Here is a 238154-nt window from a genome sequence, read left to right on the forward strand (position 1 = left end):
TTTAAACGGTGCGTGGTTAGCATTGACCTAAGAAGTTTGAGATAGATTGTTCTTAAAAATAAATACATATTATAAAAAAATATTATAGGACATTCTTACACAGATTGACTAAGTCCCACAGTAAGCTCAAGAAGGCTTGTGTTGTGGGTACTCAGACAACGATATATATAATATATAAATATGTACAACCATGACTCAGGAACAAATATCTGTGTCATCACACAAATAAATGCCCTTACTGGGATTCGAACCCAGGACCATCGGCTTCACAGGCAAGCTCGCTACCCACTAGGCCAGACTGGTCGTCAAAATACAATGAAAATACATACAAAATAATTCGGCCCGCAGTCACGCAGTGTAGTAAAAAAGTTTTGCAACTATATCGTGTTATATATCAAATAAAAAGGGCTCATTGTGAGAATGTAAGAATCTCAATTAAATTAATTTAATTTACCTAAAAAATTGGCACAAATTACCATCGTCGGCAATCGCGGCGCGATTCGTGAAATGAATTAGAGATTAACTAGATACGATATAGTAAAGATGTGTGACGTCCCACGGGTACAGGTACAGGGTCCAGGAGTACAGGCAACGTAAGCGCCAGCCGCCATAAGGTACCTTTTGCCGTGGAACGTCACATATCTTTACTATTTCATATCTACTCGTAGTGAATCTCCAATTCATTTCCCGAAACGCGGCGCCACCCGCCATAAGGTATCTTTTGCCGTGGAACGCCACATATCTTTACTATTTCATATCTAGTGAATCTCTAATTCATTTCCCGAATCGAGCCGTCGGCCAGTTTTTTTATTATGTGCAAATTAACTATACCTAATTAGGTATAGTAATTTAATTAAATCAGTAACCTTGTTTTAATGTTATTTACGATAAATAACGCCAAACTATCGCCAAACATAATTAATAAAAGATAATTAGTTATATAACAATCCATTTGTTATCTGCTAACGTCTGGTTCGCTGTTAGATACACAAAATATGTACACATACATAATCTTACGTGTATACATAACTACATATTTGCTACCTATACTACATACACTAACATAGAGACAAGTCAAAGTCAATCCATATGAGACATACAAATGGTTAAAAACGAAGTTCGCGATATTATTTATTATATTTCGAAATGATTATTTATTTATTAGGTAGGTATAGGTATTTGATTATTGATGAGGAAATGGATATTCCGATGTAATACTATCTACTTCTTTTGTTATGTTTTTTTGACATTTAGATTTTATTCTAGAAATTCTAGACTAGTATTTTTTTATACAATTTTTTTAATGTTTGACGATCCTTTTTACACGACTGCCCAAACAAAAAGAGTGTATTGTTTTTAGCGGATGGCGCTGGGCCTAACATATGACGTTGCATGAACAAGAGATTTCCTTTGGCAGGATTGGTCCTTAGGACCCAGGGATGGATTCAAGAAGTGGAGCCACCGAGATTTTTGATGCAGGTGGGGGGTGGGGGCGGGGGGTTTAAGCGGAATAATGTTAACATCAATAAATTGCTCTGATAATTAGATTAAGATTAATTACGATTCATAAGAGCTTGTTGCTAGGGCCTACATGAATAAAGTATATTTTGAATTTGAATTTATTACGTCAAGTGGGGCATGAAATTCATATTTCTCGCCAAGAGGGTCGCATGAAAAATTAAAAAAACTGTTTTATTTAACATAAACCAAAATTATTTAAGATATGAGTGACTTCATTGACTACAAGACCGAAAAGACGGTCAACTGGCTAAGTTTCATATAATGTTTAATTACCTACATATGCAATTGAAAACAATGTACTAAAGCTTAAATTATTGTATTATATTCTTCCATGCCAAGACAAAGCCTAATAACAAAGTCGGCGATTATAGCAGACAGATGGACTGATACAATATGCCAGACACCATTTAGAATAGCCAATACCATTCATAATACTTTACCTAAGTATATGATGTACAGTCGCCATCAGATATATCGAAGCGGCCGAAGTGTTCACAATATCTGAACAAGCGCTCTAACGCCTTGATAATAAAGGCGTGTTCAGATATTTGTGAGCGCTTTGGCCGCTCCGATATATCTGATGGCGACCGTACATAGATATGATGTTAGTTCAGGCCGCGTAGCCAAGATGCCAATCGCTAACGCTCCGTAGCGATCGAAACGCAACTGTCACTGTCACACTAATGGGGAAGAGTGATAGAGATACATAATGCTTTTCGTTGTCGAAGCGATAGCGATTGTAACCTTGGCTAGGCGGCCGTTCATTCAGTGAGCACCGCACAGCCAAACGAACCGCTCGCGTCATTTGTTACATAACTTTATTTGTATTTACGCAGCTGTCAGCCGAGTTTGGTGAGTTTTTAAATCGGTTTAAAATATAAATTATAATGATCTGTGTACTGTTGTAATAAGGTGCTATTTCGCATGACGTTTTATAATTAATGCGGCAAACCAAGGTGACTTGGTATTCGTTTTGTTGTCATAAAGTTAACCTAATCGCAACTTTTATCAACTAAATTACCGTATCCTAAAATACCTATATTATTTTTGATCGTAGGTTTTGAATATTAAAATGTACGGTTTGGTTTGGCACACAGCACACGTCGCATTTAGTTGTCATCGAAATAAACACCTCTTATTTGTGCCTCTAATCTTGTGAGATAAGGAAAATTGTACTAATACCTACCTACTTATGTTAGAATTTGGTTAAATTCAAACAGATCTCACAACTTGAAAGGCTCCACCAACAAAAAACTGTAATAGTCGTTTGACAAAAAAGGTATCTAACTATCTATAGCTCGTACCTATACCTAGATATTTTTATTGAAAGCAATGAAATTAGATATAGTAGGTACCTAATTCACACTTTCTGGAACAAAGATTATTAGTTATCAAATTGATAATTGAATTGGCTATTATAACTACTCAAGAATAGTCACCCAATAGGTATAGACGGTCTCCTGTAAAAAACGGTATCGTCTTCGGTCGTCCCATTCGTTTTTCGTCAAGTTCTTAAATTAGTCCTATTCTGCTTTCGTCACTCATTCTACATTCGTCACAATCGTCGGTGGCTTTCAACGTAGAATGGGTGACGAAAGCAGAATAGAACTAATTTTAGACCTTGACGAAAAACGAATGGGACGATCCAAAACGATACCTAAAAAACCTTGGAGCTTAGCCTCCTAAGACCCACAGTCATTTTTGCAATTTGAATTTGGAACCTTCTTTTATTCCATTAAAGTTCAAAATTCGATTTTAATTTGTTCTTCTTAAGGGAACTTAGGACTTAGGAGGTTGGAGGCGTTCTCAGTTCTTTATATAAAATTATAATATATAGGTACCAATTTGGTTTAGTGACAGTGCGTTATTGTCCCACAAATGACTTACATACTCGCAGATATAAGTTTCCTAGTACATCTATTTTGCTAATTTCCTCTATATTTTCCTTATTTTATTGTTCTTAGAACAAAACGAGCAATTTTCTTGAGTGAGAGAGTGAGAAAAGAGAAATACAGTACAAGTCATCAAGTCATTTTAAAGAGTCGCATGTATTGTCAACTTCAACTTAAAAATTTATTCAAGTAGGCTTAAAAATAAGCACTTATGACAAGTCATAAGTGTACAAATAAAATATAACAAACATTCATAGAATTTTAAACAAGAAGTAAATGAATACAATTGGTAACAATCAATAAATTATTAAAAAAACAATGTCAAAATTACATACAAACAGGGAATAAAATGTTTTGGGATACTCGAAGAGCCGCATTCGTACTTTTAATCGCGCAATCGCACTCTGCCGGATTATGTCATTCTCAATTAGTAAACGAGTCACATGTACAGTCGACGTCAAATATATGTTTACATTGTTTACACTTTTGCACCTTACTCCTTTGTAATAAGGCGAAAAGTGTAAACATATCTTTGACGTCGACTGTACAGCAGAGACAGCACAACTTTAACATACAATGAACTCTATCTAATTGGGGCTGAACTTCTTTGGATTCTGATAGCCAGGACAAATAGAAATCCTGCTAAACACGTGCTGTTACAAGACTTACAGGATTGTCGACTTTGTAATTTTACACCGCTATTTGGACGCTATAAATGTAAAACAATGTATGTCATGTTTTGGACGTTAATCGACGTCTTTTGAAGCACGAGTTCGCCGGTTCGTTTTAGGGACTCCTTTTCAACAACATGGCAAATATATTGGGCTAATGAATTGATTACGTCCCATTTCAGAATATCCCCAAACATGGGTAAAGTAGCGACAGCAGACGCGATGCGTTTTATGACGGAGTGTCTGAAAGCGGTGGGGACAGCAGCAAAGGCGGCGGAACAACAAGCGGAGCTACTGCTGCAGGCAGACCGGCTTGGACACCCTAGCCATGGCATGAATAGACTTGGTAAGATTCTTTTATATATTCTCAACTGCTGAAGTTCATGCTGATGGTTTGAAAGCGGTAGGAACAGTGGAGGTATAATATATAGGGTGGCGGAAAGCATTAGAGATAACAGCAGCGAAGGCAGTGGAACAACAATAAGTATAGCTGTTACAGGCAGACCGGCTGGGACATCCTAGCCATGGCATGGACAGACTTGCTAAGGTTTTTCAAAAACCTCCTTAACATACTTAGTGACAAAAAACGCTAGTAGCAGCTAAAGAGGATACAGCAAGCAGAGCTACTGCTGGAAGCAGACCAGCTTGGACACCATAGCCGTGGCATGAACAGACTTGGTAAGATTCTTCAAGGATCTTCTTAACATACAGTGTGGCTGAAAGCGGTAAGGATATTAACAAAGATTAAGTAGAACCGCAAGCAAATTTACTGCTGCAGACATCCTATTTAGCCATGGGATGAATAGACTAGATTCTACAAAACTCTCCTCAAGGTTCTTTAAGTATGTCTTCAAAATACACAGTGATTGAAAGCGGTAGGGATAGCAGTCATGGCAGTGAAACAAAAAGCAGACCTAATACTGTTGCAGGCAGACCGGCTAGGACACTCTAGCCATGGGATGAAATATTTACACTTACTTCGTCCGCCCATTACAAACATAAACTGAATACCTATACAACTTGAAGGTGTTAATTCAAATTCTATTTGCACATTTTTAGCAGTGACGATGAGTCACATACCAAAACAAGTGAGTCTAAACCGTAAAATTATTCAATGTTAGTATTACTGAATCGCAATTAAAAAGGGATTGAGATAGCTGTCAATCCATATTGATTTAGACGTAAGTGTATGGAAATCTGTCATTTCTAATCCCTTTCTGATCGCGGCATGATAATATGTCTCACAACAGTTTAAATTCGATTAGTCACATACCTTAACTCAACATTAAAATTAAGACAAATATTTGCAGACACTTGTCAATAAGGAAAATATAAGTTAAACGTACTAGTGCTCGACATTCTAATGCCCAATAGATGACACCTTTGCTGTCACCTCTTTTGACAATGGCTTAAGTTTCAAGATGACGTGTACTGGGACCGCGTCGAGCACCAGTCATCATCATCATCATCATCTCAGCCATAAGACGTCCACTGCTGAACATAGGCCTCCCCCTTGGACCTCCACTCGTACCGGTTGGAAGCGATCCGCATCCAGCGTCTTCCGGCGGCCTTAACAAGGTCGTCCGTCCATCTTGCACCAGTAGGTACGTTTAAATTATGGCATTCAATGCACATGTTTTTAATTTGATTCTTTCCTGTTCTAAAGGCACGTATTACCTTTCCAGAGTTCTACATCAACGACATTCTAAGCGGTGCCTGCAAGCCCAACAACCAGCCAAAGCTGATAAAAGAGAATGCTTCCACGGCCCTGGTGGACGCCGACAACACTCTCGGTGCGGTCGCCAGCCATTTTGCGATGGACATTGCCATCAAGAAGGCTAAGGAGACTGGAGTTGGTTGGGTTACTGTTAAAGGTAAGAACAAACAAGTTACTGTATATAAAAAGTTACAAGGCTTGAAACAAACATACAATGATATACGTACATATATGTACGCACTTACGCAGTGAGGCTAAATAAAAGAGTGTAAAAAGAGGGCCGAAGGCGACGCAATCGCAATAGCGATAGCAATTATTTATTATTTATTTTAAATGCATAATGTGTAATTTTTGACGATCATGATGAGAAGATAAATATAATTTCGACGAATGTAGCAAAATAATGTAATTTTCATCTTGAAATAAAGAAATCTAATCTAATCTAATCAATATTTACTAAACTTAGTAAATAAATCTTGCGGCGCCAGAGCCCAAAGATAGATCTGATCTGAGTAAAGGATGATTCATGCTAGACCGGGCCGAGGCCGGGCCGAAGCTTCCGGCACTTCGTTTTCTATGGAAAGCGCCACATGATCATGCACCGATCAACCGTCATAGGAAATCACATGTCGGACGCCTCGGCCCAGTCACGGCCCGGTCTAGCCCGGTGAGTCATCCTTGAGTCTGTTCTATGACTTTAAAGAAATTCTCTATTTTCTGACATCTTTGGATCTTTTATCAAATATTGAGATAGTTGTGTTTGCTCAGAGCATAAAAAGGTCAACCACGGCGTTGCATGAACAAGAGATTTCCTTTGGCAGGATTGGTCCTTAGGACCCAAGGATGGAATTAAGAAGTGGAGCCACCCAGATTTTTGCTGCAGGTGGGGGGTGGGGGGTTTTTTAAGCGTCTGCGACGTCTGAGGTTAATAATTCTTTAAGTTTAGGTTCTAAGTCAAGTTTAGTATCATTTTCAACTAAATCAAAGATGTAGACATAGATTTCATAGAAATCGGTTCAGCGTTTATTGATTTCCCATACAATCCTACACCTTACCTTTCATTTTTAAGGTATTTTTTTCGGAATAAAAACTATCCTATGTTCTTCCTCGGGACTCAAACTATGTTTATACCAAATTTTATCTAAATCGATTCAGCGGTTATTGAATTCCCATACAAATTTCCTCCTCCCTTTTCACACCCTTAAGGGATCATTTTTGAGATTAAATGTTTGCTATGTTATTCCCCGGGACTCAAACTATCTCTGTACCTAATTTTAACTAAATTGGTTCAGCAGTTTAAAAACCGGGTTTTCCTGTCATCTATAGGTAAAGACCTATTTTATTTATGTTTTTTTTTTCAAGATTAGACCCAGTAGTTTCGGAGATAAAGGGGGGGGGGGGGAATGGTCATTTTTGCCTATTTTCTTGAATTACTTCTAAACTAATTATTCTAAAATTATAAAAAAAAATATGTTTGACATTGTAACACGATATAGTTTGAAAAACTTTATTTTTTGCTTTTCTCATTTACCCCCCAAAAGTGGCCCCCATGTTTAAAATTCATTTGTTTACGTTACATGTCCGTCTTTGGCAGAGGCGTAACTAGGGGGGGGTTGGAGGGGGCACGTGCCCCGGGCGCCGTTCAAGGGGGGGCGCCAAAATGGGTAAAAGACTACCTCTCCGCCTTGCCAAAGGCACAGCAGGGATACTTTCGTCAGTCGTATTTACCACCACTGTTAAGTGTGAAATGCGGATGGTAATCTGGCCCACAGCTCAAAAGAGAAAGCCGATCTTTTAGGTACTCTTTTTTCCTCGAACTCGACCGTGAAAGACGACGGTAGCGCCAGTGCGAATACTCTATGCCAGAAACTATCAAGCAGAGGGATATTCGGCGGGAGTTGCTATGCGTTCATTTTATAAGGCGAGCGGGCCGAGTGCTTCAGAGTTGTGTCCTGTGTTAGCGCGTCTTTTCCGTCAGGGGTCTATTGTCGGGAAGTTACCATCTTATGGACTGTCCAAGAGACTACCTATGCAAATGGATCGCTAGCCCTTTGTCCGGCAGGCGCATATGAGCCTTAGTAGACGGAACCTGCTTCAATATATCTGCTTCTGCATATCTGTCGGACGACAGTAGGTACTGATGATTCCTATACAGGGTGGCTAAAAATAACTACATTCCCGTTGCTAGGGAGGTTTTGGGATTATACTGAGCAACTTTTACTACTGGGCCAACCCCGAAATTGCGAAAAAAAAGTTTACCTTATAAAGAAAATGGACCAGCCAAAATGTATGAAACAGCCAAATTTCTTTTTCGCGACTTAGGGGTTGGTCCCATTGTAAAAGTTGCTCATTATAATCCCAAGCCCTCCCTGGCAACGGAATGCAGTTATTTTTTAGCTACCCTGTGCCTGTATACAGGTTGTTTTCTACCGCTCGTAGGTAAAATACAATGAGCTGTTATCTGAAAAATTGTTTGACATGCTGCCTAACCAGATATGTGACTTATTTCAAATACTTGTATTTAAAATGCAAATACAAAATGCAAAATACCTATTTTGTATTTTGTATTTAAATACCTTTTGAAGAAAACTATTTTGTATTTTATTTGAAATAGTTTTTGGGACCTATTTTCTATTTTCAAAATACAAAATACTTTATAGTAGGTAGGTAATGTAGGTAGGAGTTACAATCTCTTCTGATGTTACAATCCTGGCAACTCTCTCATTCTTTTAACATGGAACTGTTGAATCTGTTTAGTAACGTCGCACATGACCACAAGCGTAGTGAGTGGTTAAAAAAGTGGAATCTTGAGTGTTGCGAGGGTTTCAAGGCATGAGAGGAGAACAAACTTTTCTGCCCTGGTAAAACACAAACGAAACGTTTTCATCACACTAACGAGAGTCATTATACTAGCTGTAAAACATTACAAATTAATGCTTTAAAAGTTGGCCGTTAAAAACCATCATCCATACCTACATCCTACCGGTTAATATGAGCAAACGCAAACAACTAGAAATTTGCACTTTAGATAGTTTAGATAGAGGGTTGATTTCAAAGAATAAAGAGAGTCTTTTCAACTCGGAAATTCCAAGTAATACTTTTTAATTCAGATTAGGTTGTATTCACTACTCAGAGTACTTTTTATCGCAAAGTATTTTTATTTTTAAAAATTATTTTGAAAATACCTATTTCGTATTTTGTATTTAAATACAAATTCAAAAACTATTTTGTATTTTGCATTTGAAATAGTAAGTAATCAAGGAAGTATTTGTATTTTGTATTTAAATACTTTTTATAAAGTATTTTTCACATCTTTGCTGTCTAACTAGGCAACTGCCAACGGTTACAGCTTGCCATCACTGCACCGTAGGCAGAGTGTTTATCCTCACACCCTGGAATCTAAATGGTCGAGCTCTGTGCGATTTAAGAGGAATTCCCTTCACAGCGGGCGGGAGGAAATTCGTCCAGAAAAGGGAGCTCATTCCACAATAAAGTAAATAAGTTCCCTTTTCTCGAGAGGCTACAGGCTATGGTGACCTCCAAACAAGAAGTGTATAAGTTTTAAAATGGTCGGCTACGCGCATGTAATATAACACCCCTGGAGTGTAGACGTCCATATGATGCGGTGACCGCTTACCATCAGGTGGGTCGTAAGCTTGTTAGCCACCGATGTACTAAAAACACATTTAAGTTAAAAGTAAACTTTAATAAGTGACCCTTTCATTAGTTCATTTAGTTTGGGGGGGGGGGCGCAAATTGGGTGCCTGCCCCTGGCGTCATATCCTCTAGCTACGCCACTGGTCTTTGGGTCACAAACTTACATATGTGTACCAAATTTCAACTTAATTGGTAGTTTCGCAGAAAATAGGCTGTGACAGACGGACAGACAGACAGACAGACGCACGAGTGATTCTATAAGGGTTCCGGTTTTTTTTCCAAGTGAGGTACGGAGCCCTAAAAAAAGTATTTTTTTTTATATTTTATGTATTTTTACTTCGGAATGGTGTCATTATGATATCAGAAATGAATTCGGCACCCCCGATTTATACGAAAACAATACCAAACTTGGCCTAGTAGCTGATACAGATATCAAGATCAAGTTGAGAGCCCCCCCCCCCTTAAAAATTTACATCAAAAATCTCGGTGGCTCCACTTCTTGAATCCATCCTTGGGTCCTAAGGACCAATCCTGCTAAAGGAAATCTCTTGTTCATGCAACGCCGTATGTTAGCTCCAGCGCCATCCGCTAAGAGGACTATATAGGACATTAACATCCTACTACTAAAATTCCAAGGAGTTCGTCATCCTCTTTATCTTGGATTTTTCTGGTATTTAGTGTGCAACCATTACCAATGATTAAATTTTAGAGAGTACATATCACAAAAATAAGATAGTATAATATATGCTATACTCTTTATTGGCACACCTCAGTAAAAAGATACAAAAGAAAAGAAACGATTGTTTAAATATAGAGGCAGACAACAGGCGGTCTTATCGCTAAGAAACGATGTCTTCCAGACGACTTTTAATAAGCACTACCTAATTGTCCTTTCAGGGTCAAACCACAATGGCATGGCAGGGTTTTGGGCCAAAAAGGCATCAGATAAAGGACTTATTGGTATGGCTTTCACCAACACTTCCCCTTTACTCGCACCGACCAGAAGTAAAAAGGTATATACACTGATAACAATGAAAACGGGTCACTTACATCGAAACCAAAATCGAAACCGAATGTTGAGCGCGAGCGCGGCCGGAAGCTTCAACAGTTTTTGGCCGAACCTTTATTGTTCTGTTTGGTCCTATGGTTGACTTGTAGAGAATGCCTTTTGGCATTAAGTCCGCAATTTTCACTAGATTTTCAAACAATTTAACCTCTTCTTATCTTTGTGAATTAACGAAATAGACCGAACCTTCGGCCGTAAAATAATTTTCATGCCTAAACCTGCCGAAACCGAAACTTTATTCGGACACCAATATACAGTACCTAACGGACCCTAATTTCTACAGTACCACTATAGTAACAATATTACTCCCGTTGGTAACATCACTCAGCTGTTATTTCTGTAAGCAATTTTATTACTTAGCGACAAAAAAATTGCACTAGTAATTTCTTTATTTATTCCTCACACGCCCATTATCCTCATAAGGCCCAGCCATACAAATGCAAAACCCAAAATTTGCCAATGAAATTTGAACCTACAGTGCAGGTAATATTGTTGATTTTTATTTGTTTGGATATTTAACGAAACAAAAGAAATGCAACTCTGTTCCAATTGAATATGGTTTAAATTTCATCGAACTGAAGAAGTACTATAGGTATCAGGACCTTGGACCTTAGGACGCTAAGCCAGAGCTAGCCACTTTGACGCTCAAACAGTGTTGTCATGTTTAAGACATTTTCTTAGTCTTACCTTTTTATTTAATTCCAGGCGGCATTAGGAACAAATCCGATTTCAGTCGTTGCTCCAGGATCTAACGGGGAGACCCTATACGTCGATATGGCCACAACTGCAGTTGCTGTTGGAAAGGTAAATAGTTAGGTACTAGAGTTAGACCACTGGTAAAATCGAAGGCTATCGCCTTATCAGCCGAGATACAGGAGCCTAATGCGGTGGACAGACCAAATTTGCTCAGCCCTTGATGCATCGTTCCATGGTGCCCTACATTCAGCGACAGACAGAAAGAGGTGGCGGCAAATGGGCTTGGCAACTGTCAAATGTTTGCATAGATGGCGCCTTCATAGTTTGCCCATTTTCTATGAGATTTGGCTTGAAAAAACAAAAATTTGATACAATTCTAGGGTTTGCCAGGGCAAGTTATGCTGGCGCCATCTGCTTATTACTTCGAACGGCCAACCCCATTGTCAAACAGAAGGTGTTCCCTAGAAGTGGCCATGACCCTCAGTGATGACAAAACCGATGCAAGGAGGAGAACTCTCCTCCTGGAGTTAAAGCAAGAAAAGTCTGCAGCAATTTTGATAGCCCACGCCGCAGTGCAAGTGTTATTTATACGTCATAATTTCATAGAAGTTTGGCGTTTAAAATAATTGTTGCACTGCGTGGGCTATCAAAATCGCTGCAGAATAATCTTGGTCTAACTCTAATGAATTTGACATCATTTACTATTTATGTTAACAATGTGTCTGTGTGTCACTAGCTAGAGATAAATGTCAACGTATACCTACTAGTTTAATAAACAATATTGTTAATCTCATCGTTATAACAACATTTTCAAAGCTTACATGGATAAATCCATCGTCTCTGGCAAGATTCGTACTCGCAACTCATAGGGATATTTCTATTTTAAATTTGTGCTAATAAACATCTCTTATTCTTATTCTTATTCTTTTTTAAGAGTGGAATACTTAGTTGAACAAAATTAATGAATATACCTGTTTTCAGATTGAAATTCAGCGACGGAAAGGTGAACCTATACCAAGTGGCTGGGCGCAAGGTCCAGATGGCAAGGAAACTACTGACGCTAACTTGGTACTTTCTCGTAGCTGTCTTCATCTTCTTCCCTGCGTTGTCCCGGCTTTTGCCACAGCTCATAGGAGCCTGGGGTCCGCTTGGCAAATAATCCTGAGAATTGGCTTAGTCGCTAGCTTTTACGAAAGCGACTGCCATCTGACCTGCCAAACCAGAGGGTAAACTAGACCTTATTGGAATTCCGGTTTCCTCACAATGATTTCCTTCACCGAAAAGCGGCTAGGTATATAGTATCAAATGATAGTTCGTACATAAGTTCAGAAAAACTCATTCGTACGAGCCTGGGTTCGAACCCGCGGCCTGGGTTTCGAACCCTCCAGGTTTCAAGTCGAACGCTCTTACCGCTAAGCTAACTGGAAAGCGGACCCCGTCACAGTACGGCACAAACGCTAGGAGCCTACAAAAAATTGGTAAAAATATTTACCATATATGTACCTATATCCTTATAGATACTTAAGTGAAACAATAAAACATAGGTAGGTACGCTAGTTTGCTACATCTCGGCACAGTAGCCGAAATCATGTGTTAGTTTTTTGTGGTCCGACCAAACAACCTATTCACCTGATATTCTCAACAAAACAGCTTCTTACCTCTACATATTTATACCTACAGGCGTTCGACACCGGCTGCTTGATGCCTCTAGGAGGGCAGGAACAAACGTCGGGTTATAAAGGATATGGTTTGGCAGCTATAGTGGAGCTATTTTGCGGAATCAGCTCAGGTAAGTTTAACTCTTATTTAAGGTTCGAAAACCCTCGACAAAATTATTACAACATAGCAAGCAAACAGAGGTCCTTATTAGGCCTGCCAGGGAACTACACAGGCGCCTATTACCTATTAATAATAGGTGCGTCCTAATGGACGGCAGAAAATCGTGCAGACTTGAGTCTCTGTGTTCAATCAAAACACGTGTTTGCGACCCTCAGTCATGAGAAAAAGAGAAAGAAGAGAAAAAACATGCTGTTAAAAATCATTTACTGCATTTGCAACTGAATCCCGACCCGTTTTAGAGAATACTGCACAACAGTTTCTCACCTTAATCGCGTTTTCTTTTAAAATAAACATATCAATTAAGACTCCCAGTTAATTTCTTAGGTAAGTAAGTAGGTTTATCGTCGTTGGTCGTCTTAATTTTATAAACAGTGCTATCCCCTGAATGATTACCATGGGTATCCTTAGAAAACTAGATTCCTCATAGTGCTTGATTTAGATTTTTCTTCTTTTTATTCTAGGATCTAAATACGGGCACCACATCCGCTCATGGTCCCACAGCGGCGACGGCGGTCCCGCTAATCTTGGACACTGCTTCGTGGCCGTGGACCCAGAATCCTTCGAGCCAGGCTTCGGAGACCGCCTCGCTGAGAGCATGGATCACTGGAGGCATTTGGAACCGGTGAGCCATATATCTTGGTCTGTAGTGATGTTAGACCATCGATATTAACAACGTAACGGTGGACCCAGAATACTCCGCTCCAGGCTTCGGAGACCACCTCGCTGAGAGCATGGATCACTGGAGGCATTTGGAACCGGTGAGACATGTTATACATGGTCTGTAACACAGCATGGTATCTGTTATGGCATTACTGACCTAATTGTAGGTTGTAGCATAGGAACTAATTTCTCGTCCAGACTCGTTCAAGGTTACGATAATAGCCTATTGTCTCTTCTCTGTTTAATAACATTGTGTTAAACAAACAAGTGACAAACAAAACATGTTGTTTTTGTGACGTGATGACCACTATCACTGATCACCGCATATGGCGCTGCAATCGTTTAAAACTTTAGTTTTAGATAATGATCCCAGGAAGTATAAATGATAGAGAGTGGTTCTTCTCTAAGTAAGCGCTTTTTCACATTGTTCGATCCCATATCGGATCGGGTAATGTGTAATTAACGCTCGAATGCTTAGGGATTCGGATTCGATAGGCATAAATGTCTGTCAAATCCTACAAACCGTTGATATTTAGAGTCGCTGCGGCAAGAGAAGAGAAGAGTCGTGAAATGTATGGGATTCAATATCATCTACGACTCTCTTAGCCTAACTCAGACTCTCTTTCCGCACAGACTCTAATCGTTTGTCCCTATACGTCATTTCGACATTTCCATTAGACAGGGACATTATAGTCTGTGCGGAAAGAGAAGAGTCGTGGAATGGAATGAATGGGGCCCAATACGACTCTTCCTTTTCCGAACAGACTCTAACAGAGGTTTGAACGAGATGGCTAACCTTTATGAATTAGGGGGTTTGACTGCACCGAGTGCAGAGTCCATATAAATGTTTCTTTTAATCTATTGCTGCACCTGAGAGCACACCTATCACCTACGCTCTCAACGGTAGAACGCAGTCGCTGTGGCAGATAACGACTTGGAAGAGATGATGATATATATAACACTTTAAACTCTCGCGTTTTGTACACATATTTAATTACACAAACGGGTCTACCGCGATATAATTTCATAGTTTTTACCTTTAATTCCGACGTTTCAGCTGAGTTGCACCAGCTATGGTCACGCAAAGACTTATATCGAGAAAACATCTTTATCGCTGAAATTATATCGCGGTAGACCCGTTTGTGTAATTAAATAAGAGATGATGATGTTCTTAAATTATTTTTTGTATTCTAGACGGACCCCAACCTGCCAGTGCTAGCACCAGGAGACAAGGAACGCGCAGCAGCTAAGGTGTGCGACGAAAGTGGAACAGTGGCTTATTTGCAGCAGCAGCTGGTAACCAGTGAAGCCCTGGCTAAGAAGCTCAAGGTTACGCCAATGAAAGTGCTTTAACAATACTCTTAATGGGAGGCGAACTCGAATATGCAAGAACGATAGTATTGATGTAAACTTTCTTAAAATTTAGGTTTTTGCGAAGCGGGGTGGTAATCGGCCTTTTTGTCGTGCAATAATCGCTTATCTACATTATAAAAGTAGATTAAGATAAATTTAATTAAATAATAAGGTAATTCTAATATTTTATGTAAAATACTCACTGTATGCATTCTACATTGAATTGGACCAATAAAAGTATACCTACCGATTTGAAATGTTTATTTACCTTTTAGTCGATATTCGTATATAGTGCGACATAAAATAGTAAAAATTAAATAAAATGGAACTAAAATTTTCCATATTAAATTGTTGCCATGTTTAAGCATTTTGCGTCTATAATATAATGTGATAGTCAAGAAGTCAAGTAGGAAGTGGCGCCCTCAATAATTTTCTACAATTTCTTGTCGGACTGTACTTACTTCCCTATTATTTAGTCTCATATCATTGGTAATGTTACATCCACGCGATTGTATTTAGCAAGATGCACCGGCGGGCAAAGGATTTTTGTACATAACCTTACCAACCTAGGCACGATAGATAATAGAATATTAAGCTAAGCACCAAACACACGACAACGATACCAAAATATATATATTATGTATATCGCTGTCTGTCAAGCACCTACATTGTGAAAGAGACGAAATAACGTATATCGTAATATACCGAGCTATATATACCAAGGTATCATAGTGCCTTGCTATAAGACATCGTGATACCTATACAAAAATATATGTAAGTATATTATATTATCTTCGTGTGTGGACTCTGTTACATAGTGCGTAAAATAATATATCGTAAGATTATTGCGCTTCTTCGTCTTCTCCGTCTGTGAAGAGCTTTCTTTCCCGGCCTTTGTCTTAAGCCCCCATGCGCACGACAGCTTTTTCAACGCGCGTTAAAAAAGCGCTTGAATCTGTCCGCACTCTAAATTCGATTTAACGACCAAGGCTTAAAGTCGAAAATCCAACAACGCTTGATAAAAAGCACTCTACCGCTGTCGTGTGAATACATTGCATACATGGGGCCAAATTCGACATGTACAACTGTCAGATTTCGCATCCACGACAAATCAACAGTTGATTTTATTGCATATTGAGTGTTGATTCCATCAACGGTGGATAATATAATTTGGTAAAACCAAAACTCAACTCTAAACTAAGGGAGGTTCGGTTTGGTTTGCTTGTCACCCTAACTGTGGATTGTTAATGTCAAATTTTAACATTGTACGTATTCGAGAACTTATGATTTTCCCCACATCAACGGGAGATCAACACGATACGTCAAACGTCGCTTGTCGAATAGGGGTCATGGTTATCCATCTTTTATCCATTTGTGTCATTCAAACGCTTTTTTAACGCGCGTTGAAATGGCTGCCGTACAAACGGGGCCTAGATGACTTTAAGTCATTATTGTTATTTTATTTATTTATTTAATATTTTTTTTATTTTATATTATGATCCATTGAGTATTGGTATAGTATTCTTCAGCTGATTCTCATCGTATTTATTTAAATAAACCACAAATCACAATACTACCACAAGCAAACAATAAAGTTACGTAACCATGTGCCGTTGCGGGAACGCATTGCGAGTAAAACAAGACGCAACAATATTATTTTCACCACACCAGCTCGGAAAGGCTTACTTTGCACTTCAAAAACTGATAGCAAAGTTGCATTTTATTCACATGTGACGCAAATTAATCAAATGCAAATTTTGAGTTGTTTTCTTATGATTGCTGGTAGAAATGACTTTTAAATGATAATTTTGGATGATACGTGTGATAATACGATAGGTACGCTAACGTCTACGTAATTTACTTTCCAAAGTAGTTACATTCTCGATAGCTTTTAACTATGTCAGTGCCAAACTGTTGGTAGCTAGCATAGTCTAATAAAACATGGTCTTCTCTTCCCAGAGTGACACAAGCCTACGTCACAATAACATGGCCGCTATATATAGCGCTGTCGCATGATGACTTAGGCTTGTGTCAGTCAGGTGACCTAGAAAAGACGGGAAGAGAGTACCAGGCGGAGTATATTATTATACCATGGTAGCTAATAGTTACTTTATGATAATAATAGAGAGTAGAGACCCGCCCTGGGCTATAACCGCGAAAATCGAAGTTCGCAAATTGCGGGGATTTATCTCTGTCACTCTAATTATGCCTTCGTTGGAGTAAAAGAGAAAGATCCCCGCAATTTGCGAATTTCGGTTTTCGCGGCCCCACTGGCTTCGCACGGGTTAACAAATTATACACCGAAAACTTCCTCAATAATCACTCTTTTGGTGTAAGCGAAAAAACCGCATGAAAATCCCTTCAGTAGTTTTTTGAGTTTAACACGAACATACAAACAGACAGACGCAGCGGGGGACTTTGTTTTATAGGTTTAGTGTAGTGATACTTAGGTACCTACCTCTAAACTACTTACATCGTACATGTCATACCTATTTACTTTTATAATTAGCTAAAAGCGGCAACGCTTAAGTGACTCCTGTAATGTTGCTTATGTTAGACTAGCTGTTGCCCGCGACTTCGTCCGCGTGGACTTTTATCTTGAACATTTTACATCTTGAGTACCTATAATTTTCATCGATGCAAACTTTATAATACAAACTTTTAATATAATGTTAATGCCCTTTTACCAAGTTTGAAGTTCCTAGCTTGAAAGCTTGAAAAAAAAAATGTTTGATATTCATACAAACTTTCAACTCCTTTTGCACCATGTTAGGGGATGAATCTTCAAAAACGCTGAAATGAGTTCTCTTGCATTTTAATTTAATACCTTTTTGCAAAGTTTCAAGTTCCTAGCTTAAAATCAAATTTTCACCCCAAGACGAACTTTCATCCCCTTTTTAACCCCTTTAGAGGTTGAATTTCCAAAAACGTTGCAATTACTTTTTTTTGTAATCAGCTAATACGCCTTTCTAAGAAGTTTCAAAGCATTTGTGATGGATTCAAACTTTCAACCCCTTTTTATCCCTGTTAGGGGATGAATATTACAAAACGCTGAAATTACTTTTCCTGTCTTTTAATAATATCCCTAAATGCAAAGATTCAAGTCCCGCACTAGAAGAAATGTTTGATATCCATACAAACTTTCAACCCCTTTTTCACCACCTTAGGGGATGAATTTTCAAAAACGCTGAAATTAGTTTTCTTGTATTTTAATTTAATACCTTTTTGCAAAGTTTCAAGTTCCTAGCTTAAAATAAAATTTGCACCCCAAGACGAACTTTCATCCCCTTTTTAACCCCCTTAGGGGTTGAATTTCCAAAAACGTTGCAATTACTTTTTTTTCTAATCAGCTATTACGCCTTTCTAAGAAGTTTCAAAGCATTTGTAATGGATTCGAACTTTCAACCCCTTTTTAACCCTGTAAGGGGATGAATTTTACAAAACGCTGAAATTACTTTTCCTGTCTTTTAATAATATCCCCAAATACAAAGATTCAAGTCCCGCGTTCGAAAAAAAATTTGATATCCATACAAACCTTCAACCCCTTTTTCACCACCTTAGGGGATGAATTTTCAAAAACGCCGAAATTAGTTTTCTTGTATTTTAATAATATATCTTTTTACGAAGTTTCAAATTCCTAGCTTAAAATAAAAGTTGAACCCCATACAAACTTATCTATCTATATATATAAATGCAAGTGTCCTGACTGACTGATTCATCAACGCAGAGCCGAAACTACTAAAGATAGAAAGTTTAAATTTTCACACCAGATTACATTTATAAAGTGTACAAGAGATAAGAAGCGATTTTGAGAAATTCAACCCCTAAGGGGGTTAAAAAGGGGATGAAAATTTGTATGGGATTCAAGTTTTATTTTAAGCTAGGAATTTGAAACTTCGTAAAAAGATATATTATTAAATTAAAATACAAGAAAACTAATTTCAGCGTTCTTTAAATTTCATCCCCTAAGGTGGTGAAAAGGGGGTTGAAAGTTTGTATGGATATCAAATATTTTTTCGAATGCGGGACTTGAATCTTTGTATTTGGGGATATTATTAGAAGATAGGAAAAGTAATTTCAGCGTTTTTTAAAATTCATCCCCTAACAGGGTTGAAAAGGGGTTGAAAGTTTGAATCCATTCCATCCATCGTAGGCCACGTCTACGCCTCGGCTAGTCTGTGGCCATGAGTAAACCCATGCATAATAAAAAAAAAAAAAAAAATTACAAATGCTTTGAAACTTCTTAGAAAAGCATAATAACCGATTACAAAAAAAAAGTAATTGCAACATTTTTTGGAAATTCAACCCCTAAGGGGGTTAAAAAGGGGATGAAAGTTCGTCTTCGGGTGCAAATTTTATTTTAAGCTAGGAACTTGAAACTTTGTCAAAAGGTATTAAATTTAAATAAAAAAAAAACTAATTTTAGCGTTTTAGAAAATTCATCCCCTAAGGTGGTGAAAAAGGGGTTGAAAGTTTGTATGGATATCAAATATTTTTTCGAGCGCGGGACTTGAATCTTTGTATTTGAGGATATTATTAGAAGACAATAAAAGTAATTTCAGCGTTTTAAAAAATTCATCCCTTAACAGGGTTAAAAAGGGGATGAACGTTTGTATGGGGTTAAAGTTTTCTTTTAAGCTATGAATTTGAAATTTCGTAAAAATATATATTATTAAAATACAAGAAAACTAATTTCAGCGTTTTTGAAAATTCATCCCTTAAGGTGGTGAAAAAGGGGTTGAAAGTTTGTATGGATATCAAAAAAAATTTCGAGCGCGGGATTTGAATCTTTGTATTTGGGGATATTATTAGAAGAGAAAAAGAGTAATTTCAGCGTATTGTAAAATTCATCCCCTAACAGGGTTAAAAAGGGGTTGAAAGTTTGAATCCATTACAAGTGCTTTGAAACTTCTTAGAAAAGTATAATAACCGATTACAAAAAAGTAATTGCAAGTTTTTCAAAATTCAACACCTAAGGGGGTTAAAATAAGATGAAAGTTTGTCTTCAGGTGCAAATTTTATTTTAAGCTAGGAACTTGAAACTGTGTAAAAAGGCATTAAATTAAAATACAAGAAAACTAATTTCGGCGTTTTAGTAAATTCATCCCCTAAGGTGGTGAAAATGGAGTTGAAAGATTGTATGGATATCAAACATTTTTTCGAGCGCGGGACATGAATCTTTGTATTTAGGGATATTATTAGAAGACAGTAAAAGTAATTTCAGCGTTTTGTAAAATTCATCCCCTAACAGGGTTAAAATGGTGTTCAATGTTTGAATCCATTACAAATGCTTTGAAACTTCTAGAAATGGGTTGAAAGTTTGTATGGGGATCAGATATTTTGTGAGTGCGGAACTTGAATCTTTGTATAAGGGCATAGGTACCTATTATTAGAATACAAGAAAAGTAAATTCAGCAACCAGCATCAAAATCCACTTAACTTAAACTTGCTAAAAAATAAAAGTAATTTCAACATTGCTTGGATATGAAACCACGGGTGACCCAAAGGCTGGCTCATTCCTAGGCCAAAGAATAGGCATAGCTATTCAGCGTGGGAATGTAGCCAGCCTTATGGGCACCCTTCCGCAGGGGACAGATCTGGGGGACCTAAGGTAGGTGGGTAAGTTTTATTTATTTATTTTATTAGTTTTAATTTATTTAGTTTATACTTAATTTCAATAACAGTTTGTATAAGTTTTGTTATTGAATAAAAAAAACTAAATCTTGAAAATTATAGGTACTAAAGATGATAAATGTTGAAGATAAGATTCCACGCGGACGAAGTCGCGGGCAACAGCTAGTATATATATAGATAGATAAAAACACGTAACTTCAGTTGTATGTTTATTTTCATACTGACATATTTGTTTATAAAGTATAAGGAGGTTAGCGTACGTTGAATCCTACCTAATTCCAACAGCTTATGTCCATGGGCGACGATGACCGCTTCCCATCAGACGGCTCTCGTTTTCTGACTATCATATAAAAAAAAATAGCTACAACAGTGAGTGTTCGCGTTTACTTTGTAATAAAAGACCAACTGAATGTCATTGACATTTAAATAGAAATTAAACTGTGTTCCTGATAAAAGATAAGCAGCGGACCGTTAGGCACGAACCAGTGCATGCTTATACCCAGCTACGGAACTCATTGTTGTCACTTTAACTTTTAACTTTAACGAGCAAATCTAGCTAGGTCTTATCTCTGTGAAAACTGAAAACGCGCATTTTTGGGTTTTTGTTCATATGTTTTCGGGTCTCCCGACTCTCCCAAATATTTAACAATATTTGGGCGCTTCGCGCCTTTAAGGGGGTTAAAAAGGGGATGAAAGTTCGTCTTGGGGTGCAAATTTTATTTTAAGCTAGGAACTTGAAACTTTGTCAAAAGGTATTAAATTTAAATAAAAAAAAAACTAATTTTAGCGTTTTAGAAAATTCATCCCCTAAGGTGGTGAAAAAGGGGTTGAAAGTTTGTATGGATATCAAATATTTTTTCGAGCGCGGGACTTGAATCTTTGTATTTGAGGATATTATTAGAAGACAATAAAAGTAATTTCAGCGTTTTAAAAAATTCATCCCTTAACAGGGTTAAAAAGGGGATGAACGTTTGTATGGGGTTAAAGTTTTCTTTTAAGCTATGAATTTGAAATTTCGTAAAAATATATATTATTAAAATACAAGAAAACTAATTTCAGCGTTTTTGAAAATTCATCCCTTAAGGTGGTGAAAAAGGGGTTGAAAGTTTGTATGGATATCAAAAAAAATTTCGAGCGCGGGATTTGAATCTTTGTATTTGGGGATATTATTAGAAGAGAAAAAGAGTAATTTCAGCGTATTGTAAAATTCATCCCCTAACAGGGTTAAAAAGGGGTTGAAAGTTTGAATCCATTACAAGTGCTTTGAAACTTCTTAGAAAAGTATAATAACCGATTACAAAAAAGTAATTGCAAGTTTTTCAAAATTCAACACCTAAGGGGGTTAAAATAAGATGAAAGTTTGTCTTCAGGTGCAAATTTTATTTTAAGCTAGGAACTTGAAACTGTGTAAAAAGGCATTAAATTAAAATACAAGAAAACTAATTTCGGCGTTTTAGTAAATTCATCCCCTAAGGTGGTGAAAATGGAGTTGAAAGATTGTATGGATATCAAACATTTTTTCGAGCGCGGGACATGAATCTTTGTATTTAGGGATATTATTAGAAGACAGTAAAAGTAATTTCAGCGTTTTGTAAAATTCATCCCCTAACAGGGTTAAAATGGTGTTCAATGTTTGAATCCATTACAAATGCTTTGAAACTTCTAGAAATGGGTTGAAAGTTTGTATGGGGATCAGATATTTTGTGAGTGCGGAACTTGAATCTTTGTATAAGGGCATAGGTACCTATTATTAGAATACAAGAAAAGTAAATTCAGCAACCAGCATCAAAATCCACTTAACTTAAACTTGCTAAAAAATAAAAGTAATTTCAACATTGCTTGGATATGAAACCACGGGTGACCCAAAGGCTGGCTCATTCCTAGGCCAAAGAATAGGCATAGCTATTCAGCGTGGGAATGTAGCCAGCCTTATGGGCACCCTTCCGCAGGGGACAGATCTGGGGGACCTAAGGTAGGTGGGTAAGTTTTATTTATTTATTTTATTAGTTTTAATTTATTTAGTTTATACTTAATTTCAATAACAGTTTGTATAAGTTTTGTTATTGAATAAAAAAAACTAAATCTTGAAAATTATAGGTACTAAAGATGATAAATGTTGAAGATAAGATTCCACGCGGACGAAGTCGCGGGCAACAGCTAGTATATATATAGATAGATAAAAACACGTAACTTCAGTTGTATGTTTATTTTCATACTGACATATTTGTTTATAAAGTATAAGGAGGTTAGCGTACGTTGAATCCTACCTAATTCCAACAGCTTATGTCCATGGGCGACGATGACCGCTTCCCATCAGACGGCTCTCGTTTTCTGACTATCATATAAAAAAAAATTGCTACAACAGTGAGTGTTCGCGTTTACTTTGTAATAAAAGACCAACTGAATGTCATTGACATTTAAATAGAAATTAAACTGTGTTCCTGATAAAAGATAAGCAGCGGACCGTTAGGCACGAACCAGTGCATGCTTATACCCAGCTACGGAACTCATTGTTGTCACTTTAACTTTTAACTTTAACGAGCAAATCTAGCTAGGTCTTATCTCTGTGAAAACTGAAAACGCGCATTTTTGGGTTTTTGTTCATATGTTTTCGGGTCTCCCGACTCTCCCAAATATTTAACAATATTTGGGCGCTTCGCGCCGCGTTCGCGCACGAGTCTGGAGCGGGCTTTAAGTACGGCTCACAAAATTTAATAAAGTTTCTGAGGAAAATATCTATGAACATTAAGGACCGGCTGGAAATTCAGATAGGTACATAATTTATAAAAAAAAAACGCAAATCGTGTTTCGCGCCGCAATTCGCGCACGAGTGTGAAGCGGGCTTAACTATTACTATAGCCGTTATCTGCCTCTCTATCACCCTTGTATATTCGAGAGAGAGATAAGCAGAGAACGTTTTTCGATTTTTCAATGTTGGCGCTAAAGTCTCCCTCTACGGAAATTGGATATGATTTATTTATGGTTATAAATACCTTATACTCTGCCAAGCAACTTCCGTCAGTAGAAAAGAGCGGCAAAAAAATGTCAGCGCAAGGCATGGTTACGTTTGGCTACTTACTACACTCGTACTTATTGTGTTGATTCGGTATTTTGAAAAATAATACGATGTTTTAACGCCTTGCGTATAAGTACTTACCTAGGTTTAAAAATTGTGTTCGCGCTCACTGGATAACCGATTTCGTTCGGTTGTTTGCACTTTTATTATTTCGATTGCGATTTTGTGAGTGCGAGCGATTCAACTCTGCGCTCGGCGCATCGGCTGCTGTCAGTCAGTCGCCGCATAACAACACCTCGTCTCGCCCGAACTTTGTTCTGCGCTCCTCTCACTCTGCGCGTTACGACTGCGCGGTAGAATAATTTTTTAAATGTACCCACTGATAACCGTGTGTTACTTATATTAAATTAATTTATACTTAAAAATAGCATCTTTATTTTTTATTATCAGTGCGTTTTCCACTTTCCTTCACTTTCTCTGCACTGACGTTTTTTACGCGCGAGTGAGGTTAACTTTGCTGTCAGTATTGTTGTTTTGACATTTCTTTTCTTTTCTGTTATCTCACGGTAATCGTACTGTTTTGATTTAATATCGTAATTAATAATAAATTCGTAGGCAGCAAAGGATTAGTGTGTGTAGTGATTCTGAGCGGCTGTAGAGATACGAAGAACAAAGTGATATTCTTTATGTGATCTGGTTTTGGCTACCGTGATTTTGTTAAAGCCAGTTCGTTAAGACTTTGCAGTGTTTTGTGTTTGTGATTTTTAAAGGATTTCTTTTTACTGGGAATTGAATAAGTCGACAGTGAAGGTAAGTCTTTAAATCTTCTTGTACGTTGTGTTTTTATTCAACTATTTTGTTATTTTCAAAATGTTTGTCCTGACGGAAGACAGGACGGAAATATCCAAAAGCTTAGCTTAGAAGTTCTTTCTAGGCTTTGCCATATAATATTGGTCTTATACGCTTTTGTTTTTGTTTGTTTTTAGATTAGTCCCTATACCTCAAAATCCTATCCCAGTCCTGTAGGATGAACCAGGCAACACCCATGAGACAACTTGTAGGAACCAATAGGATAGTTTCATTGAAGACAAAAGCAGTTTGGAGTATCAAGATGTCAGATTTTTTTTATTATTATTGATATAGTAATATATTATATTTATTGTTTTCCCTTACACTTAAAAATAAAATGTAGGAATTGTAGATGTCGTCTACCATTTTGCTTGTTATTTTTCCTGTTTAATTTTTTTTGTTACTTGTGATTTACATTCATAAATTTGGACGGAAAAACATCATTCCTAGGTATTCATGTATTTTGATTAATTTTTGTTTCTTAGTAGGGAGTGCTCCCGGTACTGCTTTCTAACAAATACGGTACCGGAACCGGGATTTCCCGGATCTCGCCATACAAACTCAGTACCAGGAGCATTCCCTATTTCTTAGGTGTTCAATGGTTAATGTTATAAAAATCGTGCAATCAATATCATAATCTGTCTAGTCAAAAATTCGAGATACTTATTCCTAATAGGTTCCTATGTAAATAGTTTTATAGTCTAAAACTATAGCTATTTTACTGTCATAAGTCCAAACTTAACTTAATCGTAGATAGTTAACTGTGTTACTTAAGTGCATAAATGTATTTTAGTCTCCTAAAGTTCTTACAGTGAGTCATAATAAGACTAAAATAATAAACAACTTATGATCTGGTGTGACTAATATGCAAATATCAATACGTTATTCATAGAAATACTCAATCCCTACACCTATAGTACTTACCTATTTCTTAAATATTTCTATTGCATATATAGGTCTTCTTCCTAGTCGAATCCTCATGTCTGAGGGTTGTGATCATCATAAGTCGCTCTGTGCTGTTGTGATCTCCATCCTGGCCAATTCATTGCCTTCCTTAAGGAACCCTGGAACCTCGCGTATATATAGGTACTATTATGGTAATCATGATAAGTGACTAAATCTTTAATTGGATTCTAAATTATATAAGATAAATGGCAGTTTCTTTTTTAAAATAATGAGACCGCTTGAAAGGTTGTGGTTGAGACAACAGCAAAATAGTGGATGTTCTTCAATTAACAATACTCTCAAAATATTACCATTGCCAAGCGTTTCTATAGCAGAATGTTTGTATCTTTGTAATCAACCATAAAAAGAAGAATTACCTATTATAGCAATTTATCTGTATTATATGGCAGCTTTATCCTGGTAATTTCATGTGTTAGCATGTCATGATTCATGCACATATAGTAATTTACCTGTTATCAGTTATATCATACAGATCCATGTCATTTCAGTTTGAATGAGTATAATGAGTTGTACGTAAATATATATTTTCCTCTCATATGTGAACAAACAACAAACTATGTTATATTATTGCCATTACATAGAAAAGGTAATTGCCTCTCATAATAATTGCAATAAAAGTACTTTAACATATACTGGGTTATTTTTGGACCGTTAGCCATATTGTGCGAGGTGATTAGGTAGGCCGTACTGACCAACTTTTTCTATGGGACCAACTCCGAAATCACAAACATTTTTTTGGCCGTTTCATACATTTTTGTCGAGTGGATGTCGACGTTTTGTATGGGAAGGCCAAATTTTTTTTTGGGATTCCCATAGAAAGAGTTGTTCAGTATGACGTACCTAATCACCTCGCACAATATGGCTAACGGTCCAAAAATAACCCTGTATATAAGTTCCGTTCTGAAGTAGTGATGTTGCTGTTTGGTTAAATTACTATGTATAAAGTTAGCTTCATAGAAAATAACAAAAAAACTACATGTTGACATTGGCCTAACTCACCAATGACACATCATGTTTCTTTAAGTACCTGTAAAAAAACTACTATACAAAAATATACCTATGACTGTGCTGTTAAAAAATTTGACCTTCGTTAGACAATTAGTTAACCATTTAAACAATGATGTTAACAGAAATTAACCATTTCATGTTATTACATGAGTAGTTATTGTACCACAACTCAGTTTTATTGCAATATAAGTAGTAAAGGAGTAATCTTATACTGCAACAGACTGTAATCAATATCTATCTTTAATAAAACATAAATCTATCACCCAGTGTTAACTGGGTGAATCAACTTTTTGACTGACAGTTTCGAGTGTTACTCAAAATATCTCCGGAGTTACCATGAAATAAGGCTTCTAATATACATAGTTTCTGTTTATTAGATCTAACTGTTGGAGCCCAAATTTAAATGTGAAATTTTATCACAGACAAGATAGCTGTGGACAGATGTGTGTCGGTCAAAAAGTTGTCTCGTCCCATATTCGCCCAGCTGACTATTCATAATCCGTATTACACAGACATAAACTCTACCAAAGCCTGTTAAGGGGCACTTGCACAATCCCATTAACCCAGGGTTAACCGGTTAACACAGTGTCAAATTGTACTGGTAACATGGTAACCCCAAGTTTACCCGGTTAACCCCAGGTTAGTGGGATGGTGCAAGTGGCCCTAAGAGCGAAAAAAAATAAAAATAAAGAAAAATGAAAAATTGTTTATTTGGATTAAAACATTTCACAATTCACAATTAGTTATGCTTGGAATCTCCTAGTAAGTATTGTAAAATACTTGTGACAGAAGACCCCGCTACTAACTATTAAGGTTTTATAAAAATAGTAGTAACCGAACATATCATTACAAAATATTTAGGTGAAGGTATTAAGTATGAACTTAAGCTAAAGTAAAGTTTAAGTAAAAGAGTGTCACTGTACTTAAGTGTTAAAAGTCACATTTATTAAACTAATCACCACATTACTCTGCTATAATTACTCAAGTGCCAATAATTATGTTTTATTGTTACTTTTATGTTTGCTGTACAGTTACATGAGTTACATCATAGTTTATCTGAGCCAAAATGGCAGCTGCATTTATCAAGTGTTTATCAGGCAATGTGTCCGCTACTGAGTTGATTAGGTTTATCATTTGGTCACTGTATGGACATGTGGCCTGGATTTTAGGTTTTATTATTCAATTTGAGCTTGTAATTGGGTACCCATTTTCATATTTTCTTGAGAGTAATTACTTAAATTAATTGGGTAGGAATGGCATGTAGTGTATTTATAGGATGATAGCATTAATAATGGTAGACCAATAAATATTCTGCTTTTGTTGATTTTATTGACCGACCGGTCTGGCCTAGTGGGTAGTGACCCTGCCTGCTAAGCCGATGGTCCTGGGTTCGAATCCCAGTAAGGGCATTTATTTGTGTGATAAACACTAATATTTGTTCCTGAGTCTTGGGTGTTTTCTATGTATATAAGTATGTATTTATCTATATAAGTATGTATATCGTCGCTTAGCACCCATAGTACAAGCTTTGCTTAGTTTGGGGCTAGGTTGATCTGTGTAAGATGTCCCCCCTATTTATTTATTTATTTATTGCTACAAAGCTAAATCCATACAAATAGGAAATAGGTACATAGTAAATATTCTTTGTTGCACCACAAATAAAGGTAACAACAGGTGGTCTTAACTTAACCGTCTTATCGCTAGAAGCGGTCTCTTCCAAATAATCTTATGGTAGTAGGATATCCTGTTTGTTGTTTTCTGATCATTAGGTATCCTGTATAGGATATAGGTAGATCAGAAAAGTAAGTAATATATCTATTGTTAAAGCGAAATATTGTTTCTGTTGCCTTTTCCTAACTACTGAATCGAAAGCCCTGGCGGAGTATACAAGGATACCTGTCTACTTTATTTCCGGAAATCAACCGGACCGGTATTATAGAGTGCTCAAAAAAATCTGAACAAGCACTGTAAAGGCCGTCCTATCTATATACCTATACAGTGACCAAACAAGCTTCCGACAGCTCAAGGTTTTATTGCTGGTACAGTCGCGTTCAAACTCAAACTTTCATTAACAAATTAGGCCACAAGAGTACTTTTAATATACTATTGCAAAATCGGATATTCGGGAGACCTCGTTAATAGACCGAGCTTTAGTCGAACTACACATTTATTGCTACTAATGACTTACGATTAAAGGAGACGCTCAAAATGGTAGCACGCGCCGGCACCAAATACACTTAAGAGCAGCAAAAACAGGTTACTTTGTAATAAAATGTTTATGTAAAGTGACTGTATTTCATTGTTTTTGATTGTACGAGCGACGCCCGCGCATCCTGATAGTACTTCCTCTACAGTACAGCTGTATCTAATGATATTTCTTCCGTCTTGGCCAAGAACTGACATCAATGATTGCACTCGACATGGTGAAAATGTGAAGTTTCGTAACACCGTAGTTCGTGGAACGCCCTCCCCTCCCTCCCCCTTGTAAGAAAAAAATAAGATGTGTTCGACCCCCTCCTCTCCTAAATAGTCTTACGTAATAAATGAATGGCTCCCTGTCTGGGACGCACAGAGGCAATAAAAAGGGACATCAGAGCGTTCTTATTACCGACCATTCTGCTGAGAATTTGTGCTTGTTGACTAATCTAGAGGAGAGACTGAGCTGTATTGAGATTTGTCACGCCTCCTCAAGATGATTTCATTTAATGAATCGCAAATACCTATCAAAATATAAGAAAGACTGTCGTTATAATTCATAAAAACCAGTTTACATCATTTAGTTAAATAAATAAACTATGATTGTTCTTTGATCACGCTATAGTATTCAAATTTACAAAACACCGAAACCTACAATCAACTTTAATAAATTCCAATTAACTTTATCGGAATGCTCGAAGTTAAGTAAACAAGTTGTTAGTTTTCCAATACCTACTCGAACGTTCTCACCTCTAGCACATCTTGCATCCGCGACTTAGACCGCGACTCGAGTCGACATTCCCTCGGCTGTCAAATCTGTCGATTTCCGTAGCACAACTTGTACCCGCGACTGCAACAGCCGCGTAGAGAACTCAAAGTCGCGGCGCGACTCATCAGTGTTCCCCGATGGAATCAAAGTCTAAACATAAATGCTATTTACATGTGACAACACTGAATCGGAAACAGGGTTGCGCTAATTCATTCGTTCTTTGGTGGTAAAAAATCTAGTTTTTTGTCGATGGTTAAGTTTTCCTGTCAAAGTAAAGGAACTTTCAAATTTTGTCAACATTTAATTACGAGAAAAAATAAGAAAAAAATGTAAGTAATAGAGTCTTATATACTAAATTTTGATAACATTCCTTAAAATATATATTGTTTATGAATTTCTGTTTAATAAACCTTTTAAAATAAAATATTTTTGTAACTAACTATAATTAATGGAATTGCTATTATATTCCTGTTGTAAATTGTGGGTTTTTTTTCAGAATTAGTCCATCATTATCCTAGACACGATTGATATCCCAGCATCCAAAGGAAAATATTGTTAGCAGGAACTTGCCAACGGGACCCGAAGTGGAGAGTCAGGAAAAGAAACACACTAGGCAAGCTTGCAGGTTTCAAACGCGGAGCTGTCCCCGTTTCTAAAGTCAATAAGATGTGAGAAGCGCTTTAGCTTTAAGAACACCACCGAGGAAGTGAACTATAATAATCCTAATGGTTATGGCGTACCTATCTAAGCTGCCGCAGTAACTCTCAAATAAGTTTCATATAGTTTTCCTAGTGCCAATAATGGATGGCATGTGTGTGTACTGTGTAGTTTATGATTTATGATTTGATATGAAAAGCTTATTTCATAGTCCTCGATGAAGTCACGACCATGTTATTGTTTTGTTTACAAACCAATTTTCTTTCCAGGGTGATATTTATTGTCCTACGCCGCAAGTCGAAGAAAAAGGAAGAGAGAAAATACTTTTAAGGGTAATAAAGAAGATTCTTACAATTTCTCCATTGTGGTTCTAGATGTTAATATATAATAGATTCAATAATAAGAAGTCGAATATTCCAAGAATATATAAGGCAAAGCAATATACTATTAATTTAAATATTGTTTTTTTTTTCACTCCTGTATTTTTTACCTGAAAAGAAACAAAAATAAAGTAGGTAGGTACCTAGAACTCCTAGAAGCCATGATTAGCTCCCCAAGGCCCATTTCATACCTAATGCTGACAGCAACGTATGATCGTATCAGGCCCTGTCAAACATGAAGTGAAACATCTAGTACACGGGTATGATCTAGAGGAGTTTCAATATGGTAGACCATATGATAACAGTACCTACTCGTATGTACGCAGACTATGACCTCCTCTTTCTCTCTTTTCGTCCTCTTCTTTTTTCTTCCTCTTCTTTTTTCTATTTTTATAAACTCAATTACTAGTAATCTTTCTTCCTCATACCACCTTTATGCCGATGACCTACAAATTTACTCTCAAGGCACCATTAGCGATCTACCTATGATTATCAACTCCGTAAATCGTGACTTGGGTAACATCTCGGATTGGAGCAGGCGTTACGGACTTTTAGTCAACCCAACCAAAACCCAAACGATAATTGTAGGTAGCTCTAAACTTATTCCTAGGATTGATTTTTCTGTGCTACCTTCCATTACGTTTGATGGTGTCCACATTCCATTCGCTAAACAGGTAAAAAATCTCGGGATCATAATAGACTGCACTTTATCTTGGATCCCTCAGATTAGCGAGGTAAGCAGGAGGATGTTTGCATCAATGGGTGCTCTTCGCCGACTACGTAATTTCTTGCCTTTCGCCACGAAAATTGCGCTATCACAATCGCTTCTTATGCCTATATTAGATTATGCCGACACCTGTTATCTGGATCTTACTGAAGACCAGCTTAGTAAACTTGAACGCCTTCAAAATCTTTGTATCAGATTTATATTTGGCCTGGGTAAATTTGACCATATTTCCAACTTTCGTGCCCAGCTCAAGTGGCTCCCTATACGTCTTCGACGTAATTCTCATATCTTAGCTCTTCTCTATAGCATTCTTTTCAACCCCGCTACTCCTTCATACCTTAAAGAACGTTTTAGTTATCTCTCCTCCGTCAGGCCTTCACGGAAATATCAACTTGTTCCCCCTCCTTCTTCTACGAAATTTTATAATGACTCCTTTACGTTTCGAGCTGTTCGTCTGTGGAACAGTCTGCCGTTAGACATTAGGTGTGCTAAAACTCTCCAAAGCTTTAAAAACCTTCTAAAGAATCATTACTTATCTCTTCCTTAATGTGCCCCTGTGTATATATTATATATTTATATATATATATATATATATATATATATATATATATATATATATATATATATATATATATATATATATATATATATTGTGTTTGTATTTTTGTATGTGTTTATATATATGTATATGTATGTTATATATATTAAACTATTTGTTTGTACCTATTGGTACATATTTATATAATTGTATATGACCGAATGTGTAATCTTCTTATTCCTGTAACTTATTTCGTGCACTACCTGTTTTTAAAAGTTTTCTATTCTTTATATCCTGCTACCCCAAGGTTGTCTGGAAGAGATCGCTTACAGCGATAAGACCGCCTGTTGCTACCATTATTTACACTGTAAATCTGTTATTTTATTTTTCTTTGTGGTGCAATAAAGAGTATTTACTTACTTACTTACTTACTTATGACATGAGCGTAACGACTCCTTCAAAATATTGTTTGTCGGCTCGGTCCAGTCACGTCACGGTATGGTGTTGGCATGGGAAGGGAATGGTTTAGTGGGTGATGACTGATAATATTTCATACAAAGCATGATTTTGAGCCGGACATGATCCTGTTACAGCCACGTATTACATCATTCTGTTAAAGTACGATGCAGCGGGCACAGGCCACATGTAGGTATGTTTTGTCGAAGTCGAGGAAGGTTCCAAACGGTACCTAAATAGTAAGAGATTGTTAAAATTAGACATCTAACCTTGATCCTAAATACTACTACTAAGACTATTATGGCTTAAATTGGATAGTTTGTTTTGAACATTTGTACCTACCCACCTCATCGGCTTCGTTTATGTACAAGCAAGCGGGCTCCGTTGTTAGGTTGATGAAAGATTTGTGTAAGGAAGTCTTAGGATTACTTTTACAAACTTACGAACCTGAATTGAAATTTAAAAGTTCCTACATATGTACCTATTTACTTAATTGAGTACCTACAAGTTAATAGCTGTTTGAAATTAAAGTTGTAAACATGATGGGAGATGGGAGTGTTGTGATACATACTTGTAGGTATCACCGTGCATAATCGATATAAGAGTGCGTAAAGCGCATTTAGTGATGGTTCCATACTTCCTTATCCCTTAGGGCAATAAGTAATAATACAAATTATATTATTACATAATATATGAAACTTGTTTTTTAGTTATAATTATCATAAGTTTAGTTAAAAAAGTACAAGCAAACCACCCGCGAGAGCGAGTCGCGTTATAAAGTCGCGTAGACTTCGACTCGCGGTTTGACATAAAGACGAGAGAATATTTTGTCTCAAAATAGGCAGTTGTGCTACGGATTTTAGTTCAAAGTCGCGATCGTTGTCATTTTCTGACAGTGACACTTGATCGCGAGTTTGTCGCGGCTCTCGCGCGTGAGTTGTGCTGCCAACACGCGACAAGCCGCCAAGTCGCGCCGATCTGTCTCTTCTCACGCCTGTCGCGGCCAGTTGTGCTAGAGGTGCTGGGGAAATTACCCTTGGTACTCGTATATTAGGTATGTGTAAGAATTCCGAGAATTCGGGGTCTGAGGATGCGGGAGAGTTTGCGCTGGAAGAGTTCCCGTGTTTTTCCTCACTGTAACACTAACTTACAGATATGAATGGAAAGCTTTTGCTTAACCTCTAGCCGCCCAGATGTCTATAAAAAGGTCTCCTGTTCCATTGAATTTGGAATCTGTAATTTGACAAAACAAAATTGCATTTGTCTTGGCAAGTTTTGATTTGTGGGCGGCTGGAGAGAAACTTTGGAAAACGGACCCTGGACGCCAAGCAGTAGCTGGTGCGACCTAGAGAAACGCTCAGATGAGAGAGATCAAATGAAATCTACATATACATAAAGATACTTAAGATATCAATAAATATTTATTTATTTATTTATTTAAACTTTATTGCACAAAGTATAAACAAAAATGTACAAATGGCGGACTTAATGCCAAATGGCATTCTCTACCAGTCAACCACAGGGCCAAACAGACATCTACAATTGGTGCAGAGAGAGAAATATACTTATTCAGTGAATAAAAAAAAAGCAAACTATACATATAAACTACATAAATAAATAAAATATATATAAACTACTACATATTTATACAATACATACTATAAATATAATAATGATGGATATTATTCGAACTCTTGTTTTAGCAAATGCTTACGCAACAACCGCTTAAAAGAAAACTTACTTGGAGCTTGTCTAATATTTAGAGGGAGTGAATTCCAGAGACGACTAAATATCATCATCATCATCATCATCTCAGCCATAAGACGTCCACTGCTGAACATAGGCCTCCCCCTTATGGGGGTGAATGCTATAATCGCCACGCTTGGCAGGCGGGTTGGCGATCGCAGTCGAGTACACCGAATTTGAGGGACGCTGCTGCCCGTCCACCGGTGGTCTTAATAAATATGAGTATGCTAAAACAACAATGGGTGTGCCATTCAGACTAACGGGACGAACTTGCGTGCGTAATAGATAATACAGATATGATACTAAAAACGGTCATAATGTAGATTCCACAATCCACATACCTGACACGCACGGGAAATAATGGGACTTGGGATTTTAATTTGTTATCTACGCTGGTTGTGTAAGAATGAGGCCGTGAGAAGCAGATATAGTACTCATGGTATAAAAAAGGCCTGCCCTTATTCTTTGTATGCTTTTTTAAATATATCACACTAACTAGATTTTGCCTGAGAATTTATAGTACGTATACTTTCATAGTAAATTCCTGCCCGTGCCCCCTTTCTCATCCTCTTCAGGGTTCCCGTAATAAAATTATCTTATGATGTCCCGCTGAGCGTGAAAATATAACAAACAGATACCTAGACAGTTATTTTCGCATTTACAATAAAAATTATAAAACCAGTAAAGCGAAAATCAGTATCAAAAATCATCAATTTAGTAATCAGTATTAAAAATTAGTAAAGCGTTGTAGGTAACAAAACTTTAATAGTCCACTTATCACCTTAACATGACTTACAGACTGTTTACTTACATTCTTCATTATTTAAATAATTCTTTCTTCGATAGATAACGAACTCATTTAACCTGTTTTTTATTGTTCTGTGTGTAGGTACCTGTACCAAGTAAATATACATAACTTGTTTTTAGGGTTCCGTACCCATAGAGTAAAAACGGGACCCTATTACTAAGACTCCGCTGTCCGTCCGTTTGTCAGGCTGTACCTCATAAACCATGATAGCTAGACAGTTGAAATTTTCACATATGATGTATTTCTGTTGCCGCTATAACAACAAATACTAAAAACAAAGTAAAGTAAATATGATACAAAAAACGTGATTTATTGCTGTTTTTTGCTACCATTCGCGCGCAAGTCCGACTCGCACTTGGCCGGTGTTATTTACAATATATTACGCTACAACTACAACTAAAACATTAGTTAAACACAGCTAATCAAATATTGTTCATCATTAACATTGCCTTATAGTCATTAAAGTCGTTCAGCCATTGCATTCATGGAGTATACAATTGTTATAGGTGATTACGTTACCTATTAAAACGATAAACCTTGTCGAGCTACGTCAAGGGTTATATTTTATACCTTGATAAGCTAAAGTGTCATTCTATGGAACTTGCTATGTAAACAAAAGTCCCTAGTACCTAAATTGACGTTCAGAGATAATTTTAATATGGCGGTTTGTTTACATAGTTAGCATGTTCCATAGAATGACACTACATATACGTATATAACATCATTAACATCCAAACTCAAATATAATAAATACGAATGCATTTCTCTCTGTCAGTCTGTTCGTCTGTTATCTCTTCGCTTTTTAACCACTGATAACAGCTTAAATAGATGAAATTTGGAGATAGTTCGAGCCCCGGAAAGAGGCTTAAGGACTCCCTTAAAAACGGTGAACAAAACATCGCTGCTACCGGTGCCATATGTGATGTGCATTATATAAGTACTGAAAAAATAACCGAACTCATTGAGTAATTCAAAAAATAACTGAACATAAGTACATAAAGAAATCAAAGATCAATAAAATCCTTAAACCGATTTTGTTTTTGTTAATTTTTAGATAGTTAATTAAAAAATAATTGTTACCGTCATGCAAACATTTCAACACTGATCCTGTTTCCGGATTTCCCACATGTTGTGTTGACAATTCATTCGATACAATACTGCATGTATCGATAGGTGTGATATTACACACTACGCTGTAATCGCGGTGAAAAATCATAAGGTCTTTCAGATTGTGTGACGCTTGCGCCTTTTTAAATTGGCGTTGTTGTAGGTAGTGTTGTTGTGATACTGGCTTAGTGGATGTTGTGCCAATTGCTTTCCGTATACACCAATTTCATTAAGAACTATCGGAGAAGACATTCTTAAATAACATGAAATTAGTTTTCTATGCCAAAAATTGATTTACAAAAAAAATAGCCGAGTAGAAGTTTTGAATTGTAAAATCTCTCATCATCATCATCATCATCAGCCTACTCTCGTCCACTGCTGGACATAGGCCTCTCCTATTGCACGCCATTGAGCACGATTTGCGGCAACTCTGATCCAGCTCTTGCCAGCCGCCTTGCGAAGGTCATCGCTCCATCTAGTCTGAGGGCGTCCTACGCTACGCTTTCCGATGCGCGGTCTCCACTCGGTGTAAAATCTCTACTCGCTCTTATTTCTTAAATTTCTTAAAAGTACTACTCGCCGTAAAAATGTAAATTTTAGGATTAACGAGGGCAATGCATAGAATTTAGATGACAAAGAACAACTGTCAATCTTCAAAAGTGTGACCAAAAATGAAATGCAAGTGTGTGCGTAAATTGGGGTGCGCCAAAGTTCATATAAAATTGCAAATTCGATTATTGAAACTCCGAAAATGTATCTCATACAATTTTACATCCTAATGATCATTATACATTTTCATTTTAAACAATACTCATTGGAACTTCGAATTTATTATATTCATAATGTCATTTTACATAAATATCTCTATTACTAAAATGTATGCATATGTATATTATTACTCGACATATCGATTTCGACATATTTGATTTTATTTGCCTGCAATATTAAATTCTGAATAAGAAAATAAAAAAGACAAAAATAAACAGAAAAGTAGGTCAAGTCAGGTTAAAATCCTGCCAGAAAGGTGGGTTAGGTTAGGTTAGAACTGCGACCCTCACAGAACCGAAATGCTGCCAGAAAGGTAGGTTAGGTTAGAACTGCGACCCTCACAGAACCGAAATGCTGCCAGAAAGGTGGGTTAGGTTAGGTTAGAACTGCGACCCTCACAGAACCGAAATGCTGCCAGAAAGGTGGGTTACGTTAGGTTAGAACTGCGACCCTCACAGAACCGAAATGCTGCCAGAAAGGTGGGTTAGGTTAGGTTAGAACTGTGACCCTCACAGAACCGAAATGCTGCCACAAAGGTGGGTTAGGTTAGAACTGCGACCCTCACAGAATCGAAATGCTGCCAGAAAGGTGGGTTAGGTTAGGTTAGAACTGCGACCCTCACAGAACCGAAATGCTGCCAGAAAGGTGGGTTAGGTTAGGTTAGAACTGCGACCCTCACAGAACCGAAATGCTGCCAGAAAGGTGGGTTAGGTTAGGTTAGAACTGTGACCCTCACAGAACCGAAATGCTGCCAGAAAGGTGGGTTAGGTTAGGTTAGAACTGTGACCCTCACAGAACCGAAATGCTGCCAGAATAGAGGGTTAGGTTAGGTTAGAACTGGGACCCTCACAGAACCGAAATGCTGCCAGAAAAGTGGGTTAGGTTAGGTTAGAACTGCGACCCTCACAGAACCGAAATGCTGCCAGATTGGTGGGTTAGGTTAGGTTAGAACTGCGAACCTCACAGAACCGAAATCCTGTGACCCTCACAGTGAGCGAGCGTAGCGAGAACAAATGCTCCCGCCTTAGTCTTCGAGAAATTCTTACAAATAACATGATGGGCACAGGTACATTCTCAGTGACAACATTATGAGTAAAAGAAAACGGAATATGTATCGTTATGAATAATGTAGGTAGTAGTACAAATAACTATAAAAAAAATATATGAGTAACAATTTTCGAAGAAACGATGATTATGACTACAAAGTGGTATTATTAGAAATATTCGAATAATAAATTGTATATGAGCCAATATGGACCCCGTAAATTGTCTATGTGAGATCAAAAATAGTGATGTCATGTTACAACATATTAATAATCTGTCGATGTTTGATTGCTTTATCGACTACTTTTTCAAATGTGTTATTTTAAACACTAGAATTCTATGACATTATGACGTATAAATAACACTTGCACTGCGTTTGCCATAAAAATCGTTGCAGACTTATCTTAATGTAACTTTTACTGTGTTGGAAAGTTAAGTTATCATGACACACTAAACATGAACACCTTCAAAAAAGTATAACAATCGTTATTATTTGAAGTCGGTTATAAAAGATAATATCTTAATGATGTCTTGTGAAGAAATAATTACATAGCTATTAATATACCGACAAGTTATCGATACTGTCATATGAACATTTTGTCAAGCCCTAGCGTAAACTAACAGTTTATGTTTTGTTTTTACACAATATATTCTAAATTATTGACTAATATGATAAAATATTAGCACGGAACGGAAGAAGAACTTATAATGAACTGTATAAACCGGCTTCTTACACTTTTTACGCTGTTAATTTGACAAAATATCGCTATGAAAATTTCGCTCGGAATATCATAAATCCTCTGAAATGAGTATTTGCTTGGATTATTTGGACCTGTGACACTGCAATCCGGCACACTACAAGACACCATCTTCACTGAATTACTTTATTTAATACTTTTCGTCCTAATCCGTGTATATTTTTCAATTTGAAAATTACCGTGATACGCTCTTGGCCATCCGCGGCCGTCGTCAAACTCAAAAGTGGTTACGTTTTCTCATTGGTAGTCTGACTCTTTCGCACTCATGGGATGTTCATATACGTGATGGCTTCCTTTTCGCACACTTAAGCTGTCTGTCAAGCGTGAGCGAATCCTAGGTCTATGGGGCAATGTACTTTTGACAGTTGGCATGCCCATGGAGGTATAATATTTCACTACATAAGAAAAGCAAGATTGGTAACATTCGTATCTATGGTCTGATAAAAAAGAGTAGAAATTAAAAAGTGGCAAATTCCGTTTTCTTATATGCATTGATTTGAAAGGGACGACACTACAGTACTGCCACTTTTTAATTTCTACTCTTTTTTACGAAAACGGCCAATATTTATAAAGCAGGCGTGGCTCACTCCGCGATTTCGTCGCTTTGCTACAGGTAGCTAAAAATACATCCGTTCGACCCCAATTTTGGGGTTTGCCATAAGCCGCGCGTGGCGCTGTCGCCACCTGGCAGTCTAAATAGTTAGTCCCCCTGCACTCTTCTCGTGGCGTAACACTTCATAATACTGTGTTTATGTAATCTGCGACTGATGATCTTAATGAATAATGCGGCCATAATTGATCCATTTCTGTCAACATATTTACGTCATAAAAGTGTTTGTAATCTTAACGAGGTCATTTAAAAACCAAACAAATTTAAATTCCAAACAAAGGCTCTTAATTGATTTACTTTTGTTTATTGTCGATTGTCAGTGCGATAATGGTTATGTATATATGATGACATCAAGCGTCCTTTATGTTGTACTAATTCATGTATATATAGGTTGTCTGGAAGAGATCGCTCTTTAGCGATAAGACCGCCTATTGTTGCCTCTGTATTCATGTATTATTATGGAGGTATATCTCTGTGTAAATGTTTTATTGAGGTTGTGCAATAAAGTGATTTTGTATTGTATTGTAATTCATCAAATCGGGTATTTTGTTTCAATTGGTGCAATTGGGTTTGGTTTAAATATTTTAACATGAGTTTTACGATTATCATAACCTGAAACAAAGTAAGTACACAGAGCCATTTAGAATATAAACAGAGAAAAATAAATAGAGTCACTTTAACGCTTCGTGTGTATAAGAATTTAAACCTATTTTAATCAATGGATTTAAAATCGTTCGCACTCTCAAGCAAGAGTGCCCGGTGGCATGAAATGAAAAGGGCGGACCCTTTAACGTAATTTTGCCAATCAGATTTCTCAAGTGTACCTATTGTACTTGTAAATAAATAAAAATACAGATAAACACATAATATACGTTATACATTCTATTCCTAATCGATATTCGATATCGGATCGAATTATGTGAATACGCTCTTAGTTGTTATCCTTCTACCTAATACAGGATGCATTTCGCTTTGCTGCGCCTGATCACAACTACGGACGCAAGACTCATCTCCGTCCTATATCCGTCAACTCTAAAACGTCACATCACAAACTAATATTATCTGTATTTAAGACCTTTTAGAACTGGTCGGGTCTGATTCGTAATTACATGTAATTGAGACGTTGATTAGACGCTCTCGAACTACGGCTGTGTCAGTCATCATGTGTCGGGTCACGATTGAGATAATTTATGTGACAAGGTTGCGGTGTCTTATTTCATGTATATTGTTGAGATATAAGTAAGTTAAATATCATCATGCAAATCGATTACTGCATGTCGGCAGTTGTGTGGTTATTCCTGTAGTGTAACCACACAACTTGTGTTGGCCGTAGGAAATTGCAAGTCGCGCAGCTCGATAAGTTGTTTAAAAGTAAAGAACCAAGTCAGTTAGTATATTCTTTACGTGTACCGATCTATGAGAGCATCTATCCATCCAGCAACATTTGTTTAAATTGTTACTGTTGTAGCTTTATGTTTTTTTTGCGACTTAAGAGTGAACGCCTTTTTTTCTGAATTTGGATCTTTTCCACTAGCGTAATAGCAGGTACAGCAAAATTCTTCGTTCACGAATAATACTTATTTCGTTATTCGTGAACAAAACATTTTGATGTATTATTCTGTTGCCACAGAGTTTATTATGTTTGATGGACACAATAAATAGTTAAAAATGTCCATTTGCTGGTAATGGTAGGTATTTGATTGTAAACCATCACAATACCGGCCACGGTACATTGCTTTGGATCAAAAACGTGAATGTTGGAGGTCAAAGTCAAATTCTTCATAATATAGCGTAACATGCGTTTCCGCTTATATTTTTTACCAAAGAGTATTGTTAGATAGATATTATAGTACCATTATTATTCATTAGGTGCACGACGGGTGCTGCCCTCATTTTGTGGGCTTTTCTACGTTAAATCTTATGGAGTAGCTAGCTAGCATCAATGTGAGTCATTTCATAAAATTCCGTGTGTTTGTGACAATCGGCGCCAGTTCTTCACTCCACCGACATCGCACCTTGCCAATATTTACTCTGCACTCTGACAAGGCAGCTTTGTCAGTAGAACAAGGCGCTAAATACGAAAAAAACCGGGCAAGTGCGAGTCGGACTCGCGCACGAAGGGTTCCGTACTATATAATGCAAAAAGAAAAAACAAAAAAAAAGCAAAAAAAACGGTCACCCATCCAAGTACTGACCCCTCTCGACGTTGCTTAACTTTGGTCAAAAATCACGTTTGTTGTATGGGAGCCCCATTTAAATCTTTATTTTATTCTGTTTTTAGTATTTGTTGTTATAGCGGCAACAGAAATACATCATCTGTGAAAATTTCAACTGTCTAGCTATCACGGTTCGTGATATACAGCCTGGTGACAGACGGACGGACGGACGGACGGACGGACAGCGAAGTCTTAGTAATAGGGTCCCGTTTTACCCTTTGGGTACGGAACCCTAAAAAGTACCTAGACGTGAAGAATCGATGTTCCCATCTCCCATACCAATTTTGTATTTCGCGCTTAAAATAACTAATAAATTAGTGATTTAAGGCGTAGCAATCTAACAATAATTAATAAGTTACTATAGTAAAGACAGATCATAATCTGTATAATTAACTACTTCTAGTCTTATCCTTATTTTGCTTGAATAACTCGACCAACGCCATCTATGACGTGTAGCCTGAATGAGGAAGCCGGTGCAACACCCTGTTCAGGGGTGGAACGTTTATATGACAGGGTACTTCTGTAGACAACGGTACCTGACTAGAGTAACAGGTGGCGCTGATCATAAAGTTATCATTTTATTTTTTATTGAAAGATTAATTCGCTTTTCGTTCGTTTGCACTTTGTTTTATTATCAGATTGCTGAAACAAAATACCCTGGATATAATTTTGGTAATCAAGCACTTTTTACGCCCATATGCCTACCATAAATATGAGCAGGCAAAAGTTACCAATCAAAACAATACACTCTTTTTGTTTGGGCTGTCGTGTAATAATATCGTTATACCTATCGTCTATAACAACGCCGTCCTCGAAATGTCGGAGGTAAATATAAAACTTAAATTTACGCGATTAAGTCCGTCGCGATTGTGAATAATAACAAAATAATATCCATATACATATATTTCATATTTATCCTAACTCTCACATTAAAAAGTCTCTGATTACCGTGAGAGTAATATAATGTAATGGCAGAAATACCAATAATTTCGTTTAGCAATTTTCTTTACATTCTGGTATAAGACACACATCCTTTAACTTTTTTTATTTATTGGTTCAAAATAAGTGTTCTTACCTACATCCAAGAAGAAATTCAAAGATGTATGTGAAGTCCCCGTATTGGGCAATCGTGGGGACTATAGCCTAAACTACGTAGAGTCTGTGCGGAAAGAGAAGAGTCGTGGGATTTGAGGGCGCGCCAGTGCTATTTTATGGTTTTTGCTATGCTGACAACACTGGTCACGTGATTATAGTACGACACTAAAGGTCATGATACTTGAATCCCTTTTGTTCCGGTTTTTTACCACGGCTTACGAAACGGAGCCTGGTGGTGGTGTCGGCTCGTCAACTCAATCCTCTGATTTAGCGCAGGCACTAGTTTTCTTTTTAAAACACACTTGTTTTTATATCTCAGATACTAAAAAGTGACTGCGATTGACAAAACTGCTAAAACTATTTAAGAATCTGCCCAATACAACTATAATTTTAGTACCAAACAAGATACGCGTCTCATTTATGTACTGCCTAATCTGTGCAGTCCAACAGTTATTAAAACCGGGTAGATCGGGTAGAAATTGGGCAATGAACTGTAATTTTATATGGGATATATTTCACCCATTGTAAACTTGACTTGTAATGTATGTGTACATTATTAATAATAAATATGAATATGAATAAAAATAGTGCATAAGTAGGTAGGCCTTATTGGGGATATGTCCGGTTCTCTCATCTCACGATATTTTACTTCGCCGAAAAGTCACTGCTAAATATGAAATATAATTTCGTAACTAACAGAACCTACAAATAAAGAAATATATTATTAGAAAAAGTTTTATTCTTTGTAATCGAAGTCTGAATTAAAATATTCAATGTCACTTATGTTTGAGCAAACTTTAAAACAACCAGGGACACTCATAGAACTATCTTCATCTGAACTGGATGTGCTTGAATCCGGCACGTAGATTACGAATTCTTGTATATCACCTACTTAGCGGTCTTTTATTCGAGATACCGTAAGTACTTTTACACAATCCTGAAAAAGAAATTACATATAAATATGCATAAAATGGCAAGTATCAAGACTATTTGTCAGTTATTTTAAAGATCATGAATGACCTGCATATTTATGAAAATTAATATATTTTGAATGAATATACTTACCGATTATGTACCGGAGACAAGTTACTTAGGGGGCTTATTAAATAGGTAATTATTTAATATTAAATACAACATCAATACCCGCGAATAGCGGAAACACGTTCCGCGACTTTTTGTAAGTCGATAGTCTGCTTTTAGCCGTTTTCTTCCCGTTGACAAAACCGAACAATGTTAAATATAATTTTCCTTGTGGTTTTATGTACGGCTTTATCGTGTTTTGAAAATATTTTATACATAAAACTTGCGGTTTTTGTTAATAAAAATATACATTGACAGAAGTTTGTTTACTTTTTACAAGACAGGTGTCAAAGGTTTGATTGCCATATAAAATTTAAAATGTTAGTTCCTGTTTCTGCCACGACTCTTCTCTTTCCGCACAGACTCTATGAGAGGAGGCCTTGTGCCCAGCAGCGGGACGTATATAGGCTAAATTATTTTTTATTTTATTTTCTTCCTTCCTCGTCGAAAACTCATGACTGAGGGTCTTGACCGCCATAAGTCGCTTTATCTTGAACTGCTCTCCAACCTGCCCGTCTTCTGCCTTCCGCATAGAGCTCGGAACTTGACACGTGTGACTTCCTCAATAGCATCAAACCAGCGTGTGGGTATTCTGCCTCTGCCTCTTCTGCCCTCAACTTGGCCACCGATCATCAACCACCCTAGACTGTCGGGAACCCCGAGGGTTTTTTTATTTTAGGTATTCTTAAAAAAAGCGTCACCAAATGGCAGTTATCGTCAACGCGATGATCTGACGTGAATGACGTGATAAATAAAACCCGTATGGTAATGTGACCCCTGACACTTGACCCTAATAGGTCTGATTACCCTCGCGCCGTTCCCGTCGTAATTACTTCATTTCCGATGTTTCGAATTGGCACGGCGGCATTAAGCGAGTTATTTGATCAACTGATTACTAGTATGTTTAATGAGAAACTCAGTACTGTGCAATAAACGCCGATACGCTGAAGCGCTACTACATACAACACAGTGTAGGAACTAAATATCGAATATAATTTAATCTGCTTTCATTTGTTCCCAAAGGTTGTTTGGAAGAGATCGGTTTATAGCGATAAGACCGCCCGCGGTTACCTAGTCTTAAACTTTTCATTTTCTGTGTTTTAGCTGTACGGTGCAATATAAAGACTATTTACTTAGTTTATCTTTTTATAGTTTGGGTGCAATAGGTAATAGGTTTTAAGTCGCGCTTCGATTTCCTGTAATTCAGGGGTCATCAAACTTTTTTACCTGAGGGCCACATGGCGCCTCAGAAACTTGGTTGCTGCTGTTAGGGCTGAACCCCTGGAGCCTGGCTCCCACGGGCCGGACGCTTTGGGTCTCGGCGGGCCGGATTGGAACGCGTCGCGGGCCGGATTTCGCCCGCGGGCCGGGGTTTGGACAGCCCTATTTTTACTTTATCTACTAAAATGATAAAAAAAGCAATTGTAGATGTGAAAGTTTTTCTTAATATAGGTCTTGTAGACTTTTTTTAGTTAGTATAATTTGTTATGTTTATCATTATATTATCATACATACTAACATTATTTGATTTTCTTTTATAGTCTAACGTAATTCGCCGACTTTTACCACTTTGCCACTAATTTCGTTTATAACACCAAAGCAATTGAGAAAACTAGAGAGCAAACGAGGCACTTCGGCTCCTAAACAGTTAACAGCATTCCCATGTTGCCGGTTTTAATGAGAATTGTGGACGCGGTCTCCTAAAACTCGCCGCCGCAAATTATAAAACTACGCGAATAGCTGGCAACATTGGAGGATGGCACAGTGTTGCCAATTTGGAAAAAGAATGCTTTTATTTAAATCTGAAGCTTAATATGTGCGACCATGCTGATTACAGATAAGTTGCAGGACAGTGCACAAGTCTGTGCTGCTAGTATAATTAGACTTTTGTTTGACTTTACAGAGTACCACACCATACGTTGAAGTAATTTAAGTAATTTTCTACCGTTTCAGGCAACATTACATTTTAATATTGCACTTTTGACTGTTGAAGGCGTCGGGTAAACGAGTCCTGACTTTGGCGTTTAAAGCTTGTGATGGTTCAATAATATAAACTCTAAGGTCGTGTATTATCCTGTTGGCTACGTCTAATGGATAACTAACTAAATAAAACTTTTATTGTAACTTACGCCTACATTTTACAATTTTGCATATTATTTTAAAGCAAGTCACACTTCCTAAAGAGGGATTAGTCAAGCGTAATGTGCAAATTAATCTATGAAACTAGCGAGTTTCCGAGGTTCGCAGGCTAATTAAATTAGCGCCTAATGAGGAGTAGTGCATGCCGGGCGCTAAGCTAGTATAAATCTCACTTACAACTCGGGAAAAGGATTTGAATAAAATAATTATGTGCTTAAATGCTTCTAGAAATAGAAATGAGACTTTTGAGTACTGACACAGAATGAATAATAGTACTAGGTACACAAGACTCACTCTCTAACAAAACGCGTCTGTCACGATCAGCACAGATATGGCCGCTGGGTGGCGATAGCGCCACGCGCGGCTTATGGCAAAATTGGTGTCGAACGGATGTACTTTTAGCTACCTGTAGCAAAGCGACGAAATCGCGGAGTGAGCCACGCCTGGTACTGGGGCCAAATTCGACACGTACAACTGTCAGATTTCGCATCCAAGTCAAATCAACAGTTGATTTTATCGCATACTGAGTTATGATTCCATCAACGGTGGATAATATCATTTGCAGCAGAGCACGAAGGCGATTCCATTGCAAAGAGGCGTAAGGCAGGGAGACGTTATCTCTCCGAAACTGTTTACTGCCGTAATGGAAGACACCTTCAAGCTCCTGGAATGGCAAGGACTTGGCATCAACATCAACGGCGAATACATCACTCACCTTCGGTTTGCCGACGATATCGTAGTCATGGCAAAGTCGATGGAGGAACTCAGCATGATGCTCGATGACCTCAACCGAGTTTCACAACGGGTGGGCTTGAAAATGAACATGGACAAGACGAAACTTATGTCAAATGCCAATGTTGTGCCCATCCCAGTCTCTGTTGGGAACTCGGTACTCGAAGTTGTTGACTCGTACATCTACCTAGGACAAGTAGTCCAATTAGGTAGGTCCAACTTCGAGAAGGAGGTCAACCGCCGAATCCAACTCGGTTGGGCAGCGTTCGGGAAACTACGTAATGTCTTTTCGTCCGACATACCTCAGTGCCTCAAGACGAAAGTCTTTAATCAATGTGTGTTACCAGCGATGACTTACGGCTCCGAAACGTGGTCTTTCACTATCGGCCTCATCTCAAAATTCAAAGTCGTTCAACGAGCTATGGAGAGGGCTATGCTCGGAGTTTCTCTGCGTGATCGAATCAGAAATGAGGAGATCCGTAGACGAACTAAAGTCACCGACATAGCTCACCGGATTAGCAAGCTGAAGTGGCAATGGGCAGGCCACATTGCGCGCAGAGAAGATGGCCGATGGGGTCGAAAAGTGCTCGAGTGGAGACCACGGACTAGCAAACGCAGCGTAGGACGTCCACCCACAAGATGGACGGACGACCTTGTTAAAGCCGCCGGAAGACGCTGGATGCGGGTGGCTTCCAACCGGTACGAATGGAGGTCCAAGGGGGAGGCCTATGTTCAGCAGTGGACGTCTTATGGCTGAGATGATGATGATGATGATGAATATCATTTGGTACAACCAAAACTCCACTCTAAACTAAGGATCGTTCGGTTTAGTTAGCTTGTCACCCTAACTGTGGATTGTTAATGTCAAATTTTGACATTGTACGTATTCGAGAACTTATGATTTTTCCCACATCAACGGGATATCAACACGATACGTCAAACGTCGCTTGTCGAATAGGGGCCCTGATCTACTGATAAGAAAGAAGTGCGTCGGAGGAACGCGGAACGCTTAGTTGTAGGTGGAGGTAATAGGTACCTATGTAGAATTGTAGATAGTTAAATCACTGGATTCGTAGCAATTATTTGAAACTGAAAAGTCTAAATATTAACTACATAGGTTTACGCGTATATCAATCAGCGTTTTGTAAACGAAAACATCTTCAGCCTCGGCGACAACAACAATCGTTGCAACGCTATTGGTGGTGTATGTGTGTGTACGGTAGTAGAGGTACTATTAGTTATTCTGTGACTTCACTCTTATTGGACGCGTTAGGAAAAGAACGGGCACGAATAAATATGTTTAGAACTTCCAGCTTTTGTCACTTTAGCCAAGTTTATAATGCGACAAAATAGTAGAACTTAAATAAAATGGAACTAAAAATATACATTCTAAAATGTTGCCACGTTCAAGCGTCAAAAATGTGACAGTAACGTAGGAAGAGGCGCCCTCAATAATTTTCTACAACTTGTCTCTTGTCGGACTATAGTCGGGTTTTTAGGATTTCATCTCAGTCTTCTTAAAATACCCTTTTGAAAACTAGATCATCGCACACAAATAAAATTGGTAAACGTTTAAGAAAGATGACATGTCTATTTTTAACTTCCCCAAATTAAGATTCAATGCTATCTTAAAGTACATAAGCGATTTAAATATTCCGCATACTAAGTAATACACGCCATGTTTTTGGTTAATCGTCTTTGGTGCAATATATTTGAATAATGGAGTAAGTTCGTCAACTCCTCGTCTAAGTCTCGCTAAGTACTAGTATTCAAATTATTCAGACGTGCGCTGAAATGAAGGTTAACTATATAGGTACAGTCAAGGAATTTAAATTCCGACCCATTTCGTACTTTGTCACAGTGACAATCAATATGAAAGCCGCTAGAGACCTCATACGGTTGTCACTGTGACAAAGTACGAAATGGGTCGGAATTTAAATTCCTTGACTGTACCTAACACAGTTACAGGCTAAGATAAAGCGACTGTAAATTAGTTTTAGGACAAATCAACTTTTTGCCTGACAGTTTTGAGTGTCTCTTGCGTTACTCAAAATGTCTCTGGAGTTAGCATGAAATCGGGTTTCTAATATACATAGTTTCTGTTTATTAGGTTTAACAGGGCCTTGAATGCTTTAACATACACCGTCATAAACTGAAACATAGAAAAGCCATTATTTAGAGATGAAATCTTACAACGAACTTTGAAAGTTGTAGACAGATTTGTGTCGGTGATACGCATATTCGTTGGCATAATTCTTGGTAGACTGTCGATTGATTGACATATAACAGCCTAACCGCAACTTTACGATAAATTGTTAATAAATTGTTTAAGTGCCTTCAACACCTGATGCCTGACGATTTACCTTGGTAGTTAAGGTTAACTAGGACGTTTGATTGATCCAGGTGGCGGGTTACGGTGAAGGTGCAATAGGTTAATTAGTGCAAAGATTCATATATTGTTTAGGTGTCTAAGACAACTTTCTGTTTGAGAACCGCTGGTGGCCTAGCGGTAAGAGCGTGCGACTTTCAATCCGGAGGAGTAGACTCCGGCTGGAGCAAAAAGCTTTGGAAACTTAGCAAAAGACAACTCCAAACCATAACGGGGGTGTTTACCGGCCATTACGGGGTCAAAGGAATACTGGCCAAGATGGGACACTCTGACAACACCGATTGTCGTATGTGTGGCGAAGAGGAAGAGACAATGAAACACTTAATGTGTGAATGTCACGCCCTCGCCAGACAAAGAATGAAGGACTTTGGAGCAGGATACCTGGAACCAAAGGACTTTAAAACGCTACCCATGAGCTCCATCATCCAACACATGGATATGGTGGGAAAAGCTCTTGAGTAGTTGACGGATCTTTTCTAGGGGGCAATTGCACAAAAGATCCCTATGGGTCGAAGTGTATCCGTAAGGGCCCCCGAAAATAATAAGATAAGATAAGATAAGATTCAATCCGGAGGTCGCGGGCTTAAAACTCTGCTCGTACCAATGAGTTAGTCGCAACTTATGTACGAAATATCATTTGAAATTTGCCAGTCGCATTTCGGTGAAGGAAACATCGTTAAGAAACCGGATTAATCCCAATAAGGTCTAGTTTCCCCTCTGGGTTGAAAGGCCAGATGACAGTCGCTTTCGTAAAAACTAGTACCTACGTCAAATCATAGGATTAGTTGTCAAGCGGACCCCAGTCTCCCGTGAGCCGTGACAAAAATGCCGGGCTAGCGCGAGGAAGAAGAAGAAGACAAATTCCTGTTTGTAGATGGCGCTATACGGCCCCGTGCGTCGACCCACTGACAACAGAAACAAGGACAGATTTTAAATTGAATTTGAATCGCAAATAAATTAGTTTTTTTGATTGAAATTGGCCGTTTCGCTTAATTACTACCGAAAATTGAATTCCAATTAAAAGCGGTCGTATTATGAATTAACTGGCAACATTAAAACACATTGAACCTGATAAAACCATTTGCGACCGCAGACGCAACATACTTAGGAATTGAGATTCCATGAGAACAACTATCGTGCGTGATGTCCCTATCCTATAGAGGGCCTATGGGCTAGCTCTTTTTTTAGGGTTCCGTACCCAAAGGGTAAAACGGGACCATATTACTAAGACTTCGCTGTCCGTCCGTCCGTCCGTCCGTCCGTCCGTCCGTCTGTCTGTCAACAGGCTGTATCTCACGAACCGTGATAGCTAGACAGTTGAAATTTTCACAGATGATGTATTTCTGTTGCCGCTATAACAACAAATACTAAAAACAGAATAAAATAAAGATTTAAGTGGGGCTCCCATACAAAAAACGTGATTTTTGACCAAAGTTAAGCAACGTCGGGCGTGGTCAGTACTTGGATGGGTGATCGTTTTTTTCCGTTTTTTGCATTATGGTACGGAACCCTTCGTGCGCGAGTCCGACTCGCACTTGCCCGGTTTTTTAGGGCTCGCCTCATCTCTTGACGCCTAAAAGGCTAAAAGCCTATTTTACTAATTAAATAGAAAAGGCTTTTAGCCTTTTGCGCGTTAACAAATGAGGCTAGCCCTAAAAAAAGAGCTAACAGGGCTCGAGGCTTTTGGATCACTAAGGACGGAACGTAGAAAATGAAAATTTCTTTGTCTGCTCTCTCCCACTCTCTCTCTTTCTGTCTCCTTATTATCGCTCTTACATATTTAACGAAAAAGAGGCAGTTAAAAAACCATTTTCGTTGTTCGGGATAGGCTCTCAGATAAGTCAGGCTTTTAGACAGAAAAGAGTATGCCCAAGCTAACTTATTTATCTTATTCTGTTTTTAGTATTTGTTGTTATAGCGGCAACAGAAATACATCTGTGAAAATTTCAACTGTCTAGCTATCATGGTTCATGAGATACAGCCTGGTGACAGACAGACGGACGGATGGACGGACGAACGGACGAACGGACGGACGGTCGGACAGCGAAGTCTTAGTAATAGGGTCCCGTTTTACCCTTTGGGTACGGAACCCTATCATGGTTCATGAGATACAGCCTGGTGACAGACAGACGGATAGAGGAGTCTTAGTAACAGGACTTTGTTTTTACCCCTCGAGTAAGGAACCCTAAAAAGGAATTGACAGCAATGTTGAATGAAGTGAATATATAGGCTGTCGGTTTGTCTTGTTTGCGGATGCTAATAAAATAGTCATAAATACGAGTACCCCGCAGGATATTTAACCTCGCAAGCCAATAAATGCTATTTGATCTGCCATATTTGCGTTGACTCCCGGATATTGCAGCCGTAATAAAATCTGTCAAATTAATCTGTCGCATATAATATTCGATATAAAAAGACACGTTAAGTTAATTAAATTATTTTGGTGTCGTAAATGACGGTATGAGAGGGAAATTAAATGACATCTAGTCACCCTTTTTAGGGTTCCGTAGCAATAAAGGGTCTAGCCGCAATCCTATAGGTACTGAAACTGGCCCTGGCCGAAGTGCATACCTTTCTTAGGTGCGTTTATTTGTATTATTATAAGATATCTTTTTACCAAATTTCAAGCCTAAAATCCCCTTGGTTTGGTGAAAAAAAAATGTTATTTATCGTTTTTATTATTTTATAGCTAAACTAGTGGTTCGATTGTTTTGAAAATTGGATGTTATATGCACTTAATAATAATTCATTTCCAAAAAAAAATTAAACTTCTTACTTGTTTATAAAGGCTTCAAAATATATGTTTAATTGACTCTATGACTATGGACTCGTTTGTACAGTCACACTCCGTGATTGTTATGCCATTTAGGGTTCTGGCTAAAGTGGGTATTCCATAGCGGAAGTATTGAACAACCAATTTAGCCAAGACCCTAAATAGCTCAAAAATCGCGGAGCGTGATGGTATATAGGGTCATTGTGCTGGTTTTCGTCCGGTGTCAGTTTCCGTCCACTTGACGAAATTTGAGTATAATACTTCATTGCTGCACAAATTTGGACTTATTGCACCCTTAATATCTAAACAATTTAACTATCCACATATAAATTATATTTCGCAAGTAGCAAATTATAAATCAAATGTGTTATTTACCAATCCGTCAAGTGGACGGAAACTGACACCGGACGGAAAACTGACGCACTTACCCTATAGTTCGTAGTTTTGTAACTGAGCCCGAGCTAATCCTATTGTCTATTGTTAAGTAAACCGCTCGTGCCACGTGCCACAACCACCTACATAAAAACCTGCGTAATTCGGTTACTGAGTGCCGGCGAGTCGAACACTACAGAACCAGTCTAAAATGTGTCATCGAGATGCGTAACAAAGGCGCGTTATCGGAGAGCGCACCTACACTGGTTTTTTGAGCGTTGGACTAGCCCGCGCTCAGGTGCCAAAAAGAATGAGTATGACCCTTTTTTGCAGGTAAGTAGCACGTGCGGTTTTACTTAACAATAGACAATGGGATTAGCCGCCGGGCTCTGTTACAAAACTACGAACTATACTTGGAACATCTGTGTCTATTTTGTTAAACTTGTTAAACACCGTCTAATATTATCAACAATGAATACATATGATGTGTTTGGATCTTATCTAGAGAAGCTAATTGGGTAGTCAATATTTGGAAGCGATGTTTGCGTATTATACGGTGACAAAATATTAATCATATTTAATTAGCTCGTTCGAATTTGAAACACAAATAGCATAATGTAGATCAAACACTACAACTATTTACCTTGTACCTACAATAGTACATTATTGTCGAGGCTCGGAAGTAGCTACTTGCAGGCTGAGGATTCGTTTTAAACGGACGACCTTGGGAGTCCGTTTAATTGAATCCGAAGCCAGCAAGTAGCCTTCCAGCCGAGTCATATATAGTGCTTTTCTCAAAAATGGTACAAGAAATATAAATATCATAGAAATATTTTACAAAAGCAACGCTGTTACCTATATATTTTCACAGAAGAAAGCCCTTGCCGCCTTTTTATTTTTTTAATAAAAAAATAGAAGTGTATTTTTCTGCCGAAAATACGCCAACCTATTTGAGACAACTAAATAGTCGCGGTACTAATCATCTGTTTGGCTGTTTAATGGGCCTGTGCCTTCAATTGATATGGCCATTTCAACTTTTAAAAAGTTTGGAATGCGACAAATAATGGAATTTGTATGCAACATTGCAGTCCCAAAATCGAGACTGCAATGTTTTTAACTTTTTAATTTTTGACTGACCATAAACTGAGCGCTTCGCGACCTATTTTTTAGACGGCAAAGTCGACTTTGCCGTCCATTTTTGAGAAAAATTATTTTGTTATATCTGACCATACTCGGAAGGGCGATATGTAGATCATTCCGAACAACTTTCACTATGGAGCCAATCCCGAAATGGCAAAAAATATCTGCTACAGCATACAGCGTTTTTGTGGTAATATGTAGGTCATATGAAATTACTTTTACTATGGGGCCAAACCTGAAAAAAAAACTGCTGTGTGTGTGTTTGTTTGTGTGTATATATATATTCACCCCCAGAATATATTCAGATATAGCAATATCACTCTATATACGTATAACCTCCTATTCGTTGTTATTCCTTTAGCAAAAAATATTTTGCTCTCCGCTTCCCTTACTCGGGGCTAATCAGAAATATATTGGGTAACTTGCCATAGCATCGGCCGCTCTTTTCATTTTGCCCGATTGGACCACCATAATTACTATGAATAAAATGGTGGCCGACATTGAGTAGCCCACCCTTATTGGACTGTGGACAGGGTAGGGTAGGGTGGGTCAAATAATGACATGAACGTAGTCGTGGAAATTCTACATAGGCTTTTGGGTAGTTTGGGCGAAATAGGCTCAAAACCTACCGACTGCGCCAATATCTTTGAATATCTAAATGAAAGATCGAAGTCCGTAGCTTTATGTAGCTTATATTTTGTGTAGTAAAATATAATCCAAGCTTAACAAATAACGAAAAAAATGGTTCACTTCTAATGTGCAACCGATAAGGGATATAAATCCTTAGTTTCGTACGGGATCCTTGCAGTTAAGTATCTAATTTGAACCGGAAATAACCACCTAAACTGGCGTTTAACGTTTAATTAGCCATAAATAGTTTCGCTCATTTCCCTCGCATCCGAACGTCGAGACTTAACGGAGCGATTTAGGTGTATTCTGGGATTTAAGTGACTAGATAACGAGTAGATAAGGATAGGTTACGATGATTACAATAATAATACTCCCGCGCGCTCAGGCTAATTTAAATATGCCTCATGATCTTATGATAGCCAGGTTGAATCAGGAATATATTTGGATTATGTCCTGTAAACAAACTTTTTCCGTCAATTCCGTCGAAATTCCGTCAACAAGCGTTTTTTCTCTAAAACAGTACACAATTATTATTCATTTCCTCAACAAAGCAGCGATTGACGTATGACGGAATTGGCCGCGTTGACTAGTTATTTTTTTATGTTTTATCCCTCTCTTACAAATACCTACATAAGTCAAAATGACAGCTCCAAGACAAACGATTAATACTTAATTGAAGCTTATAGAGAAGTTTATGAATCCAGTGAAAACTATATAGCGACACTCAAGGGACCGGACGCTTTTTGACGTTATACAGAGTTTTCTTTAAATAGAAAATTAATATTAAAGTAAACCAACTAAAGGCAAAAATTATGACGTTATAGGGAGTGAAACGTTATATCGAGTGACGTTATATGGAGTTTTCACTGTAATTGCATTTAACGAGACACCCAACTGCAGCAAACATACGAGTACTAGCTAGTGAGACAATGTTATTAGCTCGCGCCGCCGCGCGGAAGGGTCGTGAAAAATGGCGCACACGTCGCGCCGCGGCGTCATTTGTCACCTCGCCATTGTACGGGTTAACGACGTTATTGTTATGGAATTAGTTGGACCTAGCTACTATTTACTAGGTTGTCTGGGATCTAGACCATTTTCAGTCAACTTCGGGAAGGTCGGATTAACGCAGTATGTGTGTTTATTGTATGCATGTCAAAAACAATCTTAGTCGGGTCGCGTGCGTTCAGTCTACGGTCTTTGTAATAACTAAGTTTTACGAAAAAAAAGTATAAACCCATTTGAAGTGACAAGTTAACCGCTAACATTTACTTTTTATACACAAACACATTCCAAAAATTGAAAAAAAAACACATTTTTTTGCGAAATTGACCTAAACTCATTACATTATTCCTTCTTTTGACCTCAGAAATGCGTGGTTAAAATCTCTCGCATTCCTCGTGAGCACCTTGTACGAGTAATTCCTAATTTAATTGCATTATAACCAGAGCTCGGCGGGGCTGAGCTGTTTTCAGAGTTTGCACAACATGGACATGCCGTGTCATTCCATGGTATATGTGGTGTAATTTAATAACTAAAGAAATTATTTTATTTAGGCTGCCTTTCCGCTACGACCTTTACATCGCCATTAAATCAAATGAATTTTATAGCAAGCTTTTATAGTAAACCTCATTACTATTTATATTCATCCATATGCTACTATTAAAGTTTGTTTGTACATAAGGCATTGTTATTTTAGTATAATTATAATTAATAAAGTTTTATTTTCTTCTTCTTCTTCTTCTTCTTAGAAGAAGAAGAAGCTTTATTTTAATATTTCTTTCTAAGGTGTATCTATATTAATATCTACACTTGACATAAGTGACGTCAAAATGGCTCACCCCTGCCGAGCTCTGATTATAACGCACGACGCGTTTAGGTGACTATAGGCGTCCGAGACGTAAGGGGGCACAATATTATTGTTTTTTAACCGACTTCCAAATCTCAAAGAAGGAGGTTATCAATTCGGTTGTATGTTTTTTTTTATTTTTTTTATTTTTTTTTTATTTTTTTTTATGTTTGTTACTCCATATCTCCGTCATTACTAGACCGATTTTGAAAATTCTTTTTTTGATTGAATGTATATACATACAGATTGGTCCCGTTTTTATCAAAACCCAGTTCTGATGATGGGATCCATGAGGAATCGAGGGAACTCCTCAAATCTTAAAGGCATACATATAGTGATTTTTGGGTTTTTATCAACAAATCAAGCATATACATCCAAAAAAGTGACATTTGATGAAGTGGAACTGCTGATGATGATCAGAACGGAACTCTTCAACGACGCATAGTTCACGGTTGGCGATTTGTCCTCTTCGTTACGTTTGTTAAGCAAGTTAAGTTTTTAAGCCACATTTTTGTCAAGCTCGAGTTCTGATGATGGGATCCATGAGGAATCAAGGGAACTCCTCAAATCTTAATGGCATGCGTATAGAGATTTTTGCATTTACATCAGAAAATCAAGCAGTTTCATTAAAAACTGTTGCATTTGATGAAGTGGAACTGCTGATGATGATCAGAACAGAACTCTTCAACGACGCATAGTTCACGTTTGTCGATTTTTCCTTTTCGTTATGTTTGTTAAGCAAGTTAAGTTTTTAAGCCACATTTTTGTCAAGCTCGAGTTCTGATGATGGGATCCATAAGGAATTGAGGGAACTCCTCAAATATTAAAGGCATGCGTATAAAGATTTTTGTATTTAAATCAGAAAATCAAGCATTTTCATTGAAAACTGTCGCATTTGATGAAGTGGAACTGCTGATGATGATCAGAACAGAACTCTTCAACGACGCATAGTTTACGTTTGGCGATTTTTCCTCTTCGTTGTGTTCGTTAAGCAAGTTAAGTTTTTAAGCCACATTTTTGTCAAGCTCGAGTTCTGATGATGGGATCCATAAGGAATCGAGGGAACTCCTCAAATATTAATGGCATACGTATAGATTTTGTTGTATTTTCATCATAAAAACAAGCATTTACATTAAAAACTGTCGCATTTGATGAAGTGGAACTGCTGATGATGACCAGAACAGAACTCTTCAACGACGCATGGTACACGTTTGGTGATTACGAATTTCGGTTTTGACTTGGACTGGGACCCGGACTCGGGCTCATACCCGGATCCGGTTCGGACCCGGTCCCGGACCCGGACCTAGAGTCGGATCCGGATTTGAACCCGGACTCGGACCCGGACTCGGATCCGGACTCGGACCCGGTCTCGGACCCGGACACGGACCCGGACTCGGACCCGGACTCAGACCCGGACTCGGACCCGGACTCGGACCCGGACCTTGACCCGCAAAACCACTATGATACCTTAACTAAATAAACCACTATGATTACCTATCTTAAAATGTAGGTATAAAGTATGATGATGCCAATCTTACTAGCCCTTCCCGCTTAAACCCCCGTACACCGCACCGCATGCGCCATTAAGTGGGTTAGGTTAGGTTTGAACTGCGATCCTCACAGAACCGAACTGCTATCTGAGAAGTGGGTTAGGTTAGGCTAGAACTACGACCCTTATGGCTCCTCTACACGATGGGCCAACGCCGGCCACTCCAAGGGTCGCATTTATGCGTTAGAGGGAGCAAGTGATATTGCTATCTCATTCTACCGCATGGCTGCGTCCCTTGGAGTGGCCGGCGTTGGCCCATCCTGTAGAGGAGCCATTACAGAAGCGAAATGCTAGTAGAAAAGTGGGTGGTTTTACCTCCTTTTCTACGTAGTGTACCATCTACAATAATCTTTCACCGGCCCCCATGGAAGTCGGTTTTTTTAACCGACTTCCAAATCCCAAAGGAGGAGGTTATCAATTCGGTTGTATGTTTTTTATTTTTATTTTTATTTTTTTTATTTTTTTTATTTTTTATGTTTGTTACTCCATATCTCCGTCATTACTGGACCGATTTTGAAAATTATTTTTTTGATTGAATGTATATGCATACAGATTGGTCCCGTTTTTGTCAAAACCCAGTTCTGATGATGGGATCCATGAGGAATCGAGGGAACTCCTCAAATCTTAAAGGCATACATATAGTGATTTTTGGGTTTTTATCAACAAATCAAGCATATACATCCAAAAAAGTGACATATGATGAAGTGGAACTGCTGATGATGATCAGAACGGAACTCTTCAACGACGCATAGTTCACGTTTGGCGATTTGTCCTCTTCGTTATGTTTGTTAAGCAAGTTAAGTTTTTAAGCCACATTTTTGTCAAGCTCGAGTTCTGATGATGGGATCCATGAGGAATCGAGGGAACTCTTCAAATCTTAAAGGCATGCGTATAGAGATTTTTGTATTTACATCAGAAAATCAAGCATTTTCATTAAAAACTCTCGCATTTGATGAAGTGGAACTGCTGATGATGATCAGAACGGAACTCTTCAACGACGCATAGTTCACGTTTGGCGATTTGTCCTCTTCGTTATGTTTGTTAAGCAAGTTTAGTTTTTAAGCCACATTTCTGTCAAGCTCGAGTTCTGATGATGGGATCCATAAGGAATCGAGGGAACTCTTCAAATCTTAAAGGCATACGTATAGAATTTTTTGTATTTTCATCATAAAATCAAGCATTTACATTAAAAACTGTCGCATTTGATGAAGTGGAACTGCTGATGATGATCAGAACAGAACTCTTCAACGACGCATAGTTCACGTTTGGCGATTTGTCCTCTTCGTTATGTTTGTTAAGCAAGTTTAGTTTTTAAGCCACATTTCTGTCAAGCTCGAGTTCTGATGATGGGATCCATGAGAAATCGAGGGAACTCCTCAAATTTTAAAGGCATGCGTATAGAGATTTTTGTATTTTCATCAGAAAATCAAGCATTTTCATTAAAAACTGTCGCATTTGATGAAGTGGAACTGCTGATGATGATCAGAACGGAACTCTTCAACGACGCATAGTTCACGTTTGGCGATTTGTCCTCTTCGTTATGTTTGTTAAGCAAGTTTAGTTTTTAAGCCACATTTCTGTCAAGCTCGAGTTCTGATGTTGGGATCCATAAGGAATCGAGGGAACTCCTCAAATCTTAAAGGCATACGTATAGAATTTTTTGTATTTTCATCATAAAATCAAGCATTTACATTAAAAACTGTCGCATTTGATGAAGTGGAACTGCTGATGATGATCAGAACAGAACTCTTCAACGACGCATAGTACATGTTTGGTGATTTCGAATTTCGGTTTTGACTTGGACTGGGACCCGGACTCATACCCGGATCCGGTTCGGACCCGGACTCGGACTCGGACTCGGACCCGGACTCGGACCCGGACTCGGATCCGGACTCGGACCCGGACTCGGACCCGGACTCGGACCGGGACTCGGACCCGGACTCTGACTCAGAGACCCGGACCTTGACCCGGAAAACCACTATGATACCTAAACTAAATAAACCACTATGATTACCTACCATAAAATGTGGGTATGATGATGCCAAACCCCTCCCGCTCAAACTCCCGTACACCGCACCGCATGCGCCGTTAAGTGGGTTAGGTTAGGTTTGAACTGCGATCCTCACAGAACCGAACAAAAGTGGGTTAGGTTAGGTTAGAACTGCGAGTCTTACAGAAACGAAATGCTACTAGAAAAGTGGGTTTGATTAGGTTCGAACTTCGATCCTCACAGAACCGAACTGCTATCAGAGAAGTGGGTTAGGTTAGGCTAGAACTACGACCCTTACGGAAACGAAATGCTACTAGAAAGTACTCGTTTTACCTCCTTTTCTACATAGTGCACCATCTACCATAATCTTTCACCGGGCCCCATAGAAGTCGGTTTTTTTTTCTTAATAATTATTTTCTTAAAAATTATTATTATTTTTATTATTTTTATTTTTTATGTTTGTTACTCCATATCTCCGTCATTACTGGACCGATTTTGAAAATTCTTTTTTTGTTTGTATGTATATGCATACAGATTGGTCCCGTTTTTGTCAAAATCCAGTTCTGATGATGGGATCCATGAGGAATCGAGGGACCTCTTCAAATCTTAAAGGCATACATATAGTGATTTTTGTGTTTTTATCAACAAATCAAGCATATACATTCAAAAACGTGACATTTGATGAAGTGGAACTGCTGATGATGATCAGAACGGAACTCTTCAATGACGCATAGTTCACCTTTGGCGATTTGTCCTCTTCTTTATGTTTGTTAAGCAAGTTAAGTTTTTAAGCCACATTTTTGTCAAGCTTGAGTTCTCATGATGGGATCCATGAGAAATCGAGGTAACTCCTCAAATTTTAAAAGCATGCGTATAGAAATTTTTGTAATTTCATCAGAAAATCAAGCATTTTCATTAAAAACTGTCGCATTAGATGAAGTGGAACTGCTGATGATGATCAGAACGGAACTCTTCAACGACGCATACTTAGTTCAAGCTTGGCGATTTGTCCTCTTCGTTATGTTTGTTAAGCAAGTTTAGTTTTTAAGCCACATTTCTGTCAAGCTCGAGTTCTGATGATGGGATCCATAAGGAATCGAGGGAACTCCTCAAATCTTAAAGGCATACGTATAGAATTTTCTGTGTTTTCATCATAAAATCAAGCATTTACATTAAAAACTGTCGCATTTGAAGAAGTGGAACTGCTGATGATGATCAGAACAGAACTCTTCAACGACGCATAGTACACGTTTGGTGATTTCGAATTTCGATTTTGACTTGGACTGGGACCCGGACTCGTACCCGGATCCGGTTCGGACCCGGACCTGGACTCGGATTCGGACCCGGACTCGGACTCGGACCGGGACTCGGACCCGGACTCAGACCCGGACCCGGACTCGGACCGGGACTCGGACCCGGACTCGGGCTCAGAGACCCGGACCTTGACCCGGAAAACCACTATGATACCTAAACTAAATAAACCGCTATGATTACCTACCATAAAATGTAGGTATAAAGTATGATGATGCCAAACCCCTCCCGCTCAAACCCCCGTACACCGCACCGCATGCGCCGCGCCGTTAAGTGGGTTAGGTTAGGTTTGAACTGCGATCCTCACAGAACCGAACAAAAGTGGGTTAGGTTTGCTTAGAACTGCGAGCCTTACAGAAACGAAATGCTACTAGAAAAGTGGGTTTGATTAAGGTTCGTACTGCGATCCTCACAGAACGGAACTGCTATCAAAGAAGTGGGTTAGGTTAGGCTAGAACTACGACCCTTACGGAAACGAAATGCTACTAGAAAGTACTGTTTTTACCTCCTTTTCTACATAGTGCACCATCTACCATAATCTTTCACCGGGCCCCATAGAAGTCGGTTTTTTTTCTTAAAAATTATTATCCTTTAGCTTTTTAGCATTTTCTTCTCTATGATGCAATTCCCTAGGTTTCATCTACCTAAATCTGTATTAGACTTCATTACAGTCATGTAGACATAATTTTCCGGGGTAACGGGCTAAATCGTCTAGGCTGGCCGGCTAGATATGAGCGCCGCGCCGGCGCGCCGCCGCCGCCGACGAAATTTTCGCGCCGCCGCCGCCGACGCTGCGCTATCGGCGTGGCATCGGCGTGACCTTGTGAGATACTACTACTTTCAGAATCAGATTTTATCTAGTTTAGATCTTTAACGGCGCCACTCTGAATAGCTTATAGACATTCAAAAGGTAGTTTAGGTCCATATAATGAAAAAATATCGAAGGTAAATTCAAAATTTTCTGTCTGGTAACCGCGCTACTAGCCTTAGGACAAAGAAATTACAAATTTTGCCAGCTGGTTAGGTAATCCGTCATTCACCGCGAAATTAACCATTGCAAGCATGGCTGAATGTTTTTAAAATGTGTAAAAAGGGGTTAATTTCAGATATTAAGCGTTTTCACGTCCAAAGGAAGGGCATCGGAAACGGAAACGGCTCTCATTTAAACTTGGCCATTGTTCAAATTACAAACTTTGCTCTCTTGAAGCTCAATTTTTGGCCTCGCATCGCTCGCATGGAAGTATGCCGCTATCTGAACCGCCAAGTTTTCGGCTCTGTTTGGAGCTCAACTTTCGGCCTCGCTTTTAAAATGTTTGGTCATTGGTTTTTGTCCGATCTTAGCTCCAGTGCAGCACGGCCTTTGGCCTCGCACGAATGCGCCCGCATCTCAAGTTTTTAACATTAAGGCCTCGGTCTTTATCGGCCTTCAGACTTGCTTACACTGGACCACTAGTTCAATTCTAAGCTCTGCTCTCTTGCAGCTTGGTCTTCGGCCTTGCACAGAAGCGCACCGCAATCGGCGCTACAGGCATTCGGCCGTCAGCCAAGCTCACAATTGGCGTTCGATTCTAAGCTGTAAGCTTAATACCAGCAGCTCAGCCTCTGGCCTCGCATGCTCGCATGGGAAAGCGTCGGAATCAAGTCTTCGGTGTTAGGTGGAGCTCGGCCTCGAGCCTCACCTTTAGACATAAATCGGTTTTGTTGGGTTGATTTTGGTTAACGACAAAGCTTGATTTTCCTCACTTCGGCTCTTTAGAATATCGACAAGATGTTTTCCTGATGATACTGTCAATCCGCTACTGTTTAGTTAGCACAAACAATAAGGGCCTCGCAAAGATCTTCCGGCCAGGGCCTCACCAAGAAGACCGGCTTTGATGCAGCGCGATACCGTTTATGCGAGTGTTTATACTATATAAAACTATTTTAGTACGTTTATTTCGACGCTGGATGCGGGTCGCTTCCAACCGGTACGAATGGAGGTCCAAGGGGGAGGCCTATGTTGAGCAGTGGACGTCTTATGGCTGAGATGATGATGATGATGACGTTTATTCAATAAATTATCCTTGAAATTGAAAAATGCACTTATTTTATAACTTTCTTACAGCTAAAACATGTTTTTTCGCTAAAATTTCGGTTTGAATTATTTTTTCATTAATCAAAGGTGTTTCAAGGCCACGCCGCCGATTCGCCGCCGCCGCCGACCGATTTTGACCGGCGCGCCGCCGCCGGCTAAATGCCTATCGGCGCTCATATCTAATGTGGGCCGGAGGTGGCGGAAATTAGCGAAACTTTTAATGGCTAATTAGCGCTCCGCGGGTTATTTCCGCCGCCGTGTTTCGATCCTGAGATAAACTGATTTATCTGTGCTAATTTATTTCTTGTATATGCGTTTAGTAAAGGTTTTAAGATGTACTAAAACGTGTATGTGGAAGGACCACGTACATGTACGCGTTTGTGAGTACACGAACAAATTTCAAAAGCGCAATGACCCTCGACACGGCACTTGAATATTATGATCGCGGGTCGGAAATTTATATTTAATTATATCTGAGCATTTATAAAATATGAGTAAATATGTTGAATGCATTTCCCAGTCTATTCATTTCAATGAAATATGGAGTATCGAAGGACCGTGAAGGGCCAATTACTCAACCCGCAAGCGGTGTAAGGACTTCAATTTAGGTATAATGACTGTGATTTTTGATTTTAATGGTAAATTACGTCATATCATACGTAATGGGGATGGGAATTGAAGGCGAACTGAGCTTACCCTTGTCGAAGATTTGTAAATCACACCTAAACAGAAATTATATTAATTTGCTTTCAAACAATCATGTAGAAGCTAATAGCGATGCATCGATATCGATATTGACTCGGTATAATATCAACATCTATTTGTATCTGAATACAACCCGATCTGTTGAAACGTCTTGGAATAGGAGAAAGCCGGTGGGGATCGGGTATTTTAGCAGTCTGGCCACTGGGTGGTAGCTAAAATGGACACTTCATGAATTTATAGCGACTCGTATGCACTTCGCAGCTTCGCCCATAAATGTTCAACTAAGTTAAGATAACTTTTGCTGCAAGTTTAAGATCATATACTAAATTTCATGTATTTTTTGTAGCTGGTGCGCACAGAAGACCAACGTGGTACACTGGTACATATTATTTCCCGCTCCCACACCAGAGAGCTTACCGCGAAAACCTAAATTCGTAAATAGCGGGTCTCTTTTACTCCAATGAAGGCGTAATAAGAGTGACAGAGAAAGATGCCCGAAATTTGCGAACTTCGAGCTGCTAGCGGATCCGCAATATTGTTCATAAACACTCATCTGCATTTTTATTTGAAAAATCGTTTGGATACATGCGTTTTCGTTAGAACATTTTTAACAACACATACTTAGAATTACTATCAGAAGCATTTTAAGTTCACTGAGAGAAAAATCATCACCAGGAATTAAAAAAACAGTTCTGTACTGGGGGAAAAAATGAAGTTTTAGTAATAATTATGGACGTTTCACTATTTCTGTAAAGTTTATTTATGTCTACAAACAGCTCAGTAATCCCAAATATAATTTCAACAAACAGATAATAGAAATTGCAAGAACTAATGGAAATTGCAAAAGTCAATTTGTTCCTATTAGTTAACTCTCCTTGTCCCCGGATTAAGTTTATTTTTGTAATTCTAAGTGTATTTTTGTTGTATTTTTCTCTCAGTGTTCCATGAATAAGGGCTAGTACCTATTTGTTGCGATAAACCCCAATCCTAACCAGGCACGGACTAGCTTTTTCAAAACTCGCCCAATGGCCCTCGACGTCGCTGATTTGGGCAGCCTGTGAAGAGCTGCGCAGGCTGATTCGAAAACAAATAGGAAATATGCATTTTTAAACTATTTTGGTCAAATCAGAACATTGAACAAACGTTACAATCATCATCATCATCATTTCAGCCTTTATACGTCCCACTGCTGAGCACAGGCCTCTTCTCATGCGCGAGAGGGCTTGGGCTATAGTCCCCACGCTAGCCCAATGCGGATTGGGGATTTCACATACACCTTTGAATTTCTTCGCAGATGTATGCAGGTTTCCTCACGATGTTTTTCCTTCACCGAAAAGCTAACTAGTGGTAATTATCAAATGATATTTCGTACATAAGTTCCGAAAAACTCATTGGTACGAGCCAGGATTTGAACCCGCGACCTCCGGATTGAAAGTCAGACGTCATATCCAGTCGGCCACCACTGCTGCAAACGTTATAATAATGAACTACAAACCTTTTTAGGTATAAGAGACTTTATTGGGGCAAAAAATACAAACTAAACAATAATTGAACAATTTAGGTATAATTATGGTTATTTTTGTCTTGTGAGTTCGACCGTAGCGTAGCGTTAAAATAATTGATCAAGATTGTATGTGTGTTTAGATCAGAATCTTGGTTGATTATAAATTATAATTTAACATAAAGCCTAATATTTTACGCACACACATTTGTAATTAAAAAGTAAGTTCATGTGATTGTGGACCGTCCGTCTTAGCGCTAAGGTTGTCATTCTTTTGTAACATTTATTTCAAATAAGTTTCCAGATCATCATCATCTCACCCGAAAGACATCCACTGCTGGACAAAGGCCTCCACATAATATCTCCAAATTCGAGATATTTTGTAAAAAATAGTTATTCTGAGTTTACCGGTTTAGAACTATTCAATACTATTAGCTATATAGGTATGCATATCGCAAAACTTATTTACCACTTCTGCCATCTGCTCCCCGTGTCCACTGTGTCAAACCGGTTAATTTCTCTCGTATTCTCTAGAAAACGGAACTGTAACTAACCGGTATAATTTCCATGAACATTGATTACAAGTACTTACATCTTTCCTCGCAAGCGCAGACTTAGGGCTGATTTAGATGGCGCGCGAACTCGCATGCGATTTTAGTTACGGTTATGTTCAATTCAACCGATCGATCAAACCGCGCCGAAACTCGCATGCGACTTCTCGTACCGTCTAACTGAGCCCTTACAGTATCCAGAATACAGGCATAGCCAGTACCATTTATTACCGACCTAACCACTCACATTTATTCATACGATCGGCGCGTATGCCTGATGTATTCCCAATGCTTGCATTTATGCAGACGAATTGACAAGTTCTATTAGACCAAACGAGTGTGACGTATGCGCACGAACCCCACCATCAATTGCCCGCAAAATTATCTCCTTCCATTATCTTTATCTTTAGCTTATCTTCTACACTAAGCGATTAAACACAATAATTCATCGCTTTTGCGACGAAAGTGTAAAACTCTCAAAGAACATTTCCGAAAACGTTTCCGATAGATTTCTCTGTTCTCGGGAATATTTCGAGAACGGCACATGCATCGCTAACTGCAAGTCCGTGCTATGTAAGCGATTGCAACAAAACCTGATGTACGCCGCCGCTTTAATTGAATGCACTTGACACGGGTTTGGGATGCGCCCGTGGCCAGTATTGGCTTTTGTACAAGCACAAGATTCCAGCTAAGCGCGCTGTGGATGATTTTATGCTAGACAAGGGGGGTTTCATTTAGTTTAGACTCTGTGTCCAGTCGTGTGTGTTCGTACAAACAGCACTGGACAACCCATACTTCCAAAGTTCCAAGTGGCCAAACAAGAGTAGGTATGTAAGTTTATAGGTACTTACCATATCACGTTGCATAATGTCATTATTGCTAATGCCGTGACGTATTTCTTGATATCCCGAGTTGGGCTGCTTCAGATTCGAAAATAGTGTAATTTCCGTATCTTTAAAACATTACTAATTCTATTTCAGCTTGATTATTATATCGCATCCCTTGGAATTCTCCAAACCACATTGAGCTACTTTGGGATTTCCTCAAATCTTTTAAAATGAGAGTAAGCATTTGCGCAGTAGTGGAACAAATATGCTGTTGTTTGTATGAATCCTAGGGCATAGGACGATAACTATGTATTGACTTGATAGGTTCTGTAAATTAAGTTGAATATGCTTTGAATTGTGTTACTCTACGTGTTACATTAGTTACCTCGAGTGTGTGGATAGCATTGCCGACGTTGCTTGTGAGGAATTTCTGCCTGGATTACTGGTGTGCGACTCGTAATCGATTTGGGGAACACTACGGAATGCACTGGATAAATAATATACATGATAATTTCAAGAAGATTTCAAGAAGTAAGTAGAAAAATACATTATGCAATATGTGGCCCAAGTTTTTTTTAAGTAATTTCGTATGAAAATGGTAAAATAGTAACAACTCGTAAAGTAGTAGAAGAATGATAGAAAAGTTTGACCGAAATAATTCGATTCACCAAGACAACCAAATTTTCAATGTGTTTTATCCTTGCATTTGATCTCTTCTGAATTACTTCGTATCTAGGTATATAGCACAGTAGTAATAAATTAAATGCGACTAGAAATTTCATCGCCAGAACACAGAAATATGTAATAGCTTTGCAAATACTAACGTATTTCCTGACCGCTGTGCGGACCGCTTGTTCAGGACATCGTGGCATTAAATAATGTGAGCTCATTTTAAACTATTCCAGAACTTTCTATTTTAATAGCGTTTGTTGTAGCTAAAGTAAAGTAAAGTTGATCTTGAGTACCTAATTGAATTTTCGAACAGGTTGTTTTAATTATGGTTTCAATCAAGCGTATGCAAGAAGCGAATGTTTCGTCATTACCAAACTAAAATGGAGTTGGGCGGGACATGTTGCTAGGCAGAGTGATGGTAGGTGGACTAAAATGTTGACAGAATGGTGGCCCCTTTAGGATGGAAGAAGCGCCTGGCGTCCGTTGGCTCTTTGGGTGGGCGACATCCGGAAAATTGCGGGTCACTTCTAGCAAAAAGAATAGATAGTATAGAGGGGTCCTGTCATTGTCAATTTTGTAGTTACGGTACATTTACTGCCATCTATCGACACACGATTAAAACTTAAAATAAAATTGAAAATGTATAAAATAATCAAAATATGTTTACGGATAAATGATTCTTAATTTTTATTGTTCCCTACTGACCCATGTTCTTTCACTGATATGTGTTAAAATTGTTAAATACCAAACGGTGTCGTTAACGCCATCTAGCCGAGAATAGTAAAAAGGTAATGGCGCCATCTATTCGAGAACGACTTTTCCTTGGCCGTCCGAGGCACGTTTTTTTCTTAGACTTTATTTATCTTATACGGAGTTATATATATCTCTGCTTCTAGGGATGAAATTAGCTTAGGACCGGGACGAATGGCGTACAAGAAGAGAGGCCTATGCTTAGCAATGGGCGATAAAGGGTTGATATGATGATGATGATGATGCATGGTATGCAAGAATTGCAAGTTATAGTAAATAATATATAACTGCTACGGCCTTGACGCGGGCGCTATAAGTATCTGTAAATTTTCTTGATAAAATGAGTGACGGATTGTGTCCATTGCGGCAGTAATGCGGCGGCAAACTTCACCCATTACATATATCGTTTAGGTTTAGGCTATTCATGCTGTTTTCATAACTGCTAGGAAGTCAACGTTAGGTTCATAAGTAGTAGATTTATATAATCAAATACACTTCAGCGCCATTACTCAAATGAAGTTTATTTATGTATATAGAAGCCACGACGAATTTATATTACAATTTGTGACAAGATAATGTTACTGACGTGTCCCAGATTAGACTTACATTGTATGAATATACCAACATTATTTTTCACCGTGCTTATAAAACTGCGAGATTTTTCTCTAAGCTTGTCTCAGGTAAAATATCTGCTTGGTTAACTTAGCCGTGGGAGCAAAAAGGCGCGTCTGGCGTTCAGGGCGCTCATACGGTCCTTAAGCCCTAGCCAGGACCGTCCCGCGGAATACAAACGGTTTACTTAAGACGCTGCACGGTTGTCGGCTGCCACACAATTAATATTTTGAACCTACTTACATATACCTATTAAATATGACTTTACCAATGCAGTACTTGGGCATTTTCGCGAGAAGAGATCGAATCAACTTTTTTTATAAATAGGTAAATTTAACGTTTTTTTGTACCTACCATAAATATTTCTTTTTTTTACTCCAATAAATAAAAAAAGTTGATTGGATCTCTTCTCGCGAAAATGCCCACTACTACAAGTAAAAGCACTGCGCAAGCAGACTGCAAAGAGCTAATAATATAAGGAGAAAAATATTTGTGGTCTTTTGGGGTCTCCCTCGCAATCTCTCAGAGTCTAAGCCTAGCTAATTGTTAAGTCACATAAATGACAAAACTGTCTCATCCCGTAATTGAAATTGAAAAATGTTAGTGTTAATGTACATACTAGTGACAAAAAATATTTATTAGGTACTAACTGCGCAGTCTAGATTGTCCGCAGTCACCGGTAATAAAACCTATTTCTAAAAAAAATAAAAAAAAGTAAACTATTTTTTCTTAAGTTAGTAAGGTAGAGCGGCGCGTGGCATGTTGAGGGTTGTCTGCGTCCTTAATTCCTGGAGGAAGGCTTAAGTTGCGCGTACACGTGTACAAACTATTAAGTACATTACGACATTCACGACCTATTTATACACGGAATATTATTAATGTCTTATGAAAAATGTTTCATTATTTCACTGTTTCTATGTAACAGTATTTTGTGCAACAGGTACATAATAAGGGATTTTAAAACTCAAGGGCTGAAGTTACCTACATGTTATCTTATTAATATTAGTTAATTTATTTAATAAGAACTAGTGCTTCCTTAGGTACCTATATACCTAAGTGTTCTCTTTAATTTATCAGAATAATGTTTTTAAACTTTCTTTTACTTATTTTAATAAGATGTTCAGAGTATTAGTTAGATAGCTATGTTGAGCAGCCTTTTCAAATCATTGTTACAAATTGGCCAAGTAAGAGTCGTACTCGTGCACGAAGGGTTCCGTACCATTACGCAAAAAACGGCAAAAAAAATCACGTTGGTGTATGGGAGCCCCACTTAAATATTTATTTTATTATGTTTTTAGTATTTGTTGTTATAGCGGCAACAGAAAACATCTGTGAAACTCTAAAAAGCAGTGCGATACCTACGAGTACGATCCCACTAATCCATTTTCGCATCATATTCATAAGATAAACGGCAAAAACTGACGCAAGTTTCTCAGACGTCAAACCCTTTACTTAGGTTAATGCCTTTGTTCCATTGTAAAGGCTCAAAGGACATGTTAGCTTTGACGTAAGACGTGTTTATAATAAGCTCGGTTACACGTTTGACGCGTTCCTGCAGTGTCGCATTCTGTGTGTGAAAACGCAAGAAAAGGCAAAGCTATGAGGTAAAACTAGAAGAATGTAGGAAGATGCTACCGTGTAGGATGGTAAGATGTTATTATGGTTACACAATTAGAAAAATTCGGCCCATATCGCCGTGGCCTTAGTCACTTTTTCTTTGTTTAAGACATTTATTTGTCCTAAGTTAGTCAAATGCGATTTATTTATTCTAAGTTAGATCGTGCGAAGAGCTGTGTCCGCCTCTACTCCCAATGCGGACGCCTCAACGTGACCACGACCGCTCTGCCAAGAGCGATACGACAGAGAAGAAGAAGCTAAATGCGCCCAAAAGCTCGGTAATAAGTCAATACATAAGTAAACAACACAGGAATGTGATTTATAAATAGATGAAATAGTTTAAGTTTACAAAGTACGGCTCGAAAAGCTCATCCATTAACCGGCATTCCACGCGTAGCTCCATTGTGCGGCATCCACATAGAAAATTGCCAATAAGCCCGGGGCGGTAGTGGACCGCGGCCTTTAGAAGACATTTGGGTGATTTGGAATCTAAAAAGTTTATCGTTAGGTTACTTATATTTATTATGTCTACGCTGATATGATTAACGATTACATGTAATGCTTAAACCTATATAGGTACTACGCTTAATCGGAAACTTGTCCTCTCCCGTAACTCGCGTTCTTTCATCCAAGAAACGAAGAATCCACGTGTCTTGAACGTTGCGAGCACGTGCCAGCGAAGAATTTAGCACAACAATCACTTAAGAAAAGTGAACTGCAAGAAATCCCATGCGAGACGGCGAAAGTACATCGTTCTCACGCGACGACCGAAGAAAACCGTTGACGTTTTGTCAATAAACTTGATGTACTTAATGCAGTTTTTTTTTGTATCCGAAAGCGATATTACCGAACGACATAGCCCTGCAATTACACAATTGAAGTGGCAATGGGCAGGCCACATAGCCCGAGCATGGTAACTTCCGAGCATAGGAGCATGGTAACTTGTGCACATCTTCATTCAAAGTGACTTGTTTTTAGTTCGATTCGCAGCCGACCAATAACTAAATGTTTTGAGCTGCCTAACATACTTACGATAGGATTCAAAGATTTTAATAAGTCAACATTGCTTTAAATAAAACAGTGATCGACATTTTCATAGACGGCCATTTTCACTTAACTGTGTACCATTAACGGCCGGTTAGCAATCGTCACAAAACTGACGGGCAATGTTAAATCCCATACATTTTGTCCGGAATGTAATGGTTAGACGTTACTGAAACACGACTTAAGTCGCTCTTTAAAGTACAAGTTAAAATGAATATGTCCAGACCTGTAGCGTATGTTGTACCTATAAATAGGTGTAAGTTTCATCCATATTCAAAGTAAATATGGATGACAACCGCGGACGCGTGTGAGCTAGCAGGTGAGCAGGTGTGGTAACTGCCTAGTGCCGTGTTAGCTATGAAATCCCCTTTTTGCGTCTGGAAAATTCTGCGTAGCATAGCTTATAAAATATTCGAACATTTATTTACTTTATTTATCACATCAGCCTTTTCTCGCGGCTTCGTCCGCGTGGAACTCGGTAATCTCATTCTCGTTCAAACTTTCACCCAGTATTTCAGGGGATGATTTATCATTTCATCCCCATAACGGATAATTTTCTTGATAAAAAGTGGCCTTAAATTATCTGTACCTACTGAATTTAATTTAAATACTTTAAGCCCTATTTGCGCGATGGAGATTCTCCTTCAATTTAAGAGGTATCCTCTTGTCGGTGGAGTATTTTCCATTTCTCCCTCTCATAAGCCATAGCCTTGACCTCTTGATACGACACGACACCATGGAGTAACAAGCAGTATATAATCGAATTTAACCTGTTGTGAGACATACTAACATTGAATAATTTTACGGTTTAGACTCACTTGTTTTTAGTCACTCGCGCAACATGTGCTTCTTCAGCAGAATACCAGTGAGTGTTGTGACAGTGTAGTGGACATAGTGAGTTCGTGCTGTGTATCGCTACAAGTGTTAGGTGACCCAAGCCCAAACACACCACTATGCCCGCCTGCAATAACAGCGGAAGACCTCCCCCAACCTGTTTTCTCGGCGCGCGCGCAGCGTGCGACGCGGCGAGCCGCAGTACGCGATACACGGCCGTCGTGAACGCTGCTCGCACTGTTAGTGCTTGAGAAAGGAGACCTAGGCTATACGAAACATGTCGCGCGAGTGACTAAAAACAAGTGAGTCTAAACCGTAAAATTATTCAAAACAGCATATAGATTTTAATTCATCAAACCCTAACACAATATTCTTCTAAAACCTCTTTTTCCATGCCGGCCTCGCTTCTATTAGAATATCGTCGGAAAAACAATCAATAGGACATTGCACTGCCATTAACTTAAGTGTTTATAAATAATGCACACCCTTATCTACTTCCTGGATAAAGCGTTATGAAAAAATAATAAGTAGGTACAATATTGCGCGTATGTTTAAGATACATCGGTACCTATTTTGGCCTCTAGAGATTTTAAGTCAAATAAATAAAACTGACTGTGCGAAGTGAAAATTTCGTATTTCTTGAATTTGCTTATTCTTTATAAAAAGCCGTATAAATAGACAAATGCGTATGATTTTTAATAGATAGTCAATGGAAATGTTGTAGGTACCTACGAATATAACAGAAATGTGTATATTCTGATAATCCTTGTACCTTGCTTGCCTGTTTGTTTTGAAGTCGTCGCGAAGCCTATTTTAGAGAAAAAGACGACTGTTAAAAACATAAATTTGACTCATGGCAGTGAAGACTTTATGCCATACAATGTGTAGGTAGACATGAAAATTGCTAGGTAATGGGTATTAACAATGGCTTCCACCGTACGACAGTCGCCACAATGGATCACGGGACACAACTCCGGTGCGTTTCTTTGTTCCAACAAGTTTTCACTTCTAAATAAATTGCTCGGTTTTTAGGGTTCCGTAGTCAACTAGAAACCCTTACAGTTCCGCTATGTCCGTCTGTCCCTCCGCTGCTTTGCTCCGAGGTCTAAAGTCTATCAATCTTTTTTTCTTTTTTTTTAAGATTAGCCTTGTTTAGTGTCCCACCGCTGGGCAAAGGCCTCCACTCGCTTCGGTAAATCAATAACGAATATCTACGGTAGGTATAACAACCTGCTAAAATACGAGGTACGATAAAATTCCTAAATAATTGAAACATTAACAAAATTTCACCTTAAGACTGCATCGAGCAAAATCAGCGAAAAAGGCAGTCACCGTTTAGTCGCTAGCGTTCACATCTCTTGATAAAAAAAATTATAATAAATGTCATTATTATCCCAAAGAGTGTGTTTACAACGAATCACCCTTGAAAATCTGAAATATTTTACAATATAATAAATACACTTATGCAAAGTTGTACCTAAAACGAGATGAACGAGTGTCAGCGTTTAGTAAAATTTGTATAAAAAAATCGATGCTCATGCTATAAAATCGAGTGATTTCGAAAGCCAGATAACTGGACTACAACGAATCAGGCTTTTCCTATTTTTCCTCTTAAAGGCTACAGAGAAATTCAATCGTAAACGTAAACTTTCGTAAAATTTCCATACATCCGCCATATCTGTCAAATTCTCCTTTCAATCAGATGCCCGCTGGGCTTGGTTCAAAGCGGACGCGTACCAGGATCTCCCAGTTTGACAGTTTGAAATTCATATCCGTATACGAATGATGATACCAGTGAAAAACTGTGTTCAAAATAAATAGGGTAAATAAATAACGTCACACGGAGATCTAGAGTCATTAAAATTTCGACATCTTTTTATTCACAAGTCATAATACTTAAAAAATATAACAAATTATTTAATAAAATATATGAATACAACCAAATCAGTGTAATTAGCTTCTTCCTAATTCACTTAAAATGAAAAAAGTTTGAAGATTTGTTATTTCTTATTGGAATAAATTTTCATTGTGCTGGTATTCATGTTACGTCATTTTAAAAACATATATGACATAATGTCAATATACTAGATAAACAATTTATCAACAAAATTCTTCACATTTTAGCCTAAGCAATATAAATTATTAAAATTTTATTTATGAAGACGGAGCAATGTTGTTCACATAATTTCAGCAATAAAATTCTTAGTTTCAACTAGTTCTGTTGCTATTCTAAGAGCTATCACGAGCTCTGAAAGTTAATTCAATGATATATCATCAAGAAATTGAAATCAAGACTCGAACTGCAGTCTCAGCGAGTTTTTGTGGCTATATTATCAGTTGAAAGAACGATATTTAAAGCCAATACCAGCAGTGGTCTGTTTTACGAGTACCTATATTGGTTTCATGTGACGATGTTTATATAAATGTATCTATCAAACAACAACGTGCTTTTATTTCATTGATATTCGGTGCAAAACGATAACTCAGTAACGAAATAAAATTATGAGAAATGCTTATGGTTTTTTTCAGTGAACGTTTATATTTATGAGGTCGTTTATAGGTAAGGTCTTATGTCTTATCAGCGTGGCTTTGGCCTTTGGACATTTTTGTAATGCTTTGTAATAAGATAGGTGAGGTATCTACTTATATCCCTAATTGTAATAACCTTTTTTGAAATGAATTACAATTTAATTATTTAAATAAAAAAGTGGTCCACAATAATATACATCCGTTCGGTCCGCTAAAATAATATAAGTGCCCTTCATAATATTAAGTAGGTATATTTAAGATTAACAATCAGTAAACATCATTAATTACAAATTGGGTGAGATATTTCCGACATAAAACCTAAAGGTAAAAGTACAATTTGCTAAGTAAACTGTCAATCTACATTAATTATTATAATAGATAGACACTTATAGGTCAGCTTACTGAAGATTATGAACAACATATAGGTACTTTCTAAATAAAATACAATTTGTTTTTCCATGACTCATGTAGGCCTTATTTTACTAGACCATTTAAATTAAAGATGAAATTAATTCATGATAAAAGGTAATAAGGCCCGGTAATATTCTCTGTTATTCTTGAACTTGTACTATGACTCAGACACTGACACTGACAGTGCAAGTAACAAGGCCCGGCTCCGAACCAACATGGTATGGTTTTTTTATAAAACGTGTATTTTTCAAAAGCGCCGGAATATTATTATAACTATTTTGGTATATGAAGAAACATGAACAAATGAGAAATCTATATTGAATTGAATTGTTAATAATATCCTGATTATTTATAAAACTATTTCAGTTAAAATAAAGGTGGGCCTTATATGCCTCACCTAACCCTATTCGTTCACATTTAGATCCTATAGCTATATTTGGTCACTTTGGCCGTCACTATCTATTTGATACCGATTGTACTAACAATTAAAAGTACAGCTCATATGTACTTTTTCCTGTACTGAAACTTATAAGGTATGCCCACCAAATACGCTCATAAGAACGATATATTCGACAGATATAGGCTATGAACTATCTAATGATATACAGGGTGTAATCGTTAAGTGTAGCCAGGCTATAATTCCGTAAATATAACAGATATCAGAAAACTTCAAATTGATATCGAAAGTGCGTTACCCAATGAGTAAAATTACATTAATAACTTTTTTTAAATAAGAACAGAAATATCCCAGACATTAACTCTACTCTAAGACATTAACTCACAAACCCTCCCATACATTTAGTACGACGACTCACCCTTCAAAGAACGTTGGTGTCGTAAGAGATAAAACTGCTTGAGATTCATTATTTGCGATGATAAACTGTAATAAAATAATAAAACTACCGTTTATGAAATAATAGATTTATTATTTCATAAACGGTAGTTTTATTATTTTATTACAGTGAGGGGTGAGTCGTCGTACTAAATGTATGGGAGGGTTTGACGTTAATGTTTGGGATATTTCTGCTTTTATTTAAAAAAGTTATTAGGAATCATCCATTAATTACGTCACATTAATTTCTAGGTTTTTTGACCCCTCCCCCCCTCCTTGTCACACTTGGTCACATTATGCAACTCCCTCCCCACCTGGTGTGACGTCACATTTTAGGTAATTTTGTTTTCAACGAAATGGGCAGTACTAACTCGGCATTATTTAAAAAAAAATTATTTTTGGTAAAATAAATATATATAATTTTATAACACAAAACCAATTAGGAACGAAAATTACCTACATACTTCCAAAAACTCATTATTTAAATGTACTGCGAATAAAAAAATATAAATAAATTTTCGGTTACTGATGAATAGTGATGAAGTTAAAGTGACGTCACAGTGTTTGTGACTCCCCCTCCCCATGTCACAACATGTCACATTTTCTTGACCCCCTCCCCCCCCAAACGTGTGACGTAATTAATGGATGACCCCTTAATGTAATTTTACTCATTGGGTAACGCACTTTCGATAACAATTTGAAGTTTTCTGATATATGTTATATTTACGAAATTATAGCCTGGCTACACTTAACGATTACGCCCTGTATAAGTTACTTCGGGACGCCTTATTGAACGTATGAGATGGAATAGTAAATTTAAATATTTTAATATAGGTAATTATGAGTTTTTTGATTTCCCGATAAGTTTTAAGTAAGCATCACTTACTGACTTACAAAAGTATAAGCGTAGTACCTGCATTCTATTAGATGTTTTTAAAGCCTTATTATCAATAGAGCTTTAAAAATTAAGTTTTAAGTAAAATATAATAAGCGTGTTTAGTTGTAAAAAATATGTTACAAGACCTATATATAACTAATGAAGGGATAATTTTAGATATAAGTAGTTCACTTCGAGTAGGTAAAATAGACGATTTCTTATATCTTTAATAATAAAACTCCTAGTTTTAATTTGGTCTATGTCTACAAACCGCATACCTACCATCGCACACCACCACACTGTTAACTGACAGTTCGTAAACCTTATTACAAAAGGCATAAGGTCTACCGATGGACAGTTAAGAGCGTCGCCGTTTGTACCTATCTTAATACAAAAGTCAACAACGAAAATAAATAATTACCTAATACGTCACATACCTATGACATGACATGAACAAACAAGGAAAGCTATATATAAAAAGTGTTTTTTCTCTGTCTTCTCACAAAGGAAAGTTTGACAGTTTTAATTCCTCAAAGGAGGTCAGTAGTTAACACTAAACTCGAAACAGCACCTTTAAAAAAACATTAGGGGTCACTGACCTGTCCCAGTAAATTGAGGTAGTGTGCGTGAGCTGCGTTTGTGCGTGAAATGGGGTAATTTGACAGAATCTGAAAATTTACCCTCCTCTACGCCCTCTTAAAAAATCTCGACACTCAATGAGAAAGAAAAAAATGGTTTCTCATAAATTGTGCAGTGTTGCCATCATTCAAGCCCCGGCATAATTTCGGTTAATGACCGCGGGGCTTTCTTATTGGTCTTTGTTCATTCGCGCCTGACAGAGATAAATAGATCAGGCCACTTTGATGTCGATGGAAAAATATGACGCGGACAATTTGAAATGGACGGACGGACAGTTTCGTTTGTGTGCGATATATTGCAAAGGTTTCTCCTTTGTGGAATAATAGAGACATTCTCAGTTGGTATGTTTTTCGGGAAAATACACTTGCTTGGTTGAGGTCTTCTTGGAGAATATATTTTAAAGGCACCGTCACACAGGCGCGTTTTGCGGGCGGCGCGTGAGCGGTGCGCGCCGCTTTTACATATAAAACGCTCACGCCCCACCCGGAAAACGCGCCTTTGTGACGGAACCTTTAATTTTCTATGTCAGTAGTCATCGACTTTTAGTCTATTGCGTATTACCAAAACAAAACGCTAAGTGTAAAATAAACTAATAGTTTGATTCTTTTGTTTCAGATATAATTGGGATGAGCTGCTTTAATTATAAGTAGACGTAAGTATATTCTATTCCACTCAATATAATTAGGCTGCTATTTAACTGATCACCAGATTTAATAAAATTTAATACCAAAAAAATCTACTTTACCAGCCTAAAATAATAAATGATCACCAAAATTGTAACTCCATTTTAATGTGAACTGATTACCAATTTTATTACATTTTACTATCCTATTAAAGGAAATGACGCCAAACTAATCATTATTAACCCAAAAATTGTAAATGATTACCAAATTTCAAACACCATTTTAATGTCAATTGATAACCAAATTCTTTCATCATGCTATCCTATTAAATAAAATGACACCAAAATAATCATTGTAAACCCAAAAATAGTAAATGACCACCAAAATTAGAACTCCATTTTAATGTAAAATTATAACCAAATTTTTAAATCTTGCAATCCTATTAAAGCAAATGACTCCAAAATAATAATTGTTTTTTTTTTTTTTAATTTATTTACACATCACAAAAACATAATACAAACAACTTAAAACTAAGATGCGCCACAGAAACTTGTGAAAGTTTATGCGTGGTGCAAATGCATCACTACGCTCAAACTGCATGTGTAATGTTTATATACCTATGCTTTTTTTTGTATATGGTACTTATATACTAGACACATAAAGGAAAAAATAAGTTCGTAAGTAAACAAGTATCAGGTAAAACCTGTCATCACACATTCCCATCCTGGTAATATTTCTTAAACGAGTTTTTACATTTAGTTTTATTTTCGAGGGTATTTTTATATATTTCTTCTGGTATATTATTTAGTATGCTAGGTAGCATATATTCCCACGTCCTCCTGCCATACACGTTTACGTACTTTGGGAGAATATATCTAGGTTGAACAACTGTGCTTCGTAATTTTTTATGTCTATATTTCATTTCTAGTAGTTTTATTTTATCATATAAATGTAAAAAAGGAGAGCCAAGTTCAATACAAAAATTATGCTTGGCTGTGGGGCTCGCCGCAAAAAGAATGGAGATCTAAATGAGTGCCACTGCCAAGTTCTATGCAAAATCCAAATATGTATTTATAGGAACAAAATAACATTATAAACAAGTATTAAACTCTATTTCTTTGCTTTATTGGATACCTATAACAATTGCTGTTATTTAAAAAAATGTGAGATCTTAAAGTAGGTTAGATTTGACTTGGCCAGTTTTCATTACATCAATCATTTTATATATATTGTAATTCTGATAAAATCTGGCCAAGCCAAATCTAACCTACTTTAAGATCTCACATTTTTTTAAATAACAGCAATTGTTATAGGTATCCAATAAAGCAAAGAAATAGAGTTTAATACTTGTTTATAATGTTATTTTGTTCCTATAAATACATATTTGGATTTTGCATAGAACTTGGCAGTGGCACTCATTTAGATCTCCATTCTTTTTGCGGCGAGCCCCACAGCCAAGCATAATTTTTGTATTGAACTTGGCTCTCCTTTTTTACATTTATGTTTTTGATGGGATATCAATACTTTTTGTAAAGAAACTAGGCAGGTATTGAGATTTAATGTTTTTTCTTGTGTTTCCGCTGTATGGTTTTTACTTCTGTTCTTTGTATAATTATGTGGTGCCGCGCGCCGCCGACGACACACCGTTGGCCGGTTGTTTAGAGCGTATTACAAGTTTTTTGTATGGGGACACCACTTATTTTTTGACTAAACTTTATTTTAATATAGCAAATATAATAATACATATATTGGAGTAGTTTCAAATATCTGCTTGTAACGGTTCCAACGCTACAATAAAAAAATATTTTTTTTGTATGGGGACCCCCCCCTATTTTTTAACTTTTTTTTATTTTAAATTTTTTCCTACGCTTACACACAATAACCGAGCTGGATTCCAAATTTTATCCTTCTAGGTCATCTGGAAGTAGGTTAGGTTTAGGTACTTATATGTCAGTCCCAATAAATAATGGTTTTTTGTATGGGGACTCCCCCTATTTTTAAACTTTAATTTATTTTTAGATTTTTTCCTACGGTTACACACAATAACCGAGCTGGATTCCAAATTTCATCCTTCTAGGTCATCTGGAAGTAGGTTAGGTTTAGGTACTTATATGTCAGTCCCAATAAAAAATGGTTTTTTTTGTATGGGGACCCCCCCTATTTTTTAACTTTATTTTATTCTTAGATTTTTTTCCTACGGTTACACACAATAACCAAGCTGGATTCCAAATTTCATCCTTCTAGGTCATCTGGAAGTAGGTTAGGTTTAGGTACTATAAGTCATAAGTCAGTCTTAAAATTTACGACTTTTTGACCTTCATATCTTTATAACCGTTTGAGCTAGCTTCATGAAATTTGGGCTTCTAGATATCCTTATGGATATAATTAAACACACGTAGTTTTATGTGTTTACGTCAAAGATGTTTTGAGTTATAGAAGGGTCAAAAGTGGCACCAAGTGGTTCGTGTAATATTACACTCGGCGCTGGCTAGCCAGTTCCTTTGCTTGAACTTGGCTTGACACGCTGCCGCGTGTCTAGATTCATCGAGAACTATCGACATGTTGATTTTGTCAAAGATAGACATTACTTTACAGTGTTTAAAAATATCACATTCGTTATCAAATCTATTTAAGTATGTTGGTAAAATAGTTTTAAGTATGCTAAGTTGTAGTTTATATATGTTATCTATGTATGTTTTATATGTTCGTCCGTAGCTACTTAGCCCATAACTTATGACCGTGTCTGCCAGAGACAGGTATAGTAATCGTAATATATTATAAGGGAGTTTATATTTAAGTATGTTCATTTGGGAACGCAGAGACCGTAGTTTGTCACACACATGTTCAATGTGAGGCTTCCAGTTGAGGTGTTTGTCGATGACAAGGCCCAGGTAGGTGTGTTGGTCCACCAGCTGGAGCGGCGCGCACGCGCACGCGCGCGGGTCGTGCCAGCAGAGGTGCGCATGAGCTATAACTATAGGGTTGACACTTTTTGCGTATGGGGAGCGTATGTGTATAAGTTTTGTTTTGTTGGCATTTATAACTAAGCCTACGTCGTGAGCCCACTTACACAGAGTATCAAAATTGTATTGCATCATTTCCTGTGCCTCACTGATGTTTCTGCCGTATGTGACCAAGCACGTATCATCGGCAAATTGGTATACAGAGCCCTTTGTGAATAGGTTACACATGTCGTTGACGTACGTTAAATATTCGGTTGGACCTAAAATCGAACCTTGTGCCGTGCCTTTTTGTGTAGGTATGGGGTCACTATCTTGTCCATTGATGCGTACGACTGTATTTCGGTTTGTATGGTAGTCACGGAACCACTCCAGCAAAGGGCCCTGTATACCTACCGTTTTAAGCTTATAAAATAGCGTGTTATAATTTAAAACATCGAATGCTTCTAGTAGCATTTCTTTTCTGTAAGGGTCGCAGTTCAAACCTAACCTAACCCACTTTTCTAGTAGCATTTCGTTTCTGTAAGGGTCGCAGTGCTAACCTAGCCCACTTAACTGATAGCAGTTCAAACCTAACCTAACCTACTTTGCTACTAGAAAAGTAGGTTAGGTTAGGTAGGTATGCAGTCCCCCCGCGGGTTGCTCACCTTGTCGTGGTGGAGGGGCTTAGTAATCGTGGCTTGGTCACCCACGGTGAAGCGAAGCGGCAACCAGGGCCGGCCTGTTTGACGGTCGGGCTGGCCCGAGGAGGACGCTCCAAGTGGGCTTGTTAAGCCCGCTTGTGACGCGTTGGAGGTGGACCGTCGAGGAAGAGGAGTGTCGGTATTGCGGTGAGCCGTTCTCCCTATCCTCGGCGGCCGAGGTGGGATCGCAGGGGAAGAGGCGTGATGGTATTACGATCGCCACTCGCCCTATCCCCTGCGAACTTGGCGGTGCCGTTCCGCTGTAGCGGCGTTGGTGGGGCTGCAGAGGAAGAGGAGTGTCGGTGTTACGATGTGCCGTTCTCCCTGTCCTCTGCAGCCGAATTGTGGTTTTGCGACAGACCCATAGACCTGATCTGTCGCCGGGCGCCGGAGAACTTTCTGGCGCCCGTAGCTTCCTTGTGGCGGGCTCGGGGGGGTCCGCTACAGTGCAGAACGGAGGCGGAGGAGGAAGGCGCGTCGAACCATCTGGCGCGCCTAGCGTGAAGGGCCTTCGGGCATTTGCGAAGGAGCCGCTCGTGGGCGGCTGCCGCCGGTGGGGTCGCGGATGAGTACGCAAGCGTCCCCGTAACCCCACCAATAGGGCGGCGAGGCGGTATATGGGGGGTTTTTAGTGGGTATACCGTGGGCCTCATTAGCCTAGACGGGAGTCCCACATAACCACTCGGGTCACCCCCCGGGGCACCCGGGTGGTATGCGGAATGCATTTCCCCCCCTAAAAAAAAACAAAAAAACAAAAAAAAAAAGTTAGGTATGCAGTGCGGGGTACAGGGGGTTGTGCGGGAGGGGCTAGTAATTTTGGCATCATTTTACTTTATTTGGTAATATGTATGCATTTTTTGGTAATCATAGTGGTTTATTAGGTGAAAATGTCGCATTAATTTGGTCTTCAAGATTTGGTGATCATTAATGATTTTTGGTAATCATTCAATATATTTGGTATTCGAATACAATTTGAAGTGCAGTCGTAATTAAAGTGGTGGTACTTTTGTAATTTTAGGCCTTATTTTTTTGGTGTTCAGTATTTTTTTTGGTAAGCATAATTTTTTTTTTAGGGTACCAAAATATTTTTTGGTGGTCATTATATTTGTAGCCATATAATTATATACAAGGGTGGTCTAAAAATATTAGTCTGCTCGTTTGCTGACTATTACAAAAAAAATATGCCGAATACTCCTGGGATATGATAAGGTCAATACATGAGTCTTCCTTGGTTAAAAATGTGTTCAAATTCATCTTTGCGGCATTACAATAAACAAATATTGCAATGCTGGCTTGTTTGTAGGTAATGCTTGGCTGTTACTGCTTTGCAAGCAACTACAGCCATTAGCCATTAGAGCTTCCAAGACGAAACTAACCAAATGTGACATGAAGTTTCAAAAGGCCTTATCCTTTCACGACAGTAACTCCAAATTGAACTTTATATTGCTGGTAATAAGGTTAATTTTTGATTGAAGACTAGTATTGATACGAGACATGAGAAACATCGTTTCAAAAGAGCCTATATTCACTACACTGACTCCAAATTAAATTCTAAAGTGCTTGTAATTAAGTTCATTTTCAACATGAACTCGTGTTGATATAACTTTTGACATTCGCAAGCTTGTTAAAAGGTAACTAGCTTGGTACTAACTTGCCAATGCAACAAGCCGATAGTGGAAAGCACGTGGCAATGTCGGTGCGACCGTGCAATTGCTGAAGAAACTTTTGTAATAATGTAGTATTTATAACACTTTAAACTCTCGCGTTTTGTACACATATTCAATTACACAAACGGGTCTACCGCGATATAATTTCATTGTTTTCATTGTTTGTGTTGTAAGGTAAAAACAATGAAATTAAGTATATCGCGGTAGACCCGTTTGTGTAATTGAATAAATGTAGTATTTAGTTAAGACCTTTGCATTTTAAAAGCGACTTTGTTAATGGTCCATACCTACCGTATTCGTATAACTATGAAGTACCTTATCTACCTGTACATATTATTATAGTTATTGCACTTTTAGGTACACATTCGGTTTCATGTGAGATTGCCTTAAAAATCGCAACTTACCTGTAAATATGTTATGACAATTTATTATTTAAATTAAAATACTATTGTATATTCCGGAATTATGTCACTCTAGATTACTGTTCATTACGAGTGCCTATTTGTGTGTCGTTTTAAGCGTAGCTATTATGCAATCAACTGAGAAAGAAAAGTAAATCTAAATTTGCTTACGACAACCGTTAACAATTTCGACGCGCTGTGTTATACTGTACATATATATTATGTACATAACTTAATTAAGGTAGATTTCGGCATGCCTAATTTAGGTTGCAGAATGCAAATTGAAAAAACCGGTCAAGTGCGAGTCGGACTCGCGTTCCAAGGGTTCCGTACATAAGTTAATAATAACCCGAAATAATTTTTTTAGCTTGTAATATTTTACTATTGTATGTATGTTAGTTTGTAAGGTATGTATCTATGGGCCTTAGTTGCCTGAAAATAAATGATATTTGATTTGATTTCGATTTGATAAGTCCGACTCACGCTTGACTGCACATTTTTAATAGGTTTTCCTGTCACCTATAGGTAAAGTACTATTTTGTGTATTTTTTTTTAAATAGGCCCAGTAGTTACAGAGATAAAGGGGGGAATGATCGAACAGACACACGAGTGATCCTATTAGGGTTCCGGTTTTTCCTTTTGAGGTACGGAACCCTAAAAAAGAACTATTACTTCTTGTGTGAAGGCATTAAATCTAAACTATTAGCGTCAGTTATATTGACATTGATATGCATAAAAAAAAACATTTTAATGAACTGTTTGCATAAAGTCATGGTGGTTAGAGTGTAAATCAATCCACTAACCTATAATAATTATTATGTCGCGGTAGGTTTCGGCATTTAAATCAAGTTTTGGCCTAAGGTTTGGTTTCAGCCAAGGAACTTGCGAACTTTTCAGCCGCGCCGAAATTGTATTTTCAGTTAGTGTCCCGCCGAAGTTTCGATTTCGGCCAAATATCCGATTTCGGTTGGACGCATTTTTTGCCATGTCTAAATATTTATGTATGCCTTAAAACCTGCTCGTTAAAACACTTTAAAAATGTCCTCTTTTCAATCCGTGCCGTTACCTCCGACAGCGCCATTTTAAAAATAGATAAAAACCTGTAACGAAGCTAACCAGCCTCTTCGCTTCGCAGCTAATTTCAGTAAGAGATTTAATTAACGGCGCTTTTCATGCTTTCTGAGGAGAATATAGTTTACTGGCTCGAGCGGCTGCCGGCAGCGAAGTGCAGTCTGTCAACTGAAGTATCTGCGCCCTTTAATAGCTGTACAAAATATAAGTATGTTTACAGGAGCCGATTTCTCTAACGGTATTAGTCTAATATTATTAGTGTGTTGTCATGGTGACCAATACGATTTGACAGTTCGTACACTAATAATTTTAGAATAGAATAGAATAGAATAGAATGTTTTTATTCGTGACAAAACTTAATAGATAAAACAACAGGTAATACTACCACTTTTAGTTCGAGAAATGGGCCCCAGATAGCTTTTAACACTCTCTAATTGTGTGTATAAAGTGTATAAAAATATCTTTTTTATAAAACTATTCAAGAATGGCTGATACTTTTGACGCGTAGTTTTATCCGTTAGTACGAATAATGCTGACGGTATTGCCGTTCAACAGGTTCTGTTTTTTTTCTGTTTCACTACTGAATTTGACACTACATAAAAAATCGTCCACACCGCTGCTCTAAAACAGTTGACGCACCGTTTACGCAGGAAAAAGGGACAAAAAGCTGCATCAAGTTTCGCTTTCCTTAAGATTAGTAAGATTACCATATTTTACGGATGTTAAGTTTGATGATACATAATGATATTATGATACACACTGATAATAAGTATTAAACCAGTTCCAATAGGCAGGGCAGATTTTTTTTGCACTGATGACCGCTGGGGCATAAAGGTTCTTGAGTGGACTTACCAAAATTGTCATAGGTGACTAAGAAACTCGACCAAAATACCTGATCAAAATCGAAGGGAACCGTTGAAATGAAACTGGAAAACGAAGAATGAATAAATCAAATGGCTCCTTAAGCCAGTTGAGGCTAGATGAAAACATTACATGATCAAATAATGTGGGTTAAAGTCAGGTCGTTCAGTGACAGATCCAGGCGCTTTTGTATTTGGTTGGTTTACCAATAAATGTTATACCTACCCGAAAATGTACAAGTTGTTTGTTTACTTTTATTTAAATACCTAAAGATACAGACTACAGCTTAGGTATACATATTGTTTCTGATCAGCGTGATGAGACTGATGAGAGTGGATGTTTGCCCGGCCCGGTTAGCATTAACCACTACACGGCCGATACGGGTGTTTGAATTAGACCTATATTGTGATATACTATACTAACTGAAATCCTATCTGACGTTTCACTATTTCTTGTTGTTGTACCTATCTGCCTAAAAACGGTAAACGTTTTTTAATTTTACTACTCGACTATTGATACATCTGCAATTAAAAGGAATCATCAAATTGACAGGTTTCAAGTGGGTCAATGGGGTTAGAAAACGAAGCCCCGGAAGCCCCGGCCCGGCCCCGTTCCGGTCTAGCGTGAGTCATCCTTTAACGTCTCACCTAGATAGCAAGTGAAGACGGCTCGAAGTCTCGCGGGGCTTCGATGGAGCACCCTGAGGGCTCGCGAACGCCTCTTGAGCATCCATTGTGCCGGTATTACCGGCATCAGGTGTCGTGGTAATATAGCTACAGGCAGCGACGTACCTATTTATATACCTAATATTATTTAAGTATAGATGAAATAAAAACGACTGTTATTACGCACCCATACATAGTTACAGGCGTGTACCCGGTGTACCTATTTCATAAGCAAGGGCTGATTAAGGGCTGTTTTAGACGATGTGAGAACTCGCATGCAAGTTTCATTACGTTGCGGGTTTTGGTCGGTCGGTTGAATTGGACGTAACCAACAGTCCGCAATGTAACTAAAATCGTATGCGAGTTCGCGCGCCGTGTAAATCAGCTCTTATACGGCGCGTGAACTCGCATGCGATTTTCTTTGCATTAACACATATTATTTACTAACGGGACGTGTCTCCGAGAAAGACTGGCTAAAGTTGACATCAAAATCTAGCTGCCCGAGTTTTACGAACTATCCCCACTGGGTGTTGTTTATCAACTTGAATAGGTAGGTACTAGAGCGTTGTAAGTGTTGTAACTTGTAGGGGTGTCACTCTGTTTACACACAACACTAACGATATCCGGTTTTTCAATCGGCGATATTCGTTTCCGCTTTATTTTATGCTACACTATTCCAAACCTATTACCTACGCCTAGGGTTTGCACGACGGATCCGAAATATATGGGAAGATCCGCGGATCCGGATCCAGATCCGGATAATTTCATACATTTCGGATCCGGATTGCAAACCCTACCTACGCCAAAAGTGTCCCTTTAAAAAATTAGTTAGTAGATTCCTGATATTTTATGGTTTTTACGCCCTATCTATGTATGTAATAAAAGCTGAACCACTACTCAAATCTTATTACTTCCTGAAATTCCCCAGAGGCACGTAGTTCTAAAGTTTACTCTGTCAGCACCAAGAATAAGAAATGACATCGAATCAAATGGCCAGCACAGCAATGCTTTTAGCGCTTTTCTATTTGTTCCATTTCAAATCCTATTTTCATAAGCACTAGTTTGAATTTCGTAAAGCAAGCCATTTTCGATCCGACGACGTCATTTTACAGTTTTTGAATTGCGAGATGCATTTAAAATGCCACGTGACTTGGAACAGTCGCCATAAGATATATCGAAGCGGCCAAGGTGTTCAGAAATGTTTGAACAAAGCCTCTATTATCAAGACGTTAAAGTGCATCTTCTGATCTTTTTGAGCACCTTGGCCGCTGCGATATATGATGGTAACTGTACCACGGATGTCCTTTGACAGGTAATTTATAATTGCATCTCGTATTGATAATTAGTTTAACAGGTTTTAGTGTTTAAAGAAATCAGTGGCTGGTACTGGCTATTGTAAAAATGTGTTTGTACTATCCAAGTGTGATTAACTTTTCCACAATTACCAGTTTTAGGCTGACCGCCGGTTCTTTTAAGAAAAACTAAAACCAGGCAAGTGCGAGTCGGACTCGCGCACGAAGGGTTCCGTACCATAATGCAAAAAAAAAAACAACAAAAAGCAAAAAAGAAACGGTCACCCATCCAAGTACTGACCACTCCCGACGTTGCTTAACTTTGGTCAAAAATCACGTTTGTTGTATGGGAGCCCCATTTAAATCTTTATTTTATTCTGTTTTTAGTATTTGTTGTTATAGCGGCAACAGAAATACATCATCTGGGAAAATTTCAACTGTCTAGCTATCACGGTTCGTGAGATACAGCCTGGTGACAGACGGACGGACGGACGGACGGACAGCGAAGTCTTAGTAATGGGTCCCGTTTTACCCTTTGGGTACGGAACCCTAAAAACTGAAATAACTCGAAGACCAATCAATTTAGACCTCCGGTTGACTGAGGAGAATATTCCCTTTTAGCCCCCCCCCCCCCACATCTGGCGTCTTTCGAGCGTCGGCGTCCGTCGGCGTCGGTCCAGCGCTATGGAAAATGACGTCGCTGCGCAGTTGGGTCGACGCTGCGTCGACGTTGCGTCGACGTCGGCCATAGAATTGTAGACGCCGACGCTCGAAAGACGCCAGATGTGGGGGGCCCTTATCGTCGTTTTATTTATCTTGACTGTGAGTGAAGCTAAATAAAACTGTGTACCTCCCTAAATGTATATCTACGAGTAAAGTGTCATTCTATAGAACTTGCTGACTATGTAAACAAAAGTCACTAGTAAATTGATCATTCAGAGACAATTTCAATATTTGTTTACATTATTATTCCTTGCCGGCGTCTATATTTCCGTGTTCTTATAACCCGGCAACCTTCAAATCAAGAGTGAATAGGCACCTTCTGGGCGAGCTCGCTACATCGTAGGCCACGTCTACGCCTCGGCTAGTCTGTGGCCATGAGTAAGCCCATTCATAATAAAAAAATAAAAAAAAATTAGCAAGTTCCATGGAATGACACTTTATACAGGGTGAAATTTAATTCACTGGCCAAATTGAAACAACCGAAAGAACTCGAAAAAATATTAAACACGTGTTTTTTCTTTTAATACCGCTCAGTACATTTTTTTCGAAATAACTCATCATCAAGTTGTCCTAAAAACCTCGTACGTTATGGTGAACCGACGACTACCCACTACACCCGCTTCTCTCTTATCAGTTAAGGTCATTGACACCCCGCCCTTCCCGCTGTTTGCAATCGCGTCACCAATTATGAACCCTATTGCAGCGAGATTACCTACATAAGTTGCTAATTTTTCCTTTCATACTTTAACGGGCTTAGAACCGTCAAAATGCAAAGGCAACCCATTTTTAATCTAAAATGTTATTTCTGACTAATGATTATTAACAAAACGTCCGTGGCTTAAAAACAATGAGTAAAAACTAGGTCAGGAATCTTTGCATTCAGGCGTATTTAAAAAATTGAATCAACTTACGTACATTTGATTAAAAATCGACGCAATTAACGAAAGTCCCACGAGATGGTACTCTTGGATTCAATCCTTGTCTGCGAAGGCGTGGAACGGATTCCATTTCGTATAATCTTTGTGCACCACGTAAACACTCACCACTTAATAAATAACACCGTACCACTTCGTAATTTCCCGGTTCAAAAAAATTTTTTTTAACCTTAGTACGCGCGCGATTATTATTTTAAGGTTGGGGAGTGACGAGTGACTAATCATTTATGCTTACCGTTATGTTTACCGCTAGCGCGGAATGGTTTAGTTTAGACTACCCTCGAAATTGATAAACCTACCTACCATCGCCAACACTAACTGTGTGGACCCTATTGCAATGATTATAAGGTTTAGTGAAGGTCAGATAAGGGTTTTGCTGATGTTGTTGTTAAAACCTACTATTAGGTTTGTTTACATTTGTGGTAATAGGGTGACCACGACTCGTGGAAAATATTTAAAAATTGAAAAATGAAAATTAAAAAAAAATGTACTCTTTTTTTGAATGAATATGGGAATGAATATGGCCAGTGATTTAAATTTCACCCTGTATAAGTTATATAGTAAGTACAGTACATTAACAGGACCACCTCTATGACCTGTTTAACTGAACCCGCGGATGAACTGCGCAACGCTGAACATTAATCGTTTCGTGCTAGTATAATTAATTAGTTTCGCGTTAAATCGAAGCATTACAATAATAATTTATTTCCACTCCATTACTCTTCAAGTAAACAGTTTTCCAAACGGCAGTTAGCGTTCTCTCTGCTATTTAGCAACCCTATTCTGCATAGCGATTAAATTTACAATACTAATATTCTACAGTATACATATGGTCCTACTTTCCGTGCGTATGTCAAAAAATTTAAAGGGCCATATGTACTGTAAAACATTGTATGATACTAATTCTCTTTACCCCGGACCCGGACCCGGACTATGGACCCGGGTGTGTCCTTAAACTACGTCCAAGACCACCGGTGGACGGGCAGCAGCGTCCCTCAAATTCGGTGTACTCGACTGCGATCGCCAACCCGCCTGCCAAGCGTGGCGACTACGGTATTCACCCCCCATAACAAGGGGGAGGCCTATGTTCAACAGTGGACGTCTTATGGCTGAGATGATGATGATGATGAATTCTCTTTACGGTAATAATTCTCTTTTTCGCACTTGTACCGTAATTAACTATTATGGCATACCTCAATAAAAGAAGTACAGACAAAAAAAAACAGAAACACAAGCAGATAAATTATTTAATTTCCAAGTGAAATTGTCATGTTTTAATTATCTGCGGGCCTAGCCGTATGACAATCGTTGATAAAAAAACTCCAATCGGAACTTATAATGTACGGAAATATGTAGATACGTGACACATTTATATTTTATTTTTATTTTATTGTTCAAATAAGTAACACAGCATTACAGTAAAACCAAGGCACTGTGAAACTACAAAATATAAAAAATACAAGGAGACAAAAAAAACAATACACATAAAAATGAATTACAAATCGAAACATTGGTTTTGGGCGACGACGTAACGGCGTGTCTCCGTAGCGTCGTCAGAGGAGCTACCGCGAAAACCGAAATTCGCAAATTGCGGGGATCTTTCTCTTTTACTCCAATGAAGGCGTAATTAGAGTGACAGAGAAAAATGCCCCCAATTTGCGAACTTCGATTTTCGCGGTTATAGCCCAGACTCGGCGTACGATTCTTTCGTTTGGCGTTGTCCTGGCTAGGGCCTCAGTTACTTTTATTACTCATTAAAAGTAACTGTTATTATTTTCCACCGGTTATTATTATTTACTGTGATTATTTTCCTTAGGTTTTGTAACTATGTTTAACTATGTGAGCCCGTTGTTAAAACTTCAAGGCTCCCTTTTAACCCTGTTGACACGTTTCGTTTACCGCGTGAAACTTTACCCAAACATTTACTTGTGCTGTACAGAATTTTCAGTCGCCATCAGATATATCGGAGCGGCAAATGTGCTCACAAATATCTGAACACGGCCCTATTGTTAAGGCGTTAGAGTGCGCGTTCAGATATTTTTGAGTACCTCGGCCGCCGCGGTATATCTGATGGCGACTGTACATGTTTTTGTTTACCCTTTGGGACATTAATACAAAAAAATAATGCCATTATATTGAAAGTTATACCTGGCCCCTGTTTCACCAACGTGACAGGTGCGACGAATTGTAAAATCACTGTTGCTGACGTCACAGGCATCCATGAACTACGGTTACCGCTTACCATCGGGCGGGCCGTATTCCTGTTTGCCACCATCATTGTATTATTAAAAAAAACTTTATGATATCGGAAAAAAACAGATATTTCTCTTGCTAACTTTATGACAATTGTCACAAGAAACACTACAATTGTCACGAAATTCCGACATATAACTCATTACCTGTCAAGAATTACCTACAATTCTTCTAAATCTTTGACAATTGTCAGAAACTTCGCAGGAGAAATATCTGTTTTTTTCCGATATAATAAAGTTTTTTTAAATAATACAATGATGGTGGCAAGCAGGAATACGGCCCGCCCGATGGTAAGTGGTAATCGTAGCCCATGGATGCCTGTGACGTCAGCAATAGTGATTTTACAATTCGTCGCACCTGTCACCGATGTGAAATTGGGGCCTGCACTACACTTTTTATTTAGAAAGGTACCTAATGTCATTAACTGGCCAGCCTTCAATAACTAGCCGCCGCGAGTGACTTGAAACAAGCGAGTCTAAACCGTAAAATTATTCAATATTAGTATATCCCACAACAGTTTAAATTCGATTAAGTGACCTCCTGTGCTCTTCCTTCTTGATGAGATAATCTCACGGGTTATATCAGCAATGTGCTTACGAGCAAACTTATATTCATTGGCCCGACAGTAGTTGGCTGTAACATAGTACTACCTACGCGTATAATTGGCTCAAGAAATTGAGACGTCCCAGACGATGTCGTTAAATATAATTTAAGTACTATACTATGGCAAATACTGAGCTCTATGTAGGTGTTTATCCATATCTATACATATGTACATATTTACTTTGGCAAACCTAGAAATCACGAACAAACAGTTATTTGGTCGGACTACGAATCTCTTCTTCCTCGCGTTATCCCGGCATTTCGCCACGGCTCATGACAGCCTGGGGTCCGCTTGACAACTAATCCCATGATTTGACGTAGGCACTAGTTTTTACGAAAGCGACTGCCATCTGACCTTCCAACCCAGAGGGTAAACTAGGCCTTATTGGGATTAGTCCGGTTTCCTCACGATGTTTTCCTTCACCGAAAAGCGACTGGTAAATATCAAATGATATTTCGTACATAAGTTCCGAAAAACTCATTGGTACGAGCCGGGGTTTGAACCCGCGACCTCCAGATTGCAAGTCGCACGCTCTCACCGCTAGGCCACCAGCGCTTTTTTTGGTCGGACTACGAATATAAATACAAAATGAATCTCATTAATATGTTTAATATGTATTTAAATTCTCAATAAACAAAATTAGTCAATTACAAACTACTTACACAAAAAACCACGACCCACCACCTATTAATGTTGGTCAGACGGGGCGCTTAAAAGTAGACGGAATACAAAATTCAAAATTCAAGTTGCTTCGTTTAATATGTACCTTACCTTAGTCCCGAGAATGACAATGTTTCCTTTGGGCGAAGACAAAGGAAATTCGCAGCTCCGAATATAATCTTGCTAATGGTCAAGTCATACACGCAAGGGCATCCCACAAAAGCGCCATAAACATTACTAAAGTGGTTCAATCGATATAGGTATTGCAAATAAATCCCATTGATGCACCCAAATGCATTAGTAAATCAAACGGGCTCATCTAGTACTTAAACAAAACCACAATGATGTAAGCGCGCTGCGGTTACAAGATACATAAGCCATTTTAAATTTAAACTGGTATTGTAAACTTGGAATACCGTTTGCCGATGGAATATTGTAAATGGAACTTTCGTTAGAAGCTCATAAGAGCGTGACCTACCGCAGAAATGGATGAGATATTAAAAAACTTGAACGGTTATATTGAGGAGCGGTCGCGTTTGGCACAACTTTGTTGGGATTGTATATCGGCTGCATTTTTTATTACTACCACGGTTGAAATACAGAAACAAACGTATTATATATATTTCGTCACTACCGCAAGTCACTGTGTAGTTTGGTACATACAAGTACTTATAAAAATATGGGTGCCCAAAACATCTCAAAAATATGTACCGTTATAGCTCTTGTGTGAGCGAATTAGGAACCATGGGACATATTTTTGAGTAAGTTGTCTACGCCCATACTTTTACACTTGACACTAAACATCTGAGACCCAGTACTTTACTATGGATTTGATGGTCCAAATGTTGCATCATATGAACAGAAAGTAGACTTAATAAGGTAACACCAGTGGCTGACAGGAACCAGCAGCAAGAAACAAGCTACATACTCTTATTTTGTTAGATACTCCTTAAAAATACTGTCAGTTACCTACTGGTTCTTCTCGGTCACTGGTGCCAGTACTTTACGTGATTTTTTATCGATTTTTCTCTTCCGCCCTAATTTATCTTCTTAGGTACATTCAGACAGATATAATTTACTTATTACATATATGTTAAGAATTCAGATGAGATTATTAGAGACAAATTCTCGATTTCGACATTCAAAGTAAAAATACAGATTCAAGTAAGTAAGTATAGCAAAAAAAAACTTTTCCAATTAGCCGAAAACTTACCTACAAAATATTATTTGACTTATAAAGGTTACTCCAACATTTTTCTTTCATTCGGTCACAGAAAATTTAATTTGTAAAGGTATTGCGTTATTAATTCCCCTAAACGGACTCCTTTTTATAAAATCTGGGTCACCTGATATCCGCGGACAGTCAAGGACGGATTAAGAGTTATAATGGACCAATTGAATATCTGGGATATACGTGGGTCATACTGAAATTTTCTGGATTCTGATATTCCTCTCTGATATTCTGATTTTCTGGAGACGACTTATTTTTAGGGTTCCGTACCCAAAGGGTAAAACGGGACCCTATTACTAAGACTTCACTGTCCGTCCGTCCGTCCGTCCGTCCGTCCGTCTGTCACCAGGCTGTATCTCACGAACCGTGATAGCTAGACAGTTGAAATTTTCACAGATGATGTATTTCTGTTGCCGCGCTATAACAACAAATACTAAAAACAGAATAAAATAAAGATTTAAATGGGGCTCCCATACAACAAACGTGATTTTTGACCAAAGTTAAGCAACGTCGGGAGTGGTCAGTACTTGGATGGGTGACCGTTTTTTTTTTGTTTTTTTTTTAATTATGGTACGGAACCCTTCGTGCGCGAGTCCGACTCGCACTTGCCCGGTTTTTTCTAAGTGGCCAGTCCAGGAATTTTCAGTGTGCCCTAAGTAACAGAGCGTACGTATTACTCATAACATAAAGGATTTCAGTAATGAGTAAAACAGTTCTATTTATCTACTCCTTTATTGAACTAATATTGGTTAATTTATCGCCAGTTAAAAATACATTTTCGCCTAACTATATTAATATTTAAATACTTGCAACTAACACTAAAAAATAATTGACCCGTCATGGAGTTTGTACACTCGTGGCCAAATTAAAAGGAACGAAAAAAAGAAGAGTTTAATTACTAGTTTTGAAATTACTTTAGGTTTATGTAATCCAGTGCTTAATTAAACCCTTTTATTTACGTCCCTCTAAATTAGTCCATTAGTATATTTGGAACACAGTACATTTAGAATATGAAACTGGGGAATGTAAAAATTAAAGCTAAAACATTGATATTTTATAAAATAGGGCTAAAAGAAAACTCTCGAATGTTCATACTATTCCAAAACGTAAAATACACGGTGCGACATTTTTGAAAACATACATAGTATTAAAATCTTGTTCTAAAGTAGCAAGCTTTGTTGTGAAACATTACAAAATTAATATTAATAATAAGAATGTGCTGGTCATCATTATAAAGCTCGGGACACACTTATCCCACGTACGCAACGTAAGCAATGCATTATGACATCTGAACCCTGAAATGTGTATGCTTAGAAACATACTTGTCATACGCAACGCAACGCATGACAAGTATGTTTCCAAGCATACAATTTTCAGGGTTCAGATTGTCATAATGCATTGCATACGTTGCGTACGTGGGATAAGTGTGTCCCTGCCTTTATCCTATACTAATCTTATACTAGTCATAAGACAGTGTTATATTCTAAAGCCTAGCTTAAAGTTCTAAAGCCTTTAGGACTCCGTTAGTAATGTCCAAGCAAATGAAATTAACATGGATATTTTAATATCATAACATTTAAGCTAACGGAGGTCTATAGGATCTAAAGGAAATAAGCTCAAACATACATTTTAATAGTTATTTGTGAAACGGATAAATTAGCTGGTAAAAATAGGAATAGGTAAAAATAATATTGTGTGACTCAAAAATATGTTTGTATGGTGACATATTTTTGAAACAATGACACTTAAGACCTGTGCACACCGGCTGCGTGTGCGTGACGTGCACGTGCGCGTGCGGCGTTGTAGTATACAGATCCTTATGAGAGATGACACACCGCTTGCGTGACGTGTGCGTGTGCGGCTCCAACATTTTAGCGCACGTCACGCACACGTAAGCCGGCGTGGCTCGGCCTTAATAATGAATCCATATCTACGGCTATATGATGTGTAAAAAATGTTCTTTACGGCTACCACCAGTTTTCACATTGACGGATACGCTCGCGTCTACGTAAATTACTTTCTATACATCTCGCTTGCACTAATATACGAGTACGAGCGAGATGCATAGAAAGTAAGTTACTTAGACGCGAGCGTATCTGTCAATGTCAAAACTGGTGGTAGTGGTTCTTAAGTGTATAAATTTCACATAGTTAAACAAGTTTGCTACGAATATTGGGTTAAGTTTACAATTAAATAATATAATTATGATTATTTATTGTATTACATATTGTAATACTTAAACCATATCGAATAACAGATACAATTACAAGGAGTGTTCAGAGAGAGATAAGATTCAAGAAGACACTTCGGACAGTTTTACTCTGGGGGACTCTAATAGTTTTGCTAAAACTGTGGAAACCAAAAACAAAGGCTTCAAGACGGTTGCTGTGTAGCGAATTGTATTAAAAGCGATTTTGAAAATGTGTATAGAAGAAGAGAAGAAAATATTTTTACAAATATTCCAATACAGAACAGTTTTCTATGTAAGATAAATGTATATAAATAATGCTGTTGGCATATTATGATCGTTCCGTTAAGGGGCCCACTGATTAACAGTCCGCCGGACGGTATCGGCCTGTACTGTCAGTTGTTCGCAACTGTCCAAATTTTGTTCTGAGAGGCCGATACCGTCCGGCGGACAGTTCATCAGTGGGCCCCTTTAAGCATCGCAGAGAAATACAATCTCTTGGTGATCTTTCTTTACACTTAGAATACTGTATGATGCATGCGGTTATTTTTTTATAACGACGCTGCACGACAGAAAAATAGTGTCATTATCACGCAAACACTGATAACTGCATGCGCAGGTGTAAATGTAACCACAGGAAAGCCAGAGTAATTTCGATAAACAGTGAACGTCGTTAATTGCCAATCAAATACCAATCTTAACAAGCTTGGTATTGATTAATACACTTTGATTGGATCATGTAACGAAGTACCTATTACTCAACGTAATCTTAGTTATAGCATAGAGTACTATAAGTACCTAAATAAAGAGTGGTAACTCCATACATCAGATTTCTTATCAAAACGCGCATTATTTCGTAGTCGACATCTAGCGTCAAATAGCGGAATATACTGCTAACAAAAACTCTAAGGGTCGGTTGCACCAAACTGTTCGTATCGTTAAAGAGTTCGCTAAACTTTTATGTATGGAAAGTTTCATAGTAAGGCGCCGGGGCGCGCCGGCTGACGTTGATCAGTCTGTCAAATGTGGTTGGTGCAACTGGCCCTAATTGTCATCATTTATAACCGGATTACTCAAAACTCTATTTTCAAATCCTTCGGCTTCTAATATCAGTTGTAAATTGTTTTTGCAGTACATTTTTTGTCAGTAGCGTCACTTGTGCCATCTGGTGTCAAGTAGCGGTACTGATAGTTCCACTACTTGACGAATAACGCGCGATTCTTTCTTTACTTATATTACTCTATGGTTGTAGACAGAAATAATAGAGTTGGTAAAACGCTTCGAGCCTTGAGTCCTTGAGACTGGACTTAAACAACTCGATATACGGACTTATTGACTCCAATCGTATGGTTTACTTCTTTTACCAATTAAATCTGATACTCGTAGGACTCGAGTCTTCTGTAGAAACACTTTCTAGTTCATTTTCTAGAGAATACTCATACATTTTACACCAGTTTTTAAGATGCATTATCTTCGCTGACAACCTTCCACAGCTGAACTATATGTACACGATGTATTTCCATATTGACCTTTTTTTTTAAACTCTAAAATTGATAACACTCCCCAATCATTTTGACCCGGGACATCATTGGGACCCGGGTGGCGGGTATGTCCTTAAGAGTGCTATTACATTTCGGGGTTGAGCCAGTTTAGGTATTTTACGCGCTGCGGCAGGCCGTGCGAGCTCAGTATTCCGATCCCTTCTACCACACTCGCACTACAATGATGGATTAAACATTCTTGATCCTTCGCGAAGCATATTGAAATCAACCATAACAACACTAACTGTACTTAACTTATAAAGTCCTAAAACTGTTATTTGGTAAGTACGAAAATACTAAATGCAGTGCAAATGTACATAGGGGCTGTTCATAAATTACGTCATCTATTTTTGACCCCCCCATCCCTCAAATCATCCAAAAATCATGCTTCGGATGACTCTGTTTCCTCCTACGTCATGCTACCATCATCCGATGTCCAGACCCCCCCCCCCTCCTCCCATTTGAAACGACGTAATTTATGAATAGCCCCATACTCGTACTTATGAACGTATATTACTCGAAAGAAATTATAGGTACTCGCTTATTTACAAGAAACTGAAGATTCACAGGGTCTGATGATGGAGCTGGAAGGTGGCCACGGGTACCAGTCTATCATGTAACTAAACCACCTCGTGTTTGGGCTCGTTTTATTCATCTCAACAAGATCTTTGACACAAGATAGTACTCAGGGTCTGATGATGGAGCCGGAAGGTGGTCACCGGTACCAATCAACCATGCAACTAAACCACTTCATGTTTAGGCTCGTTTGACTAGTCTCAACAAGATCTTTAACACTAGGTGATACTCAGAGTCTGATGATGGAGCCGGAAGGTGGTCACCAGTACCAATCAACCATGCAACTAAACCACTTCATGTTTAGGCTCGTTTTATTAGTCTCAACAAGATCTTTGACACTAGGTGATACTCAGAGTCTGATGATGGAGCTGGAAGGTGGTCACCGGTACCAATCAACCATGCAACTAAACCACTTCGTGTTTAGGCTCGTTTGATTCGTCTCAACAAAATCTTTGACACTAGGTGATAAACCAAACACGAAGTGGTTCAGTTATGTGATAGACTGGTACCCGTCGCCACCTTCGAGCTCCATCATCAGACCCTGAGTAGTATCTTGTGTCAAAGATCTTGTTGCGACGAATCAAATGAGCCCAAACACGAAGTGGTTCAGTTACATGGTAGACTGGTACCCGTGGCCACAGTCCAGCTCCATCATCAGACCCTGAGTACTAACTTGTGTCCAAGGTCTTGTTGAGACGAATCAAACGAGCCCAAACATGAAGTAGTTCAGTTACATGATAGCAGTGTTGGCAAAAAATCAATTCGAATTGACGATTGAGAATTGCTTGCTTTTCCATACACTTTTCGTCGGGTAGATGCACAAATCTCTGTTTTGACATTTTGCTGGGACAATCAGTCAGCCGCGACCACGACCAGTGAAACCTGTGTCGAAACGTCGGTAAATAAAGGTAATTGAATATAATTCGCGTTAGACCCGTCTATAATGTGAGTTAATATGTATTTAAAACGCGAAAGTTTAAAATATTAGATTGAGAATTGACCGATCAATTCGAATTGACGATTGACGAAACTAATTCTAAATCTACTGATTGAAGATTGACGATTACTAATCGTTAATTCGAATTAATCGGTCAATCCTCAATCGTCAATTCGGATTGACGATTACTTTGTATGTACCTACCTAATGTCCTTTTTATTTAGGCCATTTTTGTGAAACTGACCAAATGCGTTCAAAAGCGGTGTCTGAGTTTACCAAAGGTTCCGAAACATGTTTCCGACGGCTATATGAAGGATGTCCTTTTTGGAACATTTTCGGGACTTTCCTTGAAATTAACCGATAGCGTTCAAAATCGATATCTGAGGTGCCCAAAGGTTTCGAAACTTGTTTCCGAGGGAAATATTGAGAGATGTCATTTATTGGGACATTTCTAGAAATTACCCGATTGCGTTTAAAATCGATATCTGAGGTAAACAGAGGTTTCTAAACATTTTTTCAACTGCAATATTGAAAGGTGTGTTTTGGGACATTTTAGTGACATTATTTGAAAGTGACTGATTGCATTCAAAATCGATATCTGAGGTGCAAAATATGGTTTCAACGGCAATATTTAGATTCTACACTTTAGCCGCCTACTTACTTTACTACCTGCATTACGCCACCCTGCTGAAAAAAAGGTCATTTTTCGGTATTGCCGTCAGAAACATGTTTCGAAACCTTTGGGCACCTCAGATATCGATTTTGAACGCAATCGGTTAATTGGAAGAAATGTCCCATAAATGTCCAGAAAAAAAAGGAAACTCCGTCTGTATTGCCGTCGGAAACATGTTACGGAACCTTTGGAAATCTAAGATATCGTTTTAAAGTGCCAACGATCAATTTAAAAAAATGCCCCGAAATGGAAGGGACATCCTTCAATACTGACGTCAGAAACATTTTTCGGGACCTATGGTCGACATCGATTACGAATATGAACGTAATTGGCCAATTTCGAAAAATGACCCATAAAGGGACATCAGTCAATACTGACATCAGGAACATGCATTCGAACCTCTGGGAACCTCAGATATCGACTTAAAGTCCAGTAAGTAAGTCCCTAAAAAGGACACCTTTGAAAACTAATCTTAGGGAAGGGAAAGGGACCCTAGGTTAATCTAGATTGAGAATTGATTTAATCCGAATTGAGGATTGATGCGTTAATTCCAATTGATTCAATCGGATTGACGCGTCAATCAGAATTAAATCAATTCGAATGGATCAATTCGAATTGATCAATTCGGATTGACGCGTCAATTCGATTGATCAATCCGGATTGATTTAGTTCAGATTGATGCCAACACTGCATGATAGACAGGTACCCGTCGCCACCTTCGAGCTCCATCAGCAGATCCTGAGTACTATCTTGTGTCAAAGATCTTGTTGAGATGAATAAAACGTGCCTAAACACGAAGTGGTTCAGTTACATGACAGACTGGTACCCATGGCCACCTTTCAGCTCCATAATCAAACCTTGTGTAACTTCAGTGTCAAAGATCTTGTTGAGACTAATCAAACGAGCCCAAACACGAAGTGGTTTAGTTGCATGGTTGATTGGTACCGGTGACCACCTTCCGGCTCCATCATCAGACCCTGAGTACTATTTTGTGTCAAAGATCTTGTTCAGACGAATAAAATGAGCCTAAACACGAAGTGGTTTAGTTGCATGGTTGATTGGTACCGGTGACCACCTTCCGGCTCCATCATCAGACCCTGAGTACTATCTTGTGTCAAAGATCTTGTTGAGACGAATCAAACGAGCCCAAACACGAAGTGGTTGAGTTGCATGGTTGACTGGTACTGGTGAACACCTTCCGGCTCCATCATCAGACCCTGAGTACTATCTTAAGTCAAAGATCTTGTTGAGCCGAATCAAACGTGCCCAAACACGAAGTGGTTTAGTTGCATGGTTGATTGGTACCGGTGACCACCTTCCGGCTCCATCATCAGACCCTGAGTACTATCTTGTGTCAAAGATCTTGTTGAGATGAATAAAACGAGCCTAAATACGAAGTGGTTTAGTTGCATGGTTGATTGGTACCGGTGACCACCTTCCGGCTCCATCATCAGACCCTGAGTACTATCTTGAGTCAAATAAATACATATAGAATGTCAGGTCGTTTCAAATATTTTTAATCCTGTCCGGTAGTTTATTAAACTGTACCATTATAAATTATAATACTATAAAAACAGTGCTAGGATCAAAGTCTCTCGTTGCGGTTTACACGCACACAGTATAGCGTTTTACACGGCGCCCGCCGCACACAATGATAAAAAACCTCGTCGTCGCCGTTGAAAATGTGCGGAGCCGACCGACACACGTCCTGCCTGTACAAGCTCTGCCGCGGCACTGAGCTGGCGAGCGCGCGTCATCGGTAATATAGAGTAGTTTTCAAAAAATTGCCAAAAAATTATAGTAGAATTTCATAAACACTAATGTATACCAACAGTATAAGCAAACGTTGCAGATTGCTTGAGTATGAAAATGACTTCGATATTAAGTAGATTTTCGTAGAAATTGACACTTGTTTCGGAGAGAAAATTGAGTTCGTTTTACTTTGATTTTCTCTTTCTCAAAGGTATGTAGGAAAAATATCGTTTGATATGCCTAAAGTACAGGGTATTAGTAATACAAAATAGCCAGGATTAGCAGAGTAAACTTCTCAACATTTCCAAATAAGAGCTTGCCGTTCAGTGCTTCACGCGGTTTTTCGGAAACGACCATCAGAAAAAAATTCATTACTTATTTAATAAGTCCTTTTTCTAATATTTACAACGATATTTAAAAAGATAAGAAGACGCTTTTACTGGAACAAGTACTCATTGTTTCTAATAATGAGCACAAAGTCCTGAATTTAGTCGACTAGTATCATCAATTTTGCATTATTTCGACTTTTCTTGTAAGAGCGCTCTTAAACTACGTCCAAGACCACCGGTGGACGGGCAGCAGCGTCCCTCAAACTCGGTGTACTCGACTGCGATCGCCAACCCGCCTGCCAAGCGTGGCGATTATGGCATTCACCCCCCATAAGGGGGAGGCCTATGTTCAGCAGTGGACGTCTTATGGCTGAGATGATGATGATGATCAATCATTTTCACGCGACTCGCGTGTACTTTAGAAGGAACGTACGTAAATATTCTCTAAAATATTTTAAGCGCAGAGTCTTGTCAGAACCTTTTATGGCTTTAGAGTAATATTCCTACCAGTACGTCACTTCTCTCACACCAGGGCTCCTCTACACGATGGGCCAGCGCCGGCCACTCCAAAGGACGCATTTATGCGTTAGAGCGAGCAAGTGATATTGCTATCTCATTCTACCGCATGGCTGCGTCCCTTGGAGTGGCCGGCGCTGGCCCTTGTGTAGAGGAGCCATCAGACTTGTATGCCTCGAGTTTTCACCATCACTAGGCATAAATCTCACATACCCGTACGGTAGTACGACCTAGATCCTTCTAGAACTATTCACGCCGAGACGCCGCAGACAAAGGCACGGGAATATTATTAAGGCCCCTCACAATTTATTGTTAGGCTTAAACGCTGAGCTCACGTCAGAACTTTTTAGTGTATGGTAATCCGCGTTTTGCTGCATGCTTGTTTGGAGTTTGAGGATTTTAAATATAAATAAAAAAATTGGTTCTGGTGGAGAGAACTATGACATGGTCAATTGGTCACTTGTTTCAATTTTAATACTGATCCTGGGCCTCAAGCAAAAAAGTTCCTTTCCCATCTGACCTTAAGATTTTCATGTAGATACGCTAAGTAAATTATTCAAATGTGTTGTTCTCCGAATAGTTTTTAAACGCTGAAGCGATACATTTATTGAGTTTTAAACTATGCAAAGACAGACTCGTGAGATGAGATAAACTAGTCTTACTTCTAGTCAATCCCAAAGTCCCAACCTAATAACACATTCGAAATTGTATTTAAAATACGTTCCATTCTCTCGTCGCATCGCAGATATATGAAATGCGGATCGTGAGGTTATTCTTAAGCAGCTAGGATTTGTTGGAAGGAAGGTGACTGAGCTTTATTCCAATGGAAACCTAGCAGATGCGAGCCGGATGCAGAAACAATGTTTTGGCATGGTAGGCAATGTTTAGGAAGTTAACGGCATTCTTTTAAGCCTCAATGTGACAGTTAAATTAGTACACCTTAAGAAGTTGTTACACCTTCCTGTATTTAGTTTTTTTTATGATATAGGAGGCAATCCAGTAGACGAATCTCCAAACACCAAATACCAAAGCGGTTATAGTAACTGAGGGACACCGCAATCGTCACTAGGTCAGACACTATGTAGATATTCCTGCGTCCCTGTTACTAAATTCAGAAGGTGTAAAAAACTTTTTAACGTTCGAGTCGTCTTCGTTCGATAAACATTTGGAATAACAGCACTCGGAGTCTCAACTCTTATCACGTTTTGAGGATTGCCGATGACGCCGAGTGCACGCGACATAGTCTGACACTTAGCCGTGATGAATCGATAGCGTAGCGTGCTATCGAGTAGCGTAGCTACGAGATTCTAGACTAGCAGTTTAATTTTAGTCAGGATTTCGTATTGGGAAATGTTGAGAAAGTTCACTTTCAGACTGGCGCGTATGCCTAGGCCACTAAACGCATCGTTCGACGCCAACGCCCACCGCCATACATCGGCAAAAACTAATTTATGGCGGCGTCAGCTTGGAGCATGCGTTCCGTGGTCCCCGAGTTTGCGTTCGAGTCATCTGTACTCAGTAAACAGTTGGAATAACAGCACTAGTTATCACGATTTGAGGATTGACGTTGAAGCCGAGTCCACGCGACATAGTTTGACACTTAACCGAGATCAATCGATAGCGTAGCGCGATATCGAGTATAGCGTACGCCCGTACGGGGTTGTACACTGTAACGATTTTAATTTTTATCAAGATTTCGTGTCGTTGATAGTGACTTGTCTTATGAAGTTACGAGCAGCGCCACATTGACCACTCACGTTTGCAATTGTAAAATATAACCGTATTACTCGTATACATTATTGTATTGACTTGGGTTAACTGCGTAACTGAACTGAGGTATAAAAACGCTCGTCTAATCTTTTAGTTAAGTATATTTAAATATTAATATGCTGCGACTGATTATGACAAAACTACCCGAGGCCATTGCTCAATTTAAGGCATATGCCTGGGGACCCTGAAGTTGCTTTGACGCGATCATAACATTGGTATTTTTTAGCATCGCAAATCATTGCAGTTGGTCAATGACTCTGTTGTTTTCTATATTGTGCATACGGTATGCTACTTACTATAGGCCATCGCAAAATTTTGGGGTTTAAAGTGTGTAACTTAGCGCCACTTGCACCATCCCATTAATCCGGGGTTAAGCGGTTAAACCATTAACCCAGTATCAAATTGTACTGGTAACCATGGTAACTCTAGTTTTAACCGGTTAACACCGGGTTAGTGGTTGGTGCAAGTGGCCCCTAGTGTCTTTCAACGGGGTTTACAGCTGCAAGGCTATGTTGTCTTCTAGGTATACTATACATACAGCGCGCTACCAGAGCCCATTGCTGAGTTTTTCTTACGTCAGACAGGGTTACTCGTACGCTTAACTGTTTTTCAACATAAGAGCTACCTTGTATGAAGTCAGCCCTTTGTTTGTTGTGATCTACACAAACTGTACATAATTACATACAGCACTATAAGAGGCTCTGTCGCCCGAATCTCAAGCCCATGTGCCGCGACACCATATGGAATACCCATCTCTTTCTAACTGTATTGCTTAGAAAGAGTGCTACTGGGGTGCTGATGGGGTTCACGCGGGATTATAACTTAGTGTCTTTCAGCATCACGGCAGCTTCGTATGACGGCAGCCCGCTGTCGCAGCGCGGTTTGCAGCGGCTGCACTCTGTTGTCACCTCCTGGAAATATAAACCTTATTTACTGTGCGATAGAGTATGATTTTCCGCTTTGTTAAGCTTTTATTTAGCTTTATAGTGTGTATGTTCAGATCATATTGGAAGCTAAATAAAATAATTTATTAGTTAAGTAACCAACAAGACCAAAAATGAGATGGCGAAACGACCTGGACTCATTTTGTGGCGACTGGTGGGAGCATGCACAAAGCCGTGATGAGCGGCGAAAGACAGGGGAGGCCTTTGCCCAGCAGTGGGACACAATATAGGCTATACAAAAAAAAAGTAACCAACAAAATAAATACAATTCAAAAATCTTACAATCTTACTTACAAAATTACAATTAATGTAACCTAAACTCCTATCCTAAACTTAATCTAAGCTAAATTAGATCCGCGTCCCATTATTCGATTGAGCTGAAACTTCACATACATATGGGAAGTTTCACACATTTATACACACATACATACATATGTGAAGTTTCAGCTCAATCGAACCTACCATCGAGCCAACAATCGAGCCAACTTACACATGCGTGTAAGTTGGCTGACAATGCCATGGTATCAACGAGCTGGTCTGATAATGGACACAGGAAGTGGCCATAGGAACTGATAAAACAACGCAATCTTACTATATTTGGGTTTGTTAGCATTGTTTGGATGAGTATTAGTTGCCTGTTGAAAGAAAAATACAGTCAGCGATAAAAACTAGTATCATTAAAAAAATTGCTTTACCTGTAAGGAACAGTCCTTCGGTTCGGCGGGGCAGTCCACCACGGTGTCGTAGGCGGGGGGAGGGCCGGGAGGGGGTTCCACGACCTGCAAACAAAAATAATTCGTATTACAACCTGCAAACCTATTATGGATCGCTTTATCCACATTTATCCACGTGATAAAACAACTGTCACTTTTTAACTGCGGGATAGAAAGAGACGGACACCGTTTTATCACGCTGTCACTTACTGCACGGATATCATGGTCGCATTTTTATCACTTGTCATGTCATGCGACACTTTCGCACTTTCATACTTGTTACAGATGATATAAAGGCGACCATATTAGCCTTGCTGCAGTGAGTGACGGAATAATCGCGGCAGTAGATTAAATACATAAAGAATTAAACCACTTAAACCGTATAATTAGGTTAGTGTTAGGTTTAGAAATTGCTTGCTACGATGTTGATAATTTTAAGACGATATTTACGAGTAATTAATCTTAAACACTGGTAGGTACATTATTGCCCTCGTAAAACGAAACCGGGCTATATATACCGGGTGTGGCCTGTAACATGAGCAAAAAATTAAACTGTAGGCTGTACTCCTCATACTGACCAACATTTGTTCAGCGACTTTTAAAAATAACTTGTGGTTTGATTTTTAATACACTTTAAAGTTTATTCTTGGACGCAATATAAGTATTGCGAATTTTGTTATGTTTAAGGCGTGACAAGCAACGTCAATCACAATGATATGGCGTGGCGATGGCGTCCATTGAAGATAATATTTATTTTGTATGAAAAATAAGGAGTCTAAATACTTCATAATTTTTAAAAGTTGTTGAACAAAAGTGTCACCGTTTGAGGAGTACAATCTATGTTTTAATTATTTGCTCGTGTTACAGGCCACACCCGGTATGTACTCGTATATTACGCCTATGACTCACTGGTGTTTTACCTATACGTGATGGAGTAGAAGCCCTATAAAGTACTGAAAGCGGAGCCCCAGACAATTTGTACGCTTTTCCATAATAATAATTCACGTTATTAATATAATTGTAAGATCTACAGTTACAAAGCAATTATCACCCTGGTCCCGTACCTCTCCTGCGGAGATTTAAACAAATATAACCGCCGTATTCTCACAATGAGATACGTCAAATACTAGATATTGAAACGATATGGATTAGATATGTCAGTGTCAACCACGTGTCAAAGGTGACGTATTTGTTTGAAGAAACGTCAATTTTGACACTTGTTTGACACTGACATATCTAATCCATATCTTTTCTAGATCTATTAACTGACGTATCTTAAAGTTGGAATCGGGCCGTAACCCTTTCGCTATTTATATTGCGGTCAAAATTAATTTGACTTTTCCACATAATTAACCTTTTGTAAATAGCTATTGTAAATTTCGCTGTTATTAATTTCACTGTCAAAACAGTGCGTATATAATTGAAGAACCCTTGAAACCCATCTATTTTTGAAAGGTATATTTTTAACCTAATGTATGTATGTAACTAAAGGGGCCCACTGATTAACAGGCCGCCGGACGGTATCGGCCTGTCAGTTGTTTGGAACTGTCAAAATTTTGTTCTGACAGGTCGATACCGTCCGGCGGACTGTTAATCAGTGGGCCCCTTAATGTTTGTTTGTAGGTACGGGTCAAATCTTGCAAGTTTTTGACTCACTTCCCGGTTTCCGATGAAGCTGAAAATTTGCATGCATATGTAAGTCGAGTGACAATACAATATGATGGTACAATCGAGCTGATCTGATGATGAAGACAGGAGTTGGCCGTAGGTACTCTGTGATAGCTCCTCTACACTATGGGCCAGCACCGGCCACTCCAAGGGACGCATTTATGCGTTAGAGGGAGCAAGTGATATTGCTATCTCATTCTACCGCATGGCTGCGTCCCTTGGAGTGGCCGGCGTTGGCCCATCGTGTAGAGGAGCCATGATAAAACAGCGCAACCTAATTGTGTTTGGGGTTCTTAGAATAGTCTGGATGAGTATTAGTTGTCTATGTAAAGAAAAGTACAGTCAGCGATAGAAGCTTATACCAATAATTAAATTTTTGCAAAAACTTATTATTGGTCTAATTTTCATATTACTAACACTGAATTTGGGCTACAAAACCTTAATAAATAATTGTAGAAGGTTGTTAGGTATGAGATATTTATAGGTTAGGTACGTTAAGTTGGTCTTTTCTTAGGCTGTGATATAATAGTATGTCTTTTAGTGCAAGTTCAAACGGTTCTCCATATATATCATACAATTGAGCCTTCCCCGTAACTATAGGCACATATTTTTGTAACTCATTGTGACATATTTATTTTTATAGCTTTAACAAAATTAAAGAGGATCGACCGAAATATCCTGAATAGGTTTAAAATTACTGCTCTGTCTCTTTTATTTAGGTATTTGTTTTACTTGACTTGGCCCCCGCCAATTGCCCCTGCAATGCCCCCAAATGTCGTAACTACTTTCTTTTAATGCATAATTATCTTATTGTTTCAGATGCTGTTGAGGAATCGGGGTTGCATTGTGTAATGGTAAGTTAACAACATTATAGGACTGCTATGAAGTTTTGCAACTACCCATTAAAATGAAAAAAAAAACAGGCAACTATTGGTCCATAGATAAAAAAATCCTATTCAAAATAAATCCAATGAGGATGCAGTCAGTGCTCTATTTAATTAGCAGTTAATTGTGCTATTGGCAGCGCATAGACGTGTTAACATTTCCGTATACCACATTAACACAATGTGTGTTTTTGGCATTAAACATGTTAACATTATTACGGCAACTACTCGTAAGTATGCATCAAGGTGTGTGAGTTTTCGCTACATGCTGTAAAAATGCTGGATTATTGACATTTGCGACAGCAATGCAGTCGACAGCAATGTGCCGCTGCAATAAATACTGCAGCAGTAATGATGTTGCAGTCTGAATCCGAACGGTACAGTCGTCGTCAAAGATATGTTTACACTTTTAGCCTTATTACAAAGGAGTATTAAGTTGCCAAAGTGTAAACATAATATTTTTGACATCGACTGTACCGTAATTAGTGACCGCCCCATTTTACGCCATGTGTGCCTAGCCTAAAATTGCCACACAAAGTGTTTACAAAAACGACTGCCATGTGACCTTCCAACCCAAAGAAACTAGACCTTATTGTAAATATCAAGTGATATATCGTTCATAAATTCCGCAAAACTCGTTGGTACGTTTGTTTGAACCCGCAACTTCTGGATTGAAAGACACGATTAACGCTAGGCTACCAACGTTTCTGCTTAATATAAAATTAATTTTGGAAATCTTTGCTTCAACATTTCATATCGTAGTAGTAAAGTATGTAGTTTGATAACACCTAACTAATCAGTACTAAAACTGCCGCAGTAAAAAATATTAGTTTGCGTGCGACATTTATGAGACCATTACAGCTATAGTGAGTGTTTAAAACCCAAGTCACGTGAAGGTAACGTCACTATAAAATTGATTTATTACCTATTCAACGTCTTTTCGAATGGGATTTAGTACACAATTGGTACGCTTGAAATAGTTATTTATGATATTTCTTCTTTCTCGCGTTATCCCGGCATTTCGCCACGGCTCATGAGAGCCTGGGGTCCGCTTGACAACTAATCCCATGACAAATCATAAAACGTGAAGGAAAACATCGTGAGGAAACCGGACTAATCCCAATAAGGCCTAGTTTACCCTCTGGTACGTCAAAACGTAGGCACTAGTTTTTACGAAAGCGACTGCCATCTGATCTGACCTTTCAACCCAGAGGGTAAACTAGGCCTTATTGGGATTAGTCCGGTTTCCTCACGATGTTTTCCTTCACCGAAAACCGACTGGTAAATATCAAATGATATTTCGTACATAAGTTCCGAAAAACTCATTGGTACGAGCCGGGGTTTGAACCCGCGACCTCCAGATTGCAAGTTGCACGCTCTCACCGCTAGGCCATCAGCGCTTAGTTATTTATGATACAAGTGCGGAAAAGAGGAAATTCGAAACGAGTGGCGATAAATTAAAACACCACCGAAGGGATTGTTTTAAATCGACACGAGTTGCGAATTATCTATCCGCACGTGTATCGTACAACGTTTTACAGTATATATGGCCCTTTAAACTTTTGACATTTACACGAAAAGTGCTATTTCACGCACTAGTGCGGGAAAATGGGACCATATGTACTGTAAAAAATGTTACCTCTATAGTCTGTATCTTTAGGTATTTAAAAAAGAGTAATCAAAATCTACCCTCAAATGGCTTCTAAGCCAGTTGAGGGTAGATGAAAACATTACATGATAAAATAATGTAGGTTACAGTTAGGTCGTTCAGTGACAGATCCAGGTGGTTTTATATTTGGTTGGTTAACCAATTAAATGTTATAACTACCTACCCGAAAATGTACAAATTATTTGTTTACCTTTATTTAAGTATCTAAAGATACAGAGTATAGTTTACACTTTATGAATACAAGCCAAATGAAATTGAGGTTGCTGTAGATCTCCCTAGCAACCCCTACAGATTCCAGCATATTTACACATTCACAGCGGTGCTACGGTACATGGGTTTCCCGGTATGTAGCGAAAATGCTTCGTAATAGAGGCAAAAGGCAAAACGACAACGTGTCGTGATTAGCGCTAAATGGTTAAGGTACTTTTTCGCAGTGCGGGATTGCCAGAGCGCAGGACTTCAATAAATAAACTCTCCGCTAACAGTACGAACACTACGAACTGTTACATTTTGGACTTCATATTTAATCCGAGCAAGGGAAAGGTACCCACTAGGAATCCTCTAGATCGAGTTTAGAGCAATTATTTCATGCAACCGATGATGCCAAAATAGCGGGGGTGCGCGGGACGAGGTGAGCGAAGTCCCGTGCCGTGCCGTGATTGGTCCGTTCAAAGACACGGACGTCACACAAAGACACTTTCAACTCAAACATGGAGTAAAATTACCGTATGCGTGGCAGAGGGGGTAGCGCAACTATGCTCAGTCTGGAGGATGTTTTGTCTGTGGGTACCCCTAACAGCATTCTGCATTTCAGAATTTCATTAACAGAAAGTGAATGGCAGCAGCACCACTTAAACTTATTGCATCCATACGTTTTCACTCGTGTCGTGTGAAATCGTAATCGTAAAACACTCAATATAACGTCGTGTTTGTGAAATATATAACATTTCATGGGAATGGGAAATCTTTTATATTCATAAAGTAGAATTAAATATCTCGAATCGAACACAGGTAACTGGTAAAGTGATCGATGATAATGCATCCCATACTGCATGGTAACATATTCCATAACGGTAGGGTGGTCGGTCAGTTCCTTAACGTCTTATCTCAATGTGATGTTTGTTTCAAAAATCAGCCTTATGCTTGATGCATCAAGGTTGCATTTAAATTACACAGTTAAGTTAAAAATAGCTGATAGTCTAATCTAGCTGATAGTCGGGTTTCAACAAGCTACTTTTATTTATATCCTTTCAAGCTGCTCGTAAGCTTTCAAAGTGAAAACCTGCAGTAATTCTGCGTAAGTATATTTCAAATTATGTAATTCATAAATGAGCGTTTTTTTATTTTTTGACATTTTTATAATTATATTGCGACTTTTTTGTCACTTTTGTATTATTTCTACTCAGCATCACGAGCTGTTTCGATTCTAACTAATAGGATAAAAAAATATCCCAGAGTTTTTTCCTATTGTGTCACATACTTTGTATGGGGGTAACAAAAAGGAAATATTGAAAAATGTATGAAAATATTAGGACATTTTTTTTCTCCTATAAGGATGAAAAGGGCTCGCGATCCTGACTAGAAATAACACAAAAGTGGCAAAAAAGGTCACAATATATGTATAAAAATGGCAAAAAATATAAGAAACGCTCAAATCATAACAGGTCAAAAATAAAACAATTGAAAATTTGAAACCAATTTGATGTGGGCTTTTTTCAAATCAACTTCAAATACTGTGACGTATATAAGCCAACTGCCTACGTAAAATTCGCCCACACGATGCACACAAATAGGTACTTTCATTTGCAGTACCTACGTCATAATTTAAATCTGGATTTAACCCACATAATGCCCATTGGGTCGTTTTCAGCACACATTACGAAACTCGCTCCTAAAAAGTTCAGAAACTACTGAGGTATACTTACTCGTAAGAGCGCTGGTGGCCTAGCGGTAAGAGCGTGCGACTTGCAATCCGGAGGTCGCGGGTTCAAACCCCGGCTCGTACCAATGAGTTTTTCGGAACTTATGTACGAAATATCATTTGATATTTACCAGTCGCTTTTCGGTGAAGGAAAACATCGTGAGGAAACCTGCATACATCTGCGAAGAAATTCTAAGGTGTATGTGAAGTCCCCAATCCGCATTGGGCTAGCGTGGGGACTATAGCCCAAGCCCTCTCGCGCTCGAGAGGAGGCCTGTGCCCAGCAGTGGGGCGTATATAGGCTGAGATGATGATGATGATGATGATACTTATGGTTACAAAAAAGTTATCGCAAAGCTCGGTTTAAACTTATTATAAATGCACTCTAAGCTTAGGTTACTTAGGCCCACTTGCACCATCCCACTAACCGGGGTTTAAGCGGTTAATCCGTTAACCCAGTGTCACTTTGTACTGGTAACCATGGCAACTCCTGGTTTAAGTGGTGCAAGTGGCGCTAATACTGAAATAAAATTGATTTTCATTGACAGAGAACAATATTTAAATGTGAAGTCAATCAGACTACATGAAAATAAATGCTCTTACCAGGATTTGAACCCGGGAGTTCCTGTATTATAGGCAAGGTTACTACCGATTAGACTGCCGACCTATGCATCCAGGCATTGAATAATCGAATTAAGCAAGCATTCGATTCGACCGTACCAACCGTATCGCACAAGAGTCGAGCAATGCTTCACCCTTACCATGAGTTTGCATTTCTTCGTTTTACCTAATTAGGTATAGAAAATAAATAAAATTTAATGAACTCCCTACACAATGTAACGGATGAACGGATTTTGATAAGACACGTCAAAGAACCACCGCAAGAAAACCTGCTTACAAATAATAAAACGCATACATACACACGCAACAGTAGTCAAACTAATAACACTCCTCTTTTTAAGTCGCTAAATTACTATTAGCAACGAAACATAATCACAGATACAAGATATACAGGGTCATTTTTGGACCGTTAGCCATACTGTGCGAGGTGATTAGGTAGGTCATACTGAACAATTTTTTCTATGGCACCAACCCCGAAATCCCAAAAAATATTTGGCCTTCCCATAGAAAACGTCGACATCCACTCGACCAAAATCTATGAAACGGCCAAAAAAAATTTTTGTGATTTCGGAGTTGGTCCCATAGAAAAAGTTGTTCAGTATGACCTACCTAATCACCTCGCACAATATGGCTAACGGTCCAAAAATTACCCTGTATGTTACTTAAAACGTTCGTGCTTTTTGTTATTTCAGTATGTCGTTTTAAAATGAGAGCGTGAGTTTGATTGTAAGGCGGTGAGTGCCGTGCATTGGTGCACTAGGAACTAAGACCGCTGCAAACTCATGGTAAGGGCACTTGACTCTGGCAGCGACGGCTATCACGGCACATTGCTTCGGCTAGAAATTAAACCGGGGAATTTAAATGATTAGACGTGTGCATTGCAGCGATTTGCCCCTTTCACCTCGGCACCGCATCGTTGCAGTGCTCTGCAAGTACTATTTGTTAGAGAAATACCTAAGTATTCGTACTAATGTCACAGAATAAATGATAGTAGTACTAGGTACAGCAGGTTTACTCTCTAACAAAACGCGTCTATTACGGTAGATAACTATGACTGCACATAGGTACTATAGATAGGTACTGCTAGACACCAAAATTGGTGTGGGCCGCATGTACTTGTAGCGAAGCAATGAAATCTCGGCGTGAGCCACGCCCACGCCTGCTAATGTTTGGAAAAGTTAAAAAATATCAAGCAAACTGTCTGGAAAGTTAATTGTCAGCAGGAAGGAAACATAAATTGAACTTTAAATATCTGTTGTTTGAAGTTTACCGACTGAAAAATCGAAGAGTCGATTTAAAAAACAGAAATCCTTTCAGATTCCTTCAATTTCTTATTTTGGAAGTAGGTGACCAGTGATCTCGGTTTGTAATATAAGTAAAATACCAAACATGTAATATGGTAAGTATTAATGTCTATCTAAATTTAGACCAGATTTAGATCTTCATAGTTCACCGTCACGGCGAGTTGTGTGCAATGCACCGATTCGCAGGTTTAAACCCAAGCGCGTATCACTGAAGCGAGAGCATTTAACGACAGGGAAATTCTTGTATGCTGGGGGCTCTTATTGTACTTTTTTTTTCTTTATTTAGCTTCAGTATAAAACGACGTATGTTAAGAACATATAAAAATTTTATTATGTTCTATTACTCCAATACGGATGAGTCAAATAGCTTCATGTGTTTATTTTTTATATTACGCTAGAAGTGCAAAGTGAAAGCTATATATGTATATATAAAGATTACAATATACATATTATAATAGTATTAAAATTATTCAAATCTGACGATTGGATATATGTAGTAACTATGGGCACTTAATATTTAAGTGATATTGATAAAACCATTCTTCAACTGCGCACCAATTTTTGGCATTTTACTGCCAAATAAGCTACTTTTACTACGTTAGCTGCATGAGTTCGGCACTTCGGCACCTAATTGATCGGCACAATTAGGCAACTAAAACTAAACCGGCCAGCAACAAGTCCGTTTCAACTGTTCGGCTCAATTCCGGCCGAGGATTCTCATTGAGGCCCGAGCGCGGGCGAGTACAGTCCTGTAATGAGTACGTAATAACAATTTGTAATTTATAATTTTGTAATTTTCTCCCCCTTCCACTGCAAAAAAATACGCATAACAACACCGTCAAGAATATAAAACTCAAACTGTTTTGTTTCTCTACGGGACATCCTCAGGAGATGCTACAGATGATGACGCTTCGATATCCGCCAAAGGAAGTCGTTTTCCTGTACTAGCTGAACCTATATTAACTGAACCTAAATGAGATTTTATCGCGTAATTTTAGATATATATTTGTGATGTAAATATAAACGTAAATGATAAACTATACCCAAAAAATTTTACTGCGGACATAGCAGATGCAAATCTATGTACCATTGTACCTAGTTCTCGTCCGAAATGAGTAATTGGATCGAAACCTTAAGTTTTCTATTGTAAGTTCTTTTCTTTTTACTGCAACCCCTAACTTTAGTGACTTGGCATTTTCGAAACCTATAATCACGTGTGCCAGGTATCAGGTAAATATGGAACAATAGCTATGCATAAAGCGTCTATATTGGTTTCCCCAAGCTATCAAGTTGTCAAAGCTCTGTCAGCAATTGCAATGCCAATCCTAAGCTCTCACTGAAAATGGCCATAAGTCGTGCGTACAATTAGAGCGTTTGAATCGTTCTTCAATAGTATTCTAACATTTTGGCCAGCCATTGTTCGCGGGCAAAGTTGCAAGCATTATGATTGGCAATTTCGTGGTTTCGGTACTTGTGGTAGTTTATCTTTCGATTTTAACGAACGATCGAGCCTTTCTGTTGTTTTAGGAACATTTACGAAAACAGGTTTTCATTTAAAGTGTGTAGAGTTAGACCACGAAAAATCTGCAGCGATTTTGATAGCCCACGCAGCGCAAGTGTTACGTCATAGAAGTTTGACGTTAAAAATTACACTTGCAATGCGCGGGCTATTAAAAATCACTGCAGACATTTCTCGGTCTTACTCTAGAATCTAGTTTGAGGTTCAGAACCTATGCATTAGAGCTTCAAAATCAAACCCAGGGCCCAGTATTGATAAGTATTAGGTATCATCAATTAACACGCTTCCCGTAAGCATCCATATCTAATTATACTTCATTAATTACATCTAATTATATTATAGTATTAAGTTTGTATGCACTAATAAATCAATTATAGTATTAATTATTATGCTGGCAGTCGTCATATACATAGTTACATAGAATTACTGTAATTTTTTTTTTTATTGAAAAATTTTACAGAAAGTATACAATATTTATTACCTTAATCTAATGTTTCGCCAAACTGTGAGACAGTTTGTTGGCGGTGCGCTCTAAACTAAACTTAAGCTAAATAGGTACACTAATTATTAAGTAACAAGTTAAGTTGTCATCAAAAACATATAAATTATGTGCTGGAGTGAGAAAAAACATCTAATCCAACCCAATTTAGACTTAGTAATAACACCCCTCTTTTTGGGTTAGGTGTTTTAGTCACAAATTCAAGTCTCAAATACTTAAATGGTGTCTCTCTGAAGCTTTCAAGTTTTTACATTGACTTGACCATTGTTGTAAATAAATCTTGCAGTTGTAACCCTTTTATTTGTTTTCGTAATAGTGTAGTAGGAAAGTAAACCAGTGACAGCTAAACGAGCCCGTCACGGGTCGCACGGCCCGCGCGTCACTCCGTGACGTCACGGGTGACGTGACAGCGCTGGATACGATTTATATCGAAAATAGTTTGGGTCTGTTTAACCCCTTACCAGCATCACTGTCTAAAGTCACTATACTATGGCAAGCCCTAGGATTAGGGTTTGCACGACGGATCCGAAATGTATGGGAAGATCCGCGGATCCGGATCCAGATCCGGATAATTTCATACATTTCGGATCCGGATTGCAAACCCTACCTAGGATAGATGCAATTGAAAGAGAGCTAAATATTGACCCAAACAATTCTGATGGTATTGGTGGAATCAGAGTTGAAGGAATCGTGAGTCAAACACGCAGCTCGAGACTGAAGGCGATAGCGATAGCGGGGCATATTTACCCTGGTATCATCATCGCTCGTCTCATTCGTCGTTTATTTCTTATTTAGCCGTGTATAGGTAGGTACCCCGTAGGGGACCTAAACCGTGAAGTTAAGAAAGTCATAGGAAAATCGTACACAAAAAAAGCTTAGGCCGATTTTTTATACTCTGTATCTTAAGGTACTTAAATAAAAGTAAACAAATAATTTGTACTTTTTCGGGTAGTTAACCAACCAAATATAAAACCACCTAGATCGATCACTGTACGACCTGACTTTACTGACCTAATACATTATTTGACCATGTAAAATTTTCATCTACCCTCAACTGGCTTACGAAGCCATTTGAGGGTAGATTTTGTTTACTCTGTTTTAAATACTTACCTAAAGATACAGACTATAGCTTGGGACCTTAATTGATTCTTTGACGATATTGGTAGGGATTTGGACTTCATTGTAACCACTAACCAGCAACATTTACTTTATTAACCCGGCCACCGGCACGGGTATCATATCTCACAAAATTGCCCGTGTATGGCACGTTATCATTAAAATAGCACAATTACATCCAGAAGGCCTACCGCAAACCACGTTCGACCTGTTGCCTCCCTGTAACACTTACGTACGAATTTACAAGTGCGACAGAGAGGCAACACGTCGAACGTGTTTCATGGTAGGCCCTCTGATCCAGGTACAACATCGGAATCACTTATTCGGTGAAAGCAATTACGGTAACGCGATTTTTATTGGAACTTAGGCGATTACATGGCCCCGGGAGAGTTGAGAGCGTTGCCCAGATGGGTTAGCGATACGAAACGTGGAAATATTGGTGAGGAGTTATGGTAAAATAAACTTGAATCAACCAGATCCTCATAATTTTTGAAGTTACCTACCTATAGTAGTGGACCCTATAATGGACGTGGAACCAGTAATGGGACAAAAAAACATAATTCCTCTAAAATAAGTATCTAAAAGTAGTTTCTAAACACTGGCTGTATATTATCATAAATAAGAGTCCTAGAGCTGTTTCAGTTTGAAGTTTTATTAAATTTGGTTGTTTTTTAAGAAATTGGCGTCAACCCAAAAGTTGTCGTGTCACTGAAAAAAAATACCACTACGAATTCTTAACAACTTCGCTAAGAGAGGTGAGTTAATTTATTAAATTTTAGTTAATTAATACTTGATGAAAACTAGAATGTGTTTTGTTAATTGCATTTACCATGAGATAAGGTATACAACACACTATGTTGTGACTCCACAGATGTAAAAAATTGTGGTATTTGGCCCAATCCCATTATAGGAGCTGTAAAACTGCGTACCTCCTATGATGGGACAAATGACAGAATGATGCTTGCCATGCCATAATTTCATATTTAAACAATACAGAAGTAAAATGTAGTTACGAAATATGTCAATCAGGAGGTATTCTCGACTTCGGATAAATTAATATCGTTTTTCCAAACTTTTATTAAACTTACCCTGTTAGTTAGTGTGGGTCCAATCTTGGTAGCTTAATTTGAGCCACTTTTCGATTTCCGATTCAGTTGAAATTTTGTGTAAGTACGTAATTAAGTATGCAAATCGGATGATAATGCAATATTATGATAACATGGACCTGATCTGATGATGGAGATAGGAGGTGGCCATGGGAACTTTATCGCAATAAACCCTAACTAATTGTGTTTGAGTATATTAGAATTGTCTCGATGGATCTAATACAATAATAGGTAATTGGCTGTGGAAAGAAAAATACATTCAGCGATAAAAGCTTATACCAAAGATTGATTTTTTTGCCGTAACTTATTCCCCATTTCAATATTTTATACTGATAGAGCAATGTCCATTATAGGGGGCCCATTACTGGATCCACGTCCATTACCGGGGGCCCATTACTGGAACTTTGGTGTCCATGACTGGAGAAAAAAAGCATAGTTTTAATTTGTTAAATATGTGGAAACTAATTGCAGTATCTTTGATACAACACGCCTAAAACGTGAAAGACGGATAGGACTTTCATCTTTTAACACGCTAAGCGGTAGACCATTTACATGTATAAGGGAAATATCATAAATATTCCAAATTTCCTCTTAAATGTCCCATGACTGGTGCTGTTACTATATGCCTTTTTATTTTTCTATACCTAGTTCGTTTTTTAGCATTATATAAGAGGTAAACAATCTTAACGTATTTATTTATTGATAAACACTTTTGATAAATAAGTTACGGCAAATATGAAACAATTAAAGACACGTCAAGATCACGTAGACTTTTTCTAATGCTAAAAAAACGAACTATAATGAAAGATACAACTGGAAATTAAATAGTATTCATTCATAAAGTGGCCATGCACTTTTGCAGCGGGATGTACATCGACACATAAATATTTTGTTATATTGTGTCGTTATTTTTATGGTGTAGGTTGTTGGCAAAGGGAACACCTATTTATGTAGTAACAAAACAACAGAAAGTTAACATAAGTTTGTATATGATTTACATGTCAAGTTCTGAGTCTCTTGTTCTGTTAAACAAACTGCTCTATTCGAACTTCAAGATACGTCAGTTAATAGATCTAGAAACGATATGGATTAGATGTGTCAGTGTCAAAAGTAACGTTTTTGTTCGAAGAAATGTCACATTTCACACTGACATATCTAATCCATATCTTTTCTAGATCTATTACCAGACGTATCTTAAAGTTCGAATTGGGCCGTAATTGGCCAGACTTGCAGCTATTGCTGCTAGTAGCAGCGAAATACTTCCGATAGCCGGCGGCCATGTTTGTTTACGGTCACTAAAACTATTGCCACTTTAGCGTAGTAGGGATGGCAAACAACACTATTAAGTTGCATCCTACAACATTTTATACTATTAAGTTGAACAAACATGTTTCAAATTAGCAATAAACAAGATGGGACATGCAGGTTCTGTCAGGAGTCAGAGGAGATAGGAGAGTCAAAGTCGCATCAAAATAAGATCAAACCGCAACAAGTTCAATCTGAACCGGGCACCAGCCATCAGCCATGTTCTCATCTAAAATTCAATTATAAAGTATTTAGATATATGATTAATTGCAAGATCACAAGTATATTCATGTTAAATACTAACGCTGCGGGAAAATTTCCTCATGCGACGCATTATTTTTAATTTGTAGTAGGGTTTGTTTGTTGTAGTGTATACAACAAATAGTAGGGGTACCCCTACCGGTCATTAAATAAATTTACTTACGAATAAGTATAAATTTAGACTCATTCGTAATATATCTTACAACTCCAATATAATTGTTAGTTAAATTGACTTAGCTTTATCGAGAGTTTCTTCAATTTCAAATATAGCAAACCGGTACAACATTTCAGCTAAGGCACATCCCTAAATTGGGTTAGAGCACTAGCTTAAATTCTTCTGGGGGCTCTGAAAAACGTAAACTCCAACTTTAGCCACACTATGCACTAACTTTTAGAACTATTCCGAAAAAGCCACGTTTTGAAAAACATTCGCTAAAGCCCGCTTTTAGATGGCGACATTTGGCCAGTGTTTGACAAACTTTATTCAAATTCTGCTCAGAGATGAGAATAAGCTAGTCTGTTTCTGTTAGTTCTTACGCCATTGGTAATGGTGCCTCGCTAAGATTTTTGATTATGTAATCCACCCGTGGCTAGAGAGCCAAATACATGACATATGTGTACAGTTAGACCAAGATAACTTCGCAACGATTTTTATAGTACTCGCAGTGTAAGTGTATTTCAAACGTCAAACTTGCATGCAATTATGACGTAAAAATAACACTTGCACTGCATGTACTATCAAAATCGTTGCAATTACCTCGGTTTAACTCTATAGCTATTTGACTTTTACATAGACTTTACCTAAGTGCTAAAGCTATATACAGACTTTATCGGACATGGTCAGGAAATAAACAGTAAGATCAGAATTAAGGTTCATTAATAATGCGAACTAGTTAGCAACAAAGCTAGTTTACGAGTATCACTTAATTGGCGCAGTCGGCAGAACCCGAAATAGACTGCGAGAGAACTAAGCTCTGCCAATACAATCTGTTAGCGTTAACTGTTAGCTGTCAACTCTATTGTGACACTTCGATCTTTGCTAACGTTAAAATCTTAGGGGTTTTGTCATATATGTGAAGAGTCAAAATGGTTAGGTATAATATTTTATTAGGACGGGCAGTTTCGATTTGGTAATTTTAAATACTGCTTACACTAATTGAGAGTTCATCACAGTTAGTATTCGATTAGGATTAGATCTAACCCTTTACATTTGTATCTTCAAGGAACATGGCATAATGCAAAATATATACATAAAATTAAAAAAAAATACGACATTGCGCATATTTTTAATATTTATTTATCTTTAATGTACAATACAAAGATGTAATGTTATATAAGCCCTCTCGCGCATGAGAGGAGGCCTGTGCTCAGCAGTGGGACGTATATAGGCTGAAATGATGATGATGATGATGATGAATGTTATATAAAAATCATCTAGTTACATCTTATCCATATATCCTATAACGTTACATCTTATCTGCCACTTTGATACCGGTTTTTATTTCAGAAAGAGACAACTAATGCCTGGTATTTGTCTCTTGCAAGTATGATTTGTCTGTAAAACAATCTACTTATTCTAGGCAATTTCTTATTAGTCGAGGATTAAAAGCAATTGCAGATGCGTACGTGTGCGTTTGACAGCAAACTTTGCTTTCAAACGCGCAGACACTTTTTGGCCAGACAGATCTGACAAAAAACTCTAATACGAGTAGTAGCTGAAAATTGACATATTTATTAGGGTTCCGTACCCAAAGGGTAAACGCTGTCCGTCCGTCCGTCCGTCCGTCCGTCTGTCACCAGGCTATATCTCACGAACCGTGATAGCTAGACAGTTGAAATTTTCACAGATGATGTATTTCTGTTGCAGCTATAACAACAAATACTAAAAACAGAATAAAATAAAGATTTAAATGGGGCTCCCATACAACAAACGTGATTTTTGACCAAAGTTAAGCAACGTCGGGAGTGGTCAGTACTTGGATGGGTGACCGTTTTTTTTTTTGCTTTTTTTTTGGTTTTTTTTTTTGCATTATGGTACGGAACCCTTCGTGCGCGAGTCCGACTCGCACTTGCCCGGTTTTTGATATATTTATTGTGTTGTGCTAATCGCAATCGTTCTGCAGGTATATTTATCGCTGTATCCTTTCTCTCCATACCAATCTAATGGGGTGTATCCAAGCAACGAGGATTACGTAGGTAAGTATTTAATAAGGCATTATCTCGCATAAGTATCTGATTTCATTTATCGAGATTTCCCCAGCTGACAATATTAATATGGCCGAGGCCCCGAAGGAGTTTCGGTTATTCTTTGATTATAATAATAGAACAGAAAGTTCGATTCGACCGTATTTAGAGTTCCGTACCCAAAGGGTAAAACGGGACCCTATTACTAAGACTTCGCTGTCCGTCCGTCCGTCCGTCCGTCCGTCCGTCCGTCCGTCCGTCTGTCACCAGGCTGTATCTCACGAACCGTGATAGCTAGACAGTTTAAATTTTCACAGATGATGCATTTCTGTTGCCGCTATAACAACAAATACTAAAAACAGAATAAAATAAAGATTTAAATGGGGCTCCCATACAACAAACGTGATTTTTGACCAAAGTTAAGCAACGTCGGGAGTGGTCAGTACTTGGATGGGTGACCGTTTTTTTTTTTGCTTTTTTTTTGTTTTTTTTTTTGCATTATGGTACGGAACACTTCGTGCGCGAGTCCGACTCGCACTTGCCCGGTTTTTCATGTTTCACTATATTTAGTTTTACTATAAGCGAAGGTTGCACAGGGAAAGAATGTGTTACGACGGTTTTATTTTGATATTTTCGCCGTATCTATAGAATGTATTTACTTGACAAAATATTTATTTATTGTTCTATTTTAATATTTGAAGCGTATTTATAGAATACAATTTATTTATTTTCTTCGCAGTTTTTTTTATATTTGCTACGTGTTTCAAATACAATAAACAATACCAAACTGATTGGAAAAATGTGTAGCTAGATGCATCACACCGAATAATACAATATACAGCGTGTTGAAATGGGTAAACAATTGGTTGTTAAAAAATCATAAAATCTTTTTCCTAAAACCAGCGGGAGAGCGAACATATTTTTCACGGATTTGAAAAGTTATTTCTCCTAAATATTCTTTGGAAGAACTATGCCCGCAGGCGGTCCTTCCTCCAACAGTGGAAACCTCGTAAAATGCCGGGTTGGACGTATATAATGACTAATGACTCGTAGCGCGTATGTTTGTTTCAAACAACATAAACTTTGCCACTTCAATGCCATATGACTCTGGGTTTAATCAACATCCTAAAATTACATTTCTTCTCATACTCATAATCTCATAATCTCTATTGCATATGACATTGTATCTCTTTGAAAGCTTGAACCTGCTTAAGTAACAATAGTTGATCGCGTATTTGTTGAAACTCCGCGAAATTATTAGCAATAATACATATAATTATGTATGTATTGCTTTCGATGATTGTCAAAACGCTTTACCTGAAATTAGCATAGCTATTATTCATTCAACATACGACCATACATGTATGCTTTAAATGTCTATTCCATTCCATATTGTTCAGATATATTTGACACGTTGACCGCTTAGATACCAGTGGTTTTTTGACAGCTAAGGTATCAATGATTTGTTGTAAGTGTAGAAATTAATGAATAGCGACTGTTAAGATATTTGTGACATGTTGAGCGCTTACAAGTAAATGCTACCATGACAGTCAACAACTTTTTGACAGTTTAAACGTTTACCTCTCTTTGAGCACCTGGAGTGTATAGCGACTTCTGCTGCTGACTGTAGGTACACTGGTACACGTTTTAGTTACTTGCCTTAAAAACTAAGAAGTGTGACAACTCTTAAGACCAATGATTATGGGTCCTTGCTTAGAAAATCTATAGTAATAGAATATAGGTAGTTGGTGTCAGAAATATACCATTGCAATACGCAATCGTTCTCTATAGATCCAAACACTAGATCCAAGATGGATCTAGTGAGATTTTTTTATTCGTTAGATCCAACTTCTGGCCGATGAATCTAATGAGAAGTTTTTTAGTAATAAATGGATCTAGTAGGAATTATTTTTATCGCAAGATCTAATTTGAACTTACCACCACCATTACCACCAGTCACCGTCAAAAAGCTTGATTTGCTACCTAAGTTCTATTCCTTTCGCTTTGCGGCCTAACGCCATTACAGCCTGAACGGCTCGTTTCCGGGCCGGCTGGTAAAAATCGCATTAGCCCTAACTGGCTTAGCCGCGATTAGCGGCCGGCTCGCTCTTCCTGCAAAATCGATTTGTTGCACTAGGTGACAGGCGACTGAAGATGGTAGAATAAAACAATTTACCTACTGCACTTTTGATGATTTGATTATTCTCTAACTATATATATAAACTAGTAATGACGGTCTTCAATATTAACATTGTCATTTGTATATTATAATATTTATAATATGCCTATTTTTGTTGGTTTAGTTTAGATCTAGATCGCGTGGTTTTAAAAGGTTATTCGTATTTCATCGCGCGTATCTTATTTTACTAACTTTGCATTTTTCCTACCATGGCCAGTTGGTGTTTATTTTTTCGCAATATGAATTTGACCAAATACTTGCAAGATTTATCTACATCGACTTCCCTTTAATATATTATATAATCTAATTAGTTAAGCTTATTATCCACGGCACGAAATCACGAATTACAAATCGCTGGGCCAATATCACAGGGTTCTATATTTCACTTTTATCAAACTGAAATTTGAACATTGTCACAGTGACATTAAGTCGAATTTCAAATGTCTTCAAAATGTAACATAGAACCCTGTAATATTGGGCCAGCGAAATGAAAACGTTCAGTTCCTGCAATAGGTCAATGTCGTTCATCGGCCCGTGGGCTATATTTAGAGGTCCTTGGGCCAAACACGCCATTTGTGGCCTTTGCTTAAAGGGCTTTATTTACCTGAAGCTGTAAGGACGGTGCGAGGATATTTACGTCATTGTTGTCTTATACAGGATGCCCAAAAAATTACTGCGTTCCCGTTGCCAGGGAGGTTTTGGGATTATACTGAGCAAATTTTACTATGAGCCCAACCCTGTAATAGTAAAAAAAAAATGTGTGGCGGACACAATTTTTTTTTCTTTCGGAGCGCTTATTTCTGAAAATATTTAAACCTTTAAACTATGAGTCCATAAAATATGAAAAAGAGGTAAGAGGATTTAAAAAAGACATTAAATGAAAACTATAGCGGACATGATCACAATAACGTAAGGTTGTAAAAAAGAAGCTACCAGTTTCTAAAAAGTTGGAGTTGCAAATGTCCATAAAATACGAAAACCGCTTACTTCAAGCGGCCCGTATGCATGTTTACCACTAAAGTGTAATTAACAGCTCATTTCTAACTTTACTTGTTCATGTTATCTCGTCATGCAGTCATCAATGATGAGCAACTCAAAGGGCGAGAGCTCCCCCGACGCCTCTTTGAGACCGGCTTGATTAAATGAGCCTACGACATGCTTTCAAGAGAGCGGAGAGGACAGTTATCCTAATAGGAAACATGACTGATACGTAAGTCACTTTGGCTAGATGTAAATAATATATGTTTAAAGTCTATTTCAATAGAACTTGCTAACTATGTAAACAAACAATGTAACTTTGTTTTATCACTGTTTCTCTTTGAATTTTCACACCACCTCATCAAATACCATTAAAACCATACACATATACACTATTGAAACGGTCCGTTCCGTAAAATATTATAAATACATAACAAACTGTATCTTGGATATTTCATTAAAAGTTTAAAATGGTTTCATAAGTTAGGTTATTAGGACCTGATGGAATGACGGTTTTGTTTCTTTTAAATTCTACAATTGTCTATGATGGGTAGTGTTGTGACTAAAGTTGGTGATATAAACCACCCAACCCACACTACCCAACCCACGCTCTGTACCTACCGCCGCGGTTATAAAATACATCAATACATCATTCTTAAGTACTAAATTTGTCTTCTGATCGTGATTAAACAAATTAAAAATAAGTAACTACTTGTTTTTTACTTTTGGTATTTTATTATTCGATATGTTTTGACATTAGTAAAGTAGTAAGCAGGAGTCTTGCACATCGCTAGTAAATTCATCATTCAGAGACAATTTCAATATGGCGGTTTGTTTACATAGTTAGCAAGTTCTATTGAAATAGACTTTAGAGGTAAGATGATGTTTAGTAGCCATGGCGGTAACGACGATTAGTCTGTAATAATGTATACCGTTGGTACCGTGTACCTATTTATTCATCATCATCATCTCAGCCATAAGACGTCCACTGCTGAACATAGGCCTCCCTCTTGGACCGCCATTCGTACCGGTTGGAAACTGGGTTCCGTCTCCCGTCCCGCCCCCGCCCCTCGGCCATTTGCTGCGGTCGAGCGCAATAAGGCCAGCGATCAGTGCCCTGTTTATCAAAATCTTGTAACTTGTAATACAAGTGGAAGTCCCTTTCTAACAAAAGCTGTCAAAAAGTTTGTTATAGTATTGTTTGTTACAAGCTTTTGATAAACAGGGCACAGAGGTTTTCCTAGCTAGATAATGGGCTCCGAGGGTATATAACTACCCTTGTGACGGTATAACGTACAGTCGACGTCAAAGATACGTTTACATTTTTCGCCTTATTCCAAAGGACTGCACCTACATATGTTAAGTCCTTTGTACCTTTATTTCTGTAAATATTATGTAAACCTGTGTTGTGTGCAATAAAGTGATTACTAATACGTTAACATATGTATTGTATGCGGAAAACAGGTTTAATTCTTAAAATGCTTACTGTTTTAATTATTGAGATCTTCTTAAATTAGAGGTGAGATACATGCTGTCTTTAAGCTTGCCACAAACCAAGAATCAGTATGAAAGAAGACAACCCAAGATATTTCGGATCGCTAGGATTCTTCAATTTACGCCTCATACACCTCGCTTGACCATCTGAGTCCAACGCCACGCTTAGGCCCAATTGCACCATCCCACTAACCCAGGGTTAACCGGTTAAACCTGAAGTTACCATGGTTACCCGTACAGTTTGACACTAGGTTAACGTTTTAACCGTGGTGTGGTTCTGGGCTACGAGTACAGAAAAATAAAACAATAATTGCCGGAGCATGGAAATGCTCCGAGCATCCCAAAAGCCGAGCGTGCCCGATCGTTCAAGTGACCCTTTATCTAAGTCAAGCACATAGCCTTGCCCTTTACTTTTATTATGTCATTACATCTGCCCCTGGCACTCAATATTAGGTACTCTACCTGATGAATATTCAAATGAAATTTCTAAATTCATTGTTCAGGGTTTTTCGTGATTAAGGATTTTAATTTGTTAATGTATTGTACTTGATCGAATTACCCATGCTTGACTTTTGTTTACTAGGCTCTGACCAATCGATAGAGGAAAATTAGTGAACGAGCGGAGCGAGGTCTTAGCGTCAACTGGGGGTGCACATTTTTATCATAGACGACTAACATCCATGACATTTGACTGGAACGCAGTTCATAAATTTACAAACGCCCCTCAATTACTGAACTTCGGTAGTTAACTTTTGACTATTTTCTTTCTCTAAACATGTTCCCTGAGGGCCTAAAACTCGGGTCTTCGTCTTACCACCTCACGCTTTCTTGACATTTTTTTATTATCGGGACAACTTGCTTTAGACTATACCGATAGTGGGTTGGTATGAGTACGAACAGTAAGTTTTTAGGGTTCCGTACCCAAAGGGTAAAACGGGACCCTCCGTCCGTCCGTCCGTCCGTCCGTCCGTCCGTCCGTCCGTCCGTCTGTCACCAGGCTGTATCTCACGAACCGTGATAGCTAGACAGTTGAAATTTTCACAGATGATGTATTTCTGTTGCCGCTATAACAACAAATACTAAAAACAGAATAAAATAAAGATTTAAATGGGGCTCCCATACAACAAACGTGATTTTTGACCAAAGTTAACGTCGGGAGGGGTCAGTACTTGGATGGGTGACCGTTTTTTTTTGCTTTTGTTTTGTTTTTTTTTTGCATTATGGTACGGAACCCTTCATGCGCGAGTCCGACTCGCACTTGCCCGGTTTTTTCTTTCATTGCAAAACTTCTACTTTTGTTCATTTATCCGTCCAACTCGTTGGACACGGTGCATACTTCGGTACGAATGTTACCACATCTGGAAAGCATAACTTTCTTACAGAGCTCTGTTTTCATACCAGTAATGTAAGCAAGTTATACACTTCTACTACTTTGACCAGATGGCATCTAGTTTCCAAACAAGAACAAGACAAAACCCCGTTGTTGACTACGCGAGCAGGGATGCATAATTCTGGCGTTAATTAGGTTTCCGTTTTTCTGCTTTATTTTGGTATTTTCTAGTAGATGAGAAGCAAAACGTAAACGCAGAAAATAATAAGTAACTTACTTTAGTTAGTATTTAAGTATGCTATCTCATTGTAGGTAGCTTAAAGCTTAAGCTTGTCAGCTAGTATAATCTATATGTGTAACTGACACGCGTGATAACGTCCAAACTAATTTTAACAATGGGTCTATGAATTTAAACCTCAAAAGCCATATAGATTCGCCATAAAAAAAATCAAAAACTGTGTCACAGAAAATCAAATTTCACAAGAAAGAGTTGAGAATTACGATCTGTAGGGAAAAATAGCCGAACAGACATAAGCAAATTTGTCCAAGTTGAAATGGAGACGCTTCGCGCACCCTTGGGCAATAGATGCTATGCTAAAATCTATCTGTCTATCCCTTGCCTTTGCACTGCTTTAAGTACCCTTGAACAGAATTTGATGATATTTAGTTGTTGAAATCTTAGACTTAGTGTATGGACAGTATGGATAAAGGTTACTATATTTATATTTTATATTCCCCTGGAGGAAGAAACGTACGAGTAAATGTCACAATACGAACACCATTCAAAATATCAAAATCTTCTATCCTTATATTAATGACCGGTCCCAAAAGTTGTGAGTTCTAATCCTAACACCGTTGACCTTTGCATTTGTTAAATTCAAATTTTGATAGGCCATTATCCTCTCTAACAAGGTTGCCTTTGACATTTAAAGACAATCCAGAATCCATTGCAGCCCTTCGCCTGACGCATTTACATAAAGGGCAAGTTAATTGTTACATCGCATTTGTTAATCGGCTAATGATCTGAGGAATAGGTACGACTATTTAAAATTAGAAATGTCAGAATCAGAATTCATATCAGTAAAAATATTGATTCGTTCTGTTTGTTACTCGAATAAAGTAAAGTTTGTAATGCAATAGCGATAAAACTATGAAAACGTATTAGTTTTATACACATTGTTAAGTGAAACATTTGTACTACCTTAAAAAGTTTAGTGATTATTATGATGTTTTGCAAAATAGTATAATTTTGATTTTACATGAGATATATGTTCTTATGAATATAATGTAAAAAATAATATTTGCATAAGTACTGTACAAGAAATGCTGGGATCTGTGAAAAAGAGCAAGCTTGCAAGAAATACGTGTTCTATGTATTTTTTTATATCAAAAATACTTGAAAATAAGCTCTATTCGTGAGCAGTAAATATAGGCCCGTAATAGTACCGTATTAAAACGGGGTGAGTAGGTTTCGCGGGAAGAGTTGGGTTATGAATGGGGTGAGAAGGGATTTAAAGGCTACTGCTACAAAAATAATGTATTCCAATTTAAAATATTTTAGTAATACGCATAAAAAAAAATCGATCCAACAATCTTCCAAAATCACCTTTGTATGAAAAACCCTCTCACCCCAAATACGAGGCACTACGGGGTGAGGTGGGTTTTCCTCTTTATCGTCAAAGTTATGAAATGGAACTACCTAAAATAAAATACAAACTAAAATACAAACGTCCGAACCACTTATTATATACACCATTCAGTTTTCACATGTAAAAATAAAATTTTATCGAGGTTTGAAAGTCAAATTTCACCCAACTCACCCCATTTTACGGTACGCGTTCTATTTTTGTTAGAACATGCAGGCTAGAAGTCGGTGCAACAGATTAGACAGAGGTTTGCATTTTTAAGGTCTCCAGATCGACATATCGTTTACTTTAGGAAATTACAAGAAAACATTTCCTAAAGTTCACGTATCAATTCGGCGTACAAAATTATGAATGCGATATTGGAGTTTTACTAGCACTATAATACTGCACAACCACGCATAATTACAAATTGAAAATTCAATTTGAAAATTGTATTTTACTGTATGAAATATGTACAGTGTAATGTACAGTGGTGAAAGAGGTATGAGAAAGAAAGGAGTGAGTGCTGAGGTGACGAAAGACAGAGGAGAATGGAAGAGAAAAATATGTTGTACCGACCCCACATAACGTGGGAAAGGGCAGGTAAAAGAAGACAATGGCGTTCAAAAGTGCATGGATAGATGTCGACCGCAATGCCTTAATATGACGGTTGAAACATCTCCATGCACTTCTGAACGTCAGTGTACAATCAAAAGACATTTCGGATGTTACTTACCTACAGTTACGTCGTGCGGTAGAATAGCTAAGTGACTTTAAGCACATAATTTAATACATATAATGGATCCCCTTCTACAAGTCCTCAAGGTAAGGTTTGTACCTACCTGTACAAATTCTGCGAAGGGCCTATTTGTATAGGTCCGATTTCCCTCCAAAGACCGAACCGGGCTACGTTACAGATGAAATACATTTTCAACAGATACTGCATCCGCTATAAGGAAAATCTTTAAACATACTAAGCTATCTGCACTCACATTAATTGGACGTGCGTGTAATGGCTCCTGGGTAGGGTTGCCATATGGAAGAATTAAATGTCCTGATAAAAATCCTGACATTTCTTGTAACAGAGATGTGGCGTAGCTCGAACGACAGCCCGGCGGCGCGCTGCTCTCTGCGGTGAACCTATGGCATCGTGGATCTATACCTTTCCCTTTCCCTCCGCCCCACCCCGTAGCCCCCTCCCCGCGCGCGCACGACCCGCGCCCGCGCCGCATCGCATACGTTACGCAGTATATCACGTAAACATTTTTTTATAAGGTCATTCCTAAAAATCCGGACACTTGTCATGTCCGACCGCAATCCGGACAAAGGGTCAAAAATCCTGGCATCTCCGGACAAATCCGGACGTATGGCAACCCTACTCCTGGGCCTGTAGATGCGTACGCACCATCGCTGGCCCCACTACCTTTGATGTTCGAACGAAAAACCGACACCGTGGCCGTCCCGTCGCGCGCGCCTTCCGACACCACTACCCTCTCTACACGCTGACGCAAATTAGTGGGCCAGTATGATGGCCCATCGTGTAGAGGAGCCATAGGAAATAACAGATTTCATGTACCCAAAATGGTTAAGGATATGCTCTGATTTCATTGCACCCGTTTACCAAAATTCCTAGATCTCAAAACGGAATAGGTATTGTAATTTTTTTTCCCACAGAACCATATTCCCAAAAATGCCTAAGCTTCAAATCAACGTGGTGATATAATTCTTAAATTGCAAATGACTTAGATTAATGCTAAAATGCAAAAAGGATTAAGTTGTTTTGAAATTAAGGGCAAATAAAGACAGTGGCATTAAGCTGACTATACACTAGGGCACGCCTGCACAGTTTTACCTGTACAGGTAAAGCTGGTTAAAAAACTGCACAGTCGAATGCAACTTAGGGTCTCCCCTAATATATCGACGCGCATTCGGCAAAAGCCGATAGGAAAAAGCTTTATGTCCGCGCAATAAGAGCGAAAAAGTCGTCGTTTGGCTCGGCTCGCGACGGCCGACGACGCCGGACGCGTCGACCGGTTTTTCGCTCTTATTGCGTGGACATAAAGCTTTTTCCTATCGGCTTTTGCCGAATGCGCGTCGATATATTAGGGGAGACCCTTACGCTAACTTTTACCTGTGCAGTTCTCAAAACTGTGCAGGCATACCATCTCGAATTTTCGTGGCTATAAATAATTAGATTTTATCGATTGCGGTTGTGAATTCAAATGAATCTGCGGTGACTTTCTATGCTGCTACTGCAGTGCTACTCTCCTGCAGTGTGCAGTATCTAATCTGTTGTCGAGCCCCGTGCTACCCGTACCCGACTATAACATCAGTGTCAAGATGCATTGCTCCTTCTGGTCGACTGCGGTGATACAATCAGCCACGTATAGTGTTAAGCAGGCCAGTATTCAACACAACACAACACAATGCCTTGAACATGCCTATCAGCCTACATTTAACACCCCCTAATAAAGTTTAACTATTATACTTTATAAACCTTTACTTTTGTACTTTACGCATCATCTAAAATTTTTAATATACCAGTGTTGAAAATACTTCACTAGATCAAAAAAGTTCTTATCTAAGTAATACTGACATTTTAAAGGTTCATACTTCACTAGATTTTGAAAATGTGATTTTTTTATTCATAACGACAAAATACATAATTGGGGTTATGAATGAGAGATTAATTATACATAATTGCTTTAATTGAAGAGATATTATAAGACAAATAATAAATTAAAGTACGGTAAAGATCTTAAGTGTACTTATAGAATCATATTGTATTGAATTACTTTGTTAAGTGCATAAATATTTGTTTTTCTCTTAATGTTAGTTTCCGCAAACATTGACTTGCCCCAATTTCGAACTGAGAATGTACCTATAATAGTTGTTTTGGGAACACTTACGAGACCCAATTTAAATTATATCAAAACTCATGCAGCCTCATCAACAAACAGCCTTAAAAAACAAAAATATTTTAACAAAATGAAACTTTATGATTATACTTATCTACTTTCGAAACGTCGACTTTAAGATAAGGCTCGGCCAAATATTTGTCCAACAAAGTTTGACCCTCCACCAAACCGCGGTGTTCAAACATTCCCAAGTGCCCAACCGTTATGTAAGTTATTTAACTTCCCACTGAGGTCGCTTATCTGAAAACTGTCCCCGAAATTCAGTTTCTATTTCCGTTCCGAGACGGCGGGGCGTTACTTAATAAAGGAATTCTTACGTGGCGCGGTGCAAGCAACCTCAACGTTGCTAAATCTATCTACCTATCTATAGGGCTATGATGGTCGGCTCTTTATCATTTGTCACCATGCCTGTCACTTTCTAAAAAATATGTAAGTGCGAAAGTGACGCATGGCATGACAGGTGATAAAAATCATAAAAATGCGACCATAATACCGGTTCAAGAAAATATTGATGTGATAACGTCTTATAAATCGATGAATACCGGTAGCAAGCACGAAAAACGTTGTGGACAGATATCCATGGTAACGTTACGTAATGTAGGTAATGGTAATGTTTTCTTATTATGTTATCACGCAAAAATATCGTCCGTAAACCGACTTTACAGATAACCATATTCTTTTTAGATTATTTATGATAAATTTCTCCTTATATTGTACTTCTATTACGATCGAGTATGAAAAGGGGCACGAAATACTAGAAATGTCCTATAGCTTCATTCAATAAAGCTTAAAGGTGACAGTCCATTTCGATCGACAGCTGCACTACTGTTGCGACATTACTGCCCTTCATTGTATTGTCATTCATTTTACTATGAAAATTGACAATAAGAGTGACATTCCATTTCCAACTGCAGCTGCAATACTGTTCATTTTACTATGGAAATTGACAATGACAGCGACGCGTTTCCATAGTAAAATGAACAGTATTGCAGCTGCAGTTGGAAATGGAATGTCACTTTAACATGGACGTGTCGGAGCAGTCGTGCAGCTGTGGTCAGAAATGGAATGTTACCTTAAATTCTGAATTTTAATGAACCGACGCGTCACCGGTACTTTCTATACGTTTTTATTTTATCCTACCTGGTTAAGTCTGCTGTCTCCGCTGACAGTGTAGACGCCGCTGACTTCGGACACGTCTTCAGGCTTGTTCGACGACGGGGCGCGTCGCCAGCACGCGGCGCACACCGCCACTAGCACCCCGCATAACGTCGCACTGTAAACAAAACACCCCTTGAAACAGACAGCTTGACCCCTTGACGTGTTCTTAACATATTCCGTCAGCCGGGCTAGCACATGATTGGCGCGATAGCATCTCGCGGCGAGATAGACTACCCGTACCCGTTCCTGTTTTATTAACAGTAAAAGACGGGTAGTCTATTTCGCCGCGAGATACTGTCACGCCAATAATGTGCTAGGCCTATATACCTCGTTTTTTTTTTAGCATTAGAAAAAAGGTAAACAATCATGAAGTGTCTTTTAATTGAAAAACACATTTTAAAAATAAGTTACGGCAAATATCTAACAATTATGAATCTAATACGGTCATTTGTATTCTTCTGCTTTCATAAGTAATAGTTTTTGATTTTTAAAAAGCATTTTTCAATTAATAGACAAGTCAAGATCGCTTACCTTCTTGCAAGTTCTGTCTAATGCTAAAAAAAACGAACTATAGTTAGAATCAAAAATATTGGAACCTGTTTTTTTAGGGCGTCGTACGTCGTACTATAATAGCTTCTTTATCAAGAAATTATGAAGACATAGCGCGTTAAAGTTCCGCATGCGATTCGCGCTTTACATCACACACTCAGGCTTGACGTCATGAGCCCCCACTCCTGAACATTGACGCGTTTTATCTTTGTCATTTTTAGGGTTTCGTACCCAAAGGGTAAAAACGGGACACTATTACTAACACTTCACTGACCGTCTGTCCGTCTGTTTGTCTATCACCAGGCTGTGTCTCATGAACCGTGATAGACAGTTGAAATTTTCACAGATGATGTATTTCTGTTGCCGCTATAACAAGAAATACTAAAAAGTACGGAACCCTCAGTGGGCGAGTCCGACTCGCACTTGTCCGGTTAGAGCCATATAAGCTTCGCCCCACCACACATTACAGTCGTAACAGTTATTGAAAAACTCATTCAACTGTTTACCGTAAGTAATGAGGCAGACTCATTATAGAATTTCTGTAATGACGCGTGCAATAAATATTTGTATTGTATTGTAAGTATGTTTGGTTTTATAAAAACAAAATTCAACTCTGATTTTGCAATGGCTGTTATGCGTGGCTGGGCAGAGCTTTAATTGGTGGCAGTGGTTTTATTTACACAGTCAGTCAGTCAGACATAATATTTCAACGAAAAAAATGCACGTCCACATTCGGCTAGTACCTACACATATATTTAGCTACGAGTATTATTTAAATAACAGCACATCATTTATACGAACTAATTAAACTATTGAACCATAATAACACCAACCACCGAATTAACTTAATTCAAAATGATTTAATTAAACTGTTGGGGCTTGAACGGGGATTAACGCTCAAGTCCAGGTTGGTAATTAACAGTTTTGGGGCCTTTGAACTTGGACCCTCTGCAAGTATCGTAGGAGGATCATAGATTAATCCAAGTTTCCACGCAGGTGATTAAATAGTTTTCACTGCGTTGTCGCTGAGTTTAGACAAATGAGCGTCTAGGCACCTTAGTGAGCTGGCCTTACACACTAGGGTATACCTGCGCAGTCTTGCCAACTGCACAGGTAAAACGTAGTCTAACCAGTTTTACCTGTGCAGAAAATTTGCTGCGCCCTAACAGGGTATCAGGTACTGACTATATTTTATTTAACACCGGTATGTAATGAACACATAGAAGGATCCTATAGAAGTGGTAATATACGCGTGCCTCCGTGAGGGACAAAACATAGGCAATGCGACACTATGATTGATCGAATTTATTTGTTGCCCACACTAATTTAAGTTGGGGAATAAAAAAAATGTGAGGCTGTGACAAGGACAAACAATAATAGCGCTTTCGCTGCTACTCCTACTGAAAGATACATAAGACTATCCCGTTCGCTCATTTCCCCCACCCATCATGCCTTATCCAGTTAAAATGCTTAGATTCATGAATGAACATGATTGCAATAAATCAATGAAATGGAATGTTTCCTGCAGCTACGAACTCTGTAGCATTGAGGATGTCTCGTCTTTCCGGTCGAACTCTTCATGAACTTATTGTTATCCAATTACACACTTCAGCACACAGTATTAGTCTTTTATTAATTGGAAAATCCAGAGCCGCGAGTATTATGGGCACTTTTGCACCGGAAGTGTCTAGGAGCGGCAGCAATGTTTAGTTAGTAACTTGTGTGTGTTTAGTTTGTAAGTAAGACTAACTGTATGTATTTTTTGGTTTTTTAATTTAAATAAAACTTACGTCTCATTTATTAGAAAAGAGTGAGTACAGTGACGTACTTACAATTTGATTTTCAAGATGGCAGCACATTCGTGCAATATCATCAAGTTTGCATAAACCTGAACGGGTATCTCGAACATGATCATAAGTACCGGTTACGAAAAACCTTCCTAAAAAGGTAAAGGGCCTGGGAAATCAATACGCTTGACCTTTCATGGAACTAACATTATTTTTTATTGTTTCCCTAATGTCTAGTTTGCACGTCGCTATCTGCACACACGTACAAACTAATCCATATTGCAGGGAAACTAGTAATGCTGGGATTTACATTTCAAATAGTGATATCTGTAATTCGTGATATTGTGGTTGGTGTTTGTTGAGCACACAGATTTTCGCTCGCATTTAAAACGTACATTTTCGTGTGGGACTATGTATCCTTTAAAAGGTATTTTGTGTAGGCAGACAAAAGGCAATTGCAGTAAACTCTCGTTTTGCGAGCTGTGAGGGCAACTTAACCCCTGAATATCTCTCATCTGCTCACTATCTAAAGTGTCATTCTGTGGAACTTGCTAACTATGTAAACAAACCGCCATATATACTGAACTCATCATTCAGTGACAGTTTCAATATGGCGGTTTGTTTACATAGTTAGCAAGTTCTATAGAATGACACTTTACTGGGGCATTTTCACCTCCACTTCGATCTTTGTTTTGTGAAATCATTGGCACGCGTGTCATTTCAGGCATATTGTGCCAATATTTCGGACGTTGCCTTCTATTGGGATCTGATAGTTAGCGACATAAACCTACTTGTTACTTAAAAAATTGTGACATACTCGTCGGGAGAGGTACCTATAGTTTTACATGTACCTATATGTGTCTTATCATTGAGCATCCATAATAAAGCGCCACTCAAGCTCCCGAGGGGTTAGATCGGAAGATATCCGCCTTAACCTCGTTTAAAAGCCTTGCCTCCGATTTTATATCTATGCCGCGTTTTAATATCGTCCCGTCGTTTAAGCGAATGGCTCGTGTTTACTCGGTTTAATAAACGTTATTTTTTTATAAATATAGCACCCAAAATACGTGATCTTTTGACCATGACGTGAAACGAGTTTGACTTACAGCATAATATGACGTAACGAGTTAATAGTGACGTTAGATTATTACGCATGACAAGGTTAAACATAGTACCTAAATGTGTGTGAATTCTTTAAATGATTTTGTGTTCATAGTTAGTCAACATTAATTTGTATCGATTATTGATAATTGCGTTTATTACTGCGTATACTTATACCTACCAACAATGTATGTTCACATATATGAAACTACCAGCATAGATACTATAGCCTGATAATAAAGTTTACTTTAAAGTTTAAGGCCTACAATTTTATGTATATTTAAGGTAACCTATGGTTAAAGTTAAGGCAAAATGTTAACTAAGTACTCGTACATATAATATAAAAAGAATTTTCTTTTACAGGTACGTACGTCATCACATCATCACACTTTAACAAGATTTTTTGTGAGTAAAATAGTCACTAAATAATATTGTAAGTATACTTCTAGCATATTCAAGCTCATTACAGTTTTAGCGGTATATTTGTAAAAGGCCTAATATTAAAGCCCCTCCGTAGATAATATTGACAAATTTTATCTACAGTATTATTAGTATTGGCATTCACCGCCAATGGACCAATTAACTTTTATCTGGAGCTTGTATAATCCATGCTTATGATAGTATTCTAAATCACAGTAAATATTAAGCTTTATAATTACCTACCAACATCCGGCCTCGACACTATCATACTAAATTGTAACTCATGCAATATTTTTGGAAATGAATACCGAAATCAGAGATATATATAACTCCGTATAAGATAAATAAAGTCTAAGAAAAAAACCTGCCTCGGAAATCAAGAAAAAGTCATTCTCGAATAGATGGCGCACACACCTTTGGCCTATTCTCGGCTAGATGACGTCGACGACACCGTTTGATATTTAACAATTTTAACACATATCAGTGAAAGAACATGGGTCAGTATGGAACAATAAAAATTAAAAATCATTTATCCGTAAACATATTTTGATTAATTTATATAATTTCAATTTTATTTTAAGTTTAATTTTAATTTAATGTTGTTTTTATTATCATTTTGTTGACATTAAAAATAAATAGGTTAAAATTTTAAGTTTTAATCGTGTGTCGATAGATGGCAGTAAATGTACCGTGACTACAAAATTTACTTTGGCAATAGCCCTCTATACTATCTATTCTCTTTGGCCGAAATAAAACATTTCACATATATGTACTGTAAATATATATCATTAGTGTACGTCAATCCAGTTATTGTTGGTACTAGTTAATTCGATATTTCTGGTGTATTTTAAACTTTATTCTCCATTGTCGTAACACGTGGTATTTACGCTGTACGCGTAGCGCTACGAGTATCTACGTCACCAACTATTTTAGTCGACGAATCTTTTCACTTAGCCCCCCCCCCCCCCACATCTAGCGTCTTTCGAGCGTAGGCGCGGTGGGCGTCTGGTCAGCACTATGGAAAATGACGTCGCTGCGCAGTTGCGTCGACGTTGCGTCGAGCAGCGGCCATAGAGTTGTAGACGCCGACGCTCGAAAGACGCTAGATGTGGGGGTGGGGGGGGGGGGGGCTTAATCATTACACAACTTAGTGGATGCCAGAAGGAGGGCGCGGACCCCTAACTTCTTACTAACTGGCCAGAGCAGGCGCTATGTCGGGAGTCGTGGAAGACAAGGGGAGAGGCCTTTGCCTAGCAGTGGGACACCTTAATAGGCTAGCGAAAAGACTACAGACACAGATAACAGCGTATATTTCCATTATTATGGACAAGCTCTACGATATTTAAATGACAATTAGCATTGACTTTATTCATTAAAATTTAAATAAATACAAGTATAATTTTACAGCTCTAGATATGCCAAAACACTTATACTCTTAATACATAGTCATAACTATCTCTAGGATCTTTATTTAACTTTACATATGTAGAGATTAAAAAAAGGCCTGAAACTATACTAATCTATATAGGTACACGTAGAGATAAAAAAAACTACTTTGTAAATCCTGATACTATACTAATTAAACGCATGACAGTTAAATACGTTTTTTTTGTGTACCTTCATCCCTATATCGATTCATAGTGCAATCAGTTCAAGTTAACTTATTTAAGGACTTATCCTCATTGAATGAGGTTGAATTTAAAATACCAATAGACGTGACTATTAGACTAGTCAGCAAACACATTAAATGATATATAGATGGTTTTGTTTCAACTTAAACCATTTCACCCGTCACAAAGTAATTCATATCTTTAGTTCACTGAAAATCGTTGAACTACTATTCAACACTAACTTTCACTAGCTCCTACTTCTTGTGTACTTTACTAGTGTAACGTCATCTTTATGTCTGCGCATTAGAGCTGAATTTAGCATAAAAGAATGAGCGATATAAGAGGTTTTATTATATTCTAGCTTACCTATTTGAAAGTCGATGAGGTGCATTTGTAAATTGTCCTCATTTCGTTCTATCGTCATCTTGTGAGAGACCGTTTTATAATTTAAGAACTTCTGTTCTGAACTGCTCATCCGACTGTTCTTTTAATGGTAGGGTCTTATTCCCGGGGAGTAAAGTTTATTATCGAATGTTTACGTTGTTAAACTTGGAATATAACATTGAAACAGTTATGATAATGTTGGCTATATTATCATAACTACCTACATCAACATCTTTATTTGTGACGTCCCACGTGTACAGGTACCGTATGGCGGTTGGCGCTTACGCTATTATTAACGCCACTCCAATATTATTGCGGCGCTATGCGACGTAAGCGCCAGCTGCCATAAGGTACCTTTTGCCGTGGAATGTCACATTTATTTCGAACTTTAGTTGAGAATTTAAGTTTATCCAAAAATGAATTTAGTACCAAAGGGACTGAGTGCACTACAAAAGAAAAGAGTGCAGTACATTCAAAAAGGTAGCAACAGACAGTATGTGTATGTACGGTAGCTGGATATAAAGAACTAAAGTTTTAGAAACAAGTATTGCAAAGTGAGTGGTGAATTAACTAAAAGCGATGAACCACACAATCAATAGTGAATCCTCCGAAAACTATATGTACTCGTATAATACAGGAAAGTGCCCAAAATAGCAGTGATCTGTCGCGACCCGCCTCACCTATCACTGCGGGAACCGCAACTGTCGGGAGCCGCCACAATTAGGTACTGTAATGGCGCAGAATACGGCTGTTATACCTACTTATTTGGATGTTAAAGGGGCTGCTAAGTCTTATAACATAGTAAACAACTAAACTAAAACCCATTTCTCATCAATACAATGAATTGCGTTGACAACTTTCTTTTAATAATCTATTTTTCATCCTACTGCTGGGCAAAGGTCCCACTCCTTCCGTCCCGTTCCCCCCGTTCCGTCCGTCCTCCGTTCGTCCGTTTTCGTCCCGTTCGTTCTTACTTCCGTCTTTCATCACAGTTTGGTTCATCATGCTCCCGCCACCCCGCCAGTCGCTGTACTCGTAAAACGCGTCGACGTCGACCCACCATCTCTTTTTAGTGTTCCGTACAAATTGTTCACGGAACACTTATTTGGTCTTCCCCTACCCGGGCTAACCTGTGATGTCCATTCAGTTGCCAATTTAGCTCACCGCTACGCTATTCCTATAGTTCGTTTTTTTAGCATTAGAAAGAACTTGGAAGAAGGTAAGCGATCTTGACATGTCTTTTAACTGAAAAACGCTTTTTAAAAATCAGTGACTATTACTTATGAAAGCAGAAGAATATAAATGATCGTATTAGATTCATAATTGTTACACATTTGCCGTAACTTATTTTTAAAATGTGTTTTTCAATTAAAAGACACATCAAGATTGTTTACCTTATTTCTAATGCTAAAAAAACGAACTATAGGTATAAAAATTTACCGGATTAAAAAAAGAATGTCTATCTAAACACATCACACACAACTAAGAGGGGCAGGGGAAGGGGGAGGGGTTCCGCGGCTGGCTCCCAGACACTGCAAGGATGCGAACTGCATCGCAGCCATAATTGTGTTTTTAATTTTAAGTTATATCCCACCAAAAACATAAATGTAAAAAAGGAGAGCCAAGTTCAATACAAAAATTATGCTTGGCTGTGGGGCTCGCCGCAAAAAGAATGGAGATCTAAATGAGTGCCACTGCCAAGTTCTATGCAAAATCCAAATATGTATTTATAGGAACAAAATAACATTTTATACAAGTATTAAACTCTATTTCTTTGCTTTATTGGATACCTATAACAATTGCTGTTATTTAAAAAAATGTGAGATCTTAAAGTAGGTTAGATTTGACTTGGCCAGTTTTCATTATATCAATCATTTTATATATATTGTAATTCTGATAAAACCTGGCCAAGCCAAATCTAACCTACTTTAAGATCTCACATTTTTTTAAATAACAGCAATTGTTATAGGTATCCAATAAAGCAAAGAAATAGAGTTTAATACTTGTTTATAATGTTATTTTGTTCCTATAAATACATATTTGGATTTTGCATAGAACTTGGCAGTGGCACTCATTTAGATCTCCATTCTTTTTGCGGCGAGCCCCACAGCCAAGCATAATTTTTGTATTGAACTTGGCTCTCCTTTTTTACATTTATGTTTTTGGTGGGATATCAATACTTTTTGTAAAGAAAACTAGGCAGGTATTGAGATTTAATGTTTTTTCTTGTGTTTCCGCTGTATGGTTTTTACTTCTGTTCTTTGTATAATTATGTGGTGCCGCGCGCCACCGACGACACACCGTTGGCCGGTTGTTTAGAGCGTATTACAAGTTTTTTGTATGGGGACACCACTTATTTTTTGACTAAACTTTATTTTAATATAGCAAATATAATAATACATATATTGGGGTAGTTTCAAATATCTGCTTGTAACGGTTCCAACGCTACAATAAAAAAAAAAATTGTATGGGGACCCCCCCTATTTTTTAACTTTTTTTTATTTTTAGATTTTTTCCTACGCTTACACACAAAACCGAGCTGGATTCCAAATTTCATCCTTCTAGGCCATCTGGAAGTAGGTTAGGTTTAGGTACTATAAGTCATAAGTCAGTCTTAAAATTTACGACTTTTTGACCTTCATACCTTTATAACCGTTTGAGCTAGCTTCATGAAATTTGGGCTTCTAGATATCCTTATGGATATAATTAAACACACGTAGTTTTATGTGTTTACGTCAAAGATGTTTTGAGTTATAGAAGGGTCAAAAGTGGCACCAAGTGGTTCGTGTAATATTACACTCGGCGCTGGCTAGCCAGTTCCTTTGCTTGAACTTGGCTTGACACGCTGCCGCGTGTCTAGATTTTATAATAATATGCATGCTAGTTTTTAAGGTATTTATCTATGGGCCAATAGTTGCCTGAAAATAAATATTTTCATTTCATTTCATTACCTATTATTTATTACCTATAAAACAGTGGACATATTAAAGTTCTCAGTGGCCAGCCAAATGTAAGCACTTAGTAAAGGGCACGAAATTAAATTAAAATAATGCAAATGCCGCAATCAATCTTCCGCGCCCATTAGTTTCGTAATATTATTCATAAACGATTTAACTAAAACAATAATGAAATGCGTTTAACCTTATGTGTCATAATATTGTGTACAGTTGCCGTCACACTTATCGGACCGGCCTAGGTCAGGCGTGGCTCACTCCGCGATTTCGTCGCTTTGCTACAGGTAGCTAAAAGTACATCCGTTCGACCCCAATTTTGGGGTTTGCCATAAGCCGCGCGTGGCGCTGTCGCCACCTAGCGGCCATATCTGTGCTTATCGTGACAGACGCGTTTTGTTAGAGAGTGTGTCTTCTGTAAGTACCTAGAACTATTATTTATTCTGTGCCTAGGTGCTCAAAAATATCTGAACTTGTACTTTAACGTGTCGATAGTGAAGCATATTTCATTACAAAAATTTAATATTCTGCGTGATTACAATCCACCAAGTTGAACTGTCAAAATTAGGTAATGCCCTAGATTTATTCTTATTCTTATTCAATTTACTGAGTAACCATAGAGGAAAGTAAGTTTGTTAACTATTAGGGTTGCTAACACTAAAGTCACTAAACCCTACATATTATCCATAAGCTGGTCAGTCGATAGTGAAGAAACAATCTTAAATAAATGTCCCGAGTGTCAACTAATAGTGTAATGCCCTAGATTAGCTGTGTAGCCGTATAGCGGGAAGTTAGTTTGCTAACTATTAGGGTTGCTAACACTAAACACCACATATTACCCATAAGCTGGTCAGTCGATAGTGAAGAAACAATCTTAAATAAATGTCCCGAGTGTCAACTAATAGTGTAATGCCCTAGATTAGATGTGTAGCCGTATAGTGGGTAGTTAGTTTGCTAACTATTAGGGTTGCTAACACTAAACACCACATATTACCCATAAGCTGGTCAGTCGATAGTGAAGAAACAATCTTAAATAAATGTCCCGAGTGTCAACTAATAGTGTAATGCCCTAGATTAGCTGTGTAGCCGTATAGCGGGAAGTTAGTTTGCTAACTATTAGGGTTGCTAACACTAAACACCACATATTACCCATAAGCTGGTCAGTCGATAGTGAAGAAACAATCTTAAATAAATGTCCCGAGTGTCAACTAATAGTGTAATGCCCTAGATTAGATGTGTAGCCGTATAGTGGGTAGTTAGTTTGCTAACTATTAGGGTTGCTAACACTAAACACTACAGATTACACATAATATAGACTGGTCAAGCCATAGTGTGAAATCCATTACAATTAACAGAGTGTCAACTACGAGTATTAGTGGAATTCCCTAGATTAGCTGTGTAGCCATAGTGGGAAGTTAGTTTGCTAACTATTAGGGTTGCCAGATCTATAAAAATTACTCGACACAACAGTTCAGTCACTCTGTGGCAATCTTAAGTGTCAGCAATCAGTGTAATGTCCAAAAAAAGTTAGTTACTCACTTTTTAGTCGCTGGCTTGATGTGCAAATAATTTAGTGCCAACGTTTTAGTACCCAAATTAGCAATCCTAACAGGTCACAATAACTCTAAAGATATAATGCTAACGTCATCGTTGTTAGGCAAGCAAGACGTACAGCCGCTTTGAACGGATTATGCAATTCTGCAGAATACTGTCCTGGCGGAATTAATTGTGGACATGATTTCATTGTCCATTCGGTCCATGACATTTAATATCACAGACAAGTGACAACCCTATAGGTCTGCGAGGCTAGATATCCGTCTCCTTGAGTTGATACAAAACAAGACGGGCAATTCATATGATGTGACCCGGAAAACATGACCTTTAAGAATGAGATTGTCATTGGAATTGGCTTGGTGACAATTTTTTTCATGATTTCAGTCCTAACCTGGCCCCGTAGAACACATGCCAATCGCTAACGCTCCGTAGCGAACGAAACGCAACTGTCACTATCACACCAATATGGAAGAGTGATAGAGAGACACAAAGCGATTCGATGACGAAGCGATGGCGATTGTCACCTTGGCTAAGGCGGCTGATCTTTTTCGTGAGGACCGTTTTTTAAGAGTCCATCATAAGAGTCAACTGATATATAAGCAAGTAATTACGGGTAAATTGAATATTTGTAACATTAAATATAACTTCGAATTTGTTAACTACGAGGTCCTGTAGTGTGCTGGAGAAACTGAAAACGGTGAGAAATAGAGATACTAAGTATCTACTTTCCCCCCCCCCCCTTTTTTTTAATGACGAATCTAATGAGGTGTCACACGTATTTTTAGGATTAGTATCTCTATTTTTCACCGATTTCAGTTTCTCGAGCACACTATTGTATTTTTAATTAATTTTGAATATTAACTTTTGCGTTGGATTCCAGAACCCAAATTCTCGATTATAGCACCACCTGTTACGAGTACTCATACTATATATGAATAGGAGAATTTAAACGTTGCTACAGTTTGTACTTAAATTGCACTTTGAATGTGAAAACTACCCCTTAATGTGGTAAATGTACTAATCGTTTTTCCTCTTGACCGCTTTATAGGCAAGGGAGCTTATTTGCCTGTCTCGGCCATACATCTTGTACGTGACAGCCCTAGAGGGCCGGACGTCGCGTTAATTCGACACATGAAAAGCAATTTGCAGGCCGCTCATCCCGGACCGCGGCCGGGAATGTTCCCGTAAGAAACGGTAGTTTGCGGGACATTTTCATCTATTATTTAAGGAGGGAAATTAAACACGGTAGAACGTAAGTGGTTTAAGTACATACTTTAGGGGCAGGTGAGGGGGGGCGGGTTAATCGTTAGTGTTTTATGACCACGTGAGGTTTAGTTTCGACTTTCCTTTAAGCCTTTCCTTTAAGGTTTTAATTGAAATTGTTGAATTGTCCCTGTGTTAGTTAGCTTGATGATATAAAGATAGACAGTGTGTTTTTTGTATGTTCAGCCATATTTTGTTTTGCGAGGTGATATTTATGTAGGTCAATATAAACGACTTTTACTATAGTGCTCAGTTCTACTTGTAGATGGTAGGCACTGGCACGAGGAATGAAAATGCGAAGTTACACTTGAGTACGCCACTTATCCCACTTGCTAACTATGTAAACAAAAGTCACTAGTACCTAAATTCATCATTCAGAGACAATTTCAATATGGCGGTTTGTTTACATAGTTAGCAAGTTCCATAGAATTACATTATATGTAACCAAAAGTCACTAGTAAATTCATCATTCTTTGACAATTTCAGTATGGCGGCTTGTTTACATAGTTACCAAGTTCAATATGATAGAATGACACTTTATGGGGAGCAGCCCTTGAAAACGAAATCGTATGAGAATAACATAGCAATGGAAAAAATAGAAAAACTATATATTTCAATGGGAAACCTATATTGGAGACGTAAGAAAAAACCTTTATTAATTCAAGCTCACGAATTTTTAGAAAATATTCAAATTCATACTTCACGCCAACTTGAACTCTTTACACTGGATACGTGGGTCAGCAGCGTGGATCTTTCTAATGTAATCTCGCTGTATATTGAAGGTGTGCAGATATCAAAAAAAAAGTTGAACGTTCATACCTTAAAGGAAACTTGTCAATTATTTTTAAAGAAAAAGTACCCTGATTACTATTTCATCTATACTGATGGATCTAAATGTGCAAATGGTGCAGGTGTGGCGATATTTGACCCTCAATTAAACAGTTGTGTAAAACTTCAAATTAATGATAATATTTCTATTATGTACATTGAATTGGTAGCGTTGGCAGAGGCGATTGCATATGTCGAATCATTTAACTCTGGAAAGTTTGTTATATGTACAGACTCTAGAAGTGCTTTACAATATTTGGCTCGATGCACCTCGAGCTTTCGAGGAGCACCGATAGCCTATACTATTCTTAAAACTTTAAATAAACTGTCGGGGTCAAGTATCAAAATACATTTGCAATGGGTGCCATCTCACATAGGTCTAACGGGGAACGAATCTGCTGATAGATTTGCCAGGGAAGCTATAACAGAAGGAATAGTAAATACTTGTTTGCCATACCATACTGACTGTCTAAACTTCGCACGTTCTAAATGCCGAGACTTATGGAAGGAGCACTTTGACGAGAGGTCTTTAAACAAAGGAATATGGTACAGAACAATCCAACCTAATCTGTGTCAAGTGCCATGGCTTAGAGGATCTGGTATGAGTAGGTTGGATATTATAACAGCCCTCAGACTTCGATCCGGACACATTCCACTAAATAGCTTTGCTTTCTTGATGCGCAAGAGTGATACACAAAACTGTATGGAATGTGGGACAAGAGAAGATGCTACTCACATTATGATGGAATGTATCCGAAACGAAGCAGAAAGGCAAGCCTTTGTAATTAAACATAAAATTAACCTATTGAATGTGGGTACATGTAACGATATTTTAGCACACCCTTTATCAAAAGCAGCTAAAGATTTATATAAATTAGTTAATTTTGGAATTAAGCGTCGGTAAATTTGTAATTTTGATTTGTAACAATGGGGGTGACGTCATCAACTATGATAAAACCCTTTTATTTAATAAAGATTAAAAAAAAAATGGGGAGCAGCCCTGAAATCGCGATAAAATCAATTGGTTTTTTTTTGTATTTCTCGGCCGATCAGATGCCGATGTTGTCTTAGATGTATTTATAGCTTAAAGTACGTACGCTCTTTGTTTTTCCCTTAAACACTACCTATTTACTGAGGCCCACTTGCACCATTCCACTAACCCGGGGTTAAGCGGTTAAACTGTTAAACTAGTGTCAAATTGTATGACTAACCATGGCAACTCCTGGTTTAACCGGTTAACCCCGGGTTAGTGGAATGGTGCAAGTGGGCCTAAGGTCACTATAAAAAAGTTCATTTTTTTTAGCATTAGAAAGAACTTCGCAGAAGTAAGCTTGTGGTTCCAAATCCGGCACTTTTAGCGGTAATAATTTGAAGTAAATTATATGTATTGACCGTGCTACATTAGATAATTCAATAATTATTAACAATTAAAGAGCCTGATAAAAACTGTACGCTTGCTTCTGTGGAGTTCTTTCTAATGCTAAAAAAAAACGAACTATAGTTCACAATGCCTTAAACATCCTTTCAACGTTTTCGTCCGTCTCCCCCTTATCTCATTAAATCGGTGCGACCTCGCTGTAAACATCGGGAAATAAACATGAGTATTGCTTTTAACTGAAAAAGGTGGAATTTGGACTAAAAAACTATGTCGCTTACGCCCAATAGATAAAACACTGGATTTTTTTAGTTCAATGCCGAAAAAAGTTAATTCTTACAGTTGAAAGCATGTCAGTTAAGTCATTTTTAGATAACGGTATTGGATTGGAACTTTCACGCGAATTACGTCAACGTGCGCCTTGGCCTACCTACGGTCACGAATGACCTGATAACCTAACGTATAAACGGCCTTAGGGCCCGATTCGGATTTTGAAATAGACATCTATTAGATATCTTTTAGACATAACCAAGATACGATAACGATATGTTTAAAATCTAACCTGTCAAATGACAATGACATTTGCGCGATTCTGGAGATAATCTTGAACGATTTCCACTGGATATGACTTAGAGATCCAATTCACATCTAATAGATATCTTACGCTATCTAACGTAAAAGTGACATTGGTTGCCCGAATTACGCTGCAAAAGAGAACTAGTTGATATCTAAACTATAACGTATCTAGAATGGATCTAGTACGTGTCATCTCTTGTGAATATCTTGAAGTTCGAATACGTCAGATAGGCTATCAATTTTAAAGACGTTTGAGTACCTACGCGCTTCGGGTCCCTGAAATTTATGTGATGTTTATACCGGTGTGAAGCCTTTGATGCGTATGGCGGGATGTAGCAGCAAACTGCTACGAATGGTTTTATTATATAGCGGGCGATGCTACGAGTTGTGGCGTAGTATACCGGCGTTGTGACAGATAATTCTCGTAGATACCTAGTTTTTGAAATACCAATAAATTACGAACTGAAATAAGTACAACCTAGCTGCCTACATATGTACATAGTAGTAGTTTTGTTAAATTTAAATAAATAAAATGTAGGAAATCCTTGTTCGTCAATATAATAATGATAATTTTATACTTAAAGATGAATTTCTTGATATTTCTTCTGGACTCGACAGTAACTTATTACATAAATCCTTCCCCAATACCAAGTTGATTTTCTACTTTGTTGTAAATCTTCGTCTTACTACCCTTTTGAGGAATTCATCGCGCTATAAAACTGTAACGAGTCTGACCAGTCGTTTTCACAGACGGGATTTAGAAAACTTACTTTAACGTCGTCGTAACTATCTACGACATTCATAGTCACATACGCCATTTTTGCACTACGTTTTTCTTTTACATTTAGTACGCAAAAAGTCGTATACGTGTACGTCGCTCATAGTGAGATACGACGTTTTGTGAATGATGAGGTTCGACGGATGACCTATGTTAGGAAATCTTGTTATCATGAAATGGTTACGAGGTGCTCACACTTTACTGACCGTCCTGGGACTTTGTTCAGCTTATAGTTTTAAATTGTGGCGTTATTATGTTATTAGATTTTTATAAGGTGTCTGCTGGATACAATTTTATGAGAACATTATTCCTTGATGTATAAAGAGTATGATAGTTTCGTCGATGTTTGCCGGTGTATCTATCACAATATTATTGACATTAACTCCTTTCTTCACTCTGCTAAGATATTGTAATCTTTAAATTTTAGGGTGAAATAACTTGCAAGTTTCAAACCTACTAATTGTAAGAAAGATAAATTAGTTAGTATAAATTGAAATAAGCCTGGAAAAGCAAAATCTTGTTTTCACATGCTAACCTGTTAAAAAGTATGATGACATTATAATGCAGCACCTCTTGGGTGCGGTTGCAGTGGTGCGCGTGTGAGCAGAAACAAGAGAATTATTCCCTAATGTAGAAACGAATAATTGTAAAAAACTTAAATCTTAAGTTCGTAGTAAACCCGAAAAGCATCACTTTCAACTAAAGAATACCTCCATGGCAGGGGCCTCTAATCTCTTTTACCTGAGGGTCATATTGCGCCTCAGAAACTTTCGAGCGGGCCACGGTCGGTTTTTGCGCCGGGGGAGGGTGTCTGGTTGCTGCTGTTAGGAACAGTTCCACTCTCAATGAATGCTCAACCCCTGGAACCTGGCTCCCGCGGGCCAGACAGTGGGCACTCGCTTTGGGTGTCGGCGGGCCGGATTGGAACATGTCGCGGGCCGGATTTGGCCCACGGACCGGGGTTTGGAGACCTTCACATAAGTTCACATAAGTACTAACCTGACAAAGAGTATGTTGACATTATAATGCGCAGTCTCCGTATGCAACACCTCATGGCTGTGGTTATAGTGGCGCGCATGCGAGGCTGCGGCCACGGCGGCTAGCCGCTGCGAGCTACCCATGGCCCAGCCGAGCGGGCTGCGCTGCGCGACGGCGCCCGCGCACCCCACCCAGATCCACCGCCGCCAGCAAGCCACAGCCTAACCTCGAACTTTTCCTTTTCCAAATTATCGGGCATCTATTCCTACCGGCCAGGATTAACGCGGAAACTTTTTTTTCTGAAGTGGTAGTCGAAGTTTTTGAGATTTATGCTGTCAGTTCTTTGACCGGTTGGCTTAGCGATGATTGCGAAGGCACATCTGTAACAAAGTTTGTAGATGAATACTACCGAAATAAAGTTTGGTTTTTATTTAAGGATTTCTAAAAGTATCTTATAATAATGAATAATGGTACTAGCTAACTAGATAGGCAACCTTATATTTAAGATAAGGTGGTGGTACTGGTGCTCGACGCGATCCCAGTAGGTACATGTCATCTTGAAACTGAAGTCACTGTCAATAGAGGTGACAGCATGGCATCTATTGGGCATTAGCATGTCGAGCACTAGTACCACCACCTTAACTAATATCATTGCATAACCCGATTTTGATAACATGGTCAATAAAATCAAACACTTTGGTGAATGTCATAACGTAAAATATAACAAAATTATAAATATCATCAGCTGTCATTAAAGCGCCTTAGACACAGCTTCTGTTAAAATAAATGGGCTGAAATGGCGTCGTTGTCTTGTAAAATAATTACGCATTCAGTTACTTAACTTCAATTAGGAACGTTTAATTTTAGTCAAAATGCGTTCGGTCTCCAGACCAACTGAGAGTATTCCAATGGTACGTGATCCAACTGAGAAGTTTGGCTTGACATCTAATATATGGACTAAAGTGTCATTTTATCTTGCTAACTATGTAAACAAACCGCCATATTGAAATTTTCTCTGAATGATGAATATACTAGTGATTTTTATTTACATAGTTAGCAAGTTCCATTGCTCCGGTAGTGAGCCTTTAAGCTTGTTTAAAATCATCATTATTTGCGTTTTCGTCTATAGCAGACGACTTATGGCGTAGATAACACCGGATAGACACGCTTTTGGTGGCTCAATAGACTGATGATGCGATACTCATATGGTCTACCGCAGGCCGAAACAGAGGAAACGATTTGTTTAAAAAAGTTTAGCAATTAGCAATGTTTTTTAGGGTTCCGTACCCAAAGGGTAAAACGGGACCCTATTACTAAGACCTCGCTGTCCGTCCGTCCGTCCGTCCGTCCGTCTGTCACCAGGCTGTATCTCACGAACCGTGATAGATTTTCACAGACGATGTATTTCTGTTGCCGCTATAACAACAAATACTAAAAACAATAAAATAAAGATTTAAATGGGGCTCCCATACAACAAACGTGATTTTTGACCAAAGTTAAGCAACGTCGGGAGTGGTCAGTACTTGTATGGGTGACCGTTTTTTTTTTGCTTTTTTTTGTTTGTTTTTGCATTATGGTACGGAACCCTTCGTGCGCGAGTCCGACTCGCACTTGCCCGGTTTTTTATGTTTAATAACAAAATGCGGGGGTGCCTCGTTGATAGTTTTTAACTGCGACTAGATAAAGACCACATTAAATAACACAATACACTTTCAAAAGGAACTACTCGCATAAGATAAGGTTATTAGTACCAATGAGACAGGTTCAGGGTCAGTTTATAATAAAATTAATCGAGACATCGAGAGGTAAAGATATGGCTATTATTTATTTTATTAAAGAAAGATTTAAAGTCACACCACTACCTCTACAGTGTCCACTCTAATTTCAATTTCGTTATCGTGTTATGTTTACTGTTTTCTTATACTGCCTTGTGCAATATGAATAATAATATTATTTTTCTCCAATATGCTCGGAAATGTTCACCTTACTGTAGCAAAAATAGTACGGGAAGTTCTTCGTTAATGTCAAACTCTAACTAAAAAACATCAAACTATCGCTGTCCTGTTCTAGCGGACGGGAAGTAAAAAAACACTACAGTAATAACTTATTACTGTAGTGTTTTTTACTTTTTAATAATAATAAACGCAAACAGCCAATTATTATTGCCGCGAGCCGCTTCTACACGACCCGATCAGCTATCATTTCACGTGTATGATCGTGCGAATACTGCTTAATAAAATCAAAGATTATTTTTATATTTTTTTTAAATCTCATCCGTGTTCATAAAGCTTACATAGTTTGTCAAAGGACTTTCTCATTTCAAACATAGACAAAGAGAATCATACTATCTTTGTCTTACACTAGTACTAGCACCCAAAAGAAAAGGATGGGTGTAGTTTTCCTGGTTCTTACTGACTGCAAAGTTGGTTTGACAAACTATATTGCGCAATTATATTGAATGAACGAATATTGAATGGTACTGACGAATGGCAGAATAAGTTTGTGCTTTTAACTTTTAAAAATTAATTAAAGAGGGAAATTGTTTTTGACATTTTGGATGTGAAGGTTTGATTTGAGTGATGCTTGATGCTTAAATAATAATTACTTTAGCTTATTTCCTCGCATGTTTGGAGAAAAGCACTATATATGCCTCGGCAGGAATAGCAATTCGTGGATTCGTCTTCTTTGTCGGACTCCGCTTCGCGTCGTCCGACAAAATCGAAACTCATCCACGAATTGCCCTTTCCCGGCCTCTGCAATAATGTACTATTATTGTAAAATAGCCATTTATTCTTTATTCGGGCAAACATTAAGTATAAGTTTACAGCTACAGCCAAGACACTTATACTGTTAATACATTAAGTATTTTGAATCGTGTGTCCATACAATTCGCTTTTCGAGGGCTGATGTCGTCCGCCACAATATTTCTAATTGTGGGGGCTAATTCTCGCCCCAAACAACTTCTAATTACAATTTGCCAAACATTTCCGTCAGAAGCATAATTCGGGCGCCGAATGCTTATTAATTCCGATTGCTTACTGGGATTATTAATCGAAATATTGCGTAGAAACGAGGGGAGGAAACTTCGAGAAACTTACTTCGATATTTATGTTGACAATTCATAAACCGTATTGTTCTTTAGGAATACGTTAAGATCTACCATTGTTCGATTAAAATTGTAACTGTTGGAATAATACCGGGTCTGTCCTGTTATAGGAACAATAAAGTAAACTGTAGGCTGTACTTCTCAAACTGACCAACATTTGTTCAGCTACTTTTAAAAATAACTTCTGTTTGGATTTCGATAACACTTTAAAGTTTATTCTAAGACGTATTGCGTAATATTTGATCTGGAATCTTTACGATTTGAATGTTTCCATTTTATTGTGTTCACATTTTTGAAGGTATTATAAATCCGTGTTAACAAGAAGCAACTTTTGGGCGGGAAAAAGTGTAAAATAAAGTGTCATTCTATAGAACTTGCTAACTATGTAAACAAAAGTCACTAGTAAATTCATCATAATCATACATTCAGAGACAATTTTAATATGGTGGTTTGTTTACATAGTTAGCAATTTCTATAGAATGACACTTTAATAGGTATTGAATTTTCTCAGAAAATGTGATAATTACTGTGTAAAGTCAGTCCAAGAAAAGTCTGCAGCGGATTTAATAGCCCAGCACGCAGTGCAAATGTTATTTTAAATGTCAAACTTCTATGAAATTCATCATTCTCTTGCCCTTGTCCAAGATATATAGTATAAGTATGGTTGATAGGTTGTTGTTGTTGTTGTGTTGTTGTGTTGTTGTTGTCATCATTGTCTTGTCTTGTTGTTGTTGTTGTGTTGTGTTGTTGTCTTGTCTTGTTGTTGTTGTTGTGTTGTGTTGTTGTTGTGTTGTTGTTTGTTGTTGTGTGTTGTGTGTTCACTTGGGGTCGGCGCAGCATGTCTTTCTTTTCCACACTCCACACCTCTATGTCGCCCGTCATTTCATCATTCACTTGCATTCGTTTCATATCATCTCTCACACAGTCCATCCACCTTTTCCTCCGTTTTCCTTTCCTCGTACTTCCCTCCACATTCATTCGTAATACCTTTCTCGTCACATGACTTTCATACCTCCGCATCACATGCCCGCACCACGCTAGGCGATTTGCCCTTACTTTTCCTGTTACGGGTGCAACTTTCAGGCTTCCTCTTATAACTTCTATGAAATTATGACGTATAAATAACACTTGCACTGCGTGGGCTATAAAATCGGCTGCAGACTTTTTTGGTCCGACTCTACCACCAAACCACTGTCAACCAACTTACCCTAGCCGGTAGTTTCATAAATATGTCTTATTACTTATTACCTACATTTTGACATGTTTGCATAGTAAAAGCGTGTACATATTTATCATCGTAACCGTACATTGTAACATAACAAAGTAACATTGCAGAGTGCCTGTTGGAACGACTATCTATAAAAGTTATCGTTTACACGTGGTCTCATTTACATACAGGTTTTATCAATATTTTTTCGTCGTAATGAAAAACCCGGTAAGTTGTACTTTAAATGTCTAAGAGTTCATTTCATTATATTTAAGTAGTACTTTAATAATTTTGAATTAAGTAATTTCTCAAATTGTTGCCATTCTTGAACTTAGACTACATTATTATATTTGGAATTGGATTCGCTTAAAGAATTAGTACCTATTGCGTTACATTGTATCGGATACCAGTGGGGGATATATTTTTAATTTACTTATTTTAAGTTTTTCTATGTTTAGATACCTGTAGTTTTTAGATTATATAGATAGGTACTCTTTGTGTATTAGTAACGGATGAGATAATAATTCAATAATGCAATAAATATCACAAATTAAATAAGTTTAAGAATTAAATAAGTTTCATGCACATTGTATTAAAGTTGAATTAAGTCGAGTTGATTCTATTTAGAAAATACTTTTAATTTGACAGTGGTTTATTTGCTTTATAACTGTGTTCAGTATGAACGCTTCCCTATAAATCTAGATTTTCTATACATCACCAGCACAATGGATTAACTTAATATTGCTTAAAATAAGTATAGAGTTAGACCAAGAAAAGTCTGCAGCTATTTTAATAGCCCACGCAGTGCAAGTGTTATTTATACGTCTTCATAATTTCATAGAAGTTTGACGTTTAAAATAACACTTGCACTGCGTGAGCTATCAAAATCGCTGCAGACTTTTCTTGACCTAACTCTAGTAAAACCAAAACAAAACGAATACTCCCAAACTAACCTAAACTTTCGTTCAAGCGATGCTCACAAACCTCACACTGTTCGCAACACTCAAAACGCGAGAATTCTAATTTCAAAATTTTATGTAACTTTCTGATCGGTCCAAACGATGTCGAAAAACTTTTCGGAACGGTCCGAACGCACGCGACGCGCACAGCCGAGAGGGCGCGAACGAATGACGCTTGAGGGTGAACCGCCCTCAATACCTGGATTGGTGGAACGTTTGACCAAACGTTTGCAAGGAATTTCAAGTTATATGCGATGTGGACGGCCTTAAATAGATGGTGTGTGGATGGTCGCATTTATTTATAGACAGCCGCATATTCAAGTGGTTCTGGCCTGTGACGTAGATAGAAATAGGATTGCAATATCTTACGTAATTTATGTTATGATGTTGTAATATCTAACTTGACTTAGGTAGGTATATGAATTATAGTTAGGTATTTTTAGCGTTAAAATAATATAAAGTTAGACAATCTTGACGTGTCTTTTTATTGAAAAATAAGTCACGGCAAAATATATAACAATTATGAATCATATAAGATTATTTACAATTTTTTGCTTTCATGAGTAGTTACTGGTTTTTTAAAAGCGTTTTTCAAAGTTTTTTTCGCGTTTTTTTAAAAGACACGTCAAGATCGCATAGTCTTTTTTCTAATGCTAAAAATACGAACTATAAGGAAAGTCTAGGTCAAATTGTCTGAAGTAATTTTTGCATCAAGCATAAAATGCAATTCTGTTTACTTAACTTGTTCTTCAAGTCGTTATCAATCCGTTCGGAGTGTTATCTGTGTATTTATATTACTTTTTCAGAGTCACATTCACGTTCAATAAGTGCGGTAGTGTTTTATGGTGAACGAAACTATACTATTAAAATTTCGTAAGACTTTAGTTAAACGGGCTTCAGAATGCCGACTTATAACAATAAGTTCGTAATACCGGGAGCGTTCACGGTATTCGAAATTTAAAAGTCGTCAGCAGTTCGATTTTTAAATTCAATCTTTAAATTAGGAATGTGACGTGATTGTTGACAAAGTTTACGTGCGTCCAGCGTTGGCGTATTGGCGATTATTGGCGCTCCATGTCGCCAATGTAGGAGTTTCGCTTCCCGACACTCCTCCGAGCGGTCGTCCCGTCTCGCCCGAGGTAAGCATTATTATTATTACTTACACACTCTTTTTCTAAAAGAACGTAAGTTTATATTGAATCGATGTGCACTTACGCTCTTTTGTTCTCGTTATAAGCGCAGAAGTTTCTTCGGAATTTATTTCCTAAGCCCTTTTAGAATTAAACTGATTTCTTAGTGACTTCGTAGACTCTGAGTATAGTAGAGTTTTAGACTAAGAAAAGTCTGCATCGATTTCGATAGGCCACGCAGTGAAAGTGTTATTTATACGTCATAATTTCACAGAAGTTTGACGTTTTTAAATTAACACTTGTAATGCGTAGGCTATCAAAATCGCTGCAGACTTCTCTAGAAGTTTTTGATTTGTATTACTAAAATTATATCTCGTTAACGTCATTTAATTTTTTACTCGCGCCTGCATTTCGCTCGTACTTGTCCGTACATTTATTGGTGCGAGCGAGACGCACGGGCGAATGAGAATAAAATGACATCATTTTGTTGTCAAAACGTAAGTTTGAATTGGCATCATATCATATCATATCATATCATTTATTCAGTAATGGTCATACATTGTCATTTATATATACAATTCACTTAATGAACTAAGGATAGTAGAATTAACTAAAAAAATTACATGTCAATTTGCATAATAAAAGATGGAATGTTCATATTTTTATATAAGTAAAAAATAAATGTCAGGTCTCATTGCCCTCGTTAATAAACTCATTTAGGGAGTAATAGGCCTTCCGAACCAATAAACATTTTAAGCGTGAGTTAAAACCCGAAATGGTGTTCATGTTTTTAATGTCACATGGGATGTTATTGTAAATCTTAGTGCCAACTACGTGTATACTATTGCCAGTCTTCCTAAGGCGATGAGTGGGCTGGTCCAAGTCATGCTGGCGAATGTCCCGGAATCTTTTGCTGTTCCACTGTTTCTTGGGGAACGAAGACAAGTTCGCTCGGACGTACTTTGCCACCTCGAGAATAAACAGGGAGGGGAGTGTTAAAATACGGAAATTAATGAAAAGTTGGCGGGCAGGTGTATCTGGGGCAACTCTCGCCATTGTCCTAATAATCTTTTTTTGGATGACAAATGGCCGGTCTCTGTCTGCAGCGAGGCCCCACAGCTCTAATCCGTATGACAGGACTGAATGGACATACGCGTAGTAGGCCTTGACAATGTTTGGGCGTGACAGGTAGGGCACAAGGCGAGAAATGACGAAATGTGCAGAACTTAATTTGGCGCACACCTTATCGATTTGACATTGCCATTGAAGGCCTCGGTCAAAGATGAAACCTACAAAACATGCGTCATTAGTTGTCGGCAGGGGCACATTTTCGACATTTACCTGCATAGGCTGTTTACCTATATTATCGGTAGAAGTAGCTACAGGTTGTTTAAGATCAAACTCTAACAGCTTTGTCTTATCTAGATTTAGGATCATTCCGTTTGCCCGAAACCACTCTAAAACTCTACAGGTGACAGATTGGACGTTCTCACACAGTTGTGCTCTATTTTCCGCGTTTACTATAGCGCAAATATCGTCGGCATACATGACAAAATCAACCGCAGGTGAGTCATAGGGGAGATCGTTCATAAGTAGAACAAACAGGTTATTACCTACGTTAGACCCCTGGGGAACTGATCTATCACCGATCGGCTCAGCTGCTGACCTCTCACTATTCACCTCCACAGCCTGATATCGATTCGCTAAGAAGGAAGTAATGATCGCGAGTGGTATACCACGGACACCATAATGCTCGAGTTTGTTTGCGATAAGTCCGTGGTCTACCAGATCAAAAGCGCGCGATAAGTCAAAAAATACGGCAGCCACCCGCCTCCTGCCTTCCAAGTGACATAAAACGGTACGTAGCAAATGGCGAGCCGCACCGGTCGTCGACCTACCGGCCTGGTAGGCGTATTGCTGTCTGCAGAGGCTGTCCCTTTTTCTCAAAAAACGCATAAGGCGATCACAAACCCCCAACTCGAACACCTTTGAGACTACAGGGACCAGCGAAATAGGCCTATAATTTTTTAGTTCCGTTTTACTACCTTTCCCTTTGTATACCGGTGTGACCTTTATTTTTTTAAGGGACTCAGGGTAGGTGCCGTTGTTTGCGGAGTTATTAAATTGGTGGCAAAGTGCTTGCAAGGCGCAAGCCGGCAAAACGCGTAAGGTATGAGCTGGCAGGCCATAGATGTCTTTCGTATCCTTAGGTTTAATGCGCATTATCAATTTCACCAGTTCCTCTACGCTAAAGGGTACGAAAAACATACACTCCATCACCAGGGGCACACCACAACGTAAAAAATGCATCGCCTTAGCAATATCAGGCCGCAACGGAGTATCACGGACCACGGACAAGTAGTATGCATTAAGCGAGTCCGCCAGCTGCACGTCGCTGCCGGCCGCGCCACACACAGAGTTTCGCAATACGGCGAACGAGTCACTACTTTGAATGCTTTTATTCGTTTGAGTTTGAATCATACACCATAGCGATCTAGAGGTGTTTGTGCCCTGAGATATGGATTCATTCAAAAATTCCCGCTTTGTTTTTCTAAGAAGGCTGTTATGCCTACATTTGTAGGCTAAAATGAAATTTATAAGTTGTATATTTTTGGGGTAAAATTTTTGTAGCATAATTAATAATTGTAAAAATTCGTTGCTTTTTTCAGTTAAGTTGTTAGACCAATATTTATTCTTATTTGATAACATGACTTTTTTAATGGGGCAATGGGCATTTAGTTTATCTACTAAAACGCTTAAAAGGCTATTGAAATTTAAATTATCGCTATTTAAAAAGGTTGACCAATTATATTGTCGAATTGAGTCAAGGAAGTTATTCATTCTTGATTGTGAAGTTAACCTTTTTTTAGCATGTCGGGTAACTTGTTTAAAATCTCTTATAGTCACTTCCACAGCCACGGCACGGTGGTCACTTATAGCGAGATCTAACGGGAATGTTTTGACCGATTCTTTCGCCAAATCAGTATAAGCATGATCTAGGCATGTCCTGGACGATCCCTGGATTCGAGTAGGAAAACTGACAATTGAGTGTATATTAAAGAGATTCAGAAGGCCCATTAACTGACGTTTATGAGTAGATCTTTGCAAAAGATCGATATTTATGTCGCCCATCATTAGAATGTACGAATCCTCATTAATTATTTTTAATAATAACAATTCTAATTGAGTTAAAAATATAGTAAGGTCTCCCTCAGTATTCGAGCGATAAATACATAATACAACTAAATTGGTCTCAATTAGTTGAACCGCGGCTATTTCGATATGCATTTCGATCGAGAAACTACAAAGGTCACTCCTTTCAAGTAATGTCACACTATTATGCGCGTAAACACACACTCCACCGTGTCGCCGAGTAGAACGCGAGAATGACGAGATAAGGTTGTAATTCATTATATTTGTAACGCTTATTTCATTAGCTACCAACCAATGTTCTGTCATTAAAAGTAGGTCACATTTTAAAGTAGATTTAAGCAACGACTCAATATTGCATACTTTGTTACGCAAACATTGGACATTTTGCTGGATAATTCGCAATTGTTTACATTTGTTTCTTGACGCATGAGCGGGATCAGCTGGTGTAATTACAGATGTCGGAGTTGTTGTAGTTTGTTTGTTATGATGCGTCGGAGCGGGGGGAGACCGCGGGTGCGGTAGCAGTGCCTTATGTGCGAGTGGGTTCGACGTTACTGCCGTCTTGTTCTCCCCGCCGCTTGCGGGGGCGCACAAGAAACCACTCGGAGATGCGAACGCGCGGGGGCCACACTGTCGGCGAATTGAAACGCTCGAAAAGATTCTCGGGTATTCCAATTATGAAAGATGCATGTCTGGTCGAGTTTATAGTGCGTTTCTCAACATAATAATCGACACTATTTGCAGTTTTCTTCAAAAAGTTAGTCACATTTTCGACCGTTGTGTCAGGTTGAAATGACCATGCCTGAATATATTTTAATCGCTCAACCGTTTTCAGGTCGTCGTCCTCCTTTCCAGCTCCTACGATAATTTCCCGTTTTTGATGTTTGCGTTTATTCTTCCTACTCGTTACTAATTGAAAGTCATTGAGTGGTTCAGATTGCGATTCATCCATGGGCGGTGAAATTCCATCACTGGGCGTTGGCATCGGTGAATTAAAAGTATCAGCCGCAGTTTCGATCGCTGATTTAGTGGCCGTGCTCGATGGAGTGCTCGTGACGGATCGGCTCGATTCGGGTGTTGTACATGCAGGTATAACGGCGTCACGGCGACATCCTCGTGTTCGTCGCGACTCTAGTTTCGGTTAATTACTGCGAACGCGAACGATCGACAGCAGCTGACTTTGAAGGTTAGACGGACGTATTAGCGACGGAATAAGTGCTTAATTTAAGTTTCATCATGAACTAAAATATTTTTGAAGTGAAAACTTCTTTAGCGGCGCTGTGCACTTTTTGTGATGGGGAAAAAATGTTAAACTCGCGACAGGTCACGTGACCGTAAGATTCGTAAGACGTAAGACGGACACGTGACCTGATCGAAAAACTGTTATAATGTCATTGAGTTTTCACTTCTGCCGGGACTCCCGGAGTGCAACCCTTTTTTTAATGTTTACGGACATTTACATTGACCAGAATTAACAGATTTTGAAGAACAGTCAACCAGAATTCAGTAGCCAATGTAACCATAGATATATATCCCGGAAATTCCCTCAGTCTCTGATCACAGTCGCGATATCCCTTATAGTCTGCATCTTCAGGTATTTAAATAAATGTAAACAGTTAATTTGTACATTTTCGGGTAGTTATAACATTTATTAGTTAACCAACATATCGACCCTACTTTAACCTACGTTTGATCGCGTAATGTTTTCATCTACCCTCAACTGGCTTAAGTAGCCATTTGAGGGTAGATTTTGTTTACTTTTATTTAAATACCTAAAGATACAGACTTTAGATAAGATAACTCCTGTAGACTTCAATATACAGGGTGATTCATGAGCATACCTCGCAATCGAGTTAGCAAAACCGTAGCAGTTGCACATTAAGGTTGACGCATATATACGTATTTACTAAGTCAAATACAAAAACTATGACACTTTGACTACCGAGAACCCGCCTGGTAGGCACTCGTAATGTTTGCTCAGATGCCGGACAACCCGCCCAGCGGGTTGTTTTGTACGCAGATATAGACGACCGGTTTCTGGGGTAGTGCGCCGTTTTTTGCCCGGTTGCGAAAGTGTTAAATTAATTATTTAAGATCTGTTTGCGTGTGATTACGCTGAATAAGGTATTTACATCCTTGTGCTATACACACATCATTACGTTATAAGTCGGTAGAATTTATTTTGTATTTCAAATTAAGAGTCAACAAATTGAGATCAAATAAACAAAAATTTAAAGAAGTAATTTAATAATTGACTTTCCTGAAACACAAATTTAACTTTAAAATTTAAAAAATAGTGACTATGTTATCATGAGTCATGATGATGATTCATGACATATTAACGCTAACCTTTACATTCAACTGTCATTTGCTACGGTTTTGCTAGCTCGATTGCGAGGTGCCTATGTTCATGAGACGTGAGCAGGACTAATCCTGCACACTCAGTAACTGATAATTGATCGATCACCGTCGTATTTAGTTGACCCAACCACACTTTTTCCTATTTTTTAACTTTTTGGTGAGGGCAAATTATTTCTCTACAATCATGGTCACCCTACAAGACCTAATTAATAAACTTAAAACCTCTTTAACGTAATGACAGCATTTTGATTACGAAATTGAAACTATTTGAAACTGTTAAACTTGAGTGAGATACGAGTTTTCAAAAGTAACCAGACCGTGATGACAATGATGACATTCAATTTGACACGGAATATCGGTAGTTTAGTATTCTAATTCTAGGGTGACCATGCATGTCGTAAATAAATTAATAACTTTTTTTTTTCAACTAGACTACAAAATGTACGTTAACCTCACTGATACTGATACGAAACAGTTGCTTATAATTTACGAAATGCGCAGTGTTAGTCCTGCTCACGTCTCCTGAATCACCCTGTATACACAGAATGCCGACTTATAACAATAAGTTCGTAATACCGGGAGCGTTCACGGTATTCGAAATTTAAAAGTCGTCAGCAGTTCGATTTTTAAATTCAATCTTTAAATTAGGAATGTGACGTGATTGTTGACAAAGTTTACGTGCGTCCAGCGTTGGCGTATTGGCGATTATTGGCGCTCCATGTCGCCAATGTAGGAGTTTCGCTTCCCGACACTCCTCCGAGCGGTCGTCCCGTCTCGCCCGAGGTAAGCATTATTATTATTACTTACCCACTCTTTTTCTAAAAGAACGTAAGTTTATATCGAATCGATGTGCACTTACGCGCTTTTGTTCTCGTTATAAGCGCAGAAATTTCTACGGAATTTATTTCCTAAGCCCTTTTAGAATTAAGCTGATTTCTTAGTGACTTCGTAGACTCTTTGAGTATAGTAGAATTTTAGACTAGGAAAAGTCTGAATCGATTTCGATAGGCCACGCAGTAAAAGTGTTATTTATACGTCATAATTTCACAGAAGTTTGACGTTTAAAATAACACGTACTGCGTAGGCTATCGAAATCGCTGCAGACTTTTCTTGGTCTAACTCTAGAAGTTTTTGATTTGTATTACTAAAATTATATCTCGTTAACGTCATTTAATTTTTCACTCGCGCGTGCATTGCGCTCGTACTTGTCCGTACCTACATGTAACTATTGGTGCGAGCGAGACGCACGGGCGAATGAGAATAAAATGACATCATTTTGTTGTCAAAACGTAAGTTTGAATTTATCTCCTCGTGTCCATCGCGGGTCTAGGACATTAGTTAATTACTGCGAACGCGAACGATCGACAGCAGCTGACTTTGAAGGTTAGACGGACGTATTAGCGACGGAATAAGTGCTTAATTTAAGTTTCATCATGAACTAAACTATTTTTGAAGAGAAAACTTCTTTAGCGGCGCTGTGCACTTTTTGTGATGGGGAAAAAATGCTAAACTCGCGACAGGTCACGTGACCGTAAGATTCGTAACACGTAAGACGGACACGTGACCTGATCGAAAAACTGTTACAATGTCATTGAGTTTTCACTTCTGCCGGGACTCCCGGAGTGCAACCCTTTTTTTTAATGTTTACGGACATTTACATTGACCAGAATTAACAGATTTTGAAGAACAGTCAACCAGAATTCAGTAGCCAATGTAACCATAGATATATATCCCGGAAATTCCCTCAGTCTCTGACCACAGTCGCGATATCCCTTATAGTCTGCATCTTCAGGTATTTAAATAAATGTAAACAATTAATTTGTAAATATTAAATATTCGGGTAGTTATAACATTTATTAGTTAACCAACATATCGACCCTACTTTAACCTACGTTTGATCGTTTAATGTTTTCATCTACCCTCAACTGGCTTAAGTAGCCATTTGAGGGTAGATTTTGTTTACTTTTATTTAAATACCTAAAGATACAGACTTTAGATAAGATAACTCCTGTAGACTTCAATATACAGGGTGATTCATGAGCATACCTCGCAATCGAGTTAGCAAAACCGTAGCAGTTGCACATTAAGGTTGACGCATATATACGTATTTACTAAGTCAAATACAAAAACTATGACACTTTGACTACCGAGAACCCGCCTGGTAGGCACTCGTAATGTTTGCTCAGATGCCGGACAACCCGCCCAGCGGGTTGTTTTGTACGCAGATATAGACGACCGGTTTCTGGGGTAGTGCGCCATTTTTTGCCCGGTTGCGAAAGTGTTAAATTAATTATTTAAGATCTGTTTGCGTGTGATTACGCTGAATAAGGTATTTACATCCTTGTGCTATACACACATCATTACGTTATAAGTCGGTAGAATTTATTTTGTATTTCAAATTAAGAGTCAACAAATTGAGATCAAATAAACAAAAATTTAAAGAAGTAATTTAATAATTTACTTTCCTGAAACACAAATTTAACTTTAAAATTTAAAAAATAGTGACTATGTTATCATGAGTCATGATGATGATTCATGACATATTAACGCTAACCTTTACATTCAACTGTCATTTGCTACGGTTTTGCTAGCTCGATTGCGAGGTGCCTATGTTCATGAGACGTGAGCAGGACTAATCCTGCACACTCAGTAACTGATAATTGATCGATCACCGTCGTATTTAGTTGACCCAACCACACTTTTTCCTATTTTTTAACTTTTTGGTGAGGGCAAATTATTTCTCTACAATCATGGTCACCCTACAAGACCTAATTAATAAACTTAAAACCTCTTTAACGTAATGACAGCATTTTGATTACGAAATTGAAACTAATTGAAACTGTTAAACTTGAGTGAGATACGAGTTTTCAAAAGTAACCAGACCGTGATGACAATGATGACATTCAATTTGACACAGAATATCGGTAGTTTAGTATTCTAATTCTAGGGTGACCATGCATGTCGTAAATAAATTAATAACTTTTTTTTTTTTCAACTAGACTACAAAATGTACGTTAACCTCACTGATACTCATACGAAACAGTTGCTTATAATTTACGAAATGCGCAGTGTTAGTCCTGCTCACGTCTCCTGAATCACCCTGTATACACATAATGTAATATCAGTGAAAACGACAGCCAACGGCCGATAATGGTAGTTGAAAAGCTTATCTTAAACCAATTTTAGTTTATAGGTATTTGCTACTGTAAGTTGACTGATTGATAGATAGTATTGTGTATTGACGATAAATGTTATCACGGCTTACAATTTACTTAGTCATTTTTATCAATGCGATTAAATTAGCTTTTACTCTAATAGTGCGAGATTCATTATCGAATATTTGTTATTGTTATTGCTACTTTAAAATGCAAGTCATAGTAACGAAAACAAACAGAAAAGTGGTGGTCATCTACGCTATATGCATCAATTTATATTATAATGGATTAAAAGGTCTCTTTATGCAAATTCGGTAACCCCATCAATATGTACAGATGTAGTGCATAATTCTTTTCCATCGTATTTTCTCGGAAACGTTCGTATTTGTCACGCTGTCAACCTCAATACTTTTTGTACCGAGACTAGACTGATTGAAATAACAAGACACATTCGTACATTTCCGTAAAAATAGGATGGAAAATAATTACGCGCTACATCTTTATTTACATATGTACAAGTAGGTACTCGTCGACAATAAATGTAGACTAATAAATATAAAAAGTAGTTAGGTAGGTACTATATGTAAAACAACACCTATTATTTACACAGTTTTCTATAACAAACAGTACCTATCATATTTTGTAGAAGGTACCTACCTACAGTGGAATCCGTTTATTATGACTCCGCTTAAATACTGACCAACTGCTTACTATGACGTAATTACTGTGCGAAGTTTGGTTTTCATATAAAATTCTTTGTGACAAGGTCGGATAAAATGACTTCGCTTGTAGTGATAAATCGCTTACTATGACGTATAAGTCCTATTATTATGAAATTATGTCCGGTTATACTGACACATTCGCTGGCTTTCGTAGCCTCTCTCTGTGAGGACGTTTGGTGCGTGCGGTGTTTTAGTTTTGTTTCTCAGTGACAAGTTGATAATTAGTACAAGGTTGGTAAAATTCATCTCTGACAAAGGATTTTGAGATTAATTTGGAAAAATAACAAAAATAAGAAGTTAATCAACTATGCTTTATAATATGACATCCGCTTAGTATGACGGATTTGTCACTTCCCTTCGATGTCATTATAAGCGGATTCTACTGTACTTGAGTTAGATTCTTTAACGCATTTTCATGGTAAAAAGCCTGTTTAAAAAAAGTGAGACTTAATGAATGAGGTTCCACAATATAAAGGTCGCGCACACGAGCTAATCAGCGGACGTCTTAATTGAAACCACGTGTGATACTAGTAGTGGTGTGCACTGACTCGCACGCGAGTTGAATTACATTGCGGTATTTGATCGGTCGGCTGAATTGTTGTAACCTCAATAGTCCGCAATGTAACTTAAATCGATGCGAGTTCGCGCGCCGTCTAAATGAGCCTTTATATTTTCAGTGATAACCTCCGATACCAATAAGCAAGAAAACAGGTATTTATCCAAAGCGTTAGGGAACAATTTACAGATGTAGTGTATAATCCTTAACCATCGTATTTTCTCGGAAACGTTCGTATTTGTAATGCTACTTCAGTCAACGTCAGTACTTTTTGTATTGAGTCTGTTTGTAATAGCATGACACGTTCGTTTCGGTGAAAATACCTACGTGACCTACCTATAGTTCGTTTTTTGTGGCATTAGAAATAAGGTAAACAATCTTGATGTGTCTTTTAATTGAAAAACACATTTACACACATTTCACAACGGCAAATATGTAACAATTATGAATCTAATACGATCAATAATTTATATTCTTCTGCTTTCACAAGTAATAGTTATTGATTTTTAAAAAGCGTTTTTCAATTAAAAGACATGTCAAGATTGCTTGTTACCTTCTTCCAAGTTCTTTCTAATGCTAAAAAAACGAACTATAAAGGATTATGCACTACGTCTGTATACCATCGCTTCGTATAATTTGGACTATTTGGAGGTACCAAGTAATGAGAACATTGGCGTTAACGAGCCTCCTTGCCCGAACGGACCTTGGAAAATATAGTACAAAATAATGTCCCGAGAAAAAGTCAATATTCCCGGCACCTAACAGGAATGTTAGGTACCTACATTATTCTTGGCACATCACTAGTTGCACGCTTTATGTGCACTTTGCGTGCAATCAGTAATAGATTAGAGGAGCGAGGGTTGCGTAGGCTTGTATGCATTGATTTATAGCTCATGAGCTATGAGAATTTAAAACAATATACCTAAATATAGTAACATATAAACGTACTGATACACTTTATCGTGTCTGACTAGTGGTATTTTAAATAGAATGCCAAACTTGCCTTTTTCGAACTAGGCGACCTAAATATCTGTTATATGGTACGTACACTTGCTCTATGTAAGTACATCATCTCCTCCTATCCGATTTCGGCCAGAGCGACTGCGTTCTACTGCTGAGAGCGTCGCTGGTGCGCTGTTAGGTGACTGACATAGCCAATTTTTGCATCGAATGTGCGAAGCGACCACATCACTCACTGCCGATCAGCACCTTTCCGACATAATTGTAAAATATGGCCGCGCTTAGCGTCGAATTCTGTGCACCGCTAGGTTAGTGGTAGGTACCGTCACCAAACTGTAGTCTAATACTACAACTAACTATGCTACCTTTTTGGTTTTGTCTGGGCTTTCTCTTCCATTTCTGAAAATATTTTGCCTCAGAACTGCGTCATTCAATTAGTACCTACTTAGTCAAACCTAAACGAAGATATCTGTGTCCCATTTGGATCATAGTTGGGAAGTTTTACGGTATCTAAAGACGCGTCTGAAGTTTAAAAGTTGTATATCTGAAATTTATTAACTCATTTTGTTTCTATTGTTAATTTCATTTTATTTCTCCCGCGTACACACTGTCTTATCTGTAAGAAAAGATCCCCTTATCATAACATGAAAGACTGATGGTAAAAATCCGCTTATCCTACAACGTGTCGCCATTCTTCATCGGTCCGTGACGTGGCACGTTCCCTGTCATCCGTCAACTATACACGTCTTGACCCGACTAGATAACGTACAATGGGCTCTCATGTGTCCTCTATACTGGCTGTGAACAGGTTTACACCTTTACAAATACCTTTTAAACATCGCTAAAGATGTGGTTAGAGTTTACAAAATTAGATATTGAGTGGTTTAGAGTATTTAATAACTGGAGTGGCCATTGAGAGCTTACCTCTCTGCCGAAAAATTTGCACAATTGTGCAAACTTTTGTATTGACTGACATGGGTTATGTATATCGAGGCCCACTTAAAATGTATATAATGTAGCTAAGTAAAAGATTCTCTCAAAATTTAAGGTTTATGTAAACCTACATATTCCTCGGCGATAAACAACGAAGCTTTAGTAAAAGAAGCTTGCTGGCGCGACTTGCCAATATCAATATTGCATTCTTTGGTGTCAGGTTCGCTTTGTCATTCGACTTTCCGGGCATTTTCGTATCTAAAGTGGTTGCTTGCTGCGTGACACGTGCAGGAACCGAATAGGTACCGGTATATTTTTCATACAAATTAATCGGTATTCAATTTCGGTATTACGAATTGTTTATACGACAACGGTTTCACTCACTTGAATTTTTAGTCGCTATTGGCGATGTGTTGTTGTCGTATAAACCATTTAAAATATGTCTCACGAAAGTTTAATATCGATTTTCGGTATTACGGTTATTGATGTATATTTTTGCACTTAATTTAGCTAATTATCCTTACCTAAATATTATTATTTAATGTCAAAGATATATTGTGAATGCTATGAGATATGTGGATTTTTACTTTTAGTTATAGGTACCGGTAACGGTCCCTGGCCACGTGTCATCGCTTACATTTTCCCTACTATGGCCCATGGCTGTTGTACTACATCCGTCTCACCGGTAGAAAGAGAAGGAAACACCAGATGTTATTGTACGGCGCTACTCGTGCGTGATTTTCATACGGCACGCTTTTACTCAACTATCGCTCCGATTCGCGGTTCAGAGGGGCTACCGCGAAAACAGACAGAAATTCGCAAATTGCGAATCTTCCTCTTTTACTCCAATGAAGGCGTAATTAGAGTGACAGAGAAAAATGCCCGCAATTTGCGAACTTCGATTTTAGCGGTTACGGTTACGGTTCGCGGCCCTGATCTATCATAACACCTTCCAACGAATAAAGGATGTAAACGACACTGTTGTTGTCATCGCTTAGATATCTTAGGGCCACTTCCACCATTCACTAACCCGCGGTTAACCCGTTAAACCTGGTGTTACCATGGTTACCAGTACAATTTGACACTGGGTTAACGGTATAACCGGTTAACCCCGGGTTAGTGGAATGGTGCAAGTGGCGCTTAGGGTGGTACGAGTATTCCACCTGTCAAATTTCCTTGTCCTACGTGTTTGCGCTTCACTCTCTCATAAAGCAAAATGTGAGACGCAATACACATTGGTCAAAGAAATTGGATAGGTGGAATACCAACTTAAGCAATTGCCTCCAATGAATCGGTCGTTATAACGAGGTATACCTCAGGACTTGCTGTTTGCGAGCGAGAAAATTCGAATTTGGCGAGAACTTTTAAATTTGAGCAGTGTTTTTAAGCTGTTATTTTAATATTTTAGCGCTTTGATTCACTTTACCGGATCCGAGACCGAATCCGGTGATTTTGGCCGGATCTGGTATCTTGAAAAATGTGCCGGATCCGGCCGGATTACCGGATCCGCCGGACCGGATTGCAATCCCTAACCTCAGGGTAATTTTCTGATTTCTGATCCAACTTGGAAGAAATTTTGCAGCCGCACCCTGCTGCTTTCCGTATTTTTCTGTTCGCTTACCTTACATTTTGGTACGTTCATTCGTTTCTATTTTAGTCTACTTCTTTCGCACTCATGAGATGGTCGGCACACAGCGGAAATGAGAATGTTGAGATGGATGTGTGGAGTGACGAGAAAGGATCGGATTAAGAATGAGTATATAAGGGGAAGTTTGAAAGTAGCACCGGTAACGAAGAAGATGAGGTGTAGTAGGTTAGCGTGGTATGGGCATGTAATGAGGAGGGATGAATGCCATATAGACAAATTAATTTTAGGGATGAATGTTGATGTGTGAAAGAGGATATGTGAAAGAAAGGACTTACTCCTTTGCTGAGGTGACGAAAGATAGAGGCGAATGGAAGAGAAAAAGATGTTGTGCTGACCCCACATAACGTGGGATAAGAGCAGGAAGAAGAGGAAGGAATGGTGATGGCTTCCCTTTTGCACACTTCAATTATGATTAAACGTAAGCGGCATTGTAGATATCAAGTCATCGCTGCCGCTTGGGTATAAGGTTTCAAAATCACACTTTTTTGCACACTCTTTCTCCACTATTTATGGATGAAAGAAAGGAAGGCGGTTCCAGACGAACGCTCGCTCAATGATAAAATAACGATTCAGGCCGCGTAGTCAAAATGCCAATCGCTTACGCTCCGTAGCGATCGAAACGCAACTGTCACTGTCGCACTAATATGGAAGTGTGATAGAGAGACATAATGGTTTTCGTTGTCGAAGCGATAGCGATTGTAACCTTCGCTAGGCCGGCTGGAGCTGTGTGATAAGTTAAGCTGTTTTGTAAATGAAGCAATGGTTGTTTACGTTTCATTAGCGGCTGAAATGAGACACTAGGATCCGAGGAAGTTTTTGCCGGATTAAACGGTGCTTTTAGCTTTTATTTGACTTAAGTTTACGATGTTTGAGGCTAGCATGTATTCAGGTATAGCGTTTGAACGATTGGTTTCTAAAAGCAAGTATACTATAGAGCTACCAGGTTGCCACACGCGTTGGTGCGCCCGTGATGGACTCAACGTCAAACTGTGAAATTATGACGTATAAATAACACTTGCACTGCGTGGACTATCAAAATCGCTGCAGACTTTTCTTGGTCTATAATATTTTTATATCCAAAACTGCCGAAAAACACAAAAGAATATGAAACAAAGGTACTTATTAATTTTATAGGCGTAACAGGTGCTGCCTGAAAGTGAGATTAGATTTTAATTAATTACTGCTCGGAAAGTTATATATGTTAGAAAAATTCAGTTTTTCATAATTTCCTGTATTTTTACTGATAGGAAAATAAAGTAAGGGTATAATTTGTGGTCTTGGGTACAGTGATCAGAAAATCGAAGGGATAAAACATTAAATTAACTTAATGAGGCTTGTTAAGTTTTATGATTTAGAATTTTAGAGTATTTTACAAGCTTTTATTTAGTTTCACCTGATCGTTATCTGTCTGTGTGTAATCAAATTTTGCAAGTTAAATTTGATCCACTTCCCGGTTTCCGATTGAGCTGAAATTTTGCATACATACGTAATAAAACAACGAAACCTAATTGTGTTTGGGGTTCTTAGAATTGTCGATGAGTATTAGTTAAAGAAAGTACAGTCGGCGAGAAAATCTTGTACCAAAAATGAAATTTTTGCCAAAAACTTATTAGAGGTTAGGACATTCACACCTCTCTTAATAAATGTGTTTTTTATGACTTTCCAAAGTTCATTACACGAGTAGGGATTGCAAACCGGATTGATTTTCAATCCGGCCGGATCCGGCCGGATTTTGGCCTCAATCCGGTCGGGTCCGGCCGGACCGGATCCGGTTAGGTATAAGGATATTAAAGTTCATTAAATGACATATTTTTCAAGTTTTATGCGTTATATGAGAAATAAAGGGTATTTTTACAAATTTATTCATAAAACAACAATTTGAAGTTAATAAGAAATAAGTTTTTAACAATAAAATAAAACTATGTATTAAAAAGTGTCACATAGTCAATCTCAAAATAAAAATAAATATTTGAAATCTAAGTCATTTATTAATTTTATTATATTCAATCATGCACATCATTCTGCTTACGTTTCCAATAAAATGATAAATTTGATTAGATTCCAAAGCCTGTTAATGAGATAATTATGGGATGGGAAATGGAACTCCTTGAAATGACAAGTTTTCGTAACTGTTCTTTGATGAAATTATTTGTAACGCTATTTTACTTTTAACCAAAATTGTATGAAATGCGTTCCAATATTATCTTGCTTTCATTTTTTATCCGTGAAAATAGTTTTATAGCCTAAATCACACATAAATAAATAATTCATGAATAAATGAAAATGAAATATTTAGGGACCATCTTATACAGTATATACCTACTCGTAGCTCCAAACCAAGTAAAGCTTGTAATATGGGTACTAGCTAGCTTTAGGTAGTACTACTAGGCGACGATATATATTATATACGATTATACGTATAGTATATTGATAAATACATGCTTATAAATATACTTAGAAAACACCCATAACTCAGGAACAAATATCTGTGTTCATCACACAAATAAATGCCCTTACCGGTATTCAAACCCAGGACCATCGCCTTCATAGGCAGGGTCACTGAATGGTCACTACCCACTAGGCCAGACCGGTCGTTCCAAATGCCTTCCATGACATCTCCATCCTTTAATTTTCACTTCTAATTATTTAAGTAACCGTCGTATCGTGCCGATTCGTGCCACCAACATGAAAGAAGAGAAAATCCTCTTCTGTTCTCAATCAACTTCATATTAAATAACTTCTTATTTTACTAAATTTAGATTTTTTTCATTCGTTCTTTATTCTGTTTAACTTCTTTCTTCTATCCGTCGCCTTGCGTGCGGTGTTTTTTTCTATTTTTCCGGATCCGGTCCGGATCCGATGATTTTAACCGGATCCGGTAGCTTCTAAAAAGTGCCGGATCCGGCCGGATTACCGGATCCGCCGGACCGGTTTGCAATCCCTATACACGAGCTAGTAATTACTAGAATTCCTATGAGCTTTCACACCTCAACTATGAGTACATTGACAGTTAGGAAGTAGTCATTATAAAGTTTCAAATGGACGGCGTTTGCAAACATGGCGTGCAAGTGGCCGCAGATTAGTTAATACCGTAGGAGATACACCAACCTGTCTGGCAAAACATGTTTATCGTTATACAAATAAATGTATTTTCTAAGCATCTCTACAAATGTTGACGCTTAACAGTAGAGAGAGAGCGAGAGAGCTGAAAGATTTCAGAGAAGAGAGTAAGAAGCCAGAAAGGATAGCGATGTTTCCCTGTAATCTTAACGAGCGGGCGCAGCACGGTTCCATTTTTATCGACTATCACTATGCGCGTCCCTTTCGCACTAACATACTTGTTAGAACGTGACAGGCATGGTGATAAGGGATAAAAACGCGACCGTGCTACGCCGCCTGGTTAAGCTAGACGTCAATTACCCCCATCTATACCGGGTGTGGCCTGTAACACGAGCAAATAATTAAAACATAGATTGTACTCCTCAAACGGTGACACTTTTGTTCAACAACTTTTAAGAATTATGAAGTATTTAGACTCCCTATTTTTCATACAAAATAAATATTATCTTCAATGGACGCCATCGCGACGCCATATCATTGTGATTGACGTTGCTTGTCACGCCTTAAACATAACAAAATTCGCAATCCATTGCGTCTTGAATAAACTTTAAAGTATATTAAAAATCATGCGTCATCCGTTTTTTGGCCGTGGCATATCTCGTATACGTATCATTAATCTGCGACAGGGCGTTGACTCGTGTAACGAGACAAATGATCATTTATTAACGAGTGTTAACGCCTTCGGGTGCCGATAGAGAGGGCTGAGCTGTAGTCACAATTTATCTGCTGTTTATTATGTTCTCCTGGTAATTGGCTGTATATGTATAGGTATGTTGATACCCAGCCGCTATACTTAAAAAAAACCGGGCAAGTGCGAGTCGGACTCGCGCACGAAGGGTTCCGTACCATAATGCAAAAAAAAAGCAAAAAAAAAACGGTCACCCATCCAAGTACTGACCACTCCCGACGTTGCTTAACTTTGGTCAAATATCACGTTTGTTGTATGGGAGCCCCATTTAAATCTTTATTTTATTCTGTTTTTAGTATTTGTTGTTATAGCGGCAACAGAAATACATCATCTGTGAAAATTTCAACTGTCTAGCTATCACGGTTCGTGAGATACAGCCTGGTGACAGACAGACAGACGGACGGACGGACAGCGAAGTCTTAGTAATAGGGTCCCGTTTTACCCTTTGGGTACGGAACCCTAATTACTTAAGTAGGTATGTAGGAATTTTACCAAGTGTGTACCTATATTGACTAACTTTAGTTTTCCCTAAACCGGATATAAATGGGATAGCCCTAAGAGCAAGTATAACTAGCGTAGCCACATAGGTATTTCTTTGATATATGTTACACTAATTTCATTTTGACGAGTTGAATAACCAATTAATTATGTAATTATTTATACACGTAAGTAAATTCATATTTGAAATTGAAAAAAAATCATCTTAACGAAGTAAAGTGCTTCTCGCGCGCACCAATACATGAATTCGAGTGAGAAATACATGAAATCAGGATAAGATTTTTAGGGTTCCGTACCCAAAGGGTAAAACGGGACCCTATAACTAAGACTTCGCTGTCCGTCCGTCCGTCCGTCCGTCCGTCTGTCACCAGGCTGTATCTCACGAACCGTGATAGCTAGACAGTTGAAATTTTCACAGATGGTGTATTTCTGTTGCCGCTATAACAACAAATACTAAAAACAGAATAAAATAAAGATTTAAATGGGGCTCCCATACAACAAACGTAATTTTTGACCAAAGTTAAGCAACGTCGGGAGTGGTCAGTACTTGGATGGGTGACCGTTTTCTTCTTGCTTTTTTTTTGTTTTTTTTTTTGCATTATGGTACGGAACCCTTCGTGCGCGAGTCCGACTCGCACTTGCCCGGTTTTTTTCAGTTCGAATTTTTAACCCTCTCAGCATAAGCGTATGAAGGCTGTTTGTTAGGCCATTTTTACGCTACGTACGTTTTTACGTACGTACCTGCAATAATATGTTACTCTTCGAAGGCCGCAAAAATATGTGACCCGATCTTATGGCTCTACAGCCGATACAAATAAAATAGTGTCAGATATTTTTGCGGCCTTCGTTCTGTAACATACTATTGCAGGTGACTGTACAAAGATACGCTACGCGTAGGAGCTACGGTGAGCGTGCTACGTCGTAGCTACAGTGTAAATAAATGCCGATACCGGGTTTCGTAGGTACCCCAGGGACCTGCAGCTTCTTAACGTCACTATTTTTTACTATTTTACTAAGCTATGAGATGATTTCTCGAGATGTCAAAAACAATGAAATATTATGTTTTTTTACTTTTCTATGGTTAATTTAATCTGCAAACATAACAAACAAAAAACCATTAAAGCTATCTGATAAACTAAACAAATAAATCTAAACTAACATAACATAAAACTATTTACTTACTTCAAAATTGAACTAATAGGTATAGAAAAAATACCCACATATGAAAGGTCCCCCAAGTCCGGAAGGGTGCCCATGAGGCGTACCCCGCTGGATGATTATGCCTATTATTTGGCCTAGGAATGTAAAAATCATGTTTTGTTGTTATCATAGCTGATTTCAAACTAAGGCAATAAGCAATAAATGGACGCTAAAATTTGATTTGCAGAATTATTGGATGGAAATAAGATGGAACAGTAGGAATATAATATCCGCCATAAAATTGGGTTCCACCGAAATGCGTGAATAAATGATCGAATCAATCCTCACAAACAAAATGGGGGGACAAATATTTGCCACTAAGATATGTACGCGCCTTCATTCGCGACAAAAAATCCGAATCTCCGTACAAGTTGTATGACTCCATTTTGTACCATATTTTAAATGTAAGAATGGAAGTAAGAAGCCAGTTAATACAGTAGATGTCTTAGAAAAAAGCGCTGGTGGTCTAGCGGTAAGAGCGTGCGACTTTTAATCCGGAGGTCACGGGTTCAAACCCCGGCTCGTACCAATGCGTTTTTCGGAACTTCGCACACAAGTACGCTTTTCGGTGAAGGAAAACCTCTTGAGGAAACCGGACTAATCCCAATAAGACCTAGTTTCCCCTCTGGGTTGGAAGGTAAGATGGCAGTCGCTTTCGTAAAAACTAGTGCCTACGTCAATTCATGGGATTTGTTGTCAAGCGGACCCCAAGCTCCTATAAGCCGTGGCCAAATGGCGGGATAACGCAAGGAAGAAAAAGACAGTAGATGTAGCTAGTCTCAGTCACAGAATAAATAATAGTACTAGGTACAGAAGACTCACTCTCTAACAAAACGCGTCTGTCACGATCAGCACAGATATAGCCGCTAGGTGGCGACAGCGCCACGCGCGGCTTATGGCAAACCCCAAAATTGGGGCCGAACGGATGGACTTTTAGCTACCTGTATCAAAGCGACGAAATCGCGGAGTGAGCCACGCCTGTCTCAGTTTACAATTCAGTAACTAAAATAATTGTTTAATCTCGTCACATTATGTCCAGCGGCTTATGACAGTCCCCTCCACTTTAAATAAAGGGCTTAAGTGCCTTTCTTTTGCTACTAAGGTGTGTCCTTTTCATTGAGTGGCGGGTCCCCTCGTTAAACTAAGTTAAATTGAACCACGATGCTATATTATCTAGTTTACAGCCAGGTTTTAGGCCGTTGTAAGCTTCGTCGAATAGTTTAGTTACATTTTACAAGCATCATAGGTCAGGGCTTGCAAGCCTGGCGTACACTGGAATAAATAGAGTTAGACCAAGAAAAGTCTGCAGCGATTTTGATAGCCCACGCAGTGCAAGTGTCATTTTAAACGTCAAACTTCTATGAAATTAAGACTTATAAATAACTAGCTGTGCCCGCGGCTCCGCCCGCGTGGAATTCGGTCTGTGTCAGTAAGTGGCTTATTTCTAAGCCTAATTTCTCTCCCTCTCCCCTGAAGGCGGAACTTGAAGTAAAGTTGACAGATGGATATGCTAGAGGACTGTAGTCCAGATAAAATATTTTACAATTAGGTACCACTAAATAAAACTACACTCCAAAATCAATAGTTTTTTCGCCCTTATTCAAATTGTACACGTGATTTAAACGACAGAGTAGTAGATGTACCTATATTGGACGATACAGTAAGGAATAGGCGCGCGAGCGAAAGCGAAGCGGCCTGCCTGGCTAGAGCGCCACTCACCGTGGTCTTCTTCAGACTCCTGAGGAAGACCGCGTGCCCCTTGTAACCCCAATGCGTTGCGAGACTTTCGCGAATGATTCGATTTTTTTCGGGAAGGCATGGTAATGCGTATAAAATGCGAGTCCCAAATCGTTTCACTCCGCAAACGACCAGTACCGGATTAAGATATTTTAATGCCCTAAGCATTTCTAGACCATGGTGCCCCCTCTCCCTTGGGTCATCGAGATTACATTGAATTTTTTCGGTAAGTTGAGTGACGTTCATTGCCGCATTACAGCTGAGAATGGAAATCAGTCACATAACCTTTGTACATAACATTTTTATTTTTGTTTTGTTTTTGTCCGTTTTATGTAAACCTGTTTATGTTCAATAAAGTGACATACATACATACATAACTTTATCACGAAAATTGACAGTGCTGCAGCAGTAACGTTGCAACAGAGTAATGCTGCTGCAGTCGTCACATCTTAGAAACTTATTGAAATCGCGAGCGAAGCGAGCGCGAAAATTTTTCGATATAAAAAATGCAATAGGAACACTTAGCTTATAAGAATACATGTATGTACATATAGCCAGAATATAGCTCTTAGGGGTAACATATTGAATATTTGTACGCCATATTATGGTAAAATAAGGAATGCGACTGAAAACTTTGTATACCACCTATTGTACCCTTATTTATGCAAATAAATATTATTAATTTGATTTTGATAGGACTTAGAAAGTTATTGAATACGCGAGCGAAGCGAGCGCGAAAAATGTTCGATATGAAAACGCAATTTGATAGACAGTTGAAGTACATTTTAACTTTTAGTATGGAAATCAGTCACATAATTTTATCACAAAAATTGACAGTACTGCAGCAGTAACGTTACAACAGAGTAAAGCTGCTGCAGTCGCCACCCGAATATCTTATAATGTAATTGTAAACGCGAGCGAAGCGAGCGCGACAATTTTTCGATGTATAAAACGCAATTTGATAGACAGTTGTACATTTTTACTTTTAGTATGGAAATCTGTCACATAATATTATCACGAAAATTGACAGTGCTGCAGCAGTAACGTTGCAACAAAGTAATGCTGCTGCAGTCATCATATCTTATAAAGTAATGAATAACGCGAGCGAAGCGAGCGCGAAATTTTTTTTATATAAAAACGCAATTTGATAGACAGTTGTACATTTATAAACTGAAATAAATGTCATATACTAAGAAAAAATGACCAAGGCCTCCAGTGCTCCAGGCTGGAATCGAACCAGCGTCCTCTGCTATCGCGGCAGGTGCCTGAACCACTCGGCCACCGGGTCACAGAGACATTAGTCAAATTTTCCAAGTATATGCTCTTTTTACTGAAGGCTTGTGGCGCCCCCTAGCCATCTCTAAGGTAGAACAGTATGGTTCGAACCTTTCTAGCTGGATCATTCCCATGATGATACCGAGCTAGCGAGAGAGATGGCGCTGCCCATCAATACAATGAAGTATTTGAACAAATTAAATTATTTTCCAGGAAATATTTTAATTTGTTTTTTTATTAAGTAGAAACACTACTATATAAATTATAAACTGAAATAAATGTCATATACTAAGAAAAAATGACCAAGGCCTCCAGTGCTCCAGGCTGGAATCGAACCAGCGTCCTCTGCTATCGCGGCAGGTGCCTGAACCACTCGGCCACCGGGTCACAGAGACATTAGTCAAATTTTCCAAGTATATGCTCTTTTTACTGAAGGCTTGTGGCGCCCCCTAGCCATCTCTAAGGTAGAACAGTATGGTTCGAACCTTTCTAGCTGGATCATTCCCATGATGATACCGAGCTAGCGAGAGAGATGGCGCTGCCCATCTCTCTCATCTTGGGAATGATCCAGCTAGAAAGGTTCGAACCATACTGTTCTACCTTAGAGATGGCTAGGGGGCGCCACAAGCCTTCAGTAAAAAGAGCATATACTTGGAAAATTTGACTAATGTCTCTGTGACCCGGTGGCCGAGTGGTTCAGGCACCTGCCGCGATAGCAGAGGACGCTGGTTCGATTCCAGCCTGGAGCACTGGAGGCCTTGGTCATTTTTTCTTAGTATATGACATTTATTTCAGTTTATAATTTATATAGTAGTGTTTCTACTTAATAAAAAAACAAATTAAAATATTTCCTGGAAAATAATTTAATTTGTTCAAATACTTCATTGTATTGATGGGCAGCGCCATCTCTCTCGCTAGCTCGGTATCATCATGGGAATGATCCAGCTAGAAAGGTTCGAACCATACTGTTCTACCTTAGAGATGGCTAGGGGGCGCCACAAGCCTTCAGTAAAAAGAGCATATACTTGGAAAATTTGACTAATGTCTCTGTGACCCGGTGGCCGAGTGGTTCAGGCACCTGCCGCGATAGCAGAGGACGCTGGTTCGATTCCAGCCTGGAGCACTGGAGGCCTTGGTCATTTTTTCTTAGTATATGACATTTATTTCAGTTTATAATTTATATAGTAGTGTTTCTACTTAATAAAAAAACAAATTAAAATATTTCCTGGAAAATAATTTAATTTGTTCAAATACTTCATTGTATTGAGTTGTACATTTTACTTTTAGTATGGAAATCAGTCACGTAATTTTATCACGAAAATTTACAGTGCTGCAGCAGTAACGTTGCATTAGAATAATGCTGCTGCAGTCGTCATATCTTAGAAAAGTTGTTAATAACGCGAGCGAAGCGAGCGCGAAAATTTTCCGATATAAAAACGCAATTTGATAGACAGTTGTACATTTCTACTTTTAGTATGGAAATCAGTCGCATCATTTTCTCACGAAAATTGACAGTGCTGCAGCAGTAACGTTGCATCAGAGTAATGCTGCTGCAGTCGCCATCCGAATGTCACCTTTATCATATCTTATAATGTTATGAAAATTTTTCCATATACAAAACGCAATTTGACTTAGAAAGTTATTGAAAACGCGAGCGAAGCGAGCGCGAAAAATGTTCGATATAAAAACGCAATTTGATAGACAGTTGAAGTAAATTTTTACTTTTAGTATGGAAATCAGTCACATAATTTTATCACGAAAATTGACAGTGCCGCAGCAGTAACGTTACAACAGAGTAAAGCTGCTGCAGTCGCCACCAGAATATCTTATAATGCAATTGTAAACGCGAGCGAAGCGAGCGCGAAAATTTTTCGATATATAAAACGCAATTTGATAGACAGATGTACATTTTTAATTTTAGTCCCAACCAGGCGCGAATCCAGGATTTCATACAGAGAAGGGATGGGACAGTTTTCTATCAGCCTAGCTTCGCATGGGGCTCGATATTTAAGGGTCTCAGCGACGTTGTTTTCATACAGAAAAGATGCAAGAAAGCAGAGCTTGGAATTGACCAAGTGAATGTGAAGTGTGAGCAAGGCAGAAGGCCCAGCTGCGAAAGAGGAAAGCTTGGATTTGGATCCACGCCCAAGTGTAATTAAGACAGAAGATCAACTTTGCCATAAGGCAGAAGACCTTACGCCGAACTGCAAAACAGTGGCTTGAATCGGCATCGAATCTATGCATGTAATCACGACTCTTCTACTGCTCGCTCTTTGGCTTCACTCGAAAGCGCTACTTGATAGGATGCTTTTAGTTTTCGGCCTTCACGGGGCCCCTTATAACACTTTGACAGTTAGTTAGGTCTCAGGATCGCGGCTAAGGAGCAACTCGGCTTGGCCGACAAATCTGGCGTGCAAGAGAGCAAAATTCGCTATAAAATCGGTAACCTATTTCGAAAAAATCGGCTGGCCGCAAGCCCGAAAGCAAGATTTTTTTCATGACTTTAAGGGCCTCCGCGTAAGGTCAAATCGAAAGCCTACGTTCGAGATGTTACCCTCGATGAGACCCTCACTCATACTATTACTAAGACTCTGCTGTCCGTCCGTCCGCAAATGACAGAGGTCAATGCTTTTTTGTTTCAAAGTACCCACCTTCGTGGCCATTATTAAGTGCGAGGCGATACCTCCGTATGAATATGGAATTGATATGGGTGCGATATTATTACGATTAGGTATAATTCATGATGGAGAAAATTTATAATAAATAATTATGCAATTATACGCGTGTTGATATGTGTGTTTATTTTACCACTACGAAACTATGTAAACTCATTTTTAGCTTTCTTGATTACTTAATGTTTACTCAATTCCCCAAAAGATGGCACTGTGCAATGAGGGGCAATTAATTTACTGTCGTTTAATTTTGCTGTATTATTAATTTATTAAATCAACATAATTATTCAATTATTTTTGTACCCTCTTCTAAACTTAGAGTTAATTTGGAAAAATCTTCCCTCGGTGGCTTATTCATGTCACAACGTATTCAATTCAGCGCCATCTGTTAGTTTACCAGGCTACTCTATAGTGGTAGCACAAAGTTTGCCCCTCCTCCTAAGTAGCGCCATAAGATTCAGGGGCAAACTTAAGTCAAGCGAGTGTTATGGCTACCCCCCCTTTTAGGGGTTGAATTTTTATAGCCTAAAACCTGGCCGGGGATTTTCTCGACAGATTAGTAAAGTTTTCGTCAAAATCCGTTCAGCCGTTTTCACGTGATGCGCGTTCAAATAAACAGACAAACAGATAAACAGACAAACAGACAAAAATTCTAAAAACTTTTGGAACGTGTTCTGTTATCGATTCTAAGTATCCCCAGCCAATTTTTTCCAAATATCTTCCATGTACAGACTTTCGACCGTCTTCAGCTTTATTATATGTATAGATACTCTAAGTACCTATATACTTGCGTATACACCGTTATAATAGAGAAATAATCAAATAAAGTAAGCTTAGGGTGCTCACTCCATTTTTTAGGGTTCCGTACCCAAAGGGTAAAACGGGACCCTATTACTAAGACTTCGCTGTCCGTCCGTCCGTCCGTCCGTCCGTCCGTCAGTCCGTCCGTCCGTCCGTCCGTCTGTCACTTGTGTGCGAAGTTCCGAAAAACGCATTGGTACGAGCCGGGGTTTGAACCCGTGACCTCCGGATTGAAAGTCGCTTTTTAGGGTTCCGTACTCAAAGGGAAAACGGGACCCTATTACTAAGACTTCGCTGTCCGTCCGTCCGTCTGTCACCAGGCTGTATCTCACGAACCGTGATAGCTAGACAGTTGAAATTTTCACAGATGATGTATTTCTGTTGCCGCTATAACAACAAATACTAAAAACAAAATAAAATAAAGATTTAAATGGGGCTCCCATACAACAAACGTGATTTTTGACCAAAGTTAAGCAACGTCGGGAGTGGTCAGTACTTGGATGGGTGACCGTTGTTTTTTTGCTTTTTTTTGTTTTTTTTTGCATTATGGTACGGAACCCTTCGTGCGCGAGTCCGACTCGCACTTGCCCGGTTTTTTTAAATTGTTCATCCTAAAAATATATTACTTCTTTCTCGTAACTTTTAGATATTGCTTTTTTTTTAACCAACATTAATCCACTGTTGTTTGTCTTATTATCAAATCAAATTCTCAGTTTTGAAACCATTAGAACAACGTATCCATGACATAAAGCAAAAGAACACAACATGTGGCTAACTATTAAAGTGATCGATGGCTCTGAATAATACATTTATGGGCAGTCACTCCGGTTGGGCCACGTGGCCCATTGGTGGGCACCACCTTAACTAAAGGTTCTATGTCCCAAACAATTACTACGTCTTACTAGAATCCGTCTATCTATACAATAGTAGCAGAACGGGTACAGCAAAAATCGAAATACGATGATAGTATATGTACATATGTTCATCTCTAACGAATTTCGATGTTTTCAGAGGGCCTACCGCGAACCATGTTCGACTTGTTGCCTCCCTGACACACTTACGTACGAATTTACAAGTGAAACAGAGAGGCAACACGTCGAACGTGTTTCACGGTAGGCCCTCAGTAACCCCCAAGCCGCCAAGTCGCGTCATACGCTGCCGTACAGCGTTGCCAATTAAAAATGTAATGTAACTAATGTATTTAAAGTTCAAATTCCTTTGAGTTTAGTATGAAGCGCCACGGCTCCGACCGCTTGATGTGAGTCGTACACATAAGTGATTCTTCGTGAAGTTTATTTCAACAAAATAAGGTTTATTTTAGATTAAAAATTCAGGCTAACGTACCATTTAGTCTATTCTATGTCAATACGAAATGCTACTTAATGCGTCTGTATGCTAGTAGCGCTTTAATGACAACCTTTCACAATAAGGCACCTACGTCCTTCTTGGATAAACACAAACAGCATTAATTAAAACGTGACGACCGTGACGTCTTTTTTGACATAGTTTCCGACTTCGCGGCAATCGATTCTAGGCTGCAGAATGAAAGTACTGTAAAAGTTTAGAGTTAAATGTGAATACCATTTAAAGTCAGAAAGTCACCGAGTTAACCGGGTCACCTTTTTCTTGTTACGTTACTGGGTTTATTTTTAGAGTTCCGTTCCCGAAGGGTGTTCGAGCCTATTTTAAAAGAAGCCAAAACTCTTTCTCGAGTGACGACCACGTACCGGAAGGCGCAGCGTGGGTAGACGCCCCACAAGGTGGAGTGAGGTCGCCGGAGTCCGCTGGATGCGGGTGGCGCAAGACCGGTCATTGTGGCACTCTTTGGGGGAGGCCTATGTCCAGCAGTGGACGTCCTCTGGCTGATATGATGATAATGAAAACTCTTTTGATTCTAATGATGTGCGCCTACTTACTTAAATTTACTCCGCCTTGACCCAAAATGAGGCCTCCGACACTAAATACCGCCACTTTTCTCGGTACTGCGCTTCTTCACGCCTCATCACCTGCTTATTACAAGCTTTTATTTAGTTTCACCTGACCGTTGTCTGTAATCAAATCTTGCAAGTTAAATTTAATCCACTTCCCGGTTTCCGATTGAGTTGAAATTTTACATACATACGTAAGTCGGGTGACAATGCAATATTATGGTGTCATCGAGCTGATCTGATGATGGAGACCAGAGGTGGCCATAGGAACTCTGTGATAAAACAACGAAACCTAATTCTGTTTGGGGTTTTTAGAATTGTCTCGATGAGTATTATCATGGTTGGGCTTTGCTCCTTATTCTACAATAATAAGGTGTTTAAATGTGCCGGCTCTGTTGTTGACTTTGCTTTTTTTAATTACTTGCATGTGGTGTTTACCAGTAATTAGTTATACATTCAGCATGTTGTCATTGTTTGTATAGATGTAAGCTTCAATGTAATAACTGTTGGTGAACCTATAAATAAATAAATAAATAAATAAAAAAGTATTCATTGCCTGTGGAAAGAAAAGTACAGTCAGCGATAAGAGCTTGTACCAAAAATGAAATATTTGCCAAAAACTATTTTTTTAATCTTAATAGTCAGTTTTCAATTCTATAGACGGCATGTAGCAACTAGCAATAGGTATAGTAATATAAATCGAGAGGGATGAAGGTCATGTGACGATAAAGATATTACTAATAGTACAGTCATTATAGATTTTGACCCGTGAATAATTAGTTCTTGGATTTTTTTTTCGTAGGTCCCTCGGGGGGGTCACTGGGAGTGTAAATTCAAAAAGTAGGCTTAATCAGGCTCCTGCGTATATTCAAAAAATGGTTTTTTTCCAAAAAAAACGGTTTTTCTTCAATAACTCGGCCATTTTTGATTTTACAGTAAAACCGTAAGGACAAAAATTGTAGGAAATTTGATTCTCTACAAGTTAGTCCAGTCATTATATCCAAAAAACCGACCCTTCCCGTGAATAATCAGTTCTTGGATTTTTTTTTGTACGTCCCTCGGGGGAATCACTGGGAGTGTAAATTCAAAAAGTAGACTGAATCAGGGTCCTGTGTATATTCCAAAAACGGTTTTTCTTGAATAACTCGGTCATTTTTGATTTTACAGTAAAACCGTGAGCACAAAAATTTTAGAAAATTTGATTCTCTACAAGTTTGGTCCTCACAATTTTTCTTCTAGGATCGATAGTTTGGAAATAAAATTTGAAAAAAGCGACAAATTCAAAATATTTTCAACATCTCGTTTATTTTCAACTTTACGACATAAATGAAGAGGACTAAACTTGTAGAGAATCAAATTCTGAACAATTTTGGTTCCCACCTTCTTTCCCCCAAAATCGATATTTTAGAAATTAAACCTGAAAAACGCGACAAATTCAAAATATTATCATTATCTCCTATGTTCCACGCTTTACGGCATAAATGAAGGGAAACGAAGTTGTAGAGAATCAAATTCTGAACAATTTTTGTCCTCACGGATTTACTGTAAAATCAAAAATGACCGAGTTATTCAAGAAAAACCGTTTTTCGAATATACACAGGACCCTGATTCAGTCTACTTTTTGAATTTACACTCCCAGTGATTCCCCCGAGGGACGTACGAAAAAAAAATCCAAGAACTGATTATTCATGGGAAGGGTCGGTTTTTTGGATATAATGACTGGACTAACTTGTAGAGAATCAAATTTCCTACAGTTTTTGTCCTTACGGTTTTACTGTAAAATCAAAAATGGCCGAGTTATTGAAGAAAAACCGTTTCTTTGGAAAAAAACCATTTTTCGAATATACGCAGGAGCCTGATTAAGCCTACTTTTTGAATTTACACTCCCAGTGACCTCCCCGAGGGACCTACGAAAAAAAAATCCAAGAACTAATTATTCACGGGTAGGGTCGGTTTTTTGGATATAATGACTGTACTATAAAGAAAAGGACGATGGACTGTGTGAGAGATGAGATGAATCGAACACGTCTGAAGGAGATGACGGCCGACAGAGAAGTATGAAAGAAACACGCTGCGCTGACGCTAAGTGAATGGAATAAGGGCAAGCGAATGATATTAGTTGTAATATAAATCCTGGGTTAAAATATTTCTACTTACTGAGACAGAGTTGTACCTATTTTTATGTCGAGTTACTGATAGAAAGTCAGTTTTTTTGATGAACAATGCTTTCAGTTGTGGGTGTTGCGTTGGCGAATAAAAGGCACAGAAGATACAACAGTTCAACGACCTTTGAACCTGAGGCAGGCACTTAAAGCTCGTTGACTCTGAATACATTGGAAGGTGCCATGACGGCCCCCTGGGGGAACCCCACAGTAAACTAATATAGCATTTCTGACAGTGCCTAGTTGCCTACCAAGTCGCGACACTTAGGGCTGATTTAGACGGCGCGCCAAGTCGTATGCGATTTTAGTTATAGATGACTATTGGTTACATCCAATTCAGCCGACCAATCAAATACCGCAATGTAATGAAACGCGCATGCGTGTTCTCGCACCGTCTAAGAACCTTATAAGTATATCTAAATCCCACAGATCAACAATGTACAAGAGCATTCCCATTACGTAAGTATCGGAGAAGTATATATATATAGTCCTCCATGTCGTGTCCGACAACGGCGACCTTTACAAATTCCTCTGATGAGCACGTATATGGCTCGCAAAACCGAACTTAGAATCGGAGAAGTAATATTTATACCGTCCTCCTTTCCTTCCTTAGGTACTTACTTACTAAGGTTAATTAACTAATTTTAATACGGCTTTGCGTAAATTGAATGAAGCCATAGTTCTTCTAAGTCTTCAAACGTACTACTTAAATATTGTATAACGAGCGGCAACTAAATGTGTCGTTCGATAGACATTTAGGTAAGTATATAGGTATTCTTACTTACTTCCTTACTAGGGAATGCAAACCGGTTTTTATTTGTATGAAATTTCTGTTAATAATCGATTGCTAACCGGTTTTTCATACAATTTTAAACCGGTTTGCGTTCCCTTTCCAGACCAATATATTGAAGAAACGTCCCAAAGGTGAAGGTTCCATTGAACATACTGTTACCATGTGATGATAGTTTTCGAATATTATTAGTTATATGTTAATAATAATAACTCGGAATATTATTAGTTATATGTAGATTAGTTTTATGGTAAGTGATGGAGGTTAGATTAAGTATTGATTTTTAAATATGAAATATACCTAGTTTTTGGTTTTCGAATAACCATTCACGTAGTTATTTATTTATATTTAATGTATGGTACCCTGTACTTTTTCATCTCAAAGCGATTTTTCGTGTTCAACATATAAGGGAATCAAATAACTTAAACTAACTTCTCACGGCAAAGAAAACTTATAACAAACCTGAACTGTCGGGTGCCGAAAACTTGTGTGAAATAGTTGACTCGAAATACTTCACCTTTGCTAAAGGAAACTTGAAATTTCTTTCGTGTTTTTGTGTGTGTAAAAACTAAGTATTATTAACATTATAGACAAATCTAAAAATGTGAGAAGTATGAATGAGCATTCGCAAACACTTAATGCAGTGTGACATTGACAATATACGTAGGTATATCAACCTTTTAATGTATCTTGATTGCATTAATATAGGTTTAAATTATGAACGACGGCAGGCACCTTCAGATGCAAATCTCACTTATACGTAAATGTTTACCTATTGTTTTAGTATTGAATCGAATTTCGTTGTCTCCAGACCAGAAGCGGTATCATGGTCGCATTTTTATCACCTGTCATGCCATGCGTCACTTTTGCACTTACATATTAGTTAGAACGTGACAGGCATGGTGACAAATGATAAGGAGCCGACCATCTTAGTCCTACAAAATTACCTGAATCAAAACCAGTAAGTTTACTCCAACAACATCCTAAGAACATGGAAATTCTAAATACTCAGGAAAACACTACGTATTGAATTATATAGGATAAATCAGATCATGTTATATACTGTACATATTTGCAAATGCAAAATTTAATCCTCTTTAAATATTATATCTGGTACTGTCTTCGTAAACACCAGTGTAAGTGTGATTACTTACGGCAAATGTGATGAGATTCAGATAAAGGCAACAGAGCGAAACAGAAATCTGATTTTAATATAGATAGAGATATTTAGCACAGTGAGTCCATTATACTTGCGTAGGCAAAGGCGCGAGGAATCGTGATAGAAAAGAAATATTATCATGACATTGTGTACCTCAAGGCTAGAAACCGGTTTTCAATTCGTACAAAAAATACAGGTATTACTACGTTTTTTTTCGTTCTTTGTTTCTTTTAATCAGACAATCTAATAATACGAAGTTGTTACTTAAGTACATTCAATCCTACGGAAAAAAACATAAAATAACTAAAAATATTGGGCTATTTCGGGTTTAAAAAAACCGGTTCCGAGCCCTGGTGTACCTACTTATTAAAGGGGTTATTTTACCTATTTCAGTTTTCCTTCAAGTATTCGAAACTACTTTATACTTAGTTCAACATGGGGAACTGAAAATGTATTAATTAAACTTAACAGTGCCAGTCTAATTTAAGTTTCAAACCGATGAACTAAAGTTCTTCGGCACTTGTCGTACATTTTTAATGCCACCTAGCGGCGTTTTTAGCGACCTGTAGCGCTAAAAGTATTGTCTCGTCTTGTGTTACCTGGGTAGTAATACTTATCTTTTTTAACAATAGGGTATTTGACTGTATTTAATATAAATTATTTCACTCCATGGATGAAATAAAGCACCAGAAGATTAACAGATAAACATAAACACCAGTTATTTTTAGACACAATTTCAATTTTAATACCCGTATAAAACTATAAGGAGTAGGTAATTGATCGTGACGGCACATGCCAGTGTTTCATATAAATTCCATAGTAGCAAAATCGTTTTGACAGTTTGAAAAAAGAAACTGATTTGACTAGTAGCCAAATACGCTATTACAATAGAAACATTATGGCTCGAATTTAAGTATCAATAAACCTGTCCCAGTCTTATTGCCAAATTCTATTCAAATATTAATAAGTACAGCCATGTTGCATGTAAAAATGCACTGCAGAATGCAATTCATATTCATGTAGGTCAACACCGTTTCGCGAAAGTTTAAATTTTGCAATACTCGTTGTCTTCACGTTCATTTGATATTTACCAGTTGCTTGGTGAACAAAAATATCGTGGAGAAACTTACATACCTACATCTATGATGGAATTCATCGTTATGACTAGCCCAAACGTTTTACAAGAAGAGGAGGCCTGTGCCGCCCAGTAGTTGAATGTACATTACATGCATAAGCTGACTATGATAATTATTACAGGCCCCGAGCATGAACTATAGGTAGGGGTAGCATAGGGGCCGTCAGATTTTTGGCGCGAGGCGTAAACGTGTCGTTTATGCTTCCAATGTAGCTCACAAGATGGCAGAACCAACTATGCACAAGGAAACGTACCGACGAGAACGGTAGATAGTATCGCTTGTTTTGGCAATGTGCACATAGGTTTCCGATTCAGGCCACAAGATGGCAGACCCTCCAACGCGCGCGGTCCCTATAAGGATTTAGGCGCATTTCGATTTTAAAAATATAGTCTTTATTTGATATTAAATTATGATGCATTGCAACTACTTAATATCAAATAATATTTAGGTAAGTATATAATGAGAGAAATACTATTAACATCTTGTCGTAGTTAGTTACAAGCAGGTTACAACAGCTGTTCAGTTTGATGGCGTCATTCTCATTATATTTATACAATTAAAATATTGTTACTCGTTGTGTACAAGTATGTATACTTGCCTAAACGATAAACATTCTATAGAAGTCTGTCTTTAGTCTCGACTTCGTAGTAGCGCAATTTAAAAACGATTAATATTTTCAATTTGTTTAATTTAACGACCTTGTGAGCACTAAGGGCCACAAATTAACCCATTAAACTCGGTCCCTCCTCAACATCGTCTTAAACAGTAAATAAATGATAGTCTATCGATCATGTCACACATACCTTACCCACAGTAACCGCGAGGGCCATTCTTACAGTCGACGAACTATTGTCTTCCATTATTAACCTCGTCAGACCCAAGCCAATTTATACGCTTTTGAATTTGGTACATTTAATTTGTACTTGTACAAATACGGGGGTTTACGAGGTTAATGTTGGATAAACATTGGCGAGAAATGTCATGTTGCGGCGATAGTAGGACTTAAATGGAAAAAAAATATTTAAGAGTGACCACACTAGCATTATTTGAGTATTAGATATATTTATTTACCTACTTAGAGAGAAAACTACTAATTGTGATAACATATAGATATTTCAACGCAATTGCTAATTTAATGCAATCCATCGAACATCCATTAAAGGCCCGGAACCGGTTTTTATCAAAACCCCGAAATAGCCTAATATTTTTATTAAGTTAATGCTCTATACGTAGGACTGAGTCATGTAGGTATTAAAAGTTTGTATCACAAATGAATTATTTGACAAAAACTTATTTAATTGAATCCGTTATTAGTTTAAGTAGCTCATAGAATCGCCCACTTACCTATACAATGCCGCATAAATATTGCACCGTCGCGTCACCGGCTGGGAACTTGCCAGCTGTGCATACTTTATAGGGCCCTGCTAACTTTCCAGCCCAGCCAGGTATTCAAGAATAAGGTATTGTTAGGATACTGTGTGGTTTATATAGATTTTTAGTACTTATAATACATTTTTATAGATTAAATAAGTTAAGTGACTATACTTTAAAAAGTATTTGTAATGATCGATCACGTGAATGGTCACGTGAGCGATCCCTCCATCTTGAATATTGAACGATCATTCGTAGTCAGTCGTGGGGTGACGTTCGACGATGACGGTCGATCAATATATATTAAAAATGGTAAGGTATTTGAATTGTGAGCAGGTCAGTTCGTTTTGTTTTGTGAGAACCCGAGATAATAATTATAGTATGTGTCTGAATTATGGTTAGTCAAGTTCAGAGAGGTTATATTCATTGTGCCAAATAAATGTATTTTGATTACACATACCGTTGTTTTAATAAAATGATTAGATCCTTATATCTCAGAAGTGAGGATGGGCGAGTATTTTTACAAATCACTCGTTTATCCCGCCTGCAAAAGTTAATTAATCGGCCTTGGCACAATGAATACAATAATGACACATACTCGTAACAATTAAATGATAATCATTGTTTTTGTTGACCACTTATTTTGACTAGTCATTTTTTTTTAAAGTGTGAGGTTCGTGCTCACACTTAAATGATGATAGCTTAATACAACTAGGGATGTAAACTAAATAATAAAATAATGTAATTTAATAACATCATAAGAGTCGTTCTGACTTCGTGATCTCAAACTTGTTTAATGTGAGAAATATACTACGAAACGAGTGCATGCATACGTTAAAACGTATGCTTGTCTGAGCTGTTTTGACAAAAATAAAAACAACAGTTACAAGTTTTACACTACAAAGGTAGGTAACTATAATTTCCAATACCTAAGGTTGAGTGTTGCTTTCTATTAAATACCTATTTACTTTATTACCTATACGATGAATTTCAATTGCGACGGTCAGATTTAATAATGTTTTGATTGGTTCGCAACTAAGTGTTTATTGTTATCTTAGTGTAGGTACTTGTAAATATATATTATATTTCCACGATTTGCCTAAAACTAGATGCGTGATGATGTGCTAATAAGGTAATGCAATACAACTTCCCGTTTTCGTTTTTCTTTTATTCTTTGAATTACATTGAGTTTGAGTTTGCTCGTGTTACATTCATGTGAACAAGTCTAAGGGCCCGATTCGGATTTTGAAATGGACATCTGTTGGATATCTTTTAGACATCGCCAAGATACAATAACGATATGTCTAAGATCTAACCTGTCAAATTTGACATTTGCGCGATTCTGGAGATACTCTTGAACGATTTCCACGGGATATGACTTAGAGATCCAATTCACATCTAATATATATCTTACTCTATCTAACGTAAAAGTGACATTGGTTGCCCGAATTGCGCTGCAAGGGAGAACTGGTTGATATCTGAACTATAATGTATCTAGAATGGATCGAGTACGTGTTGTCGTCTCTTGTGAATATCTTGAAGTTCGAATACGGCAATATATTCATAATCAGGTATGAATACCTGATACTGATTTGTCCGGGTGTCGCCGTCGACGGATACGTCTGGGAGGACATCATCAACATCATTATCATCATCATCATCATATTCATAATAGTTGTTTATTCAAATAATGACCAAATTACTAGTATAAAGAAACTAAACGATTTGGTAAATGAAGAAATAAATCCTTAAATACTTCGTAAATCATATGGTTAATGAAATTTTAATGTAACCATGATGATGGTGTTTTGTGATTTAAAAACATTTTTTATAAAATAAATAATGAAACCGTTTAGACGCGCCCTGCGACGTCACTTCAGGCTGCTGAAAAACACTGATAATTGATGAAAATTTAGAATTTTTGATACAGTGTAGATCATTATTAGAAACTGCCTGAAATATGTCTGGTTGATGTAAATAACTGAAATTCGTAAAAGTTTCAATTCTTTTACATTACGTAGAGCCTCATTCAAAAGGACCTGTAACGATATTTCAGCCTGCTGAAAGCGACTGAAACTTGTGTAAATTTCAAATGTTTTGATATTGTGTAGAGCTTCATTAGAAATGACCTGATACGATATTTTAGCCTGCTGAAAGCGACTGAAACTTGTGTAAATTTCAAATGTTTTGATATTGTGTAGAGCTTCATTAGAAATGACCTGAAACGATATTTCAGGCTGCTGAAAGCGACTGAAACTTGTGAAAATTTCAAATGTTTTGATATTGAGTAGAGCTTCATTAGAAACGACCTGAAACGATATTTCAGGCTACTGAAAGCAGCTGAAACATGTTATAACTTCAAATCTTTTCATATTGTGTAGAGCCTCATGAGAACCGACCTGTAAAGATATTTTAGGCCCCTGACAACTTCCTGAACTTAGTGAAATTTAATAAATTGCCAGGGATGATAATATTCCGGGTTGTTAGAACCTGTTGGAAATGCTAATATTACGGGGTTAAATCGTGTAAGAACGTTAATAATAAAAACTTAACTGATTAAGATGCTATATCAGCTGTTAGAGCTCTTTTAAAATAACAACGTGTAACTATTCTAATCATATTTAACCATATAGTGAAAGGTGACGCTACAACATTCGAAATGTTTGTAAGGACGGTTAAAAATTGGAATGAGCAGCAATAATTAACCGCACAAATATAATTTTGCCTTATTATTAAACAGGAACTTTCATTTTATTTTAATAGTTTAGAGCCAATAAATTTATATTAGTCTCAAATATAACCATGATAATTATTTAAAAAAAATGGCAGCAAAATCGATCCAACAAAAAAAAATATAGGGAACTTTTAAGTGATTGGTTGGCGTCTAAAATAATAACTAAAATATTGTAAAGCGATATACTTATAGTCGAAATCCCTAATCATGAAACACCTAACGTCCATTGTACCATTAGGTCTTTCAGTTTTTAATTACTTATTTCAATAGTTACCACTGTATTCTGCCAGAATCAGAAAATAGGTGCGACGACGAGCGAAGCGAGGAGGAGCATGTTAGGTTGACTGTGTATCCAGTGTAAAGGTAGTAACCAAACAAAATATTTCTAACGAACTTCATTTTTGAATTAATACATAGCCATTTTCTTTTCTTTTTTAAATGTGCTACATAAATGGTCTCCAATATAGTAGTGTGCTTCACAAAATGGTCTCCAGTTGCCAAATAAATATTTGATACCTGCCTAAAAGTAAACTAAAAGCTGTAACAGCATTAAAATACAACTCATATTAATATATTTTAAGGCCCCCTTTTGTTGTATTAAATTTAGTACCCATTTCTATTTTTTAAACTACCCATATTCAATTAATTAGATGACCGGTTAAATACGTGCCTAAAAGTTCCAGTGATGGACGTAATCATAATCATAATCGTTTATTGTAGCCATGGTATTACAAAATGTTCTTATTTAGTCAGTACGTACATGGACAGTAAATGACGATAAGGTCAGCGATGGTGGGTGCAGAGAGAATCAAAGCACAGATCTTAATGTCACAGAAGTGGACGTCAACGAATGTGAGATTCGGGAACGTCCAACGCGTAAATCATTTGCCATGCCAAGTGAGAGAGCGGAAGGGAGCCTGAAAGTAGGCAAAGCCGCAAACACTTGCTGCATGATGAAGAATATGATCGCGATTTCACGCGCATGAGAAATCTGTTAGAGATTACCACGGTGCTGGGCCGTCGAGCCACATTCCGCGCAGTAGAAGCACGTCACCATATGTGGACGCACGAGCCCGACGGAAATTGCGGAGGTCGCGGAGTTCCTCTTATGAAGACAATGAGGATAATTATAAGCATCCACGACATCATGTGAGTCCCAAGACGGTATGGACGCATGGAGAGAAAGAGGCGCTATATTTATAATACAGTTCTGATAATGACTATCGCATAAAAGTTTATATATACTTTCACTCTCCAAGCGTCGATCGTGTCAAAGATTTTCCCAAACATAGTCTTAGTTAACGGCGTGATAGCATAAGTAAACTAGGTATCCGAATCTGGTGAAAATGTTATAAGTAAATTTCTGGACACCATAAAATATATGAAAGGCAATTTATCTTCTGGATTCTCGTTAGATAATGTTCTTGCCGAGTTCGGTCCTATATAGAAAAAAAAAATCAAATCATTCTTATATGGCTTACAAAGTAGAGGAGCGCTGAGATTTACGGATGGACAGAGAAAGACATTATACATTTTATGCTTCCGAAACTTACAGGCCCTACTAAATCTTCGTACCGAGGTCTCAGCACTGTCCTCTGCACGTGGTCGGAGTAGAAAAATAAACTTGTAGAATCATTCCCATGTTGTGAACTTTTAACAACTATGCTCTCCAAGAAAGCTATAAGCAATATCCATTCACTTGAGCACTATTACTATGACAAAGTTAATTTACTAAACAGATGTAGTATTCAGGGTTGGAAAGCTGTTGTTGACTGCTTGTTAGATGGTATAGATGACCGTGCTGTACAAGTAGGTGCCCAAGCTGCTGGCTTTCGTGAACCTGAAGAGATTCATACGTATTTAGAAACAGTTAAGGTGGGGTTTAACAGAGAAATAAGTGAGAAATCTGATAAGCAGGGACAAGATAGGAAATAGTTAGATGACCATACTATAAAACCACGGAAGAAAGAATGAGCGCGCCGCGCTCTTATAAAACAATCGGAGTAATCCTCTAATAAAATTGTTTGTCATAATTGTAAAAAAAAGACAGTGGACCTGCGGCAAGCTAGGTCATCTTCCAGTGTTCTGTAGCAGTAGAGAAGCAATTCCAAATATAACTATTATCAATATCCTGAAAAAAAAAATTACATACAAATCTTTTGTGTTCTGTCAGTATGGGTATTGGGTAGTGCGTTAACTCTAAATAGAAAACCGGTGCGAATAAATTAAATTTAACTTATGACACTAGCAACCTGCCTGTAAAAGGTAGGTGTAACTGGCCGCATAAAGCAATAATTAGGTAAGATTTTTTTAAAGTTAACGTGACTGTACAGGAATAAAATAAGTTGATGTAATGATAGTAGAAGATCACGTTACAAGATATCCGTTCTGCTAGACGCTGCTAATAAGACTGACGACAAGTTAACTAAAAAAAAAAAAAAAAGAGATGAACCTAGACAACTGAAATTGCTCTTGACATGTTGTTCTTGAAAGTTCAAACACACGTAACAATAGCTTCTCGTGAAATTATACATGTACAGGTGATTACGGGTAATAAGTGCAGCGGCAGTTTGTGTATAGATGGGTCACTAAAGAGTTAGAAGCTTAATTAAGACAAGCCAAGATAAGATGAGGTAAAATTTATTTCATTTCGTTTATTAAAAAAAATTATAACGATCTTAATACGCTTGAATAGTACTCAAACACTGTAGATAGACAAACATGGTTAAAAAAAAAAGTTAACATAAAACATCAAATCTTGCAAGCTAAAAATTGTAACTGGCTTTTTAATATATTTTATATCAATACCTAAACCAAGTAACTCGATACTTGTATCTTAGGTATCTCGTGTTAGTAGGTTAATGTAGTGCAAGTTCATTCATGCTCATTGAGCAAAAACAATAAAGATAACCTATAAGGGGAATAGGATCTTTATTGAAGAAATTATAATTATAAGCACTGAGGTCACACAAAAAAAAAATTAAGATTGAATACAAGGAAATTATGGATACTGTTGCTGAAATCTTACTTCAAAAAGTGATGAAGACCCTTTTAAGCCAGTCTCGTATACTTTAGCCGAAAAACTACACCAGATAAGCAACGTTCGCATTCATTTGAACTAGAGACCCTCACGGTGATTATCTCCTTGTTATAATAAACAGCTTTACTAAATTCGTTAACATCAAGTATGTTCGAAATATAAAGACCTCAACAACGGTGAAGGTCTTCCGCGACCACATGAGCTATTTTGGAGCACCCGTTAGATTAATCACAGACCTAGTGAGCGTTAGGAGAGAAATGCCGAGTGGTGGTAAATCAAAATTGGGTAGCAAATACCAGGGACCGTATAGGATTATTAGATGCCTTCCGAACGATTAGATATCTTCGACTACTTAGCAGTCGAAGATACACCACTAACACGGAAAAGGGCAACCATCGTTATGAAAACATAATTGCGATAAATAAATTAATATCTTGGTTGTGTTTGATAACAATCATGGTAAGTAAGTAGTTCTGAATTTGGCAGTGTCGAGACCGAAAGTCCAAATGGGTCTGAGTAATCATCATGGCTACTTCACATGGCTGTTAGTCTATGATCTAGAATATAGTTAATTTAGATAAATTGTTAATTTTTAGTTAATATTGTACTATCGTAAGTTTGAATCTTTAATTAGGTGTACTAATAGAAATCCTAAAATGTCCTAACTATGTTGTTAGATTATTTTAAGTTATATAATAAGTGCTATTGATTAGGCTTTGATGACGTTGTTCAATGAGTTAATTAAAAATAATTAAATGAATGATAATAAATAAAGTGACCATATAAATTCGTATAGCTTAGTTAATATATACTTTAATTAGTAATATACTGTTATAAAACCAGTAAATCTAACATTTAACCGAATGGTAATTGTAGATGAGCAAAGGGACTTGCTCTAGCAGGATGGCCGAGCTGTTAGGATACTGTGTGGTTTATATAGATTTTTAGTACTTATAATACATTTTTATAGATTAAATAAGTTAAGTGACTATACTTTAAAAAGTATTTGTAATGATCGATCACGTGAATGGTCACGTGAGCGATCCCTCCATCTTGAATATTGAACGATCATTCGTAGTCAGTCGTGGGGTGACGTTCGACGATGACGGTCGATCAATATATATTAAAAATGGTAAGGTATTTGAATTGTGAGCAGGTCAGTTCGTTTTGTTTTGTGAGAACCCGAGATAATAATTATAGTATGTGTCTGAATTATGGTTAGTCAAGTTCAGAGAGGTTATATTCATTGTGCCAAATAAATGTATTTTGATTACACATACCGTTGTTTTAATAAAATGATTAGATCCTTATAGGTATAAACTTCTTTGTTATACCTGTTTTCAATATTTTTGCCTTTGTTGTACTTATTGTACGGTCTTAAAAAGCATACCTAACTTACATAGTATTAACTCTATTAAGTATGAAGAATGAAATTAACTATTTGGACATTCTTCACTTCTTACACATGCCTACTGCTGGTTATCTCTCATATTCATATTCTTTATTTGTATTTGTATTGATGTATACATAAACGAGGATAGAATAAATAATCTATAAAATTGACACTTACGCTGGCATCGCTGGCCCAGTGCTTTTTGGAAGACCAAATTACTCACTATTCAAGCACAGAATAAATAATAGTACTAGGTACAGAAAACTCACTCTCTAACAAAACGTGTCTGCCACGATCAGCACAGATATGGCCGCTAGGTGGCGACAGCACCACGCGCGGCTTATGGCAAACCCCAAAATTGGGTTCGAACGGATGTACTTTTAGCTACCTGTAGCAAAGCGACGAAATTCCGGAGTGAGCCACGCCTGATTCAAGTTTTCATTTTTGTTATGTTTAGATATTTACGCAGGGTCCTATACGACGTTTTATTCTTTGCCGAATAGCTAAATTAAGTATCTACCATCTACTCACATTAAAGTCATACAATAGTACCCAGACAAATTGAAAATTATATTTTTCTATATCTTTCTGAGTTGTAAAACTGTCGGACAAGCGTCTGCAGTCAGGACTCCCAGTAATCAAATTCAATAGGACTACGTACGGAAAATTATCCTTTAAAACCGCATAATGGTCATATTATATTCCCATTATACAGATCGTGCCGGCCCTTAGCCAGGATATCGTTTGCACTCGCACCGTCCTATGCCTAAAGCAGCAAAGTATACATTGGTTTGTTTAATACAGTTTTAAATTTGTCGAGTGCATTGGAGTTGGAGGGTCGACGATCAAATATGCAAGTTCGCAGTCGCGAACCCACTTAAACCAATTGCAAAGGTTGAACCGAACGGTATCTTGCTACTGAATATGGATCCGTCGTATTAATGCTTGCCAAGATTTAATAGAATTCGCTTAAAGGAAAAATTGCATTATGCATGTGAGAAAATGTTGCTTGTTAGCTGTCTGTATTGATTGAAAGAAGTCGTTTTAATTCCTTGAGATGTTCTTCAATATAAGATAGAATCATTTATTTCTAGAGATAAGACATTTTATGGTGTGTGCAGTAAAGTGCACTAGCTAGCATCAGTTTTATATGTTTTACCGTAACTTCATATCTACTCCTTAGTTATTGATTTATTCCAAAAAGTCGCCTTTATTCTTTCCCGCAGTAACATTAAAAAATATCCAGCAATTTTGGCTCCGCCTGTATTTTTTGTATTTTTAATATTCGGGGGCTGCATGATTGTGGCAAATTCTTGTCTCATTTCTGTCTTTTTGTCATCATAACAACTAATAAGCCTCATGCTTATTACTCATCAAGATTTAGCAAGTCCTCTCCATCACTCTAAGCACAACCGTGTAATAAGCACCCGATAATTTTTCATAAGCACGACATCTGAATAAATTGGCGGTCTTAATGAAAGCTATTTCTGCCTCATTGCGAGGACTGATAAAAGATTCAACCTCTTTCGCGTATTTACCACTCAAGACAGTAGTTTGGTTCGGAGTGTAGTATGTGCTTGCTTTCCTATTTTAGAAGTAGCGAAATAAGTGAACGGAGGAACGGAACACATTTTTGATTGTTTTAACTTATGATTTAAAATCTAAGGTGGTCGAAGGAAAGGAAAATTAAGGGTCTCAAGTGGGAAAGCGTATCAACTGAGATGAAAAAATGTATGAAAACAAAATGCAAGTGTAAAATGTCGTGTTACGTGGGAAATCGTATTAAGCGCTTTCTACTGTAATCTGTTCTAAACACTGTATTAAAGTAAGCAGGTACCATTTAAATAAGCCTAAGAACGTGAACAAGCTTTAAAAAAAATCTAATAAATGTAAGGAGTATATAAGTGGCGAATGTTTTACCAGCTCAAAAAACGACCAAACAAATATTTTAGTACAGAAAAAGGGAATTTAATTTACTAGTGTTAACGTAATTTTATAATATTGTATCACCTTTTCCGAGTGTCGACATAACAGTATGCAAAATTAATGACAAAAGAAATGCTTTGAAAAGCTCAAGACATTTTTCCTGCAAACAAAGATATTGGTACAGCTGACTAGCGAAAAAACAAATTACCTAACGAGCATTGCAATCAATTTCCAAGTTCGGAAATAAAATTAAAAGGTCCCAAACGCTTTCAGTGGCAGAGTAATAAAGCGAAGACGTAGTGACCTAAAAGCTAGCTTTTAGCTCGTCTCACTTACAAATAGATTGCCGACGCTTGGTATAGAGTAAAAACAAACTGATAGTAGGTGAGATAGGTAAAGCAGGGCTCGGAAACCGTTTTATTTTTTAAACCGGTTTCGTTCATTCACCCGGGAATGAAAATGTTTTTGATTCAGTTTGCGGTTACCGGTTAAAGAATTGTGATACTGATTTAGGTTTTGTGAAACGAAATTAATCGGTTAAATTAAAAATAAGTCTGTGGCCATGAGTAAACCCATGCATAATAAAAAAAAAAAAAAAAAATATCGAAGCGCGATAGAACGAGTACGTATTGCTATGCTCTTTCACGTACGACAACGAGTTTAACCGAAAGTCTCCGAAAGCCAAGAGTAACCGGTATTATATCGTTCCTTGCGAACCATAAAATTCAGTTCCCTCTTCTTACCGGTTAGGAGAGAGAACGTATTTTTTTATTTCGCGTTCCATCTATTAGCCGGTTTTTTAACGAACTAAATAATATAACGGTTTGGGAACGATATTATTAGGTATTTCAATGCCGGTTCCGAGCCCTGAGGTAGAGAGACTTTATTTTTCGGTGAGAATAAAGCCACAGTCGTCAGCGTCACATAATATACATTTCGTTCATATGCTTTGTCTTGAGTAAAATTAAACATAAGTAGGTACTTTTATTTTGCAAGCACTAGACATGTTTACTCTAAAAACATGTAAGCGTACTTCAACGTGGCAGTGCACTTGTAAAACAATTATCTAAATGCAGTGTGCATTTGTTTAAACGCATATCTTTTTGTGGCACCGATAAGAAAGAAACTCCTTTGTTTTTTTGCCAACAAACTGTCCTGCAGTTTGGCACAAGGAAAAACATATAGAAATTGGGTTTATTTGGCCCGAATAAAATGATTTGTTTATGTTTATCTTTTAATTTTTTTTTTTTAGGTACTATTATTCTCTGGTTTGTTCTGTTATTACCAGCTCCAATCTTCATTGGTGGGCCAAAAATACATAGAATTTAAAAACGAATGAACCAGCCAAGATTCGGATAGACACTAGCTAGACAGTTGTTTAACCTTTTCCTAACATGTTTGTTCTATCTCTGTTAGTCTGTCTACCTTACAGGTTATTTCTGAGCTGGACGTTATGGAATTGGTCTACAAGTCATGTATGATGTGACTGACAGATTTAAGAATAGAGGTATAAAATAAATCATGTGCCATGTATAATACAGTCATACAGAATATAATTTATTCGTAAGCGCAAACAAACGAGACAATGAATGAATGAAAATCTTTATTTCAGGCAACTAGTGCCCCATACATAAATACCTTAAAACTAGCATATATATCATAAAAATATATTTTAAACCTAAACATTTCAAAACACATTATGGCTGCGATGCATTACGCAACTCCGCAGTGTCAGGGAGCCGGCCGCGAACCGCCGAAACTTGACACCCTTCGGCCAAAAAATCCTCCTTGGTGAAGGTCGCTAGTCGCTAGATGTTCAGTCGGAACGCTCAGCACAAACGAATTAAAATTCGCATTGTGTCGAGATTCCAACTTCACGACCCTCAGGATGACAATACATGATATCAAGGAAAACACAAAATAAGATTAAAGTGCCACGAAATGGCCCCATCTCAGCATGTTACTGGTGACTTCCGATAAGACATTCAAGTGAGAAGAATCACGGCATGTCTTCTTTTGTTAAGCTTTTAGAGAATGGTAGACGACACTTTTGACGCATAGTTATACGTTAACTTTTGATGCTGCTTATACTATTTAAGATCGTAATAGTGATTGGAAATTAAATTTGGCCTGATCAATCTATCCTATATTGTTTTCGCGATTGGACAGTGGTGTAACTCGAATGATTTTGTTTCGGTTAGCGAACAAATAGAGCGTGAGTGAGTAACGACGCCAATTTCGGAGTTGACATTCCATTTAGGCTTGGATTTAGTTGATCGACCGAATCGGGTGTGGCATGAATTAATGAATGATTTACATTCATGAATGGAATTAATATGATACTTATATAGAGACTATATATTTTGAAACAAAATTGAAATTATTAATAAAAATTGTATACAACGCGTTACATCAGCCACTGAAAGTGGGGTGAGTACTCGTTGTATAAGACATACTGAGCATCTTTTACTATGGGACTAACCCCGAAATTGCGATCAAAAAATTGTCACTCCCATAGAAGATATCAACATCAGCCAGCCAAAATGTATGGGAGAGTCAATTTTTTTTCCGCGATTTCGGGTTGGTTCCATAGCAAAAGTTGCTCAGTAATATGACCTATACAACGTGTGCCCATCCCACTTTCAGTGGCTGGTGTAACACCTTGTATATACGTTATATATGATAAATTTTGCTATATGTTTGGAGGTCTAGTTTTTGTATTACATGTTCACGGGCTTTAATTTTATATAAATACTTATGGAATATCTAATTTAGCTAGAAACCTTAATGTTGTTACATTCCCGTGTGGTGAATTTACATACTAAAAGTGTTCTATCTCTTTTCAGCCGCAGCTCTGAAGATGTCGTGGGACACGGTGAGCCTGCTGGGGGTGGGGCGGCACTTCGCCGGCGTGGGGCGGCTGCGGCGCGCGCTGCTGCTGCTCGCTGCCGCCGCCTGCACCGCCGCTGCCCTGCTCTATTGGCGGCAGCAGAGTGACGAGAACACACACAGGCCGCTGCATGCTTTGTACACGTTAGTATTATCATGTAACTCGCCGGCGTGGGGCGGCTGCGGCGCGCGCTGCTGCTGCTCGCTGCCGCCGCCTGCACCGCCGCTGCCCTGCTCTATTGGCGGCAGCAGAGTGACGAGAACACACACAGGCCGCTGCATGCTTTGTACACGTTAGTATTATCATGTAACTCGCCGGCGTGGGGCGGCTGCGGCGCGCGCTGCTGCTGCTCGCTGCCGCCGCCTGCACCGCCGCTGCCCTGCTCTATTGGCGGCAGCAGAGTGACGAGAACACACACAGGCCGCTGCATGCTTTGTACACGTTAGTATTATCATGTCACTTCGCCGGCGTGGGGCGGCTGCGGCGCGCGCTGCTGCTGCTCGCTGCCGCCGCCTGCACCGCCGCTGCCCTGCTCTATTGGCGGCAGCAAAGTGACGAGAACACACACAGGCCGCTGCATGCTTTGTACACGTTAGTATTATCATGTATTAACTGTCAGGGCCACTTGCACCATTCCACTAACCCATGGTTAAGCGGTCAAACCATTATCTTAATGTCAAATTGTACTGGTAACCATGGTAACTACAGGTTTAACTGTTGAACCCCGGGTTGGAATGGTGCAGTGGGCCTAAGAGTGGAATTTCATTTCACCTCGTGGTGAGAAGTACCCGATTGTCTTAAGTCTTTAACTCATCCGCAGCTAACATGTTTATTATTGTTTAATTCTCCAATATGTGATTGACGAAGTTGTCAAGGTGAAATATTAGGGTAATATAATACTGTATTTAAAATAAATTATTTTACACCTTGCATGAAATAAAGCACCAGATAATTATGAGAAAAACACAGATAGGAGTTATTTTTAAACACAAACTCTATTTAATAAATCGGATAGAAACATAAAAAGTAGGTGATTTGACCGTGACGTCACGATGTAATGTTTCATATAAATTCCATATTAGCAAATCCTTTTGAGGGATCTAAAAAAGTAACTAGTAGGAAAGTGATTTGACTAGTAGGAAAATACCCTATAGAAGCGTAAAGAATGCTCCTATCCTATTGGTTAAAGAAATATTAATGGATAAAGTGGGCAACTGTTTAAGATCTATTTTAATTAGTATGAAAGTGAGACTGGCAGACAAAATTAGTTACTCAACGACTAGAACATAGAACTTTTGCATAGGTATATTTCGGTTATTGTTACTGTGACTACAGTAAAAGCCTATAAACCCTTACTATTACTGATGATTTAAATTCTGCAAGAGTTGGATTAATTCAGCAGGTATGTTATTTTTGTTTTTAAATTTTCAGAGGCGGTGAACCACAGTGGAGTTGGATCTGCAGAAACGACCGATGCGAGCGCATGCTGGTATCAGAGACGACTGTCCTACAGTCGCTAGTAACATGCAACATGCTCTGCGCGTCGACGCAGCTGTGGCCACAGCCCACCGGGCCCGTCAGTCTGGCGACAGGCGCTGTCCCTGTCCGTGCTGACTCCCTCTCACTTCATGTAGTCGCATCCCCATCGCCTGACGTCACCGATCATCTAAACGCCGCGTTCGCGTTAACAAAGGAGGATATGAGAAATCTTGAGCGAAGCGTCAGTAACTCGCGTCGAAACGATGTAGGTACACCGCGCGCAGTACGCGTAAGGGTCTTCGTCAATGGCTCTGGCGACCCACGTCTTCGATTAGACACTGACGAAAGCTACAAGCTCTCTTTAGGCTTTGATAGGCAAGAGCTTGTAGCAAATGTCACAGCGCAATCTTTCTGCGGCGCAAGACATGGCTTCGAAACGCTTTCGCAACTAATCTGGGCCGATCCTTACGCCGGATCACTACTTATTTTGACAGCAGCTGTGATAGATGACGCACCAAGGTTTAAATTTAGAGGATTTTTGTTAGACACTGCCCGAAACTTTTTCCCTGTCAGTGAGTTGCTTCGCACAATAGATGCTATGGGCGCAAATAAGCTGAACACTTTCCATTGGCACGCTAGTGATTCGCAAGCGTTCCCACTCCAACTTGAAAGTGCGCCTCAGCTGGCAGCGCACGGCGCATATGGTGCAGGAGCGATATATACCACTGATCAGATACGAGCGGTAGTTCGGCGGGCGCGCCTACGCGGTGTAAGAGTTTTATTAGAAGTAGACACCCCAGCGCATGTGGGACGGGCCTGGAGTTGGGGTACCAGCGCTGGGCTCGGCCAGCTCGCGTACTGTGTTGAAGCCGAACCGTGGAGCGTTTACTGCGGAGAACCGCCGTGCGGTCAGCTTAACCCTAAAAACCCACACGTTTATGATTTACTAGAGAAGATCTATGCAGAAATTATCTCATTGACTGGGGTAGACGATATCTTCCATCTTGGCGGAGATGAGGTATCAGAACGCTGCTGGTCGCAGCACTTTAACGACTCAGACCCAATGGAATTATGGCTTGAGTTCACCCGACGGGCTTACTTTGCGCTGGAGAAAGCCAATAAAGGCAAAGCACCAGAATTGACATTGCTTTGGTCTTCTCGGTTAACACGCTCGCCTTATTTAGAGCGGTTAGACTCGAAACATATCGGCGTGCAAGTGTGGGGAGCGTCGCGATGGCCCGAATCCCGTGCGGTGTTAGATGCAGGTTTCCGCTCAGTTATATCGCACGTGGACGCATGGTACTTAGACTGCGGGTTCGGATCTTGGCGAGACAGTTCTGACGGGCACTGCGGGCCGTACCGTTCGTGGCAGCAGGTATACGAGCACCGGCCGTGGATGGAGGAGGGCGGAGGAGGAGGGGTGTCTAGTGCCGGCGAGCAGGTGCTACCGTGGCGGATAGAGGGCGGGGCGGCGTGTCAATGGACTGAGCAACTGGGACCAGGCGGCTTAGACCCGCGAGTGTGGCCGAGAACGTCAGCGCTCGCTGAACGATTGTGGTCAGACCGCGGCGCAGGGGCAGAAGCTGATGTATACCTACGGTTAGACACGCAGCGCTCGCGCATGGTGGCTCGGGGGGTGAACGCGGCACCGCTATGGCCCCGCTGGTGTACCCAGAACCCTCACGCGTGCCTCTAGCTAGTGCCGACGTGCGACTATTGCGATATCTTAGTCAATGCCTCGACTATTACGTTGTTATACGAGTATCTACCCGACGATGCCACAAACAGTTTGACTACAATTTTAACGCCGTTGATGGCTTATGATTCTAATGAAATCATGTAAACTGACTTCTATAGTCACGATCAGGCTTATATGTTTTGTTTTACTATACAAGCAAGGTAGGGTTTAGGTTATGATGAAATATGCAGGTTAGAGTAGTGATGTGCACTTCCCGGGAAAATTCCCATATGAAGGGAAAGTAAGGGCATTTTGAAATGGCGCATAGATATACTATTTTATTATCAGAAATTCAGGCAACACTTAGCATCTTAAATTTTTTTTAAAACATAAACTGTATCTCATCCGCCTACGTAAACATCGGGGGCTTAAAGTGATGCCATATTTTTTTTAAATATCCAAAGTGTCGAATGTTGTAAGCAAATCCACTTTCCAAGTTTTTTTTGGGAAGCCACTTTGCATTTTACGGTTTTTGGCTACTTTATTTTACTAAACGCAGTTACTTGTCGTTATAGCTAGCTTTTATTGAAATTGTAATACGCTTAATCTGTTTCAATATTCCCCTGTTTGGGGAATATTCCCGGGAACACCGGGAAATTTCCCAGGAATTTCACATATGGGAATATTCCTTGTTCCCGGGAAGTTTGCACGGCACATCACTAGGTTACAGTTCAGCGAGGCCGCTTTTTGTACATAATAACCTTAGGGTAAGTAGATAACCTTAGCAATATAGTTACATAATCAAATAGGTAGGTCAATAATCGTTGAAAATTAGATCTTTGTATTGGTGTTAAATAAAAGTTGATACGTTAATGTCGCTTAACAAATGGTACATATTTTAAATTTATCTAAGTTTGCCTCTTTTTGCCAGACGCAAACTTATGTTAAATAAATACATTTAAATGAAATACACGAGGGCAATTTAACGTCTATGTTGTATTTGTACCTACGGCTGCGTTATATGCCGTAAGCTCTGCTAGCTCCTATTTTCCAGCAATGCTAAGTTTGCCTAGTGCCCTAGTAAGTCCCGAACCAACTTGGAAAGAGCCATGGATTTTCTTAACCATCTAGAGGTAGTAATCGATAAGTTCCTTGTGTATCTAACTAAAGCTGATTCTTTGAATATATTTTGAATTATTTAAATACCTAAAGATACAGAGTATAAGTTGGTTGCTTTTAATATTGACTAGGCAAACTTAGAGATTCCGTAGCTTTTGATTTTGTCTAAAACATTTGTTCAGTCGGGGAAATTTCATCCATAGGTGAAACAGCGTCTGCCCTAGATACAAATGCCCACACTTTTCAGACGTAATTACACCTTTGGGCGAAATTGTCCCAGCTGTTAGCTGAAAACGGATCTTATTACGCTATCAAAAATAAGCTTATAAGCCAAAATGTGTATTCAAATTGCCAAAACGTACCTACCTACTCATTAGATGGTGTAAGAATGGTTGTCAATTACGTCACACGGGTGGATCAGTCGACGTCTAATGTGTTCACGTTTTTGGACCTTAAGTACTCATTACTCCTTTGAAAACATAGTAAAAAGTACGAGTAAATATTATTGTCACATAATCATGATCCAAATTGATACATTTCTAACAATAATAACCGATTTTTGACGATTATTTAAGTTTAGTCGATGGAGACCTTATACCTAGCAAGCTGTAGATATAGTCGTTAGATTCGTAGCTGTCCCCGAACGGCAAATCCTTTTTCTATTGTTAAGTAGAACGGCGCGTGCTACTACCTGCATAAGTCACATCCGGTTATTGAATTACAACTCCTATGAAAATTGCAATAAGATTCATAATTAAATGGAATATTATGGAAATTAATATGCCACTTGTGTGGTCCCTCTACGGTTACTGAGTGCCGTCGAGTCGAGCGCTACAGAACCAGCCTAAAACAAAGGCGCGTTATCGGAAAGCGCACATACATTGTTTTTTTTATCGTTGGACTAGCCCGCGCTCAGCGCGCTCTGATGCCAATTAGATCTTATATGATCCTTTTTTGCAGATGGCACGTGCGGTTTTAATACTTTTAATTAACAATAGACAAAGGACTAGCCGTTCGGGGCCAGCTAAAAATCTAACAACTATATATACTGGGTTCGAAACTACTAATAGGTATAATAATCATTAGAGTTTTTGGATCATAGTTGAGTGACAGTGGACTGCTGGGGGATATGTTGCGGTGACAAGAGAATATTATGCCAATATTGCATATTTGTGTGTTCTCATAATAACATAAATTATCGATAGGTAATAATTTATACCATGTACAAAACTAGAGTAGCTATTTATATAAACTGAAGCGTTTAGTGGGTGTTACCTGAAGTAAATAATTTTGTTATTAATAATTTAAAACCATATTCGAAGCATAGAATTTATTTATTTTTGGGATATTCTGGAAAGTCGATATTATTTATGAAATTGATTAAGTAAATAAGTTTTTTGAATGAAATTTCATTTATTATGGTAATTTCGTAAATATTTTTTTACTTGGCATAACTGCGGTTATTGGTGTTTTAATTCGATGCTTTACTTTATGTAGGTCTTATATTGGTTTAAGATCTCGAATGGAAATATTATATTTAATTATGTATGAGATACCTACTTTGTTTATCGAAATATACGCAGACGTGGCAAGACAGATAGTGGCCAAGTTTTATTGTTACAGCTTTGCAAAAAAGAGTAGAAATTAAAAAGTGGCAACATCGTAGTGTCGTCCCTTTCAAACCAATTTGTATAAGAAAACGGGACGACACTACAGTGTTGCCACGTTTTAATTTCTACTGTTTTTTTGCCAAGTTGTATGTTGTCATTCTCAGGGCCGGATTAACCCTAAGTCAAAGTAGGCAACTGCCTAGGGGCCCCGCCTCGGCTAGGGGGCCCCGCCGCGGCTAGGGGGCCCCGGCGGCTCAGCGCGAACCAAATAAAATTTTGTTCCATAGGGTCAAAATTCATGGGTAATTGTTTTATTCTTATAATAATTAGTGTGCTTTGTTATTGTTTTTTTTTTTCGATCCATTCTTTAAATTAATGAAATACTGTAATAAAATTGAAGCAATACGTTACAGCAGCGATCGGAAACCAGCGGCCCGCGAGCCTCCCTGGCTATTTTGTATGTATTATTGACAAACGACAATGTCTGATAAAGTCATAATACTAACAAAGTGCGGCCCGCGTCCACTTCGTTAGCTGCTATGTGGCCCTTGGCTGCTAAAAGGTTGCCGACCGCTGCGTTACAGTATACGGGGCGTATTCTGCGTACCTGTTCTAAAATTGTAGGTAATATAATAATGGGGTTTTCAGGAAGAATGGTTTACTTTTTTTTGAACAACCATCAACTTTTGGGTTATTTCGACTCAGAATCACGAGGACTATTGATTAAAAGAAAAAAAAAGAAAGAAGACGAACGTGTCCCCATTTTTTCCTAGGAATGCTCGACGTTCAGCCTCACTTTTTACCTCAATTTGCCATTGGTTGGTTTGTGTTCCACATCTCCTCTACTTCAGCTTAGCCTTTGGCCTCGCTGCGCCAAGCTCGGCCTGCGGTCTCGCTTTTTACAATGGACATTGGTTCGTGTCTGTGCTCAACTATTTTATCCTAAAGCCTGATGAAGCACGGCTTTGACTTCACATGAAAGCTCGCCTCACTGGGGCACTTAGGACTTTTAGGCCCAGATGAAGATCGATGAATCTGCGATATTGTTAACAAAAAATTTCGCGCTCGCTACGCTCGCGTTTCTTTTTGGTTCTTTAGTTGACCCTGTATCATCTACATGTTAGCTTGACTGGTGAATGAATAGAGTTAGACCAAGAAAAGTCTGCAATAATTTCGATAGCACTCGCAGTGCAAGTGTTATTTATACGTCATGAATTCATAGAAGTTATGACGTTTAAAATAACACTTGCACTGCGAGTGCTATCGAAATTGTTGCAGGCTTATCTTGGTCTAACTCTAGTAATTTAAGTAATTTTTACATATGGAAATTCTTTATTATTAGGTTGATACTAATCATGTGGCTCAGCGTTTAGTCTTATGGTCGGACAATCGCTATTCAGCCTCGCAAAATATTAACTATTGAGTAAATCAACTTTGCGGCACTAGTTGAGCTTAGCCTTTAGCCTCGCTTAAAATTTGCCATTAGTGATTAGAGGTAGAAGGAAAGTGACGCTGAAGCTCACATCTTTGGTATTCCACTGGGAATTGGCCTAAAGGGCCTTCTCCACACTTGACGCGACGCGGAATCGGCAAAAACCGATAGAATAAAGCTTTATGTCTACACAATAAGAGCGACAAAGCCATCGTTCGATTTGGATCGGCTCGGCCGACGCCAGAAGATTGAAATTAAAAACGCAAGTTTATTTCTCTGTACTAAATATGCTGTGCGCAGAATTGGCTGTAGGGGGGCCCGAGCCTCGCACTGCCTAGGGGCCCCGACATGCTTAATCCGGCCCTGGTCATTCTCTCCATCGAGAACTCATTAAGGGAGGTAGAGCTTCATTATCTTATAGATTGAAGAAAAAGATGTACCTACTGAATCTCCTTCCTTATTTAATTCAGTATCTGAGGACAGGGACGCAGCTATAGTTGTATTGATGTGTCCCTGTCATTAGTTAGGTACAGCACGGATATGATGGTTGTTCTTGTCTACGTGATAGCGTGATAAAACGGTATCCGTCACTTTCTATCCCGCGGTGTTAAGAAGTGACAGTTATTTTATCACGTGGATAAAACCATCCATAATATGCCTGCTGAAGTAAGTAAGGTGTGTAAAAGTGCTTTCATGTCTTGTCTATTTTATGAAAAACAAAAAACCTCCCTTAACGAATTCTTGGTAGTGAAAGTGTCAAATATAACTTCAACATCAAATTCAACAAAATGCCAAATATCTCGGAGTAATTAACAATGGAGACGCCATGTCTAAAATTTTCGGTACAAAATATAATAGTCTGCCGTTTTTTGCGGGGGAGGGGCACATCAAATTAGGGATTGCAATCCGGTCCGGCGGATCCGGTAATCCGGCCGGATCCGGCACATTTTTCATGATACCGGATCCGGCAAAATTCACCGGATCCGGTCCCGGATCCGGTAAAGTGAAATAAAGCGCTGAAATATAAAATAACAGCTTAAAACACTGCTAAAATTTAAAAGTTCTCGCCAGTATTCAAATTTTCTCGCTCGCAAACAGCAACACAACAACTTGTTTGTTAGTTGACGCCAGTCTTCTAGCCGACGAAATATGTGTCGTGACATTTCCGTGCACCGTAAGTACTGGATTGGTTTATATTCAATTTATTGTGTTGTTACATTGTAATTTAATGTACACATGTACATCTTTCGTTTTATTTTGTACAAACCATTTTAGCCCACTTATAATAAGTGTTACCTGCATTTAAAATATAATGAATAAATATTTATAAAATTAAATAGAGAAATATATGTTGACTTTTGACGACCGGTCTGACCTAGCCAGTGGGTAGTGATCCTGCCTGTGGAGCCGCGATCCTGGGTTTTCGAATCCCGGTAAGGACAATTATTTGTGTGATGAGCACAGATATTTGTTCCTGAGTCATGGTTGCTTTCTATGTATTTAATTTTAAGTATTTGTATATTATATATCGTTGTCTGAGTACCAACAACACAAGCTTTCTTGAGCTTACCGTGGGGCTTAGTCAATTTGTGTAAAAATGTCCTATAATATTTATTTATTATTATTATTTATATGTTATTTTGTTATTATTATGCTACTAAATGTACTTGTATAGGTATACACGTTTATTGATTTTGTTTGCTAAAACTAAAATGGTTGAATTGAGAGCACCTTTTTGTTGGAAATGTGGGTTGGGCTATAGATATTTTAAGAGAAAAAGAAGATTTTATTTGTGGTTAAGTAATGAAAACGTTGATTTTTGAAACTTAAAACAGCCATCATCGAATTAAACTGTTGTGAGACATACTAACATTGAATAATTTACGGTTTAGACTCACTTGTTTTTAGTCACTCGCGCGACATGTTTCGGAGAGCCTATGTCTCCTGTTAAGACACCCGTTTTATTAATCCATTAAAAAATATCCTTAACTTCGCATATAACGCTAAAGACATGATAAAATACGTGACTTGATGAATTTTTTATCCGCAATACCAATCCGGCCGGATCCGGCCGGATCCGCCGGATTGAGGCCAAAATCCGGCCGGATCCGGCCGGATTCAAAACCAGTCCGGATTGCAATCCCTACATCAAATGTATAGGTACGTCATGTCAGATAAACGTCAGTCCATACATATGGTTGACCATTGGCCGCCTATTTTCGACAGAGGGGAACGCCTGTTAATGGCGGCTCCATTGTTATTTACTCCGAGCCAAATATGGTAGCAAAAATCACAATTTTAGGCTTTACTATTGGCACCTAATTAATTAAGATAATAAGACCACAGATTAAATTATATTTGTATTTTCTTGTGGCAGATATGCTTTATTGAATGTTCACAAAAAGTTGAGAAATTGTAGACATTAAAAAGTGGCAACATCGTAGTGTCGTCCCGTTTTCTTTGATTTATTTGAAAGGGGCGACACTCCGATGTTGCCATTTTTCTAATTTCTACTATTTCTTGTCGGTCAATACTTTATGTATATTTTACTTTTATATTATTGGATTATTTGAAAATGTTTGCCCATTGCCCAATGCACCTGAATAAAAAGTTACTGTAGAAAATATTCTTTATAGGTATCATATATCATAATAATTTGCTCTAAAACTCTCGGCTAAAACTAATAAAGCTTTCATTATTATTTTTAAGTGTACATAGTGTTTACTAATTAGGTATATTGTTTTGTTATTACGGTATAATGAATGTAGTTGAGTGAAATAGAACATGTTAATTTACTTGTGGCCCATCGTTTACGTTAGGTATGGTAGCTAACAGAATACATGCATCCCTTTCTAAATGCATTGTGTAATGAATAAGAGGGAAAGGGAGGATTGTACCTATGAAACTTGAAAATGTGTGGTTTTGAAATTACCATAGAGTTTTTATACTTATAACAAAGTGTCAAACTGTTACACTAGATGGCAGCCCATAACGACAGCCGGCATTAAGCACAAGAATGCCCTGTCACTAGATGGCGTTACCTACAGATTTTTATTTGTATTTAGCATTCTATAATCTATCTTTTTTTTCTGGTTTCATTGCGTAATATGGATGCATTGATTTTTAAAAGGCTTTCTATCTACCACCTGGCCTCAGGCCAATGCGGCCAAACTTTTACAAACAATAGTAGTACACCATTTATCAACGTCATTGATAAGAAGCGATTGCTTTTAGCAAAGAGAATTTGAAATAGCTAGATAAATACTGTCGAAGTAAATTATTTAATCAGTCCATTTACTGCCATCTTACGACACAAATGATTTTATTGCTTCTTTTCATAGACTGAGGTTTTATTTATTACACCCTTTTTGACATCTAATGATTATTAGGACGATAAAAAATATAAATAATAACTGTATATACTCACTAGGAAATCACGCCTAACATACAAATGGCCACGTTTATACTGTATAGATATAATAAATGAATTACAATGAAAAGAAATCGTATCACAATAAGCTAAGAATAGGATTAAGTAGGTAAATAAATGTAGACAGGCATTCAATTCTCAGGCCGCGTAGCCAAGATGCCAATCGCTTACGCTCCGTAGCGATCGAAACGCAACTGTCACTGTCACACTAATATGGAAGAGTGATAGAGAGATAGAATGCTTTTCGTTGTCGAAGCGATACGATAGCGATTGTAACCTTGGCTAGGCCGGCAGGGCCTCGACTTGACGTAAGGTATCGGTGCAACATTAGTACAGTCAGCATCAGTAATAATGGATGAAATAATGCGCAAAATATATGCCAGATCAAAAGTATCTGCCACAAGCCACAATCTATTTGAGTATGGTACCTAGAGTCAGACCGAGAAAAGTTTACAGTGATTTTGATAGCCCACGCAGTGCAAGTGTCATTTTAAACGTCAAACTTCTATGAAATTATGACGTATAAATAACACTTACACTGCGTGGGCTATCAAAGCCGCTGCGGACTTTTCTTGGTCTAACTAAGACCACAAACTTAAGATTTTTGACCGCTCCGGGTGTCATCCGCTTTCCGCTACTGTTGATGCTTACTGATCTGGCCTAGCCAAGATGAACATCTAAAATAGGAATGGAATGTGACAAGTGACTGTTTTTTTGTGTTGTTTGTCATTTGTCGATTGTACGGTTGTCATATTGGCAAGGCTTCCTGATTGCGCTTACCTCTGCGCCAATCAGGAAATGCGTAGGTACTGTATGGATCTATTGTCAAGTCAGAAGAGCCCTATACTGTTGTGGGATTATGAAATTATAACTTGTTTTGACGTTACGCTAACTGAAGTCGCATTGCACAAACTTTCGCGTTAATGTATAATTATTGAAAGTGTTATTTTTGTTATTGTAAACCAGAGACTTACTTATTAATTTCATCGCATTGCCATAGATGGCGCTACTTAGAAAGATTAATTAACGATATGCAGATATCGTTCATTTTATTACACACAAACGACCAACTCAATTTTTTATCAATGCAGAAAGCGACCAAAGCTACTGGGTTAGGGTGTAAGTCACTTTGACAAAAATAATAAGTTGGTCGCTTTCTACAGAACTACGGTCATATATACTTTATCGGAAATTCAGATAAAAGATAAAAGATAAAAAATAGTTTATTCAAGTAGGCATATTACAATGCGCTTATGAACGTCAAATAAACCTTTACCGGCTCCAACCGTACACCTCTGCCCCGAGAAGATTTAAATCCCCCCTCAATTGGAGGAGGGTATCCCAATATGGGACCGGCAACAAACTCGGCGGGACACATCTTTTCAAAACATTATTACATCTTATAATTAACATGCATTACGAGTAATTAAGAAAAATACTATTTAAATTACTATAGAATTCATGCAATTATACTCAGTGAGTACATAACTTTATAGAATTTGATATAAAAAAATAAACATATATGTACATGAAATCACAAATACGTAGCTCTTTCAGAAAACATATCAAATCTTACAAAAGGAAAAGAAATTAAAATCAATAAAAGAAATGAGAATACATATTATATGAATCTGACTGATTGTTATGAGATGCTTTCATACAATTTGATGTGCTTTCTTACCTGAGCTGAGTCACCTTTAACTCTACACATAATACAATATTTTTAATTGCTACTTGTCGTTATTACAGTTTCTGGTTTGGACCATGCATGTTTGTCTGTCAAGTAGTCCTCGACTCTGTAATAAGCCTTCAACATCAATGACTTTTTTAAGTAATTCTTAAGAGCTGGAAAGGGTAATCTTAAAGCATCCTCAGGTAACTTGTTATAAAAATGAATGCATTGCCCAACGAATGACTTCTGTACTTTACGAACACGAAACTTTCTGATAGCAAGCTTATTTTTATTTCTAGTATTATAGTTATGGACATCAGAATTCTTAGTGAAGGAGTCTAGATTCTTAACAACATAAATAATACTATCATATATGTATTGGGAAGCTACAGTTAAAATATTGATTTCTTTAAAAAGTTCTCTTAATGATTCACGCACCCTTAAATTATATATAGAACGAATGGCTCTCTTTTGTAAGACAAATATAGTCTGTATGTCAGCTGCTTTGCCCCAAACCAGAATACCATATGACATTACACTATGAAAATAACTATAATAAACAAGGCGAGCTGTCTCAACATTAGTCAATTGTCTAATTCTCCTCACAGCGTAAGCGGCCGAACTTAATTTGTTTGCTAGTGTTCTTATTCGTTCAAAAACAGATTGTCTGATAAATTCAGCTCGGCTCAGGGACTCAGGTACGCCCATGAGCGCAAAATATTAACCAGTAATACCAATTTTGGTCAAATGATTATGTTTATGTTTGTGGGTGGTTGACATTAGAGAGCTTGGCGTGCTTACATATCATCAGACATCGGACATTATCCAGCATTTTTTTTTTTAATTTATTTATTAATAAAAGAGAAGTTACATTAATTATTGTTACTTATCTGCCAAACTGCATAGCAGTTTGTTGGCAGAAAACTTATTCTACCCTCCACCATTGTAAAGTAAGTTAATTCTTACTTAATTTATAGCTGTGCGAGTGCGATTTCTTACAAACAGTTGTATACGTAACAGACAGACTTTAATTAAAAACATTTAGATTAGAATAACCATTAATACCATTAACCAGCTAACTAATTAGGTTTACCTATTTAGTCACTCTGTTACTGCATTATCATGTGTAAAAGGTAATTAGATTTCGTTATTAAATTTTATCTCAACCGGTCACCGGTAAACAATAAACATACGGAGTGAAGCTAAATAAAGAGTGTAAGATAATAAAGTCATCAGCAATTTAACATCCTCGCCCCAACATATGTAATAGACCAATTTTATATTGACCAGCGATCTTATGATCATGTGATTCTATTGTACCTACTTAAGGACAAGGGAAGCGGAGTGATGTTAACGGAATTGGTATAAATAATTTCAACCCTAATGATTAATTAACGTTAATTACGTTAATATTAACCTTAATTTACCATTTAGGTTGAAATTATCTTTACCAATTCCGTTAACACCACTCTGCTGCATCAAAAATGCTGGAAAATGTACGATGTCTGATGATATATATATGTAAGCACGCCAAGCTCACTAATGCCAATCACCCACAAACAAAAACATAATGATCTGACAAAAATTGACACCGGTTAATATTTTGCGCTCATGGGCATACCTGAGTCCTGAGCCGAGCCGAATTTATCAGACAATCTATCCATCCCCAGGATGAATTTATCTGGTTTTGAACGAAAAAATCTATGGTAAAAATATATCTGAATTTCCGATAAAGTATATACTCACTTATCTGAAATTCAGCTCTTGTTTGGTTTGCCATATAGATATGCGAGAAGTAAACGCGTTGTTATTAAATTTGTCTCTGGTTTAATGTTCTATAGACAACATTTATACTCGGTCAAGCAGATCTTGTCAGTAGAAAAAGGCGGCAAATTTGAAAATAGTAGGCGCGAAGGGATATCGTCTCATAGAAAATTTGAATTTCGCGCCTTTTTTTACTGACAAGATTTGCTTGACCAAGTATATCTTAATAATAAATAAATACTCTGGCAAGCAACTTTGTCAGTAGAAAAGACGCGAAATTCAAAATTTGTATTCTTTTTACTGACAATGCGAGCTTGCCAGACTGAAGTTTTTGTTTTATTAGAATTTCTAGATCAGGGCTCTTCAAACCCCGGCCCGCGTGGTGTTCCAATCTTTAGAGACCCCTGTTCTAGATAATATTTTTTTATTGCCCCATGTTTTATTTTTTATACCTATTAATTATGTTTGTAGTAATAACAAATCGTTTCATATGGGCATACCTATTTATTTTTGCAAATAGTTTTTTTTGTAAAGGAATACTATGCTATGAGATTATTTTATTTATTTTGAAATAGTTTCGTATTTTTACATCTATTTACCTAATTTATGGATGTGATCAATGAACAGGCACAATTTTGTACATTTGTATGTAATGTTTGGTGCTAAAGTGATTTTTGTGGTGTACTTCAATGAAATAAAAATTTAAAATAAAACGTTTTTTTTTTCAACCGCCAATAATAAATCTAAAATATCACCAACATACCAAAACACCTAAAGACGTCGTAACTAGTCGTGGCCACAGCGCTATGCTGTTAAGTGTTATGGCGGACGCTGTCAAAGTATAGTACCTATACAAAAGAGTAGAAATTAAAAAGTGGCAATACTGTAGTGTCGTCCCTTTCAAATCAATCTAAGAAAACGGGACTACAGTATTGTAATTTCTACTCTTTTTAGTCAGACTCCTTCACACTTTCAAGTAAGCTTTACAGCATTGTTTAAAGCTCCCTTGCGCCCGTGAACTAGGCGTAATAGTGACGTTTTTGTTTATGGTGTAAAGCGTTCAAAGGGTCAATACTAACTTGTATAAATATTAACCTTACTTATAATGAAGGTACTTTTAACAGTGCACGCCTCTACGCTTGTACAGTCGCCATCAGATATATCGGAGCGGCCAAGATGTTCACAATATCTGAACGCGCACTCCAACAATACCCTTGCGCCTTGACAATAGAGCCGTGTTCAGATATTTGTGAACACCTTGGCCGCTCCGATATATCTGATGGCGACTGTACGCGTACTTTGCATATTCTTCTATACAACTCATGACGGTTTAACCCTTTTCTTGGCCGCACCAATCTACAAGGTTTTCCCAAAAAATCCAAATATATTCCAATCAATCCAGCTTTGATGATTAATTTGAAGACATGTCACATTTCTCGAATGTCCAGTCTAATGAGCCTTAAATTTTATTGGCGCGTATGTGGTCGATAAATTGTACTATGCCTGGAAGAGGGTTAAAGCTTTCTTAGTTCAAAGGGTTAAAAATATCAAATTTACTTGTCCAAAAATAACAACAGCTTGTTAGAAATGTCAATAATTTAATAAAATTGCATTATAATCATATAATTATTATTAACCGACATTATATTAATAAGATTAATAACCGACATTAATAGGCACTGGTTATTAAAACACAAATCACAGTAGTCATTATTTCTTTCTGAAAATACTACTAAATCTTCGACTGCGAGGCGTTACCTGAAAAAGGAAATATTCAATGTAGCTTTGGTTTATTTTATGCAGCATACTTTAAAACAGCGGTCGGCAACAGGCGGCCCGCGAGCCACCCAGGCTATTTTGTATGTAATATTGATAAACGACAATGTCTGATAAAGTCATAAAAATTAACAAAGTGCGGCCCGCGTCAACTTTGTTAACTACATGTGGCTCTTGGTTGCTAAAAGGTTGCCGACCGCTGCTTTAAAACAATATTGCCATAATATTTTTTATGTAGGCCACGAAATTAGCGATCTAAGTGTACCTGAACTGCAGAGGGCAGCACCTGCTTAGAGGAGTTTTACTCTGGCAAGCCAACTTTGTCAATAGGGGATATTACGCAAAACTCCGCGTAGAGGGCATCACAAGCGCTATCACAGGGCCTACCGCGAATCACGAATATTAAAAGTTCGGTTTCTGCCTCTCTATCACTCGTGCTTATTCGATCGGTAGAGGCAGATAACGAAATTTCGATTTTCGCGTTTCGCGGTAGGCCACCTGTAAACAAACCACCTTGATTTGTGATAACTTGTCAAAAAACTGTTTAAGGCCGAGTATGTGTAAGTTACTCTATGGTTTACTAAATAATGTAGTGCTGCACTCGTGCGGCAGAACGTTGCAGTAATACTGACTATAGAAAAGGGCCCGAATTTCAATATTCAAGGGGCTACATACCGCATCAGTATCATTTCTGTTGGAGCGGAACAGCGACCGGATCCGCGACGGCGTGCTCGTCTTGCGGCCCGGGTCCGCCTCCACTCGCAGGGACTCGCGGAGCTCGCAATCCTGACAATAGGATAGGTATTTAAATAGACAGTTACGCATTAGCAAAGAGAATTTAAAATAAAGAGTTACTGTCATGGTAAATTAAGATAAGATAAGATAAGATAAAATTTATTTCATTGAAAAATATCCAAAAATTAAAACAATCATAATACGCTTAAATAGTTACTTAAATATTATAAATGTACAATCACAGTGGTTTAGAAAAGTAAACATAAAATAAAAGATCTTGTAAGCAATTATTGTAACTGGCTCTAACATTATTTAACATCAATACCTAAACTAAGTAACTTAATACTTGTATCTTAGGTATTTCGTGTTATTAGGTCAATGTAGTGTAAGTTAGGTGCTTATTGTGCTAAAACAATAAATATGATATTAGTACAAGAAACATAGGTAAATAACAGTGAATTAAAACGTTTCAACTTTGACAATATAAATAACAAAATAGGTAGTTTTTTAGAGATACGTAGTGAGGCGTTTTAGGGGCCCTCATAGTCTATGTTATTTAAATGTCTTATTTGGGCACTTTTTTTCGCTGGGCACTGCTCATCTCCGGTTTTGTGGTCTGATGGTTTTTTGAAACGCATACACGTAGCGCAATTCGGATGTTCAGACAGTTTGGTGCATTCTTTGATGGTGTGTCCTGATAATCCGCAGTGACTGCATGTGGATTCAGCTTCCCTGCAGTACTTGGCAGAGTGTCCGTAGAGTTGGCATTTGTAACATCTAGTCAAGAGAGTGTAATCTCGTGCAGGGCAGGAAGTCCAGTTGATGAATACGCGCTGTTGTTGAATGAGTGTCCGTCTTACTTCGGCTGAGCACTCTAATATATAATTGCATGTGGCTAGGTCCTTTTTGCCAGATTTATGGCTTAGCTTGATCGAGCTCATAAAAGTTTCTCTAGAAATATTTGGATGCTGATCTACAATATTTTGTTCATAAATGCAATCAAATACCTCATTTTCTGTGATATTCGAGGGAACGCTTAACAAGATAATTTTGGGTCTCCTTTTGGTAGTTTCTTCCAATTTCAATCCCGATTTTTGAAGCTGCTGGGATGCTTTTAACTTTTCTAGGTCGTCCTTGCGGTCGGTATTTATAATAACGCCTCCGTTTTTCGTTTTTCTCATTCCGCGAACATGTAGTTTAAGGGCTTCGGGTTTTATCAGGTCCTGTACAAGTTTTTTGGTGTCCTCGCTAGACTTGTCCTTCTCCGTAGGGTAAATTACAATAGAGTTGGTCTTGATAGGTACTACAGATGAGTTGTTACCTGTTCTCACTTTGTCGGCGAAAGATACTTTTGTCTCTATTTTAGGGGCAACTTGTAGACTGAGCTGCAGCTCCTTGATTTGTTCTCGAATGTTGTTCTGCTCGGACAAAGCTTTAAGATGGGCATTGTTGACTAAAATTTGCTGCTTGACTGCCTGGTACTGCACGGCGAGCTGGGACACTCCACCTGCCACATTCCTGCTTATTTTATTTATTCTTAGCTTCTGGTCCGCATTTAGTTTTCCTTCATTGGCAATGGTGCATATTTCGTTCAAACATTGTTCTATCGAGGATAGCCAACCTTGGATTTCACTGGTCGACACCACATCAACCGACGCGGGCTGCGCTGTGTGTGCTGGAGAAGGCACAATCGGGTCCGTTTTCATAGGTCTTCCTTCGGGAGGAGGGGTCCTTACAGTCCTAGAACTTCTATTAAATGCGTCTGCCATGTTTGCGTAATTTTGTCCCCATTACACACTTTGATTTGCAAAACGTGTACAATTCACAGTTATTGAAAAGTGCTGATGTTGGTTTGACACAGTTACACAATATTTGTTATTTAAAATAAATTCAGAATTTTAGATGACACGACCGCCCACGACGGCGATCGTCAGAACATTCTATTAATATAATTATGTTATATATAATTATGTAGCTGCAGTACATTTACTGCCATCTTTATGATTAAAACTGTTAGAACGCCATTTGACTTTGATCTTATTCTATCACTAATGTGTCAACTTATTAAATATTAATATTAACGCCATCTACTCGAGAGTAGGCTGAAGGCAAGGCGCCAACGCTCGAAAAGATTGCACCATACCTTTGGCGTGTAGTCGAGTAGATGGCGTAGATTAATATTTAATAAGTTAACACATATCAGAGAGAATAAGGATCAAAGTCAAATGGAGTTCTAACAGTTTTATGTTCTGTCGAAAGATGGCAGTAAATTTAGTGGCTACATAATTTACTTTGACAATCCGTCTATACACTATTCTCTTTGGCATTAGGCAAGGCACATACACACGAGCTGTTATTTTGATATTCCGTGACCAATCCATACTGATATTATAGAGGGGAAAGTGTCTGTCTGTTACCTCTTCACGCTTTAGCCGATGAACCGATTTAGTTGAAATTTGGTATAAAAATAGTTCGAGTCCCGGGGAAGGACATAGGATAGTTTTTATGTCGGAAATAATCCCTGAAGAGACTGCAAAGGGGGGTGGAATTGAAAGAGCTAGTAAATTGTCTAATAATTGAAGTAAGCAATTCGCGAATTGAATGATTGCTATTAGCATTATCCAGGCGCTATACCTACTTTAGCTGCTGTGACTAATTCCACGCAGACGAAGTCGCAAAAGCTAATTTAACATACGTGAACCAGAATCAGAATTGTTTATTGCACTCACACAGTTCTTAAAAACTACTAGTACAGTTCCACATGAACCCTGTAAGGGTATAGCAATATACTTAACACTAACTTATGAGATAACATGCATCATAGGCCAATTCCTAAGGGCTAATGTATGAACAGGCATACCGTGGCGGAGAGGCGGCCGGCCTGCTTGCTCGGCGTGGGCGGCCCGGGCTTCTTGTAGGCGGTGATGCCTACTTCCTTCCTCTGCTGTCGGCCCATCGAGAAGCTAGTGCTGGCACACTGAAAACAAAATTAACAAAAAATGTTAATGCCGGTTATGATTGGTTGCAGAGCTATAGGTACATAGTTCGTTTTTTTAAGCATTAGAAAGAAGGTAAGCAATCTTGACGTGTCTTGATTGCAAAACACTTTTAAAAATCAGTAACTATTACTTATGAAAGCAAAACAATGTAAATAATCGTATATGATTCATAATTGTTACATTAATTGCCATTTGGCATTAAGTCCGCCATTTGTACATTGTTGTATATAAGTTGTGCAATAAAGTTTAAATAAATAAATAAGAAGAAGACTATTTGCCGTGACTTATTTTTCAAGTGTTTTTCAATAAAAAGGCACGTCCCGAGGTACCTTTTTTCACATGCTAAAAAAACGAACTATAGACTTAAAAGTAAATGTGGGTTAGAACCCCCGACGAAAAACGATATTATGATGCGGTATTATTCCATTTATCCAATTTCTTTCGTCGAATGTCATTGCGTCTCACTCTCATTAAGCAAAATGTGAGACAAAATACAGATTGGACAAAAAAAATGGACAGGTGGAATACCACCAGTGGAGAGACACTCCTGACTTCGGGTAAACTCGGCTCCGTTCGGCTCAGTATTGCTCCGAGCAATTTAAAGGGTTGACACAACTTGTTCCTTTGCGTGCACGACCACAGACAAAATTATGACTTGAAATTAGACAACCCCAAATAGCCGAAATGGCTACGCCATAAGCTAGAAAGGGATATCATGATTCTTGAAACTTCGGTTCGGTTGTAGGAAGTGTCCTTTCTGTACGGTTTACTTACTTATTCTGTAATACCACCCTTAGCTGTTTGAATACTTCTTCTTCGTCGGTATCAATCTTGTCAGAGTGGTCGTGGTCATCACTTCGGGTGTTGGTGGCAAGCTTCACAACACGTCGCCACTCTTCTCTGAAGGCCGCCTTCCTCGTGCATTCATGTAGGGATGATGAACCATTTACTGCCGCTTTTATCTGGTCAGTCCACCTCATAGGCGATCTTCCTCGTGGCCTGGTACCCTCAACCTTTCCCTGGACCACAAGTCATAGAAATACCTTAATATCCTCTTCATCCAAGGTTGGCGCGAACTGCATTTCGGCAGGATAGGAGCTCTTGAGATGCGGCGGCACGAGCGAGTTGCGTCGCTTCAGCTCGGAGAGGCGCTGGCCGGGCGCGAGCGAGGCGCGCGGCGTCGCGGCCAGCTCCTTGAGGAAGCGGTTGTCGAACACCTCGCCTTCTTCGTCCGACATGTGGAGACCGCGCCCCTCTGTAAGATAAGAGTTTACGGTACTATAGTTCCATCCTAAAAACAGCCAGAGGCCCTCAAAACATTTTCCATTATTTGTTTATGTATTAGTTAGAGTGATCATGAAGACCGTTTAGTCCATAAGAAGCTTAATAAAAAAACTACGTAAAATAATGATCCAGTAACAGTTTAAATTTCCAATGTATCTGATTCTGTGTCATGTATCATACCTGTTTTCTTATTGTGAACAGGGAGAGATCGCAGAGAATGCGTATCTGATGGCCGTCCAAACATTTCTTGTCCATGCCCGTGAGTATGTAGCCCGGACTGCAAAGTCACAGAAAATCTCATCAAACTATGCAAAAATACCGTTTTTGCTTTATCAATGTAAGTATATATTTAATGGGATTTTTTCGTAGTTGCCACGACTAAATAAAACGGCAACATCAACATTCAAGTTTACAAATAAATTTTCGGACAGACTGTAGATATAGTCTGTGGACTTGTAACTGGCCCCAAGCCAGACTCGTTCTCGTTCCCGAACTGAACCGGCCTGCTACGAATCGACAGACTATAACTGTACTTACCGAATGCACATGCTGCAAAGACATAAGCGATCCTGACTGCTTCTTCCTCAACCAATCAGCTTCCTCTTGCTTCACCAAAAACTTCTCTCCCACACTCCACAACTCTGTCGTCAGCGCCCGAATATGCTCCTCATACGCTTTACTCGACTCTGCCATCTTCTCTTTACATTTCACCAATTCTCTCTCAAGTATAGCTATCTCGTCCGCTTGTTTTTGCTTCAGTCTACCCATCTCTTCGTGGAACAGCTCTTTCTGAAAATTAAAAACACTTTATCGCATGTAAGATTTAGAGTGACAAGCATGCAAGCACATGCATCAAAAAAGATTATTACCTTGTTTCCACGCTTCAAGCAACTACACTACGACACAGGAAATAAAACAAACCATTCAATAAATAATTTATTTAAAAAAAACAAGCAAAAACAAACAAGCCACATTTCACGATTCCGAATGTAGAATATGTAGATAGAACCACCACACTACCTGATAGCTTAATATGATTAACACAACGGGGGCGATACTGACCATTTTAGCCTTCATTCTGTTGAGTTTGTCCTCGTATTCGGCGCGGACTTCCATAATAGTGACCTCTTGGGCGCTCCTTGCACCCTCTCCTTTCTGCGCTCTGCCAATTTCTGCTAGAAGCTTTTGGAAAGAGTTTTCTAATTCACTTAACTGCACTTCCACGGCTGCATTCTGATAGTTATTCGTGGAGAGCGAGGCCTGTTCTAAGTCGCTGGTGAATGCTTGGTTTATTTTCTCCGCGGAAAGCATTCTGCTCACGCTACGGTCCACCCAGCGTTCCAAATTCATTGCACACTCTGAAAGATCCTGCATCACCGCGGCGTATCCGCGTTCTAATTTACACATAGTAGCTTCCGTTATCCTTCCATCTAAACTTAATATGTCCCGTCTTACTGTCCGCTGTAGGGACACGATCTTAGACAACTTCTGATTATAAACTTCTTTAACAGTAGTAAACGTTCTAAAACTAACGGACATCTCCGTTAAGAACTTCTTCATGTTGATTATCTCGGATTCGTTTATTCTATTGACTTCTGACAGCCGGTCTCGGTCCTTTTGCAGCGTCATTTGCTTCTCTGAACACCGCTTCAGATGCCTATCAGTAGTTTCTAGGAAGTTTTCTAAATCCTCCATAGTTACGGAGCCGATGCTTCGCCGTAGTTCGTCCCCGTTGGACTGCTGGTTGCCGAAATTGGTCAACTCCTTTAATACTGCGCTGGACTTAATTTCTGCAATCCTCTTGAGTATCATGGCTTGATATTTAGCCGATAGCTTGATGATTTGACTGGCGCGGTTTTCTGTAGCGCTCATTTTCGCAACTTGTCGCTTGAGCTCAGATATCTCTTCGTTCTTCTGGTTAGCTATTTTCTTCAGCTGCGAGGACAGTTCTTGACAAGTATCCTTACTAACCTCTAACTCTTTAGTGACATCAATGAGCTTGAGCCCGGACTCGGCCATCATGGACTTGATGTAAGAGATTTCTATCTGCATGGAGGTTATTTTTCGGTTCTTATCCTGAATGATCTTTTCTAAGTCCGATATAGTTTTGAGACTTTCCATGGAAGAGTGAGCAAGATCAGATGTTGTGGTATCTACCTGATGCATGCCTTGGATTTCCCTTTCCCAGCTGCTATTTTTAGTTCCGGTAATTTTTTCTTGTGATGCTGCGGTCACTGAAACAGGTTATTTTAAATATTAGTAAAGTCACTTTATAAATCTATAGATAAGTTTTTTTCTGTTATTACAATTGTGGTGTTAAATTGCAGCAACAAAGGCAAGTGATGTTTCTGAGTATCGGTTAGAATGGTTAGATATGACAATTTTTAAAAAATAATTATATCAAATATGGAATAGCAAACCAATAGCAATGGAACCAATAGCAATAGAATGGAATAGCCATGATAATTAAAGAAAGCAACAGACTACTTATTAAAAATTATTTAAATTATAATTTGTTCTTTAACCACAGTGTTAACTTACACATCTCCTTTTGAGCTTCCTTAAGCGCTTTGAGCTCCTTCAAAAGCATTGTCTTCTCTTGTTCAAGCAATTCAACCTTTAGAGCATCAGCCTTCATTTGTTCCTTCAGTTCAATCTCTTGTTTCTCCAAAGTTTGTATTTTTTCTTCGTGTTCCTGTTTGAAGCCTGAAATCAATTCATATATTTAATGTCACAGAAAATAAAACAAACCATTCAATATCACAAAGGGTAGATGGGTGGATCAACTATTTCCTAGCATGATTAAAGCAGCAGACTCTAGTAGCAGTTTGTTAAATGAAATTATGAACCTTGGTGGATAGGGCTTATAGGTACCACAAAATGCTTCATGAACAATTTCAATGCCATAATAAACCAGTTTACAGAGACTTATGAGAGCGACACCACGACAAGTGACAAGACAAATGCAATAATGTAAATATTACATGTTCAGATCTGATTTCAAGAAACGAAATTGCTAACTTACATGCATATGTTTGTGTCCCTACAAGTTCCTCTATCTTCTTGGTCATTTCCTCCTTTTCTTCTTGAAGCTTCTCAATCTTAAGTATATTTTCCCGCAATTTTTCGTCCAATTCCGTCTTTTCCTTCACCCACAATAGTGCGTTTTTTTCGCGATCTATCATTTCCCCACTTTCAACGGTCTTGAGTGTTTCCCTCTCCTTTAATAACATTTCTTTTTCCTCTTGCAGTTTTTCTATATTCAGATCACTATCCTCTATTTGCTCCTTCATATCGTGTATCAGTTTGTTCAGTATAAGCATATTTTCTTTATAAACCTTTGCTTCTTCACTTTGTGCTGTTTTAACTACATCCATCTCTTTCAACAGAGCCGTTTTTTCATCTTCAAGTTTCTCGATCTTAACATTGTGCTCTTGTATTTGGACTTTCAATTCATTAGTTTGTTTCTCCAATGCCAACATGTTCTCTTTATATTCCTTCGCCTCATTTGCTTGTAGGGTCTTCAATGCTTCCATTTCCTTTAGTAACATCGCTTTCTCATCTTCAAGTTGCTCAACCTTTACGTTTAATGCTTGTATTTGTTCATATGATTCCACCTTCTGTTTCTCCCAGGTCAGCTTATTTTCTTCATAATTCTTTGCGTCTTCACTTCGAACTGTTTTAAGATCTTCTAACTCCTTTGATAATAATGCCTTTTCTTCTTCGAGTTTGTTAATATTAAGCGCATTTTCTTCTCGAGACTTTGTCTCTTCTGTTCGTGATGTCTGAAGATTTTCTATTTGCTTTAACAACATAACTTTTTCAACTTCCAGATTGTTGACTTTTACAAAATTGGATTGAATTATCTCGTTTAAGCCCCTCTTCTCGTTCTCCCATGTAGCGGTCTTCTCTTCATGATGTCTTATCTCTTCCATTTGAGCCACCTTTATAACTTCAATCTGATTTATTAATGACGTTTTTTCATCTTCGAGTTTCCCGATAGTAACACTGTTGGCCTCAATTTGTGCTTCCAATTCATTAGTCTGTTTTTCTAACACGATCATTTTTTCTTCACGATTCTTAGATTCATCAATGTGTACTTCTTTAAGCTTTTCAATCTCAGTCAATAATTTATTTTTTTCGTCTTCAAGGTTTTCCACGTTTAGGACTTTAGCTTGCACCCGTTCTTGTAATTCAATTTTCTGTTTTTCCCACATAATTGTCTTTTCTTCATGATTCTTTAACTCTTCAATTTGCACTTCTTTAAGCTTTTCAATTTCGTTCAATAATTTAATCTTTTCATCTTTAATCTTTTCCGCTTTGAGGACATTGACCTGCACTTGTTCATCTAATTCAGTCTTTTGTTTTTCCCACATAATTAATTTTTCTTCGTGTTTCTTTGTTGCCTCGATTTGTGCAGTCATAAGTGTGTCTACCTCGTTTAATAACAATATTTTCTCATTGTCAAGTTTCTTTACCTCTACAATATTCATCTGAATTTTGTTCTCCATTTCTATCTTCTGTTTCTCCAAGATTATTATTTTTTCTTCGAGATCTTTCGCCTCGCCAGTTTGAATCTCCTTAATAACTTCAATTTCCTTTACCAGCATAGACTTCTCTTCTTCAAGTTTTTCTACCTTTTTAGTTATTGAATGTATTTGTTCTTTCATACTATTTTTCTGTTTCTCCCATTTCAGTGTCTTTTCTTCATAATCTTTCAGTAGAACTGAAAACACATTTACTATTTGTAAAAGAAGAATATAAGGCAGCTAAATAATTTAATAACACTAACCGAACAATCAATTATACAAATGATTCAATATCTGAAATGTGATGCTAAAAATTATATGTATTCATAGCAAGTAACAAAAGTTAAACAAATCAACTTACTCTTTGCTGTATGGAGCTCCTCGGTTAAAGATAGCTTCGATGATTTTAGCTCAGAAAGTTCATCCTGCAGTTGTATTTTGTACTCGATTTCATTTTGCAATCGCATTTGCAAGGACTTTATTGATGCATTACGCTCGTCAATTTTATGATTGAGTTTTTCTTGCTCTTTCTGATAAACGTCGTTGAGAAATTCAATTTCTTTCTGTTTCTCTTTTATTATACCATCACGATGTCTACATTTTTCTTCTAAGTTTGAGGTAGAAGTGCTTAAATTTTCTTTTTCCTTGTTTAATTTATCTGTTAACACTTCTTTTTCCAGGATTTGTTTTTTTAACTCTTGAATCTCATGCAACTTTTGCTGAAGATCAGTTTCAATTGATACTTTCTGTTCATTCAGTGAGGACAGTTGATGATTGCATGTATTGGATAGTTCATCCCTCAATTCCTTTTCTCGTCTTAAATCTGACTGTATCACTTCGATCAATTCACTCTTCTGAATAATATTGTTTTGTAATTCTACTAACTCATTATTTCGGTTTAAAACTTTTTCATTTAGTTTCATTATGCGATTGTCGAAATCTTCTTTTAACTTTAACTGTGCATATTTTTCAGCTTCCAGCTCTATCTTGAGATTCTTAATGATATTTTCTGACTTGTCTCGCTCAGCTGAAAATTGCTGATACTGGGTCTGTATTTCTTGCACTTTTTCTTGTAGCGTTAGTCTTGAATATTCCTCTAAATCGTTAATAGCTTGTGATTTTTCGACGGCCTTATTATATAACCTGTCGATTTCCTGATTCAGTGACTGAACCTCTTTGCGGTTGTCCTCAATAATCTTTTGACATCTTTCTTCAAGACTTGATACACAAGCAGTTAAGTGTTGTACTTCTTGGTCCAGTTTCTCAATAAAGGTATTCTTTTCTTGCAATTGTCTCTGAAATTGTTCTTTTACACTTAACTGGGCTTCTTTTTCAACCTCGAGTTCTTTATTAAGGTTTTTAATTATGAATTCCGATTGATCAGTTTGTTCTGCAAGTTTCTGTTGCAGTATACATTTTTCTTGTTCTTTTTCCTCAAGAGCTAATTTTGAACTCTCTTCTTTAACTTTTATTTCTTTTGATAATTCATCTATTTTATTATTTAAAATGACGATGTCTTGATCACAAGCTTTTTTACTGTTGCTTGCTTCCAAAATCTCGATTTCAAGAATTTTGTTCTTAATTTCAATTTTTTTTATTTCCTCTTCAAATTCTTGTTGAACAGATTGTATTTCTTGTTCTTTTGCATGAAGCGTATGCATTGATCTTTCCTCTAGATTCTTTATTGTTTGTGTCAATTCAAGTATCTTAGTGTTCAGTTGAACTATATCTTGTTCACATTGAGTTTTAAAGTAATTTTGTTCTTTTATCTCCTCTCGAAAATCTGAAATCAAGTCTTTAGTTTTCTTAATTTCAATTGCATATTGTTCCTGCAACAACTTAATTTCTTGTTCTTTTTCCTCTATCACAACTTTTGAACGTTCCTCAATGTTCTTCATTGTTTGTGACACCTCAACTAATTTATTGTTTAGTTCCACGATTTCTTGATCGCTGCGTACTTGTAAGCTCTTTTGCTGTCTTAGCTCTTCTTGAAGTTCAAGATATTTTTTCGTCTCATCTGAATATTGCTGTTGTAGTTCCAGAATAACTTGTTCCTTTGTTTCTAATGTTAGCTGAGATTTTTCTTCTACATTTTTTAATTGTTCTGACATATCCACTATTTTACGGTTTAATTCAACGATATTTTGCTCGTAGCGTGTTTTTAAGTTGTTATGTTCTTTCAACTCTTCCTGCAGTTTCGTAACTAAGTTACTACATTTCTTTGTCTCCTCTAAATATTGCTGCTGAAGTGTATGAATTGCACGTTCCTTTTCTTCTAGTAGGTGCTTCGAGTTTTCTTCTATCATTTTTATTGTCTGTTTCATTGCAATTATTTCATTGTTCAACTCAACAATTTCTTGCTCTCGTTGTGTTTTTAAGTTATGTTCCTCCTTTAACTGTTCTTGGAGTTCCTTGATAATGTTACTTGATTTCTGCATCTCATCTGATAATTTCTGCTGTATTGTTTGGATTGCTTCTTCCTTTTCTTTCAGAAGATGTTTTGAATTTTCGTCCATGTCCTTTATTTCCTGTGACATTTTAACAATTTTATTATTCAATTCTACGATATCTTCCTCGCAGCGAGTTTCTAAGTATATTTGTTCTTTTAACTCTTCTTGGAGTTTGTTAGTCAAATTACTGGATTTCTGGGTCTCGTCTGCCAGTTGCTGCTTTAGTGTGTGTATAACTTGTTCTTTTTCTTCTAGTTGATGTTTTGACTTTTCCTCTGTATACTTTAAATTCTGCGAAATTTCAACTATTATATTGTTTAGTACAACAATATCTTGTTCGAATTGTATTTTTAAACATTTTTGTTCTTCCATCTCTGCTTGAAGATTTGTAATTTTATTACTAGTTTTCTCGGTTTCTTCTGTGAATGTCTGTTTCAGAGCTCTTATTTCTTGTTCTTTTTCTGCCAATGTACGTTTTGAAATATTCTCTACGTCGTTCAATGTCTGTAAGATATCAACTATCCTAGTGTTTAATTGCAAGATTTCTTCATCACATTGCTTTTTCAGTTTATTTTGTCCTTTAATCTCTTTCTGAAGGTTTTTGATCTTTTCGTCAAATTTTTCAGTTTCATTTACAAATTGCTTCTGCAATAATTGTAATTCTTGAATTTTCTGTTCTAGTTCTTGTTTCGAATTTTCTTCTAAGTATTTTATTTGCTGTGACATGTCTACTATCTTTTTGTTTAATTGGTCAATTTCTCCTTCGCTTTTACTCTTTAAATTAAGTTTTTCCTCGATCTCTTCATCAACGCGTTGTTTTAGATTATTAATATTAGTGTCTTTTTCATTTAAAACCGCCTCAAGAGCCATTTTTTCAGATTCAAAGTTCTGATTGGCTTTGGTGAGTTGTTCCTGTAAAATAGAGTTTAATGATCAGACTCAAGGAAGTAGATCATTCAAATAAAGTTATATATTTTTTTTTATGAAATATACCTGCAAACTCTGGATTTGATGCTTTAAAACTTCAATTTTCGCCCTTTCTTCCCCTAGCTGCACCTCAATTACATTTGCACAAATTTCATTACACACAGCTGAAATAAATAAAAAGTAAATTCAAGATTTAGGTTATTATAGTTAAAAGTTTGATGCTGTATACATATGAAACATTTAAAATTTTGTTTATGCAATGCAAAGTTGCATAGAGTAATAGCAGCCAAGTCAAATCTTATGTTTATGTCACAAGGCTTAAGATAATGAGGTACATGTAAGTAATAAAGGTCAACTCACATAAATTACTGAACGACTGTATACTAGTATCAGGGTCGTCACACTCCAGCATACTGGAGTCCAATCCGTTATTGCGATTATGCTGCCTCAGCTCGGAGACTAGGTCTCTGAGAGTCGCTACGGTGCGACGTTCGGCGTCCAGCTGGTCGGCCAGCTGGCCGGCCCTGTCGGCTTCTTGCTGGCTGAGAGACAGCCATTTGTCCCGTTCTTGCTTTAAGTCAGTAATCTGGAAGATAGATAGAGACATAAGGCATTTTTGAAATGAAATTTTAAGGTTACCAATTTTTTGTAAAAGCATCTGAGGATTTAAGCCGCGTTTCCACCATAGGTAGCGCCGGATGCGTTTGTTAAGAACCAATAGAATCATTACATCCACATCTCTGGTTGGAACGCAGCCATATATGCTGTTGGTACGTTGCCACTTTATTTACATCGTAGAATTGTCAATTTGTCACAATACATTTGGTCGTAATGGCTCGCGATTTTCTTCCGCAAAATCATGATATATCTTCAATTTAACTAAAATTCGTGGTTTGGCATAATTTGGCATAAAAATAAATGTCATTTTTGTTTTACTGCAGATTTTTGTGTGTTGGAGCCTTTATCCCAATTTATGTAAAATTAGAGCATGATATTCGACTATTGGTACATGTAACAATACAAACCTTCTGTTTATAAGTGTCCCGTTCTTGCTGAACATCCTCCAACTGGCTTAGGGTGTCTTCCAACCGTGTCTCTATATCCTGTAGCTGCCGCTGCAGTCGCGCTATGAACTCATCCACTCGGGCTTCCCTACGAGCCTCTCGCTTCTCACCGCAGCATAGCGATATCTTCGCTTTGAGGTTCACGATCTCGAGCTTGTATTGCTCTTTTACTTTTGCTGAAATTAGGAATGGCAAGGAATTTTGTTAGTGACAAAAGATAACATCACTTTTACGAAAACTCAATTAGGCAAAATTAAATAAAGTTACGTAGGCTGTGATTTATGACAAAGTAAGCAATGCTTTAGAAGATGGGCGGACGACATCAAAGCCATAGCAGGAAGCACATGGACGAGAGTTGCCAAGGATATAGAGGAATGGACAAGGTTGGAGGAGGCCTTTTGCCAGTAAGTGGCACACAGACAGGAATAAAATATGCAAGACCTGTAGAAAAAAAAATTACTGTCTGAAATGATTAAAACTTTTAGAACGCCATTTGACTTTGATCCTGATTCCTTCACTGATATGTGTTAAATGTCAAAAAGTATAGCTATCTACTCGAGAGTAGGCCAAAGGTATGGCGCCATCGCTCGAAAAGATAAAGGCCAATAGCACAATAAAGTCACTCTGCACAAGACATCTGACTAGCTGGCATGAGTTGCGTTCTCGCACGCGAGTCCATACTTGAAGTCGCGGTAGAAGGACAGAATAAGTAATAGTATTATCATACAGAACGGACACGCACCGCCCCGCCCCGACTCGGATTACCTCGCCCCGCGACTGAGCTCTGACGGACTCCTGACATACTCTCAGTTCGGCTAGCAACGCCGCGGCGCGATGACGCAACGTTCAAAATGCCGATGTATTTTGCGATATATGGTTGTTTTTCAAATTCACGAAATAAAGAACATTTATTTTTATTATACATATATTAAAAAGTAGCGTTTTGTAATTATTTATATTTAGTCCACGCTAATTGTGTATCGACAATTCGACATGACATTTTTGGTAATTTATTGCCGCACCATACTTTACGTAATATTTTACGGCCTTTACGGGTTACGGGTGGGTTCGCATATACGTTCAAATAATATTAGCTGTGACCTGTGAATAGAACAGTTTATTATAGCAAGGATCTAGGAGAAAATACCATCTTGTAAATTAAGTTTGTTTCTTTAATTTTAGGAATAAAAATGTTCGATATATACGTTACGAGTACAACGATAACGCTCCGTGAACTCAAAAACATGTAAATAGTAGCCCTAAGCGACTTACTCACACAATGACGCGTGTACAGACGTGCCGTTCACACATATACACGCAAACGAGTTTTGATGTATGGCGTGTCCGCCCTGTGGTAGAAGTATGGAGGCGCGCGCGAGAACGCAACTCGTGCTAGCAGGTCTGGTATCACCTACCCAGTTTCTCCAACTTCAAGTTAGTTCTACATAGTTCCTCTTGCAAGTAGTTGCGGTCAAAACGCTCAGCGTCTAACGCGGCCTGTAGTCTTCGTACTTCGCCGTGCAGCGAACGGAGCGCGGGTGGCGTCTCTGCCACCGTGGTTGAAGCGTCTGGTCCACACGCCTCTGAAAACAATTAAACCTTGTGTTTTAACTTTTAATGCATGTGAATCGCGAAATAAATGGGAGTTACTAATGTACCTAAAAGTGGATCGATTGCTTAGGGCTTGTGCACAAATCACGCGAGGTTCGATAGTCGACCTAGGGGATGTGGTAGGTATTTTTTAGTTTCGTTCACTGTAAAATAATACACGTGAGGTGTCCTTACACCTCTCCCCCCCAACGTGATTTATGTTTCAAACGGCGAGATATTCAAAGTCCTCCACGTTTCTTATACTTCTTTAATCCTTTCCCGCCAAACATTAAGGTGCGGGTCCCCGCCGACTCGAAAACCAGTTTTCTAAAAATAACCGCACCTTTTACAAACTCCTGCAGGGATGACGTCATTGGTTCTCGTAATAAATGGATATTATTGACGAGGACATTATTTAAATTTAACGGTATTTAACCGATCCTACGAATACACGTTTAATGTTAACTGTGAAATGAGCAGTATTCATGTATAAGGCTTGGAGTGGGCTGATGAACGGTACCATAGCCAGTGGCGGATTTGCCCTAAGGCTGAGTAGGCCCGGGCCTATAGTTCGTTTTTTATAGCATTAGAAAGAACTTGCAAGAAGGTAAGCAATCTTGACATGTCTTTTAATTGAAAAACGCTTTTTAAAAATCAAAAACTATTACTTATGAAAGCAGAAGAATATAAATGATCGTATTAGATTCATAATTGTTACATATTTGCCGTAACTTATTTTTAAAATGTGTTTTTCAATTAAAAGACACATCAAGATTGTTTACCTTAATTCTAACGCTAAAAAAAACGAACTATAGGGCAGCAAGATATTAGGGGCGGCAAATCGTGACAAAGAATTCGCTGCATTACGTACAACAAGAAATAACTCAAAATGTAGTCAATATGATGGGTGCTGAGAAAGGGGCGGCTACAGGGCCTGGGGCCTAGGGCGGCAAAGACTGCAAAGCCGCCACTGACCATAGCCAACGGACGCATGCCACTGAAGGACTGCCACTTGCGCGTTGCTGACCCATTGAAGTCTTTTTTGAAAAACCCTATATCGTAAGTCTCCTCTTGACAACTTCGGCAGGGCGCGTTCTCGGGTGGTATTTCCTGTGAAAACGCACGGAACGCGACCATTTAGATTCTAGGATGTAAGGATGAACGCTCTGCCGACGGCTATCGGTGCGGTGATAAAAAAATGCTCGCGGGCATAATTCGGGGATTCTCATGTACGATGAGTGAATTCACAAAAGATGCATTATTAACTCTTTGTTATAATAGTGAATAGATTAGTATGTTATGTAAAAAAAAAATGTTTTGTTAGATATAGATATGTACTTGTTTTTGTTTGTCTGTTTATGTTTGACTTTTTTGCAACAATATCGCATTGGGTTCTGCCTGTAATGATATTTGTATGTGTGTAAATAAATAATAAAAAATAATAATAATAAAAGGGCAAATAAATGTACTTGTACCTACGTAGCATCTTGTTTAATATCTTACGGTACATTCAAAATGTCAAAACGAAGACTGACCTTTGTAACCTTTAATTAGTCGACCTTTACCACTAAACTAGATAAACACGTTTAGAATCAACCCCTAGTACCATCCCGTTAATTATCGTATCCTTTCTTTCTTTTTAATACGAAAGGGACAAATGCTTACGTCATAGCCCAGATGGTAACAGCCAGACAGCTGGTATGGAAGTAGCACCTGCCATTTTGGCCACCCTTGTTATTGAACCGGAACGTATGGCGATTTTTTTTTGCTTCCGCGGCGGCGCGTGTCATTTACATGTTTGCGTCAATCAATAATCAATTTTATTGCTAAGGTAATAAAGATTGAAGTGGGTTGTTTATGGATTTTTTTTACTTAAATATGACAATATGACATAGGTACTGTCTAGGCTGAACTGTTATAATCGAAAGCCACAGATAAATATTTGACTGATCTTATTTAAATTTGCTAAGTATTCAAATTTGGACTTTTGTAAAATTTCACTATGGTATATTTATCTTTAATTCAACAATTTTTTTTAAATAATCAGTTTGATCACCTGTGATGTAGGACTGATTTATCTAAGCCAGGTGAATTATTTTTACCTGGATGGATTTTTTTTACCTACATTTGATTTTCAACCTTAACACAATCAGAGTTAAATTGATATTTGAAATAATATTTGAAGCCCAATAATCTTGTAACATAGAAGACCTTTCCGATACTTTAATGAGATGTAACAGGTACACTAAGAGGATACTGCCCGTGTCATGGGACACACGCAGAAGTAGCACGTGCCAGAGTGGAAGGCCTCTCGAGAGTTGATGAAATGAACATTCTTACCCCCTTATTCATAAACATTTACTAAAGTTGGCAAGCCGATAATAATTGTTTGTCCCTTTCCATCATACCAATACGTCAGAAAGGGACAAACTATTATTATCGGCTTGTTAACTTTAGTAAACGTTTATGTATAAGGGGGTGATTCTTAACTAAGCTATGGGGAGAAAGCAATGGACTATATAATACTGGGCTATAGAATAAAAAACCAGACACCTGCCTAATAAAACTGTATGCAATCTTATTTCCAGCAGATGGTGACTACTCCAAAATAAGTAACATATTGGATGGCTCAAGGGCTACACATGTTTATTTTTATGAACTAAAATGATAAAATACACTAGTCAATCACAAACTAAAGTGAAAAAACCAACTTGTGGTTCACACAAAATTATCTAACACGGTTTGACAAAAATCAAATTGGAGTTTACCAAATTCCAGACCCGTCAGATACCGTGAAGTAGTTTAAAGGAGTTAAAATACTTTGTTATCTAGTACAAAATCAATCGAAACCCTGAAAGAGACTCGGAAACAGTTTGTTAAGGACTCTGAAATCTATAACATATCAATTATACTGAAACCACATTTTCCATACTGTAGGTCCGGGGTCCTTTAATTTGGCCACAGCATGTTGACAGATGATTATTGCAGAGACAGTTTATTAAATTTAACATACAAGCATAGTAAATGTTAATTATACAATTACTGCAGAAAATAGGCATAAACATACCTGTAATAGCTGCCTCAACATCTGCGTACAAAATCGGAGAACAATCCATTAAGCACTTGCTAAACTTCATTATAATCTCCTGGTCTCCTGCACTAAGCTTGCTACACATGACTCTTTTAATCTCAGCATTTTTAGAGTTCACACAGATAAAATATAACATTAGCGAAGCTACTATGTAAATTTCTTCCTCGCATGTCGCCTCCAGTGTTCCATTTTGAAATTTGAAGCCTGGATATTTTTCAACAATAAAATCTTGGATTGTGTTTGCTTCAAACTTGGAAGACTTTGAATCATCTAATCTGATACTTTCGTGTATGTGTGTGAATATGTTGAGTAGATTATCAGGAGTTATATTTTGCTCTCTTTTTTCGTTTTCATTTGTGTAACAGTTAATCTGAAAATGAATATTGTAGATTTTAGTTTTAAGTTCCGCAACCAAACATTAGGTAATTTTTATTGTTTCAAATGCTTCAGACAGTTTAGTTCATGAGAAAAACGGTTAAATATTTGGAAGCCGATTGTATCGAATATTTATTCAGACCGTTAAAGTAAGAAAGATTATGTATTACGAGAACATATCTTAAGCTTGTAAAAATCGTTTCAATCATACTGGAGTGACATCAGAATCTAAAGAAGAACAAAACCGAATTTTGATTTGACTTACCCAATTTGTGAGAATACTTTTCCATTTTAGAATCATGGTGGACACAATCTTAATTTATATTTTAACATTAATAGACTTTAACACTAACTTTACATGGAAACTCGTTTCCCTTCTTAATTATTACAAACGATAGAACTAAACAAACAATTTATAACATCCTAACAACAATCCACTCTTTAAAATATTGTTATTCACCGTTGGAATTTGAATTGCTTTGCTCGCTTTGCTATTGTTTTTTAACTGACAGTTAACCACAGATAACTTCGATGTGCTCATAGATATAATATATTTAAAGATTGCGTCTAAGGGAGCTGTCACTGCAAGACCCCAACGTTTTCTGTTCACTTGGACGGCGCAGCAACTAGTATTACTTCTCTCTCCTCGCTCTTTTAAAAATGCCATTTGTCAAAAAAGGACAACCATACTGTTGACAAGATGAACTTCAAATCAGAGCATTACCTTTTTTGGTGCATCCAGTCTGTGTATGTGTGCGTAAAAACGTGTATGTGTGCTCTTTTAGGGATGTGAAAAGTCGATTTCTACTACTACAACTATAGATTTACTATACAGGGTGGAAAGATAAGTCGGGCCCTGGAGGGAAACTACCTTAAATCCTTAAGCTGGCTCATTTTATTTAAAGGAAACATTCCTTTATTTTTAAAAAGAAACATTGCATTCAAACATTTTCTAAAACTCGCTTGCCTCGCACGGGACTCGAACCGACTAAAAATTCCAAAAATAAACACTCGCTATTTTATTCTACTAGTCGATACAGTTAATGTTAATGATAACATTTCTCCAAGAAACATTAGGTCTTACACTCATCTTTCGTACAAAATATGCATAAAAACTAATATTTAAAACTCAAGATTTTTTTAGACACAAGGACACATTGAAGAAAAAAAGAAAAATTCTTTGAATGCAGTTTTGTTTCTTTTTAAAAATAAAGGAATGTCTCCTTTAAGTAAAATAAGCCAGCTTAAGGATTTAAGGTAGTTTCTCTCCAGGGCCCGACTTATCTTTCCACCCTGTATATAGAGATCCCGTCTCAGCGAGCTATCACTGTTGCCACTTTTGTTTAGTGTACGATTAACAATTTAACACCACCTTGCTGTAGCCATGTCGATAAAGTCATATCGATAAACTATCGACACAATACAATCACAAT

General features: G+C 38.1%; 5 protein-coding genes and 1 long non-coding RNA gene across 8 annotated transcripts; 2 read left to right on the forward strand and 4 right to left on the reverse strand.

The window, feature by feature from the left end:
* The first annotated feature begins 2303 nt into the window (after positions 1 to 2303).
* LOC134672017 (uncharacterized oxidoreductase YjmC-like) lies at positions 2304 to 15288 on the forward strand. 2 transcript variants are annotated; one of them, XM_063529916.1, is made up of 9 exons: positions 2304 to 2373; positions 4267 to 4430; positions 5770 to 5958; positions 10356 to 10471; positions 11230 to 11328; positions 12202 to 12288; positions 12901 to 13009; positions 13521 to 13681; positions 14914 to 15266. In XM_063529916.1, the coding sequence occupies exons 2-9, from the start codon at positions 4280 to 4282 to the stop codon at positions 15070 to 15072; spliced, it is 1071 nt and encodes a 356-aa protein (XP_063385986.1). In that variant the 5' UTR covers positions 2304 to 2373; positions 4267 to 4279; the 3' UTR covers positions 15073 to 15266. The 2 variants fall into 2 exon arrangements, with proteins under 2 accessions (XP_063385986.1, XP_063385987.1); XM_063529917.1 differs by lacking the exons at positions 2304 to 2373; positions 4267 to 4430 and adding an exon at positions 4701 to 4762 and having other exon boundaries at positions 14914 to 15288.
* An 8793-nt stretch (positions 15289 to 24081) lies between these two features.
* LOC134672117 (probable beta-hexosaminidase fdl) lies at positions 24082 to 207759 on the forward strand. The gene is made up of 5 exons (XM_063530031.1): positions 24082 to 24532; positions 77462 to 77498; positions 107902 to 107936; positions 201674 to 201860; positions 203149 to 207759. Exons 4-5 carry the CDS (start codon positions 201688 to 201690, stop codon positions 204890 to 204892), a joined length of 1917 nt encoding a protein of 638 aa, XP_063386101.1. The 5' UTR covers positions 24082 to 24532; positions 77462 to 77498; positions 107902 to 107936; positions 201674 to 201687; the 3' UTR covers positions 204893 to 207759.
* On the reverse strand, positions 92174 to 102025 carry LOC134672018 (uncharacterized). Its single transcript, XR_010099293.1, has 2 exons — positions 101696 to 102025; positions 92174 to 97286 (listed from the first exon to the last, which is right to left on the reverse strand). It is a non-coding gene; the product is annotated as an uncharacterized LOC134672018 (long non-coding RNA).
* LOC134672102 (uncharacterized) lies at positions 102137 to 154759 on the reverse strand. 2 transcript variants are annotated; one of them, XR_010099299.1, is made up of 6 exons: positions 154574 to 154759; positions 149329 to 149687; positions 133136 to 133268; positions 105397 to 105480; positions 102619 to 104668; positions 102137 to 102557 (listed from the first exon to the last, which is right to left on the reverse strand). XR_010099299.1 is itself a non-coding variant. In XM_063530014.1 (5 exons), exons 2-5 carry the CDS (start codon positions 149448 to 149450, stop codon positions 104573 to 104575), a joined length of 435 nt encoding a protein of 144 aa, XP_063386084.1. In that variant the 5' UTR covers positions 149451 to 149687; positions 154574 to 154759; the 3' UTR covers positions 102137 to 104572. The 2 variants fall into 2 exon arrangements, 1 of the variants encoding a protein (XP_063386084.1); XM_063530014.1 differs by having other exon boundaries at positions 102137 to 104668.
* Positions 207760 to 217479: 9720 nt separating the features above from the next.
* LOC134672019 (A-kinase anchor protein 9-like) lies at positions 217480 to 237192 on the reverse strand. The gene is made up of 16 exons (XM_063529919.1): positions 236987 to 237192; positions 236323 to 236716; positions 233081 to 233248; positions 231627 to 231841; positions 230962 to 231187; positions 230668 to 230765; positions 227586 to 230586; positions 225721 to 227421; positions 225237 to 225401; positions 223758 to 224929; positions 223233 to 223484; positions 222876 to 222972; positions 222455 to 222666; positions 221273 to 221389; positions 218353 to 218463; positions 217480 to 217659 (listed from the first exon to the last, which is right to left on the reverse strand). The coding sequence occupies exons 1-16, from the start codon at positions 237020 to 237022 to the stop codon at positions 217612 to 217614; spliced, it is 8013 nt and encodes a 2670-aa protein (XP_063385989.1). The 5' UTR covers positions 237023 to 237192; the 3' UTR covers positions 217480 to 217611.
* On the reverse strand, positions 218715 to 220325 carry LOC134672331 (uncharacterized). Its single transcript, XM_063530227.1, has one exon. It carries the CDS (start codon positions 220179 to 220181, stop codon positions 218943 to 218945), a length of 1239 nt encoding a protein of 412 aa, XP_063386297.1. The 5' UTR covers positions 220182 to 220325; the 3' UTR covers positions 218715 to 218942.
* Positions 237193 to 238154: the final 962 nt, after the last annotated feature.

This window comes from Cydia fagiglandana, chromosome 16 (genome assembly GCF_963556715.1).
Source record: "Cydia fagiglandana chromosome 16, ilCydFagi1.1, whole genome shotgun sequence".
NCBI lineage: Eukaryota > Metazoa > Arthropoda > Insecta > Lepidoptera > Tortricidae > Cydia > Cydia fagiglandana.

Bases quoted from the DNA above. Each gene is read 5' to 3' on its own strand.
- LOC134672017 (XM_063529916.1), top strand. From the start codon at position 4,280: ATGGGTAAAGTAGCGACAGCAGACGCGATGCGTTTTATGACGGAGTGT. The intron at 4,431-5,769 runs GTAAGATTCTTT...TTACCTTTCCAG, and splicing joins CCATGGCATGAATAGACTTG to AGTTCTACATCAACGACATT. The intron at 10,472-11,229 runs GTATATACACTG...ATTTAATTCCAG, and splicing joins CACCGACCAGAAGTAAAAAG to GCGGCATTAGGAACAAATCC.
- LOC134672331 (XM_063530227.1), bottom strand. From the start codon at position 220,181: ATGGCAGACGCATTTAATAGAAGTTCTAGGACTGTAAGGACCCCTCCT.
- LOC134672117 (XM_063530031.1), top strand. From the start codon at position 201,688: ATGTCGTGGGACACGGTGAGCCTGCTGGGGGTGGGGCGGCACTTCGCC. The intron at 201,861-203,148 runs GTTAGTATTATC...TTAAATTTTCAG, and splicing joins CCGCTGCATGCTTTGTACAC to AGGCGGTGAACCACAGTGGA.
- LOC134672019 (XM_063529919.1), bottom strand. From the start codon at position 237,022: ATGATTCTAAAATGGAAAAGTATTCTCACAAATTGG. The intron at 233,249-236,322 runs GTATGTTTATGC...AATTGTTTTCAG, and splicing joins TGTTGAGGCAGCTATTACAG to AGGCGTGTGGACCAGACGCT. The intron at 223,485-223,757 runs GTCAGTATCGCC...TTTAATTTTCAG, and splicing joins ACAGAATGAAGGCTAAAATG to AAAGAGCTGTTCCACGAAGA.
- LOC134672102 (XM_063530014.1), bottom strand. From the start codon at position 149,450: ATGGGTAGCTCGCAGCGGCTAGCCGCCGTGGCCGCAGCCTCGCATGCG. The intron at 105,481-133,135 runs GTAGGATAAAAT...TTTTGTTTGCAG, and splicing joins GAGACAGCAGACTTAACCAG to GTCGTGGAACCCCCTCCCGG. The intron at 104,669-105,396 runs GTAAAGCAATTT...TTATATTTCCAG, and splicing joins CGAAGGACTGTTCCTTACAG to GAGGTGACAACAGAGTGCAG.